Source organism: Hippopotamus amphibius, chromosome 13 (genome assembly GCF_030028045.1).
Source record: "Hippopotamus amphibius kiboko isolate mHipAmp2 chromosome 13, mHipAmp2.hap2, whole genome shotgun sequence".
NCBI classification, from domain to species: Eukaryota; Metazoa; Chordata; class Mammalia; order Artiodactyla; family Hippopotamidae; genus Hippopotamus; species Hippopotamus amphibius.
The window spans coordinates 101,698,370-101,954,378 of NC_080198.1; the positions used below are offsets into that span (position 1 = coordinate 101,698,370).

Consider the following 256,009-nt stretch of genomic DNA (forward strand, 5'->3'; position numbering starts at 1 on the left):
GCTCTGTGTGGCGGGTAGGCCAGCACGCAAACAGCACTCCGTCGTGTGAAAATGCAAGTCCTGTGTCTTCTTGGTTGTTACGAGTGTTGCCTTGGAAGATGTTGAAGACGGGTGAAGACGGGTGAAGACAAAGCTGCAGGACACCCCACAGAGCCCCACCCGCCAACACCAGCCAGTCAGTTGGTACAGCTGCTCTGTTTTTTACCAACTCTAACTCCAGCCTCACGGATACACTTCTCCCCCCCTCCTCCTTGAGAGATGGCGTCAAAATGTCATTACGGAAAGAAAACGAGCTTTAGTTGGGGAGGGGGTTACGTATGTGTAGTCATAAAATAACTTGACACAAGGAAGACTAAACATATCGTAGAGTGAAGTAAGTAGTCTTAGCTTACCAATTAAAGGGAGATTTTCAGATTGGGTCACAAGGCAGAGCACAACTCTGTGCTGTATCTGAGACACATCTAATACAAAGTGAGTGAGAAAGGCTAACATGCAGCCATTGAGTATGTGTATCAGGAAAATGCAAACAAACATAAAAGCATCAGTCACAATCTTAGTATCAGACAAGATAGAATCCAGGCCAAAAAACACTCAGCGAAGCAGAAAGGGCATTTTGTAATTGAAGGTATGATTCTAAAGCAAGATACAATGGTCAGAAATAACTTTACCAAATTACAGCCATAGTTTTCCCAAAGCAGAGCTGAGAGTCTTAACCCAGCTGTCAGTCCTAGATAGATCAGACCTAAAGCGCATGGTAAGGTGCATCTTATGAACACGTGTGCATGTGGATGGATGGCTAGACAGACAGACAGACAGACAGACAAAGTGATATATTGATATATGGGCAATACATCCTATGCTGATAATAAAGAATGCCCTTTCTTTCCAATGCCTATGGAACATTCATGAAGAGAGACCATATATTATGTCACAAAGAAAATCCTAATAAAAAAAGGGAAAGAAAATCCTAACAGAAAATTTGAAAAGATTTAAATATAATCAGGTATGTGATTACAAATGCAATAAGCCTACAAATTAATAACAAAATCAGAAAATAAAAAGGCCCTGGCACCTGGAAATTTAATAGCCTCTACTAAAATCCTCTTGGGCTGAAGAGAATGTATAATCCAAAACTGCAGAACTTCTAGAAAATGAAAATGACAAGACATATATCTGATGTATGGATACAACTAAAACAGTGCCCAAGGAAAAAAATGTATATCTTTTAATTACATCAACAAAAACAATTGCCTGAGAACAAATGAATTTAGCCTCTAACTTAAAAGGATTGAACAATACATTTAGGAAAAGCAGAAGGAAGAAAGTAATAGGGACAAAACAGAAACTAATGGCTATGAAAGAGAAAATCTATACCTCAAATAATAGACATATGTTCTTAAAAATCAATAAAATAATCAATATCTAACCCAATGAAGAAAAACAAATGGAGAAAATACAAATACACAGAAAAAATTACAAGAGGAAAAAAATCACAGAGAGGTAATTAAAGATGCAGAGTACTATGCACAATTTCATGAAAATAAGCATCAAACCTGGATGAATGCATCTCTAGGAAAACATAATTTACCAAAATTAACCATAAGTAGAATAGAAAATCTAGACAGACTAATTTCAGGAGAAGAAATAAAGTTGCCAAATAGCTGCCCTTCAAAAAAGCACCAGGCTCAGATGATTTGACAGAGAATGGTAGCAAATCTTTGAGGAGCAGATGATTTTAATGGGATTTAAGTGTTCCAGAGCATAGAACTTCCCTGGTGGCACAGTGGATAAGAAACCGCCTGCCAATTAAGGCGACACAGGTTCGATCCCTGGGCCAGGAGGATCCCACATGCTGCGGAGCAAGTAAGCCTGTGAGCCACAACTATTGACGCCCACACACCTAGAAGCCCATGCTCCGAAATAAGGGAAGCCACCTCAATGAGAAGCCCCCGCGCACCACCACTAGAGAAAGCCCTGTGCACAGCAACAAAGACTCAGTGCAACCAATAAATAAATAAATTAATAAATAAATTGATTAAAAAAAATGTTCCAGAGCATAGAAAAAGAAGAAAACAAACTTCCCAATCCTTTTTATAAAGCAAGTATAAATTGACACCATCTTATAAAGACCTTATATAAAAGTCTATACCAATGTCTTTTATGAATATTAATGAAAAAGCCTAAACATATTATCAAACAGAATCCAGCAACACATTAAAAAGTACTACATCCAGGGACCTCCCTGGTGGTCCAGGGGTTAAGACTCTGCACTTCCACTGCAGGGGGAGCAGGTTCAATCCCTGGTCATGGAACTAAGATCCCATATGTCTCATGATGTGGCCAAAATAAAAAAAGTACTATGTCAAAATAGTGGGTTTATTTTAATATTGCACGGATGGTTCGATATTAGGAAATCCAGTAACATAATAAATCATGTTCATAGATCCAAAGGAAAAATAAAAGATCATTTTCATAAAGGCATTTGATAAAATTTGACTCTTTTTTTATACAGGCAAAAACATACATTTGACTCCGGAAGAACACAGGGTTTGGGATGCTGACCCCTGCGTAGTTGAAAACTCGCATGTAATTTTATAGTCGGCCCCCTACATCCACAATTCCACATCCGTGGACCCAACCAGCCATGTGTTCTGTAGCCCTGCAGGATTTATTGAACAAAATCCACATGTAAGGGGACGTGTGGAGTTCAAACCCATGTTTTTCAAGGGTAAACTGTAAGTCAATCAACACTTCTTTTGCATAATAAAATATATTTATCACCCAGAGGCAGCATCTTACCTGATGAGGGTTTACCCTGGAGGCATTCATGTTAAAATCCATAACAACAGCAGGATGACCACTCTCAATAACATCCTATTTAATATTTATAGGAGGAACTTCCACGTACAACAAGAATGGACTACCCTCCTGATGAAAACAGTTAATAAAGCTCAACAAATATATACACCAAGAGAGTAAGCAACTTTCCGGAGAGGGCGGGACCTAGAGAGATGAGTCCTGAGACACCTGAAAGGCTAAGTTCAAGGCCAGGAGAAGAAACATCAAATCCAGGGCATGCCAAGACTGGGGGCCCAGCCAGTTCACACGCCACTTCCAGGTCCAGTCCACCCAAGAATAAGGGTGACCTGGAAGTAAACCAGCTCTCTAAAATGGGTGGTCTGGACTTCCCTGGTGGTTCAGTGGCTAAGACTCCACACTCCCAATGCAGGGGATGTGGGTCCCATCCCTGGCTGCAGAATTAAGATCCCACATGCTGCGCATGCAGCAAAAATAAAAAAAATTAAAAAATAAAATAAAATGGGTGGCCCAGAGGACTCCAAAACTGGACTTTGGATTAAGATGACCTAGAACTTCTAGTGTCCCAAGGAGACTAGCATTGCAAACAAAAATCTTGCCTGGAGGACGAAATACCTTAAGCTGTAAATCATTTTTATAATAATTTTCAGATACAATGTCCAGTACATAATCAAAGATAACCAGGCACATGAGATGAGGCAAATGAATGAAAATTAGCCAAAACTTCAAACAGGAAAAACATTCCCTCAGGACTTCCCTGGCGGTCCAGTGGTTAAGACTCTGGGCTTCCACTGCAGGAGGCGCAGGTTCGATCCCTGGTCAGGGAACTAAAATCCCACATGCTTCCAGTCCTTCCAGAGCACAGAGCTGGGAAATAATGGGTTTAAATCCAATTTGATTTTTTTCCTTCTTTTTAAAAAATTTATTTATTAATTTATTTATTGGCTGCATTGGGTCCTGTTGCTGGGCGCGGGCTTTTGTTGGGGCGATCGGGGGCCACTCTTCATTGCGGTGTGCGGGCTTCTCATTGTGGTGGTTTCTCTTGTTTCAGAGCACAGGATCTAGCTGTGCAGGCTTCAGCAGTAGCAGCACATGGGCTCAGTAGTTGTGGCTCTCGGGCTTAGCTGCTCCACGGCATATGGGATCTTCCTGGACCAGGGATCAAACCTGTGTCCCCTGCATTGGCAGGCAGATTCTTAACCACTGCGCCACCAGGGAAGTCCCTCATTCTTTTTTATTGTGGTAAAATATACAGTACATAAAGTTGACCATTTTAAAGTATACAGTTTGGGGATTTCCCTGGTGGTCCAGTGGCTAAGACCCTGAGCTCCCAGTGCAGGTGGCCTGGGTTCAATCCCTGGTCAGGGAACTAGATCCTGCATGCTGCAAGTAATAAAGATCCCGAACTTGGCAACGAAGATCCCATGTGCTACAACTAGGACCTGGTACAGCCAAATAAATAAATACTTTAAAAAAGTATACAGTTTGGTGGCATTAAGTATATTCACATTCACACTGTGCATCCAATTCAAATTTATACGAGTTTCTTTATGTCTTTAAAATGTATCCCACAAAAAATGTGAAGCCAGAGCAGCTCTCATTTCCCCTCTGATCCTTTGTGTTCTCATTTACTTCATCTCTGTTCTCATGACTGCCTCCATGCCTGTCCTCTTCGCCCGCTCTATTACCGTACCTGAAACTGCAACCAAAAGGTCATAAGTCCTGTCTCTCGGGAACCTGGTAATTTAGTCTCCAGTAAGTAATGAGGTGAAGATGTTCTTCAATATCTGTCTTTGGTTCCCTCTACTTTCACTCTAAACCTTCACGTTATTTGTCCATTACTCAGATGACTGGGCTGAGATGAGGTCATGGTGGCAGAGCCCCGTGATCGGATGAGCGCCCCGTGAGAGTCACAGTGGAGCGTCTTCCCCTCTCTGCTCTCTGCCACGTAAGGACACAACAGAAAGCCAGCAGCCTGCAGCCGGAAGAGGGTTCTCACCAGACACCCCCCTTGCCGGCACCCCCATCTCAGACGTACAGGCTCTAGAAATGTAAGGAATAAATCGTTGTCATGGTATTCTGTTATAACAGCCCACACAGACTCAGACATTCCCCTTAGCTAGACCATGAACATCGTGACGGCTACAAGCGTGCCTCTGATCCCGTTACAAGCTTCAGCCGAGAGAGGGACCCTTCACTTCACCTGGCCTGGGAGGAGGGTCAGGAGGACTTCCTAAAGGAGATGCCTGGCCAGCACTGACTGCTATATTCATTTAAACGAGGCCTAAATGGGGTAGGACTTCCCTCCCAGAAGGAGAGCTATGTTCTTTCCTGAGCAAAAACTCTAAAGCCCAGTTGTTTCCTTATTAGAAGATCAAGACTGGAAATGCCTCTTCCTACTTAAAACCAAGACTTGGGCTCTGCTTGGCCCTCAAAATATGAAACATGAGCTATAAGAAGCAGAAGCGCAGCCCCCAGCTGGGCTTTTTGCTGGGCTCATCTCCCGATTGAGAAGGGAAAGAAATGTGATGGAAAACAGTAAGATTCTGTCCCAACGTTAAAGCAGTATTGAAAGAATTTTCAGCCGTGAGCAGTTAAGAGGAGTAACGGAGTGAAGCAAAGGAGAAAGGGGCCAGGATCCACCTGAGCACCGGACCGCGGGAGCCCAGCGCTGAATTCCAAGGGCATGAGACACTTATGACTCCCAGGAATGAGCCACAGAGAACACACTCACTCCACACACCTCACTTCACCACCGACAAAGCACAGAGCAGGAGGGAGATGTTTGACCCCCGGGGGGCATTTCATCACAGGCTGTGACGTCCTGGCTCGGATGCTCCAGGGTTAGGCGGGAAACTTTGAGTTAGCAACGTATGAAAAGAGCAGACTCAGGATTCAGTAAGAACCTGCGGAAGGGGGAGTAACGATGGGAAAGAGTGCTAACCAGGATGGGTGAGGACGCAGGAGGCAGGACTTACAAAAACGGCTAGCTGTGACACATTCTTCTCACTCTTCTGAAGGGTAATTTGGCAGCATCAAAAGATGTGGACCCTGTGGTACATAAATACAATTCAGCCACAAAAAGGAACGAAATTGGGTCGTTTGTAGAGAAGTGGATGGACCCAGAGACGGTCATACAGAGTGAAATGAGTGAGAAACAGAAAAATATCGTGCATTAACGCCTTTATGTGGAATCTAGAAAAATGGTACAGATGAACCTGTTTGCAAGGCAGAAATAGAGATGCAGACGCAGAGAACAAACGTATGGACACCAAGGGGCGTGGGGGTGGGATGAATTGGGAGGTTGGGAGTGACATATACACACTACAATGTATAAAATAGATGACTAATGAGAACCTGCTGTGTAGCACAGGGAGCTCCACTCCACTTCGCTGTACAGTAGAAACTAACACAACCTTGTGAAACAACGACACTCCAATTGAAAACAAGACATTTTAAGGAGACTCCCTGGGGGTCCAGTGGCTGAGATTCCACGCCCCCAGTGCAGGGGGCCCGGGTTCCATCCCTGGTCAGGGAACTAAGATCCTGCATGCTGCCCAGTGTGGCCAAAAAAATTAATAAATGAGATGACGTGAGAAGATTTAAGTACCTGAACCTTAGCATATACCTATGGAGGGTCGCTCCAAGGACGTTATTAGGCAAGCAAAGACGGAGCTACAGAGATGATAACTGAAGCAATATTAATAACATCAAAAAGATGAAACAACATAAATGGCCACAATAGGGAATTGGTAGAAGCATTCATACTTTAAAATATTGGAGGGAATTCCCTGGCGGTTCAGTGGTTAGGAGTCTCTGCTTCCACTGCTGGGGTCCTGGGTCCTGATCAGGGAACTAAGATCCTATAAGCCACGCAGCGAGGCCAAAAACAAAAATAAAAAATGAATAAAATACTGGAATAATGCCAAAAAGCCATTAAAAAGGATGTGTTCAGAAGGATGCGGAGACACCGGAACGCTTGTGCACTGTTGGTGGAAAACAGTGTGGCGGCTCCTCCAAAAATTAAACCTAGAATCACCACACGAGCCAGCAATTCCACTCCGGGGCGCATGCCCCAAAGAAGCGGAAACAGGGTCTCGACGAGATACTGTGCCTGTGTCCACCGCAGCATGATTCACAATAGCCAGAATGTCCAAGCCATCCAAGAACGGATGGGTGGGAAGCAGAGCGGGATATCACTCAGCCTTATAAAGGAAGGGAGTTCTGACACCCGCGACAACAGGGGTGAACCGGGAGGACACCACGCGGAGTGAGAGGAGCCTGACACAAAAGGACAAATGCCATGATTCCACTTACATGAGCTCCCTAGAGGCGTCAGACCCAGAGAGACAGAAAGCAGAACGCTGGGTGCCAGGGCCCGGGGGCGGGAGGAAGGGGAGGTCAGTGTTTAGTGAGGACAGAGTCTCAGTTTGGGAAGATGAGACAAGCTCTGAGGACGGATGGTGGTGACGGCTGCACAACGATGAGAATGTACTCAATGCCACTGAACTGTGCCCTTAAAAATGGTTAACACGGTAAATTTTATGTGTACTTTACCACAACAAAGGAAAGAAAAGTACCTAGCTTCTAGTGAAACTCTTCACCAAAACGACGGCTGTCTGTCCGTCTGTCTGTCTCGGCCGTGCCCCGTGGCACATGCAGGGTCGCAGTCCCCTGATCAGCGAAAGTGCTGAGTCCTGACCACTGGCCCGCCAGGGAACCCCAGCAAGTAACTGCTAAACATTGTGGGTGAGAGGAAAATTGCTACAACATTTTCAGGCAGGGCAATTTGTTCATAAAGGCAAATTATATATATTCTTTAAAAATGTTCATAGACCTTTTTTAGTGCGTAACTGTGCTTTACTGGAGGGAAAGTAAATAATTCTTATTGATACAATGTCATGTTTTGTTTTGTTTTGTTCTTTGGCTGTGCCACGCGGCTTGTGGGATCCTAGTTCCCCAACCAGGGATTGCACCCGGGCCCTCGGGAGCGAGTGTGGGAATCCTCACCACTGGACCACCAGGGAACTCCCCTATTTTTATCTTAATAATACATAAACATGGCCAACAGGAAACGTCAAAGTGCAGTGTGTATAAAGAAGACGGCATTCCTGTGCTCCATGTCTGCCCATCCCAGTGAACCTGTTCTCTAGATACAACCATGTTAACCACTGTAGCTCTTTCTGGATGTGGTACTTTCCACTGTTCACTGGAAGGGATCCCTTGATAAGAATCTACCCTAGAAATATCATCAGGTGTGTGCCCAAACATGTAGGTATGGGGATGTCCATCCCGGTGGTATCTCTATTAACAAGAAAAATGGCAGCGACATTTGTTAGGACTGTTTGAATGGCCGAAATGTGTGATAAAAAATAAAGCGGCCAGATGACTTAAGCCACCTGGCAAAAACAATAACTCTCAACTGTGTGAATTACAGGATAAAATGCCCATAAGGATTCTCTCTGGGCACTGGCTGATATTAAAGACAAATTGTCCTTGTGTACTCTTCTTAATTTCAAAATTCTCTGTAAGAAATATACATTTGCTTATAATCAGGAAGAAAAAACAGAGACACGTTCAATCTGTTGAGTTACCAGATACTCTGAAAAGGTTCTTACCTGGATTTGTCGTCTCTGTCGAGGCTCTCACTTGGGCAACTCAGGCTAGCTCAAGCGAAAAAAGAAGAAAGAGAAGAGAAGGAAGAGGAAAACGAGGACTTCACGGCTCCCACCGCTGTGCCTGGGGGCGGACGGCCCCCATCCTCCTGGCTCTGCAGGCAGGCGGGGCCCCGCCCTCCCATGTTCCCCGCCACCCCCACCCCCTGTCCCCTGACGACCCACAGCTGGAGGCAGGAGGGTCCCCCCGGAGGGGTGCGGGGAGAACGAGCGCCCACAGGCCTGTCTGCACTGGCAGAAGGTCTGGAAGGGCTCCGAATGTAAGCAGGGGGTGGGGATAAGGGTGATTCCTGTTTTCTTTCCGCTCTCCTGTGTTTTCACGATGGGCATGGGTTACTTTCCCGGAGCAGGCAGCAGGGACCGAACCTGCTGCACTTTCCTCCCAGCCCCCAGGAGGCAGGAACTCCGGCCACCTTCGCTCTAGAGAAAGGACAAGGCAGAAGAGGCTGAGGCACCTCCCTCCGGCTGAAATCAAGGCCCCAGACCTCAGGTAACTCCCCCTTCCTCTCACCCGGAAAGTTGCCTGGGAGGGACTTTGCTCTAGACATGGGCCTCCACGCTGCTGTGCTCCGACTGCAGCAAACCAACTCCATCAGCGTGGACGCAGACCGCAGCTCGCGACACACCGTGTGGGGCAGATGACCCTTGGGGGACCCACTGCCCACAGGAGAGCGGCATGGGGCCAGGCACGGGTGGTGGGCTCCCACACACCGCCTTGATAGTGTCATGGCACCGGGACCAAGTCCCTGCTGTTTGGTTAAAGTCTCCAAGGCCCGGACCCTGGATCCCACGTGGCAGGTGGCAAGAACACTCCAGCAAGCCGAGGGACGGTGGCCGCAACCACGGCCGACTGCGGAGGCAGGGCAGCCGGTGCAGGACACAGGAGGCTCCCCAGCTCCTCCCTCCACCAGCTCTCACCTTGTCAAAGGCCACTTTGGCCCCAGAAGGCCCTGCCCGAGGCCACGCACACCAGAGCCCCTCGCCCCGACTCTGCAGCCCCAGAGGCTCACAGGCCGCGGCCGAAGAAACCCATCTAACACTGCAGAGGTGGGGAGAGTGGCCAGACAGCCAAGCTCTGACCTCAGCGTCCTGGAAACTCCTCTTTGAGAAGACAGACAGCCGCGCCCTCGGGCGTATGGAATCTCAGTGAGAGCCACGGGCACTGGGAACACGGATGGAAACAGGCCAAGACCTGCCAACCGACGGCCACCTGCCCCACGTGACAGAGCACGGGAGGAACAGGACCCTGGGTGCAGACACTGCGGGGCCGACACCGGGCCTCTCCCCCACCCCCTCTGCAGGGTCACCCGGAGCCCCCGCCACAGGGTGTCCACACCTGGGGCTTCCTGGGCATCACAAGTCCTCAAGGGGCCTTTTCCTCAATCCAGCACGAGTGAAAAGACAATTCAGGTATGAATGTAGAAAAACAGACAGGACTCATCAAGTATGTTTTAAGCTGTGTCACGCGTGTTTATTGCAGTTCACAGGCAGGATGCAGCCCGGGACACGTGCTCCATGTCGTGGGCCGGCTGCACAGCAAGCGGTCACCGTCTGCAGGGCAGTCCTTCTTCTCGCTGGGGCCGGCGCTGATGCAGCCCTGTGAGACAGGCAGAAGGCCAGTCAGGCGCCTTTCTGACGCAAGTCGCTTCCTGCCATAAGTGGACGTGAAAACTTGGGGGGCGGCGGGGATGCTGACTTCAAGGCCCGGAAACCCTTAGACGCTCCCTTCTATGTGCTTCACGCCACGCGGGGGCTCCATTCGCGCAGAGGTGGTGTGGCTGATGCATCCTGCTCCCCGCACTCGCACTGTGCGCCCAGCCAAGCGCCTCTGAGCAGCGTGGGGTGGGCGGCTTCTTCCTGTACAGTTGGATTCCACCAACCAGAGGGTCCCCGGAAGGCCCCCACGGCGTGGACCAGTGAGGACTCACACCGAGGACACGCAGTCCCGGAGAAGGACGAGGTTAACTCCTGCCCGGCGCCCCGTTCTCAGAGGAAATGTGGTCACAGACTGTGGGTTATACTGAAAAACCATGGACAAGATGTTCGTGGACAAGGTCGGGTAAGTCCTGTGGGAACAGACAGAGTTCACGGCAGGATGATCCACTGGTCCAAGGAGACTTGGAAAAAATCCTAAATTTAATGCTTCCACAGAAAGTCTGTCCAAACCACTCTTCCATGTTCAAAAGAGAATCAGCTTTCCCGGTGACTGCGGGCGAATGACGTGACAGCTCCAAGAATCAGGACACATGAGGCGGAAACTGAAATCATGTGCACTGTGTTACGGCTGTCCTACAAGACACGGACTTCTGCGCCTAGTGTGAAACGCTTTGTCCTCGACACAGGGATCTCTTCGCGAGTGTTGTAAGCCGTTGCTTCTTTTTGGGTCAGAACAGAGTTTCCATACCCACGACAAACACCAGCATGTGGGGTCTCCTCACCGGGCTCAAACCGCACCGCACGGCCGGCTTTAAAACTCTGTACGTTATCTCATATAACAGGAACTGAAAAAAGAAAGCTGAACAAAGAAAGTTTTGCCTTGGTGAAATATTCCTTTTAACACATCCCGTTATAATGTAATACTACGAATAACAGAACGCTTTTCACCCTTACCCCACGTGCGAAGAGTCTGTAGAGGAAGCCTCTCTTCTGTTTGGGAACTGGGCAGCATGTTTTCTCCTCTGGATCTAAGGCCACGTTTTCCTCATTTTCCCTTTCACTGATGTCCTTGAAACATCCCGACTCAATCATCTGCACCCACAGAAGGGCGGGGTGAGAAGGTGGCACAGCACCCGTGGCTGGTCGGCATCCCCGACCCGGCCCCCATCCTCCGCTCCCACGTCCCCTGCTTCCTGACCTCCTCTTGGGGGAGGTCACGTGGCCGCCAGTGTGACCCCCAAGGCAGTGAACTCCCGTCGGAACCACAGCGCCAGCCAGCCCAGATCAAGGAGCAGGACTCAGGGTGGCAGGTGCCCAGCGGACCTGAGAGGGCCACCCCTGTCCACCTCCCGGGAAGGGACCAGAGGCAGCTACCACACGTAATGTTACCTCCAAACATGTGCACGCGCACGCACACACAGACATGTATGTAGAATTTTTTAAAGAGGAAACTGTTCCTTGTACACACACAAGGTTTCCCTAGTTTGGCATACTGCGCTGCAAAGGGCAGTACCTCATTCTGCCAGGGGATGGAGACACAGCCCGTGACGAACTGGCTGTAGAAGGCGAGGTCGGAGCTGTCCAGGCGGATGCCCTTCACCGTGGAGAACTGCTCAATGTCCAGGAGGTCCTTGCAGTAAATCGCCTTTGGCTGCACCGAGAACAGAGAGGCGTGGCTGAGACGGCACCGCTGCCATTTCCCCTCCGCACTCCGACGCCTGGAAAGCCGGTGCACGCGCACCTGTCCTCCCCTTCACTTCCTTGCGGGCCCCTGTGTGAAGCCTGCCTAATCCTAGGACCCCTCAGAGCCCAGGCCCCAAGGCCCATCTGCTCCAGCTCCCCCCACGGGGCCACAGCAGAGCCAGGGATGGAGAAGGGCGCATGGGGCGCCCTTGCTGGGACACCGCAGAGGAGCTCAGGGTGCAGCAGTCACCCCTGCCTCCAGCCCTCGGCCTCCGTCACACACAGCGCCCGTCCGCCTGCTGGGCCCGTCTGGCTGAGCCCTGCGCTGGGACAGGAGCCCAGGCCCGCAGCCCCGCCGGCCACGGCCGTCCTCGGGCACAGGGAGTCAGGCCAGCAGGCGGGGCGTGGGCGGCCTGGGCTGCCCCCTGTGGAGCCGGGAACGCAGGGCACAGGGACACGTGTGCTCTGAGCACCAGGGCTTGCGCACGGCAGTGAGCCTGCCATCACGGGCCCCTGCTCAGAACTTCCGAGAGCCGCGGGCAGGCGGAAGGCCAGCCCTCAGGAGATGGTGCCGGAGACGAGGGGGAGGGCCGAGCCCAGGTCGGAGGTCAGAACCCGGTCCTGCGCCCCCGCCAAACTACCTGACACATCACCCTCAGACGCTGCTGACAGCGGGTCCCCAGGTCGCTGGTTAAATGCAGGAGAAGCCCCGGAACAGCCCCAGCACCTGCCCCTGGCTCCCCGGCACCGTGCCCTGTGCGCGCCCTCCTCAGAGAAGACTGCAGCCCATGGCACCCCGGGCCTGGTGGAAAGAGGGCTCTGAGAAGCCCCAGCCGCGTCTTCCTCATCTCGTTGCAGGTCCACGTCCTCCCCCTGACCCAGTACCTGGAGCCGCTGCCGGCAGCTGGGAGGCGCTGCAAGAACGAACTCAAAGGAAGAAGCTACGACAACGTATTGCAAGTGAACATAATGAATCCTGACTGGTGCAACTAAAACTATTTTAATTGCACATCTTAGGTCCATCACATCCTACGGAATGACTGTATCTCCATGTTTCCATCACGGGCCTGCAGCAGTTCAAGGCCACAGCGGGGGCTGCTCCCACCCAGCTCCGACATGCGGGGGTGGGGCGGGGGGAGCCCACCAGGCACTGGGGACACGACCTCGTGTGGGCCCTGCACACTCACCAGAAGGCTCAAGTGGCCACGCCAGAGCCCTCCGCGTGGAGCCAGGACCTCGTGAGACCCGGCATGGGGAAGCGCATTCCTGACGGGGAAAGGGGCCAAGGCAACGTGGGGGCCTCGGGGGGCATCCCAGGGAGGGGGTTGGGTGCCGCTGAGGTTTCTGAGCAGGGCAGGGACCTGGACGGGCTCCACCAGCCAGAGCGGCAGTGGGGCCGGGGGGCCTTCGAGGACAGGCCAGGGGCGCGGAGAGGGAGGAAGAGCTGGAGCAGGACAGGTGGTCCTGAACCTGCCGTTTTCTCGGACACCCTGCTGCTCTCTGGCAACACACTTACGTCAGGACGGAAAGGGGGGTCTAACATGTGGGCCTCCAGCCTCTTGAAGTTAATGTCCTTGAACACAGGGTGTCCCTTGACTTCAGCCACTCCTCCGCCCCTGCAGCCCAGGCGGTGCTTGGGATCCTTGGTGAGTAACTGTGGAGGAGCAGAAATGGAGTCAACTGAAGCTCGGAGGATAAAAGAGAAACCCAGAAAATCTCCGTTAATGATGGCCAGAGAATTAGGGGTGGCAAAGAGCAGCTCTGTCTAAACAAAGTCACTCAAATTTCAAAGTATCCACCAAACCTCACTACTTCAGATTTTACTACTTTAGAATACGCAGTGCTTCAAAAAGGAATTGAAGCTAAAGTTTTGCCTTTGAGCTATCAATAAATACAGAGTTGGTTAAGTAAATACTTGAGGAAAGTTTAACCACGTAAAAATTAGGGAAATTTTTTTCAAGAAATAGCTGTTGGGAACTTCACAGACACCACTTTCATGCCAAGCTACATTGATACTTAGAAACTATTGATACTTTAATTTATTAATTAAACATATCACTAAGGACCTCAGATGAGGCAAAAATTTAGCAAACCTAGTTCTAAAAATTGTATATTCTGTTTTTTATACATTTATTTATTTATTTTATTGGCTGTGTTGGGTCTTCGTTGCTGCGCACGGGCTTTCTCTAGTTGCAGCGAGCAGAGGCTACTCTTCATTGTGGTGCACGGGCTTCTCATTGCCATGGCTTCTCTAGTTGCGGAGCACGGGCTCTAGGCGCATGGGCTTCAGTAGTTGCGGCACACGGGCTCAAGAGTTGTGGCTCATGGGCTCTAGAGCACAGGCTCTGTAGTTGTGGCACACAGGCTTAGTTGCTCCGCAGCATGTGGGATCTTACCGGCCCAGGGCTTGAACCCGGGTCCCCTGCATTGGCAGGCAGATTCTTAACCACTGCACCATCAGGGAAGCCCCCAAAAACTGTATATTCTTAACGTTAATAGAAAGCGTTTCTTTCAAAAGCATTACTTATCCGTGTATGTTATACTGGCAGACCTCAGAGATACTGTGGGTTTGGATCCAGACCACCACAGTTAAGTGATTATTGCAATGAAGCAAGTCACACGAAGTTTTTGGTTTCCTGGTGCATATACATGTTATGTTTACACTATACTGTAGTCTATGAAGTGTGCAATAGCACTATGTCTAAACACATTGTACATAATTTAAAAAATAACGCTGCTGGAAAAACAGTGGCAACAGACTTGCTCCACACATGGTTGTCACAAAACTTCAGTGTGTAAAAAACACACTATCTGTAAAGCACAATAAAAACGAGGCAGGCCCGTTACTGCCAAAAATTCAAATAGGCCTTCTTCCACAATTATCAGTCGAAAAGGTCTGTCTCTGCTCAAAGCAACACAGCAAAGGCCTGGGCCTCCAAAATCTAGCCTCGGCCAGGGCCCGGGAAGCTGCGGTCCAGGGCTGTGCCCCATCAGCACCCGCCTCTGTAAACAGGGTTTTGTGGGAGCAGAGCCGCTGTTAGCTCAGGTGCCTGTGGCTGTCTGCATGGCCACAGTGAACAGCACCACGAAGACCTGCAAAGCCTAAGGGACAGGCGTGTGCAGGCCCCACGGCCATCTCTCTGCCTGGCGGACTCCTACCAGGCCTGTGGGCTCCAGCCTCCTGCCGCAGAGCCCCCGGCCCTGCCCCGGGACACCCCAATGGGAATACACCTGGGTAGCTGCTCTGCGGGGCTCTCCTGCCAGATGCGGAGCTTCTGGAGGCGGCGGCTGTGGGACCGTCAGCACGGAGACAGGGCGGGGCCCAGCAAGCTGGGCTTCCTAACGAATGCTGCGTCAGGCCGGGCGCAACGACCGCACGCAGGGACTCATGCCTCCATCAAGCCTGCTGCCAACCCACACGGCCAAGGGCTGGCCGGGCAGCGGGGGCGGAGGAAGGCACCTTGGGCCGGCGCTCAGGGAGGCTGGGCTCAAGGCTGCCGGCCGCCACTGACTACGGACACCATGGAGATCAACTCTTATATTTCCAACCGCGAGGCCATGAGAAGATCTTAGAAGCCACTGTGGGAGTGAAATGAGAAACTACACCAGAGCGTGCTGAAAGTGACACAGTGGTGCTCGATGTCAGGGGTCACGCAGGGGCCCGGCAGGGACGGCAGAGGAGGCTGGAATCCCGCAGAGCCCCTTCGCGTACTCACTGCCGGGCTGCGTCCGGGACCCCGCAGGCACCCGCGCTCCCCGCTCTGCGCCCCGTCCACGACGACCCTGCACCTGAGACGGCCTCTCCTCCAGGCCCTGCCTGTTGGAGTTTAACTGACTCTCTAAGAGCTGCTGTTTCTCCTCTTAGCACTTACTGTGGATTCACGTGGACTAAAACACTTCACGTGCATGCTTTCACTTCATCCTCCCGGCAATTCTATAAGGTGGAACTTATCACCGCCCACATCTGCTGGATGAGAAACCAGAGACCCAAAGAGGTGAGCTCATCATGGCCGGAAGCCGGGCCTCGACCCTGGGCCGGAGTCACAGGGCTGGTCTGCACGCAGACACCGCCGTCTTTCCCAGCGCCCCTGACGGATCAGCACCTCTTCATCCTGAAAACCCTTAAGCCTTCATTTCTATCTTGTTTACGACAGCCATCGAGTTCTGCTTTTTACTCTAGTTACTTCCATGTTATTTTAGGCCTGCCATCCAACTGCGTGCTCGGAGGGGCCGGCCACACTCCTGTCTCTGTCTGTGTGTGCCCGCAGCCCCGGCGGCCTGTCCCCGTGGGCAGACACTCGGTCAACACAGACCGACTGAGCAGCGACAGCGGCGCGGCCGGGATGCGGCTGCAGAGGAGCTGACCGAACACTATCTGCTCCAAGCAGGACGCGCGGCCAGAGAAAGGCCAGCAGCGCACATCCCCTCACACGTGGACACAAAAGGAAAGGGAGACCAAAATAATTCGTCCCCATAAGTTGCCAATACCCACGGGCGGACCACGCCCCACCTCTTGGTGGCCGCTCGCCAGTGGCCTGGCCCTCCGTCGCCACCCTGCCACTCTCCCCCTGGGTCACCCCCTCCATCAGTGGCGTGTCAAGCAGCCTCCCCCGTCCGCATCCCAGTCTGTCTAACTCCGGGGAGGAGCCCGGCTCCCCAAGCTGAGGCACCTGCCTTGCTCCCCACCTACCGAACCTGCCCGTGTCCACACCCTCCCCTGCAACCTACTCAGACGCCCCTCTGTACACATCCAGCCCCGCGGCCTCTCTCTTGCTTCTCCAGACTCGCTTAACCAAGTCCAGCCCCCCACCTACTCCGAGGGGCACCTGTCCTGCCAAGTGTGGCAGGAGTACGACACGCGAGAGGGCCACCAACCCCCCATCACGTCCACAGGGGTGCTTGACGCTGCCAAGGCACCACCCTCACCCCTCCGCACACCTCCAGCGGCTCCCCCTCCCCCTCCCGAGGCCAACGGCCTGAGAACAGGGGCCACGGGGGGAGTGGACAAGCCCCGCCGCATCTCCTGCCCACCCCCCGCTGCCACGGCTTTGCCCCCACCCCTCCCCCTTCCTGCACTGCGTGGACCCCCCCCACAAATCCTGCGGGCACGGCCTCCCCATCCACCCTGAGTCTGATGCTTCTTCTTACCCGCTCTGCCACCACCCAGGGCGTAGACGCCCACCTGAATCTCTGCAAAGCCCTGGCTGGCCCCCCTCCTTCTGTCCTGTTGGTCTCGTCCCAGGAGTCCCTTCACCCCCTGGCTTCCTGGCCCTGTGCTGTGCCCCCCCCCCCACTCCACGGCCACCCAATCCCCCTCCCTGCCTGCAGAGCGGGGTTTACAGGCCCCCTCGCCTGAGAGGATGAGAGCACGGATGAGAGCACGGGCAGGAGGGGTGGGATTATTGTCTGTCTTACTGAGGGGAGGGTCCCACGGTGGATGCTGAAAACACCCTCGCCAGATGCAAATGAATGTTACCCTGTGCTCAGAAAATCCTAAGCACTGGCTTACAAGAAATAAGTGACAAGGAGAGCTTCTCTCATTCCCTTACTGCGGGAACAGTGACAGCAGCAGGCACGTGGCAGGCTGTCGCGTCAGGGTGTCTACAGACCCCGGCGGCTGGTTAAAGGGAGGAGAAACATGGGCAGAGAGAAAAACCCCACTGATGCACAGTACCCTGGAGACTGTTTCGTGCTTAACGTCCTGTGACGTTGGCCAGCTGTGCTCGGGACACTGACCCGGCACCGCCCTTCCCTTCCAGCAGCCCCTCTGGGGAAAGCCCACAATGGACTCTGCTCTGAGGGATCAGAAACCTGGACAGGAAGGCCCTGGCCCTGGCATCGGGGAGCGAGCTCCCGGGGGCGCCTCCTGAGCCGGACTGTATGACGGCTGGGTTTCCCCGCTTGCCAGTCCGAACGGCCGGAGCAGTCAGACGCCTCCCCCCTCCCCCCCGGCCCTGTCCCGCCCCCGCCCCCACGCCCGCCCTCCCCAAGGCCGACCCACCATGCTGCAGATGGACTTGGCGTCCTCGGAGAACTTCTCGGAGTACTCCTCCGCCTCCTTCTTCACTCTCCGCTCCACCTCCTCCCGTGGAACCCTCTCTTTGAATTTTTTGAATGGAGAATGTCCCTGAATCATTTCGTATATCAGACAGCCAAGTCCCCACCAATCAGGACTAAACGTATAGCCTTCCCTGTTGAGCACTTCGGGAGCTACATAACAAACACAGGAAATTAAAATTAAATTAAATTAAATTTCCTTGTCCTTCATTCCAAACACCACATAAACTGAACGTTACCACACAGAGGACCCTTGGAAACATGTTAAGCTAGCGAAGGCAGACGTGAAGCCTAACAGCCTGTGGTTCCGTTCATGTGAAACAGAACAGACGAGTCCACGGAGGCAGGAAGCAGATCAGTGGCTGCGGGGCTGGGGGTGGGAGGGGAGGAGGGGGAGCGGCTGCTGACGGGTGAGGGGCTTCTTTTTCGAGGGGATGAGAAAGGTCTGCGATCAGACAGTGGTGGCGGCTGCGCGTCTCCGTGAACACCCTGAGGTCCCCTGCACTGCACACTTCGGAGGGGTGGGTTTATGGGACATGAGCTACATTTCAGTAAAGCTGTTATTTCAAACAGTTCCTACGACCACGACCGTGGGCAAACGGAGCGCTAGGGAAAACCCCGCCTCCGAGCAGGCAGAGCCAGGCCCGCCGGCGCCCCGGAGCACTGGCATCTGTTCCCGGCAGAGCTCAGACCCCAGCAGCAGGCGACGGCAGCCCCGGTGGGGTATGGGGGGCGGGGGGAGTGCAGGCCTCAGGATGCCTCGTGTCAGAGGCACCCCTGCGTCGGGCTAGGCCAGGCGCTGTGAGGTCCCTGCTCTGGAGCGGTCGGAAGAACCGCGACAGCTTCGTGAGGGGCGTGTGGGGCCCGTTGTCCTGTCCCGACGCTGCCCCGTCTGCAGAGAGGAGGGCAGGCCGGGGTGCCAGGTACACACCTCAGACACCACCTGTGCCCCCAGTTGAGGGCCAGGACGGGCTCCAGGCCCCTTCACAGCACGGTCGGTTCCCCCTGTGTCCTGAGGGCGGGCGCGGGGATGCTGGGTCGGGGGTTACGTACCCATGTAGCCGAGTGTCCCGACTCTTCCATGTATGACCTTCCCTTCCGGGATCTCCACAGCTAAGCCGAGATCTGAAATCCGGATGTGTCCTGCGTGTGGCCAAACACATGACACAGATCACAGGGGGAGAGCTGACACTTTAACAGTAAAAAATGGAAAAAAAATCTAAAAAACATGGGTGGAAATTATAGCGATTCACACCTGGAGACATTTAGATCTAAGATTACATTTAGAGAATTCCCTGGCGGCGCAGTGCTTAGGACGCCACCGTCTCAATGCTGGGGGTCCGGGTTCGATTGCTGGTCAGGGAACTAGGATCCCACAAGCCGAAGGCCGTGGCCAAAAAAAAAATTACAGAGAAATGAAAAGCAAAACTACTGACAAACTGATGAAAACTCAGAGTCCGAGAACACAGTCTGCGGGCAGGAGCACGCACAGGCACAACGCCACCGAGAGGCGTCCACCACGTCTGGCTACACGGCACCGTGGGCGCGGCCTCTAGTCTGGCGCTCCCACCGCGGGCATCTGTCCCGAGGAAACACGACAAGAAATGGGAAATGCCTCGGACACCGGCTGCACCTGCAGCACTGACCCAACCAGCAAAAGCCTGGGCACAGCCCCCGCTCTGCGATCAGCAGGGACCAGCACATGAAGCCAGCTCTTCTGCAGGCACTTAGCGTTGTGGAGTGATCTCTGGTTAAAAAATAAGTAGAGAAAAATAGTGTAATCATGTGACTGTCATTAGGAACTAATGATCTCAGCAACAGGAGGAAAAAAACCACAAAAGTGAAATAAAGAAGTTAATGAGAACTGGAAATATCAATGCTAATCCACGACGAATATTTCTTTAAAAAAGAACAACACGCTTTTCCTCTGTCCACTGCACTGGGCTAGGAAGAATGACCAACAGGGCAGCAATGAGCACCTCGGTGCCCACACGGTGGTCTCGTCACGTGGTGTTCGGCACAGAGGACGGGGCCTCTGGAGCAATGGTGGCTTCCAGGTCTCGGTCGGCACGTGCGCAGGACGACCCTGCACTGCCTCCTTAGCAGGAGACAAGGAAGTTATCAAAACTGCTGGACACCGCTGGCCAAAGGAGGGACAACCTCAACAGCAGAAGGAATAACGACCCCAAAGGCTGGAGGGTTGAAGGCCACACATTCATACTGACCGACACAGAAAAAACAAAAACCTCGTTCGTCATCTTGGAGAATGACAGGGAACTAGCACAAAACTCTGAGAAACGAAAAGAAAAGGAAGTATTCAAGCGTTTCACCTGCTTTTCTCTGAACGGGTCAGTGACTGTTGATGAGGCCAAGCTCTCTTTCACAGGTGAATCCCACGGAATAAGTGCAAAAGGAACGACAGCGTGACTCTCGTCACTGCACAGCCCTGTGACCCCGCTGGCGTGATGCATCCCCTGGGCGACAGGCTGGTGGGACGGATGATGGATGGGTCAGGCTGGCAGCAAAGACAGACACGCGGCCATCGCAGCCCTCCCGATGCCAGACACGCCAGGAAGGACTCACCAGGTCTGCTCACCAACAACCAACCTGACCTGGTCCAGCCTCCAGACCTAACTACTGGTTTACAGGGAAAGCGGGGATGGGACAGTGCTAAACCCAGAGCACGGGAAATTCTACAAGACACATGTCTGTGCACGTCCACCAGGGCTGCCACACAAAGTACCCCAGGCCAGGTGGCCTAAACAACAGAGAGATTTATTTCCTCACAGTCTTGGAGGCTGCAAGTCCAAGATCGAGGTGTTGGAAGGGTTGGCCTTTGTCCTTGGTTCTCACCCTCTCCCTGCATCTTTACCTCTGTCTTCCCTCCATCTGTCTGTGTCCCAATCCCCTGTTCTTATAAGGACACCAGTCATATTGGATTAAAGCCCCCCCCAAAGACCTCATTTAACCTTAATTACATCTTAAGAGACCTTATCTCCAAATACAGTCACATTCTGACAGACTGGGGTTAGGGTTTCCGCACATGAATTTTAGAAGGACACAATTCAACCTGTAACACCTGGTTTCACCAACAAATGACAAAAAGAACCAGGGAGGAGGAATCTATGATGTTACAAAAGACCCAACAAGATATCAACCAAATGTAATGCAGACTTCATTGGACACTGACACACAACTACAGAAACATTTATGAAATAATGAAGGAAGGTTAAGCCAGTGGGATATTAGGTGATATTAAGGACTCATTAAGTATTTTTGGATTTAATAATAGTATTGTATTTATGTTAAAAACAGTATCTGTGTCCTTGATAAATGTTTTTATAGATAGAAGAATGTGATCATAGGATTTCCTTGAATATCATTATCAATAATAAAATGCTCCTGGCTTTTAAAAAAACTCACTATTTATCCCACTCTTTAGGGATATATCTATTTTATAAAAATAAGAAGGCCTCCATAGAAAATATAAACATGATGTAGTTTTCTTTGTTACTTCAACCACCAGCTGAATTTCATAAACCAAATCCCCCTTAATTTACAAGTTTTCAAAAAACACTGTGTCTCTCTAGGGCCTGCATGCCACAACTACTGTGCCTGCATGTTGCAACTACTGAAGCCCATGTGCCTAGAGCCCGTGCTCCGCAATAAGAGAAGCCACCACACTGAGAAGCCCGTGCACTGCAAGGAAGAGTAGCCCCTGCTCGCCACAACTGGAGAAAGCCCGCGCGCAGCAACGAAGACCCAACACAGCAAAAAAAAAAAAAAAAAAAGGCTATTTCCATACGTAGGATGGACAAATGGTAAATGTACCTCACAGTGCAGAATAGACGATAAACAGGGTTTTTTTTTCAACCTAAATTCTTCCAAATGTCAAGTTCTACTGATACTTTACAGATGAAAAGAGGAAACCTAAAAAGCTGCCTATGAGGGACAAGAAGTATGTACAGGGAATCCTATCACTCTCATGTTCTATGGCTTTACTGGTACAAATCAGCTCTTAGGAATTTTAATTCCATGACAGTAAAAATCCTAAAATCAACTGCATTTTTTAAGTCAGAGAAAACTAAAGTACAGCTAGGATTACATTTTTAAAAGTTAAAAGAGTAGGAGAACAACAAGAAAAGATTAAAAGTCTCCTAAAATCAAGAAAAGCGAAACAAAGCTTTATCATTCCTTTCTATTCTTAACTGGAACGGGACCAGGTCCCTGGTGTATAAAGAACAAGTAACACAGTAATTGCCACAGAAATGATGCCGGGCACCTGCCTCTGGGCAGGATGGAGAAGGCCACGGCGGGCTTACCCTGCTACTGGCCACAACTAGGAGCCACGTGACCAGCTGGATGGACCAAAATGTCTGAGCAGGAGACCCACGCAAAGGCACTCTGCTGGGGCAGCAGGTGTTTCCCTCAGAAGCATTTGCAAAGCCTGGTTAAGCCAGAGGCTGCCGACTGGAGTGGGGGACACGTAGGGGCTCTCCCGCCACTCCCACCTGGATGCCTACCAAGCCTGGGTGCAGCTGGATGCCAAGAGTCTGAACCCCTGGAGGCTGCTGTGGGACAGGGACACCGGCACAGATTCTGAGTTGTGTGGAGTGCGCTGGAGAGACCGTGCTGGAGGTGAGGGGCCTCCTCGGAGTCCAGCAGTCCAGGTAGCGGGGCATGCCGTGCCCGAGCTGGATTTATTCCAGGAGTGAAAGATTAGTTTAACACTGGAAAGTTAACTGGTGATTTAACTATATTAAAAGAAGAAGAAAAAAACAACATACAGTCATTTTGGTAGGAAAAGCACCGACAGAATTCAACAACCATTCATTGTTTTTTAAAAAAGGAAAGGATTTCCCTGGTGGCGCAGGGGTTAAGAATCCACCTGTCAATGCAGGGGACACGGGTTCGATCCCTGGTCCGGGAGGATCCCACATGCCGAGAAGCAGCTAAGCCCTTGAGCCACAACTACTGAAGCCCACGCACCTAGAGCCCATGCTCTGCAACAAGAGAAGCCACCACAATGAGAAGCCTGTGCACCACAACGAAGAGTAGCCCCCACTCGCTACAACTAGAGAAAGCCTGTGCACAGCAATGAAGACCCAACACAGCCAATAAATAAATAAATAAATAAAATACATTAAAAAATTAAAAATAAAAACAATACCATTAAAAAACATCAAATAACAAAAATGTGTAAGAACTTTACAATGAAACTACAAAGTGATATTGAGAGAAATTAAGAGACCCAAATGTGCAGAACTATATACTATACACTATGTTAATAAATTCAAAGATTCAACATTAAGATGTTAATTCCCTGAAGATTATTCTACTGTTCCATACAATTTCAATCAAGATCCCAACACATTGTTGCTTTTCCCTCCAGAAATTGAGCAATTATAAAAATTCATCTGGAAACGAAGGCATCTGAGAATAGCCAAGGCGATCTTGAAGAACAGTTATGATGCTAGAGGACTCAACAGAAGAGCCTCACTAAGAAGCTTCCGTCGCCAAGGGCTCTGCTACTGGTCCAAGGATGAGTAAGATGACCAAGGAAACTAGAGAGCCTGAAACACATCCGCACGTGCAGAGATGCTTGATTCATGAAAACTGTGACACTCCGAAGAGAAAGGGAATAGATGATCTTTTCAGTGAATGGTGCTGGTCAACTGGTTATAGATTTGAAAAAAATGTATCTCAACCTCCACTTCATAGCATACACAAAAAATCAATTCCGGGGGATCACAGAGGTAAATGGGAAAGATAAAACAGTAATGGTTTTATTTTTTTTATTTTTTTGGGGGTACATCAGGTTCAATCATCTGTTTTTATACAGTAATGGTTTTAAAATAAAACATCGAACATGTTGTGATACAGGCCAAGATTTCTTAAGCAAAACACAAAAGCACTAAACATAATGGGAAAATAATTCATAAATTGAAATGTACTAAAATTAAGAATAATTGGAGTCTCTACTACAAATAATTGGAGTCTCTTTACAATGTACTAAAATTAAGAATAATTAGAGTAACTGCTCTTCCACCATAAATAATTTAAAATATGCTCAAAATACACGGTTGGATGTTGAGTCCAGAGCAGCTAAGGACCGTGAAGCCTGAGAGAAGAGAAACAGTGAGCTGGGCCCACAACCTTCTTGGCATCTTCGCCGGGAGTGACCTCCAGGGCTCGGCACAGGACGGGGCACCCAAGCAGAGCGGGCGGCCTTGCTAAGCTGAGAAGACGGAAATTAGAACATGGGAGAGATAGGTCAGCTCAGGTTTGTGGGATAACGTTCTGGAAAGGAGGGAACCATGCAGAGAAAGATCTCCAAATATCTGCACGGAGTTTCCTTGGGTCCACTTAAAAAAAATAAATGATTTTTTATTGTATGCTAACTCATATAAACAGAATCTAAAAAAAAAAATGGTACTGATGAACCCCGTGACAAGACAAGAATAAGGATGCAGATGCAGAAAATGGACTGGAGGACAACGGGGTTGGGGGGCAGGGGGTGAAGGGGAAGCTGGGACGAAGTGAGAGAGTAGCACAGACATATATACACTGCCAACTGTAAAATAGATAGCCAGTGCGAAGTTGCTGTATAACAAAGAGAGATCAACATGATGATGGGTGATGCCTTAGAGGGCCAGGACAGGGAGGGTGGGGGGGAGTCGCGGGAGGGAGGGGATATGGGGATATATGTACAAATATAGCTGATTCACTTTGGTGTACCTCGTAAGCTGGTACAAGAGTGTAAAGCAATTATATTCCAATAAAGAGCTTAAAAAAAAAGATCTATACACTGAAAACTACAAAATATTGTGGAGATAAAAATCTAAATAAATGATGGAATATCTCATAAAAAATAAATAAAATAAATGATTTTTAATAAGCACTATATTCACATGGTACTACAATGAACCTACTCAAAGTAACAGTGAGAGAAACTGAAGGAGCCCCAAATACATACGACTGTATACTATGTTCCTAAATTGGATGATCCAATACTAAGATGTCAGTTCTCCGTGTGTTTTCTATGGATTCAACACAGTTCCACCAAAACACCAGCACGCTGTGGGTGTTTTGGGTTTTTTTGCAGAAACTGAATCGTATGCTAAAAACACACATAAAGGTGTCAGTATCACTGGAAAGTCTGCTCCCCCTATGCTATTTTCACTCTCAGTAGTTTCTAATGACTCTTTTTTTCATGTCTTTATGTATAAACAACAAATATAAATATACCTGATTATTTTCCCCGTTTTACATGAGGCAGCACGCTGTCCACTGCTGTCCTGCAGACACTCCCATCTCCACCTGGGGCACGTCCTCCCTTTTAAAGCTGCCGAAGCCCCGCTCTGATCCACGGCACGGCACGAGGACAGAACGACGGGCTCAGAGCCTAGAGCTGTGAGCACAGCCTTGGGCAGCACACCTCCACACCTCGGCATCCCTTCCACACAGGCGGCTGCTCTGTGCCCGTGTCAGGTACCACACAGGAAAACACGCGGCACGAGAACGAAGGAGTCTTTGCCCTTAACACAGCCCTCCTGCCTCTCCTCTGAAGGAGTCACGCTGGTCTGGGCTCACACTCTCCACTGGACCGTGAGAGGCCTGAGAGGGCCAGAACAACCGCTGGGCTGCTGGTCCACACCCGGCCTCAGTGGGCCTGGCAGCTGCCCGGAGAAGCGAGGTCACGTGGGCGCCGGGCTGCCACCGAGGCCCGCTCCCTGCCCACCATCACAGGGCCCCCAGCCCCATGCCTGCTCTGTGGAGAGGACGGCCCCTGAGCTGCCAAGGTTGAGGACGGCGTGGACACACACCACTAAGAAGCAAGCAAGGTGTAGGTGAACAGCAAGAAACAGGAGAGGGGAAAATGTTCCTCCTGTGAGTGTAACTGAAAATTAGAACCATGTCTGCTTCTTGCCTAGATACAGGGGAATGACAATGACATCTCCATTCTGGCTGTTTGTTTGTTTGTTTTTTCTGGCCAAGAGGAATGGCTTGTAGGATCTTAGTTTCCCCACCAGGAATCGAACCCGTGCCCCCTGCAGCGGAAGCGCAGAGTCCTAACCACTGGACCGCCAGGGAAGTCCCTTCATTCTGGTTTTAAAAGAGCACAACCGAAGGCGTCTCCTCCTGTCACTGTCCCCGGCTGCACTAACTGGCTAAGTGCACACTAACTTTCTGTCCCCAAGCCCCTCCTAACAAAGTCTGCGCTGTTGACAGGGAAGCCTTGCTCACTCACCATAATCATCCAGGAGAATGTTCTCAGGCTTTAAGTCTCTGCAAGGGAAGAAACAACGACAGAAGCTCAGTTATTCGGAAGGAATCCAACACTGGGACTCATCGGCACCAGCGGAAGGAGCCACAGACACTTGTGTGCGCGGCGCGACGGCAGGTGCGACAGGTGACAGAGCCCCCTCTGTGGGCCCAGGCAACCTCACCAGGCTCCAGGGCCACGTGGAGGAGCAGGAAGATTCTACAGACGACGTGCGCAAAGCTCACTGCTCGCGGACTTAACGCAAGACGTTCCAGCCATGAAACGTGCAGCCGGTGGCGAGGCGTTAGACTTCAACCCACGCGGCTCCATCTCTCTTACCAGGAACACACTGTCCACAGTGTCGACAACGCAAAGTCCCCCGCGCTAGACGACTTCTGTCTGGGGGTCAGGCAGATGCCGGCCCTGCCGCTTATCTGCATGTGGTCTCACCCCCTCCCCAGGCCTCGGTGTCCTCGCCTGCAAGACCCAGGGCTCCGCACCCGCCCGCTTCCTGGGCTGTGCAGGGTTCGGGGGAGACCAGGCCTCGCGGATCCAGCCGTAGGGACTGCTGATCACAGCTCACTGCGGAGGCAGAGGCCGCCACAAACTTCACATAAGTGTGTCTCACCAAAGACTGAAATGTCTTAAACGTGATATCTCAGACGACTTTTTTTTCCATTAGAGAGAAAAACATTAGTTTTCAAAGGATTTATATTTAATTCTGCTTGCAAGTATGGTCCTGTCACAACAGTGCCTCTCCCTGAGCATCGCCCTCCGTCTGCGGCCGCGTCACGAGGACCTACAGAGGGAACAGAAGCCAGCAGGACAGAGCAGAGGCTTGGAGGCAGAAAGTTCCAATCTGGAAGCATGTGGGTCATATACAGATGAACAGTCCTTACAAACACTGAAGTCTGCCATTCTTACTATAAATAAACTTGCACGTTTTCAAAAAAGGTAGAAAACGAGAGATCGTCCTTTGAAGCGCTTACCACGTGTAATTACGTCTCCATTAACGTCTTCACCTGCACACAGCCCTTCGAGCTTACAAGCTTCCTGAGGACAAGGACTTCAGAATCCGATGTGTCCCCAGGACGTGCTTCTAGCACACAGCTCAAAGGACTCATTATATGTTTCTGGAGTGAATGAATGAACCTTTCAGCTACTGATAAACTAACGTGATAGTGAGATTTACCAATAAATCTACAGCAATAATCTGCAGTCTAATGGCCTGCATGACCCAATTCAGTACTGAAAAAAGTGACAGGTCCGCACTGTTCCCCTCTCCCCAGTATCCTCCTGCAAGCCAACGGCCTGCTCCTTAGAGTGGGGAGGATTCACTGCTTTCCAACCCACAATTCATCCAATGCACACCAGACATCCCTCCCCCTCAGTGTAACTTTTAATGGTATTTTCTCTTGATCGTTTCCAACAGCAGCATTCCAGACAAGCGGAAGTGTCGTGGTTCCAATCTTGTTTAATAAAGGTGGAGTCAGAGTTGAGTTTCTTCGGAAATGTCACAGTGCAGCCACACTGCCAAGAAGAGGCTCCGTGTGCCCTCCCCCCACCCCCCCATTACGGAAAAGAGGGCGGAATGCAAGACCTCGCCGGGCACCCATCACTCGCCGGGAAGGGACACGGATGAGACGACAAAGCAAGTCACAGAGCTCTGAAAGTGCCACCTGTGCTACTGGAGAATGCTGCTGGCATCGACTCTGACCATACCCAGCAGCACAGCGGTGCACGGAAACAAAGCCAGGGTTCCGTGTGTTCACCGTGACGCGTGTCACCCCGCCCGAGCCACCCCCTGCTGTGAGCAGGCACCCAGCCCCCGGTGCGTCTCCAGGGACCCTACGCTGAACACACCTCCTCCCAAAGCAAGAGAGCAGAAGGCGGAGCCTCGGTTTTAAATAATTACAAATCTTAATAAACCCAGCACTCTTCCCAGAAGCCCAGCCAACCACTTCCAGCCCCAGGTACCTACCTGGCTGCACAATCCTGTGCTCAGGGCACAGAGAAGCCGCTCCGGACCCTTCCCTCCCGACTCCCACGAGTAGCACAAAGTACCCAAACGCACCCGGAACTCCTGAAAGACTCCGTGGGGGTCAAGTCCAGGGTCAGAAAAACACCTGGTCGGAACGCCGGAGGGGCCGTCTAACTAGAGTCACTTTTAGGACAAGGAGATTATCTTTCAGATTAAACCATAAGTGATTCGCCTGGACTCCACAACCACTTCCAGTTTGTGGATGTACCGTGAGCCCTGCAGGCTAGTTTTTCTTTTTCTGTAAAGCAAGCGCCTGACTTGAGCGTTCACCGCGGAGGCGTCCGTTTCGAGGGCTGTCTCTAATGAACACACTGCCGGCCGCCGGATACACAAACGCCCGCACCCACGCTGAGGCGTCTTTTTCTTTTAAGAGACCTTGGCTGATTTCCATAACTGACCACCTGGGTGCCTTGCCTTTTCTCTTCCTGTGCTTTAAGTTCCCGCTCTCATGTTTTCAATCCACCAACAAACGGTGAGCCTTGAAACCCCAGGCCCCCGCTCTCGACCCCAGTGAAAGCAGAACCCAAGCCCGCGCTGTGCCTCTGCCCCGACCCCGCCGGGCTGCGGTTTCCAGGCCCTGAGCGCCATAAACCTTGTCTCTTTCAACGGCTCCCGACGGTTGTTGCTGAGGGTGTCCCGCGGTCATGGTAAGAACCACGAGGCCAGCCCAGCCACAACGCTGGTTACTGATGGGCTGAGACTGGCACCGAGCCGCGGGCTCATCTGAAAAAGGGCGACCATAAAGCTGTCACTGCAGAGGAACATCTCGATAAGGTTCTGGATTAGAAATCTTATTTTCCAACAAGACAATGCAAAATACTTGATTTAATGCTTAAGATAAGCAACAAAACAACTCCCAACCTGAGAAGTGGCCTTGTAACCTAAAGAATCTATGCAAAGAGAAAAGGCAAAACAACGCCAAACCTAAGAAAGCGAATAGTAACCCAAGGCCTTCTCGTCTACGGAACATCCGTGAGAAAGCACAGCCTCCACGTCTCACGATAAACAAATGACAGTCGCCGGCTTGACCCTACAGCATACAAGCTCCAGATTCTGCCTCCAACAGTAACACTGGACACCTGACGGCAGAGCTGGCCTCTGGGACGTCAACCTCAAATTGCTTTCTCTATACTCACCGTCTATAAATACAACAGCATTTATCAGGCTGGTTTTCAACTATCAATTCTTCCAGTCTGTTTCAGAAGACTCAAGCTTTTGTACATCTATCCAAAACTTTCCCCCCGTGAAGTACCAAACAGAAGCAGCAGGATTCTAGTGGGGAAGAAAGATAAACATACACAGGGTCTACTGTCTTTACTCACAGACTTTATATGTAGAAAACCCTAAGGAATTCACAATAAAACTTCTAAAGTTAATGAGAGTTCAACAAGGACACAAGATCATTCAACAGAAGTCGATGGGATTTCTACATACTAGCAATAAACAATCCAAGATGAAACTAAGAAAACAACTGCATTTGAAATGCTAACAAAAAGAATCAAACACTTAAGAATAAATTTAACAAAAAAAAGTACAAGACTTATACACTGAAAACTACGAAACATTGCTGAGAGAAATTACAGAACATCTAAATAAATGGAGAGACACTCTGCGCTCACAGATCAGAAGATTCAGTATGGTTGAGATATCCATTTTCCCCCAGTTGATCTACAGATTCAATGCAATCCTTAGCAGGCTATACACACACACACACACACACACACACACACACACACACATATATTTTCCCCCTCCCAGGAACTGACAAGCATGCCGCAACTAAGACCCAGTGCAGCCAAAATAAATAAATAAATAAATATTTTAAAAGGAAGGAAGGAAGGAAGAAACTGACAAACTGATCCTTTTATATGGAAATGCAAGGCACCAAGAATAGCCAAAATATCTTGAAAAGGAAGAATGAAGTTAGAAGCTTCACACTTCCCAACTTCACAGCAACGAGATGCAGTGATGGAGACAGAGTGGGACAGGCCGGAGCGCAGGCACGAGGACAACGGAGCAGGACTGAGTCCACAGGAAGCCTCCAGTCGGTGGAGCCTCGATCTCTCCCACCCTCGAGCCCCCACAACCAATCTTCCACTCTATTTCCATGAGTCTGAGGTTTTTTTAGACACCCTGTGGATATAGCCTTTAGATGTACACCCAGAAGTGGGATTTCTGGACCATAAGGGCGCTCTATTTTTAATTTTTTGAGGAACCTCCATACTGTTTTCCATAGTGGCAAAACTGAAAACATTTTCAGAAGCCAACTCTTTAAAATTTTCATAGTCTTTTTGCCATATATACCTATATACATATGGTACATTGCTATGAAAATAATTCTTATAATTTAAAAGAAATCACACCATCAAAACGACAGAGGGAATTCCCTGGCAGTCCAGTGGTTAGGACTCGGTGCTTTCACTGCCAAGGGCCCGGGTTCAATCCCTGGTCAGGGAACTAAGATTCCACAAGCCACGCGGCATGGCCAAACAAACAAAAACCAAAAAAACGAAACGACAGAAAGCAAAGCACACCATGCTCAGAGGGGCTGTGCAGGGGGCCTCCAGGCTGCACAGAGCCGGGGCTGCCTTCAGGCACTGCACCTGAATGAACAGCAGAGGACTGCAGGGAAAAGAAACGAAACGCTCAGGAAAACTGCGTCTGCAATAAAAGGCCCTCGAGGATGCTGTGGCTTTTTACCAACTTCTTAAGCTTTTCTCCAAATAAATAAATGCAGAAAGGCACAGCCTAGGGCCTGGCAGGAAACAGAAAAGCAACACATGCTCGCTCTTTCCTTCCCACTCTCTTTACAAACGCTCTGCGTTAGTCAGACTCCTCTGCTCACTTTCCCCAAAATGCAAACACAACTCACGTCTCCCCTGGAAGAACCACCCTTTTCCCCCCGCTCAGATCTTCTTAGCCATCCTTCCAAGCTTCAACCTAAGTTTCAGCTCCTCCAGGAAGCCTTCCCTGATCAGGCCTGGGCCTACTTTGAAGCCCTAATGCTAGACAGAATGCTGGGGATACGCTGCATTTAACTGCTCAGGAAATGCAGGCCCCTCTTTGGGATACCCCTTAACTGCACCAGCACCTGCCACGGGGCCTCCGTGGGGGCCGGAGGCTGCACTTGGAGGCCGTGCCCTCCCCACGCTATCGCTACCGCACCTGGGGCTCTCCAGGCAGCTCCGTGGGCAGGAGTGCGTGGTGGCCCGAGGCTCTCACTTCTGACTGGTGGCAAGCCCTTCCCTAAGGATGCTTAAAGCCCAGCCTGAGTGCCTCCTCTTTTCTGACCTTTAAACTGCTGACACAGTAGAGCATTTTTATGTGTACTGTTTCCATGCAGAAGGCAAGACCATCTCTCTAGGACCTGGTCTGATAAAAGTTGTCACGTGGTAATCTCTGAAAAAAGGTAAGAGGACATAAAAGCCCTTCCTTTGAAGCATGCATGCAATGCTTTAACAGGTCCTGGTTTAAAGGGGGCAGGGACGCACCCCTGGAGCCTGAAAGCCAGCGGTCATTCACTCAACAGACACTCGGTGGTCCCTCCTGGTGGCAGGTGTGGTGGACACAGCAGGGATGAGACAGACCTGCCCAGACGGAGGCAGCAGGAGCCCATGGTAAGAGGATGGAGGAAACGAAAACTTCCAGCCAATCCAGTAACACATCCAGCACCAGACGCAAGCAAAGGCAACTCCAGGGCACTGAAATGTAACAAACTGGTTTCCGCCAGCAGTAAAATAGGAATCAAAGCTCCTCCAGGCTGGGGCCCCGCTTCAGAGCCACCAGCCTCCCTGTCAGTACCATGGCCAGGCCATCTCCACTCAGAAGACCCCCTCTGTCTCTAGGGCAACCGTTCCCAGGGCAGCCGGCCACCCCTAGCTCCACAGCTCATGGTGGGTGGGGCCATGTCGGCCCCTCAGGCCAGCCTGGTATCTGATCCTCAAGAGCTACTTAACTTGGCTCTGGGCCACGAAAGTCAAAGAAAAAGTGAGAAGTTCATCAGAACCGGGATGGATAAAATGAAGGTCTCCTGAGAAGCCAGCCAGGGTGACGCGCCCCAGGGGACGCGGTCAGGGCCGGGGCTTCTGGAAAGAGGACATTCATGTGTTAACTCTGCACGGTGGCAGGAGCTGCTCAGAGAGAAGCGGGAGGGGCCACGGTGAAGAAGGGAGCCGCAGGAAAAAAAGGTAAAGACAGAAGGTCGTGGGACAAGTTCCGCAAGGGCAGGCTGACCTGAGGAAGACGTGATCTAAGCCACTGACCCTGGAAAACAAAAAGCAAGCTGAGAAATATTCAGGGGCGAGTTGCGGACCACATCCGGGGAGGATCCGGACTAGATGGGGAGGACTGGGGTGAGGGATGGGCGGATCCCTTGGAGATCTAGGAGAAAGGGTAAGGCTAGACTCGGCCGCCAGGGAACGACGTGCATACAGCCGGTAGGTGGACGCACGGGGGGACCGCGGGGAGCTGCCCAGGTGGTGGCTGAGAAGAGCACCGGAGCCCAGGACCAGAGCATCTAAAGGGTGGTGAAGGGACTGCTTTCCCTAATACCAGCTATTGTGCTCCATTTTCTTCACTGAATTATGAGATGAAAAAGTATTAAAGTACGTACTATTATTTTAAGACACCTGTTTATTTTGTTGGGACATAGTCCCCAGTCCTTCCTTAGCAGAACTGTCAAAATGGCTAAGGATCTCGGAAGCGGGTTCTTCTCATGCTTCTGTGAGTAGCATGACCATACCTGACCAACTTAAATAAGACTACGTACTAGAGATAAAAGAGAACGAAGAAGAAAACCAAGGTCAACCTCTGGCCATGTTTCCAACAGCGTGAGAGCACAGCGCCGAGGCACCACCGCCCAAGCGGCCCCCCAGCCCAGGCCCCTCAGCGGCCTGAGGGAGCTGGAGGCGGCCTGAGGCTCAGGAGGACCAGGCTTCGAGGCCCCCGACGTCCGTGCCGTCCTCACCTGTACACGATTCTTTCCTTCTGCAGATCCTCCAGGCCACAGCACAGCTCCGCGGCGTAGAAGACGGCTCTCTGCTCCTCGAAGCCCGGGTTGCCCAAGTTGTGGATGTGAAACCTCAAGTCCCCTCCATTCATAATGGTGAGTACCAAGCACAAGGATGTCTTGGTTTCGTACGTGTAGCATAAGCTAACCTAGAGACGGCAGCACCATCGAAAACAAAACACAAAAACCCGCTCACTCACGGGGGATCTACTCCATCTGCGAACAACAGTCAACCCGTGTTAGGTTTAGCATTAGGACACCCAAATACTGCTTGCTTCAGGGAAACGCCCACCGTGCGCCCCCTTGAACCCTCACCTGCTGGAGGTCTTAGAGCTGCTCCGAACTGAAAGCAGAGACTTTTCCACATCTAAGTGAGTACGTGTCAAACCTTCACAAAGACACTTGGGATTGTGAGCCTCAAAGCTACGCTCCAGTCGCTGAGCAGCGGCATTCCGGACTTCCGGAACATCTGCATTTAGCGTACCCGTTAAAGACACCCCCCACCCCACCCCCAGTGCAAGAGGGGTCTCGTGCTGCACGTTCTTCCAGCGTCTGGTGTTGTCCGTCAGCGCTGGTGGGGGTCCAGTGGTCTCTCATTGTGGTTTTAATCTGCATTCCTCCGCGGATGCAAATATTGAGGATATGTCTCAAACATGCTCATATATTTATTACCCACTTGAAACCTCTTTTGTGAAGTGCCTGTTCAAGGGTTTTGCCCACTTTTCTACTGGCTTGTATGTCAATGTACACGCAGGAGTGCCACAGACACACACGCCCTTCTGGGATTTCGATTGGGATTGCATTTAATTCATTTTATCTATATGTCAGTTTGGGGAGAACTGACATCTTCACAGCACTGAGTCTTCCCATCCATGAACATGGAACCCCATTTATTTAGATATTCTTTAATTTTTTGTAATATTTTATGTGTAGAAGTATTGCACATTTCATTCGCTTTTTGCCTAGATTTTCACGTTTCCTTATGCTACTGTAAATGGTTTCAATTAAACATTTTCATTTTCTAATTGTTTCATATCTAATTGCTGCCATACTTACTACTTTGGCCAAATTCTCTGTCAGTTATCTGGAGAGTCTTGGACTGTCCACACACACGATCATGTTGCGGGCAGGGGGTGGGGGAGGGGGTGGGGGTGGGGGTGGGGTGGGAGGAGGAGGAGATGAACTCGACATAGGTACCCATCAGGACCCACTGATGAACCATAAGCAGGAAGGGAAAACACCATCAAGGACAAAGGAAAATATTTCTAGTGTCCTTGGGAGAGGCCAGGAATACAGAAACCAAAATATTTACTGTAGAATTAACTGTTTATGTCCCTTTCATAAAGCTATATTGTAGATTTTGATGTTTTAGGGCAGTTATACAAATATGTTTAAAGCAACTCCAAGATAAGCCCATTTTATTAAAGATTTTCTTGTAATACGCATAAGACTGACACATCATACATACAGACTCCTGCTATTACACTGAGATGATGGCTGGGAAGCCCTCCGTTTGGGAACATTTCTGCCCCAGCACAAAGCAGCTGACCTTGGCACTGAGCAACAAATGACACCACAAATCCTTTTATCAACTGTCTGTTACTCTTCCCCTTCAACATGTAATTAGGCAGAGAGAAAGCAGGTTTGAAGATGAAACCCACAGCCTGGACCCTGTGCCCCTGGGCTCAGTCCTCACCCGCAACAGTAAGGGTGGAGGCTGAGCCTCCCCCGAAGGGGATGTGCTAGCTGAGGGCAAGCAGTAGACCTGCCGGCGTCAGAAACAGGACAGAGATGGAAACACGCGAGGCTCACCTGAGGAGCCGGATGGGCAGGGAAGTGTCTTCAAGCCTACTGCTCAGCCGGAGGCGGCGGCAAACCACAGAGCTCGGCCGCCAGAGAGGAGAGAGGACGGGTGCATCGCCAGGCAACGCCTCGCTCCAGCCACCCCCCCTCCCCGCGGCGGGGGACACCAACAGGTTCAGAACAAGTCGCCACTGCTTTCTGTGTGTGTCCAGTGAGGACTGAGCAGGGAAGAACGCCCGGGACAGCAAAAGCCCACACACGCTCAGCTAAGAAAGGCCTGAGCCCAGCGGCAGGCCTGCTGGAAAAACGCTGCTCACCTTCCATCCAGCCCACAGGGAGGACAGAAAGGAGCTACTTACTACGAATCTACTGTGCACTTTTTCTAGGATTCTTTTTTCATTTAGAGCCATAGCTTCCCCTTTCCTCCTCTTTATTCTTTTCTTTTCTAGCTTTTTGCAGGCATACATCTTTCCCGTAGCTCGCACTTGACAGGCACAAACCTAGTTCAAAAAAAGAAAAAGGAAAAAAAAGGTTTATATTGTCTTGGCAGCTCTTAGGCTACAAAAAGAAAGCTGTGTTCTCCATGACAATCCCCTATGGGAAAGAGCAGCGTGGACCCTGCTGAGCCAAGACCACGGCGGTCACGGTCATGGTCACGGTCATGGTCACGGCAGGGGCCCGCGCTGGCTCCTCCTCTCTTACCCTTGGGTCCTCATCTATGAAGGCAGCTGAGGCCACCATGGGCCTTATGAACTTGAGGATGGTGACAGTGGAACTTGTTCACATGTGACCCTGCACATCTGCTTAACTCAAATATGTCTCCTATGTCTCTCTACTTTTTGTACAAGAACAAATGTTTCTGAGACTATATAGTCTTGATTTTTTTTAAGAATACATGTAAGAAAATGTATTTCATAGAATCCATAGACTTTCACACCTTTATCCTACTTAACTAGTTCTTAAAGTAATATATGTTACTTCACGTTATGAAGATTTTTCAAACATACACAAGTGGAGAGAATAGTATTATAAGCCCCCAGCTTCCAGGCTTCCAGCTTCCAGGCCATCAACAGGTGGCTGTCGTGTTTCCCCTGACTCCCACCTGCTCCACACCACGGACACACACACCACACACACTCACCCACACCCACACACCACAGACACATACACACACCCCCACACACACACCCACCCCCCCCCACTCACACACGCCCCACATATGCACACACAAACACACCACACACATGCACACAGAGGATTACTTTAAAAGCAAATATAAGACATGATATAATTTTATCCATCCATAAAATAATTTTATGGTAAAATATAAAGTTTACTATGGAACATACTGAAAGTATTCATGAGGACAATGATAAAACACCCAAAATTTCAGGGTAACGATCCCTAATATTTTACCGTGTAAGCTTCTGAGTGCCCCTTTGTATACCTTGTTCCCGCACAACCTCTGGCTTTTAGGGAAAGAGGGCTTATATTACAGAAAAGATAATATTTTATAACCTCCTTTTCTCATCTTAGAGTGTGACTATTTTCTCATCATTAAACGTTCTCCACACGTGACTATTCTAAAATTTATGTAACCATTTCCTACGATTAAGTCTTTGCACACCTCTTTACCATTAACTTAAGACACGTTCCTTTACGTGCCGTTGCCAAATGAGAGAACGAGAGGGGAGAGGAGGCGAGGGCATCAGGCACCACACAGCTGCTCCTCACCACAACCGGTGAAGCAGCAATCCCGGTCCCCTCTGAAGGCCAAGGCCAAGGCCAAGGTGGGGGACCCGGATCACACAGCTGGAAGTGGTGGCACAGCAGCTGGACCGCAGGGCTCCCAGGTCCTAAGGACGTGCTCGCTCCATGGCTCTACGCAGCCTCCAAAGCTGTGCGAGCAGGGACGCCCGCCCGGCTCCCTTTCCACGGCGCCTGCCTCGGGCCCCTAAAGACCTGCTTCAGAGGACTTCGAGCTTAAGTGAAAACACTGCTGTTGACAAAATAAGACCCAAAATGTTGGCCTTTCAAACCCACTAGAAGAGGTGCCAGCATGTGGAAAAAGTAAACACACGACTGGCATTTGGACTGAAAGGGCCCAGAGGCTGGCTACGTGAGTCCGAAGGGAAATGGACTCTTCACTCCCCTCCGGGCCTGACAGCCACAGCAGGTCCAGAACAAGTCTGTGAGAAACCACAACGGTGCATTTGTCCACACAACCGTTTGTTTAGAAACACAAGTAAAGGTGTTAAAAAGTAATCTATAAGATCATAAATACACCAAGTCTTCTCACAATAGTTAAAATTTGAGAACATGTCCCTACTGAGTCCACTGTTAAAACTCCTATGTGGCCAGAACTAGAACTTCATTCTTTTGTAAACACAAGACCCGTGTGCTTGAAACGTCTTTCCTCTGCTCTTTACAAAGTCTGAGCTTTGTCCTTGGAGCGGGTGAGAGGCAGCTCACAGAGGTGGCAGCTACGCAGGGTACAGCGAGCCTTCGGAGGAGCACTGCACACAACATCCTAAAGGCCTGCAGAACTGTATCAGGCAACCCTGCTGACTCTCCCGAGGCAATGGCCACATGGACCAGCTTCTCCCCATGTCGACTGTGAACACGTGACAGATCTCACTGCGGTGCGACCCCTCCCGGGCCGGCGCTCTAATTCACAGTAAGGGAACCCTGGCGGCTTTGGCCCCGGCCGCCAATTGGAACTGGGAGCAGACAGCATAACCTGCCTGACCTGACACCCAGTCTCAACTCCGCCACGGCTCGTCTGACTCTGGAGATTTAGAAAGGCTTGAACGGAAAGTGACCCCTACAGATACTCAGCGAGGCAGGTAACATCTCCTTAAATCACCTAAACAGAACCGTACGCACTCTGTTCACCTACTTACCATAGTGGTCTCTATCTAGGAATGCCATCATATTTAAAGACCGTCTCTCATGAACTTGTGAGTAGTTTCCTTAGGATTTTCCCACATTGACACATTTTCTAACACCTTTCCATGTGGATGTAAGGTACTCTCCGCATAGGCAGAGTTGAGTTAAATAAGCATATTTAATAATATACTCTGTACTACGTGAACGTTTAGGCTAGTCCTAAATTACAGAAATTCCACCATGGAAACAGAATGACCTTTTCAATCAGGACAACCTTACTGAGCTTGAACACTGAACATGAGAAAACAACTTTAAGAAATATGAAGTGAAATGTAAGATCACAAAGATAGGGAATCATTTTTTCCCGGATCTCTGAATTCTTAAAAAGCTTGTCCCTTTTGCTCAAAGTTCCACCTTTACTGTCATGGTTGCTAAAATTATTCCCAAAACACCCAGTAAGAAAATGAATGCACTGGTAAAGTCGATACCTTACCTGGAGATCATGCCTTCCGGTTACCTTGCTGCCTGCTTTCTGGAAGTACTGCTCACAGCTGGTCACATACCACTTACCTCTCCAAATCCACCTTTTCCTAGAACTCTGTAATGTCTAAATGTGTTCTTTGTTACTGGTTGCCTAATTTAAAAAAAAAAGCGTCAGGTCTCACATCAGATTGTCATTTTGAAAGAGCGAAGCCTACCTAGCGCGTGTCCTAGCCTGCCTTAGGGAACCCCACGCTCCCAGAGGGAGCCCGGGACAAGGGTGCCTGTGCCCAGGGGCTGTGGCGCCCTCAGAGGGGCAGCTTTTAAGGCAGATGTGGAACGTCCAGCTACCCTAACTAAACCCAAGCCTGCAGCCAGCCCCACTGTGCGTGTTTCTTACTCTTCAGCTCGGCTCTGAGGGCCTGCCAGAAAGCTGCTGAGGGAAAGGACATTGACAGTGAGCTGCCCTCTGAAAAGAGGACCTCAAAGGCGATGTTCACACCACGGCCTCAAGAGAACCCTGTGTGAACAACAGCTTGAAATTTAATAAATCAATAATAATTGTAATAACAACAACAACACTGGTGGCAGCTAACACTTTCTGAGCACTTATCTTGTGCACCAAGCATGTGCTAAGAGCTCTGCACGCATTCCTCCAGTGACCCCAGCAGTCTAGGGGCTGGACTCGATAATTGCTTCTCTCTTACAGAACAAGGACCCGGAGCTCACACGGGCTACATCACTGCCTGAGGATGCACAGCCGGTAGGAGGCCAGGCGGAGGCTGAGACCGCCAAGACTGAACCGCCCGTCGGATTACATGTCTGTGAATGTAGGATATGCTTTACTTCCTAACTACTGCACCAACAGGGCTAACTGACATTTTAAAAAGAGAACACAGAGTCCACTGGATCAGAAGAAGTTGTATAAAAAATATTAATAATTTCTGTACAAAAGTGCCATATACAACCCAAGATTTCCAACAGTATTTTGACAGATGGAAAACTACATGTCAATCAGTATGCAGTAATGGAAGTTACTACTTGTTTCCACTGAATTTTAAATTAGAGCATACCTTTCCAGCCATTTCCACTGTAAAAATCGAGAAAAATATGAGCTTTCTTGGTATTCTTCAAATGATTCTCCACTTAAATAGTCATGGACAATTCTAGAAAAAGATGTTATGCAATTATGTACATTTGTTGCATTACAAAATGAAAACAACTGTGTTTTAGCGCATTAATGAGTACGGGACGTGGAAGAATGAATCATTACACACAATTCAATACATTGAATTTTGCAGTTACAGAATTCCACACTAGTTTCTAATGCTGCCAGTGAAAATATGAAGGCAAGATTTCAAAAGAAATAAAATCAATTTACCTTCCCAAAGTCAGAGGTTCTTTTTATGTATATGAATATTAGTGAAACAATTACCTGATAAAAGTAATCTACCAGTAGAAAAACAATAGTTTAAAATATATCACAGGTGTGTGTGTGTGTATGTGCACACAGGCATGTGTATCTCAGGAGGGAATGTAAACATTCTGTAATTAAGATTAAACATCTAAATGATAACATTCATACAGTAGAAACTGTTAATATGTGATACCACATTTTTTTAAACATTAAAAATAAGCATTCAATAAATTATTTGATGCTACACATTTCTTGAAGAAATGTTATACCACGAGCCACGCCTCAGGTTTCCTATGATTTTATTACTGCAGTAACACGAGTTTTACTTGGGCAGTAGATGAGGGACAGGCGTAGCCTGTCATTTAAAGCGGCTCTTCAGTATCTACTGCGTGGACGGCAAGCACTGTGCTGCTGCCGGAGGGGACTCCCGAAGACGCTGAGGGCTGCTGGAGAAGACGGCTAAGTCAGCATCCAGCTGAGCCGGGAGCCGCCGGGGTTCCTGCGGCTGTGCCTCGGGGGCTGCAGCGCCCCGACCCTGGGCAGGGAGGCTGAAGGAGACGGTCTGAGCCGAGGCAGAGTCCCCCGACAGAGAGGTGGAGAGAGAAGGAAGCCGTGTCCCAGGCACGGCAGAGTCCAAGTGGGAGCGCGCACAGCTCGCTGGGGGAGTCGCTAGCGGCCGGAACCCAGGAGGCTTTGGGGATAATCCCAGCATCCGCGGTTTTAGAATTCTGAGCCAGTCACTTGATTTGCGTCACGTCATTTTGCAAAAAGAGGTCGTTCGGGTGTTCCTGGATTGACTGTTCCAGCACATTCTCAAACGTGCTGCGAGGATCCCTGTGGGTTCCGAGACCTTTCCGGGGTGTTCAGGGAGGAGACTGCGTTTATAATAGGACTGAGACAGGGATTACCTTTCCAAAACCTCATTCTACACAAGGGTTTTCCAGAGGCCACAAGACAGGTGAGAACGTCGTTGCTCTGAAGGATAGTGGAACATCTGCGTCGTCTTATTTCTTTTTTTAAAAATTAATTTTATTTTTTTTTAATTGGCTACGTTGGGTCTTTGTTGCTGTGTGCGGGCTTTCTGTAGTTGCAGAGACGGGGGCTACTCTTTGTTGCGGTGTGCGAGCTTCTAATTGCAGTGGCTTCTCATTGCAGAGCATAGGCTCTAGGCGCACAGGCTTCAGTAGTTGCGGCATGTGGGCTCAATAGTTGTGGCGCACAGGCTTCAGAGAGCAGGCTCAGTAGTTGTGGCGCACAGGTTTAATTGCTCTGTGGCTCGTGGGATCCTCCCAGACCAGGGATTGAACCCGTGTCCCCTGCCTTCGCAGGCAGATTCTTAATCGCTGCGCCACCAGGGAAGCCCCATCTTACTTCTTAAGAACATAACCCACATAGACAAAAGCCCTTTGGGTCCTCAATAATTTGTAAGCATGTAACAGGGTCCCGAGATGCTGCCACACCAGACCTAGAACTGAGCTTGTCCTGGAGGCCAAGCCCTCCCCTCCCAGTGGGGTGGGGTAGGGGTAGGGGGGCCGGGGCCTGGCCCTGCCTTGGGGCTCCTTTCCCTCAGGAGCACGTGGGCAGCTCAACTCCAAACCTTTCTGAGCCAGTTTAAGAATTCCAACACCATCACCTCAGTTAAACCATCTTTATAAAGCTACTTAAGTGTCTCCATGAAAAAACAACACAGATACCAACTGATCCTAATACATTTGCATACTCCACAGTCTATATAAATTAATAAGGTTAATGACTATAGTCCACTTACCAGTGTATCTCAATTTCACTTCCCAATACTCTTTGCCTCAAAACAACAGTCTCTGCTCCATTGCCCTAGTCTGGCAGATAAAATTACGGCACACAATTTTTTAAAATTATGACACTTAAAACTGTGCATGAGGGACTTCCCTTGTAGTGCAGTGGTTGGGAATCCACCTGCCAGTGCAAGGGACACAGGTTTGATCCCTGGTCCGGGAAGATCCCACATGCTGCGGAGCAGCTAAGCCTGTGCACCACAACTACTGAGCCCGTGCGCTGCTACTACTGAAGCTTGCATGCCCAGAGCCCACGCTCCGCAACAAGAGAAGCCACCACACTGAGAAGCCTGTGCAGCACAACTAAGAGTAGCCCCCACTCACCACAACTACAGAAAGCCTGTGCACAGGAACGAAGACTCAATGCAGCCAAAAAAAAAAAAAAGCAAAAACAAAACAAAAGAAACAGTGCACAGCTCAGCACTGGCTTTTACAGTGCTCCTCTTGACGGCCTCCACTAACTAACTCTCACCACAGCTCCATGTGGAAAACAGGGAGCTTAAAGGAATCATTCATGTTCATCATGCAGCTTCAAGATTCTGGGATGCAAAACAAGAAAAGGAGGTTTGGGGGGAAATGAAGGTTGTGACAATACCAAGATGAGACCAAATAATAGAAAACCCTGAAACTCCTAGACACCACACGACATCCTGCTGAAGTTCGCAATTAGCAGACACCTTGCAGAGCTGACAGCAAATGACAGTTTGGGAGTGAAGAGCCATCGGTTGAACGAACTAATCAAAACAGAGAGATGCCTGAGTATCAACACTTACCGAAAGATTAGCGACTGCTAAGTCTATGTCTTGAAACATACGCACAGTGACGGCAGAATTTCGGACCAGCCTCCTACAGTCCTGTGCAAAGCCCATGTTTGGTCAGCATCAGGATAGAATTTCAGTGTCAGAAGCTGGAAGAGGAAAAGCAGGCTCTCCAGAACTCTCAGCCGCAGGGCCCTGCTGACGCCCTAACGTCAGACTCCTCGCCTCCACCTCCGGCGCTGGGAGATGGTTCCCAGCCTGTGGCACCTCGTCTCGGCAGCCCCAGGAACCTGAGGCTGGTCCTGGCGGAGCAGGCGCTCCGCAGGCTCCTGCCGAGGGACCGGGTGAGCGACACCAAACGTCTGCACAAACACACACATGACTCCCTGTTTGGGGCCAGGTCACTGCAGAAGCCACACAGGCAGCTGCATTCAGCCACAGTGCCCCGGCTCAGGACTTTCCTGTCCTTATTGCAAAGAGCTACAGAAAAGACATTTTCAGCAAGTGCCAAGGTCTAAAAACACCACTTTATGGGACTCTCTCCAGCCCGGAACGAGCCCCGTGGGCGCTGCCGAGGGGCCGGGGCGGCAGAGCCACGCGGGACCCGGCGCCCCAGTGTGTCGTCACATGCGTGTAGCTGTCCCTCTCCACCTGCCTTTCTGGCGAGGGGACCTCTGTCGTCTGGAGAGGATGCTCACACAGAGAAGCCGCCCTGAGTCCCGGCGCGGGCGGAGGCCCAGGGTGCGGGCGGGCGGGCGCCATCCACTCACCGAGTGCACTCCTCGAAGACGTCTTTGGAAGGCTCCTCCCGCAGCCGCAGCCTGCACTCCTGCACGACGCGTGCAGGTATTTCTGGTAGAGGGGCTGCCCAACTCTTAAGACAGCACAAAGCAAGCACACAATTAGTGATTTCATAATTTACCAGCTGAAAACAGAATTTAATGCTTATTCTAAAACATCACACCATGAAGTGTATGAAATAACAGGCAGAGGGCTGTCTTCACCCTCTACCCCAGCTTCATTCTCCAGAGTTCAGTGTGTCACCTGCCTCCTCAGACCTTTTCCTATGCAGGGCCCCCAACAGAGATCTGTACACCCACGTTCACAGCAGCTTTATCCGTGAAACCCAAAGATGGAAACAACCTAAGTGTCCGTCAGTGGGGGGACGGATAAACAAAATGTGGTCTATCCAGACAACAGAATGTTATTCAGCCTTGAAAAAGAAGGAAATCCTAATACCTGCTACAACACGGAAGAACTTACAGACACTATGCTAAGTGACATAAACCAGTCACAGGAAGATAAATACTATATGATTCCATTTATATGAGGTCCCTAGACGAGTCAGATTCATAGACACAGAAAGCAGATGGTGGGTGCCAGGGGCTGGGGGAGGGGAAGTGGGCAGTTGGTGTTTAATGGGACGGAGTTACAGTTGTGCAAGGTGAAAAGGGCTCAGGAGACGGATGGTGGTGAAGGCCGCACATCAGTGTGAGTGTAGTTAATTCTACAGAACTGTACACCTAGAAATGGTTAAGGTGGTAAATTTTGTTTTTTTAATCACAATTAAAAGTGTAAACATACACACTCAGAAATACACACATTTTTCCCTCATAGAAATGGGAAAAATATATGTACAGTTTTGTAAGTATATGCTGAATCCTACAGAGCTACCCTGCTTCCTTTAACGACTGCCTGGTTTCCTGGAGCATGGGTTTCTGTCCCTCTGAACCGTTCTAGTTGCCAGTTTTCTCCACTGCAAACACCACTGCCATGAACATCTTGTACAACTGTGTTTTATAAGATAGATTCCCACAAGTAGAATTACTAGCTCAAAGGACACACGCATTTTAAACGTTGATATTCATTGCAAAACGGCCCTCCAAAAAGGCTCTACCACTCTACAGTCTCACTAGTATGTCCGCATGCACCAGTTTCCCATTCTCTTAACCCTCATCCAGAGGGTCCTGGAAAAAGAAAACAGACAGCAAAACTGTCATCCAGATTTACTGAAAAAAATACATGGATAACGTTCAGTTGTACATTTAAGTTGTCATTAGAAATGAGAAGTGCATTCTACACTGATTGCTGGCTGTGGTATAGCTGAATAACCACAGCAAAACTTTGTATCGTCTATAAATCAAAGCAGCTATTTCATCAAAGATGCTGAAGTACTGATAGACATATACAACAAGTAAACTCACATTTTAATGATTAATAGCTGTCATTTAAATTGCCTAATACAAGTGAGGCGTTGTGTCATTCAGCCTCACAACAACCCGACGGCGGAGGCTCAAGAAGCTGCAGACATGAGAGCCACGGCAAACAGTGCAGGCCAAGCCTGAACCGCGCTCCCCGAGACCAGTTTCTGTCTGCGTGGCTGTGATGAGGAAGGTGGGTCCATTCACGCCATAATTTCAGAAGAGAAGTCTGTGCACTCATTTCCTCAACAAACACGCACCGTTCCAGCCACAGGACCAAACAGAAAAGAAGAGAAGGTTTCCACAGAAGACAAAACCGTTAAATTCCCGCACTTGTCTCAAAAATACACATTTTACAGAAACAGCTTTCAGTGCTTCCCATAGCATTATTTCCCCTCCAAGGGTCTCCACTTCCTGAAGCCGTATTGAATAGCAGGTTAATTCCATTAAGGCTATTTAATGATTCACTTCAAATAGCTTAGAAGACATCTGTATTAAGAGAAATATATTTCCACAGAAAGGAAAAGCGATGCTTCTAGTCCCTCACGAGCAGACAAGCAAGGCAAGCTAAGCAATGGTACCACTGGCCAGATGCTAAACATAAGGCAAGTAGGACACAGACTTCTGGGGCTTTAAATTAAGGAACAAGAATCATTCTTCAGAAAAGGTACTCACCAGGGAAAATTTACTAAATGACTCGGTGCCTCGCTTTTTAAAGTTCTGGATACCGAGAACTCTCATAGAAAAGTCCACTGGTGGGGAATATATTTTGCAGATATATGCTTATTTTTCTCTGTTAAAAATATACATCTTGGGACTTCCCTGGTGGCACAGTGGTTAAGTATCTGCCTGCCAATGCAGGGGACACCGGTTCAAGCCCTGGGCTGGGAAGATCCCACACGCCACGGAGCAACTAAGCCCGTGCACCACAACTACTGAGCCTGCGCTCTAGAGCCTGTGAACCACAACTTTTGAGCCCACGTGCCACAATTACTGAAGCCCACGTGCCTAGAGCCTGTGCTCCACAACAAGAGAAGCCACTGCAATGAGAAGCCTGTGCACCACAACAAACAGTAGCCCTCGCTTGCCACAACTAGAGAGAGCCCATGCGCAGCAATGAAGACCCAATGCAGCCAATAAATATTGATTAATTAAAAATATATATCTTTATTATTTTTTAAAAATTGCGTTGTCTTTTTATTGCTGAATTGTAACAGTTCTATATATATTTTGGACACCTGATCCTAACCAGATACTGGACTTGCAAATATTTTCTCCCATTCTACAGGTTGCCTTTTTTTTCTTTATAGTATTCTCTGAAGCATTATATTTTGATGAAGTCCAATTTACCTGTTTTTTTCTTTTGTTGCTGTCCTTTTGATGTCATATATGAGAAACCACTGCCTCAATCAAGGTCATGAAAATCTACACCTAAAAGTTTTATAGCTAAGATTTACACCTTAGAGAATTCCTCTAAAAATTGTACAGTGTTAGCTCTTACATTTAGGTGCTTGATCTATTTGAAGTTAATTTTTGTATATGGTATTAGATAAGGGTCCACCTTCATTTTTTTGCATGTGGATAGCCAGTTGTCCTGGCACCAGTTATCTAAAAAGACTTTCTTTGCCCCACTGAATTGTCCCGGCAGCCTTACTACAAGTCAGTTGACTGTTTCTGGACTCATTCTACTCTACTGGCCTGTATGTCTGTCCTTATGCCAGAACCACACTGTCTTGATTACTGTAGCTTTGTAATAAGTTTTGAAATTGAGAAGTGAGTCCCCCAACTTTGTTCTTTTTTAAGACTGTTATAACTATTCTGGATCATTGTAGTATGTGTATGAATTCTAAGATCAGCTTGTTAATTTCTACAAAAAAAGGAAGTTAGGATTTTTGATAGGGATTATTTTGAATCCACAAATCAATATTGTCTTCTAATTCATGAACATAAGATGTCTTTCCATTTTATTACAGTTCTCCTTTACTTTTCTTCAATGATTTTTTAAAAGATTTATTTATTACTTATTTATTTAATTTTTGGCTGAGTTGGGTCTTCATTGCTGTGTGCGGGCTTTCTCTAGTTTTGGAGAGTGGGGGCTACTCTTCGCTGCGGTTCGTGGGCTTCTCGTTGTGGTGGCTTCTCGTTGCAGAGCACGGGCTCTAGGTGTGTGGGCTTCAGTAGTTGTGGCTTGATGGCTCTAGAGCACAGGCTCAGTAGCTGTAGCACACGGGCTTAGTTGCTATGCAGCATGTGGGATCTTCCCAGACCAGGGATTGAACTCATGTCCCCTGCATTGGCAGGCAGATTCTTAACCACTGTGCCACTAGGGAAGTCCCTTCAATGATGTTTTCAAGTTTTCAGTGTATAAGTGTTGTACTTCTTTTCTGTATTTACTCCTAACTATTCTATTCTTTTTTACGCTATTGTAAATGGAATTGCTTTAATTTCATTTTTGGACTTTGACTGATAGTGTATAGAAACAATTGAATTTTACGTAGTGATCTAGTATCCTGCAACCTTGCTGAACTCATTTATTAGCTCCAGCAGCTTTTTTCCCCCAATGTGTGCATAGATACTCAGGATTTTCTATTTACAAGTGCCCCCCAAATTTATATGTTGACTTTCTAACCCCCAAAGTGATGATATTGGGAGGTAGGGCCTTTGAGAGATGCTTAGTGCACAAGGAAGAAGCTCCCATGAGTGGGACTGGTGCCCTTATAACAGAGGCTCCAGAGACACCCCTCACCTCTTCCACCATGTGAGGATACAGCGAGAAGGTGTCAGCTATAAACCAGGAAGAGGGCCTTCGCCAGAAGGTGATCATGTTGGCACCTTGATCTTGGACTTACAGCCTCCAGACCTATGAGCAATCAGTTTCTGTTGTTTATAAGCCACCCAGTCTGTAGCATTTTGCTATAGCATCCTGCATGGACCAAGACAACAAGATCATGTCATCTGCAAATAGATAGTCTTACTTCTTCCTTTGGAATTTGGATACTTTTTATTTATTTTTCTTGCCTAACTGCCCTAGCTAGAACTTCCAGTATAACATCAAGTAGAAGTGATGACAGCAAACATCCTTATTTTGTTCCTGTCTTAGGGGGAAAGCATCCAACCTCTCACATTTAAGTATGACGTCAGCTGTTTCGTATATGTCCTTCACCAGGTTGAGAAAGTTCCATTCCATTCCTAATTTGTTGAGGGATTTTATTACACAGGAGTCTTTGGATTTTGTCAAATGCTTTTTCTGCCTCTACTGAGATAATTATGTGAGTTTTTCTCTACTTTATTAATATAATGTATTATATTAATTGCTTATCAGAGATTGAACCAACTGTGCATTCCTGGGAGAAATTGAACTTGGTTTTGCTCTTTTTTTTTTTTTAATTGTAAATCAAATTTGGCTGAATTTTAATATTTCAGAATCTTGAAAAGAAAACTAAGAATGACTGAGTGAAAGGATAAAGAAATATAAGATTGAACATAGTCTTGCTTTACTTTTAGGTGCTTTAGGTATTCTATATTGTTGAAATTTGAGTAAAGGAGTTCCCTTTTTGATATGTAAAAGAAAGAAATTGTTGTTTTTATTTTTTATTTTTTATTTTTATTTTTTTTTTTTTTATTTTTATTTTTTTGGCACACGGGCTTAGTTGCTCCGTGGCATGTGGGATCTTCCTGGAGCTGGGATCGAACCCGTGACCTCTGCATTGTCAGGCAGATTCTTAACCACTGCGCCACCTAGGAAGCCCCGAAATTGTTGTTTTTAAAGAAAGGACAAGAAGAAAAACTATAATGGTGATGTGAATCATTGTTATAAAGCACAAGGATAGCTTCCCCAGTTGATAAGGAAAAACAAAAACACTTGCAAGTTACACCATCTCCAGGCAGCCCAGAGACACCTCTCACTATTACTGAGCCACAGATGGACGTCTGCTGCTCCTTCCCCTTCTACACTTGCTATATCCGCCAGGATAACTTTTCAAATTATATCTTTCTCCTTGACAACCTCCCTTGCTACATGAGTATCTCTTCAGGAAAGGTGAAGGAGGAAAAAGAAGTTAACAAAAAAGACTTTAAGAGCTACATATTAAAGACCTAAATATAAGGCCAGACACTATAAAACTCCTAGAGGAAAATAAAGGAAGAACACTCTTTAACATAAATCACAGCAAAATCTTTTTTGACTCACTTCCTAGAGTAATGGAAATAAAAACAAAAATAAATAAGTGGGACCTAATGAAACTTAAAAGCTTTTGCACAGCAAAGGAAACTATAAACAAGACAAAAAGACAACCTCCGGAATAGGAGAAAATATTTGCAAATGAATCAACAGACAAAGGATTAATCTCCAAAATATAGAAACAGTTCACACAGCTCAATATCAAAAAAACAAATAACCCAATCAAAAAATGGGCAGGAGACCTAAATATGTCTCCCAAGAAGGCATACGGATGGCCAAGAGGCACATGAAAAGCTGCTCAACATCTCTAATGATTAGAGAAATGCAAATCAAAACTACAATGAGGTGTCACCTCACACTGGTTAGAATGGGCATCATCAGAAAATCTACAAACAGTAAATGCTGGAGAGGGTGTGGAGACAAGGGAACCCTCTTGCACTGTTGGTGGGAATGTAAATTGATACAGCCACTATGGAAAACAGTATGGAGGTTCCTTGAAAAACTAAAAATAGAATTACCATAAGACCCAGAAATCCCACTACTGGGCATATACCCAGAGAACACCATCATTCAAAAAGAAACATACACCCCAATGTTCACTGCAACACTATTTACAATAGCCAGGACATGGAAGCAACCTAAGTGTCCATCAACAGATGAATGGATAAAGAAGATGTGGTACATATACACAATGGAATATTACTCAGCTGTAAAAAGCAATGAAACCGGGACATTTGTAGAGACATGGATGGACTTAGAGACTGTCATACAGAGTGAAGTGAGTCAGAAAGAAAAAAACAAATATCGTATATTAACACATATATGCGGACTATAGAAAAATGGTACAAATCAACTGGTTTGCAAGGTGGAAATAGAGACAGAGATGTAGAGAACAAAAATATGGACACCAAGTGGGGAAAGTGGGGAGGGTTGGGGGGGGGAATGAATTGGGAGATTGGGATACCAAATTGTACACTCTAAATATATGCAGTTTATTGTAAACAATAAACAATAAAAAATTTAAAAAAAAAGATGTGGTACGTATATACAATGGAATATTACTCAGCCATAAAAAGGAATGAAATTGGGAAAGACATGGATGGAGATGGTTATACAGAGTGATGTAAGTCAGAAAGAGGAAAACAAATATTGTATATTACACATATATGCAGAATATAGAAAAATGGTACAAATCAACTGGTTTGCAAGGCAGAGATAGAGACTTAGATGTAGAGAACAAACATATGGACACCACGGTAGAAAGCAGGGGGTTTGGGGTGGGATGAATTGGGAGATTGGGATTGCCATATATACATTACTAATAAGAAAAAATATATCAAATTGTACACTTTAAATATATGCAGTTTATTGCATGTCAATTATATCTCAATAAAAGTTCTTAAAAAAAAAAAACTACACAAATGAAACTTCTCTTCTATAGCTCCCAATTAGTGTCCTGGCAGTACCTGCAAATATGTAGATGCTGTTAACAGCTGTGTTGGAAAAGAATGATCTATGGTCATGGTATTGAGGCTGGGGTGGATCCAAGCTCTGGAGACAAAACCTATTTGGGTGTGAATCCCAACTCTGCCACCCACCGGCTGTGGGGATGTCTTTGTGCCTCTGGACAGTCCGCTGGTCTTTCCCTCTGGCATTTAGTCGTACCAGTGAGCTCCCCTCCTTGACGGCCCTACCACCTTCATTAGCTAGGCTCACAATCGGAATGTTCTGAACCCATTCTCTCCACACTATTCTCCAACTGTAGCCTTTGCATGTTTGATTCCTGGCTCAGGCACTTACTAGCTGTGTAATCTTCCGTAAGTCATTTACCCATTCTGATTTTCAGGCTTATCACGTGAAAATAGAAATAAGAGTATACCTACCTCATAGGTTTGTTGTGAGCATTAAGTAACGTGTTACATGCACAAGGCTTAGAGCAGTATGTACTACGTTAAGCCATCACTGCTGTTACTGTTCTATTCCAACCCTGCAACAGAGTAACCTGCCCAGGGTTTACAAAAAGCAAGCCACATGGAGGGAAGCAGGTTACAACTCTAATTTCAGGGACATACTAAACTGCAAGAACCAAGTGACTCAAAAAGTATAAAAACAAAGACCCGTTAAAGCTTTTAAGGGAAAAAAATGTTATTTTCAGCCCAAAAGAGGCAAATAAAATTCTCTAAGTCTATATATTCTGTTTGAGGACACAGAGAAACTTTAAAATTCTTTAAGTCAATTTTCCAAGAGATTTAATTGTTAATTTCCTCAGTGAAGCAAAGAAAGTGCAGAAGAGGAACATTTATGAGAAATTAAAGATTTTAACACACTTATTCCGACTAAGATGGCCATGCACTCTAGTAATTTAAGTAGGTTATTTACACATCTTCACACTACAGCAGAAGACGCACCTCCTCACCAAAGAATGTGTCTAAAACCAGGAGCCCACGGCTGCCTCGGTCCTCGTCGGTGGCCACCTCGTATTGCGCCTGATCAGAGGTGAGAGAAAGGAAAAGTGTTAGGTACGCTTCTTCATGGAAACCCTCTGACCTGTGGAATTGACTTGGTGCTCTGAGAACCAGCGAGCAGCTCTGTTATCAAGTATCTCCTGCTCTTCTTTGGAAAACTAATGGCCATGGGGGGCAAAAACATTTTTTTAAAGGATTAATAATGTAGTGAAGCAACACATTCCACAATGCTCTCTACATCACATTATATTTTCAGCCATTAAATGTGGCCAAATAAAATGGAATAAAATAAACAGCTTGGGCTGTTCCAGGCAACAGCACTTCAGAAAAGTCTAAGAGGCACCTGGACACCTGCATGCGGTGCTCCCAGGGAAGTCAGAGGTGGCAATACCTGAGCAGGAGTCATTCACACACAGGTGTCAGGAGAGAGGCCGTAGGAGTGGAGGACATCACGTGGGCCAGAAAACGGGAAAGTCAAAAGCAGCACCTGATCGATATCCAAACATGCATAAGTGACAAGCAAGGGACAAGAAACGGAAGATAAGACAAGAGAAAAAGAAAACAGGGGACAGATCACAAAGGCCTGGACAAGAGAATTTCCAGAAGCTTCTCAACAACGTCAACAGCTACGGAGACTCAAGCATGGGGAGGCCTCGGGGAAGCCTGGGTTTTGCAAGCTGGGGCCTTAGAAGAGCAGGGAAGCTAAAAGCCAGATGGAGTTGAAGAGAGATGTGAGGAAAGGAAGCCCCAAGGAAGCTGATGCGCTGAGCAGGTGCAGGGGGCTCCACGGGGAAGCGCTGTGGCCAGAAGCCCCCCCACGCCTCATTCCGTACCCGTCTCAGGCCCAGCACAGGGGCCATGGCCACCAGGCTGCCCGGCCAGCGCCCGCTCCTTGCTCTGTGTCCAGGGTATCGCCCTCCCCAGCACACTGGCTGGCACGCTGTTTACTGACAGACCGTCCAACTCAAGTCCCGGCAGATCCAGATGCTACATGGCAGGCAACTCACAGGAAAGCAAGCTGTGATTCTGTGATGGTTTTCGGATGTGCCAACTTGACGGGCAGCGACCTCCAGCTTCTCAAACACTAATTAGTGTTGTTGTGATGGTATTTGTACAATAGACGTGATCAGAGTCTCTATCAGTTGACTTGAACCCTAAGTAGTCTGGCTGGGCCTGATTCAATCAGTGGAAAGCCCTTACAAACAGAGCTGAGGCTCCCAGAAGAAACTCTGCCTGAGGACAGCAGCTTTGCCCCATTTCTGTAGAGTCCCATCCTGCCCTTCCCAACGTCTGTGGAACAGATTCCCTACTCCCCTAGCCAGCTCTCACAGTCATGTAAGCCAGTTCCTTGCAGCAAGTCTCTTAGTATGTGCTTCTCACCGCCTCCATCTCTTCCATAGGCCCCTGACTGATACACATGCGATTAATTCCTTCAACAGTCACTGAGCAGGGAACGGAGCAAACAGCCGCGGCAGAGCCGTGAGGGGAAATGCACAAGATGCCGTCTCCCCATTCAAGGAGCTCAAAGAGCCTGCCCTCAACCCACTACACGCAGAGTCGGAGCAGTAAGTGCTGCCTGAGGCAGGGGCGGGCGTGACTATTCACCCACACGGCTACCGGCGAAATTCAAAACCTGCCGACCCAGTCCCCGGGCCCGGCACCTCGTAACTGACAGGTGTCATGACAATATCAGAAGATTTGGCGGTACACCTGAAACTAACACAACATTGTAAATCAATTATAGTCCAATATAAAATTAAAAAAATTTTTAAAAGAAGATTTGAACCTGAGAGTTTTAACAATGCAGTTTAGCCATTTTAGAATAAAGAAGAATCGTAGGTCCCTAAATTCTTAAAATACAGGAGCTTGGCAGGAAGACCTATCGACACTCCAGTCCCGAACTGAGTAGGCAGCCCTGCTGGCTCCAGGTCCAGCTTTCACACATGACTGCTTCCCTCCCCAGCCCTGCCTTAACCCAGTCAAGGCACCAGGAAGGAGAGGCCTGTGGAGCTCCAGGGGCAGGAAGCAAACAACAAAACAGGCAAGAGTCTCAAACGGTTTTCTGAAAAAATACATTACAAATACATAATTTTTAAAAGCTATGTCAGGGGAAAAAATGAATAAAAATTCCATGATAGGGCTTCCCTGGTGGCGCAGTGGTTAAGAATCTGCCTGCCAATGCAGGGGACTCGGGTTTGATCCCTGGGCCGGGAAGATTCCATGTGCCGCGGAGCAAGTAAGCCCATGCACCACAGCTACTGAGCCTGTGCTCTAGAGTCCTCGAGCCACAATGATTGAGTCCACGTGCCACAAATACTGAAGCCCGCACGCCAAGAGCCTGTGCTCCGCGACAAGAGAAGCCACAGCAATGAGAAGCCTGCACACTGCAAGGAAGACCCAACGCAGCCAAAAGTAAGGAAGGAAGGAAGGAAGGAAGTAAATAAATAAATAAATAAATATTTTAAAACTCCATGGTACAGGATAGCACTTTGCACACAAGAAGGAGTCAGTACTGATTTGCTGGTATAACTAGGACAGGCCGCAGCAGAGAGAGGAGGTATCATAGCCTTGGTACAAACAACTAAGACAGCTTTTCTACAAAATTCTACTGATCTTCTGGTAAGCTGCTTCTGAATTTCATAGTTTTGAAACTTCTAGGCTTGCCAGTGGTATCTCTAAAGTTTTAGAAGCACAAAATTTCTTTACCTGAAAGGAAATCACAGTAAATACGGAGCTGGGTACACAGGAGTGTTGGAAACCTTATAAATCACAGTAAATTGCATTTGCTGTGATCATGCTTCCTGCACTGGCTCCATGAGCTTCTGGGTTAAGGCGTGTAAGTACACAGAATCGCTAGAGGAGGGCAGGCAGGTACCTTCCAGGCAGCTACACAAGCAGACCATCTTAATCAGCTGTTCAACCTTCTTACAAGTTAAAGCGGCATGTTTCAGAGTTATGTAGTAAACACCTCTGACTCTCCAACACTCGAAATGTAATCTATGTGAACTACCACTTTATGCACTTCACCCAAATCAAGATAACACGGCACCAAGACAACTAGTTCATCCACTCTTACCTCACTGCCAAGGTCTAATTAACTTAGAGAGTTCTCATCCTAGTTTTTACTTTTCAAAAACACAAGATTGGGTGCTTCAGCACTGGGATGAATCACTTACCACTGCATCCAGGAATTCAATGCACCTCTTGAGATTGTCTTTTGTGTCACAGAACTGCCTGAAGAGAAGTCTTCCAATTGGCTGCTTGTCGCAAAGGCTGCGGTAATCCTTCTCTGGGTGAAGAAGGGACAAGAAACAAATACAAGCTTTTCTGAACCTTATCACTTTTCACCTGATACAATAAAAGCCAAAAAGAGTATTTGCAGTGTTATTTTTTTAATTTTTTAATTAAATTAAATTAAATTAATTAATTGGCTGCATTGGGTCTTCGTTGCTACACCCAGGCTTTCTCTGGCTGCAGCAACCAGGGGCTACTCTTCATTGCAGTGTGCAAGCTTCTCATTGCGGTGGCTTCTCTTGTTGCGGAGCACGGGCTCGAGGCATGCAGGCTTCAGTAGTGGTGGCTCATGGGCTCTAGAGCACAGGCTCAGTAGTTGTGGCACATGGGCTTAGCTGCTCCACGGCCTGTGGGATCTTCCCGGCCCAGGGATTGAACCTGTGTCCCCTGCATTGGCAGGTGGATTCTTAACCACTGAACCACCAGGGAAGTCCCTGCAGTATTTACATATTTTTGAAATCATAGTTTCGTTTACTCATTTATACTGGGTTATCATGAAAATTTAAAGTACTAAAGACAGCTGGAAAAACTGATAAATAAAGGTGTGTAGAGATGGACTGGGAGGTCCCTGCTCCCCAGACAAAGGAGGCCGGGGTGGGGGGGGCGGTATTCCCCAGGGAACTGAGGGAAGGAGAGAGGGCTGGCTCTGCTCTTCCATTGCTCCACCAACTCTGTGTTTGACACGAATTACAAGCATGTGAAATACATCGCAGGAATGTACTAAATGAGTTTTTTTTAACTCTTTCTAATTTTGATACCTTTCTATTCTTTCACAAGTTACCAATATTATATATGCTTAATGATGTTTTAACTGTTTCTTTTTCTCTTTAGTAAAATAATATGTTGCATACCTTATCTTACCCCAAACACTGATACTGTCTTGAGAACAAGGCACTGATATTTGGTCAAAGTGTCACGAGGGATATAAAGCAAAATCTTATGTTCAAAACACGTTACTTGAACCTCAGCAAGAAAATCAGTTTCAGATGTAGAGAACAAACATATGGACACCAAGTGGGGAAAGTGGGAGGGGTTGGGGTGGGATGAATTGGGAGATTGGGATTGTCATACATACATGACTAATAAGAAAAAAAATATCAAATTGTATACTTTAAATATATGCAGTTTATTGTGTCAATTGTATCTCAATAAAAGTTCTTAAAGAAAAAATGAATTAAGCAAATAAATATTAAAAAAAGAAGAAAAACAAAAAAGAAACCCAGTTGCTCTTTCAGCCGGGGCTCTGAACTTGAGCATGAGTCTGTCCAGGTAGTCCTAAAGTAGCTCTAAAGCTGAAGAATTAAGTGAAATTCATGAAAGGCAAGCAAGCCACAACATCCTCAACTAAAGGGTTTCTCTTTTTTTTAATTAATTACTTGATTTATATTTTTGGCTGCGTTGGGTCTTCACTGCTGCACACGGGCTTTCTCTAGTTGCGGAGAGCAGTGGCTACTCTTCATTGTGGTGTGCAGGCTTCTTTCTCAGTGCAGTGGCTTCTCTTGTTGCAGAGCACGGGCTCTAGCCGCTTGGGCTTCAGTAGTTGTGACACACGGGCTTAGCTGCTCTGAGGCATGTGGGATGTTATTTCCCTGACCAAGGATTGAACCCGTGTCCCCTGCATTGGCAGGCTGATTCTTAAACACTGCGCCACATGGGAAGTCCAAAGGGTTTCTCAATGCCAAGTGTACACAGGAATTAAATCCTGTTTCAGATCACTGAGTGTGCACATGGAAAACACAGACAAGGATATAAACACTTGGGTTGCCAGTGCTCAACTGCTTGTTTCAACAAATATCAGCAACAGTTTTGCAAAAATTCTACAACCCACTTTGTCCAATTTTGCTACCACATTTTACTTTAGGGATACTCACTAACTACATTTGAAAAGCAAAAGACTCAAAGCAGTTAAAAAGTGATGTTTTTAAAAAGTTGAGTTTTTAACTCTTTCCTCCCACACTTGAGGGTTCAGAAACGCTCCTGGTTTCCACTGCGGTAGCAACTGGAGCACAGGTCTGCCAACCTTCTCCTGCAGGTTCCTACTGAAAGGACCAAAGATAAAACCATGACAAGAAGAATGAAACCCAACGTGGAAAAAGAACACAGGGCGCCCTCGGGAGTCAGAAACGTGAGGATTTCCTGGAAGAGAGAAAGCTGGTGGGGCTGGATTGTTAAAGGAACCACCAGCTGAATCTGCAGAGATAAGCAGGCCCCGCCCAGGTGTCTGGGTCCTGGGAGCCCCATCCAGGCCTGAGCAGAACTGCCAGCCACAGGACTTCTTCAGGCTGAAGCCACTTTGCACAAAGCGGGTTTCTGCCGAGAGAGATGCTGGGACCCCAGAGCGGAGGCAGAGCACAGCTGAAGGACTACACGCTCTGCTGGCCACGTGGAGCAATGCTGTCCACGGCCGCTGGAACGCAGGCCCTGTCTGGATGGCACCCCACTGACACACCCACCTTCCAGAGCCCCATTCAAGAGACGGTGCCCAGGAAAACCGAACCATGCAACCACAGAGGATGCCAGGCCGCCACTGACCCTTCGTATAAATCTGAATAAGCAACTCAAGTCTCTAGATGCAGGGGAAAAGCAGCAGGTCAAAACCAAAACCAGCCAAGCAAAAACAGCAGAAAATCTGAGCCAGGAGAAAAGATAATGCAGGCAACAGAAAACTTATCTTTTAAAACCCTGACTCGCATCCTCTAGGCGACAGACTGAAGGGACTGCTAGCACTCACAGGGGCCAGAGGGTGGGCTGAGGAATTACACACGGGATTAGTGACAGAACACTGTGGCCTGGGCTGCACAGCACTTTCACGTGCATAAAAGCTTGGATGTTTATCTGGACAATAAGGAAATCTCCTAAAATGAATGCCAAAAAGCAAGCAGAAAACACAAGCGGATACCAAGACACAGAAGATGGGCCTGGAAAGTCACGCATCTAACAGGAATTCAAAGGGGAGTCCAGATAAGATGGAGGAGAGGAAGATAGACACATCTGACCCTTCCTCTGAATTTTTACATGATAAATAATATACATGTGCTATATACATAAAATACCTATGTAAATTTCACATATTAAATATACATTAAATTTTCCCAGGCCAAAGAATTAAAGACTCCAATAAGTGTTAAACATAACTAATGAAGGTTGAGTCACAGGTAGAGACGTCCCACTGACATTCCCAGCAAGAAGGAGAAGCAAGAAAACCTCTGAGAAAGAATAAAAAATTAGCTACAAAAATGTAAAGAATTAGAGGGACACTGTAGGCACTAAGAATTACTTGAGGAGCTATAATAACAAAATGAGAAAGAAATCAAAGAAAGAGGACAAGATGGAAACCAAAAAGGATAACCAGTGGGTATAACCTAGAAGAAGCAAACAAAACTAGAAAAAAATCAATAACCCTATCAAAATATTTGGAAGACTCTCCTTGGCAGAGTGAACAGTACAGAATATTTTCTGGTTTCTGGCTCCAACCATACTTACTTGCTTCTAGATGACATGGAATACACATAATTATGATATCCTACTGCTATACCAGATTTAAATTCGTTAGAATAATCTACGGGCCAAGACGCACAGAAGGCAAGCGGCTGACCCAACGAGCAGTCACAGTGGCTGAGAGCGGATGTGGAGGGAAGCAAGTGTGGAGGAAAAGGAAGCTTAAACAAAAAAAAAGACTGATCAGATTTTCAAAAAACCTCGGTGCCGTACTAAGGAGTCTCTCTCTCTCCTAGAAGGAACAGAGAAAAATAATAACTACAGGTGAGATTTGCACCTCCTACTGTGTGCCAGTGTGCCTGTAAGTTGTCTCCATGTTTGATTGCATTTCATCTTCACAATAATACTTAAAAGCTGGGCATTGTGAGCACAGCAGAGACCCTATGGGATCTGCTCACTTCTGAGGGCCGTCTGGATCCGGGCCATGGACAGGAAGGGGGCAGTGAGGCTGGGGCAGGGGGACCAGCCAGCAGAAGAGCAGCTGCAGCCAGAGGGAGGTGGCGAGTGTGGGAGGAAGAGGCCAGCTTCTCATGACAAATGCATCTCAGGAGACAACTCATTCCAATTCTTTCTTTTTTTTTTTGATCTTATTTTATTTTATTTTATTTTATTTTATTTTATTTATTTATATTTATTTCTTGGCTGCATTGGGTTTTCGTTGCTGCACTCAGGCTTTTCTCCAGTTGCAGTGAGTGGGGGCTACTCTTCGCTGGGGTGCATGGGTTTCTCATTGCAGTGGCTTCTCTTGTTGTGGAGCATGGGCTCTAGGAGTGTGGGCTTCAGTAGTTGTGGCACAAGGGCTCAATAGTTGTGGCATGAGGGCTTAGTTGCTCCACAGCATGCGGGAATTTCCTGGCCCAGGGATCAAACCCGTGTCCCCTGCATTTGCAGGTGGATTCTTAACCACTGCACCACCAGTGAAGTCCCTCCAATTCTTTTTATTTATTTATTTATTTACTTATTTCCTTATTTATATACATATGTATGTATGTATGTATTTGGAGGCTCCAGGTCTTAGTTGTGGCATGTAGGATTTTCAGTCGCGGCATGCAGACTCTTAGTTGTGGCATGTGGGATCTAGTTCCCCCAGCAGGGATTGAACCAGGGCCCCCTGTATTGCCTCGGAGCCTCAGTCACTGGACCACCAGGGAAGTCCCCTCATTCCAATTCTGAGTCCCTCAGTGGTGAGGAGACGGGAGCAGGAGGGAGCCTACATTCTGCCGGGGCGGGTGTGGAGGAAATCAGGAGCTCAGGGCAGGCCAGCCCCAGGCTGGGCGATGAGAGCTGTGCCGTGTACGCGGCACCCGGGCAAATGGAGGTCCTCCGCGGATGGAGTGCACATACAGTCTCCAGAGTAACACCTCTGAACTTTCCACTTAAAAATGATTAAAATGGTCATTTTTGTTACGTATATTCTACCACGATTAAAAAAAAAACTTGTACGTGAATCTTTGTAGCCGCAGTATTCATAACAGACAAAAAATGAAAATGACGACGTCTATGAAAGGATGAATGGTAAAGAGTGATATAACTGTATGATGGAATATTATTTGCCAACAAAAGGAATTAGCTTCTTGTGGGGTGATGAAAATATTGTAAAATTGAAAAATTGATTGTGGTAATGGTCACACAATTCTGAGTGTATTAAATAGGTGAATTGTATGGCATGTTAACTATATCTCAATAAAACTACTATTTTTAAAGCACAATGAGAAAAAAAAATGTAATGAGGTTAAAATGGCTGGATAGGTTTTTGGGGGAAAAATAGTCCTATACTATCTGAAATTAATTTTCATGGTCAAAATATTTAAACTTTCTTAAAAAGGAACTATAATAGTACTAAAGAAAATATAGATTTTTTTTTACAATTATCTTAGAGTAACATGTCCTCCCTAATTACAACATAAAGTTCAGAGGCTAAGAAGAAAAATATTGACATATTTGTCTATATAAAAAATTAAACTTTCATACTGAAAAAATACTGTAAGCCAAAAGGGAAAAAGCAGAAATATAAATGTATTCACACTGAATATAAAAGGATAACTCCTTTCACACATAAAGAACTTTTACAAATGAATTAGGAAAAAGCAAATTGAACAAATCCAATGAAAATGCTCAACCCTGCCCATAATTAAAACAAGAGACCATTTTTCAAACCACAATCTAGTAAAGATTAAAAACATCAATAACAACCAGAGCCGGCAAGGCCGCAGGCCAGGGCAAGGGGGGCCGCCTTTTCCAAGCGTGATTTGAGAACATCAAAATTTGGAATGCATATACCCTTTGAACCGGAAATCTTATGTCTAAAAAATTACAATTATCATTGCCCTCCGACACGGCTCTACACGTGACTTCCTGTGCCCATATCAGGACCTGTAGCTAACTCCCAGTCTCTACAGTATTCCATGGCCCTGACGTGTCTTATTTTTTATCTGACTGCTCCTTTCCTGAAGTTCTCACCGCTAATTCCTGTCCATATGCACAGAGTATTATCTGGAAGGAGACTGAGAAACCGTGACCAGTGTTCACGTCTAGAGAGGACGACTGCTGTATTACTCGCCTATTCTACCTAGAACAATGGGCATATATTACTTCTTTTTTTTGGCCACACCACGTAGCATGTGGAATCTTAGTTCCCTGACCAGGAATCGAACCCAAGGCTCCTGCATTGGAAGCATGGGGTCTTAACCACTGGACCATCAGGGAATTCCCAGTTCTTAAAAAAGGTTTTTTAATGAAAAAGTCAATAGGCATGTACTTTATAACTGCACGTTAGAAAACCATGGTTTTTTTTCCTGGGAAGAATCTTGATGATATAAACAGACTCTATTATGTAGTATTTGAAGCAAAGGGACTCAAGAAAGACTAACATCTAACAAATGAAACAGCTCACCGCCAGCCATGCCCCCCGGATGCGAGCAGGCGTGGCTTCCTTACTCACCAATCGAATGTCGAAGCTCGCTGCACTGGCTGACGGGGGGTAGCTTCAGCAACTCCCGCCATTTCTTACTACGACCACTTTTTTTGCCATATCCTCCTAAATTCAGAAAAACAAGGCATGTTTGTAACAGTCACAAACATCCATTTCTAACAACGTCTTCCACTAATGTATTCTGTTTGAGTACCTATGATGAATGCGATCTGGAAGGCACCCTGATGAAGTGTGAAAATCCCACGTGAGGCAGTCAGTCACTGGCGCTGTCATTTAGAAATCACGTGACCTGGACCTTCGTAGGCAGCTCAGCTAAGCCTATATCCAAGTTTGTAAACCAGACCTAATATCACATATCACACAGGGCTGCTTATAAATATTTGTTCAACAATTATTTACTAAGCACCCACCACATAACAAACACCTTCAAAGTGCAGGAAATACAATGATAAAAAAGACCATTCTAGTGAGGGAGACAGATTAAGTCACTTGATAAGTGACAAGTATTTCCATGTGTCCACAGTGCCCTCACCTCTCCAGGACCCTCCACCTACGGACTCCATCAACCACCCCCCTTGGATGTGAGTACTGCTACTGGTCCCTTTTCCCAGAAAAAGGACCTAGCTGAGAGTAAACAACTTGTCACCATCACATGGCTGGTGAGACTAGAACCAAGACACACTCAAGTCTGCCCGACTCCAGGAACCCCGCTAAACCAGCGCTGTTACTAAGAAGAAATCAGCTACAACCAAAGCTTTTTGGCTTTTTTTTTTTTAATTGCAAAAACACTTAAAATAGGGCTTTCCTGGTGGCACAGTGGTTAAGAATCCGCCTGCCAATGCAGGGGACACAGGGTCGATCCCTGCTCCAGGGAAGATCCCACATGCCATGGAGCAACTAAGCCTGTGCGCCACAACTATTGAGCCTGTGTGCCATAACTACTGAAGCCTGCGCGCCTAGAGCCTGTGCTCCATAACAAGAGAAGCCACCGCAATGAGGAGCCCCCACTCCACAATGAAGAGTAGCCCCTGCTCTCCAAAACTAGAGAAAAGCCCGCGTGCAGCAATGAAGATCCAACACAGCCCGAAATAAATAAATAAATTTATTTAAAAAAAAAATAGAATCCACCTGCCAATGCAGGGGACACAGGTTCAAGCCCTGGTCCGGGAAGATCCCACATGCTGCAGAGCAACTAAGCCCAAGTGCAGCAATGAAGACCCAAAGCAGCCAAAAAATAAATAAAGAGCCAGATAGCAAACACTAAAAAAAAAGATAAAGAAAAAAATTTTTTTATTTATTATTTTTACTTATTTATTTATTTTTGGCTGCATTGGGTCTTTGTTGCTGTGTGCAGGCTTCCTCTAGTTGTGGCGAGCAGGGGCTACTCTTTGCTGTGGTGCGTGGGTGCAGTGGCTTCAATTGTTGCAAAGCATGGGCTCTAGGCGCATGGGCTTCAGTTGTTGCAGCATGTGAGCTCAGCAGTTGTGGCTCGTGTGTTCTAGAGCACAGGCTCAGTACTTGTGGCACACGGGCTTAGTTGCTCCGCAGCATGTGGGATCTTCCCGGCCCAGGGATGGAACCAGCGTCCCCTGCACTGGCAGTCGGATTCTTCCCAACACCAGGGAAGTCTCAAGATTTTTTCTTTATCTTTGATTTCATATCTTTGCAGGGTATTTTTGTTGCTGTTTGTTTGCTTCATAGTAACCATCCTATTTCTGTGTGTTTGGTGTGACTTCCACATCTCCGCTGGGTGTTTTCTGAGCTTCGTGGGTCTGTGGCTTAATGTCAGACATTAATTTGGGGAAATTCCCAGTCATTACTGTTTCAAACATTTCTTCCTCTGTTTCTCCTCATTATATGTTATATTACACCTTTTGTAGTTGTCCCACAGTTCTTGGATGTTCTGATTTTTTTTTTTTTTTGCCTTTTTTCCCTTTGGTTTTCAGTTTTAGCAGTTTCTAGTGTCATATCCCGAAGGTCAGAGTTTCTTTTGTCAGCCCTGTCCACTCTACAGATGAGCCCACCAAAGGCACTCAATCTCCATTAGTGTTTTTGTTTGGTTTTTAACCTCTGGCCTTTCCCTGACTCTCTCTTAGGATTCCTGCCTCTACTTACATTATCCGTCTGGCTCTGGCATGTTGTCTACTTTCCATTAAAGCCCTTAGAATACTAGTCATCGTTTTCAAAAAAACTCCTGATCTGGTAACTCCAACGGCCCTGCTTTTACTCTGAGTGGTCTGCAAAGCCATGAAGAGGGTGGAGAAGGTTGACATGTCCGACTTAAATTTTAACAGAATCACGCTGGCTGGCGTGCTGAGAACAGACTGCAGGGTCGGAAAGGCAGAAGCTGAAAGGAAGCAGCAGCCAGCTGCAGTCTTCCAGGTGAGAGAGACTGTGGCTGGAGCCACACTCACAGCAGTGGGGGCGGCAAGAGGTCAGATTCTGTTATATTTTGAGGAGAGATGTGAAAATATTTGTCCAATGACTGGATACGGTGTATAAGGAATTAAAAGGCAATTATAAGATTTTTGGCCTGAGCATTAACTGAGATGCAGAAGAAAAAAATTGGGGCAGGGGTGTTAAGAGTTTAGCGCTGACTCTTTTTTTGGTGCCACTGAGGTCTACGAGCAGCGATGTCACGTCGGCAGGTGGAGCATGAGCTGCAGTTCAAGGGACGGTCCATCCAAACGTGAGCGACTGTAGCTGAGATTACAGGGGAGGAAGTGAGGGTGGAGAAGGTGAGATTCCGCGGACCCAGACTTGGGATACGGGGTGTAGAGAATGAGAGGAGAGCTGTCAAAGCGCAGCAAGAGCAGAGAGCCAGGGCATGGCCACCTGGAGGGGTGTGGTCACCAGGGTAAACATGGAGGCTACACTGGCTGCAGCCACGGGTGCAGGAGCAGGTGGACTGAGAACAGACCCTGGGGACCTTGACAAAGGTGGTCTGGTGACATGGTGGAGGTGAGAGCTCAGCACCCAGCACTAATTCACTCAGTACTGACTTGTATGAAGAGCATTTATTTGTTTCCCTGCACACACCAGGCACCTGGAAACACAGGGTCTCACCCACACATCATTAAACACAGTAGCTCGTAAGCTACCACTACAAGAGACCCCTTCTCCCAAGACAAGGTCCTCTGGCGTGATCTGGGGAAGAGTCCCACCAGGTGAAAGAGGCACAGGAACGGGGTCCTCTCTGCAGGGGTCTTAGTCCCCTCAGGCTGCGATTAACAAACCACCACAGGCTGGGTGTCTCCAAACAGCAAGCGCTTATTTCTCAGAGTTCTGGGGGATGGGAATTCCAAGCAGATTCAGTGACTGGTTTGTAGACGGCTATTCTCTCATTATGTTCTCACATCCTTCCTGGGTGCGTGTTCTCTTCTCACAAGGGTGTTAGTCATGAAAGCCCCACCCTTACCACCTAATCTAACCATGGTTACCCCCCCAAAGGCCCCGCCTCCAAATACCATCACATTGAACATTAGAGCCTCAGTAGATGCACGTGGGGGAGGGCGTGGGAAACAAGCGCTCAGTCCACAGCGGCAGGCCTGGGCCTCACAGGCTGGAGAACCCTGACGCCATCAGCCCTTCTGTGAGCGGCCCTCCGGCTTTCTGAGCATGCGAGAGGAAACTGAGACGAGCTTATCAAGGACATCCTCCAACAAGGCAAATCCTGCTTTATCCCACGGTGCCAGTCCCAGCGCACCATACGGGCATGATGAAATCAGCATCGCCTGAGGAAACCTCCCCAAACATCCCGGGATAGTCATCAGCCCCGTGAGGATGCGGTTCGGAAGGAGGCCCTGTCAACAGCGGGACTACATCTCATCTTCGGGCCGGGTCTTGGGTTTGACAACCATGGCAACCACTGGGGGCAGGGCAAGGGTTACTACAACGCCTACCTGAAGCACTGTCTGCAGTGCCAGGACGTGAAGCCCTGCACCCTGGCCTTGGATTTGCCTCCAAGTCCCGGTGGATGAAAATGACATGAAGGACTGTGAAGTGCTTCACAAAGACTCCTCAGCATCTTCACTTCTGATGACTACAGCCAAATAATCAAGGTTTTGTGTCAGAGAAAAGCCGAGTATGTTTATTTTCCCTTGTCAGAAATTAGTGGAAATTGTACACGAATGTGAATAAGAGCTGTATGGTTTTCAGTGTAATTATACGATACCTAACATGAAACCATTTTTAGAAATCAATTGCAGTATGAGTAAACAGAACATTAATTAAAATGGAGGCTATCACCATATGATTTTCAGCTTAAGCTTAACTTCCAGGTATTAATGCCCCAGGTTGATCTTTCTGCTTTCCAGTTTAAGTTAAATATTCATAAGGCACTAGGCTCCAACTCAGAGTGAGAGGGGAAAGTAAACTCACGGGCAGCGGCACGTTCATTTAGTCCTGTCGTGGGCCTCGGCCAGCCTGGCAGGCACATGGAGACACAGCGATTCTTAAGCGATTTGTTGGTGTTTGCTTTGCGTACAAAGTTCCCCAAGAATATTACACCCTTTCATCATGGCTTCACTTACTCAACCTGGAATTTTATGTCCGACACTTTGTAGCTTTTGATGATTAATGGACTGAAACCTTTTATGATTTAAATATTTTAATTAGGTCGATTTGTCCCCATCTGTGCTATTCTGTGTGTCAGTCATTTATGAGTTTAAGATCTGATATCCTGTAAGTTAGAAATTGTTTCTTTTTGTGGGTGGTGTCTGCTTTGGAAATGAAGCCTGGGCTGAAGGTTAGCCAACGGCATCACAGCCAGGGAAAGAATTTTGCGGGGGGCAGATCCGGTTCTAACCAGAGACCCAGCAGGCTTCCTGGGTCCTGCTCTCTCACTCCCACCCCAGCTCCTACCTCTCACCAGGTCCCGCTGATTCTGCCTCCGAAACCCTCTTGCATCTGTTCCCCCCGCTCCTTGTCCCACAGTGCCTTTTGTCCAGACTCTCAGCATCTCTAAGCTGAACTGGGCAAGAGCCTCGTCTCTGGCTTCCTTCGTCTTCAGGCTGGTCCTCTTCCTTTTATTTCTCCAACTACAGTCAGAGTGATCTGATCAGGCATGAACCTGATCGTGCAGCACTCCTACTTGTCTCTTTCTGGCCTCTCCTCTCCCTGTGTCCTCCTGTACCACTTGGGCAAATGCTCACAGAGCTCCCTGCACACCGCCAGCGTCTTTGGCCCTTTGTGCCTTGTGAGGGTGCTTCGTCTCTGGCTACAGTGCTCTTTCCTCTTTTGTTCACCTGGAAAATTCATGTTTATCCTTCAAGCCTCAGCTCCAGTGTCACCTCTTCTGCAAAGTCTTCTCCTGTCCCTTCACTTGTGTAAGCGGCCCTCGCCACTGTCCTCCTGATCACACTGTCCCACATGTCAATTATTAATTGTCACGTCTACCCCTTCACCAGACTGTGAGCTCCAAAGAACAGGGATAATCTTTATATTTCTCACACTTGGTTGACACCTACATATATCACGTGTCAGAGAATTTTCTTTTTAAATCTAAGGTATTATAATTTATGAGATTGCTGATTGTAATTTATATTGACATAAAATACTTTCACTTAGAAATGAATACTTATTCATTTGGAGGAAAGACTACTTTGGCATTTTTTTCAACGCTAGAAAAATATTTTCTAGTTTGTGGAGGAAACAATTTATTTAATGACCTATGTTTCTCCTCATCTGATACTCTCATCAACATTAACAAATCAGTTTTCTAGAACTGTGCTGTCCAGCATAAGCGCTACATGTGGCCACGGAGCTCTAGATGGGCGGCCAGTCCTAAAGGAGAAGTGCTGATTCGGATTCTGACTGTTACACAGGACAACGAGGAGTTTCTGGGTGAGTTAGCTGAGTACGTTCAGATGTGCTTCACTTGAAACATCGATCCCAATTCTCCGGATAACAGAATATGATTTGATGTTTTACGCACAAAAGTAAAAACACTTAAAAAATGTCAAATGGGCTAAAAATTGAACATTCACAATACAGCATATACAGTGAGAAATGGGAGGGAAACAGAATTTCTACAAGCTGTGAATCCACATTACCGTACTGGTGAGAAATCTTAAGGGTTACTTCAACCATAAGGTTAAGGTGAATGTTAATACAGCTGACATGACTGTTGGGTCTTCCTGAACTGCTGCAGGTCTGGAAACTTGAGCACTTCAGAATGTTAGGACTCAAGCTCTGTTGTTATTCTGTCAAAGGAGAGCATTTAAAAGCCACTCCCCAGCTCCTCACGTGCAGACAGAACACAGAACCAACTGGCCAGAAGACCCAAGGTGCTGAGACTCAGGAAAGTCCGAGGGCCGCAGGGTCTCTCGCCTGAAAAGAGGGCCATTCCCCAGTGACCAGTAGTGGACTGTGGTCACTGTGCAGAGTGTACTGGAAAGGGGAAAAAGCCCTGAGATGCAGGTGGTGGTGACACACGCGGAGGCTGAGGACAAGGCCTGCAACCCAGGAAGAGCGCCAACATGAACAAGGAATGAGGACGAGTCTCAGGTGAGGGGACAGTCCCGGCAGAAGAGAAACAGCACCCGGTGAGCAGGCACTGGAAACACGTGTGTCCATGACTGCTGCCCATTCCACAGCACTGAGCTTAGCTTAACCAGGAAGTAAACTGTATTAAGGCTTAGTTCATCTAACAGGTATCAGTAAGAACAGCTCACTAATCACAAAGTTCTACTAAGTAAGAGACTGAGAAATATGTCCAGGCGTGGGTGACTTGATGTGGAAGCTTATTAGGCTCTGGTCCCAGTTCTTTTCCTTTTTTCTTTTTCTCTCAGAGATCACTGAAATTCAGTTAATCACACGGCATTTAGTCATAAGTTAACATGCTTATTTCCTCCACTTGCCTGTCACCTCCTCAAAAGCATATTTTCTGGCGAGTTCATGGTTCACTCCAGTACCTACCACAGTCCCTAGCACAAAGTAAATGGCCAATAAATTCTTAATGAAGGAATGAAAAAGGAAAAAAATAAAATAAAAAGAGAAATGGGTTAAGCATTCAACTCAAGAAGCTAGAAGCAAATCAAAATAAAGAAAATAATATAAGCAGAAATTAACAAAATAGAAGGCAAACACAACAGCATATGAAACCAAAAGTGGTTCACTGAAAAGACTAATAAAATAGAAAAATCATTTACTAGTGTAACAAAAACAACAGGCACACACAAATTATACTCCAAATGAAAAAGGTCACATTTGTAAGCGTAAAATAGTAAGAAAATGTTACAAACAACATTTATGCCAAATAAATTTGAAAACTTAGATGAAAATATTCTTCTCAGAAAACATACATCACCAAACATAACTCAAGAAGAAACAGGAATCTTGAACGTCACAGTAACTATTAGAGAAACTAAACAGATAATGAAAAGAAACATCCCCACCCCTTCTTCCAAAGAGGAGAAGAGGCACCGGCATTTTCACACGCAAGGTTTACCAATCCTTTAAGGAACAGAGAGCCCCTATCTTATAAAATTTGTTTTTCCTTTAAAAAACAAAACTTTTACCAGATACAATCTGCACAATAACAGGCACTGATCTTCAGGCTGCTGCTGGATGAATGTTTACAAACGTACGTGTGCACACAGTTACCACCGGATCAGGGGGACAGAACACCCTCATCATCCCCCAAAGCTCTCTCCTGCCTGTTTTGTGTCCCCCCGCCTCCAAAGCAATCACCACTCTCATTCAGATGACCATGGAGTAATTTCACTTCATGCTCACGAAATCACTGAGGATTGCATTGAATAGCTTCTTCCAATTTTCCCCTCAACACAATGCTCTATGCTCTTCGCATTTGCCCGCTTGTGTGGGTCAGTAGTCACCTCTCTTCTACTGCAGTGCAGTATTACATTGTTTCACTATTTGTTGCTCCAATCTCTTACTGATAGTTTGGGTTGTTTCCAGTTTGAGACTATTAGGAACATTTTTGTACTAGACTCTGTAGAGTATGTATGAATTTCACCTGGGTATATCCTGAAAGGGAATGGCTGGGTCATAGCACAGGTGCACTTGTAACTTTATAAGAAACTGCTATTTTCCGTAGTGGTTAGACCGTCTTACACTCCAACAAGCAACTTGTGCAGGTTCCAGTTCCGGATACTTGCTAACACCTGATATGCTGTCAAGAAATGCAAGCAGCCTCTAGAAGCTGGAAAAGGCCAGAGGTGGATGGATTCTCCCTTAGAACCTCCAGAAAGGAATGCAGCCCTGCTGACACCTTGATTTTAACCTAGTGAGACCCATTTCAGACTTCCGACCTATTAGATAATAAAGTTTTGTAATAATTTATTACAGCAACAACAGAAAAACTAATACAGCAAGTTGGAAAATAGGAGATTTGTGCAAGGTATATTTAGTGTCCAGATTATATAAAGAAAGAACTGCTACCAATTAATGAGATACTCTTCTCTCATTGGGCAGAAGATATGAACAAGCAATTCATAAAGAGAAAGATGAATCACCAGCCAACAGGAAAAGATGTTCAATCTCCCTGGTAATTAGGAAAACACAAATTAAAACAGTGTCACACAGACTGACCTGTATCCGCCCCCCAATTCACATGTTGAAGCCCTAACCCCCAACGTAACTGTATTTGGAGATGGGGCCTTTAGGGTAGTAATTAAGGTTAAATGAGGTCAGAGGGTTAGGGCCCTAATCCCACAGGTGTACAGGTGTCCTTAGAAGAGTAAGAGTTAGCAGATCTCCCCTCTCTCTCAGTGAACAAAGAGGAAAGGCCATGTGAGGACACGGGAAGAAGGCAGCCGTCTGCCAGCCAGGAAGAGGGCCCTCACCAGAACCCAACCATGTTGGCACCTTGGTCTTGGACTCCTGGCCTCCAGAGTTGTGGGAAAACAACTTTCTATCGTTTGAGCCACCCAGTCTGCGGAACTGTGTTATGGCAGCCCAAGCAGACTAATATAAGTGGTAAGGTAACATTTGATGCCTTCAGGAACAAAAGTTTGAGAGTCTGATAACTCCAAATGCTAGCAAGAGTGGGAAGGAAGGAAGGAAGAGGGGATGAGGAAGGGAGCTTATGCGTCAACATGATAACAGAACCACCCACCCACCCACACACACACACACACACACACACACACACACACACACAGAGCAACGGCACTGACCTCAAGGTTCAGTCATGTGAAATAATACTCCATATTGCTACACACAAACCTACACCTACACCTAAAGTTTAGGGAGACCTTGGCTATCTCTGGGGAAGGAGGGAAGGGCCTGGGATCTTGGAAAGATACACAAGGTGTTTTAAGTTCATCTGCAACGTTTATTTCTTAAAAGAAAGAAAGGAAATGTAGCAAAATGTTAAGATTCTTTGGGCAGCAGGCACTGGGGTGCTTGCTACACTATTTTCTACACTTTGAACTCTTTCACAATTTGAGAAACCACAGTCACATTAAGTTAGAAATGTTTGTCAAAACAGAAACAGATTCATAGATACCGAGGACAAACCGGTGGTTGCCAGAGCGAAGGGGGGTGGGATGGGATGAGTGAAGTAGGTGGGGGAGATTAAGAGGTACTGTACAGACTTCCAGTTGTAAAATAAATAAAAGTACAGCATAAGGAATACAGTCAAGAATATTGCAGTATCTCTGTACAGTCACAAATGGTAACCAGGCCTATCATGGTGATCATTTTGTAACGTACAGAAGTATCAAATCACCACACGTACATCTGAAATGCTCTTCCTGCCGTCTCTCCGCGCGGCCGTAATGGTGCACACGAATCCCTGGCTGACGCTGTCAAGAGCATCTGCAACGCCGAAAGGAGAGGCGAAGGCCAGGTTCCTACTAGGCCGTCCTCCAAACTCATCGTCCACTTTCCAGCTGTGATGAGCAGCACGGTTCCACTGGTGAATTTGATCACACATGATCCCATGATCACAGAGCTGGGAAAATTGTTGTGAAACTCCCAGGCAGGCTAAACAAGCATGGAGTGATCAGGCCACTTTTTTTTTTAATCCATATATTGTAGATTTATTATTTTTTTATTGTTATTAACTATTTTTTTGGCTGTGTTGGGTCTTCATTGCTGTGCACAGGCCTACTCTAGCTGTGGAGAGCGGGGGCTACTCTTTGTTGTGGTGAGTGGGCTTCTCATCGCAGTGGCTTCTCTTGTTGCAGAGCACAGGCTCTAGGCATGCAGGCTTCAGTAGCTGCAGCGCGTGGGCTCAGTAGCTGTGGCTTGCAGGCTCTACAGCGCAGGCTCAGTAGTTGCGGCACACAGGCTTAACTGCTCCACAGCATGTGGGATCTTCCCGGCCCAGGGCTCGAACCCGTGTCCCCTGCATTGGCAGGCAGGTTCTTAACCACTGCGCCACCAGGGAAGCCCGATCAGCCCACATTTGATGTGCAACGCAAAGATCTAGAAAAGCGGCAGAGTAACCTGCTCCTGTGCCATCAGTTTGGTCCCTCTGGACTGACCACCGCTGCTGGCATCACAGACCATGAAGCAAGATAAAAACACAGGGGAGGGAAAATCCTGGGATTCTTCTTCTAAGGATGTAATACATTCCTGCAAATAAAATGCCTCAGAGGAAAACAGTTAGAAATGTTTACCAATGTTTCAATTGTCAAAAATGAAAATACCTTTTCTTTTTCTTTTTTTTTTTTTAGAAACACCACATGGCTTATGGGATCTTAGTACCCCGACCAGGGATTGAACCTGTGCCCCCTACAGTGGAAGCTCAGAGTCCTAACCACTCGAGCACCAGGGAAGGCCCATACTTTTTCTTTTTTATTGTAAAACATTTTGGCTCAAGTTATCATACCTGGAAGAAATCAAGAATGAAAAATCTAAGCTTAATTTAAGTTATAAAGATAACCAATACAAGAGTTAAAAACAGTGATTTAACTATATTGACAAAGGAAAAGACAGAGTTGGTTTAAGTGAGATACCTCCTCGTCTAAAGGCATGAGCTCAGAAAAGTCTGAACTGATCAACACTATACTTTAGACACCCAACCACGATCAGCTGGACAGCTAAAACAGAAGCCAAGGAAAGGCTCAACATGACTGCACCTGGGGAGGTGTCTTAGTCTGCTGGGGCCACTATAACGGAATACCCTAGACCGGGTGGCTTATAAACACCAGGACCTTATTTCTCACAGGCTAAGATCAGGGCACTGGCAGCTCTGGTGTCTGCTGAGACATGGACGGTGTCTTCGCACTGTGTTCTCACGTGGCACGAGGGGTGAGGGAGCTCCCCAGGTCTTGTCTAAGAGGGACGCATCGCATTCGCGAGGGCTCCACCCTCGTGACTTAGTCACCTCCAAATACCATCACACTGGGGCTTAGGTTTCAACAGATGAATTCTGGGGGGATACAAACATTCAGTCTACAGCAGGAGTAGAATGGGGAGGGTCTGGGCTTTTGTCATAAGTCCTCCTATTCTCTGATTTTCAAAAATTACTGGTTATTTGGAAATGTTTTTTTAAACACATAGGACAGAAGCGGTGGAGCTGAGTCTGTCCTCGGCTCTATGAAAGCACATTCCTTCAAGACTGCACCACGTCTGACCCAGGGGACAGCCTGACAGAAAGACCAGAGCGTGGGAGGCAAATCTACTCAACACAGGAGCAGCAGGGGGCTCGAGGATACGGCCCTGACCCTCCCCAAAGTCCCAGCCTCACTCTCAGACCCTGCAGTGGCTCCTCTGTAACTCAGAACACCACTCTGGGCTCTTCAGCCCTTGACCCTTGAACACAGACGAGGTTGCCGGCCTCCTCCCTGCACAGGTGAGAACACAGTGCCCCTCCCTCCCCGCCACATCCCGCCTTCGGCATCTGTGCTTTCACACTGTCCAGCCAGCCACAGAGACACTTTCCCACATTTAGAGGCTAAAGGTAAAGCATCAACCCACTAAAAAGGGTTAAAAGCAGTAAACAGAGGAAGTCTTTCAACAGACAGCATTACATGGTTGGTTAGAGCGCGAACTTTGGGGCCAGACAGACCTGGGCTTGAACCCTGACGCTCCCACTTACCAGCGATGTGGCCTTGAGCAAGTCACTTCAAGTCTTTCCCTCAACTCTCACGGGGATAATAAAAGCTGCCCCTAGAGGCCCAGGGAGGACACCACCAGTTCAGCAGCCACGTCAGCCTCACAAATCCGCTGTGTGTGTCAAAACAACACTCAGAAAAAGAGCCACAGGTTTACAATGCGAAGGCTCAAGCCCAAGGTCTCTGCCGGAAGTGTGACAAGTTGGCACAGAAGTCGGGGGCAGCCAAGGTAACTGCGCTGGGTCCTCTGAGCTAGAACTCGCTTTCCATTGGGTAGAAACAAAGGTTCACATTCTGAAAGGAAAACACGTGTGCCTGGCCTCTTGCTAACCTCATAACTAGTTCTGGCTGACACTGCTGTCTTTGCTAGCGAGGAACATGTAAACATGGAGAGGGGAATCCACAGGTTGCACTGGGGATACAATTAAACATGTCAATACTGATTCAATAAGAAATTAGCACAACACTGTACATCAGCTATACTTCAGTAAATTCTTAAAAAATGAATAAAATCCTGATTTAATAAAAACAATAGAAATATGTATTCAAAATAAAATAAAAAGCACTTAGCATTTACAAGTATGGAGCCAAGTGACAGCCCAAAGTTGAATAAAATCTCAGGTTCTGCTCCCTATCTCCAGACTGCCAGTCTAAAAAGATAGCTTATTTTGAAACCTTAATTTCTGGTTATCGCCAGTACTGAGAGACTTCCTGAGATGTGCTCTTTCATCCTCCAGCCAGCATCTGGCATTTGCAGAGCACAAACCGAGTGCCAGCACTGTGCCAGGTGCCGGTGACACAGAAGGGGAGACCCGAAGCTGCCCCTGGGGATGCCAAGCGCTGAAGCGTTCCTTCTGAGCACAGCAGTGGCTTGAGGGATGGAGTGACCACGCCTCCTGCAGGAATGTGGACGTTCCCCAGAAAAGACTGGAGCTGGAACAGGAAGAAAGAAGAAGACTTTGCCAGGTGGAAGAGAAAAGCCTGAAGGTGTGACATGGTGTGACCCGCTCAGCTGCTGTGGACAGGAGAGGAGAGCAGCCAGTGGTCAGGCAGGACCCTGTGGGCCACGATGAACTAAGGCATTTGTACTTGACCTGGAATGAAGCTCCAGGGCCAAAGTTTAAACAAGAGATTAAAGAGAACAAATTTGTGCTTCAGCAAGAGCATTCCAGCAGCACTGGGGATGATAAAAGAGAAGAAACTCTGGAAGTAGAGACTGGCAAGGGGAAACCACTGCCCTCGGTCAACTTACGAGGTGTCGAGAACCATCTAAGAGGGTCCTGGGTGAAGACAGAGACAAAGAAACGGACGAGAGAAATAACAAAGCTCAAGGATAAACGAGATTCGAAGACCTCCTGCAAGTGGGGATTCAGGAAGAGAAAGGCTATGCTTTTGGAAAATCTAAGAAAGAGACAGGAACCAGGCTCAAGGTCAATTCAATCATCACAACTGCAATGTCAAAGTGCCTGCTCTTCATCGTGACTCTAGAGAAAACAACAAAATCTATGACAACTACTGTGATTATTTGCTGAGCACATTCTCAGCGCCACGCATTGTGCCACGTTACTCCATGCGATCCTCCTGTCAGCACCACGAAGTAGGGTTATTGTAAGTTGGACTTTACAGACCAGGACCATAAAGAACTGAGCAGACTGCCTGGACAAACGTTAGCTATTCTTCGCGCTCAGCCATGAGGCTCTGCAGCCAAACTTGAACATGCTTTATTCCCTCCATATCAAGCCAGTCCTTTAGTTTTCAGCACACATTTCACCTTCTCTTTCTTGAATTTAACAAAAAACAAATCGCCCCTTTAAACTCCAATTGTTAACTAAGTGCCAATTATATGGCTAGCACTGAAAGGGATAAAAAATAAAAGAGCCACGTCCTGCCCTACACAGATGACAATGTAGCCTGAGAAAGAATCACTGACTACACTGTGCTATGAACGCCAAGTTCCAAATTCCCAGAGGGCAGAGTGCCTCTGAGCTGGAAGATCAGAGAAACTGACAAAGAGGATGAAGGTAAACAGGGCCCTGAAAGATGGAAAGAACCAAACAAGAAAATAAGCAAGAGGGGCCTGCTGCACAGAAAGCTGGAACAGTAAGCCTACGAGAACACGTCCAAATGAACCCAAAAGTTGTACTTACACAAGAAAAACGCATTAAGTATCTCTTGCGTATAGGAACAAATTAAGTGTGACAGAGGAAACAAAAATATTGGCTACTATACCTCTGGAACTGAAAGGCATGTAAGCTACTTCTAGAAACTCCTTGCAACAACAATCCTGGGGAGGACTGAGCCTCAGGAAGAGAGCGGGTTAACGACAGCAGGTATATTAGCTATGTGTCAGGTGCTAAACACACTGCTACACAAAACGACAACTTGAAATCAAAATGGAATTGCTACATATAAGACCAAAATCCACATTTAATGTAGATACCATAAATTCTTGCCTCTGTGTTTATGTGGTCAGTTTCTCCAAGGGACAAAAATGGCGTTAAGGTCTCCTCAGACGTATGATGTGAAACAATTTCTGCTTATCATTCAAAGCAATTAAAGGTCACAAATTTCTTCACAAATGTATTACACCGGAAAAAAAAATCCTAAGTTTCAAAACAAGCAGTGATTTTTGTGTTTTACTTTATTAACAAAATGATCATTTCATAATTCCTTAAAGTGTGCCTGCCACAGTGACACACACACGGGTTTGCAAAGCAGCGTTGACCTGCGACATTCCTGAGAAGGAGAAAAGGGTCCACCAAACCTGTCTGAGAACAAAAAAAGTCTTGAAGTAAACCTAGAAAATGACTCGACTCACTAATAATATTAAAGCGATACGGCAATTCCCAGGGCCAACATATAACTGCTGAGCTCTGTCCACCAGAGAGACTGAACCAGGGGCTAGCCATGAACAGACACATGTCCACAAAGACACTTCCTGAGAAATACTCTATAAGTGTCTAAAGCAAATAAACACAGTTTACAACTCAGGAAAACAACCCTGAATCATAACCAACACGCAGCATTTAGTATTCACATCTTTCCAAAATCTCATATCCAGCTTCTCTGAGCATTACCCACACTGATATAACTCAACGCAGGCACAAACACTCTCTGCTGACTGCGGCAGGCCTCCTAAGAGGTACCACACCCCAAGTTAATACTTCAGGCAACAAAAATTGAGACTCCTTTATAAAACTAGCACTGCGGCCCTAGGCGTTTTCGCAGAAAATAGTGCTTTAGTGTTATTTAGCATTTAGAGAAGACTTACATCTTTCTCATTACCTAAGCTCTACAGCATTACGAGGAAGTCTGTTTGGTACGATGTTCTCTTTTTATCGATTAAACCCAGATACAAACGCAGAGTGGAAAGAAAACAGGTTTAGCCTCAGTCAGACCTGATTTCCACACAGGACGAGCCACTTCTGTGACCAAACTGAGCTCAGAGTGGGGGGCACCAGACACAACCACACGGCCCTCTGGACGCTACTGCTCTGAGGGCCCCACTGCCTGAACAGGAGAGAAAGACCAGCTCCCTCCCACCCAACCTCAGCTCTTCCTCTCAAAGGAATTCCAGTCAGCACGTGATACTGAGCTCTCAATTTTCAACTCCTAACATAACAAACACTTTACATAATAAAAGTTCCCTACTTTTTCACTCAGAATCCTTCCATTTAAACCCTAACTTCAGGGGTAAATTCTCTGTATCACTCGCTGTGACTTCAAGAGTTTCCTGCACAGTGTTTCTGATTCAGGGTCTCTAAGGTGCAGAGAAACCATGCACATCCTAATCCAGATCTTTCCTCTGGAAAAGGCACTTGGGATACAAACGGGAAGGTGGCGGGGGGAGCTTAAAAAGAAAACAAAACCCCCAAATCTGAGATAGCTGTGTTCCAGGCTAACTGCTCTCACAAGACGTTAATCCTGCATGCTAATCACGAGACGCATTCACGGACGCTTCTCGACAGCATCCCAAGTCACCAGGAGCATCCCTGTGCTGACATCTGCGCCCAGGAGTCCTGAAGCCCCCGGGGGGTGCTCTACAAAATACCTCCTCCAGGTCGTCTTAAACATACATCCTTCGGGGAGGCACTTAGTCCGTTCCCAGCACAAAGATGAAGCAGCTGCTCCCACAGCAGCTGTAAGAGGGAAGGGGCTGAAGATCTACAGGCGGGCTGGGCCGCCAGCTCTCCCATCTCTCGGGAGGCAGGAGGGGGGACATGTGGGATTCCACAGAACACTCTCCTCCTGGGCTCTCCCAGCAAAAGGGCTGGGCCAACTGCTGCTTCTACATCGCTATCAGGGTGAATTCTTACCAACGTGTTCAATCTACCTCTAAGTTGGACTAAAACCCACTCAACGCACCGTAAGGTCTCAAACACCATCAAACCTCAAAAGCAAGAAGCGAAGTTCAAGTAACCGCCTAAACACACGGACGCAAGGGTCTCCCAGGGTAGTCCGCAGGATTCTCTTCCCGGTCCTTGAAAGACTGCAGAGGCAGGATTCCCCCTTGCGGGCTTCCTCCCTGGGCGGCAGGACACTGCGGGCCTGGTGCCGCAGGCTCCGGGGCAGCGCGGGGCAGGGAGCGCGGGCTACCGTGCCCGGGGTCCCGAGGCGCCGAAAGGCGACGGAGCGGCTGACGCGCCAGGTGCCCGCGCTGCCCGCGCGCCGGCCGGCCGCCCCCGCGTGCGGATTCCGCGGAAGGGCTGGGGTCCTGCCGGGGCCCCCGGGCATCGCGGGCGCCGCGGGGCACCCACCTTGGCGCGCTCTCAGCAGCATCGAGTTGGCCAGGAGGTTCTCGAGCTCCATGGACGACCGCCGCCGCCGCCGCCGCCGTCGCGACTCGGCCTTGCGGACGCGAGCAAGCGGGGCCGGGGCCGGGGGCGGCGGCGGGGCAGCCTCCGAGCATCGCTCGCCGGACGCGGGGTCGGACCCGGCTCCGGGCCGCCGTTCCTCCTGCTCCCGCCGCCGCCGCCGCCGCCGCCGCCGCCGCCGCCGCCGCCGCCTCGGACGCTGCGGGCGCCGGGACGCCTCGCCGTCGGGGCCCGGGGCTGCGGCCCGGGCGGGGGCGGGCGGGCTCCCCGCGGTCAGCGCCGCCGCGCCCTGGCCCGGGCTGTCGGTCCCATCGCCCGGGCGGGGACTCTCTGGCAGGGGTAGCGCCCCCGGCGGCGGCGGCGGCCGCCTACCCGCCGAGCGGCCGGCTCCCGCCAACGGCTTCCCGGACGCCGAGCCAGAGCGCTGCGCTCCCGGAGCCCTGAGGCGGGGGCGGTGCCGCGCGGGCCTCGGCCGCTCCCACAAGGCCCCGCGCGGGGCGGAGGGGGCGGGGCGCGAGCGCGGCCAGCTGGGAGTTGTAGTCGCTCGGCCCGAGCGCGAGGAGGCGGAGCGGGGAGCGCGGCGCCAGGCTACCCGACGTGGAGCCTCCGCGCCGGCTCAGCTCTCGCGAGACGGGGGCCGCACGCGTCTGAGGAGGGCCCGCGAGCTCGGGCCGCCCCCGCCGCCGCCTCCCGCTCGGCGCCCTGAGGTGGGCGCGGGTCGCCATGGGGAAGGCCAGGTCCGCCGGGGGGGCCCCGGCGGGCGCGCGGGGCGGCCGGGCGAGGCCCAGCGCCAACCCGTTCGAGGTGAAAGTCAACCGGCAGAAGTTCCAGGTCCTGGGCAGGAAGACGCGCCACGACGTGGGGCTGCCCGGCGTGTCGCGCGCGCGGGCCCTGCGGAAGGTGAGCGGCTCGCGGGCCGAGCCTGCAGGAGTCCGGGGCGGGCTGCGCGCTCCCGCCTTCTGTAGGCGGGCGGCGGCGGCGTCCGCTCGGAGCCCGTCCTCCGCGGGGCGCCCGGCGCGCCGAGCCGGCGTGGGTCGCCTGTGTCACGCGGCGGCTGGACGGGCCTCCTCCCCGTGCCCCTGCTTCTGCGTGGGCTGGGGCGACACCCGCCTGCAGAACGGCTGTGCCCCCGGGAGACCCGGCACCCGGGCCCGGCTCCCTCAGGCAGAGGCCATCACTCTCCGCCGTGACCCCTGCGCGGACCTGCTCCGCTCTGTGCTCGTGGAGACTGACCTCTGCTGCGGTAGGGACCCTGGGTCTTTTTCCGCACAGGGTAGCGGATCACATGGGATGCTCAGCAGATGCGTGAAGAACGCATGTATCGCTCCCGTGAAGCACACGGCCTTGCCCCTGGCAGGCTAACTGAAATGCTACCTTGGAACATCTCATAGCCTTCACCTTTCCTGTGCTTGTGGTTCCAGAGTACTCTGTACTTTCAGATTTAGTTCGGGTGGCGTTCTCTGTGCAGCTTCTGCGGCATGCTCATTGGTTTGTTTTGCAATATTTATTGTTACTCTGAGGAGGAGACATTAGTAGGTTAGTGCACACATGAAGGCACAGAAAGGACAAGTAAATTTCCTCACAGCTGGCAGGGGCTGGGGTTTGCACTGGGTTCGAACGTCTGTGGAGCCTTTACGGGCCACTGAGCACTTACATTTAAGCTGTGTTGCAGCAGGTGGAGAGAGAGAGGTAAAGGTAAAGTGACACCTGGCCCTGCCTTCACAGGCTCCTAACCTGTATTCTGTCCAATTGATCTTTGAATTGAATCAAACACCGCCCTTACTGCAAGGAGCTGGCCGTAGTAGTAGAAAATACAAACTTATAGCTGGCTCCGATGCGCCCCCATCACACACCCCAGGGCAGGCTGGGGGGTGGGGATGGGGATTGCGTGGACTCCAGAATAGACATCTTTGTCTTCACCACGTAAGCCTCCGTTTTCTCATTTCTCCTTAAGAGCCTGAGGTAGGAACTGCCACTCTCTCCCTTTTATAGGTGAGGCTGTAGGCGCTTCCCAGAGTCCTCGCGGGGAAGTGGTGCAGCCTGTGGGAATCCAAGTCCTCACTCTTGACTGCACCTCCTGGGCGTCAGGTGTATGTCTGTGAACGACCCACAAGGTGCTGGGGTATTGGTTTTAGCTGTAGACAGATACGCAGACATGGAGTCTGCAGATGACAAAGACAGACTGTATGCAAACAACCTCACTATGTGTGACAAGTGAAGAGAAGATAAGCAGTGCTGCTGCTGCTGCTGTGTCTGCAGTGGGTCCTGACGTTGTCACTGACATGAATGGCTTCCCTCTCAGCTCCTTGTTCCCTGCTTCCCTTACTCTCAGCTACGCCCTCAGCTCCTCTGGCTTCTTCACCTGAGAGAGTGGCCTCTGAGTGCTCATTTGTTCTGCTGGTTTCTGGCTGCACCCTTTGGTATGAGGCACAGAAGCACTAATACACACCCTAGAGCATCTCCTAGGTTCCAGACACTGTCCTCTTTGCCTTCCCTGTATGGCAGTGACCAGTTTCCCTGAGGAATTGAGTTCAGTCTTTCCAGCCAATACGTTGGGCTTGTTTGGACTGTTAGTAGCAACTTCCAGTTCACCAGAAGCATCATCGTCTCCCGTTTGGGGACTAAGGTTGCCAAGCCATCCGAGCTCAGAGTTGCCAGGACCAGTGAGAGATTGTTCTATGATCTGTTTTTCAGCGCTCCCAGACTTTGCTAAAGGAATACAAAGAAAGGGATAAGTCCAACGTATTTAGAGATAAACGCTTTGGAGAATACAATACCCATATAAGCCCAGAGGAGAAGATGTTGAAGAGGTTTGCTCTGGAACAACAGGTATGGCAACTGTTGGAGGAGGCTCTTTGGCTGTGGTTTTACAGAGAAGTCGAGCACAAGGAGACAGCCCTTTCCCCTCATTCATTTATACTTTTGTGGGTGCACAGTGGGTGGGTCTTGAGTCGCGCACCTTGCCTGGTGGGGCCAGGGTGGAGCAGCCTTCTGCACATAGCAGTCGGGCGGGTGAATATCTTAAGCAGCCGTGGTGCGCCCTGCAGCTCTGGATTATGCTGCTGCCTTGAACTGGGCCCAGTGAATTGTGGCGCACTCCTGGTGGGTAGAGCTGCACGATTTCCCAGCGCCTTAGGCTGGCCCGTTGATTTATTTACCTTCTGTGGGTTCTGTTTATATCTGAATCATTGCTCAAACGATGCAGAGTAATCTTAAAGCTACATCGTCACATTGCACAAAAATGGGAAAAAATCATTTTTTTGATGTAAATGGATGTGGAAATTTTAGGAGACCTGTTTTTATTTTTTCTATTCTATCAGCGACAACATGAAAAGAAAAGCACCTACCGTCTAAACGAGGATGAAGAGTTAACTCATTACGGCCAGTCTCTGGCGGACGTCGAAAAGTGTAACGACGTTGTCGACAGCGACAGCGATGCGGAGGACCAGGGAGCGCTGTCGGGTGAGGCCCGGTGGGGCAGGGGGAGGGCAGCCTGCTCCCCCACTGAGTGCTTCCCGCCCTGCTGGGACACCTGGAAGAGGCAGGCGGAGGTCTTTAAGAGGGTGCATCCGTAGATAAGACAGACAGGCTTGCAGGCTGAGAAACACTTCAGTCATCCCTTGTCTTATTTGACCTTCACCACAGCTCCTCTTGCCCGTGAGCTTAGAGAAACAGGGTGATGTGTGCAGCCCACCTCACTGACCCCTGAGACAGCTCTTCCGCACGGACCCTCACTGCTGTATCGTCCTGGCCCAGCGTGTGCACGAGCGGTGTTTACGTGGTTCTTTTAGCCTTTGTCTACTGTGGAACCCATTATGGCAGTTCTGTGGGGGACGTAACACTGAGCTGCTTGTAAGTTAGCATGTCCTCTATTTAGCATCGTCAGGACGAAACTGTACAAAACTGAAGCTGACTCGGAACTTTTCCTTCTTTCTGGTGTGTGCAAAGCCAAGACGTTAAAGCCATGACTGCCTTTTGGTGTTTGGGTGATGCTGGGGCAGAAGGCCTAGGGATGAGGGCGGCCTGTGGTTCTGTCCACAGCACCGGGAGGTGGACCACGACTCTGCGGAGGCCTCGTGGTTGAGGAGGGAGTGTAGTCCATCTTCAGGGCCGTTCTCTTTGCACTTTCTGTTGTTCAGGACTTTTTATGCGCCCTTCACTTTAAACACGTTCACCTTCACCGTGACTGAAGGTGACCACCATGGTACCCGCACGTTTGGTAGCCTGGTTTTTCATTACGAGGTGGGTGGCCTCGGCCTTGCTGGCGTGAGAGGCTGTGGTGCTCAGATGGATAGAGGAAAAGTCAGATTCTCATTCTGTCAAGTGTTGGGTCCTGGGGACTCAACTGTTCATTTGAGGTTTCCCATCCTCCTTTGAGTTATATTATGGGCTCACAAAAATCCAGGTAACTCGTTAAAGCCTGTTACGTTCGAAAACAAATATATTTACTGTATCTTTAAAAGTGAATCATCAGGAAGCATTCTATTTTGTTCAATTACATACTACATATGTTTTCCTAGATTAGGAGAATTTCATCTTAAAAGTCAACCCTAATTTTCTAATTAAATCCTCTTATCAATATAAGCACACTGACGGATTTTATTGTTTTCTTTTCTCCAAGAATCCTTTTTGGAATCATTTATGTAATACCATCTCGTTAGTTAATGTTTTGTAAATTTTTATTTTCAGAAAATATCGTGAACGACTTTGACTTAGTAGGATACTTAGTGGTAGTGTTTTCTAACACAGTAAACTTTGCAGGAAGCAGAGGAATCACTCCTTCACTGATTTATTTATTCAGCAAATACTGGTTTCTGTGCCAGGCGCTGCTCTCGGTTCTGGGGAAACAGCTGTGAGTAACGCCCCCCAACAGCTCCGTTTTCTGGGAGACCCAGACAATAAACTAAGTAATCACTAAGTCACGTGGACCCGTCAGAGTGAAGGTGCTGCGGGGAATGAAGTCCAGGGTGACCTGGGCCTGCCAGGTGGTCCTGAGTAGCACTGCGGAGGAGGTGGCGGTCGTGCAGGCCTCTGGGGGTCATGCAGGAGCCTGGTGACTGGAGGGGGCAATGGCACAGACGGGTGGACCGGGCTCCTGGGCCTCGGGGACGATGTTGGCTCTTCCTCGGGAGGGACTTGAGTGGGGAAGGACAGAGTTGGATAGGGTGGGCCAGCAGGTCTTCCTGAAATTCCGTTGTAGGCATGGGAGATGGAGAGGAATCAGGGTGAGCCCGGGGGTTTGGGGTACCTGCCAGGCAGCTGAGGGAAGGCGTCAGGAGGGCAGTAGGGGGGCCGCGTCCTGCACGTGTTGCAACCTCAGGAGCTGCTGGTGAGGCCCAACAGAGCCTTTCTGGGAGGAGCGATCGCCAGCCTTTAAGTCGGCCAGAGTCTGCTGCGGAGGAGAAGCTGGGAGAGCCAGCCTGGCGTGAAAGTGGGGAGGCAGCTCTTTGGAGCTGAGACGGGGGGTGAAGTGGGGTTGAGAATTTGTGTCTTTTAACCTCAGAGAAACAAGAGGACTATCCAGGAGAATGAGAAGAAGCAGTCCAGTGGCTTAGGTTGTTCCCTTGTGTGGCTTGGGATGGTGTGGGGGGGGCCTGACCCTGCACAGGGTAAGATCTTGTAGTTTTCTCAGCTGAGCCAGGGTAGGAGTGGCTCTGGGCTGCAGAGAGAAGCGCCCCCAAGTGGCAGCCCCCTTGGAGCCAGCGGTGTTTTCCTTCCTCCACGTATTCCAAAATCGTCATTCCCAGTGTTTGGTTTCTCGCTCCCTCCCTAGTAACTCGGGCAGCCGAGAAATCAGGGACTCTGGCTTCGGCTTCAGCTCCTGCCACCGGGACTCTGTGAGGCAGGGAAGGTGTGAAGTGGTCCCCATCCTGGGCTCTCCCGCTTAAGACTCAGATGCCAGCTTGGTTTGCTGCGTATGTGCATCTTTCTGAGACATGGGCGCAGTTAAAAAGTAGGTTCTTAGGCTCACAGCCGTTTGATCTTTTTATGCCTCTGGGTCTTCTGTGAGGGGCTCATCTTGAGCATGTAAGTGCTGCTGTGCTTGCGGCCGTTGTGGAGGAGAATTTTCTCTTGAACGTGGAGTTGGTTCTCAGGACCACTCTCGGAGAAGCATTGGCGGATCGGCTACAAAACCCACCTCCTAGCCAGGCCTGGACCTCACAGGGGTTTTCTGTCTCTGTCTGCAGCCGAGTTGACTGCGGCCCATTTTGGAGGCGGCGGCGGGCTGCTTCACAAGAAGACCTCTCAGCAGCAAGGCGAGGAGAGGGAACAGCCCAAGTCACGCAGAGAGCTGATCGACGAGCTTATCGCTAAGTCAAAGCAGGAGAAGGTGCGTCCGTGGCGTTTGCGGCGTGCAGCGCTTCCATCCTAAGACACCACAGAAACATTTCCAGCTTTTTCTCCCTGTGTGTTTTTAGGCTGTATTTAATATTTTCTATGAATTTAATGAAAGCGCTCACTTTGAATAGGAATACAAAATACATTTTAAATTTCATCAAACATGTACTTCTCATGGTTTCTTGGGGTTTTGGTTTTGGGGGGGATTTCGATTTTGGGGTTGGTTTTAGTATTTTGACATGTATCATGGTTTGCAAAACATGGCTGTTTTTTGCTAACAGGAAACTGCTCAGAGCTTCTAAAGGAAAGTTTTACAGCAGGAAATTCGTTCCGCATGGTGGGATCCTGAGATGCTAATTTCTCGTGGTGTCTTTTCGTGTCAGCACAATAGCTGTTGGCTGAGCAGCTGTCCAGGGGGGCCTGGATGTGCGTGGGACGCTGGCAGTAACAGAGTGCATTCCGTCTGTTCTTTTTCCCCAGAGGGAGAGACAAGCTCAACGAGAAGATGCCCTTGAACTCACAGAGAAGCTAGACCAAGACTGGAAAGAAATCCAGACTCTCCTGGCTCGCAAAACGCCCAAGTCAGAGAGCAAAGATGGAAGGGAGAAACCCAAGGTGGGGCCAGCACCTCAGACCCAGCCTGGACCTTTCTTTGCAGAAAATGGGAGCCAGGCAGCTGTTCTCCTTTTTAGGACCTAAGTTTTCTGTTAAACTTTTATATTGAGTTATCTGATGTGTGTTATGTCGGGGTGGATATAGACTAAAAGTTACTTCAATATCTGCTCTGGAATTATGAAACTGAAGAAAATGGTTGTTTCTTGGCATGAGAAGACTTGCAGGGTAGGGGGGCAGACCTTCAGATGGTGTATGAATTTTCCTTTTATACCTTTCTGTATTGATATATACATTTACTTATTTTTTGCTCTAAACAACATTTGGTTCCCACCACATTGTTTTTAGTTTAAATTGTTGGAAAAGCTGCATTTGTATGAGTAGCTCGTTTCTAGGAAATACTAGGATTTCACCAGATGACCCTGCCGTGTGGCCGTCTGCCCCTCTGAGTCAACCTTACTTTACCCAGAATCCCATTTGGGTGTCTTAACGCCTAGATGAGAAATGTTTAGTTTTCTTAAAACAGGTATATTTTGAGAAGAATTCTTGGGGAGCAAACAGTCGTATATGACCTAAAAGTGTCCTCAAGCCTGATTAGAACAGGCCACTCTCATCCAAGAAGAAAAGACTCAGGACGTGGTTTAGCGTTTTCTGTAAAGGTGTCCAGCCACGACTGGGATCTGCAGGAAGCTGGTTATGCGGGTCTTTTCTTTTAAAAAAATTTCTTCTTCCTGTGCTAGCCTGATGCATATGACGTGATGGTTCGTGAGCTCGGCTTTGAAATGAAAGCACAGCCCTCGAACAGGATGAAGACGGAGGAGGAGTTGGCTAAGGAGGAACAGGAGCGGCTCAGACGCCTGGAGGTATTGGGGGCGGGGGTTGGGGTGCCGCCCTGGGAAGGTGCTGCGACCTTTGAGGCCCTATCCGCTTTGTTTCGTAACATGGGCTCGGGGTGTGCTCTTTTATCAACAGAACCTTTTTAGCCTATAAACAAGTTTGTTTTATTCTTTTTTTTAACTATAAAAGCAAAAAATGCGGATAATAGCCAATATAACAAATTAAAAATGACTTTTTCTCTCATCCCTTTATCTCAGAACAACTGCTAGTGATATAGTGTACTACCTAGTCACCTTTTTTTTCTTCAAGGTTTTTAAAATTTTCTTATGTTACAAAATAAAAATGAAATAGAGGGCACACTGTCGTACATCTGGCCTTTTCTATACGCCCACCTCACGGGCCTCCTGTGTCCATTGCATGTTTTCAAATGGAAACCGCACTTGAGCTCCAGTTCAGTGGGACACAGACCTCAGTGTAAAGTGTCCTGTTCCTCTCCTGGGGCCAGGTGGTGAGTGAAGTTCACAGCTGTCCAGCATCATTTGACCAGAAAGACCTCAGGGTAACAGGTTTTCTTTCCTTGTGACTGGAACTTATTTCTGCCACAATATTTATTTTTATTTTTGTTAAATAAATCTCCCATACAATGCTTGCCAAGGGTTTGCAGGTCTGATTGAAGACTGAAAGCAGAAAGCAGGCCTGAAGCAGCTGCGAGGTCCAAGGGAACCCAAGGAGCATGCGTCCCTGCCATGTTCTCGCAGCACAACAGACAGTTTTTCTCTCTCTCCTGCTCAGGCTGAAAGGCTCCGAAGGATGCTTGGAAAGGATGAGGATGAATGTATTAAGAGACCAAAACACATGTCGGCAGATGACTTAAGTGATGGCTTCGTACTAGACAAAGATGACAGGCGTTTGCTTTCTTACAAAGTAAGACGTTTGCTTTCGTTTCCTATTTTTCTTTTTTAATTAAAGGAACGTGTTTGCTGGTATTTCACCTAATAGATTTACCACAGATGGAAATTGGAAGTCTTTTTGGAAGCAGTTTCTCTGAGATTCTTTCTAATGGGGTGCGGTTTCTCATTCCCAAGCCCCATTAGGTCTCCCTTTCTAGTGCGTCAGCCCGGCCTGGAGCAGGAAGATGCGGGGAGTCGAGGAGAAAGGGTTCCAGGCAGGAAACTGGGTTCTCACAAACCACTGGGTTATCTGGGGGAGGTCATCAGGGGTCACCCTCCAGTGTTGAGGTCCTGCCACCTCCGCGTGCAGCCCACATGCCAGGAAGCCCCCGACGACCCAGCTGTTCCCAGCCCCACGAGCAGTGGGGCTGCTAGACACCCACAGCGACCAGAGCCTGTCCCCTGGGGTGCCTTCCGCACCCGGGAGAGAGCCCTGCCCGGGGTCCTGCGGCAGAGACGTGGGGAATGTGGTCTCCAGCCTTTAGCCCCTGTGACTTGAAACAGCCTCGAAGAGGGTGGGAGCACGGCCCCGCGCCGTGGACAGTGCAGCACCGGTGGGGGAGCATGTTCCCAGCAGACGTGTGCATGGCACTTAGATGTGGTCACAGGCCGTCCCAGCTGCTGTCCCCCGAGAAGAGTGACACCTCTGATTTCCGCGGTTTGTTCCCAGGATGGAAAGATGAACGCCGAGGAGGAGCCAGGCGGGGAAGAGGAGGAGCCAGGCGGGGAAGAGGAGGAGGGTGAGAGCAAGGAGGAAGAGGGCGATGGCTCGAGCACGGGGGACCCGGAGGAGAGCGACGGCCCCGACGGCCACTCGGACCTGGAGTCTGACGTGGAGAGCGAGGATGGGAGCGAGAGGCCCCAGGGGCAGCAGCACCCGACGCGTGGGGAGCCGTCGGCAGCCGATGGGCGGGAGGCAGCCAGGGCCGAGCTGCCCTATACGTTCGCAGGTAGACACAACTGGGCAATGACCGCGGGGGCCGCGTTAGTGGAGTGGGGACAGGGTCGGTGCTGGACACACGGACAGGGCCCCGTCTGTGCTGTCCTGGCCTCCCGGACAGGCACGGTCGTCCTCTCCCGACATCCCCCGGGGCCTGACCTGAGTGCCGCCGGCCGGAATCCGTGCTCCTTGATGAGTCCACCTTTTGTGAGCAAGGGCGGCTGTGGAGCCGGGCTCAGGCCTCGTGACGTGTCACGCAGCACACAGCGGGCCCTTTCGTCCCGTGTATAAACACCCCGTCCAGTCCTAGTCTGCAGGCCTAAGCTGTCCTGTGACTTAAGCGTATTTCCAGAGGATGCACCGGTGGGTGGGGCTGGCTTCCTGCACGTGGCCTCGATCTGTGGGCTTCTCAGGCGGTGATGCTGCTTTGCTCACGTGGCTCCTTCCAGCCGTTCTGAACGGTCCCAGTGTCCCATCCACGCACGGTCACCTCCACTCTCCCCGTGTCTGGCATTGAAGTAAATTCCATGTGGAGGGAAGGTTGGGGTCATTTTCTCATTGAGGCTGGTCGCGGGCACCTGGCGGGCAGACAGGCACATGTTAGATGTAGTTGTAGTAATTACACAAAATGAGTGTTTCTATGAAGTAGGTTAAATAGTCTCTTTGGGTGAAGTAAAGAAGTACTGTTACTTAGTTTGTGTTGAGTTTTTACCTCTGTGTCACCAGAAACGTAATTTTTATTTTACAAGTGACGTGTTGAACGTGTTTGTGTGTTTTGATAATAGCTCCCGAATCCTACGAAGAGCTGACGTCTTTACTATTGGGAAGATCGATGGAAGAGCAGCTTTTGGTTGTGGAGAGAATTCAAAAATGCAACCATCCAAGTCTCGCAGCAGGAAACAAAGCAAAACTAGAAGTACGCTGGGGTCGTTTGCCTGCTGTGGGGGGAGCATCGGGGGAGAGCCCTGGTCTGTGTAGGCATCGTAGCCGTGCAGCTGACGGTCACACATGCACCCCGTGCTCACAGCCGCGAGACTTCACGGTGGGTTTGGGTGGCGGCAGAGACCCAGGCCTGGCCGTGCGTCAGCTCTGAGGCCCACACAGGCCCGGGAGGAGGCCGCACCGTTGACCTCAGTTCACACGAGAGTCCACCTCGCGTGCCTGTCATGCAGCAAAGCCAGGCTTCTGGGGAGACAGGTAACTAGGAACGTGCCTTGTCCTCTGTGTAAACGCTGCACGTTTACAGAACAGGGTGTGGGGCCGGGCACGCTCTCAGTCTGGGACTCAGGTGTCACCTGCCCGCCAAGGAGGCGTGCACGCAGACCCTGCGCTCTGCGCCCCTCTGCCTGCTTCGGTCATGTGCCCTGTCCCTGGCCCTGAGCCCTCACCCCACCCGGATGTGGGGGGCCGGGCGTCCTATGCTGCGGTGCTGTCCTGGGCTCGGCACTGAGCCCTGGACCCAATCCTGTGTCTGCAGAAACTGTTCGGCTTCCTTTTGGAATACGTCGGAGATTTGGCCACGAGTGACCCACCGGACCTTGGTGTGATCGATAAGTTGGTTGTGTAAGTGAACATGGTGGGTTGTCTGGAATGTGGGGCTGAGTCGAACAAATTTTGTACGGTTTAGTAAAATCATAAAATAACTTTGGAGTTATTAAGGCAGCCTTGAAAATGGGCCCACAGCACGCACAGATGTGGTGGTTTCAGTACAGCTTCCTGCTGCTGAGTCATGGTAACACAACACTCCTGTCACCCAGGAGATGGGACCTGTTGTTAACTGCAGACAAATGGGCTCTAAGACAGTTGGGTCCCTTCGGGTTTGCGCCTAGAATCTGACGGGCTGCTTTTCCAGCTCCTTCGCTCGCCTGTTCTGTCCTGCGTGGGGGCTCCGGGCCAGACCCTGCACCCTCAGCACCAGGCCCGTGAGAGCAGAGCTGCTGGTGGCTCCTGGCCCTGTGGCGGCTAGAGGAGGGCACGGCGGGCAGGGGGCAGCGTTGGGAGGGTCAGTGAAAGCAGGTGCTTGGTGGTGCCCTCGGGCTGGCCGCCCACACACCACACCCCTCCCCTCCGTCCCGAGCAGCCTCTGCCCCCAGGAGCGCGCGTGAGGCACCTGGGGTTCAGGGCCGTCAGCCACGTCCGGCCTGTAGGGTGTGCTCCCTGTGGTGTGACAAGTACAAATGGAGCTCCTCCTGCCCCTGCTCCTGAGACGTCATGACCAGGTTCTTAGGAAACAGCAGAAACAGAAACGCTAATAGAAAAAGCTCCCTGGGTCACAGAGACGGCCAGCCAGGTGTCAGTAGGAGGAAAAGTGGGTTCACCCAGGGCTTCCAGCTCTAGCTCATTTCGTTGGCAGGTGGGTGGTTGGGGGGGGGGATTCTATGTTTTCGTTAGCTACATTCTCCCCCGATTTATGTTTCTGATTAACAGGCAGTTGTATAGTCTTTGCCAGATGTTTCCGGAAGCTGCAAGCGACGCCGTGAAATTTGTGCTCCGGGACGCCATGCACGAGATGGAGGGCGTGGTTGAGACCAGAGGCCACGCAGCCTTCCCGGGCCTGGACGTGGTGAGTGGGGCCTTGTTTCACCCGGCCGTTGCCCTGCAGCCGCCCGCCGTCCAGCATACGGAGGGGCTGGGGCTTTGGGGGAGTGGTCTGCCCGGGGCCTGCAGAGCCATGTGGAGAGCGCACTGGGCCAGGCCTGGAGGGGCAGCGGGCAGCTGGCAGCGTGCGCTCGCTAATGGAGTTCCTGGTTTGATCTCTACGTGAACAGTGCCACACGTAGTCTTAATGGCTGACCCAGGGGTGCGTGGTCCTGGGGACCTGAACCTGTGGGCTTCTTGCTCCCCCGCTTGTGCACAGAGACCGCTGCCCGCTTCATGGGGGCCGTGGGCTGTGCCGCCAGCTCTGGTCACGGAAGAAATGCTGCTCAGTCTGTTCCATTTTCTGGTCTTTGTGTTGAAATGAGCGGCAAGTGGCAGGAAGTGACAAGTCCGGCTCTGTGTTGTTGGGTCAGCAGGCTCCTCGAAAAGCCTGATTGACAGGGTGGTGCTTCTGGTGTCTCAGTTATCAGCCTTCCGGGTCCCACCCGTCTGGGGTCAAGTGCTCAAGGGCAGCCTGCAGCCACCCTGCTCAGCGGGTGCGGGTCTCAGCCTCTGTGGGGCAGCTCAGAGATACGCGTCGGGTTGTGTGCCGCCCCTGCTTCATCTGTGTGGGGCCCTTTCTTTCCAGCTCGTTTACTTGAAAATTGCTGGGATCTTGTTTCCGACCTCCGACTTCTGGCACCCGGTGACCACGCCCGCGCTGCTGTGTATGAGCCAGCTGCTCACCAAGGTACCACAGGACCCCCCTCCTCGGGCCACACAGGGCGTGAGGAGACCCTCGGGCGGGAGTGAGGAAAGCACGGCGACGGGGGCCTGTGAAGACGAGCTGGCCGCGGCTCCCTCCCAGAGCTCCTGGACGAGGTGCAGAGGGCGTGACCCCCGCAAAATGGTGAAGGCATCCCGTCTGATCTGGGTTCTGTTCCCCTTTTGGCTTTAAAAGTCCAAAAAGTTCCCTTCCCCTCGATGGGGCGTGTGATGGGTGATTATAATTGCCTCATCCTGAAAGGTGGGGCCTCGAAATCACAGAGCTCTTTGCGTGACTGCATTGCACTTGCCTTGACGCCGCTGTGCAGGATGGTGCTCCTCTCCGTGCAGAGGAGGGTCAGGGCCCACGGCCCCCCAGGGAAGCCAGGTTGTGCGCCTAGCGCAGGTGTTTGGAACGCTTCTCCCGACCGAGCACCACGCCTATGTTCCTTTGCCAGTGCCCCGTCCAGTCGCTGCAGGACGTGGTGAAGGGGCTCTTCGTGTGCTGCGTGTTCCTGGACTACGTGTCTCTGTCCCGGAGGTTCATCCCTGAGCTCATCAGTTTTCTTGTTGGGATTCTTTACATTGCAACTCCGAACAAGCAGAGCCGAGGTGGGTTGATCCAAGGGAGCTTTTTCAAATATATCGTACTTCGGGAAATTGTTTAAGCCTTTTTTTGGGGGGGGCACACGGGCTTAGTTGCTCCGTGGCACGTGGGATCTTCTTGGAGCAGGGATCGAACCCATGTCCTCTGCATTGGCAGGCGGATTCTTAACCACTGCACCACCTAGGAAGCCCTATTTAAGCCTTTTAAAAGTAATTGATGTTCATTGTAGAAGCCTTAGCATGTGGAAAAGTTAAAAGACAAACCTCTCGCGTCTGTCCTCCACAGCAGCATCCTTTTTCCCTCTGTGTGGACATGTACTCACCCCCATTTTGAAGAAGTCAGGATCCCACTGTATCTGTCCTGCACAGTAGCCAGTGTCCACGTGGGGCGAGTCTGAGCTGCGTTGAGTGTGAAGTATGCCCAGATGGCAAAACTCACTACCAGAAATGCATGCAGCACTGCAGGTTTCTATATTGATTGTGTGTTGAAATAACTTGGCGAGGAGGGGTGGGGGGGTAGTAAAATACATCCATTAAGATTTACTGTTTTGTTTCTACCTGTTTCAAGTGACAGCAGGAACATTGTAACTCACTCACGCAGCTCACATTGTATCTGTAGTCGCAGCAGCGCTCGTGGGGTCCTGCAGTGTTCTGCAGTTTGGAAGCAGAGTTTTAGCACTTGTTGCTCTTCTGAACTGTCACCCCCACACACACCCGCAGCTCCTCCCCAGGCCTCCACCCACTCCCCGCCTTCTCACCATCCGACAGCTATCCCTTCGTCCCCTGTTCCTCCAATGTCTATAGGGTCTGCTTTCCCAGCCTCCCTTTTCCTTTCCTGCCCTTCTGCTTTCCCCTCGTAACCACGTGCAGAAACTTGCCTGTGTGATGGCTCAGAGCCCTGCACTGTGGGCTCCTCTCTGCCAGCCGTGGGGGTGGGCACCCCCGTGCCCATGCCCAGGGAGACCCGCCAGGATGGTTGCAGTGCAGGAGGAGGAGCCGCAGTGGAGTGCACTGGGCGGTGGAGTCGGGACTGGCCGGTGGACTGGCTGTCGCCCCCTGGCCCCCTCCCTCTGCCTAGCCGTGTGCTGTGTGCCTGGACCAGGCCTAGCCCGGCGCCCTTCCCTCTGCCGCGACTGCTTTTTTGAGTGACGACAGGGTTAAGTCCTCCTCACTCCCTGGGTCTCTGGAGCAGGCCTTCTCTGACCTAGTAAAGGTCCTGCATCCTGCCCCCACCCGCCCAGCACTCCTGACGGACCCCCTCACCCTCCTCTGCTTTTCTTTGTCTATTGTTTCTTTCTGATAGTCAGTCTAGTCTGCCTACGAGGGCAGGGCTGGTCCATGCTTGCACTTGGCCCAGGTGCCCCTGCCAAGGCCGTCACTTGTCTCTGGCGGTAAACGCAGTGCATGTTTGTTACAATGAACTTCCAAAGGCCTTACCCTGCAGAGCCTGCCTTGCGAGCCCAGTAACTTCAGAGGCCATCTCTGTCCCTGTCCACTTGGAATCCAGGTTACATGCTGGTGCACCCTTTCAGAGCACTTGGGAAGAACTCGGAGTTGCTCTTGGTTTCTGATGAGAAGGACATGGCCTCGTGGCCGAGGAGAAGCCTGTCCCTCCAGTGGGCAGTGGGGCTGAGAGCCCAGAGTGAGACGGAGGCCAACCACACCAGGTACGTGCAGCCCGGGGCCCTGGGCCGTGGCACCAGTCTAGACCTCAGAGAGGCCAGGCAGGAACCAGACATGACCCAGCACCCAGCCTTGAAGATGCACCTGCGTTCTCTGTGTTCGCAGGTGAAATGATTTTATATGTAGAAAATCCTAAAGGTTCCACAAAAAAACTATTGGGTCTAGTAAATGAATTCAGCAAATTAGCAGGATACAGAGTCTACACACAAAAGTCAGTTGTATTTCTACACACAGTGAACAATCTAGAAGGAAATTACAAAAACAATTCTATCTTCAATAGCATCAGAAGGAATAAAATACTTAAGAATTAGTGTATCCAGGGAGGCGGAAGACTGATACAATGAAAACTACAAAACAGTTGCTGGAAGAAATTAACGAAGACATAAGTGAATGGAAACACATCTGTGTTCCTGGGCTGGGAAACAGTCACCTCCAAATACCGTCACGTTAGGGAATTTGGTGGGGTCCCATCATTTAGTCTGTAGTAGGAGGAGTAGAATGAGGAGGGGCTAGGCCTTTTTGTTGTAAGTCTTTCTAGTTTCTGATTTTTTTAAATATGGTTATTTGAAATATTTTGGTTGAAATTTATTATGTTAAAATACAGATAACATAATGTTTACCATCTTAACCACTTTTAAGTGTCTGCTTCAGTGGCATTAGGTGCATTCACCTTGTCATGCAGCCATCACCACCATCATCTCCAGAACTTATTCATCTTCCCAAACTGGAACTCTGTCTCCATTAAGGACTAATTCCTTCCCACCTCCCAGCCCCCGCCCCTGCCCCAGGCACCCACCATCCTGCTTTCTGTCTCTGGATTTGACTGCTCTATTGGATCTCATATAAGTGGACTTATACAGGATTTGTCCTTTTGTGACTTGCTTATTTTATTCCACTGAGTATCATGTCCTCAAGGTTCATCCATGTTTGGCATGTGTCAGAATTTACTTACCTTTTTTTTTAAATTAATTTTTTATTGGCTGCGTTGGGTCTTTGTTGCTGTGCACGGGCTTTCTCTAGTTGCAGAGAGCAGGGGCTACTCTTCATTGGGGTGCGTGAAGTTCTTAGTGCAGTGGCTTCTCTTTGTTGTGGAGCACATGCTCTGGTTGCACAGGCTCAGTAGCTGTGGCGCATGGGCTTAGTTGCTCCACAGCATGTGGGATCTTCTCGGACCAGGGATTGAACCCTTGTCCTCTGCATTGGCCGGCGGATTCCTAACCACTGCGCCACCAGGGAAGCCCTCCTTACTTTTTAAGGCTGGATTGTATTCCGTTGTGTGAATGGACCACATTTTGTTTACTCATCCATCCGAGGACACTTGGGTGGCTCCCACTTTTTGGTTATTCTGACTGAAGCTGCTGTGGCCATGGGGGTACAAGTATCATTTCCAGTTTCTGCTTTCAGTTCTTTTGGGTTTATACCCAGAATGGAGTTGGTGGGTCAGATGGTGATTCTAATTCTCACGTTTCGAGGCGCCTCCGACACTGGCTTCCACAGCAGCCATGCCGCCTCACGTCCCTGCTGGCGGCGCAGGTTCCTTCACGTCCCGGTCAGCAGTGCTTTCTGGATGTTTGATGGTAGCCATCCTCATGGGTATGAGGGGATTCTCCGGATTTTGACCTGATTTCCCTGATGATTAGTAATGAGCATCTTTTCATGTGCTTATTGTCCATTCATAAACTGTGGAGACATGTCTGTTCACATCCTGATGGCCATTTTTTTCCATGAAAAAAAAAGCTTTCCAGAATGTGTGTTATTTTCAAAGTATATCTACTTGATTTTGGAAATAGTTTTAGTAATTTAAAAACTAAAACAGAGTTTATTTAAGATGAGGGCTGCGGCCACTGGAGCGAGTCTGTTTTCCTGGATCTCTCCCATGTGTATGTGTTATTAAACTTTGATTTTTTCTTTTGTTTAAACAAAAACAAAAACAAAACTACTCTTTTCAAGTTGTTACCCAGTTCCAGCCACGTTCCTTCCTATTCAGGGAAACGGGGTGTTTTCTTTAACTCCTGATGCCGGCGGCCAGTGGTAGGAGCCGTTGCCCAGGGCAGATGTTTGACCTCGGGGTCTGGTGGCCCACGTGGGGATTTTCCAAGCCGTGTGTGGAGGGTTTTCATCTTTGCCAAGATGATGCCTTTGCTGGTAACTAGAAGGAGGGGCCCTTCCTCTCGCCCTGAGGCCAGTGTCGCCCACAGGCTGTCCTGCCTGGCCGTGTGTCTGGCCCTGGTGAAGCGCTGTGTGCTCACCTATGGCACCCTGCCCTCCTTCCACGACATCATGCGGCCCCTTCGAGCCCTCCTCACGGAGCACCTGGCTGCCCACGACCGCCCACCCGAGCTGCAGGTGAGGCCTCTGCCCCCCGCGGCTGTGAGTGGGGGCAGGTCAGTGGGTGCCTCTGTCACACAGGTTCTAGCGCTGGGAATCAAGGCCGGCCGCCCCGCGGCCCATGTCCCTCCCAGGCCACTTGGGCTCTGAGGACAGTCCCTGTGCCCAGCGACAGGACGCTGTGCAAGGCGCCCTCCTCTTGGCCTGGGGGCTCCCCGTGTGTGAATGGGCTCAGTCCCCTCGTGTGTGCTCCCCACGGGCCGCCATCTGCGGACAGGTTCCTGGGAGAGAAGGTTCTGTTCTGCTGCTCAGCTGGTTGCCGGGAGGACGCTGCAGGGAGGTGGCTGCTTCTGGGAGAGCCAGGCCCTTGGAAAGGGGGGCCACAACGGGTGGCGGGTGGGGTCAGCTTTCTCCCGTGTCTCAGGAGCTGAGCCAGAGCATTTTGATGGAGATGGAAAACCAGCCGCAGCACTACCCGCCACTGGTCTGTGAGAAGAGCAAGCCGGTGCCGCTGAAACTCTTCACCCCCCGGCTGGTCAAAGTGTGAGGATGGAGGCCCCCCAGTCCGGGGAGGGGGGGAGTGATGCTGGGGGGCTGGGGAGGCCGGGGCGGTCGCCGAGGACAGCCTTGGCCTGGGGCCTGGAGGCTCTGCATGTGGAGACCCCGCCTCCTCAAGGCTGGCCTTGCACCTTCAGCCTGGAGTTTGGGAAGAAGCAGGGCAGCACGAGGGAGGAGCAGGAGCGGAGGCGGCTGGTCCACAAACACAAGCGCGAGTTCAAAGGTGCCGTCCGGGAAATCCGCAAGGACAACCAGTTCCTGGCCCGGATGCAGCTCGCGGAGATCGTGCAGCGGTGAGGAGCACTGGGGTCCGGGCACTGGGCGGGTGCTGGCGTGGGTGCCTCCCTGACCCAGACGCCGGCGCCTGGTGGCTGGGCTGGGTGGCTTCTTTCCCCTCACTTGTCCTCTGTCTGTCCTGGACAGAGTGGCAGTCCCCACGCCGATGTGAACGACTGTGGGTCAGATAGGAAAAAGAGCAAGATGTTCTCCAAAACGTGATCAAAAAATTATTTTTTTTTTAAGGGATGCGGAAAGAAAACGAAAAGTGAAGCAGCTTTTTAACAGCCTGGCCACACAGGAAGGTGAATGGAAGGCTCTGAAGAGAAAGAAGTTCAAAAAATAATGTTTTATAAATCAGACAAGGAGATTATATAACAAAAGCCATAGGGATGCTGTAAGGCCAGAGAGTTTTTCCCTGTACTTCAGTTCCTGTTAAAACATCTCTCCTGACGAACTGCACTTTTGGAATTAGGACCAAAGCCTCTGTGGGAGCTAAGTACTGATAAACTGTAAACGACCTCTGTCCATCATTTCCAGAGAATCCTCAGTTAATCCCAAGGCTTGGGACTGATGGGATTAGGGCCAACATTTTTGGTCAACCAAGTGTATTTGCCTTCATGTGTAGAATTTGGAGTGTTATTTAATGTTACATAAACTTTCAGTTGTAAGTGAAACAAGTTTAGAAATCAGAAAAGAAATCACCCATGATCCTGGCACCCTAACAGCCATGATTGGCCTTGGCCTCATCCAGTCTTGATTAATCCTTTGGGGGTGCCCGGCAGCTGTGAAGGCGGGAGGGCTTGGGCTGTGTCTGCACTGACCCAGGAGGCAGTCAGTCTTCAAGTTTTGTGCCAGAGTTAAGTTGCAAGCTCGTGACTTCCGCCTCTGCACAGACCAGGGGGCTGCCCAAGGCCCCAGGAGGCGCCTGGCCAACCTCGTGGCCCTGAGGCTACACCTTGCACAGGATGCTGCCTCCAATGAGGGGTGTTGAGGTGGGCAGGTCCCCCAGCCCCCACGCCCCACCCCAGTCTCCTGGAGGGAGGCACTGGGTCCTCCCTCCCCAGGTGACAACAGGGTACATGGCAGAGGCCTTGCCCTCGCCTAGCAGCCCTCCCAGGTGGCCCTAGCGCTCACATCAAGAGGCCCATCCCTGAGGTCATAAGACACAGAAATGACCACGGAGAGATTTGAGGATTCGTCAGCCTGGACGTGGGGGAAGAGGGTGACTGATTGTGGCTGCTTCCCTAGCAGGGAGGCTGGTGGGGAGCGTTTGATTTGGGGTGCTCTTAGGTGGTGCAGGGGCTCAGAGTGGGGACAGGGCAAGAGCGCCCCCTGGGGGGCAGGTGGATGGGACCGGGCGGAGGCCACGTCGGGTTGGGAGTCTTGCATCTCAACCTCCTCCCTAGGATCATTACAATGGGCGTTGGCCAGATGCGTGGCTCCACAGATCTCGAAGGCCCTGGCAGGTGTCGGGGCCACAACGGGGCTGTGTCGACCCGGCCTGCTGTTAACACCGTACGGCCGCAAGAGTCCACCCCCATGTAAACTCAGCCCTGCAGCTGTGGCTGCATTACCTCACCAAGGTGCTGGGCCCGAGGCCTTGCTGCTGAGGTGTGCGGGGGTGGGACGTGCCCGCCACAAGCTCATAAAGCCCAGCTTTGGGTCCTGGGTCCGCCGAGCACATCCACCTCTGCCCACCCTGGCCTCCACCCCACTGCACGCATAGTCCTTGGAAACGTCGATGGCCCGTCCCAGCCCTGCCTTCCTACTTGCGAGGGGGCGTGCATAGAATGGGTCGCGGAAGAAGCTGGTTATGAAACCAGCTGTGACCAACTGGCCAGGTGTAGAGTGAGAGCTGTCCTGGGTATTTCAGTATGAGTAGGTCTGCGTGCATGCTACCCAGCTCTCCCTCCCCTCTGTCGCGCCCCTGCCATCTTTGACCTCCACTGTGTCGGATGCAGAGTTCTAAGCGGGGAGCGCGGCCCCCGGACCTGGATGAAGGACCGCGTGTCCTCCTGGGGGAAAGCTAAACAGGTGTTCTTTTTGGTCGTAGGTGGGACAATGGCACGTTAGGCAAAGTGTGACCGCTATGATGTTTATTTGAAATTCAGCGTCGTTTACGGAGGGGTGTATGGCTGCCGGGCTGACGGGGCGGACTGACCCTCCGGTTAGTTCGGCCACAGACGCCTGACTCAGGGGACGGAAGGGGAGCAGGAGGTGCAGGCAGGCCCTCCAGTCCGAGCGTGCCCGGGGGGCACCTGCTCCTCTTCGGTCACCCCGGGGCAGGCGGGGCGCCGGACAGTCCGGCCTTCACGCCCCCCCACCCCCCGCCTGCCCGTCCCGGCCGAGGCACGAGTGCGGCGAACCCGCGCCCCGCACGGACGCCGCGTCTCTACGGGCGCATTTCGGGCCGAGGCCTCCGGGGGGAGAGGATGCAGCGAGGCGGGTCCGGTCAGGGTGGACTCCGCCCTCCGGCCCTCCGGACGGAGCGCCCAAAACTCCGGGGTCACCGAAGAAGAGCAGGCCACCCGGACTGCTGTCAGGCGCCTCCTCTCGGACCCCTTCCCGCCGGGACGCCGCTGCCGGACCCGGTACCAGGCCTGCAGCCGCGCCGCCTAGGAGCACCGGCGCGGTCCCGCCCAGCGGCCCGGAAAGGGAGCGCAGGGCCAGGCCCACTTCCGGGCGGGCGGGGGAGGGGCACGCCCACTTCTGGGTGGGGAGGGGAGAGGCAGCCCACTTCCGGGCGGGGCGGGGCGGGGCGTGGACAGGCGCCCGCCCCGCCCGGCGGGTCGCTCCGCATCCGTCCGTCCGTCCGTCCGACCGTGCGTGCGTGCTTCCCCCACAGGTCTGTGCGGGGCGCGATCTGCGGCTCGCGGGGCCGCCTGCCCGCCCGCCTGGGCCTGCGCTGCCCCGGGACCGTGGGGCGGCGGCGGGGCGGTGGGCCTCCGGGCCTGCGGTTTCTTTGCGCCGGGGCGGGGGCGGGGCGCGCAGAGGGGCCCTGGGCCGGGTGGCGGCGCGGGCGGGCGCTTTCGGCGCGCTGGTCCCGGCGGGCTGGGGGCGCGGCGGCAGCGGGGGTCTCGGCCGCCCCGCGCGGGAGGCGGGCGTCGGGCCGGGGGACCCCGCGGGCGCTCGTGCAGCGTGCGCTCTTGCAGACCCGACACACGCTCGGCCAGGCCGGGTCGGAGCGGCCCCATCATGGGCTGTGGAGCTGGCGGGAGCTGCACCCCGCGGCCGCCCATCCGCCGGCAGCCGGCAGCCGAAACCCGCGTGGTCGCTGTGGTCTTCCTCGGCCTCCTGCTGGACCTTCTGGCCTTCACCCTGCTGCTGCCCCTGCTGCCCGCGCTGCTGGAGAGCCACGGCCGTGCCCGCGTGAGCCCCCCTCCCAGTCCCGAGGCCCCCTCACCCCTGCCGGCCGCGCATGGCTCCAGGCCCCTCGGGGACTCCCCAGACCGTCACACGTCCTTGTCCCCCAGGACCCCCTCTATGGCTCGTGGCAGCGCGGGGTGGACCGGTTTGCGGCAGCCATCGGGATGCCAGCAGAGAAGAGGTACAACAGCGTCCTGTTCGGAGGTACGGGCCTGAGCTGGGGCTGGGGGCCCACTAGGGTCCTGTCCTCCTGGTTCCTCCCTTCTCAGTCCCACGTCCTAGTCCTCACCGTCTCGCTGCGGGCACTGTTTACTTCTCCTCCACGTAGAGTGGCCACTTGCCGTTGGGGCCATCTCGGCTGGAGGTCCATGGCCTGGGAGCGCAGGGCTCAGCGTGGTCAGGGCCTTGGGGACCGGCACTGTGGTGACCGTGGCCTCTGTCTCTTCCAGGTCTGATTGGCTCGGTTTTCTGCCTCCTGCAGTTCCTCGCAGCGCCGCTCACCGGGGCCGTCTCTGACTGCCTGGGGAGGCGCCCGGTGATGCTGCTGTCCCTGGTACGGGTGCCCACGGACGGGAGCCTCCTCCCGCCACCCAGCAGCTCTCTGGGGAGGCAGCTGTGGGCCCTCGTTGCCCCCTGGGGGTGGTGTTTGGCCGGGGGGGAGGGTTCTGTAGCTAAGCCAGGCTGTGCCAGGGCTGTTCCCGCCACGGGGACACTGGGAACACAAGTGGCCCTTGGGTGCTCCAGAACAGGGCAGGGCCTCGGGGGTGTTGCTCAGGCTTGCCGGCCTCTCCGTGGGCCCCTCCTGGCCTCCAGTGACGGTGCCTGCCCTTGGCCCCTGCCCCGAGGCAGACAGGTCTGGCCGCCTCGTATGCCGTGTGGGCTGCCTCGAAGAGCTTTGCGGCCTTCCTGGCCTCCAGGGTGATCGGGGGCATCAGCAAGGGGAACGTCAGCCTCTCCACTGCCATCGTCGCCGACCTGGGCTCGCCTCCTGCCCGCAGCAGGGGCATGGTGCGTGCACCCCTGCGGGGCGGAGGGGTGGAGGGGCCCCTGGGTCTGGGTCTCCCTGCCTGGCTCAAGCAGCCTTCTCCCCAGGCAGTCATCGGGGTGGCCTTCTCTCTGGGCTTCACGCTGGGCCCCATGCTTGGCGCCTCCCTACCCGTGGAGATGGTGCCTTGGCTGGCCCTGCTCTTCGCGGTCTCGGACCTGCTGTTCATCTCCTGTTTCCTGCCGGAGACGCTGCCCCCGGAGAAGCGGGTAAGGTGGGAGCCGGACAGGGGCAGGGGCCTGTGGGGATGCCCGTCGTGGGTGGCAGTCCCAGGCGCTGGGGAGGCCGGGCTGCCCACTCCTGGGGTCCAGACACTCTTGGGAGCACAGCACCTCCTGGGGCCCCTGCATTCCCCAGACTTTCTGCCTCCGAAGCCTGACAGGTAGACTGGGGGCCAGGCCTGCTGGGGCCAGGCAGCTTTGGGTCAAGCCCACCGCCGGGCTGTGAGGCCTGGGACGCCCCCAGCCTCCCGGCAGGCCCCTCAGTCCTGTCCCCTCCAGGCACCTTCCGTCACGCTGGGGTTCCGAGCTGCCGCGGACCTGCTCAGCCCCCTGGCCCTGCTCTGCTTCTCAGCTGTGGCACGTGGCCCAGAGCCGCCCACTGGAGTCAGTAAGGAGCGGGCCCCCTCATGAGGGCGGGGCTGTGGCTCCCTCGGGCTGCCCGGGGTCCCTCCAGCTGCTATCGGGGCCGTGACCTCTGACAGTCCCTTCCTGCTGCTCCCCAGGGCTGGGTAGTCTGCGTCTGCTGGGCCTGGTCTACTTCCTCTACCTCTTCCTGTTCTCGGGCCTGGAGTTCACACTGAGCTTCCTCGTGCACCAGCGCTTCCAGTTCAGCAGGTGGGAGCGTGGGGCCCCTCGAAGGACCCCGCCTGGGACGCCCTGCCGTGTCCCCATCCTGACACACCTTCAGGGCTGCCTCCCACCTTGCCCATCCCCCGGGGCCCCGCCCAGGATCCTGGGGCAGCGCTGGCTGGGCCCGGTGCTGACGGCTCGCCCCTCCCAGCCTGGAGCAGGGCAAGGTGTTCCTCTTCATCGGCCTCACCATGGCCGCCATCCAGGGTGCCTACGCCCGGCGGATCGGCCCTGGCCAGGAGATCACAGCTGTGAAGCGGGTACGGGGGCTCCCCTGGGAGGGGGCAGGCGGCGCCCCGAGCTCTGTGGCGGCAGCGGGGTGGCCCTGAGACCAGCCATGCCGCCCGCAGGCCATCTTGCTGCTCATCCCCGCCTTCCTCCTCATCGGCTGGGGGCACACGCTGCCCGCGCTGGGCCTGGGGCTGCTGCTCTACTCCTTCGGTGAGTGGCCCTGCCGGGGCGGCGGCCGGGAATCCTGGAGGGTCGCACCCCCCAGCCTCTCCTCCGGGCTGACGGGCGCCTCCCTGATGTCCCTCTGCAGCCGCTGCCGTCGTGGTGCCCTGCCTGTCCTCTGCGGTCGCCGGCTACGGTGAGAGGCCCTTCCCTTGCCCGAGGCCACCCCGGGTGGGAGGCGGCCTGTGGGCACCTGACAGCCTCTCCCCTTCCCCCCACAGGCTCGCCCGGGCAGAAGGGCGTGGTCATGGGCACGTTGCGGAGCCTGGGCGCCTTGGCCAGGGCGGTGGGGCCTGTGGTGGCCGCCTCAGGTGAGGCCGCCGGACAGCGCTCGGGGCTCGCTGGGCACCGGGGGAGGCCCCACCAGGCCGGGGGGCTGCTGGCCACTTAACCTCCGCAGCGCAGCCCTGCCCTCCGGGGCAGGGGCTGGGGGAACCGTCGCCGTCACCACCCCCGCTGTCTCCGCAGTGTACTGGCTGGCCGGAGCCCGGGTCTGCTACACCGTGTGCGCGGGGCTCTTCCTGCTCCCCTTCTCCCTCCTGCGGAACCTGAGGCCTGCAGCGGGGACACTCAAGGCCGCGTAGCTGAGCCACCCCCACGCCGGCGCGGGGACCTGGGGCAGGAAGTGGGAGGCCTGGGCCAGGACGCTCCCCACTGCCCGCCTCCCCCCCACCCCCCAGGGCCCTTGCACCCGCGACACTCCTGCGTGGACCTGCCTCCCAGGCTTTCGGTTCACTTGTCTTTTATGCTCAGCGACACAGGGTAGCCGCCAGGCCCCCGAATGACCAGATGACACAGCTATTTTATACCAAGTGCCTTTCTCCAGTGCACCGTCTGCCGCAGCCGCCACCACCCCGGGCGACCCCCAGGCACTCGCAGGAGCAGCTTGAGCTGAGCAGCCTTCAGCGCGCCACTGCCCGCACGCGGGCAAGGCTCTGCCCAGGCCTGTCTCCCTTCTGCACTGTGGTGGGGCTGGACCGTCAGACAAAGGACCCCCCCCACCCCAGTACTGGGGTCAGCACCTGTCAGGTGGGACTTGGGGTGTGTCCTGCCCCCCGGCAGACTGGGGAGGAGCAACCCCTCTGCTGGGCTGCCCCCCACCCCCCTGTGGGCGAACAGGCACCCCGGGGCGGGCGCTTCTGGGTCGGAGGCGTCCTCCACGGCCCAGTGACAGACTGTGTTGGATCAAGAAATACCCGCTTTGGGGTCTTTTTTTGGAACATGAAGTAAACGTCTGGAAGTCCTATTTTAAGGGAACAAAGAAAAGGAGTCAAGATGCAAGACCACTTCCCAAGTTTAGACAAGTAAATTGCTTAAAGAATTTTATTTGTGAGTAAAACGTTACAGTGAAGAAAGGCCACAGGCCCTGTCCTCCCAAGCCTGTGTCTGTATATGCAACTAAACTTCACGTTGTGATACAAAGAGTTAAAATAAACTACAAAAGTGAAACTAAAGTCATTGCATACGCGGGGTCGGAGGAGGGAATAAAAGCCCATGGTTAACTGAAGTGCAGGGTGGGGGTGGAGAACGCGACCACCGCCCGGGCAACAAAACAAGACACAGAGAAGCGGCCTGCTCGCCGTAAGCTCGAAGCAGGGGTCAGTGCCATGCAGCCAGCCTCAGGTCCTGCCTGGGTGTCGAGTGTGTGGGACCCGACCCACATCGGGCACTGGGTGCCCCAAGGGCCCCTCCCCCCTCCTGGGGGCCTGTCTGGGGGACAGGCTGGCACTGGAGCTCCAGGACGAGTTACTGTCGAGGAGACACCTGGCCACCCGCTAGTTCCCGCTATCTTCCAGGGATGTGAGGTGAAATTCACCGCAGCGCTGGAGGGTGCGAGGTGGGCTCTGGCAGTGACTGTGCAGGACGTCAGGTGGGAACCCCCGGGGCTGACCCCTACCCCGAGCTGCCTTCAGTCAAAGCGAGGGTACCCCCTAGGCTGAACTAAGAGCAGACCCCCTCTCAGTTCCCAAACCTCTGACAGTGCTCGGAGCCCTGCTGCGGGCCCTGGGGAGGGCACACGCGCAGAGCGCGCCCCTCACGCGCCACAGTCCGCGTGCAGGGCAAGCTGCACACCTGCTGAGGGGAAATCTAGAAAGGACCCCTTCCCTCCCAACGCACCCTCCCTATGACGGGGATCAAGAGACCCCAGTGAGTAAGAAACGGAGCCCGCGTCTGGTTTTGACCGCAGGGGAAGTGAAGAGACCATGCACAGGTTGCGCTGGGTGTGCACAGGCCTGTGTGCTGCTGGGGTGGCCGGCTCAGCCCGAACCCCCCTCTCAAAGGCCACCACGGTGGCCTGGGCCTTTGGGGAGGGGGGTTCCCAGGACCTAGGCTTTGTACCCAAACAAATGAAACCACTGAGCAGGAGGCCACGGGTTGGTCCAGTCACCTGCAACCTCGGGGTGAAGGGGAGCCTTGGGGCGATGGGGCGCAGTGACTTCACAAGGGAAGGAGTGCAGGAGCGGCTGAGGCCAGCGCTGGCAGACCTGCCCCCATCCAGCCAGAACCTTGACTTAGTGCCCCTGGGGACAGCACGTCCCCAGGGAGCTCACGAGATGGGCCGAGGTGCTGGGCCCTGCAGGGCAGGGCTCGGAGGTGGACGCGGAGACCAGGTCTCCCCCGGAACCCGAGGCTGCGGGCCAGGCCGCTGTGCGCACACAAGGTTAGCACCGGTCTACGTGGGGATTTGGTCACGCCGTGAGGGGAGCACTAGCTACACAGAGGGATGGCCTTTTGCATTCCATTACGCAAGAAGACAGGGCACGAGACACACTCAGGGACAGTCTGGTGACATCGGTTTGTGTGGGAAGGGCCTTCAGGAGTCGCTCCTCTTCTTGCTCTTCTTCAGGAAGGAGGGGGTGCGGAATTTCTTCTTCTTTTTGGACGGGGACTTGCCCGGAGACCCATCACTGCCAGGATCCACAGCGGCCCCCTCCTCGGCTGCTGGGGAGGCGGCCTCCTCGGCCACCGGGGCTGTGGCTGGCTCGGGGCTGGCCACCGAGGGGGACATGGTGGGGCTTGGAGGGCCCCCGGCTTCACAAGGCCCCTCCTCCTCCTCCTCCTTCTCCGATGTCGGGAAGCCGGGCACTCCTGAAGGCTCATCGGGGGACGGGTCGGGGAGAGTCAGCGTGAAGGTGGCGGCCTCACTGTGGTCTCCGCAAGTCGGCTCCTGCGGCGGGTCTGGGGGCGGGCGGGAGAGACAGGGTTAGGACCCCGAAGGGGGATGTCTAGGGCCCTGCACGGAAGCTGCCACTGTGTGTGACTCTAGGCAAGAGTAAGAAGCTGTCAATAAGGTCTACTCCACGTCAAGGCTGGATGGAGCTCACAGCGCAGATCGTGGGCTCAACCTCAGGGTGGGTTTTTAGCTCCTTCTCATGGACAACGTGCTGACAAACTCGACGCAGCCCCAGGGCTTCGGTCCCCAGTTAGTGTCACGGGCAGAGTGACGGAGGCGAGCACAGACACTCCAGGCCTGCAGCCTTCTGCGTTAAACACTTGAACCCTTAAAGGACACACGTTAGTGGTCCTGAAATGAACCCTACGTCTCTATCCACAACACCTGGTCTCCCCCAAGGAGAAAACTATGTGAAGCCGTGGCAGCTAGTAGAAAACCACAAGCCAATTCCCAGGCCCCATCAACATCAGCACCAAACAAAGGCCGTCTCGGGCTGCAGAGTTAAAAGAGAGGAACTCTAAGGTAAGGGACAGGCAAAAAATTCAAGCCATCTTAACAATTTGAACATGGAAATATAAAAGAGCCAAATGGAACTTGTTTCAAAGAAACAGCGTGAGGGCTTGTTCCTACACTGACCCTGGGGGAAACCAGCTTCGTAGAGTTTTTTAAAATAGCCTACCGAGTGACAAGCCACTGGCAGGTTGGGCAACAGCAAACCGTTCAGTACCCGGAAATCTAGCCACACATCAGGAGGTGAGCAGAGGCGGGGCTGAGCTGGGGAGGAGCCGCTGCCCTGGGAGGCTGGAGCCGCCCCGCCCGGAGGATGAGAGGCCCCGGCTCAGCCGGGCGGGTGGCAGTCAGGGCTCACTCTGCGGGGCATGCAGAGGCCGCCCGTGGGTGCTCAGGGGAACTTTTATCATTTGACCAAATGTCACATTTAAAAAACAGCACTAAATGTCACTCTTCCACCCCCTCAAATTAAGCTTAAGCACCAGCTTAAGCAAAGACCCAAACACATGGGAATCCCATGCAGCAGGCAGCCAAACCCCAGCCTGCCAGAGTCCAGTCCAGACTGACATCCGACCTGGTACAGCAAAACCTTCCCACTGAGCAGCCACGAGTCTTGAGGGAGGAACAGGACAGCGTGGTTCCTCTGGAGCTTCTGAGCCCCGGAGTGCTCTGAGCAGCACCACCTTGGCCTGGGGGGACTCGAGGACAGGCTGCCCACCGCGCAGCTCAGGTGACCCAGTCCCTTCCAGGAAGGCCACTGCCCAGAATGGAGGAACTGGATACAAGAAAAGGGGGTCTTCGTTTTTATTTTGAATAAACAGAAAACAAAACTTAACAAGCAACAGAGAAGCAGGAGCATGAGGCCAAGCACAGGGAATTCTGATTACACAGCAGAGGGCCAGGCGGCAGGCGGTACTTACTATGGTAACAGGTACTCTTTAGCACATCCACCTCCTGTTTGTAACGCAGCCACAGGAAGAGAAAAGCACAGGTAGAGAATCTATGCACTCAGTCACAGCCATCGGCTTACAGAGGACAATGGCCGGGCCATTCTTGTGGACACAAGAGGGGCAGGAGGTGAGCCACAGGCCCCCAACAGGCAACGGGAAGCACAACGTACAGGACCGAGGGACAGACACACAGGCCACACGCCAGTCACACGGTGGGTGGTCTGAAAGGCCAGGGGAGGCGGGCGCTCTCCATGGACTGGGAAATATGGCCAAAGAACGCAAGCCTGGGGCCCAGACACAACAGAGGACGCCCCCGGGGGGATGCGAGCACAGAAGGTTAGGACGTGTGCAGGCAACACGGACATCATGAATGAACGCGGGTTCCAATCCCTGATGCCCGTCCTCCCACCTTGTGACAAAACACCAACGAATCTGTGTGGCCTCAAGCTACCCAGGACAGAACCAACACGGGAGCGGAGGAAGCCAGGCGAGCTCAGAGCGGGCGATGTACTGGTTTCCATCCAAAAGCACACGCGGCTGTTCGTGTCAGTTCAACGACGGCCACACTCAGCTGTTTCTCTTCTACAGACAAAGCCAGGACGCCCGCCCCTCCTGGCGGCGCCGCCCAAGGTGGCTGTGCACCCTCCCACACGGGTCGGCCACTCACCACCTCCACCCCAGAGCTCACCTTCCTCCAGCTTGACAGGGGTGCTGGGGGGAGTGTGGGGGGCAGCGGGGGGCTCTGGAGGACTCTTGTCTTTCTCTTCTCTAGTCTCGTCCAGATTCTCTGCAGATGCACAGAACGTGAGAGGAGCGTGATGAAGAGCTTTAGACGCCACGGGCCTCCCCCTCCACCCGCTGTAGGCACACGGGCCCTCTCGCCCTGCCCAGCGGGCTCCGGGCATCTGGGGCTTCTCAGGGCGCAAGCAAGGGCCCAGGAAGGGAGGGGCTCGCAGCCGCTGTCCTCAGCCTTTTCCTCATTTGTAACCAAAAGAGGACGAAGGAAGCCGCTTACAACTGGGGAGTGGATCTCAATTGCAGAAACTTCCAGAGCCGCCGCTGTGACACGCTGGGACCAGTGACCCCCGGTCTGTGCTCCCCTGTCCTCCAGGGAGGGGCCCTCCCCATGTCTGCACCACCCTGCCTCGCCCACTGCGGAGCAAGAGCCCTGGGTCCCCAGCACCCACACCCTACTTGTTACCTCAAGGGATGTTACAGGAGTAGGACTTTGGTTTTAATCTTTCATTTAGAGCATTTCTACCAGTAATTTAAATTTAAGCTTGGCAGTTGTAAGGCATATTTTTATTTTCTAAAGTAAAATATACTAAGGACCAGAGAAAAAATTACAGGAACTAGGACCCAGGATCCAGCAAGTTCCAAGCCTATCCGTCATGTAGAGGAAAACGTATACCAGCGCTACCCTAACCCTCACATCTTCTCCTCTCACTTAACCCCATGTTAATAGCTTAGGACCAGCAGGTCCCATAGTTTGAACAAACTTCCCCGTGTCCTGAGCCTGCAGCTCCCTTCATGAAGCCATGTGTCTATAAACAAAGGCTTCACATCTCCTGCCTGAGTGAACAAATCTCTTCAGCCAGGAAAAGCAGCCAAAGGCCAGAGGCTTTCTTCCTTGTGCCCGAGGTGCTGGCCTTCGACCACAGCCCGAGTTTTCCCTGCGGCACACAACCACCCTCCACCACGCGGAGAGCCGGCACCGGTGCCGGGCAGGGTTTCCCGGCTGCGCCCCGGCTGCCACTTTGCTGCAACCTCTGTGACCACACAGCACGATCACAGCTGTCCCCTCCACATCCACTCACTCGCGGTAACTCCCCTCCTGATGGAGCCTCAAATGAAGAGGCAACTCTTGCGTCCTGTGGTTTAACTCAAAAAAAAAAAAAAAAAAAAAATCCAGGTTTCCCAGACACGGGACAAGTCCAAAGGGCAGACACATGTATGTGTACACAGGAGCTGGGGTTCGGCTACAGGACCAACACGGGCCCACACACCAATTCTTACTCTAAGGCAAGTGATCATGGCCGCAGCTCAGACAAAGCTTTCTGCAGGGCTGCGTGCGCCGCTCAGGAGATGACCAGAAGGTCAGGCCCGCTCTGAGTCTGTGTGCTGTGGGTCTTAATTTTAATGCACATATAACAGCAAGTGACAGGCAGTGATGCTGTAACACACTGAAAAGCAACGCAAATGTCCACAGAGGCCACGTGATGCATTACGTAGCTGGTCTAAAACAAGACTGAGGAAGCTCAACTGGGGCAAATCAGAGGCTGTGTTTGAGGCAGGAATAGTTCCCAGGATGGTCCCCCAGGAATCCTGGAGGTCAACTGTGGGACTTCCATTCCAAGAGGGCTGCTCCCAGGAGACGAAGCATGGTCCACACTGATGCCCTGGGGACAGCACATGAACCCCCTGGAGGAGACGTCGTGCCCCAGGGTCTTGGTGGTAACCACCCAGGGCCCTCGGGGACAGTGATTCAGACCCACTGAGGCTTCGTGTCAGAGGCCCTGGGAGGCTGCCTTCTCTCTCAGTTCTCAAAAACGTTTGGATCTGCTTTCAAAAACCTGAAGTTTGAAACAAGCTGCTGCAAGAGGTTCTGGGTCTCAGAGCCATTTATTTTCCTTTGTTGTAAAATAGTCCCAACACGTTTTACGAAAACATGACCTCCTCTGTGGGTGAGCTACCGAGAGCAACAAAGGCCACGCCAGCACGGGCCACTCCTCGCAGGGCCTGCAAAGGCTGGTCCCTGGGCCTGTGACCACGCCCGGCCATGAGCGCAGCGGAGACAAAGGCGGGAGGAGGCCACGTACAGGCTGCAGGTCACAGACCCGGGCCGGCCTCTGCCCCGAGCGCCCTTGTTCCTGGGAAGGCATTTCGTGCTCTGACTAGTGGGAACAGGCCCGGCTCTCAGCGTCCTGCTGAGACACACGCAGACACAGCACCCACAGGCTGCCTGGCACGACGGAACTGCCCAGAAGCGACCGGAGCATGGCTGCGACCGGGCAACTCAAAGGAGGCCTCTTCGTGGTGAGAGAAGTAGTGCGTATGTCAAAGGCTAAACGCACCATAAAAACAACACTCAGAAGAACTAGCACGCTCCTCTGTGGATGGCCTGCGCCCTCCACGTAGACAGCGACCTGCTGGAGGAAGGAGCGCCGCCCACAGCCTGGAGCTCCAGACGGCGAGGGCCCCGAGTGCCGCCGAGGCCACGGAGCCCCACGTGCTCCTTCCCTTCCCTTCCCCTCGCCCACGGCTTCACAACAGCGTCTGAGGAGCAGGCACCTTCCAGGCCCTGCCGCGCTGTGGTGGGCGCACTCAGGACAGTGGGGTCCCCCCGCATCGTGTCTGACCGCACACAGGACGTCTTCACGGGAGGACGCTGGGCGCCTCCTAACCAGACCGCTTACCGCTGCGTTTTCCCTTCCACCTCCTCGGGAACTAGCCGAGGGAGCGGGTCAGGAGGTGCACACGACAGTGCACGCGCCTGCATCCTTCATCGCCACCTACAGCCAACGCAGGGCAGAGGGGCTCGCAGGGCACTTCCTTCTGCACATGGAACCACCATGCCGGCCCCGCCGGCCCCCGCGCCCGGGAGGCCGCTCACCTTCGGGGCCCCGCTGCTTGCGCTCCACCTCCCTGCGGTACTCCTCCAGCTCGCGGTCGGTGAGCGTGTTGAATGGGTTGGGGCCCGTGGTGCTCACGATGACGTGGGGCTGGTACTCCTTCTCGATGATGGCCTTGGAGGCCGTCACCAGCTCGCCCTGCGGACAGAAAGGGATGGCCGGTCTGCAGGAGCCCCGCCGCTCCAGGACACCCCCTCCTCCCGGGCAAGGCTGCGGGCGGGGCGGGGCGGGGCAGGGCGGGCACACACACATCCCTGAGGGCAGCCTGGGCACCGCCCGAGGCCCTGGGGCTCAGGCTGAGCAGCAGCCTTCAGTGGTAGAAGACGGAGAAACATGATTTTGATGCTACAAAATAAATGTAACAGGAGAAAAAATCCTAGGCAAGTCCTTCAGATTCCAGAAGCAAAGGCCCCAATGTGCAGACCAAGCGTGTACAACATCCCAGGGAGAGTCCCATCTCACAGACAGACAGGGATGGAAAAGGGGACTTCTAAAGTCAATGACCCTCCTTCCAAATCAGAAAACGTCATGGATCACAACACGCAGGCAGGTGTACTCAGAAATGTGCTCATGTTCTAAGAGCACAGAAAAGTTCTGTTCTTTGGACCATGCATTTGGTTTGTAACTAGATCTTGGAACGTATCCCAAAACATTAAGAGACAACAAAATGTCACAAAACACCAGCACCTGTCTGAGGAATCTGGAGAACTGTAAGAATTCATACAAAAGAAAAAGGAAGCTTAAGCAAAGCGAAGCGCACAGGTGGCCTGACTCCCGAGCAGGAGGCCGACCGGGCCAGCCCCGCAGGCAGGGAGCCGCAGGCCGCCCCAGCGCTGAGCCCACCTCACCCTGCCCCAGCTCAGCGCTGTGCCCCCCAGCGCACCTGCTAGGCCCCGAACGCGCCAAGGCTCACGTCTGAGAAGGTGAACCGCCACTCAAACACGTGCCCGTCACTTAATGAGAACGTCCCAACACAAGTGAAGAGGAGAAGGCACCATCGTCTCGGTGCGGCCTGGCCCATCCGCGCACGCGCCAGCAGGCGGGCACCGGAGGCAGAGGGCCTGCCAGCGACGTGCACGGGACAGAGCCAGGCCGCATCCCGGGAAATGCAGCCCCCAGCCAGCAGCTCCCTGGGGAACCTGCGCTGAGAGGTCATGGACCCCAGCCACGTGGACCCCAGGGGAGAGAAGGAAAAGGCCGGAACCCACAGCCTGTGCTCAGAGAGCTCCGAGATTCTAGATAAGCTGCCTAGAAGGGGAGGGGGCTCTTCCTGAGCAGGCCTGGCCGCAGGCTGACTGGCTTTTCATTCAGAAGCAGCCCTGCCTCCCCAGACAGCGGTCACGGTTGGGTCCTTGCCTGCCACACATCAGCTCTGTGGCCCACGACGAGCCCCTTCCTGTCCACAGGCCTCCAGGACTCCCCTCGAGACGGGCCTGCCGGGCTGACCGCGGCTAAGACGCACTGAGCACTGACATTCTAGGATCTACAGCAACTAGGGAGTTGCATGTGCATCCTGGTATCACTGCCAATAACATGAGACAGAGGTTCGACCTCTCAGAGAAATGTGTACGTTCAAATGTTCAAAATTAGTAAAGGAACAAAATATCAAGAATCAACTGCCACGGAGACGCCCTGTGGTCAAGCAAGGAACCTGCCGTCCCGGACACCTGGCCCCCGAGGAGCAGCACGGCTGGTGTCTGCCCCTACCGGCAGGAGGCTCCCTCCTCCAAACTCCTCAGCCGAGGGCCAAGCTGCCAAGCAGACCAGCTCTGAACAGACTCAGGGACAGAGGGACCCTGCTGTTCTGGAGGGAGGGAGACACAGACACGCCTGAGATGCAGAGGGACATCCCAGCTGGGAAGACCAGAGTGCAGACGTGAGCACCAGGAGGAGGACGGCGGAGGGCGGCGGGGACGCCAACACCTCCCAACTGGGAGCACGTTCCTCGGCTAGCTGCCCCCGACGCCGTACACACAGCGAGCACGGGGTTCAGACTGTGGCGAGGACGCTGGAATCACCAGGAACCTCACTCCCACAGGCTCTCACTTCCCAGCCAGACGCGGGGGGCCCTCCGTCCAACCCTTCACGAGGCGGTCACAGCTGACTGTGACGCACTGCCAAACCTGGCACCGTGGGGCGCAGCAAAAGCCAGATCGTAACTAGGTGAGGGGCCAGCTCGCCAGTGCGCCCCCAAAGACGGTCCTCGCAAGGAACTAACAGAAACCCCCAAATGCAATTCAACGCCGGAGAGACTGCACAGCAATGACTACAAATTGGCTTGAGCCCATGAAGCTAGAGGTGGTTCTGGACTTTCACGGTAAGCACCCCGGGCTCGTGGACTCCACACACTTGGATGCATCTGAGAGAAAGAACTGTGGACTAACAAGATCACAGCAGCTCACGGTCTAAAGCAGTAACGCGAAAAACACACTGACAGGGATAAGAAGACATCTTTCTCTTGCTCTGAGAAGTTCCTCCAACGGTAGCTGGAGTACCTTCTAAGGACAAGGAAAAATGGGGCCCCGTGAATCAATATATAAGCATGCAAGATAATTTTATCAGTGGGGATTCCAGACAGCAATACAGAATCATTAGTACAAATCTGATTTCCTTGGCAATGGGAACACTAATAAAATGACATTTGCATCTCACTGGAGGTGTATTAATTGAAAGAGACCCTGAAAATGCCCTCTGAATGCAGGGCACACAGCACGAAGACCCTCAGCCATGTGGTCAGCCCCTGCAGCTCTGCACCCTAGCAGCCTGAGTGTGTACAGGAGGTTTCCTTCCAGCGGGACAAGTTACACCAGACACATCTTCCACCCACTGTACATGTTAGGTACACATGCACATAGAGAAATAACAATTTGGGGTATCAAGTTTTCATAAGTCTTTCTCCCCTTGCAACATTTAAACAATTATCTAACGTTCTGTGGGGTTTTTTTAAGGTAAAAACACACTTCCTCAACAAGGGCTGGCAAAGACTGTCCTGTTTCCCATTCCTCTTAAACGGTATCTTTCAATCACACAACCTCCGACTGCCACGTGCATGACACCCCGGGTCACAGCTGAGCAAGCTCAGGAAGAAGGTCTCACGGGGGAACTGCCACACTCGAGGTCCACCCATGAGCCTTCTGCAGCTGGCACCTTGTAAAAGGCAAACTCCTAAATCCCTAAAACATGCACCAACGAAAGTCACATGCAGAACTTCAAGAAACATCACTGAGATCAGCCACTTCTCAGCACAACGAAAAATGCTGAAAATTGTAAAAATAACATCACACAAAATGTTTTAACTAAAGGACAGAACAGGCAGAACAGAACCTCCTGTACAATCCCACACATAACTGAGAGATCCGTCTAAAGCTCCTTCGGTACCTGAGACGATGCCTAGCGCGAGCCACAGGTGGGGGCGGGGCGGGAGAGAGCGGGGTGTGCCGACAGGTAGCTGAGGACAGGACGGGGCGGTGAGTACCTTTCTAAAAGAGAGAGACTTAGCAGGACTAAAGGTCTGCTTTGTACGCTCGAGCCCTTCGATTGTTTCCGTACAGTCAGAGAGGGGCGCGTCCTGCAACAGTAAACTGAGTCGTCAGAGCCCACCAGGCCCGGCGGTGCAACACCGACGAGAGCACAGGATGGAGCTGGCTGAGAGCATGCAGTGGGACAGCCGCTGGCAGCGAGTGCAGCAGTGGTGGCTGTGCAACGTGCAAACACGGGCCACAGGCCAGGACCGCGGCTGGCCAGCATCAGAAATGCAACACCACCTACCCCGGGGAGTCGTGTTCAAAGCATAGGTGGCAACTTAATTTTCAGAGATAACTACTTACACAATTATCTTCCATGTGCCACGAGGTACAGTCCTTTTACAGAAATGCGTGTAAATGGGGACATTTACAGGAACCCTCTGCATGTGCCCCAAGCAGCACTTTGCTGTGGGACAGCAATCTACACGAGAACCAAAGCCCACGACACCCACCCTCTTCCAGCGTTGCACACCGTTCACCGCTAACCCCGGGCAAAGCCGGGCCCTCAACCAGGCATGCACGACATGAGCGGGGCTGGAGGGGGACACGGCCCTGGGCATGCTTATGCTGGGTCTACGACTTGAGGAAGAGTGGCTGGGTTCCTTCTCATCACAAAGACGTTGAACAAAGGTACCTGGCTGCCTAGGACACTCACCTCACAGCCGTTCTCCCCCAACTTCAGAATAACTTGGCACGGACAGCCATGAGAGCCACCACCCCTAACGCAGAGACAGCGTGAGCTCTCACCTGGACGAGGCTCCTGTCCATCACCACGCCACACAGCACCTGGGACTGGGGGCCAGCCGTCTTAATGTCCTGTAAGTTCTGCTCTCGAATCTGAGGACGGCAAGAAGGAAACACACATCAACAGTACAGAGAAACCTTGCTGAGGCTGCATGTCACCGTGTGCGCTTGGCCCCCAGCCACGCACGAGCCGCTCTTCTGTTCTGCCCTGCACACCCCAGTGGGTCCTGTGTGACCACCGTGGCCACGTCACGGTGCTGGTCCAGTCCAACCAGTAATTCATGAGTCTGAGGGGACGGAGGGCCCATTCTTGACTTCTCGCACCTCCCAGAGGACTTTGGGCAGACACTGATCTCAGCTCACTAACTGCAGGGGAGACACTGCCTGAGTGCCCATCTTTTAGTGACACTGTGAACACTGGTGGATCTCATATTCCAATACAGCACACGTTCCTAACTCCTCTAGTGGACCCTTCAGGGCAGGGGCAAGGCTGTCCTTGCAGGACAGGCTCTGCAGCGTCGATTCTGCCCTGCGGTGTGAGCAAGTGTTGGTTCAAGGATGGGGCCCAAACACTTCTGCTGCTCCCACACCACACTTGGTCAGCGCAACAGCAAAGCCACGGGAAGAGAGGACCTCGGCAGTCACGCGGTGGCAGCGGAGGTCCTCCCAGAGCCGGCACTCTCCCCCTGCGGCCGCAAGCATCCAGCCCAGCCCGGGGCCGCCTCCTCCCGCATGTGAGTTTCCACCGATGGCGGTGGCGGTCGGTACGCACCTTGTTCCTCATCTCCTGGACCTCTTTTGGGTTAGTGTTCAATGGAACAAACAGGTTAGGGACAGCAGAGGTGGAAGTTCTATGTCCATCCTCTTTAGTCCACTGGAATATCAAGAACAGTTGAAAAGTCAGAATCGTGACAACAATAAGTGACACCACAGCATCCAATGTGTCTAACTCATCTCACATCTGGTCATGCACTGAACTTCAGAGGGAATGAACCAATGACCGCACCGCCCGTGTCACTGCAGAGGCTGGACACCAGCAGCGGTGGCAGCCAGGGCTGTGACGGACGGGCAAGTGCCGGTCAGAAAGCCCGGCTGAAATCGAGCGCGCGACACGGGCTGGCAACGGAGCTACGCCCCGTGACTCCCTCGGACAAGCCGCGGGGGACGCTTCCGAGCGCACTGGTTCACCGCTCCGAGAGTCCTCGACACCAAAGCCAGCAGGAAGCATGAGATGACGGGTCATGAGAAGCAGTGCGAAGCTGCTGCCCAGGTGAGGGGAGACTGTGCGGTGAGGCGAGAGTGGGCATCACCAAGCTGTGCGTGAAAATAAACTACCGCATCAGAACGCACTGCTGCGCGGCCGTTTCAACCAAGGAAATTCCTGTATGAAGACGTGCACAGTAGCTGCGGAAGAGTTTGGTGATGTCACTTTATACAATTAATCCTTCGGAATGTGACAAAAACGTCCCAAACTTAAAGCGCTCAGGCGGCCTTACTGGAAGGCTGTTTTAGATACCAGTGCATATTATCGCCACGCGACGCCTTTCACGCATACCTTTTTTGGGGACCTCCAATCAAATATGAGATTTTTAATCAAATTCTAACTCTTAGGCTTGAGTAGGCACTGAACACTAAAACAAGCCCATTGTAGAGAGCAAATGTTATGCCTTTCAAAATCTTTTCAAGAGGCAGTAAGACGGCCACACACAACAGACTCTAAGGAAAGCAGCAGAACCGTCCAGCGCTGGGCGGCTGTGGAGGCAGCGTGAGATGGGCGTGAGCTGCGGGATACTCACTGACGCTTATCTCCTGGGATAAAAACAACTCCAGCTTCTTATTAAAAATAATTTTAGTCACAGCATTAAACCAACATCCTCAGAAGCTTGAACACGTTTGAAAACTGAAGAACAATTATTATAAATTCATATACCAACCTGGGAACATGCACGGAATTCGTGTGACTCCAGAACAGTAAGCAACAAATTTAAAAGCCGAACAAAGTCTCTCCTTTAATGTACACAGGGACTCAAATAGCTAAAGTGACTTCATATTTTTTGAAGCTAACAGTAAATGTGGCTCAAAGCTGCCGCTACACACACGCTTTGAAAAAACTCCTCACACCCACCCAGCGCTACGTGTGTGCACGGTCAGCCGGGAGCCCTGTTCAGCCCCACTCCCTTTCACAAGTGAAGTAAATTAGAAATTCAGCAAGTAAACTGGAAACAGAAGAAAAGGGACAGCGGGAGAGAGAGGAAGAGCGGGAGCGGGAGAGGAGCCGGGCTGACGGCGCGTTTCCTGAGGGGCAGAGGCGGTCCCGCCACCCGCGCGTCAGGAAAACAGCAGAACCCCCAGGGGAAGACAGAGCTTGAAAAGGCACTGTTAAAGGGAAGCGTCCCGCTGCAGGACACCCCGGCCCACGTCGCCTCCGCGCCCGCAGCGCCCAGCATGCAGCGCCCCGGCCCGGCCCCTCACGCGGGCCCAGGGGGGCCCCGCCTGCGCTGCCGCGGGGCCAGGGCCGCCCCCGACACCCGGGCGCCGGGGCCGCGCTCAGGGCGGCGCCGCTCCCGACACGACGCTCGCCTCCGCGTCCGCCGCGGGTGCCTGCCCACGGCCTGGCGGCCCCCGGCCACCACGCCGCCCCCAGCAGGAGTCAGAGGACTCTCCACTATGGCGTCTACTCACATGCAACAGTCCATGCAGAAGGCAGCTGGCTGAGGGCGTTCGGAGGCTTTGGGACGGCAAGCAGGGGGAGAGGCTCACGAGAAAGGCCGCGGGCCGGCCGAGAAGACGCCCGTGAGCCCCGAGGGAAAGCTGCCCAAGAAAACACCAGGCCTTTACAGAGCAGACGTTCGTGAGCGCCTGGATGAGGCAGCTGGGTCTACACCACTGAAATAACAGGTGATGCTTCAACCACCTTTTTGTCGTGAAGCATTAAAGATTCTTCAGATATAACTTGGAATGAATGAGAGCTCCTACTTTTAAGCTAATCCATGTAAGTTATGTAGCATTTTTGCCCTGTACAGAGTTAGGTGATGCTGGAATTACTGCAGAGGTGCCGTAGTACACCTTAAGCCGTTTCAAGCAGACAGTATTACTTGAATTACAGCGGACGCCAACGGGGGTTGGGTTCAGGCTAAAGAAGGTTCACGAGGAAGGTTCGCCTAACTCCGGGTCAGAAGGGCTAGATTCCCAAAGCCTCCGAAGCCCCAGCTACCACACTTGCTCTACGTCATCTAACTATGAACAGTAAGTAGGCACAGACCAAGCAGTTGGTAATACAGCTTGGCACGCAGACACCGGACGAGAGAGACTGCAGCAAGGGTTTCACGTGATCGTGTGTAATGCTCGTCCACACCTTAGTCTTCGACGTGGGGCTGCTTCCGTCCTGCCCTTCCGCAGAGGCGTCGTCGCCCCGGCCGGCGTGCAGCCACCGTGTCTTCTCTCGCTGCTGCTTCTGAAAACTGTGTCTGAGAGGGGAGCAAGTGCCCGCATCACCGTCACTAGCAAAGGAGTGACCCGTGACGCTGGCAGGGGCCTCCACATCGCTGTACTTTTTAGATTTCTCTCTCAGAGCAGGGTAGCGATAAGGGTAGCCAGTTCTGTAACCCTAGGGGCCAGAGGGAGAGAGAGAGAGTCAACACGTCACATCACAAACAGAGTTCCACTTCGGAAAACGGTGTGGAAATACCTACAAAAGCTGACTACATGTACACCCTACGTACGTACGTGTGTGCCCAGGAGACACGCAAACACGTTCACCAGAAGACGGGGGTGCGGATGCTGACGGCAGCACCGTTCCCAAAGCCCAGACCAGAAACACCCAGAAGTCCACCAACAGTAGAATGGACACACGGTGGTATATTCACGTGGCAGAACACGACACGGCAATGAGAATACTCTACTGGTAGGTACTCGACTGCGAGGTGCAGTATCTGGGTGAATCTTCACAAATATGATACTGAGTGAAAGAAACCAACCGTGAAAGAATACACGGTATGATTCCATTTATAAAAAGTAAAAAAGAAGCAAAACCAATCTTTGCTGCTAGGAGGATGGGTCGTGGTCATCCTTGGGCTGGGGTAAGAGATTCAAAGGGGGAACAGGAGGTTCTGAAGCCCTGGTATTATTTTTTGATATGTTGGTTACACAGTGCATTCAGTTTTTAAAATTTAATAAACTGAACACTTAAATAGGTACACTCTCCTGTTGATACATCTCAACAAAAAGGTAAAATTTAAAAGACAACCAAGGTTTACTTGCTGGCTACGGTACAAGTTACACGAATCAGCCTACTTAACACTTTTTTTTAAGCTTTTAAGTTGCAGTTAAATACTGCGATCATCTTTCAGGAAGCCCAGACAAGTACACCTCAGGACAACTGGTACGAAAGGCAAAATTACTTTACCTCTGAAAGCAACATCTGAGTTAACCTTCCACGCTGCCTCATGACCTTTTGCTGTGCTTTGAAGCACGTGCTCCAGTAACCCCCACCTCTGTAACAGCACTGGGCCCACTGTGCTGACCCCTCTGTGTGCTAATCCCCCCCAGAGAGCAGCTCCAGGGCAAGGATGGTATCTCACTCAGCCTTCCTCTCCAGAGCTCTGCATTTGGAAGCTGTGACAGACAGACATCACAGTGGCCCCCAGGCCCCCACCTCCTGTAAAGCCCTTCCCTCTGCAGTGTGAGCAGGACCAGTGACCTGCTTCAAACCAGCAGAACTGGGCAAAGGCGATGGGATGTGTACACAGGAATGTAGCGCCCATCTTGAGAATGTCTCTCCATCCACTGCTGGCTCTGAAAAAGCAAGCAGCCATCACTCCTGAGCTGTCAGAACATGAATTCTGCCCCTAACGCGAGGAGTCTGGAACTGGATCGTCCACCAGCAGAGCCTTCTGATGAGAAGACAGCCCAGGCCAACACCCTGACTGCAGCCTTGTGAGACCCTACGCCAAGGACCTCGCTCGGCCATGCCTGGACTCCCAACCCCCAGTTTCATACCTGGACCAAGTCATTCGTAGCACCTTCACAATGAAGGACAAGAGAATTAAGATCTGAAAGGATCACACAGGGCTAGGTTTATAGGATGAGTCAGTGGCTGCATTCCACTTGCCAAGGTACTTTAGAAACGTTCCTCTCTATTCAGGAATTCTCTCTCCCCTCTGGGTGATTCTCCTCTTTCGGGGGCCACCTTTATTACTAACCATTCCCTTAATATATTCAAAAAAGGGTGGTGATAATCCCTGAATAGGGTTGGTTGTTGTTGTTTTATTTTTGTTTTGTAACTACTCTCAGGAAGATGGGTAAATGTCTGCACTAGCAATTTTTCCATTTATGAACAAGCTTGGTTGAAGGATAATAAAAGATAACGACTCGGCTATAAAGTGATTGTCTTCAGAAAAATAGAGTTCTTATTAATTCAAGTTTCCTCCTGCTGAGAGAGCCAGGACTCTTCAGTAATCTTCATGACTTTAAAATAAACCATCCAGGACATCACAAAATTTTATTCTGTGGAGGGTACGGGTTTTCCTTCGTTCTTCCCCTGTAAATGCCAAACCAAGCTCAGAGGCAGCACTCAGACCTCCCATGTGGCTTACAGTTAAAAATATGGATTCATTCCTTCTTTGAGAAGCTGGAAGTCTATCTTGATTGGTAAACAAATTAGCATTTCTTCTGACTATATTCAGAAATGTTTATGGACACATGAAATATTTCTTCCAGTGTGAGAATCTTCAACTACTCTTACCCGACATTAGCAAGCATACCGCTGAGCAGAATGCCACATTAAGACATGCACTCTGATCAGTGACTGCTGGCCAAGCCTGTTCTTATAAACCACACGGCTTCCGACTATTAAAAACGGTCACCTGCGCACACTGAGGGCGCCGAGTAAAACACCCTTGCTCTAATCGTGCCTATGCATTTTTCATCCTTATCTTCCTCCCCTATTAAACTGGCGTTACTAATTTTAACTCTCCCCACCTTCCAGAATATGCTGAGGGCACAAGATGCTCGTGTTCTTGACTTTTATCCCTCCCTCCTTTCCCCACCTGACTCCCAGGCATAAGAGCGGTGTACGTCAAAGTGTCTGCCAAGAGGAGAGAAGCGGGGGCAGCAGGACTGGGTGCCCCAGCGTTCCTCACCTTGCCGGGCCCCTCAGGGTGTGTGTGGGGCTCCCTACGCAGATGCCTGGGCTACCACCTCCTCTCCCAAACCTCCTCTGGGCGTGACTTCCGAGACGGCACTCTCCCCGCCTGTTCCTTCCATCTTCTTCGCGAGCTTTTTCCCTCTTCCTGTCTCCCGTGGCCAGTCCCGGCTCTGCCCCACCTGTGCCCCTGCAGCTGACCTCGTGCTCCGTCAGCACCCACGTCACCGTTGTGGGCTGCATGTGGGGTCCATCTGTCCATTTCCCTGACTAGGCCACCAACTGCCTGAGGGCAAGAACTGTGTCCTGATCGTGGCTACAGGCTCAAGAGTAGACGATCAGTTAATGCAACCCATCTTTACTGAGCGAATGAATGCAGAAGTTATGGGAGATTCTGCTCTCTCTATTCACCCCTCCCTCACTGATCAAATCTACTTCTGTGACCATCACTTCTAGGCAGTTAACTCGCAGCTCTCCCTTTCCAGCAGTGAACATTCTCCTAAGTCCAAAGAATTTCAGCAAGAAGAACCCTCTGAGGACACTCAGCACACCCTGAATTGGACTCATGGATTCTTTCTGTTCTAAGATCTTTAGGAAAGTTAAACCTCCTGCCTCCTGAAGCCACCCGCCCCACCTGCGCCCTAGTCTACTAATAGGATCTTCCTTCTGTGAAGCTGGCACACGCAAGGACACCAGCCCTTCCAATGGCTTCTCTGTCCCACACGCCCGCAACAGGTCCTTTCTTCTCCACCACCTAATGTCATGTGGCAGTAGGACAGGCTCTCCTGAACCCTAAGAGGTATGACACTGCAGCAGAAAAGGGCCCGACCACAGAGCCATCTGTCTTTTAATGTGCCTTGTGCCTTGCTGTGAATATCTGAAGAAGCTGGTGAGATCAGAGATGGATCTGAAAGGCGTGACCCCGTGCCCGCTGCCATGTCTGCAGCTGTGCCCTCACTCTGCTGCAGACGCTCCCCTTCTTCCAACTCAGACTGTCACGCTTCTACCTCTTCTCTGAGCTCATCCTCAAGAACACCCTCTACATCAATTTCCGCCCTGATCCTTGCAAAAGGCTGACTCCCCTCCCTGCAACCGCCTGGCGGACCACACCCTGCTGTGTGCCACCCCGATTATGCTGAAAGCCCCACAGCCACCAGGGCTCCACATCCCTGCAGAAAGCGGCAGAGGGTCTCCCACACAGTCAGTCGAAGCAAAGTGCATGGAACACAGCAGTCAGGCCCAAATAGCCAAAATTTACTGTTAAAACAAAAACGACCCTTGGCTGGCTGATTCAGAAAGTCTCCGTAACAGCATGCTTGTGGGACGACGGACACTGAGCTGACCCGGCTGCTCAAGGAGTCACCTGCCCAGCAGTGGAGACTGCCCTCTGTGCTCCTGTCCCCACACAGTCCAAACAAGATTATCTTTCAAAAACAAAGGGAGGCAAGAAACCCTCACCTGTATATTTAACCGCAATTTAGCTGAGGAGTTAAATTGCCCCAGTGCTTGCTCGCGATTTTTGAGGGGGAGGCACTCTGACGCTACATGAAGACAGCAGCGCACACTGCCACGTCACTTGCTATAAAAAAACTGCACCATTTATGCTGCTGGGACGAGAGCGGTCGGTACCATCACGTGGCGGTAACCTTCTTACCAGATTATCCAGCATCCGCATGAGGGCTTCAAACTCCTGCTCCCCGATCTGCCACCTGGGAGGCGATCCGCTGCCCTCCCCTGCCGGGGACCCGGGGGAGCGGGACTTGGCCTTGTACTTCCCAGGATCCAGCAGGACCAGATTGTCTGGCCCTCCCGCACTGGCCAGAGTCCGAACCTTTTCCAAAACAAGCAAACACTACGGTTGGCGTTCCTTCACGGATCAACCGGGTCGGATGACTATGAGAGGTCACGTCCACAGAAATGTAGATTTAAAAAAAAATCAAATCATTATAAGAATAAAAAGTGTAAGATGGACAGTGACAGACAAATCACAAAGTTATTCTCAGAAGGTTTTCTTTAGCGTGACAAAATATTGGGCGTGCCTACCTGAAGGACAAACAGGAAAACAAACCCCCTCCCAAGGTCACATAAAGGAGACGGGGGCTGCACTGCTACACAGACGTAAGTCGGAGGGACAGTGACGAGCGCGCCAGTGGGGGTGGGGCAGCCGCCACCGCCGTGAGACTGTGGGCAAGCCTCCACTCTCCACACCTACTTTTTCAAAAGGAGTGCGCGGGGTTCCAACAAAACGATCGGTAATAACATAAAGCACCCGACACCACAGCTGGCACACACGCGCACTCCACAAATGATAGCGATGTATGGATTGATGTCAGAAAAATAAGAAGTTAGAGATGAAAAGCCCAATAATCATTTGCCAACTTAAATCAGTGACATGGCATTTTCTCTGGTCATTTTCCAAATCTATGAGCTCATCTTTAGCAAAGAGATTGCTCAAAGACTCGCTACTGAGAAACGAGTATCAAAAGTCTACAGGGACCCCGCAAACACCTACGTGTACAACAGGCCGAGGGCACGGCCACCACCTACCTGGATCTCACATGCAACCACAAGGTTATGGATGTAATAGAAGGCCTCCTCAACAGTCTCTCCAACGGACACGAGCCCATGATTCCGGAGAATAAGAACCTAAGGGAGGAAACAGGAAAGCTCTACAGACCGAGGGAAGAAGACAGACAGGTTTTTCTTCTTCCCTCTACAAAGAGCAGGCTAGGTGCCTACTGACCTTGCTCTTAGGCCCCAAATTTTTCTGAATTAAAACTTTCTCTTCCTCATCGATGAGAATCCCATGGTAATCATGATAAGCCACCTCGCCGAGGGACAGCGCCTCCGGGGAGATGGGCAAGAGGCCGCACTTCATGGCAGAGACCTGGAAAACAAGCGACACCACCCATGAAGACAAGCCAGGAGCTACACACTGGTGACACGGGAAGCGCTTTCCTCAAAGAAATTGGGGGGGGGGGGGGACATATTTTACTTCGTTCTCCTTCAGAAATAAGTGAGCCCATGAACTTTAGATAAACCTTACTTCTGGGGCTTACCAATCTACTTTTAAAAATCAAAACTACCACTATCGAGGAAGGCCTCAAAAGACGTTCCAGATCCTTCTGGATTTCTCACACTCTGCCTGTAAACATCAAGTGAGCTCAGATTTACTAAGATGAGCCCTGGATCTACTGCAAGGAGAGACAATGGCTTCCTCGGAAGGAGTCACAACATCGCAAAAAGAGATTTCTGAAGAGCTGTGAGGTTTTTGTGTATTTTTTATCTTAGGTTGTAGGTGAGATAGGAACACCTGAAAATCTGATAAAAGAAAATTTACAAGAGTTTAGGATAATTATCCTGTACAACTTCTCTACATTTATTTAAGTGAGAAATCTAGGTGTCCATATAGCCCTTTAGTTGCCTTAAATTTCCCAAACTGACTTTAGAATATGCTAATTTTAAAGGTCTTCTACCTAGACTAGCAGGCCCCGCAAATTTAAATAACATATATGTAAGTGTAACAATCTCTTACAGAAAAGTTAATCTAAAAAGACAATACCACATGGGACTTCCTGGTGGTCTAAGTGGTTAAGACTCCGTGCCCCCAAGGCAGGGGGCTGGGGTTCAATCCCTGGTCAGGGAACTAGATCCCTTATGCTACAACTAAAAGATCCCACATGCCGCAACTAAAGACCCAGCACAGCCCAATAAACAAATAAATAATTTTTTAAAAAGACAATACCACAAAAAAGGCAATACCATATTTAATTCCTTTCACAGTATCAGCCTTTCTATAAGAAGATATTTCCTTACAAAGTAAAGTTACTTTGATAATTTTTAAAACAAATTACATGCTATTTGTAAAAACCATGGTCTCAAAGGTACCTCTAATGGTTCTTTAAAATGCGTGGATTTTTTTTTAAGAATGGACTTTTTTGCGTGGACTTTCTGGGGTTGGAAGAGCATGCATTCTTTTAGAAAAAAATAACATCATCTGGAGAATGATATAACTAATAAAACTAATGCTGACATCAAGAACCATATCTTCAAATTAAATCAAATAAACCAGATCTAACATTCATCCAAACAACCCAAGATCTATGACATTAACAGCAAGATAGAGTAAAATTCAGTATTACTTAATCACTGAGGTCATCTGTCAAACAAATAAGCCCAGAAAGTCATTAAAGTATAAAACTGGTGATAAAAAGCCAATTCTAGATAGTTCTTGGGTGTTTTGCTTCCACATGACCGTACCAACAACCAGAAAGTATATCTGCATTCTGAGGGGTCGGAGGCTTTGTCATGGGGGTCCGTTTGTACCAGAAGGGCCCAGGCATGGTGATCAGGATGGGACAGGCTCCTGGAAAGCTCGGGCCTCGGAAGCCAAGTCTCCTAATGGACTGCACCGTCTGTGCCCTCTTCCCCCTTCTTCTTTTCTTTTTTTTTTTTGGCTGCACTGCGTGGCTTGTGGGATCTTAGTTCCCTGACCAGGTAATGAACCTGGGCCACAGCAGTGAGAGCACCTAACCACTGGAGTGCCAGGGAGCCACCTCCCCCAGCTTCTTACCTCTCCCCAGTCAAGATCCAGCCTGGGTCTCGCTAACTCCAGGCACGTCATCTGTGGGAGGCTGGCCGGGCTTGTCTCTAGGTCTCAGCCTCTCGATCACATGCCTGGCTCTTTCCCCACAGCCTATCACGTAGGCTCAAGTCTCCTGCATCCTGTAACCCTTCCCTGAGCCCACAGCATCCTCCACCTGCCACCCCTCTCACCCCTCCCTCCCTCTCCCACTCCTCTTCTCAAACAAGCAGTCTCTACTCACTGCTGTCTTTCTCCACTTCCCAGTCTCCCATACACTGAAATCTCACTCCCAACACTTCGATTTTCTAATTAAGTCTTACGACATTTTCAGACTTATTACATGTTTTTCAAAATTAGATAGTCAATGGACCCCTTAAAAATATATATTCTTTTAAGAAAGTCAAATGTAGTGAGTAAAAAAGATTCTTCTAAACCAACAAAATGAGGTTTGTTGACTTGCTGCAACAAGAGAGGGCAACCTGGAGGAAATGGGAAGCTGCGCTCACTGGGCCACTCACCGCGGCCCCTGCCGGGATGTGAATATGCACGACGCACTTCACGTCTGGGCGTGCCGCGTAAATGGCAGAATGTAATATGAAGCCCGCCTGGTTCACGCCCAGGTTAGTGCTTCCACGATCTACTACGTCGCCCTGCAGATTGATTTTAACCTGCAATAAGAAAGCAAAATTTAAAATATCAAGAGGATTTTAAGTTATCCTAACTAGAAATTACTTAAACCAAAGCTTAAAGTGTTTATACATGATTTTAAAGGTTCTCCCCGAGTTAATCACACAAAACATATACTTTTTCCTCTTTCTTGGGTTTTGTATGTCTAACGGGATTGACGTTACTTAGTTATCTAACATGACCTACCATATACATGATGTCCAAGAAAAGAAGGACATTCTTACCAAACTGGAGGCAGTCACTTCACTGTAGAGAAGTCCAAAAGGTACAATGAGGAAGTGTTCCTGCTCGGAGCTCACTCTGGCCTAGGGAGAGAATTACTGAGTTAGCTTAAAAGTCCTATTGAAATTATTTGCATCTTTTTCAGTGCACAAACTCACGAGTTTTTTGTGAACATTAAGGGAGCCACACAGACACCCACTTAAGTATAGTGCCTGTCGCAAAGCTAAGAGGTACTGAAAGCTTCCTATTATTATGTTGTAGCAACTTACTGGGTAGATAAACTGCATCTTGGTCACATTCATGATAATTAACTTTATAAAGAAAAAAATCTTCAGGTGGCTACCAAACCAGTATCATGTGCAAAAAGGTGACACTCCTCAAGGGTGTAATAGTGAAAACCAAAACTTACTTTTTAAAAGTCAAAATGCTTTTTTTAAGTACTCAAAACCTGCAGGATAGTGGACAATGATAAAAATCACAAACGCAGGTTCTTCCTTTCTACCTGATCAGCGTCTCTACACATCACGTCCTCCCTTCTCTGGCGTGTTTCTTCCTTCCACAATACAGTTTTCTTTCACCAATTCAATCAATACAGGTTTGTCACATATGATGCATCTGGGCTCGATGCTCGTCATGCCGGGGGGAGGGGCAGCGGCAGCGGGGAGCCCCGCCCTCATAAAAACTTAGTCTGATTTTTATAATGATTTTGGGATAGACTCAAAAGGCTTCCCGAAGCTATCAGGATGCAATATATTTACGACTGGGCTAAGAATTCTAACTAGGGCCAGGTAAGTGGCATTCAGTGTTTATCAAAAAGGCCTTACTGGGGGGCTTCCTAGGTGGCGCAGTGGTTAAGAATCCGCCTGCCAATGCAGAGATCACGGGTTCGATCCCAGCTCCAGGAAGATCCCACATGCCGCGGAGCAACGAAGCCCATGTGCCAAAAAAAATAAAAAATAATAAAAAAATTAAAAAAAAAAAAGGCCTTATGGGTGTTTAGTCCAACTTCCTAAGCAGCACAGTGACTTCTGCCGTGGCCCAAACAGACACACACAGGGTCGGCTTGGATGGTTGCAGTGCAGTCCTCGCAAGGCCCGCCTCGTCCCTTCATTCAGCAATCCAGAGGCCTACGGCCCCGGGTGCTGGGCTAGCGCAGTAAGTAAGCGGAAGCTGGAGAGACTCGCTCTCTCACGCGGAGCAGAAACCTGTCTGTGGTGTGCAGCACAGACGAGGTCTAACCTCCCCTCTACACTGTAGTCCTGGGACATCTGAAACTAGCCTATCTCCTCCACGCCACCTTCACACCAAACTCACTGGACTTCCTCAGCACACTGGAAGGCAGACCCACCGTCATATAAGACCTGAGTTAAAGTCCTGGCTCTGCCTAGCACTATGCTGCTTTGGGGACACTGGGCTCCCGGTCTCCTCATCCATGAAGTGGGGATAAAAGGGGACTATACGCACAATAAAAGTTTCAATAAGTGGCATCTCTCAACTATCACTTTTATTAGTGGTGGTAGGAAACCCATCTCTACAATATTCATTCTCTATAAATCTCTATTATTAGGTCTCTACTCTTTTTCAGGTGTTTCAGAAACACTGGGAATTCCCTGGATGTCCAGTGGTTAGGACTCTGCACGTTCACTGCCGAGGGGCTGGGTTCCATCCCTGGTCAGGGAACTAAGATCTCACAAGCCATGCGGCTCGGCCCAAAAGAAAAAAAAAAAAATGTACGTGTGATTTCTACCTTTCCCCCAAATACTTTCCCCTTAATTGTAAGTTAGGTTTTTTAATTCTAAAGTCAGTTCTCTTACTTTATAAAGCATGCTGATCTTTTTAACTAAATCGAAACTATGCAAATTTCCCAATTCCCAAACTGTGTCAAAACAAAACTTAAACAAGGAATTACTCTGTGTATTTATTGGCTGGGATGAAGAAAAATAAGGTTGGAAAAGGGAAAATTAAATGTCTGATGTTTTTGCTTATTTTAAAAGTTTTTATTTTGAAATACACATGTAAAAAGTATTTAGCTGGTATACGTACAATTTAAGTATAATAACCCAAACACCCATGCACCTTTCAAACAGCTTCAGAAACAGAATAAATCTAACATTTCCGAAGCTATTTCCTTCCCCCACATCCCGTAAGTAACCACCATCCCGAGTTACATGTTAAGCATTTTCTTTCCTTACACTTTTACTTCATATATATTCATCCCTAAGCAATATATTGCTTAATTTCTACCTGTTTATGACCTTCATACTGTATTTTTCAGTGACTTATTTTTGCCTCAACACAATTTCTGCCTCCTCCAGATGCTACACATGGCAATCACTTACTTATTCTCACCGCTGCACAGCACCTCCTGGATGAAGATACAACTTATATGTCCACCTTCCTGTTGATGGACATGGTTTTCACTTTGCTATTAAAAACAACGCCATGGGGACCTCCCTGGAGGTCCAGTGGTTAAGACTTCACCTTTCAGTGCAGGAGGGGCAGGTTCAATCCCTGGTAGGGGAGCTAAGATCCTACATGCCTCGCGGCCAAAAAACCAGAACAGAAAACAGAAGCAATAACATAACAAATTCAATAAAGACTTTAAAAATGGTCCACATCCTAAAGGAAATCTTAAAAAAAAAAAAAAAATCAATGCTATGAACATTCTTATACCTGTCTCCTAGTGTACATGTTCAAGTTTCTCCAGGGAAACAAAGTAGGAGGTGAAACCAAATTATTTTCCAAAGGGCCTAATTAAATGCACATTCCTGCTAGTAGTGATAACTCTGTGCTCCTACAACCATCTTTCCTAAAACTTAAAATCTGATGTCTGTGAAATGGTATTCCACTGTGGCTTTTATAATTTCCCAGTTACTAATGAGTTGAATAGCATTTCCTATTTTTATAAGCCATTCTTATTTCCCTTTCTCTGAAAGTCCTGTAAATTGACTTGTCTTTTGTCCATTTTATACTGATTTGCCCTTTCCTCATTGACAGTTCTTTATCTATCCTGGATACTAATTTTTTGTTGGCTACCCGTGAGACAAAATCTTCTAGGTTGTAAGCTTTTATTTTCACTCTCTTTACAGTGTCTTTTAATGATGAGAAATTTGTTTATTTTAATGTAGTCAAATTTATCCATCTTTTCTTTTATGATAAGTGCTTTTGTGTCTTAAGACAATTTTCCTTAGGACAGACATTAAAGGTCAATGATTTTCACTTATATCCATCCTAAACTTTTTTAAGTATTATCTTTCACATTTAATCCTTAATTCATTGGGACTGCTTTGTTGGTTTATACAGTTTAAGGTAGGAATCCAATGAAATTTTCTGATTCTGAGTTTTCAACCCAACTGTGCCAGCACCAATTATAGCCTGGTCCATCACTCCCCTGTGATCTGCAATGTGACTTGTGTGTGTGTCTGATTTTAATATACGCACGTCTGGTTCTGGGCTCTGTCCCACTGGTTTACCAGTTTCTTCCTTTGCCCAAAGCACACTCTTTTAATTACCATCACTTTATAAGTTTCACACTTGACAGGAAAAAATATCTCCTCACGTAGTTCTTATCTAGGAGAGTCTTATCTATTCTAGTCTTATCTATTCCATTCTAGGCCTTTTCCTCACAACATAAATTTAAGAAGCATGCTATCAGATCCCACATTAAATACAGCTATGAACAGTATACATTTTATATTTTCTCTTTCATAATAATTATTTTTCATGTTTTTGCATGATCTTTATAATTATTTTTCATAGTATATAACATTCCCTCAAACTGATGTTGAATGAGCCATTTCCCACCTATTGCTGGATATTAAGACTTTTAAATTTTTTTAATTATAAATAATGCTATAATAAATATATTTATACATCATGTTTTCTTTAACATATATTTCCAAGAGTGAGCTTAACAGATCTACATATTTTAATGGAAAAAGCTTAAAATGTACACTTTTCTGAATCTAAACAAAAAGGAGAGAGTGCTAAATACTAATGTAAAATGAAAAAAGAGAGGACATTTCAAAGTCAGTTTTCTAGTCCCCGACGGACTAGCACTGGTCTCACTGCGTGTGTTCCCACATCTAACGCCCCTTCTCTGTGCGCAAGGAATAAGCATGAACGTCACTCACTGAAAACCAAACACTCATGTCCCCAGAGCACAGTCACCATGGACCCAGCACCTCTGGAGCCCACCTCCTCGGAGGGTCAGCATTCCTCAGAATCCAGAATGGAGGTGAACCTAGCACTCCACGCACACCAAGAGGCACACAGGACAGAAAGGCCCTTCCATCAAGCACCACCAAGAGAGGAAGGCCAGTTCACGTGCTACCTGGGCTCTCCTGTCTTTTGACACTGCTCCCCCTCCAAGTTTCTCTAAATCCAAAGCAATCTTAAGACAGATGTAATTCAGACAATCCTCTCCAATCCTTCAACACCTTTCGATCCCTTTAGCAGAAAACCCCTACTGCCTTCTTTCAAAGAAAGGGCACGATGACCTGTTAGCACTTTTTGGTTGCACTGATACTGTTAATACTTCTTTTCTGTTAAATCTATATATGATAACACCTAGATTGTGAAACCAAAAAAAATGGAGACCATAAATAGTTAAAAGAACAAAATCAAAAATTTTCTTCCACAAAGATTCTCTAATTCACAAGATACAAGAAATATTTTTTGTAACTTGAATTTCTTTTTCACTCAGTGTTAAGTCCTAAACAGATCACTTACAGAAAAGTAAACCCTTAACTAACGTTTTAATTCTGCCAAGTCCTAAATAATTAAAGGGGAAAAAATGAGCAACTTGAGCAATTCAGACTGATTTAAAAAGCACTCATAACAGGACTAACAGTAAACAGCTTTTAAAACTCCCTAAGAATATAAGGCTGTCATTAAACCAAGGATGACACTGCCTATTAGGGCTGTAACACTTTCATGGGAACTAATTTTTAGGCAACCAGTTAGCATTAAATCTCTGCGGAGAGCATTCTGTCAAGTGCAACCAGCCACAGAGGCCACAGCTGCCAAGCAGGCACGAGGAACAGGCTGGCACTTGTGGGAGGCTAACTGATCCACTGCCCAAGTGTCAAAAGGCACCGTGCAGCTCCTGCTCGATAATCTTACTGAGGCAGAACTTCAGGTCAGCTGGAGGTTGCACTACACCGTTCACCCAGGAGCTCCCCGTGTGCCTCCTCTGTGCGCAGCACAGTGACTGGTCCTGGGGACAGGACGGGAGGCTCCCTTCGTGGCGCTGACGTGGACAACAGAGACAGACGATGAGCACACGTATGGTATGGATGATGGTACTGCTGTGCAGGAAAAGCAGGCATGCTGGGGTGGAGGCAACATTCCACAAGCACAACAGTGTGGCTATAGCAGGCTCGGGTTTGCATTTTCAAATGTGCACTTCAGCGGCAACGAGGAAAACAGAGGGGAGGGGTAACTCGGTATATCTGGCAAAGATCCCTATCACAGTCCCAGAAGCAGAGCACACTGATCACAAAGGTGGGCTTCACACCACCACGGCAGAGATTAGCATTCCTTGGAGGCAAGAATGGAGCTGAGGGGCTTCCCTGGTGGTGCAGTGGTTGAGCATCTGCCTGCCAATGCAGGGGACATGGGTTCGACCTCTGGTCTGGAAAGATTCCACATGCGCGGGAGCAACTAAGCCCGTGTGCCACAACTACTGAGCCTGCGCTCTAGAGCCCATGAGCCACACCTACTGAGCCCATGCTCTAGAGCCCGTGCTCTGCAATAAGAGAAGCCACTGCAAGGAGAAGGCTGCTCACCACAACCAGAGAAGGCCAGTGCGCAGCAACAAAGACCCAACAGTCAAAATATAAATAAAATTTTTAAAACTTAAAAAAAAAAAGAAAAGAAAGAAAAGGGAAGGGAATGGGAGGGGAGGGGAGGGGCAAGGAGAGAGCCAGAAACCTAACAAGGCACTAGGAATCTAAAAAAAGCAGGAGAGGGTGGAATTCCAAGCCAGGAAGCAAAGTCTGGCCTGTAGGTAGGAGGCAGGACACTGTAACAGGTGGTCAGGAGTATAAAAGGGGTAAAAACATCAATAAAGAGTTCCCATTTTCTTTACAACATGATATGGTCTTTTGCTGGAAGGAGGGGTCAGGAGTTCTGAAGTAGAGACAGTAGAGAAGTATTAGTGACCTTGTAATGAAGAGGAAAATTAGAAACTTGCACTCAGCTAAAAATAACTCTATGCTTGTTCTACTTTTGTAAAACATGCTTGCTGTGCCAAGAAAAAAAAAAAAAAACAGGATGACCTAGCAATCCAATGTAACCATATGACGTTTTGCTAAAAATGGAATGTTCTCCACCTGCTCTTGTAAGTTCCTGTTTGGCAACTTCTGTGCTCTGTAAACCAAGTAACCAATCTACCCATGCTAACTGTAAACATGTGCACTGACCCCTATAAAAGTAAAGCTCACCCTGAGTTCGGGGCCCAGAACTTTGCAGCGTTAGCTCGTCTGGGGCCACCAGCTTAATAAACCTGAGTTCTCCAACCCTCCGAGTGTGATGCTTGGTTTCTCGACAGACCAATTTCTGCTGCATTTTGAGAGATGTCCAACAGTTGCCAGGCAGTGCTGTGGGCCCATTTGAGACTGAGGTTGTACATCTATGGACAAAGCCACCAGCTCTGTTCTGCTGTCGGCAGCAGGATCTGGCTACTCAGGTACAGGGAGGAGTAATACAGTATCGGCAAAGAGTGTTCCTGAAATGGAGGACCATGAAATCTGGGCTGGACAAAACAGGGAGAGAATATGGGCTCATGGACTGAGACGTAGAAGTGAAGCTCCAGAAAGGCAGGACTTCTCTTCTTTACTAATAAAACCCCAGCATCACAGCAATGCTTGGTACAGAGCAATAAATACTTACAGCACACACCGAGTCAAAATTTATTTCAGGAATGAAATGAAGAAAATAGAGGTTCTGATAATGCTGAAAATGGCTAAAACTGGAATAGCTGAAGAAATAACTATGAGAGATAAAAGGCTTTGGTCAAAGTAGGAAAGAAAACATCTTCATTCTTGACTTTTTAAGCATAAAGAGAACTTTAGGAACTGCCTACAATTTGGTAAACACTCATTTATTAGGTTAGCAGGCAAGAAAGGAGTTTTAAGGAACTACTGTTCTCCTTATTTTTAATTCAAACTGGCTAAGTCTCAGATTATAATACTCTGCAGTCAGCAATCAGAAGGAAGGTGTTTCAACCTTTACTTCAGCTCAGCCAGATTCCCTTCTCCTCTAAATGAAAAGAGGTGGTGCCAGACACCTACTATCCCACTTATTCTTCAGTTACTACCCCGTTTAATACTCACTGTGATGTGATTGTAGATGAGCTGAGACCATCCAAACAGATCTGCCAGTCTGTACAGTGCTGCCAGTTTACACCGCAGCAACTTCTCCCCTTTGTCATAGGCAATAGAATCCGATCCTCTAAGGTCATTCACGGGAGTCACCATACCAAGGCCTGAAAGAAGAAAGAAACAAGACTCAAAGATCTTCCTGTCAAATGTAAATCGAATAACAACAGTTGACATATTAACTGTCCCACAGTGGGCCATAAGGTAAGTCTCGAAAATGTCAGACTACTCCATTAAGACCATGTTCCCCAACATCAATACAATTAAAGCAGAAATCAATAACGAAATGGTAGCAAATTTGTGGGATGCAGTAAAGCAACACTTAGAAGGAAATGTACAGTATTAAACATATATATTAGAAGAAAGGGTCTTTTTTTAATGATCTAGGTTTCTACCTTATGAAACTAACAAAACAAAAAAGAGAGCAAAGTAAGTCCAGAAAGAAAAAGAAAAAAGAAATAATAAAGATAAAAGCAGATGGCAAACAGAAAAATAAAGAAAACCTGATTTAATCCTGAGAAGACTAAAAGATAACAAAATGAAAAACAAAACAAAATAAAATAAAATACAACTCTAGCCAGACTCATCAACAAAACACAGCACAGACAGACATTATCAACATGAATAAGTAGAGCAGTGACGGAACATCACTACACATCCTACAGACTTAAAGGGATAATACGAACATCTACAACAGCAAATTTTTTTTAAGACCTTTTATTGAGATACAGTTAACAGACAATAAACAGCATATATTTAGAGTGTACAATTTGGTATCCCAATCTCCCAATTCATTCCCCCCAAACCCTTCCCGATTTCCCCACTTGGTGTCCATGTGTTTATTCTCTACATCTGTGTCTCTATTTCTGCCTTGCATTTCCTCTTTCATAGTTGTTAGCATTTGCCTTATGTATTGAGGTGCTCCTAATACTGGGTGCATATATATAGATATATATATATATATATATTTTTTTTATGGGATCTTCCTGGAACAGGGATCGAACCCTTGTCCCCTGCATTGGTAGGCGGATTCTTAACCACTGTGCCACCTAGGAAGTCCGCATATATATTTATAATTGTTATCGTCTCTTCTTGGATGGATGCCTTGATCTTTATGTAATGTCCTTTCTGGTCTCTTGTAACATTTTTTATTTTAAAGTCTATTTTATCTGATATGACTCTTGCTACTCCGGCTTTCTTTTGATTTTCATTTGCATGGAATATCTTTTTCCATCCCCTCACTTTCCGTCTGTATGTGTCCCTGGATCTGAAGTGGGTCTCTTGTAGACAGCATATATATGGGTCTTGTTTTTGTATCCATTCAGCCAGTCTGTGTCTTTTGGTTGGTGCATTTAGTCCATTTACATTCAAGGTAATTACTGATATGTATGTTCCTAGTACCATTTTCTTAATTGTTTTGTTTTTGCTTTTGTAGGTCCTTTTCTTCTGTTTCCCGCTTGGAGAAGTTCCTTTAGCATTTGTACAACAGCAAATTTTTAAACTTAGATGAAACAGACAAATTCCTTGAAAGACACAAGTTATCAAAGTTCACTCCAGAAGAAACAGACATCCGGAATAGCCGTGTGTCCATTAATCTGAATTTGCAGCTAAAAACATTCCCGTAGAGGAAAACTCTAGGCCCAGATGACTTTGATGTGAATTCTATCGCACATTTAAGGAAGAAATAATACCAATTCTATACAAACTCTTCCAGAGGATTCTACACAAATTCTTCTAGAACACTTTCCAACTCATTCTCTAGCCCAGCCTTACCTTGATATCAAAATCACAGGACGACATTACACTACATGACATTACAAGAAGAAAAAAAGACCAACATCCCTCATGAATACAGACCAAAAATACTTAACAAAATTTTAGCAAATAATCCAGCAATATATAAAAAGAATAACACAACACGACTCAGGGAGTTTATCTCAGGAATGCAAGGTTGGTTCAGTAATAATAAGTGATCAATATAATCACCATGTCAAACTAAAGAAGAAATACCATGTAATCATTTTAACAGATGCAGAAAAACCATTTCACAAAATTCAACATCCATTCAGGATAAAAGCTCTCAGCAAGCTAGCAACAGAAGGGAATGAGCTCAATTTGATAAGGGACATCTACAAAAAACTAAACCTGTGAGCTCTAGAGCCTGAACGCCACAACCAGAGAGCCCACATGCCACAACTACTGAGTCCGTACACTCTGGAGCCTGTGTGCCACAACTAGAGAGAAGCCCGCCAACTGTAACAAAGAGCCTGCATGCCACAGCGAAGGTCCCACGTGCCACAACTAAGACCTGATGCAGCCAAATAAATAAATATTTTTTTTAAAAAACAAGCTACCAATAACATCAAACATAATGATGAAAGACTGAATGTTTTACACCTAAGATCAGTAACAATGCAAGGATATATACTCGCACTCATACTGAGTATTGTACTAAGGATTCTAACCAGTGCAATAAGGCAAGAAAGAGGAAAACAAACAAAAACACATACACTGGAAAGGAAAAATATTTGACTGCGTGGCCCTGCTTGGTCATGACGTAATTATCCTTGTTATATACAGCTAGATTTGATTCTTTCCTTTTAATTATGAACTGTCTTAAGCATACAGAAAAGTATAGAGAAAATAATTTGTGAAAATTGGAACCCAAAGTGAATAACACAGGACTATCAAGAGGTGAGGGTGGAGGTGGGAAGAAGAGAATAGAAAATATCCAGATAAAAGCAAGGGAGGGGACTTCCCTGGTGGTGCAGTGGTTAAGAATCCACCTGCCAACGCAGGGGACATGGGTTCGAGCCCTGGTCCAGGAAGATCCCACATGCTGCAAAGCAACTAAGCCTGTGCGCCACAACTACTGAGCCTGCACTCTAGAGCCTGCGAACCACAACTACTGAGCCCACATGCCACAACTACTGAAGCCCGCAGACCTAGAGCCCAATGAGTGGCCCACACAACAAAGAGTAGCCCCCACTAGTTGCAACTAGAGAAAGCCTGCGCACAGCAATGAAAACCCAACGCAGCAAATAAATAAATTTATTAAAAAAAAAAAAGAAAGAAAAACCCCATACGCCACAACTGGAGAAAAGCCCACGCTCCTCAATGAAAGATCCCGCACACCACAATGAAGATTCCACATGCTGCAACTAAGACCTGACACAGCCAAAAATATAACTATATGTACATATATATACATATATTTTATTAAAGCAAGGGAGAATTAAATAAGCTGCCATATTTTTTTAGCACTTCACAAAAACAAACAGAAGAGGGCATTCTAGAGCCAGGATTCCTGGCCCAGCCTCCTGGTTCATGTAAATAAACATGTAAAATGTAGAGGGTTAGAATGTAAAAGGAATTAGATATAAAGGAAAAAATAATTTTAAAAATACGAAAAAGTAGCATAAAGGTGAAAAAGAAAAACTTCTCAAATCATAAAGAAATGAAGAGGAACTTCCCTGGCGGTCCAGGGGCTAAGGATCCACCTTCCAATGCAGGGAATGCAGGTTTGGTCGCTGGGTAGGGAACTAAGATCCCACATGCCACAGGGAAACTAAGCCCACGCACAACTACTGAGCCCGTAAGCCTCAACTAGGGAGCCCACATGTGGCAAACTACAGAGCCGATGCGCTCTGGAGCCCGTGCCACAACTAGAGAGCCTGCACACCACAACGAAGAGCCCGTGTGCTGCAACAAAGATCCCATGTGCCACAGCTAAGACCCAATGCAGCCAAAAATAAGTAAATAAAATTCTTTTTAAAAAATTAAAAAATAAGAAATCAAAGGAATCCAAATTGGAAAAGAAGTAAAACTGTCACTGTTTGCAGATGACATGATATTATACATAGAAAATCCTAAAGATGCCACCAGAAAACTACTCGACCTAATCAATGAATTTGGTAAAGTTGCAGGATACAAAATTAACACACAAATCTCTTGCATTTCTATACATTAACAATGAAAGAGCAGAAAGAGAAATTAAGGAAACAATCCCATTCACCATTGCAATAAAAAGAATAAAATACCTAGGAATAAACCTAACCAAGGAGGGAAAAGACCTGTACTCAGAAAACTATGACACTAATGAAAGACATCAAAGACGACACAAACAGATGGAGGAACATACCATGTTCTTGGATTGGAAGAATCAACATTGTGAAAATGACTATATTACCAAAAGCAATTTACAGATTCAATGCAATCCCGAACAAATTACCAATGGCATTTTTCACAGAACCAGAACAAGAAATTTTACAATGTGTATGGAAACACAAAAGACCCCGAATAGCCAAAGCAATCTTGAGAAGGAAAGACGGAGTTGGTGGAATCAGGCTTCCTGACTTCAGGCTATACTACAAGGCTACAGTGATCAAGACAGTATGGTACTGGCACAAAAACAGAAACATAGATCAATGGAACAGGATAGAAAGCCCAGAGATAAACTGCGGTCAACTATTCTATGACAAAGGAGGCAAGGATATACAATGGAGAAAAGGCAGCCTCTTCAATAAGTGGTGCTGGAAAAACTGGACAGCTACATGTAAAAGAATGAAATTAGAACACTTCCTAACGCCATACACAAAAATAAACTCAAAATGGATTAGAGACCTAAATGTAAGGCCAGTCACTATAAAACTCCTGGAGGAAAACATAGGAAGAACACTCTTTGACGTAAATAACAGCAAGATCTTTTTTGATCCACCCCCTAGAATAATGGAAATAAAAACGAAAATAAGTAAGTGGGACCTAATGAAACTTCAAAGCATCTGCACAGCAAAGGAAACTATAAGCAAGATGAAAAGACAACCCTCAGAATGGGAAAAAATATGTGCAAATGAATCAACAAAGGACTAATCTCCAAAATATATAAACAGTTTATCAGCTCAATATCAAAAAAACAAGCAACCCAATCAAAAAATGGGCAGAAGACCTAAACAGGTATTTCTCCAAAGAAGACATATGGATGGCCAAGAGGCACATGAAACGCTGCTCGACATCACTAATTCTTAGAGAAATGCAAATCAAAACTACAATGAGGTATCATCTCACACCAGTTAGAATGGGAATCATCAGAAAGTCTGCAAACAGTAAATGCTTGAGAGGGTGTGGAGAAAAGGGAACGCTCTTGCACTGTTGGTAGGAATGTAAATTGATACAGCCACTATGGAGAACGGTATGGAGGTTCCTTGCAAAACTAAAAACAGAGTTACCATATGACCCAGCAATCTCACTGCTGGGCATATACCCAGAGAACACCATCATTCAAAAAGACACATGCACTCCAATGTTCATTGCAGCACTATTTACAATAGCCAGGACATGGAAGCAACCGAAATGTCCATATATAAAGAAGATGTGGCACATATATATATACAATGGAATATTACTCAGCTGTAAAAAGCAATGAAACTGGGACATTTGTAGAGACATGGATGGACTTAGAGACTGTCATACAGAGTGAAGTGAGTCAGAAAGAGAAAAACAAATACCGTATATTAACACATATATGTGGACTATAGAAAAATGGTACAAATCAACCGGTTTGCAAGGTGGAAATAGAGACCCAGATGTAGAGAACAAACATATGGACACCAAGTGGGGAAGGCGGGGAGGCTTGGGGGGGAATGAATTGGGAGATTGGGATACCAAATTGTACGCTCTAAATATATGCAGTTTATTGTATGTTAACTGTATCTCAATAAAGGTTCCAAAAAAAAAAAAAAGGCCAAAGACTGCAACAAAAAAATAAATAAATAAAAAATAAAGAAATAAAGTGATAAAAAGGACTTGAGAAAACGTGACAGTTAAAAAAGACAAAGGAAATCCAACATGCTTATACCAGGAAGCAACAGCAAGGGAACAGAACAAATACTAAAAACCAATTCAAGAAAACACTCTGAACATAAAAAAGATTTCAAAGAGCACATCATCTGAGAAAACTGACCTAGAAGGACCACCACCAAGACATATTCTGGTCAAATTTCTGGACTCTAAAGAAAAGTAGCTTGAGCATCGAGGAAAAGAAACCAAGTAACTTATATGGAAAAACTGTCTTCAAATTCTAAGAAAATGAATTACGTATTTAAAATACACAAAATCGGAGAATGTGTGCCAATGATTTTATACCCAAACTAACTAAACCAAATTAACACTGACATATAAAGGCCACAACTAAAGAACTCAGAAATCCTTTCCACAAGTGTTTTCTGAGAAGTCTACTATAAAAGGAACTTCAGACAACCAAACTGATACAAGGATTGGTAGTAAGCATTAAAATTACATTTATTACAGAATTAAGTTATTAATTATAATACGAAATGAACATAAGGGAAGACCATAACATGTAATGGTTATATGCTCTGACAACACAGAATATAATTATTTTTGAACATGAAGAGAGGAACTTCCCTGGTGGTCCAGTGGTAAAGAATCTGCCTTACAGTGCAGGGGACACAAGTTCAATCCTTGGTCAAGGAACTAAAGATCCCGCGAGCTGCGGGGCAGCTAAGCCGGTGTGCCACAACTACTGAGCTCGCAGGCCTCAACCAGAGAGCCCGCGTGCCACAAGCTACAGAGCCCATGCACTCTGAAGCCCACGTGCCACAACTACAGGGTCCACAAGCCACAACTAGAGAAGAGAAAATCCACATACCACAACCAGAGAGAGGCCCACACCACAACAAAAAAGATCCCGCATGCCAGAACTAAGACCCGACACAGCCAAAAAATTAAAATTAAAAAAATAACAAATTAATTTTTCTAAAAACATGAAAAGAAAACATTATTGGTATAGGATTGATACTGTACATGGTATGTGGGGAAAAGCAAGTGAGTTATTATGTAATATTCTAGTTTTGTTATTCCTGTTGTCCTGGAGAACCAGAATTCTTGTTGTAAAAAAAAGGAAAACAAATGTTAGCTAGAGGAGGTTAAGTAAAAACCCCTCAGACTCGAATTTTAATTGGAATTATAGTTCTAATATATTTAGAATTATATTTACAATTCCAACATATCAATATAGTATATAAGTCACAAGGTAATATATATTTCCTAGTTCTATTCGCTAAAAGGGCCTAGAAAGAATGACTAACCAGTCAGTAGCAAAGAGCATTCCTAGCACCCGGACTAAAATCTCATTTCTCACAAAAAATTCTGAGAGAAATGGCTGACTCCAGGTCTGGGGCAGGAAATGTACAAGGTGAGCCTAGCACATCTCCTATGGGAGGTGGCTTGGAAGCTGTCAAAGACTGTTAGGCTCAAGAGTCAACCTGGAGAGCCTCTCTTTAGCCAAAGGCAGGACAATGTGGGTAGTATCAAAAAGGATAAGTGCGATGTTTTGAAACACATTAAATATATTTAAATCTATGTATGCAAAATAATACCAAAGAAATAATCATAATTGGTCACTTTAGAAGGATGACAGGAAACCAACTTCTCATTTTGCAAAGGGTCACCCTTCCTACACAAACTGTACCACAGGGTAAGCAAAAGAGCTGAGAGGACGTTTCTATGTGTGTGTGGGGGGTGTGGGGCTGACTTCCAACAGGTCGCAGCAAGGAAGCTGCTCTGCTCCGCAGGAAACCCTGCCCGAGAAGCAAGGCACCTATGAACAGTTTAGCACCAGGCTCCCAACACGCACGCACTGAGAGACAGAGAATCAGGCGGCCCCCTTTCTGGCCATGCCTGATTTCCCAGGGAAGTTTCTCTTTATAGAGATATTCTAACTAGTAAATACAGAAGGAATGACAGAATTAAAATATCACCATCTTGGAACCTTTGTTAAGTGAATGGATCCAGGCACTGAGCGTCGATGGCTGCTACAACACAGAGGGCAGCAAGCAGCCTGAGGCGCCTGCTGACAGAACTCCGCGCACCTGGGGAGGGATTCCTGCCGAAGAACAGAACCCAAACACAGCGGAGCCTCTAGACCCAGCTACCCACTAACCGTAAAACACAAAGGGCAGGAGCACAGCAAGCACCGTGCAGACAGAACCAGAGCCACCCAAGACTGTGGCAATCTCTCCAGCACAACAAAACCCATTTTCTCTACCGTGTGAGAAGGAAGAGTGATGGAGGGGCAACTTGTAGCTGTAAAACGCTTAAGAATCAGTAAATAAGAAAACACAAATACTAAACCATAATATGTAAGGGTAACCGTCTGGGTGATAAAACTATAAAGAAAAGCAAGGCAGTGATACCATTCAAGCCAAGATGGTGATTCCTTTTAAGAGGGTAACAGAGGCAGGGCAAGCAACTGACAAAACTGCTTCTTCACCAGGGTGTTGGTTATAAAGGCGTTCACCTTAAAACCATTCATAAGTTATACATCATTTTGTTCTATGCCATCTACATACGTTATATTCCACAACAAAGGTTAAAATCTGTAATAAAAATTCTTATATTTAAGAAAAAAACTATTAGATACAATTAAAACTAATTAGATTTTTTTTCTTCCTTCTTTTTTTGGTGTGGCACTAGTAAAATAAAATTTCCTTTATCTCTGATTAGAAGACAATATGTGAGTAACTACATTGTCCTTTATTATCTAATTCATGTAAATATCACTGGAATCCATTAAGAATCATGTGGAAACATGAAAACCTCACGACTACCATTCGACTTCGGCATGCAAGCGTGAGCTAGTAAATTATGTATGATTCTTAACACTCTCTGGACATTAATGACATCCCTCAGGTGAATGTCAATCAACTTCTAAGACTACCAGAGAACAGACAGCTAAATAGCAAATGGCAGGTGACCTAACGGAAACCAGTACCTTAAGCTGGTAAATCAGAAAAGCTGATTATCTAACTAGAACCATGAGAGATTGGTCCAGGGCACAGTGCACAGTAGGTCAGATCAGATGATGCTCAAGGTACCCTGGGCTCTACCCTGTCATGTTAACATTTACAAATTCAACAGCCATGGCAAAGCACCATCTCTGCACAGCGAAGCACTCTCTGCTCACATTCACCCGTCCAGCATTTTTCTTCTGGCTTTCTTTTGGAATTTCTGTTTCTCATTCATTTGCAAACAGCTGTGAGGAATGGTGGATAAGAATGTTGGCTTAGCTGAAATAAGTTCAGACAAAATCAATGTGCTACTCCCCAAGCATTATTTCTGATTAGTTTGGTCTCTTTTTATTTCATAAAAGGTCTGAGAAGCCACATAAAAAGTCATCTGGCTGAGAAATAACAAAGTCTCACTGGCTCATAAAAAAGGAGCCCTCTATAGTCAAGACATTCTTAGGCCCAACTTCTTCTATAACTAAAACTCAACTTAAAGAAAAAAACTCAATTCTATGTATTACATAGTGTGTGCTCACCTATTTCACATAAGAAAGTGTTAGGAAATGTTACCTAGAAGATGACAGAGCACATATACAGAGTCAGGAACTACTCACTCATGTTTAAGGCAGCCATCCCTCCTTGTGGAGCTGCCGGGTAGACATTCGGTACATTCGTGGTCATAAAATCTGCAATCTGCTGTAATGCCAGTAGGCCTGTGGGATTCTTCCCCTTCTTAAATTGTTCCTGTATCATTGATTCCAATTCTTCACAGAAAGCCTAAAAAAAGGCAAATTAAAACAATGAGACACCGCTTCTTTTCCATTCCTTGGGAAAGCAGGGGCAACTATCACACTGACTAATTCTGTTTGCTTGTTTGCATCCAGTGCTGGAAAGGCAAAGGGGTATCCTCACACATCACTACCTGGAGCATAAATCAGTACACTCTTTCTGGAAAGTAATTTAACAGGATAAAAGCTTAAAAATTTGAATAGGCATTCTATGCCTAGGAATCTTTTCCAAAAAACTAATCAGAGATGTGCTCAAAGACTTATTCATAAGGATGCTCATTCCAGCATTACCAATAAAAGGGAAAACAGGTAACAGTCCACATTTTAAACAGCAGAGGACTGATTAAATACACTGAGTCACCTTACAATGGAATTCTATGCACACATTCAACATGAAAGGCCAAAAAAATTAAATGACACTGTTCTAGACACTGAGGACATATAGACAGGAAAAAATGGCTTTGCCATCAAGGAACTTAAAACTTAGTAAGGAAAACACAAAAAGAAAAAAATCCACAGTATAAGGGGCCCTGTACCAACAGCACCCAGCTGACCTGTATGTGCAGCACAAAGCCGGGTTTAACAATGACCAGTGAGGCCTCGAGCTGCCCATCTGGACCCGAGACTCTAGCCCCAACCAGCAGTCACCAGCCAATGACTGTGCCTGCTTGCTTGGTCCTAACTCCAGATGGTTCAATATCCACACCCTCACCTCTCAGCTTCCTGCTTACCTCCCCTCCGGTGACCGTGTCATCCAGTTCACCCTGGCCTCCCAGTTCCAGGGTCATGCCCTAGAGACCTGAGCATTCCTAGGAACAGGGCCCCTCTTCAGTCTCAGAGCCAAGCACGTGCTCTCCAAACCCCGCTCCTAGTGTCCTGGCTCCTCCCCTCTTCAACCCACAGTGATCCTGAGACGTTATCACCATCCCTTACCTTCCCTGTGTCCTGACGTCTCTCACTCAGCTTAGGCCCCTGGTTTAACACTATAGCCATTCCCTTGCTTACAACTTCAACTCGCTCCCATTTCATCTGGCAAAATCCCAACCCCAGGTGAGTTCAACTCTCCTCCCTTCCTATTCACGCTGCTGCAAGTGGCCGGGGGACAAAAACCAAGACTGTACCGTGCTGTCTCACTGTAAATCCATGACCACCGACCTGAGTGTACCCTTGACATTAACCCAGGGACCACTCTCGACTGTCCTTGCCCGCTCCTCGCCTACTCTCCATGCCTTCTCGACCCTATTCCCTGTGCCCATTCTGAGCAGATGACTCCACTTATTATTCCACTGAGAACAGAGACACTTCCACAGGTTCCCTCTCACCTCACCCAACTGTCAGCACCTGTGAACACAGGGTGGACCTTCCCACTCCTTAATGAACGATCCATGCTCCTAAGACCAAAAAACCAACACGGGGTACATTCTACTCAGTAAAGCCCAGGCCGTACCAGTCTTTTCTCCACTGTCCTCTCTCTGTTTCCGGACCCCACAGTGCACGTGGGTAACATGTGAGGCTGACTGTGCTCGCGACACCTGTGGGGGGGACTTGGCACCCCAGTGCCCAGCACAGTGCCTGGCACACGCTAGGTGTCGAAAGTTTAGTTCCTTCACTCTATCCTTAGTGATTTTCACTTAGTTTCCTGTTGCTTTTACACAGGAAAACTGCTCAAGCCAAGTCTAGATGTTACCCTGATTTTTTTTTTAACCTCTCACCTCTTCCTCGCCATCTATCAGCACGTCCTATTTATCCTACCTTCAAAATAAAACACAAATGAGTCTACCTCTCTCCACCTCTGCCACCAGCACTCCAGCCTAAGCCACCGTTACCTCTAGTTTGGAAGACAAGCTTTCTCCCTCGCCCTCTACAACGCTCTCTCTATACCAACCAGAATGAGTTATTCAAAGACTGAAACCTGCCATTCCCCTCTGCAGCCCTGCAACATAACCACTCTCTATTATACTCTGCAGGCAAACAGACTCCTGAGCTGAGTTCTGGCTGCTGGGGACCTGCTCCCTCTCCTCCCTCTCCAACCACACTGCACCTCCCCTGCTGTCACCTCCTATGCCCAAACCACACTGGCTGCCCTTCAACTCTGTCAAGCTCATTCCAGAATTCCACATCTGCTGCTCCCTCAACCTGGAATGCTTCTCCCCCCATCCCCCACGGCCGGCTCCTTCCTGTCATTCAGAGTTCAGATTAAATCTTCCTTACTCAAAGAGGCCTGTTCTAACCACAGGCACGCTCAATCTAATCATCCAACTGTCTCCGGCACTGTGCTTCGACTGTTGTTTCCTGGTTATCTCCTTCAACTAGAATGTAAAGTCTGAGACTTGATCTGGGTGTTTACGCAGGTGTTATATATGTGTCAAAATTAATCAAGCTGCGTACTTAAGACTTGGGTACTTTACTGTAAGTTATATTATCAAGGAATAATATATGAATAATAATAACAACCAAACAAATCAGCTTTATGTGCCTTGTTTACCGCTAAAGGCCCAGGTGCTTGTAGATGGAGATGACCGACACTTAAAAAACTCAATGAATTATCTGCTGAGTGACACAAAATATTAAGGCAGCAGCATCAAGAGGAAAAAACTATGAAAACAGCACTACTGCACCTAAAGATGCAAACAGAAGACACCTAGTTGGGCACGACTGTGGTTCAAATGCCGACCATAACTAAAGGTAGAATCAATCAACATCAGGTACTGCTAAGACCTACTAAGTGCCCAGCACCAAGCTAGGCGTTTTGGAGGGAAAAGTAATTTTTAAATGGTCCCAATATATAAAGACTCTCTGGAGAAGCAGTGAGGGAGTAAAAAGGAGAAATAAACACCTCCTATCCTTTATGATACTGAGGGTTTTTCACCTGCTGTGTCTGATAACTGGAAGTAAACTAAACTCTTTAACAGCCGTGCACATATACATACAAGGCACTGACTTCTTGTGTTAAGGTACACGCACCATGACACATACAGCAGAGCCTAAGAGCTGAAGCAGTGGAAAAAGGAAGAGGACACTTGGTCAGAGGAAAGGCTGCTTACGGGACTCTGCAGAATCATGGACACCCTCTTTTTCTGCTCCATCATGTTGAAGTCCTGGCGAAGGTCTGGCGCCATGTTCCTCTCTCGCAAGTACTCTGGGTTGTTCTCATCCACCCTGTCGAAATACCTCTCTTTGTGAGGGGCTGTGGTCGGGGGTGGTGAGGTCACCACTGCAGCACGAGTATCACCATTCATTGCACAATATTCCTAGGTTCCTACAGAATCAAACAAAAGAAAGTATTGTTTTTGAATCAATGTCCAGTAGAGCAGCACTTCACGAGCACATCAGCCTGATAAACACACTCTCCAGCATGAAGACGGCCTGATGGACTGACCAGTCAGAGCCATGACGTGTGATGCTTCTTTGTGGCTTCTGAGGCACATGGTTGACAAGCCATCTCCACCCCTCCACCAACCAAGGGCAGTTTTGTCCTTGCCACTTTTCCTCAGCAGACAACAGGAGAACCAACTAACAAAGCTAGCATATCTTCTGACAGACTGAAAAATAATTAGATATTAAAATTTTGACCACAAGATAGTTTAAAGTCATCATATTGTCCCAAACAGACAGGATCTTCTACGAGCAGCACAGTTCATTTCTGGAGAAATTTGATTCATGGTATTTTTCCCAAAAAGTGGTGGTGGCTTTGCATAGGATTCTCCACATAGGTCAAAGGAGAGAAGCCGTTCACACATCTGCAGTCATGCAAATGGGAAACACTCCTCATCAACACCACCTTCTTGGTTCAAAGAACAATAACAGTAGGTTCTGAAAATGTCAACATGCCCTTGAGTTTGTGAATAATCTGAAAAGATGCCCAGATGGCTCAAAATTTAAAAGTCTGCAAATAAAACTACTTACTTTATATATATACTCTTTTTAATCCCAATCTTTTACTTGAAATGCTGTTCAAATGTACTAAATTATATTTCACCTTTTAACTACTAAATCTCTAAACAGCATCTTTACTAATCATACAAATAGTTCAATTTCTATCCTGCTTCTATATCCCACTGAATGACAGCTTTAACAATATATATATGCAGTATTTACTGAGCATCTATTATGTCCAGTCACTGTGCTGGGCACGGAATTAATCAGATGTGGTCCTCAGTTTGAGAAAGTTGGCCTCACGGTCCAGCAGGGGAGACAGACTCACTGGGGAAGGCAGAGGTGCTGATCTGGAGGTCAACAGCACAGAGATGGGGCCAGGCGAGGAGAGGAAACTGGCCAGCAGAAGAACATAAACTGAGAAGAGGGAGCAGAACCAGCACCCAGAACAGTTCTCAGCGTACAGCAGGTATGTAAATAAAAAATGTTGAATAAATGAAGAACAAGAAGGAAAGCATAGAGAGACAAGATGAGAAACAGCCTCAGAACCCACAGGCAGAGAGTTTTAATGGAGAGTGAGTGAACAACAGTTTAAGCCACGGAGGATAAGCAAAGCAGGGATTTTAAAAAGGTGATTAAATTAGCAGCTGAAAAAGTAAACGGTGCCCCTTTCTTACACTGTGTATAAAATTCATTGCAAATGGAACACAGAAACAGCAAAACTATAGAATTCTTACAAGAAAGTAAGGGAGTATTTCTACAAGACCCTGGTTTAGTCAAAGTCTTATATGACACCAAAAGGAAAGCAACAAAAGAAAAACAGAGATAAACTGGACTTCCTAAAAACTGAAAACATCTGCACCTCAAAGGATACATAAGAAAGTGAAAGGATACATAAGAAAGAGAACCTATAAAATGGGAAAAACCTACAAATCATGGGTCTGAGAAAAGTTTACATCCAGGATATACAACTTAATTAAAATAATAATTAACAACCTTGAAAGTCATCAAGCAACCTCAGTAGATGCCACACAGAACAGAACTGCCCAGCTGAGCCTTGCCTAAATTCCTGACCCACAAAATCATGAAACAGGAATAATAAAATAATTATTTTAAGCTGCAGAGTCTGGGATGGTGTGTTACACTGCAAGAGACATCCAAAATAATGTTCGTGATAAGGGCAGTGCTCTTCACTTGAATTTGACCCTCTCACCTCCCCTATTTGTCAATATACTATTGTTTTGCTCACGTTACAGATGAGAGCCCTTAGGTCACTCAGCTGGGAAGTCAGCACGGCTGGGACGCTAGCACGGCTGGGATGCTAAGCACGGCTGGGACGCTAGCACGGCTGGGATGCTAGCACGGCTGGGATGCTAGCACAGCTGGGACGCTAATGCAGGCCTCCTGGCTGCAGAGCTCATGTTCTTAACCTCTCAGCTGTACTGCAAATGATGACAGTGAAGGGAAACAATGTCCCCAAAGGGATGAGAGGGGATGGAAGTGAGGGCATAGGTGCCTTGAACACTTATGGACCAACCTTGGGAATCTGGGGCTGGCACTGTTAGCTTTTTAATGTGCATGTGAGTCGCCTAAGAATCACATTAAGATGCTAATTCACATCCAGTAGGTCTGAGATGGGGCCTGAGATCTCGCGTGGCTCATGAGCTCCCAACCGATACCAATGCCACTGGGCTTGGACCACAGTTTGAATAGTAAGGCTTTAAAGAATAGTTTATTAAAAATATATATTTTGTGGTACCAAATGCCAAAGAATCAGTTGAAGAAAACTTTTTTTACGAAAAAGATAAATTTGGATATTGCTTTTCTGAAATCTAAAGACATGATAGAAATAACAGCATGCTTAAAGCGACACTATTTCAAGGACTTAAAGACAAGGTATGAAAACAATCAGTGACTAAAAGGCAATAAAACAGAATAAGTGAACCAATGACCTAAACAGAGTCTTTAAAACTTACCCTCTCCGAACACACCCTTTAAATGTTTAGCTTCACGTGTTTACTTTAACCTAGTTTGTTCCAAAAGAAGGACCCAAAGAACACATTATGAATGTTTAGCTGATATTTCATTAGATATAAATGAAGCTGACCATTCTGACCCAATGATAAAAATGTTCCACTTCAGTATTAAAAAAAAAAAAAAGAAAAAAAAAAAAAAAACTAAAGGATATATAGTATTATGAGTTCTCTATTACCAAATGAAATGAGTTCCAATTTTAAGCCATCTTCATCAGTAAATAAGGACACAGGGGAACATCTTAGAGGCAACTATAGCTGCTTCCTGATTCCCAGAGCTGACTGAAAGAAAAGAATCTTTGTAAAACCAACATGTTAAAGATAAGGCAGAGACTGCTCTCACTTTATTACAAATTGCCGTGTGAATGGGATAAGATAAAGACTGAAGACAAGATATGCATGTGTTCCATTCCTCCAATAAGGAAGTCTATAAACTTAAAAGTATACACATTCTGAGCCCAATAACCAAGAATAAACATAATTCCACTTTTAAAATACAAAACCTGTACTTGGTTTTTATCAATTATAGCTTCAGGTTTCATTGATGTAGTTTTTAAGCGTGTATTAAGACAGCAATTTTTTCTAGAAAGGTCTCTACAAAGAAGTCATTACTTAATCCACATTTTTAAAAAAGAAATGGAAAAAATATGGATGTAAAAAAAACTTCCTGCAACATTATTTACAATTTTAAAACAATTTAAAAAGATCAATGCCCAACAATACATGAATGGCTGTAACCTAATCTGCTGAATACAATATTATGAAACTATGAATATTCTTTAGCTTAATATACATGTTTAAGTGAATAACTACAAATTTCCTATTCCATTATATAAAGTTATCAATATTATCACTGTAGTCACACACAGACAAGATGATATAATGGCAAATAAGCTGTATTAAAGTTGAATACACTGATTCAAGAGAAGTAGAGATTAATGTTCCTCTATCTCAACATTCTATAAAGTTGCTATAATTTAACCTATGTAAAAATTTTAAGATTTCACCAATCTTAAAATGTTGATACCCAGATCAATGAAATCTCTGGGAACAATACTTGAAAATAAACAAACATACACACCCAACAGAACCCAGCCGTCTGGATGAGCTGTGACAAACAAGCCTGGTTTGCCCAGGTGACCCCTCGCATTCACCCACTCATCTCCATCTCCACCGCACCACTCTAACCTAGATCATCACCACTCACCTGCTGGACACACAGCGGCCTCCTGACAACCCCCACCCCAATCCATTTTTCAGAGCAAGGCCAGCGAAAGTTTCAAAATGTAAGTCAGATCATGTCATTCATTCCCCTACTTAAAATCTGACAGGTAATAGGAGGACCTTCGCCAGATCCTGATCCAAATAAACTGTAAAATAAAAATCTAAAAATGACATTTAAGACAATTAGAAATGTAAACACTAACTGGACTTGGATGGCATTAAGGAATTACTGTTAAAAATTGTAGGTGTAATATTATTATGGTTATATTAGATACATACAGAAATATTTACAGATGAAATAATATGACATCTGGAATTTTCCTAAAACTTACATGGGGTTGAGGGAGAGTAAGGATTACACAAAATAAACAAGACGGGTCATGAGTTAATAACTGTTGAGCTGCATGAAGGATAAAGCAGGGTTCACCGTACGATTCTATTTTGTATGTGTCTGAAATGCTCCAGAACTTTCCCTGTTCTTAGAATAAAGTGCTGAGAGAGATCTTCCATAAGCGGGTCTCTGTCTACCTTCAAACGCACACATTTCAGCCTGTTCTTTCAGACAGGTAAGACTGATACTGGGATGAAATGATATTTTAGGATTAACCTCCCTTTTCTACTAACATCCCATAAGACACAACTCTGCCTAGAATGTTACTTATTCTGGAAATAACAAAAAACGTGCCCAGGAATATTCTTTCTTAGCAAAGGTATTCTAGTCCCAGGACGATTCACCCTCACTAATGTGTAACTAAACCTCAGATCAGAAACCAAACAAATTTTTCTTCTCTAAAGAAAAGAAAAGCATTTCTTCTAATGCTTTGGGGCAGATTCCATTATTTCTTGGCATCTCCCTTCTGGCACAGACACTTTGCTAACTATTCCAACCATTCACATGATTTACTTTTTTTTTTTTTAATTTATTTATTTATTTAATTTATTTATTGGCTGCATTGGGTCTTCGTTGCTGCACACGGGCTTTCTCTAGTTGCTGAGAGCGGGGGCTACTCTTCATTGTGGTGCGTGGGCTTCTCATTGTAGTGGCTTCTCTTGTTGTGGAGCACGGGCCCTAGGCACATGAGCTTCAATAGTTGCGGCACATGGGCTCAGTAGTTGTGGCTCACGGGCTCTAGAGCACAGGCTCAATAGTTGTGGCGCACGGGCTTAGTTGCTCCGCGGCATGTGGAATCTTCCCAGGGCAGGGCTCGAACCCATGTCCCCTGCATTGGCAGGCGGATTCTTTACCACTGCGCCACCTAGGAAGTCCACGTGATTTACTTTTGAATTCCTAAAAACAAAACACTCAAACCAAAGTCTGAAACAAGAAGGTGGCCATTAACAAAATTCTCTGGGTAAAGCAAATGCTAGAAGGCCCAGAGGGTCCTCTCAGTTTCTAAATGTTCTTAAAACAATCTCAGAAAGCATACAGACTGCCCAGTGATAATGAATTATCACTCCACGGAAAATAAACCAGGAGGTATCAAACATGCTCATGTGGTAACAAAAGCGGCAGCTGGTGTCCTTGGCCACCTCACACCCAACTCCAGACAGCCTTTGGAACTGTCAACAGGAAAACAAGAAAAGAGGTGACCTCTGCAGTATCTTCCTTTATTTCTTACTACCTCCTGGTGCTTAATATACCTTAATATATACACCAGTGCTACTTTCCACATCACGTGCAAGGCATCAGAGATAAAAAGTTACAAAATGAGTAGAAGATAGACAAATGGTAATGCCACGAGAAATAACCGTTATCAGCAGGCCAGAAGTGTCCCAGGGGAGGTAGAAAAAGCAGAGAGGGTATTATGGGTTGCAGGGTATGCCTCCAAATTCATGTTGAAGCCTCGACTCCCAGCACCTCAGGATGTGACCTTACCTGGAAACAGGGTCACTGCAGATGTAATTAGTTAAGATAGGTCATACTGGAGCAGGGTGGGCCCCTAACACAACAGAACTGGTATCCTTATGCAGAGGGAACATCTGGACACAGACATGACTGCAGGGAGAAGGCCACACGCAGGTGAAGGTGGAAGTGAGGTGAGCTGAGCGGAGGCCTGCAAGCCAAGGAGCACCAAGGATCGCAGCAAACCAGCAGCCGGGCAGCGGTCTGGAGCAGAGTCTCCCTCACAGCCTCAGAAGGAACCCGCCTGGCGGACACCCTGATCTTGCACTTCTGGTCTCCAGAACTGAGATGATAAACGTCTGCTGTTCCAGCCGCCCGGTCTGTGGTACGTTGTCATGGACACTAATGGAAGAGGTGCTTTTAGAGCTAAGCAGGTGCTTCCAGGTTGGCTTGGGGCAGGTGGCAGTCACCTGGTGAATGAACATTTCTGGGAGGGCTCCATAAGGTGTGCATCCAGGATGAAACAGCACAATCAGGAAACAAACAGAAGGTGGTCTCACCAAATACAGACAAACAACAAAATAAGGGCAGCTAGGTGAGGTGATGCATGTGCTAAATAACTGGATTGTGGGAATCATTTCACAACGTACACACACATCAAATCGTCATGCTGTAAACTTTAAACATGTTACAATTTGTCAATTATACATCAATAAAGCCAGAAAAAGGACTTAAAAAAAAAGTGAAGCCTCCGCTGGAAGGAGGGACAAAATTTTAAACAAGCTTGGCAGAGGTAACACTGGCAGCTAAGCCCAGGCAAAAGGCTGAAAACAGTGCTGCACAGACAGTCTACACCCTGTCCAGCACCTCGGGTGAGAAAGCAGAAGAGACAAGGAATCCCTCGCCAGAAATTCATTATAATTTCCCAGAAACCTTCAGTTATAGAACGGGTGCCCAGCCAGTCAATGAAAGGGGCATCTCTAATATCTCCTGACAAAGGAGCCCAACACTGGAGCCCTCAAATAAGACAGAACACAACCACATGAGTCACAACCCTCACTGCCTACATGACTAGCCTACTCCTCCACCTCCCCTAAAGGACAACCACACACCTACCTTGTGTCTAAGATTCCTCTTCACAGCCTCAGAACGAGTGTGCCCTACTCAGGACCTCACAGCTCAGTAAAAGCCTTTAATTACTCTGATCGGATCATTTCTATTCCTGTGTCTCCAGATCTTCTCTTACAGATGAAACTGCTCAGAAGTTCCATTTAAGATAAGCACTGCTTACTAAGTGGTAATTACTGATGTAAAGCTCATTTTTTACATGTATTAACTTGTTTTTCCTACAGATAAGGAAACTGAGGCAAAAAGCAGTTACGAGCCTGTAGTAGGGTGGCTAAGATCGGAACCCAGGCTGCCCAGCTCCAGAGCACCTGCTCTTAACCCTGCCGTACACTACCTCTCACCATCACATGTCCAGCAAGCTCAAACTAGAAAAGAAAAAAAAAAGGTAAAACAATCAAAGCAGTGAGTGCTCCCAGCCTTGTCACCTACACCTCTGCTCCCTTCAGCGAGGAACTGTGTGGGCAGCCCTCCTGCTTCCTCTCTCTTTTAGGATGAATGGTTAACAGGTTCCCAGGTAAACCTTCCACATTTATTATGTTCTTACATAGTCATATAGCTGTTGTTGTTTTTCTTTTACTATATATAGCATTTAATCAATCTTCTGGTGTGTAATTATGGAGATCCCAGTTACCTGCTTAAGGTTACACGGGCACCGTGGAGAAGCAAGAATCTGAAATTAAGACCATGGTTTAGAGAATGCGCTCTCAACTGCTTCTCACTAAATGGTCTTCCTGTGCTGACGAGAGGACTCTCCAGTCCAAGGGTCAGTAGTGGGCAGTGGACTGGCCACTGGGCTAGGTATCAGCAGTTAGTCCCACTCATTCCACTGTATAACTTCAACACTTAGGAAGTCCTCATCTATAAAGTAAAAATATCTCCCTAACCTAATGACTGAATGAGACACTGCATCTGAAAGCACCTTAGGGAAAATGATATAATAGGACAGAGGCTCAGTCGTCATGTCCACGACTCACAAAATCCACTGCAAACACTCCCCAAGTCCAGCTGGCGAAAATGCAAGGCGTCATAAGAGTGACCAATGCATGAATTTTATGAGGACAGTGCCACAGGCCACTGTAGAGTACTCTGAGTTTCAGGTTCCTGAGGCCTCAAGATAATAAATGGGGGCTTCCCTGGTGGCGCAGCAGCTGAGAATCTGCCTGCCAAGGCAGGGGACACGGGTTTGATCCCTGGTCCGGGAAGATCCCACAAGCCACAGAGCAACTAAGCCTGCGAGCCACAACTACCGAGCCTGCATGCCGCAAGCTCAGTACTGAAGCCCATCCCCCCCCCCCCAGAGCCCATGCTCCTCAACAAGAGAAGCCACCGCAATGAGAAGCCCGTGCACCACAACGAAGAGTAGCCCCCACTTGCCGCAACCAGAGAAAGCCTGTGCGCAGCAATGAAGACCCAATGTAACCAAATATTTTAAAAAATAAATAAATGGCCGCATCAGGACCTGAACCCAAGACCACCCACGCTTATCCATCAACTGCCTCACAGGAAGTCAAAATGTGGACACGGGCCAAGAGCAGACAGCACACTGGGGTCTTCTAACTCAGCACTATCTCCCCACCAATTAGCACACAACAGGCCTCAATAGACATCTGTTCAGTGGGTGCATGGTGGAAAGGAATACAAAATCACTCTCCATTACTAATTTCACAAAATTGTGCTTTCATCCAAAAAAAATGTATTTGAAGTAACATCCACTAGTTTCAGATAGCATGTGAGCAAATATTAATCAGTATAGTCTTAAGTGCTTTCAAGAAGAAATTCCACAAAGGAAACTACAATTCAGATTTCAGGAGAGGAATCTAGAAGTAATTTTGGTGTCTCACAACGTAACAAATCACCACCATACCACAGGAGGGCCTCCACTACAGTCACTGTACTGGTGCACATATGCTGAGTTATTCACGCCCTAACAACTACATGCAAAAAACAGGAGAATTCAACTTTATCCTCTGACAGCATCGACGACTTTCCCTGTTTTAGCTCCTTCACAATACTTCATGAGACTGTTACTGTCCTTCAGTTACTTTACTTTTTAACTATATTTTTGCTGAAGTAATGAAGACTTTCAAAATTTATGGTTTTACTGAAACAAAACTTTTCCTGAATTTCATTCCATAAGGGTGGCTTACTATGTAAGGGTCTGAGTTGGATTTTTGTTTATTTTTCTGGGAAGGAGGAGGAAGGCGGGAAAGCTTGGCAGGGCTGTAAGGAAGGAAGATTAAAACACCACAAAAACAAGGAAGCAGCTTTTTCAGAATTTAATGGTCAGTAACTAAATGTTCCTATTTGTGAAGTAACTGGTTCTGTGGAAGACAAATGACAAAGGGAAGCTTTGAAGATCTTAGTCAGCCAGGACTAATAAATGGAGACAACACAACAAAACTGTTCAGTATGCTAAGATATATACATTCTGTACACAGGAAGGATGAAATAAGAGCTACTTTATTAACTCTGGGACTTCTGACAACGGTATCAGGTTTCCTCTTTAGAGCTAGGCAGGAAGTATTTAAAATCACAAGAATTAGTATAAGTCAATACACAAAGGTATATTCTCTGAAAAGTAACTATGTCAGCTGATGGAGACTGAAAACCCTTTATGCTATGAAATAATTATGAGCACACAAATTCTTAGATGGTCTCATTTTCACAAAAATAAGGATATACTATCAAGTGAAAAAAGCAAGATACAGAGAACGATGTATTTATAGTACCTCTTGGGGGGGAAGGAGGGATAAGAAAAATACTCGTATTTGCTTGTATCTGCATAAAGAAATGTAGGAAGAATGAACAAGAAACTTAAAATGGTGGTTTGTACTTGTAAAGAATGAGAGGGACTTGGGTGGATGGAGGATAGAGATCCCAAGACAGTCTTTATTGTTCATGCATCTTTTTTAAAGTTAAATTTATAAAAAAAGAAAAATTTAAAAATAAAACACCATTAAGAACATAAAATCACAGGCGTCCCTGAAGGTATAAAGAACAGAGTACACAGTGCCTTGTATTTCCAGCAGCATGATTACATCAACCATTTGTTTAAAGTTTTATAGTTTAATATATATTCTGTTAAGGTCTTTAGTAGGGTGGCCCTACTAAAGACCCAGTCTCTTAGAATCTGATTTTACAGGTGATAAAACACAGGTTCTAGGAGACTGTCTTACCCAAAGGTAGAGATAGTAAGTTAACCAAACTCTCGAATTGAGTTGAGCACATATAGGGCTAATGAGCCCCTCATAGTCAGCCCTCCAAAATGATTCTGTTCATATCAGAATCATTTATGACTGAATATTTCCTTAAATCAGTGCTGCTCCACTGTGCAGCTACTACATAGTTCCATTTTACCAAGAGCAGTGGAATTCCTGGCCTCTCAGCACAACAGGGCGTTTCATCGTGTAAGGAATCAAGGGGATCTGATGCACCACCCTTCTCACGCGAGGGAATGACAGGCAAGGTTTACTGCTGCAGAACATGGCAATTAGCACACCCATCTTGAAGTTCGAAGCTATCAGGGGAACACAGCCATCCTGCTCACTCCGAGAGACAGACCAGGTTTTCTGCACTTCTGTGGTCCAAACATCTTACAACGCTGTCTGGCACGCAGGAGAGGCTCGATAAAAATGCTATGAACTGAAGAGCTGCAGGCAGCAGAGCAGCCATGAGGCCCCTTACAGCCTTTCTGACTCGGTGCTGTAAACGTCTCCATGGTAGTTTAAATCTAACCCCTTTATTTTAAAAGTAGGAAAACTGAGGCTCAGAAAAGGGAGAAGACAGCCCTGGGCATACAGGGAGTCACAGGCAGAGAGCAGCAGCCCGGTGTGCCTGGAGTCAGGTGGAGGCCAAGTCTGAGGTCCACTGCTTCCTGCTGTGATTCTGAACTTCTGAAGTTGCTTAACTTCTCTCTGGACCTCAGTTTCCTCACCTATAAACCAGTGTTGTCATGGCAACCTTGAGGGCTACTGTCAGAATCAGAAATGCCCTCTGGAGAGCACTCAGCAGAGTGTCTGGTAGACAGTGGACACACACTAAGGGATGGCTATGATTACTGGTCAAGGCAAGGGCCGAAGTGTCCTGGCCAGGCTTATGGACATTCCACAACACCAAACTGCTTCTTCCTCACATGACTTTTATTGTTAGTGAAAATAACTGAACATTTCTGATCTCTGTCACAACTACAACTGGTTTCAAAAATATATTAAAAAATATTTCCTAGTATATGTAATTTATCTCTCATTGTCGCTACCATCATAGGGATTTCCTACATTAATATCCAAATAATTTCCAAAGGCTTTGAAAATTCCAAATGATATCTGAAGGGGGAAATTATGAAAGTCTTAACTAAACTATCTGAAAAAAAATGGCCAAAAACAAATTGAGAAAAAGGAAAATTATGCCTCAAATTGCACATATTCATCAGCTTTTACTTAATCAAATGGTGCCATTTCAACAACACGACACTGCTGAGGTAGAGGGAGAATCCAGACTCGTCTGCACTCGGGCCACAGACAGTAGAAGCCAAAGGATAACCTCCCCAAATGCCTGCTGGGCTCCCATCACGAGGCTCACACAGGCCAGGCAATGTTCTTCAATCTGATGCTTGGGAGACTCAAGGCACTGAACAAAGATTTCTGACTTCAGGTACTAGGATGGTGCCGGGGGAGAGGACGGGGGGGGGGGGGGGGGGGATGGGGGGGTGGCAATGACAACATTAAGAAGGATGGGCTCCCAGAGGTCACATCACAGATGGTGAGGGCGACAGGCACTCCAGCAGAGGCCCAGCCAGGCGGGAGGACTGGCTTTTGTGTGGGAGTGGATAAAACGAAATCTGTTTATCCTCATTTTCTTAAGCACTGAGATATTTCCGGTGTATTTTGATACATACACAAACTAAAACACAAGGAGGGCCACTCACACCTAACATCCAAAACAAAACTTCAGCCTTCCCCCAGCCTAGTCTCCCTGCTTGGACTCAAACTCTTATAGCTCATTCTCCACAAAAATGGAATCAAATCAGGTCCCGCCCCTGCTTAAATTCTATCAATGACTTCCCATAGTCCCCGGAGTAACAGTCTTGACCACAGCCAGCAGGGGCCCTCCCGGTTTGGCCCCCAGCCATCTTTCTGCCTTGCTGTCCCAGATTCACTAGCTTCCCTTTGGTTGCAAACGCACCCACCTCCTTCCAGCCTCAGAACCTTTAGACCATTCTTTCTGCCCAGAACAAACCTATCCTAGCTACTCAGTGCCTTACTCTTATCAGTCAGGTTTCAGGTCAAATTTCACCTCCGAATTTTGAGACATATCCTAATTTTAAGATTAGTTTCCCTTACCCCCCCCCCCCCCCATTTAGAGTAGCCCCCATCTCCAGCTCTCTCAGATCACCCTGGGTTCTCTTTCCCTTCAAGGCCTTTATCCCTACGTTCAGAGCACAGACCCTGGAGTTCAAATTCCAGCCCAGCCATTTCCTGGCTCTGCAAGCTTGGGAAAATGTCTTAACCTCCCTGGTTCAGTTTCCACATCTGAACTAATAAGGCTAACAAATGTACCCCCCTCACACTGTTAATGCAGGTAAAATGCTTAGAACGAGTGTCTGACACACTAACTACACACTAACACATGGACGCTGTTAGTTATCAGTACTACCTTCAGAAATTCATTGTCTGTCTCCCCTATCAGAACAGGAGACTCATCTGTCTCACTCACTACTGTTTCCATAAGGCTGACACCTAGTAGGCTCTCAGTAAATATATACTGAGGAACAAATACACAATTTAGGTCTCATATTGTTTTTTTTCTTTTCCTTTCTCCCCCCCTCAGGTCTCAGACTGGCACTGCTAATCTAGTTTGGATTCCAGAGACATCTGACTGTAAGAAAAGCTATCACTTTGCCTCATTCAATCACAACTGATGTATGACTAAAGAGATTCTGGGGATTCAAGCAGCTATCGAAACAGGCTCCAAATCTCAGTCCGCCACGCACAAGGAAGTTCCAGACTGCAAACCAACAATCTGCATATCAAATTGGGTTTTGTGTTTCAGATTACCTGGGTATTATGTTTCTAAAAATTACGTCAATTCCCAAAGTTGATATACAGAGCTAGAGCTGTATCTGTCTCTAGCTGACTGGTTTTGGACACTCAAGCAAGTATAACTCCCAAAGGTCGGGAAGTAAGAAAAGTAAGAAAAGGAGAATTCTAGACTTATGGTACTACAGTGAGGCCCAGAAAGACTGCAGAGACCCAGCTGAGCCAGCCAGGAAGCACAGGTTGACCAGACACATGTGAGTATAGAAAATTCCACGTAGATTTAATAAGAAAGAAAAAAGCCACTCTGCAATCTACTTAAATACATTAGAAAGGCTACCAACACTAGCCTAAGGTGACCATGTTTTTACCTTGAGCTAATTCTTAGCTAAGCAATACTATCACTTTTAACCAGAATTCGACCCAGTTTTGAAATGAACAAATAATTCATTCTTTCTGAAGTATGTTATACTGTGTGTCTAGGAAAATCCTGGCATCTTGGCCTTGCAGCCTGACCTTCCGGGGTTAATACAGCATAGAAAAGGTCCAGCTAGTCAAGTGTTCAACCCCAAGCCTCAAATGAATAAGAATGCTTCACTTACTTAGAGGAGGCAATTCTCCCCAGGTCCCCAAAGCATGACATACCTCAAAATGATTTCCACACAACAGTTCAGAACATTTCTGCAAAACTACAACATACTTTAGCAAGACAATAAAAATGCAAAGCACTCTCAAATAATTGCAACAGCACAAATAAAATAAATATCCCCCAAAATGTGACCCCTTTTAGAAAATCCTAGTTGCAGGAGGACCTTGCCTAGAATGGGAGCTCAAAAAGGAGCTGCTGAATGAAACAGTGGAACACTGGAAAGGAAAGTTTGCAGTATAAGAAACCCTCCAAATGGATTAGGATTAAAAAGTTCCAGACTTCCCTGATGGCACAGTGATTAAGAATCCACCTGCCAATGCAGGGGACACGGGTTCGATCCCTGGTCCGGGAAGATCCCACATGCTGCACGCAGAACAACTAAGCCCATGTACCACAACTACTGAAGCCCTTGCGTTGCAACTACTGAAGCCCAAGCACCTAGAGCCCGTGCTCCACAACAAGAGAAGCCACCACAATGGGAAGCCCACACACTGCAAAGAGAGTAGGCCCTGCTCACCAAAACTAGAGAAAGCCTGCGCACAGCAACAAAGACCCAACAGAGGCAATAAGTAAACAAATAAATTAACTTTTTTTAAAAAGAGTATTTAAAAAAACACATGTACATATATAAAGCCTCACTTCCTTTCTGGCTCACACACTGAACAGGAAGCAGAAGCATCAGAAAATCTACCTTCTTCAATGGATAGGAAGTGGCTGCTTTATTTGCTATTTCTCTGATTAGCAGGTTAGCATGAATGTTTTTTATATGTTTATTTACATCTGAAATTTCCATTAGGGTCTATTAATTTCTCTGTCCACCTACCTATCTATTGAAATCTTGATGTATTTATTCCTACAAATTTGACAAAAATACTATACCTACACTGACCTTTTGTCATATTTGATGTTCCCAGACTATTATCTTCTATAACTTTAGTTTCCAATAAGCACAAATTTTAACATTTTACATATTTAGGTCTGCAGACCTTTTCCTTTGAATTCTGCTTTTAAAGAGAAAGTTATCATTCCTTCATAGGCACATGTCTAATAAAATGTTCCAAGAAAGGTTTAGGTATTATCTCTGATAAACACTGTTTTGCTTTTTCTCTACAGTCTCTATAATTTTAAATATTTCTCCTGAATCCGTCTGGAATTTATTTTGATGAATGTTTTCCAGCTACCTCGCTGCCAGTACTCCCTCCTCCCTGGAGACCGAGGGGTGTGTCTCTCCACTCCCGGCCAGGCCCCTCTGGCGAGAGCTGTAGCTCTGCATCAGCAGCACCCCACTACCGCCCCATAGTCCACCCTGTCACCTTTCCACCCCGGAAAGTGGGTAACCTATACACAGAAAATATTTTAATTATCTAATATCTGATGAGAATGTAAAAGTTACATGCTAAAAAGTTCACTTCAAAAACTTCAAGAACATTAAGTTTAACCAACCAGAAGTTAAAATACATTATTTTAATTAAAAATAACCTTCTATTAAAACTATTGTGTTCTATCAACACATGGAGCACAAACTAACAAGTGAAGTTTCTCACTCTAACTCAATCCCTAAACCAATACTGTAGTGTAGCTTACCGAAAGAGACGTGGGTGTGGTTCTGAAAACAACTCTGGGTGAGGCAACTAAAGATAAGCCAACCTATCATCCGTTCAACTGAACAAATTTAAGTGAACTTTAATGCACCCTACTCTGTTTATATTTCCAAAATCTGTGAGATGACACCAGCACAGAAAGCATCTGGCTTGGGCCTTCATCAAAATTCCATCAGCCTCCGATGTAACTGACTGACAGATATGCTGAATTCACACCTAGAGTTTAGGCCCTGAAGCCAAGCTCCCTGGGCTTTACCATTCACTAGCCATGCGACCTTGTGCACACTTATTTCTGCATCTCTCTCCACGCTTCGCTTCTTCATCTGTCAATGGAGTGAATTACTATCTACTTCTTGGTTTAAGATTCAATGAGTTGATTTACGTCAAAAGTTTCATACAGGGCTTCCTAGGTGGTGCAGTGGTTGAGAATCCACCTGCCAATGCAGAGGTCATGGGTTCGATCCCAGCTCCAGGAAGATCCCACATGCCATGGAGCAACTAAGCCCATGTGCCAAATAAAAAAAAAAAAAGTTTCATACAGCGCTTGGCACACAGTAAACAACAGAATAAATGGTGGTAGTAGTAGTTGTAGATATTATTATAAGCAGCAGCATCTTTAAAGACTGAATCTCTTTCAAAAGAACACTGTAAGAACATCCTATGATGGACACTAATTAACTGTCTTCCTCGATATGTGCACAGGGAACACACAGCAGCACTGCTTTTTAGAGTTCCCTCTTACAGGCTACATAACTGCTCTGTACTGTCAATTTTTAATACAGTTCCTAGACTGCAAGCTTACTGAGGCAGGAGCTATTACGATGCTTCACCTTCTGAAATTCCCAACACAGTGCTCTGAACACAGATCTTAAATAATGCTTATTAAATTAATGTAACAGAAATAAAGAGCAGTGAGACAAAACCTTAGAAGTATACATTTTTAGCACCAGAAAGAACTTGAGAAGCCACCTGATCATTTTACAGATGGTAAAACTGAGCAAATGACTTCAGCCAAGTCTTAGATGCTGGCCAACCTGTAGCCAGCACATTCCTGTACCAAGGTCATCAACACCTCGTTCACTCCACTGACCCTCATACTAAATACACTTTTCCTCACTTTTAAACCAATACACAACCATTATTTCCATTACTCATAAAATGCTGCTTGGAGATCTCAAGTAAAAAATATCTGAGAGGCCGTACCACTCAAATAAGATTTTCCATGTTATTTTCCAGCATTATTTGCCAGTAGGAAATACATAAAACGTCCAAGGGCTAAATAACAACAACCACCACCACCGAAACCCTGAGACTAAAACTAGAACCCTGAACTGGAATCACTCACAGAAAGTGACATTCCCAGAGGTCAAACGACAAGAATCCACACTGGTAGAGGCAAAAACGGAGGCGCTGATGAACTGAACTCTAGGGGGTGGAAATGGTCTCAGGCTGAATAACCTTCACTCACAGTAGAGGTAAACACAATCCTCTCTGGAAAAAACATCCTCAGTGTTGACTCCCCGGTTTTTGCACAGGTTAAGATCAACCAAATATGAGGTCCAAGTTAAAAATTCAATAAACCCAAAAACAATCTCCATGAGTGACAGTCACTGAAAAAAAATAAATTATAGGTTCAGGCCCTCAAAGACTTCAGATATTAGAATTATAACAGAACAACTACATATGAAATGTTTAAAAAAAAAGTTAATTTTAATTATAACAAGCCACAAGGACTATCAAAAGTGAGCAGGCAGAGCTGAGAAAGAAACCAAAAAAAACTTTCAGAAATGAAATAATCTGAAAGAATGTTTAATCAACTAATGAATTAATAATTGCTTTAATACAGATAAACAGGAATCAGTGAGTTAAAAGACAGATTTGAAAAAAATTACCCAGAAACCAGCACAGAGAGACAAGGGGATGCAAATTATGACAGAAGAGATATGGAGGAGAGAATAAGACAACCTACTACACATTTACTAGAGTTACAGGCAGAGATAATAAAAAGTAGCGAAGTCAATATCCAGAGAGAATGGCTGACAATTTTACATAAGCGAAAAATATGAATCCACAAATACCAAGCAAAATACATAGAGATCCATGCCTCCTAAATACTGTAATGAATCTGCAGAATGGCTAAGGCAAAAAACTTTTTTCTAAAAGCAGACAGAGGAAAAGAACACATCACCTACGAAGAAATGACAATTAGACCATTGGCAAACTTGTAACAGAAACAACAAAAATAGAGAAACTACTGAAAGGGAAATAACTGTCGATCTAGATTTCTATACCAAGCAAGACTATCTTTCAGACTTCCCTAGTGGTGCAGTGGTTAAGAATCTGCCTGCCAATGTAGTTGGCTCGGGTTCAATCCCTGGGCCAGGAACATTCCACATGCCATGGAGCAACTAAGCCCATGTGCCACAACTACTGAGCCTGCGCTCTAGAGCCCAGGAGCCATAACTATCGAGTCCACATGCTGCAACTACCGGAGCCTGCGCACCTAAGAGCCCGTGCTCGGCAACAAGAGAAGCCACCGCAATGAGAAGCCTGCGCACCACAACAAAGAGTAGCCCCCACTCACTGCAACTAGAGAAAGCCCATGCACAGCAATGAAGACCCAACACAAACAATAAATAAATAAATAAATTCATTAAAAAAAAAATACTATCTTTCAAGGATGTCTGTGAAATAAGGTCATTCCAGATAAACAAAAACAGAGGCACCACCTACAGCCCTATATATAGTAAAGGAGACTTTAAAGAAGAAAAAATGATCCCAGGAAAAAGCACACTTTTAAATAATGTATGGGCCAAAGAAGAAATCATAAAGAAAATTTAAACATTTAAAGTATAATAAAAAATATTATACTTGGAAACTGTTGGCTTTACTAAAGAGCTACTTCTGGAGAAATGTATAGCCTTCAATACTTTTATTAAAAAATGAGTATATGATCTTCTACGAAGTTAGAAAAAGAATAAACTCCAAACCACTTAGCAACCACACTAACTGTGCTTTATATAATTTCTAATCCTTGAAACTACTCTGAAGGTTAGATTATAGCTAGAAATATTCTGATTACCTGAGTTTAAAAGCACAAACCAGGGAATTCCCTGGCTGTCCAGTGATTAGGACAGTGCTTTCATTGCCAGGGCCCGGGTTCCATCCCTGGTTGGGGAACTAAGATGCCGAAAGACACGAGGTGCAGTCAAAAAAATAAAAGCACAAACCATATGTTCCTTCAGGGGAAAAAAACATACATCACATAAGATGTAACTCATGTATCTATTCTTGCAACTATCATTCAGCCTTGATTTTTACTGAGAATAAAGATGATGTCACGGCTGTTTTCAAAGCACAATAAAATCTGGGGTCAAGAGCTGAAATAACATAAATAACTCATTTTATGAAAAAGGTACTGGCAAACTTCCATAGTTGCAGTCAGCAAAATGTGCACTATTTTCATGAGGATTCTACTTCACCCTAGTTAGGCAATCAAAACAGAAATTACCCACCAAGAAAAAGTAAAATATACTTTAAAACTGCTAGCTTGATTTTTATAAAACAGAAATGATAAAAACAACTGTGAGTGATGCAAAACATCTCAATGATCTGGACAGCTCTGACAGGGATCCCCCTCGCGTCCCTACAGAGAAGCCCCTAGCAGGAGTTCCTGTGTACTCATCCACTCGGGCTTCCTCTCTGTCTAACCTGAAGAGCCATGAGCCTCTGAAGTGGGACCTCTGCTCTTCCGACGGCTGATTCCCAATGCCCTGTGCAATGCCTGGCACACGGAAGGCCTTTTTAAAAGTTCAGTGAATTAGCAAGTCTCCTAAATGTGATTACTGTCATTTACAAACTAGAGACACAGAAAATTCATACTATTATCACTTGACAAAAAGCTGGAAAAGAAATGTTTCCCTGAAGAAATTCTCTGCTTTCCAAAACAACCAAACACCCTATGCAGAAGATGGAGCACATTCATTATTCCAGATATCCTAGGTCAGTAACATTCTTGGTGGTTACACCGTCACAGTAAGTTGTGCTTCAGTTCCCGGAAAGGATTCTCAGAATAAACTGAGTTAGAGAGTAACTGGATGGTGGGGTCATCTAGTTCTAAAGATCGGCAGACTATCTTCACATCTCTTCTACTGAAGCAGACACTCAGTCCCAAAGGGAGTTCATTCCATGAAACTCAGGCATCATTTTTACTCTCCTTTCTTGCCTGAAGCTCTATGCAATAATAACCTGATTAATAGTATCACCTGGGAACAAGGCTGGCCTCAACTAAAACATTCTTAAATCTTGGAAAGCATGGCTTAACCCAAAGTTCTTGCTAAGCTGCAAATGCATACAGCTGTAACAAACAAAATTATCTCTGCACAGAGCTTTATTAAAAAAAAAAAAAGTGGGAGTAGCTAGTAAACAGGGCTCTTTATTGCTTTTCTGTGCCTTTCCCTCTTAACATCTGTTCCTCCAGGTCTACACACTGCAAAAGGAGGAAAGAAAAGGAAATGCACACTGACAGCATACCTATGTACCATATGCGTTCAAAAGTTCTCTCACTGTGGCCCCACAACACTTCCAGTTAGACAAGACCGTTATTATTACTACTTCTGTTTCAACAGAAGAAAAAAATGAGTTCGGAGAATTTCCCCAACTTGATCCAGGGCTACATAGTTTGAGTGGCAAATTGCATCCAGACACTATATCCCTAATACCCAGCACTATACCAACAGCTGACAACTGACTTACTTCAGTGAGAATAAAATGCCTAACGCAGCATTTGCATTTTTACAGCTTTACTGATATATATTTACATATCATAACATTCACCGACTTAAAGTGTGCAGTTCAGTGGGTTTTAGCATATTCACAAAGATGTGCAACCATCATCACAATCTAATTTTATAACCTTTCCGACAGTCAAGAAGAAACCCCCCACACATCAGCAGTCACTCCCCATTCCTGTTCCTCCCTCCCCTACCACCTCTTTCTCTGGCTTCTTTCATTTAGCAAAACGTTTACAAGTTCATCCATATGTAGCATGTATCAGTATTTCATTCTTTATTACTGGGTTTGTTTCCGCTTTTCACCTATTAGGAGTAATACTGCTACAAACATTCATGTACCAATTTTTGTGTGAACGAATGTTTTCATTCAGCATGTGCATTTTCAAAAATTTTTCACAACATTCTCTCCTTTGCATCTTATAACTGCTTCATTTTGTGACAGAGAAAACTGAGGCTGGGAGCAGTCAAGTGACTTTATCATCCATTGCTGGGTAACCCGCAGTGAACCTGCAGTAAAAGCACACCTTCTGGCTGAAGACCTGCTCATTCCTTACCACCACACTTTGTCTCCTCCACAAGACATTTCAAGCAATAGCATGCAGATGAGAAGAACTGTTTGCTAAGGTGAGGAGCTCCCCAATCATTCTCAGTAAGTCAATCCACAAAGCAAATTTAAACTAAGCCTTATCAGATTAAAAAAAGGGGAGAACAAAGTGTTTGAGAAAGGATATTCTAAAGGTCCCTCCCAAGTGTTGGCCTCCTCCTCCCCTTGAAAGTTGCTGGAATCCAGGCTGCTGAGGAGGCACACACCGAGCAAACACCTCTGTGCCTGCCTCTGAGGGCAAGCCCGTCCCAGTCTGCACGTGCCTGAGGCTCGATCCCCAACACTGGCCTGAAGTGCCCAAAGTCTCAATGCAGACCTGATCTGTTCTGAAAAGGGGACAGTATTTGGAGGGAATATACTGCTATGGTCAACTGTATAAACCCTCTACTCCAACCTCCTGAAACAGTTCCTAGGCTTATAATATTTTGGGTAATAAGGTTCAGAAACATGCTTAATAATTATATTAATAATATATAACAGCCACTTACTAGGTAGCTTTTATGCACTTAGTTCATTTAATCTTCACAGTAACTGTGTAAGATAGGTACCATGATTACCTCCATGTTACACGTAAACACTTTATGTGGGGAATACATGCAGTTGGTGGGAAAATAAACTGGTATAACTCCTTAGGAGGGTAATTTGGAAACAGCTATGGAAACTAAAAGTACAAACATCCTGGGACCAGGCAATTTCACTTCTGAGACTATATCTACAGATATACTTCCCAGTGCCCAAAGACAAATAATATTAACTGAAAAAGTTTATAACAGTAAAAATCTGGAAACAAATACCTATCAGTACAGCAGTCATTAAATAAGTTATGCTGGCAGAACAAACACCTGAGACTATTAGCATGAAACAGACTTCTGTGTGCAGCTACTGAGCATTCCCCAAGATGCACTGAGGAGGAGCAAAGTCAGTATCATTCTGTATAACAATTTATTTACTTTTAAATTAATCTTTATTAGAGTATAGCTGCTTTACAATGTTGTATTAGTTTCTATCATACAGCAAAATGAATCAGCTATACACACACACATATCCCCCGTTTCTGGATTTCCTTCCCATTTAGGTCACTACAGTGCAGTAAGCAGAGTTCCCGTGCTATACAGTAACAATTTATTTTTTTAAAGGAGGTATATGTACCACCCCTCCAGCTGTGTGCTCTTGGGCAAGTTACTTAACCTGTCTCAGCTGCCTCATCTGCAAAATGGGACAACAATAACACTTCACGCAGAGTGCTCAACAGCAATTACCTGCAGCTATTACTATAACCTGATTATTTAATTATGATACTATTAATAACAATAATTCTATCATTATTAGATGGGCTCCACCAAAAAAATCAACTTCACATCTATACTACCCAGTACCAGGCAGGTATAGGGAAATGCAAACAGCACCTGCTCTGCTTCCACATTCAGTTCATAGCCCATGAGGTGGGCTGTGTCTAGCCTACACGGCCTGCCCCCGCCAAAGGCAACAAGAAACCGTGTACAGTGAGATGGGTCTCCACTGCCCAAATGCTTTCCCCCAGAGGCCCACAGATCCGCTCCCTGATCAAATGTCACCTCCTCAGAGAAGCCTACCTCACTCCCCAATCTAAAACAGATCCGTGCTCCCATCGTTCTCCATTCCCTTATCCTGCCTGGTTCCACGGTCTTCACGGCAGTTATTACCACCTGACATTACAGTACTCCTTTATCACTTACTCTCTCATTCCAGAATATAAGTTCCCAAGAGAGGGGATGTGTCTCATTCTCTGTGTGTCTCATTCTCTGCTCTGTTCATCACGCCCAGAACAGTACCCAGCATTTAACAGGTGCTCAATAACCATATGTGAAAAGATGGGACTGCAAGTTAATGAAAGCTACAGAAAGGAAAATATTCTTGCAAAATAGCATTTTAAAAATTACTGTTGTCATTTTATCCTGGCAGACTAGCTCTTGCATTGCTGGTGGGAATGTAAATTGATACAGCCACTATGGAAAACAGTATGGAGGTTCCTTGCAAAACTAAAAATAGAACTACCATAAGACCCAGCAATCCCACTCCTGGGCATATACCCAGAGAACACCATCATTCAAAAAGACACATACACTCCCATGTTCATTGCAGCACTATTTACAATAGCCAGGACATGGAAGCAACCTAAATGTCCATCAACAGATGAATGGATAAAGAAGATGTGGTACATACATACAATGGAATATTACTCAGCTGTAAAAAGCAACGAAACTGGGACATTTGTAGAGACATGGATGGACCTAGAGACTGTCATACAGAGTGAAGTGAGTCAGAAAGAGAAAAACAAATATTGTATATTAACACATATATGTGGACTATAAAAAAATGGTACAAATCAAGTGGTTTGCAAGGCAGAAACAGAGACACAGATGTAGAGAACAAACATATGGAACCAAAGGGGAAAGCAGGGAGGGTTGGGGGGGAATGAATTGGGAGACTGGGATACCAAATTGTACCCTCTACATATATGCAGTTTATTGTAAAAAATAAACAAATAAAAAGAAAAAAAAAATTACTGTTGTCATTTTATCCTGGCAGACTAGCTTCTCAAGAGACTGTTCCATTAAAAGTTGTGTCTCCAGACTCTAGTCCTATTGTATTTAAAAATGCTCTTTTTTTCTATGTAGCTTAAATTCATATAAAAGCCTATCAAAATACACTCACCACTTTTAAGCTAACACATATCAAAAGCGATGTTATACATTAGTCATAACAATTGTTTAAAAAGATACTTCTGGAATAAATAAAGCTCAAAGAGCAAATTGAGTTAAATGTGCTTCCCTTCATTCCTTCCAACTCAAGTTTCCTGCATGCAGAAGGTCAGAACAAGCGTTAACTATTAAACAGTTCTGTTACAGTTTAATATTATGCTATGCTAAGATTCCTAAATACTTTAAAGGGCCATGTGATTGCCAGCAAGCACTGAACAAAGTGGGTATCAGCACATTTAATCTGCTACTTAACCAAATTCTAGATTCAGTTTTTAAAACTTCAGATGATAGGACATTCAAAAAAGGACATCCCGTCTACTTGCCAAAGCATGGAGGAAAATTTTTTAAAAAATGATACATAGGATTCACAGGTAAAGTGTTGGTGTTGTTGTTTCAGTGACTTGAGATTCTCAAAGAGGCTAGAAGTTTAATTTATGTAAAAAGAAAAAGAAAATGTTGTCATTCACCATCTCCAACACAGGAAAAATTTCAAAGTCCTACTGCTAACATAACAGAACAAAGCTTAAGAATGTTTACAGAAGAAATAATAATTCAGAAACCAACAATGTAGAACTTACAATGTCTGGAACCAGTAAAAAATCACCCAACAAGCAAAGAAGCAGGAAAACATGACCCACATTGAAGAGATAAATCAATCAAACCAACCCCGAACTGAACGAGAAGTTAAAATTAGTGGACAAGATAACTAAAACAGTTAGTACAACTGTATTACATACGTTCAAAATCTCAAGGAAAGAGATGGAAGATATAAAAATGATACAAACTGAACTTCTAAAGATGAAAACTACACTATGTAATATGAAAAATTACACTGAACAAGGTTAATGGTAGATCAAACACTGTAAAAGAGAGAGTAGTGAATTTGAAGACAGTGCAATTAAAAAAACAAACCAAAACAAAACATAAAGGGAAAAGACAATCAAATAAATGAAGAGAGCATCTGTGAGCTGTGGGGCAACTTTAAATGGTCTAACATGAATGGAAGTGGAGTCCTCAAAGACAACACGGAGAAGGAAACATGTGAAAAAATAACGGCCAAAATTTCATCATGTCTGATGAACACTATAAACCCACAGATGCAAGAAAGCAGCTCAATGAACCCCAAGCACAAGACACAGGAAAAAACTACTGAATACAAAAGCATATCAAAATAAAACTGCTCAAACAAGCATATGGACACCAAGTGGGGAAAGCCAGAGGGGCTGGAGTGGGATGAATTGGGAGATTGGGATTGCCATATGTACATTACTAATAAGAAAAAAAAATCAAATTGTACACTTTAAATATATGCAGTGTATTGTATGTCAATTGTATCTCAATAAAAGTTCTTAAAGAAAATAAATAAATAAATAAATAAATAAATAAAATTGCTCAAAATCAGTGATAGGGAAAATCTTAAAAGCAGCCAAAGAAAAAGGGCATGTTATGTAGAAGAACAAAGATAAGGATGACAGCAGACTGCTTGTAGGAGATGATGCAAGCAAGAAGACAGGGAAGCAACATCTTTAAAGTAAAAACTGGAGCTTCCCAGGTGGTCCAGTGGGTGAGAATCTGCCTGCCAATGCAGGGGACACAAGTTCGAGCCCTGGTGGGGGAAAATCCCACATGCCACAGAGCAAACTAAGCCCGTGTGCCACAACTACTGAGCCCATGTGCCACAACTACTGAAGCCTGCGTGTCTAAAGCCTGTGCTCCACAACAAGAGAAGCCATCACAATGAGAAGCCCACGTACCACAACAAAGAGTAGCCCCCACTCCCTGCAACTAGGGAAAGCCTGCACACAGCAATGAAGACCCAACACAGCAAATAAATAAATAAATTTCAAAAGATTTTTAATAAATAAATAAGTAAATAAATAAAGTAAGAACTATAAGATTTTAGCCAAAAACTATAAAGTTTTGATTTTCAAGACTTGGCTCCAGCCTATGATTCTGTGTAGAAGCTTCTGTGGCAATGGCAGTCTGAATTATGAGCACTGCATTTTCTCAAACAGTATCATCTTATTGGCAGGATGAGCTACAACATGTATAGCATCTGTTTTTTCAGTACAATGTTTCACACCCAAAAGGCATGCGATAAATACTTGCTGGGGGTGCATTTAAGAGAAGTTAATGCACCATTAGTGATGGTTCTTCTCTCCTTTTTGCCCCCAAATATATTCCAAATATGTGATAATAAATCACACATTTGAGCAGCAGCTATCACTTACAAAGTACTTTTTCATATAATCATCATACAAACTCTCTGAAGTAGTTAAGGAAGGTATTATCATACCCACTGCACAAATGGGAAAAGTGAAGTTCCAAAAAAGGGAAGTAATGTGCCTAAGGATGTGAGGTGAAGGAAGTGATGGAGGTGAGAGCAGGAAAGGGGCTTTGCCATTTCTTGGGTACTTCCCCTGGGCCAGTAAGTCAGACAGAGAAAGACAAATATTATATGATATCCCTTACATGTTGAATCTAAAAAGATGATACAAATGAACTTATTTACAAAACACAGACTCACAGACTTCAAGTCTTAGGGTTACCAAAAGGGAAAAGCAGTGGTGGGGGGGGGGGATAAATTTGGAGTTTGGAATTAACACATACACACCACCACATATAAAATAATCCACAAGGACCTACTGTATGGCACAGGCAACTCTACTCAATATTCTGTAATAACCTACAGGGGAAAAGCATCTTAAAAAAAAAAGGATATATGTATATGTATGACTGAATCGATTTGCTGTACACCTGACACTAACACAACATTGTAAATCAACTATACTCCAAAATAAAATAAAAATTAAATAGAAAAAGATTAATTTGGCAAAGAAAGTTATACAACTAGGTGTCACCAGGTCTTTCCAATTCCATGTAGCTCTATTAAACCACAGCTGAAATATATTAAATTACGGGACAAACATAAAATATAAAAATTCATTCTAGGATATAACTAGAATAATGAAGTTGAAAACTCTACTCAAAGAAAAGTAAAGCAGGTTTCTTGAAGAAAGAACAGTCTTTATCTCATTTATTATAATGGACAAAGCCCCCCCAATGATAGCCCTGCAACCAATACCATGTGGCATCTCAGGACAGTATTTCTCCTACACAGTTCCTTACTGTAGACCAAAGCAGAATGCAACAACAGAAAGTCCACTGGCAGAAAAAACAATTAAGTCCAGGAGACAGACGTCTAATTTCATCTAATGATAAAATTTAAACTCTGGGCAGAAGAAATCAGCAAATGATGCCCTGCCTGAAGCCAAATCCAGCCCACTGCCTGTTTTTATAAGGGCCACAGACTTTGACTGATTTGCAAAAGCCAAAAAAAATAACATATGAGGCATAAATATATGACAGACGTGAAAATCAATTCAAATTCCAGCATCCACAAGTAAGGCTTTACTGGACAGTTACGCTCGCTCACTCGCGTATCATCTATGGCTGCTCTCACACAACCACAGCACAGCTCAGTAGCTGCAACAGAGATCATACAGCCCTCAAAGCCCAAAATATTTATTATCTGGCCCTTTACAGAACATCTGTCAACTCCTGCTTTAAGGGAACAGATGGGCCTTTAATAATTTGCCACGAACATTATTTGTCACAACTAAGCTTTTAAAAAAATAACTGAACATCAGTAATGCAGCAAATATTTCTTACGGACATGCTCCATCCCAGGCACTGTGCTAGCCTCCGGAAATGGAGTAATAAAGAAGGCACAGCTTCCACCCTCATGCGGAAGACCAGGACCAACAGCGATAATCAAGTGACTGAAGTGACAGCACTAAGGAAGTATATAGAAGGAAGGCTGCACAGGCTGGTGGTTAAGAGCATCATCTCTGGAGTCTGACATCCTTATCTGAATCCCAGCTCCACCCCCTCCTATGCGACCCTGGCAATCACTTAAACTTGCTTAGTTTTTCCATCTGAGAAGATGATAATAGTATCTGCTCAGTAGGGTTTTAAAGGATTAAATTTAGATAATATATAAAAAGTGCCACGCCTAGCGCACAGAGAGGATTGAAGAAGATAAAAACTCAAGTTTACAAACTGGATTTTAGAAAACCTATGTTGGGACTTCCCTGGTGGTCCAGTGGTTAAGACTTTGCCTTTCAATGTAGAGGGTGCGGGCTCAATCCCTGGTCAGGGAGCCAAGATCAGCCAAAAAACCAAAACATAACACGAAGGCAATATTGTAACAAATTCAATAGAGACTTTTAAAAAATGGTGCATATCAAAGAAAAAAATCTTAAAAAAAAAGGAAAACCTACATTGCCAAATAAAAGCATATCCCTGTTTTTCAGTAATCATTTTAACAAAGAGAGGGACAAACCTCAAAGGAAAGTCCAAAGGCAATTAACCGTGATGCGTGCACTCAATACAGACAGTAACCCCACCTGCACAGAAAGGTGGTCCTGGGCCCACTGCAACACTGGTTTAAGAGGGGATCACTGTTCTAAGAACAAGGACATAAAGCTGTGGTTCTTAATCAGGTAATGCATGTGAATCCCTGGCCCAAGGCTGGGATTCAGCAGGTCTAGGTAGGACTCCTATGTGTGTGTTTAAGTCACTGCCACACACATGGCTACAAAAAGTTTAGCCTAAAAAAACCTTTCATTTCTTCTTCACAAAACAGCATTTTTTTTCTTTACCCACTGAGTCCAGCTTCTAAGGGTAAGTTTAAATTCTACCTTCTAGCCTTCCCTGAACATTTATGACCTTATGTTTTTAGTTGTCATTTTCCAGAGTATGAGACAATTTCACAAAGACTTAAAGAGACTGATCTTAAATCATTCATTCAATCCACAAATATTTATTGGGCATCTACTGTGTGCCACGTTAAATGCTCAAAACACACTGAAAAGCAAAACCAAGGTGTTAAAAGAGGGTAGACCGGAGACACGGGAAGAGGACAAATCTTGAAAGCCTGGTCCTGGAACTCGGGATTTACGGGCCGTGGAGAACCACTGAATGCTCTGTACAGGCCAGAGCCACGGTCTCATCTATGACTCAGAACTCACTCTACCAAGAACACAGAGGCCAGCTTAAACAGGGGTAGATGTGGTCGCCACCTCAATGGAGGAGAAAACAAAAGTAAACAGATAATTAAAACTGAAGGACATAAGAAGTGTCTGAGTGAGTGAAAAACAGGGAAAACCTACTTTAAGAGCGCAGTTAAGGGAATTATCTGGCGGTCCAGTGGTTAGGACTCCAAGCTGCCACTGCCAAGGGCCCAGGTTCAATCCCTGATTGGGAACTAAAAGCCCGCAAGCCACACAGCTCAGCCAAACATTTAAAAAAAAAAAAAAGAGCTAGGTGGGTTCCAGGAAGGAAATGCAGTACAAATGGGCAAGTGGAAAAACGGAAGAAAGTGAGCTGGGAGATTACGGTAAGAAATCTGGGGGAATTCCCTGGCAGTGCAGTGGTTAAGACTCAGTGCTTTCAGTGCCGGGGCCCGGGTTCAATCCCTGGTCAGAAATGCTCCCACAAGCCATCGGGCACAGTCGAGGGGAAAAAAAAAAGAAAAGAAATTTTGATTTTGTTCTAAGTATAAAGGGAAGTCACTGGGTTGTTTTGTTTGCAAAATTACTTAATTTATTCTGAGTACATAATCCAATTACATGAATCAAAATTCTAAAAGTTTATAAGGTTATGCAGTGAAAAGTAAGTCTTCTTCCCACCTCCGTCCAACAGCCACTTAGTTCCCTAAAGGTAACTACTTCACCGATCTTTGAACAGTTTTAGCAAGACAGACCATGATCTAATTTTTATTGTATGTAAGCCACGCTGGCTACCAGGTGGAGAACAAATAGAAAGAAAGGACTTGGGGAGACCAGCTGGAGGCTGCTATGGTAGTCCATGGCAGATGTGATGGCCCCTGGGACAGGAGGACTGATTCAGGACGTGTTCTGAAGGTAGAATTGACAAAACTGATGTTAGCAAGATAGCATTAATGACTACAGCTGCAGGCATTGGTTTTCACACTAAAATCTACAGGTTTAATATTTTAGACTTTAGAGCTTAAATACTCAGAGTTCAGTGAATGTGTAGATAGGTAATAAGTGAGAGAACAGATAACAGAAAAAACAGATTACTAAAATGTGACGTTAACAACTGGATCAATAATAACAAACTTACTGTGTCAATATGAATTAGATGATTTTATCTCAGAAATGTCATTTTTGAAACCAACCCCAAACCATATTACTGCAGTTGAGGGTCTGAAATAGCAGCTGTTTAAAAAAATAAATATGTAAAAGCGAAGTCTTTAACACCTGTAGCTGCTAACTACCATTAATAGAAAAGACTAAAGTTTCCTCAACAGAACAGAATTCTGGAGTATGACATCACACTCAGCTGAAGTACTTCCTAACGTTCTGATCATTTTAAATGTACGAGAAAATTCTCACCAAATCATAGTATAAGAAAAAAATTGCCATTAATGGACAAGATGTGCGTTGAACATTCATTAAAAGGCAGTCATATCTTCCTTGTGATACATACATACAATGGAATATTACTCAGCTGTAAAAAGCAATGAAACTGGGACGTTTGTAGAGACATGGATGGACTCAGAGACTGTCATACAGAGTGAAGTGAGTCAGAAAGAGAAAAACAAATATTGTATATTAACACATATATGTGGACTATAGAAAAATGGTACAAATCAACCAGTTTGCAAGGCAGAAATAGAGACACAGATGTAGAGAACAAACATATGGACACCAAGTGGGGAAAGCGGGGAGGCTTGGGGGGGAATGAATTGGGAGACTGGGATACCAAATTGTACACTCTAAATATATGCAGTTTATTGTAAAAAATAAAAAAAATAAAATAAAAAGTTAAAATAAAAAAAAAAAAAGCAGTCATAGCTTCTTGAATAAAGTACGGTACGACCACATAAAGGAGCACAATGCAACCAAAAGAAGGAATGAGAAATATGTCTATATTACAGCCTGGCATGTATGCCAAATGTTAAGTGAAAAAAAGCCTGGTGGAATTAGGGAAATGCAAATCAAAACTACAACAAGATACCACCTACCCATCCTAAGATGGCTATTATGGCTACCATCACAAAAAAGACAAATGCTGGTAAGGATGTGAAGAGATCGGAGCCCTTTTGTTCTACTGATGGGAATGTAAAATGGTACAGCCACTGTGGAAAACAGTACAATGGTTCCTCAAAAATTTTTTTTTAATTTTATTTATTTATTTATTATTTTTGGGGGGGTACACCAAGTTCAATCAACTGTTTTTATACACATATCCCCGTATCCTCGAAATTTTTTAAACAGAATTACCATATGATCCAGCAATTCCACTCCTGGGTATATAACCTGAAGAATTGGAAGCAGGGTCTCAAAGAGATATCTGTACATCCATGTTCAAAGCTGCAGTATTCACAAGAGCTGAAATGTGGACACAACCCAAGTGTTTACTGAGGGATGAATGAATAAACAAAATGTGGTATTTACATACAATGGCATGTTATTCAGCCTTAAAAAGAAAGTCCTGACACACTCTGTAACATGGATGAACCTCAAGAACATTATAATCAGTGAAATAAGTCAAAGACAAATATCATGTGATTTCACTTTTACGTGGAATCTTAAAAAAAAAGGAAGACAAAAAGCAATTCCTTAGCCAGTATTTTTTTTTCCTTAGCCAGTATTTTATAATAACTCTACATGGAGTAGAACCTTTAAAAATTGTTTATCACTATACTGTATATCTGTAACTTATATGATATTGTACATCAAATTGTACATCAAATTATTTCAATTAAAAAAAAAAGCAATTCCTAAACACTGAAAGCAAAATAAAAAACAAAAGAACACTATACATCCAGTGGTGGTAAAATCATGGTGTAACTATTCTAAGTGACTTTAAAACACAGTAATTTGACTACATATTCCAAATAAGAATGCAAAAAACCTCTTAAACATTTTTTATTAGTTGGTGGTATTGTTCGTATTATTCTTCTGATACTGAAATAAGTACCATGTGGGATAAAACAATGAGTAATTAGAATCAAGATGTTTGTCTCAGAAGAAAAAAGATACAGGTGCAAGATCAAGGTTAAAAAGAATTCTGTCGTCTTGCTTTACAACTAGAAGTGTCAGTAATCTACGACGTGTGCACGGAAAGACCTAGAAATGATGATGAATTCAGCAGCAATGACCAGCCACAGAGCACAGACTGTGATTACTAAGTACTATTTTTTCATTAAAAGAAAGCAAGGCCCCTTGGAGAAATGATGATTCCAGGGCCAGGACAGAACATGTACAAGATGAGCCTGGCGGTTGGCCATACCAGAAAGAAGAGTGATCAAAGACAGCTAGAGCTGTGTCTAAAGGGTTCAGGAGCCAATCTGAACAGATCCCTACTGCACGACGGAACAATCTGAGCCTCAATCGGAACAATCTGAGCCTCAATAAGGATCTACAATGAACTGAACCATATCAAATACGTTTAAATCCATGAGTTCACAATGACACAAATACATATACACAACTCACTGGCTACTTCTGGAGGATGCCAATTCATTATTCTGAAAACTAATAAAAAATGGAGCAGAATTAAGCATTTATCTTGCCTTTCCTAAAAGAGTTATAATTCAAGGTAACCAAATTATGAATGAGAGGAAACTGCTCTTTACAGAAATATTCCAGTTAATAAATGATGAAGTTATATAATTAAAATGTCAACATTTTTAATGCCTAATGAAATAATGACACTAAACACTGAGCATCAACGGCTCCAAACAAGAAGGAAGACTACTTTCAGCAACATGGATGGACCTAGAGATTATCATACTAAATGAAGTAAGCCAGACAAAGACATACCATATGATATATCACACATATTACATGACATATGATATCACTTCAGTGAAATCTAAAAACATGATAAAAATGAACTTATTTACAAAACAGAAATACTCACAGACCAAGAAAACAAACTTATTGTTACCAAAGGGGAAAAGGGGTGGGGGGGTTAGGATAAATTGGAAATTTGGGATTAACAGATACACACTATAATACATAAACACATACCTACTGTACAGTACAGGGAACTACATTCAGTATCTCATAATAACCTAAAATGGAAAAGAATCTGAAAAGAATATATATCTGAATCACTGTGATGTACACCTGAAACACTGGAAATCAACTATACTTCAATTTAAAAAAAGACTACTAATCCTTATCTGCCTACTAACCTATGAAGTCTTCTTGCCAAAAATAAATCAAACCTGAATCTGATTACTCCTTCAGCTCTAACTAAATTAGATTACATTTACAGTAAATTTTGTGTAGTTAAGCTACAAAACAGAATAAAATCCAGACTGTGTATAATTCCACAGGACAAACCATCAATTTCAGCAAAAAATAATTACAAGAGACAATAAAAGATGGAAGAGGAGTCTATAGATTAAAACAAATCACAATGTATGAAAAGCATTTGGATACTGATTTGAACTGTTACAATCAAGGAAATTTTAATACTGGTTGGATGTTTGAAGGTAATAAGGAATTGTGTGATAGCGGTATTTGTATTTACCTTTTTTTAAAAGATGTACATGCAAGAGTGAGTCAAAAAATTATCTGCACTCTGGTTACATTAAAATTTCTGTTGGCCGCACTGTCTTATCAGTGCTTTCCATTCAAGGCTACTATCTCCCCTTTCTGCTCAAGACTACTGTCTCCCCAGTCACTGCTGTGCAGGTGTGAATGTATTACATCAGTTCATTTGTAACTGCAATGTGAGCAAAAATGGATGCCCCACTTGTGATTTGCAGAGAGAAGCGTGCAGTGATTTGTTTTTTGTGGTCTGAGGGTGTGCAGGTCCACACACTTCTGCCCACACTGTCGACACTCTGCAAAAACTTCGTTTTGAGGTGTTAAAGCATCCTCCCTACAGTCCTGATCTTGCTCCATCAGACTTTCACCTGTTTGGTCCCCTGAAAGCAGCCCTACAAGGATAAAGGTTCACTTCTGATGAAAAAGTGCAGATAGCCATGCATTCCTGGCTCTCAGCCCAGCCTAAAACATTTTTTAATGAGGGACTATGAAAGCTTGTTGACAGATAGACAAAGTATATTGAAAAGCAAGGAGACTGTCAAAAAATGACGTATTTGTCTTTTCTAAAAATTAATTAAAATAAGTTCTACGGCCAGAGTGTGGATAATTTTTGACTCACTCTCGTAGATATACATATAAAAATATTTAACAGCTAAAATGATATGATATCTGGGTTTGGGGGTACAGATAAAGCAAAACTGGCCACGAGTTAATAACTACTGAAGCCGGATGAAGATAAAGACAGGTTTATTATACTAGTCTCTCTACATGTGTGAGAAGAATTAAATATGTAAAAATAAATAAGTCCATTTAAACTGTTTCACATAATAAAAATATCTTTTTTATAGTAACTGTCAAACTGTGAAAAAAAATTATGACAATTAAAAAGTTTAACACTGGTTGGATACTTGACTTCCTTTTAATTTTTTTAAAGTATCTTTTAAAGCACTTCAGTACTGTGCTCGCTTCGGCAGCACATATACTAAAGCACTTCAGTACTTTCCGATTGAATACAAGGACTACCTGAAAGAACTAAAAACTAATAACCATCTAAAGAAACAGCTTTTATAGTACACTCAGTAACAAAAAACTGAATACCAAACAAAACCTTATCAATATCTGATAACACCAAAGAGTTAAAGGAGAAAATGGTTAGCTGTATAAATTATATTTTAGAGAGGAAATTATCCCCCTTTTGGAGACTGCGCAGAATTCAGGTTCATGTCATTCAGTGAGCCTCTGTGACTAAAACCGCACAAGCAGTAAAACAAACCATACTGTTTGTCCTGCTGTAAACCGCATCAAAACTCTGAAAAGCACCTGGGACTCTCAAAACCATCCACTTCCTTAAAAAACAACTTTACTGCTCCAGTTTACCCACAATCAGAATACTAAGATTTTGGATTTAAAGAAGTAATTTACACGTGGGCTGCACTTGCCCATTAAGTAAAGCCTCCAGTTACTACAATCCCGCCCTCTCTGCCTGGGATGCCCTCCCCTCTTCGGTGCCTGCTGAGCTGCTCATGGACTCGGGCTCGTTTTCACGGGGGCCGCCCTGATGTGTTCAGCAAAGACGACAGCGGGCCTTTCTGCAGCGTACCGCCTATCCCCATTAAGATGTAACCAACTCTTCACCGCAAAGACAGCTCTCTGTGACCATGGAGCAGCGCTGCATACAGCTCTCAACGGTGTTTGTGGTTCTTGGGGACATGACAAATCGCTTTCTGTCATTTAGGAATAAAATCGTACGGTCACACCACCAGCAGTTTCAGGTTAGCTAAAATACTTTAAGGTAAGAACGCATGAAGTGAACACAAAAACCTACAAAATATCTTAAACCATGAGTTACAGGAGCAGAAATAAAAGTCACTGTTAAAGGTAGAGACCCTCTGACACCCCTCCCCCCTTCAAAGAAGCGAAAAAGAAAGGAATGAGGGCGAAGAGGACCAACAGCCCTTCTCTAATAAAGCTGCAGCACAACCCTATCGCTATCTGTGGGCAAATGTGGCTTTTCTCTCTGGGCAGAAACTGTCGTTTTTTTAAAAACAAAAACAAAAACACGAGAGCAGACGGGCGGGATCCGGACGCCCGCGCCCGCCCGCCCGCGCCCGGGTACGAAGCCTGGCGCCGTCCGCGCCGCGGGCCCCGCGCTGACCCAACGCCCGGCCCCGCCTGTCCCTCAGGGACCCCCGAAGCCCAGCACCCGCCCCGACGAGCGCGTGCGGCGCAGGGTCCGCAGGGCGTCGGCCCCGCGGCGCGCGTGCAGGCCGGCGGCCGAGCGGCGGGACCCCTCCCTCCGCGCCGCCGCCACAGGCCCCGCCGCCCGGCCCGCGGCCCCGCGCCCCGCCACCGCCGCCGCCGCCGCACGAACGGGCCTCACCTCCGGGGCGAATCGCGGGCAGCGCGCGGGCTCCCAGGTCCGAGGGCGGCCGCCGCCCGTCCGCTCCGGCTCCGGCTCCGGCTCCGGCTCCGCCCCCTGCCCGCCGCGCGCACCCCGGCCCGCAGCCCCGACCCGCCCGGCCGCCCGCCCCCTCAGCCCTCAGCTCGGCCCCAGCAGCCCGGGCTGGGTGCGGCCTGCGGCGCCGCAGCCCAACAACGCAGCACCCCATAGGCCCAGCCCTTGCCGCACCGTCAAGCGACGCGCGCTGCCATTGGCTGGGCGCGGGCTGGAGGGGAGGGGCGGGGCCCGGCGGCGAGGGGCGGGGCCTGGGCGGGAGGGGCTGCCGCCCGCGGCCACCGCCTTTCCCGGGAGGGGCTTCGGCGGCCCCGCCCCCGCGGACGAGGCCGGGCCCCGCGCAGCTCGCCCGAAGCAGGCCGGGCCGTCGTGCGGGACGCGCGCGCTCACCCGGGACCGCCCGGTCACGCATTCATCGTCGCCCGGGTCGCTAGCCAGGCTGGCGGAGGCCTCCTGCGGCCGGGTTCGCGGGACGCGCAGGAGGGCGTCCCCGAGGGTCCGTTCCGGGCCCTTCTCGGCCCGAGGCGGGGGCCTCTCCCCGCCCGCCTCGCGCGCTCCTCCCGCGGGCGGACGCTGCCCGCTGCGCCCAGCCCGGTGCTGGTGCGCATCCAGAAGCCCATGCAGGCGCCCGGGACCACGGGCAGAGTTCGGGGCCGGGCCGGCAGCCGGGGTGGGGCCGGGGCAGCGGGGCCTGTGGGTCCTGATAAGGCTCCACCAACGGGGCCGCGGCCTGGCGCCTGGAGCCTGGCCTGCCGCTGCCGGATGAACGAGCACTGGGCACCTCTGCAGGGCCAGGGCATTGGTGGGACAGGCACCTGCCAGTGACCTGGAGGCAGGACCAGAGATAACACCAGCACCTGCCCCCAAACTGCTCCTCCTGTTGCCTCACTGGAGTCCCCAGAAGACCCGGGAGACATATGGGCTAGCTCCCGTAATACCCATAGCAAGTGGAGGCCTAGGGCTGGGCAGTGGAAGGAGGTGGAATCCAGGCCTTTCCTCCCAGCAGGGCCCTCTCTGGCCCTGTCCATAGAAGAACACAGACCGTGGATCATAGTGACCTCTGATCTCCTGGCTTTTCTCAGAAGACTTTTCTGACAAGACTCCACAATTCTGCACCACTCACTTCTGTTTCCCTTGCATCCAGCAACAAGGCCTGACCCACAAGAGATGTCAGTGGAGGCTTGCTGAAGGAAGGAGGAGAAGACAGTTGACCATGTTAAGTAGAGACACAGAAGAATCAAAAAAAGGTCCAAGTCAAAGGAATAAAGGTGAAAACACAGTGTCAGAAATGAAAAATATACTGGGTGAGATCAACAGCAGATTAGACTCAGTAGAAGAAAACCTTAGTGAACCTAAAGACATGAAAAAAGAAACTAAATGAAACAGAGAGAAAGGAGCAGGAAAAGAATGAGCAGAGCACCAGTGAGCTGTAGGACAACTTCAAGAGGCCTAGTATAGATGTAATGGGAGCCCCTGGAAACAGAGGTGTGGGCTGGGAGGACAGAAATACTCTTTGAAGATATAGTGGCTGAATTTTAAAAATTTCGTGAAAACTGCAAATGCACCCAGAGCCAAGCAGCTCAAAAAGTAATTTCTGGGGACTTCCCTGGTGGTCCAGTGGTTAAGACTCCACGCTTCCACTGCAGGGGGTGCGGGATCCATCCCTAGTGGGGGAATAACCTCCTGCATGCCATGCAGCAAGTGCCACCACCACCCCCCCCCAAAAAAAGTAACTTCTGGCTTGCTACTGAGCTCTGGTAGAAATACGGTTTCTATGGGACGTCTGAGGCCAGAACTGCCCATCACTTAGTTCTGTCAGACTACCAAGACATAAAGACAGGTAGCTCAGTCATCTGAAAGCGGTAGACCCAGGACTGGATTCACGTGGGTGCAGAGGTAAGTGGTGCAGACGCCTACTACTGTCGCTCCAATACCTCTCCCTCAGCTCCCACCTGTGGTCTCAGGGGATTCCCTGTGACAGTGACAGAGGAGGAAGACGTGTGTGCTGCGTGCATAGGAAGGCTGGCTCACTATGTTGGCGTGGCCTAAAGACGGCCTGCTGCTGCACTGTATCCCCTCAGCAGTCACCCTGCAAGAAGGTGGTGAAGGGAAATGGTCCCAATCAGCAAATCTTGAGGTAGTGAACTTGACCACTCACTTTGCGTGGAGGGAGACATGGCCTGGACTCATGGGCAGTGAGAAATGATTTAGCTGGTTGGTCAGGAGCCTGGAAGGAGACATGTGGAAGTTCAGGGACAAGAGGTACGGGGAGGAGGCATCTGGGTGGACCTGTGAGAACTGGCACAAAGGGTGAAAGTCTCTGTACTGCCTGTTAACGTCTGCCAGTGGGCATCCGCCACAGAGGCTCTGAACAAGCAAGCAGGTGGAACGGCTTGGCCCACGGGGATCAGCTGGGCCCTGTCCTCTGCCACCAGGATCGTCTCCTCAGTGAAGCAGCCGCGGTGGCAGGGTGGAGGCTATGCCTGAACCCAACTGCGTGGGCTTCTTGTAACCAAGGCTGATCCAGCTACTGCCATTGCCAGCGTCTAACCTGTCAGCACCTGAGGCCCCTCGAGGAGCCAGCCAGCCACTTGATGGCAAGTTGACTACACTGGATCCCTTCTATCCTAGAAGAAGCAGTAAGTAACTCAGCTCTCCAAGATAGACTGCCAAGTATCTGGATGTGGGTTTGCCTTTCCTGCCTCCAGTACTTAAGCCAGCACCACTATCAAGAGCTCACAGTGTCTGGTTTGCTGACATGAAATCCCACATAACTGTCTAGTACTGAAGGAGCTGCTTTACGGCAAAGGAGCTATGGAAATGGGCTCACGACCCAGGGCCCCACCATTCCTACCACAAACTGCACCATCCAGAAGTTGCTGATCTACGAGAGACCGACTAGCCACACGAAGGCTCAAATAAGGCTCCGACCTGCAGATGACAACCTGGAGGATGCAGCACTGTCCTCCAGGAAGTGGTACATACTCTCTATCAATAAGTAACCACTTGGGACTTCCCTGGCGGTCCAGTGGTTAAGACTTTGCCTTCCAATGCAGGGGGTGTGGGTTCAATCCCTCCTCAGGGAGCTAAGATCCCACATGCCTCCTGGCCAAAAAACAAAACATAAAACAGAAGCAATGCTGTAACAAATTCAATAAAGACTTTAAAAATGGTCCACATCAAAAAAACCAAAAATCTTAAAGAAAGTAACCACTTGACGAAGCTCCGTCCCTAACAGGTGGACTACCCAGTCGCCAACTCGAGGAATTTGTGCTTCCTGCTCTGCAACATTAAGTAAGGTACCAAAGAGGACACGTCTACCAGGGGACACAGTAAAGTTGAAGCCATGGCTGCCACCTGGTCACTTAGGATGACTTATGTCAGTAGATCAGGAGGCATGGAAAGGAGTGGCCCCATTGGCAGAGGTGACTGACCCTCGTTGTATGTAGGGCTGCCAGCCTCACGATGGAGGCAGGCAGGAGTGTGTTTGGCACTCAGGCATTCAGAGCGGCTGGGTGGCTCTTGGCTCTCCCATACCCTGTAACTGTAAACAGGCAAGCATGGCAACATGGCCTGGTAAGGGCGGGCTCCCCAGGACTCGGACTTCTCTAACCATGAAGAAGAGAAATCTAGTATGGGTTCTGGAGAAGGGAAGTGCTGAGTATCAGCTGTGGCTTTGAGGCCAACTGCAGCAGTGAGGGCCACATAGTTCATCCCTCGACCCATCTCTCAGAAGTTCTCCCAGATACTGGGACCCGTGAGAACACTGAAGAATCTGTGACTGAATGGACTGAACTTAATATGAGAAACAAGTGAATCTGAGCACTTCAAAGGGTGGACTTAGTAGTTGCCATTGGTGCCCTGCCCAGGTCCCCATTCTGGGTTGGTGCCGAAAGTGGTATCCTCTCCAGGTACTGTGAGTGTCAGCTGCTAATTACCCTCAGGCACCCTTCTCCAGAGTGCTGCCCTTGCCCAGGAGACCATCCCCCTACCTGGACAACCCCTAGCCAATAACTGGCTGATCCAGGGGGCACACAAGGCTGGTCCCCTCAAAGCAAAACCAACTCTGCACAAGTCATACTCCTGAGCGCCCCTTGGGATCAGACTAAAGCTATTCCCCAGCTGAGACCACCTCCTTCTCTTGTTTTTTCCTTTACACTATCCTGATTCCCCCATTCAGCTTATCCTGAGAACACTCTCTCAATAAATCACTTGCACAAGATCCCTGTTTCAGGTTTTGCTTCTAAAAACCCCAATCTAAGAAAACTGTATGTAAGAAATACTGTCTACAAGTCAACACCAAAAAAGCAAACAACCCAATTAAGAAATGGGCAAAGGACTTGAATAGACATTTCTCCAAAGATATTCAGATGGCCAATAAGCACGTGAAAAGATGTTCAACATCACTAAGCATTAGAAAACTGCACATCAAAATCATCATGAGATACCACTTAACATCCATTAGGACTGCTATTATTTTTAAAAAAGAAAAGAAAAAGAAAATAAGTGTTGACAAGGCTGTGGAGAAATGGGAAACCTTGTGCATTGCTGGCGGGAATGTAAAATGGTGCAGCCACTAGGGAAAAGAGTGTGGTGGTTCCTCAAAAAGTTAAAGAATCACCATATGACCCAGCAATTCCACTTCGTGGTATATCCCCAAAAGAACTGAAAAGAGACTCTAACACTGATTTGTACCTCCATGTTCACAGCAGCATTATTAACAAGAAAGGGTGGCAGCAACTCAAGTTGACAGATGGGTAAACAAAACATGGTCCATCCATACAATGGAATGTTATTCAGCCTTAAAAAGAAGGAAATTCTGGCACCTGCTACAACATGGATGAACCTGGAAGACATGCTTAGTGAAATAAGCCCGTCACAAAAGGACAAATTACGATTCCACTTGTATGAGGGACCTAGGATAGTCAAGTTCAGAAGACAGAAAGTAGACTGGTCGTTGCCAGGGGCTGGAGGAGAGGGAAGTGGAGGGTTACTGTTTAATAGATACAGAGTTTCAGTCTTACAGGATGAAAAGAGTTAAGGGGATGGATGGTGGTCATAGTTCACAATAGCGTGAATGTACTTAATGCCACAGAACTGTGTGCTTAAAATGGTTAAAATGATAAATTTATATTATGTATATTTTATCATCATAAAAATGTAAATGCTACTAAAGCACACCTTTGTTTTCCAAGGGAAAAAAAAAGAAGAAATACTGTCTTATGTAGGAGTTTTTAAAAAAAGACCAACAACACAAAATTAGACACATACAATAATATCAAGCAATGAGATCAATGAGGTTAAAAGTCACCTGAAGTCCTTGTGTTGTCCAGGAGACTAAAAGCATTTATTGCTCTGGACTTAATTAAGAATAGAAATGCAGATCGTATAACTTTCGAACTAGAAGAGCGAAAGTGGCACGCTTTAAAAAAAAGTTGCTCACAGTCAGAGAAGCCAAACCAATCTCTGCCACAATCAGCCCAGAATGACTGGAACTTGGCCAATGACTGCCAGCTTTCCAGTTCCTTATCACCACCCCCTTCCAACTCAGGACAAGCTAGAGAAAGCTAAATATGCTCCCCAAACTGATTTTTCCCCAAAGCAGGATGCCCTGCTTCTAGTTAGCCCTCTCCAGCATCTCCAAGCTGGCAACCTCCAATCAGATGTTTGAAGCCTCTTTTTTCTTTTTCTCACTATAAAGTTTTCTACTCCTATGCCTGCCTTTGTCTCTGCCAAATGCAAGTGATGGTGGCTGACTTCCTCGCTCTAAATAAATAGCCTTTGCTTGTTCCCCCCCGCCAAAAAAAAAGTTGCTCAATCCAAAAGAAGGAAAAAAAGAAGAGGAAAAAGGAGAAAGAGAAACACAAACACAGATGGGACAACATGGCACACAAAATAGACAATAGATTAATTACCTTAAACACAAATGGACAAAATGCTCCAATTAAAAGGCAAGGTATGTCCTATATGCTAGCAACATACAACAAAAAAATTAAATTAAAAACGTGTACAATAGACTAAAAGAAATATGAAGTACCTATGAATCAAACCTAGCAAAAGCTGAGACCATAATGGACAAAATTATAAAATCCTATTGGCAGACCTTAAAGAAGACCCAAATGAATAGAGAGGTAGACTCACACTCATGAATCGGAAGAATCAATTTTGTAAAGATCTCAATTTTCCCCAAGCTGATTGACAGCGGTAATGAATTCCCAATCAAAACACCAACCGAGTCGTTATTAATGGAACTGACTAGATGATTTTAAAACTTATGCGGGCGAAAAAAACTTACGTGGAAACACAAAGAACCAGAATAGCCAAGACACTTTCAAAGAAGAAAAATAAGGTAAGGACTTACTTTACCAGATTTCAAGCCATAATTACCAACAGTAATTAAGAGAGCTTGGTATTTACATAGAAACAGACAGGCAAATGGAACAGAACAAAGAGTCCACCCACAGACCTACTACACATATATGGATATACAGTAAGTGGCATTGCAGATGGGTGGGGAAGGGACACAAGATAAATAAATGATGCAGGAGTAGGTGGGTAACCCGGTGGGGGGGGGGGATGAAAGTGAATTCTTATCTCTTACTGTGTGCAAAAAACAATTATAGAGTGGGAGAACATGACACACGTTACTGACAATATCAAGGCTGTATAAAGGATTCTTATAGATTAATAACAAAGAAAAACAACAGGAAAATGGGCAAAAGATTTGAAGAGACTTCACAGGAGACAAAATCAAAATGGTTAATAAGTACATGAAAATGTGCTCAGCCTTTTTTAGCAATCAGCTTAATGCAAACTAAAGCCATAATTATACACCCACCAGACTGGCGAAGGTGACGAACAGTCTGGCAATACCAAGTGTTAGCAAGGATGTGAAACCAAGGCAAGTCTCTTTTACTGCAGAATTCTTGGAAAACAGTGAAAGGTCCCTATGCCCTCGAACTGAGGAGTCAGACACCTGGGTACATTCCCTAGAAAAAGTCGTGCACACGTGTGTCAGAAACCAGATACGACTGTTGCTAATAGCACTGTCTGAGACTGTCCCAAATCGCAAACAAACTAAATGTCCATCCACAGTAAAATGGATCTGTGAACTATGATACAGTCAATGGGACAGTTTTCAGCAACGAATCTGAACAAACTACAGCTACACACAGCAACCTGGACAAATCTCAAAGACAATGAGCAGGAGCCGGACGCCAGATTCCATTCACAGAACGTGCCAAAACAGGAAAGCACGGTGATGGGCGAAGGCTTCGTCGCCACACAGGAACGCGAGCCTCACCAAGGCCAGGGCAAGGGTTACTCGTGAGAGAGGGAGGGGGTGGCACTGAGCTAGGGAGGGCACATGGGGCGGGTTCACTTCATGGCAGTGTATTACGCGGTACATTTGTGTTTTCACGTCCCTGCATGTGTTTTATTCCACAGGAAATGAAAGGAAAAAGGAGGTGCCCCGGCTCTGAGTCGCTCAGGGCGGGGCCCCGGATGCAGCTGGCGGGCGAGGCAGGGGCGGCTCCCAGGTGGCCTCTGAGGTTTCCCAGGAGCGGAGGCAGTCTGAGGGAAGCCCAGGGGTCAGGTCTGCTGTGCATCCCACGACGCTCCCTCCTGACGGTGCTGCCGGCCTGATGGGAGAGGGCCACCAGCAACGTCTCCGGGCACAGACAGGGAGCCCGACGTGTGTGCAGGCTGCCCAGCCGGGGGCTCCCTGCTGCTGGGTCACGGCCAGACACAGGCCGCACCCGCGCCTCCCGGCCCCTCTTCCTGCGACACACGAGTTTGGTTCAAGTGCCAGCTCTGCCTGATACTCCCCGGGTGGCCCTGCTGTCCTCTGGGCCTTCCCCTCCAGAGGCCGCCCCAGCGCAGCCCAGCTGGACAAGCAGCCCCTTGGCCCGAGGCCCCTGGTGCTCAGCCTGGGGTGCCAGAGGCTCCCCCTGGGACCCGCAGGGGGCATCCTCGCAGTGTGACCCGGGGCGGCGGGGCGGGGGGGGGGACTGGGAACAGCTCGGGCTTGTTTTGTGAGGTCTCCTCCGGTCCTTACAACATCCTTTTACAATAAAGTTCTCTATGAACAGAAGGTACAGAGGCTCACTGCCCTCACTCTGATCAGCTGCAGGAAAAGTAAAACCACGTTCAGTGCTTGGCTTGGAGAAGCTTCCCAAAGAGTCTGGGGCCTCCTCCCGAGCACAGGAATTGAACGAGCTCTGGACTCACCACCACGCTGGGCAGGTCAGCAAAGCCTCTCCGAGCCTGTTGCCCTGTCTGTGAGGTGAGGGAGCAGCCCCGCCCCTCGGGCAGGCCCCCGCTGGTTTACCCACAGACAGGCTGGGAGAGTGGAGCAGTGGGGCAAGTCAGTCTTGTCCCCCGCCCCCCAGAGCGGTGGCCCCCTCGCTGGGTGAAGGCATGCCCACAACCCCGGGAGGCAGGCCAACCAGACACCCCGCAATGACTCTCCGAGGCCGCGAGGGTGGCAGGGAGCAAGGCGGGGGCCAGGGTCTGGGCTCAGCAGCGAGGGACAGATCACAAGGCTGGGACTCGAATCCAGGCCTCTCTGAGCCTCGGTTTTCTCACCTGTGAAACGGTCTGCCTGGAGGAGCAGCTGCTGTGGCACCTGTGGCTCAGCACTTGCGTACAGGAAGTGCTCAGTAACCACCCTCCAGCCCTGCGCGAGGGGCAGAACATTCAAGGCAGCTCTCAGGGGGAGTGGGACCCCTTCCGGCCCCTCCTGCGTGTTGGAGGACCATGCCGGGGCCCCACCACTACCAGCAGCGCACACACTCTAGCAACTGAGGCCCTGGGCCTAGAGTGGTTCACAAAGAGGTGGGCGGCTGTCCCTGCAGGCCCTGGGCCAGGGTCTGGGGTGGGCCTCTGGCAGCGACAGGCCTCATCTGTCTGGGTGGCCAGAAGGACCTATCACCTGGCTCTGGACACCAGAACGCCCCCAACCTTCCAGCTCCGGGTTCTTCAGATACTAGCTGGCTCCCAAGTGGCTGCTGGCCAGCTGAAAGCAGTAGTGTCCTGCGTCCTGCAGCCATCACCAGCACGGCAGGCCCCGAGCACCACTGAAGACGGCTTCTCTGGCCTGAGCCCCCCTTAAGAACTTTCACAGGAAGGGAAACAGCAGCCACGGCGGGGACCGGCGCGCCTCACTGCTTCAGGGCCGCGGATGGCAACCGCGGGAAGGAGGAACTGCTAGTTTCCCCCAGAGCTGCGGAAGGAGCACCAGGGGCTCCTGTGACCCAGACTCCACCAGACAGCACCGACCCCTTCCCCACCCCCACCCCCGGGCAGCTAGAGGAGAAACATCTGCAGAGACAGTGCTGGACACGTGCTCCCTGGGAGGACACGGCTGCCGTCTTCCCCTGCACCTACAGGAGCCTCCCACCTCCCTGACGGGCCTCCTCTCTCCTCCTCCAACGAACCAGCTCACTCCGGCACACACCCAGGACAGCGGAGGGGACGTCCCAACAAAGGGCCTTCCCCTGGGACCGCTCATCAATGGCTAGTGGGCACAGCACTCTTGTGGTCTGGGTTTCACGTAACAAATTTCTCTTTCCCAGTGAAAAGGGCGATGAGGATCAAATGACCCTGGGTTCCCTGGCAGCCCTGACACCAAGCCCTGTTTTCACAAGAGAGAAAAAAAAAAATCCCACCTGAATGGCCAGGCCAGGGAGAGCAGCCTGCTGGAATTCCATGGCAGGAAACAAGCAAATAATCTCGCCAAGTATGGACCAGAGGACTTGGGCATCTAGGTACTACTGTCCCCACCCATCCCCAGCCTACTCAGGGCCCACTCTTCTGGCAGCACGGTATCCATCACTTCCTCCAGGAAGTCTTCCTGAAGCCCCCAGCTGGGCTCCAAGCTCCCAGCCCCTGCATATCCTATTACCATGGAGAGGGGGTGCTGGGAGCACCTTCTACCCAGCTGTCTTCCAGTAACCACTGGTTAATCCAATGAAGGACCCAATTATTGACGTGAGGGGCCTTTTAACTCTGCAGCTTCACTGCCCTAGACCTGACTTGGGGCAGAAAAACCTGGCGCTTTGGATACAGGCTCTGAGTCCAGACTGTCTTGACTTTTTGGGTCCTGTTCTCTTACCAGCTGGGTACCCAAGGGCAAGCAGTTTAGCACCCTGTGGCCTAGAAGACAAGACCACCTCTCAGGGTTCCCATGAGCTGACCGGCTGCGGTCACCACTTGGACGCTGGTGGGGGTACTCAGCAAGGCTGGCCACTCCCTCTTCCCAATGAAGCCCTGACCACTGGGGCAAAGGTCATCTGTGCTTTATTGTGTGACACCAGCCCCTCGCGGAGCCTGAACTGTAGCGTTCCTAGGAGGGTCCGGCCCCTGTCCCCACCGCAGATGCCCCAGCCCTGCCCAGCTCCCAGCCCAGCGCAGGGTGGGTGTGCTGGGGAGACCAGAATTCCTGTCCATCAAGTCCAGGCTGGGCTCAGCCCTTGGCTCCTGGGCCCCTGGGAGGTGGGCAGGGTGAGCCGGGAGAGCCCCACCCAATTCTCTGGAGCCCAGGGCCTGGCCTAGCCCCAAGGACCCAGCCTGCTGGGGAGGGCCTGGCCTGGCAATTTCTGTGACGTGTCCATCAGGGAGCCCCGGGTCAGAGCGCGGTGCTGGCTCCCGGTCCACCTCCCGGGCAGGCCCGTCTCCTTCTGCGTGGCCTGGGGCTGTGGCCCCCCCGGTCGCCTCCGCCCAGCCGCACGCCGTACAGGTGTCACCTGGGCCTGGTGTAGCCGTAGGGGTGCTTCAGCAGCAGGCTCTGGTGGCCGGGAAGCATGTGGGTGTGGTAGTGCTCCACCAGGCTGCCCACGCTCACAAACAGCAGCTCGCCCTCCAGGTAGAACTTCGAGTCCTGGGTGTGGAGGGGGCGGGGTCAGGGGGGCTGGCCGGCCTACCCTCCCTGTAGAATGGGGTGCCAGCAACGCTCTGCCCCGGGGACGCAGCAGGTCTGTAAACAAGTCTAGGGGGCAGGGCCGGTCACCCATCTCCACGGAGAGGCCAGGAGAGGGGGAGGTGGGACCACGGAGGAGGGAGGGGGAGGGCAGGGGAGGGGAGTGCGTGGAGGCGCTGGCTTCAGACCACCCACTGCCTGTGCCCGACCAGGGAGACACTGCCCTGACCCCAGCCAAGCCCCGGCCAGGATCCGCCCGGCACCACCCAGGGCCCTCAGCCAGGGCCAGCCTGCTCACCTTCTCAAAGATTCGGTAGTTCCTCACTTTGCCGGAGGTTTCATCCCACACAACCAGAACCTGCAGGGAGAGGAGTGGGCGGCAGATGGTTCGGTCACCTCGGGAAAGAGAACGGCCCTCAGAGACCAAGGTGAAGCGGGGAGGGGTGGCGGCAGCATCCAGGCCGGGGCCGGGGCCGGGGCCGGGGTGCGGGGTCACCCTGCATGTGCACAGCAGGGTGGGGACCGGCAGCCCCTTGCCCCGGGGCTCCTGCCCCCAAAGAGTCTCATGAGATGTGAATGACAGTGGCAGGTGCCTGGTCCTCACCAGGACCACCTCTGACACTCAAGGGGAAACTGAGGCTCAGTGAGTCACACGAGTCACCCTTGGAGGGGCACAGGCAGCGCCAGCAGACCTCCTACCGTTCCCACAGCCCCAAGCAGCCTCCCCTTCAAAGGGCAGGAACAGGAACCCCCCACCCCATCAGAGTCCCGGGCCCCCCAACCCTTCCTTCCTGCCTCGTGCCCAGGCTGGGGGGGGGGGGTGGGGGGCATCCCCGCAGACGGTGTTCAGTTGTCGAGAACAGGTGGAGGGTGGGAGCTGCAGACCTCAAGAACGGAGCTCGGCTGAGAGGCCAAGTAAAAGGCTGCGTGGGTAAGTGACCTACAAACTGTAGAGTCCTATGCTCGCCTGTCCACCCAGCTGTGTGGAAAGCCGCAGACCCCAGCACGATGCAACCGTCCCGGGGACCTCTGCACAGCAGGGTGACCACTGGGCATCCTCCCTGGGTGCCTACCTTCCCCGACTTGGTGGAGGAGTTCCGGATGCAGTAGAGGCCGTCCTGGGGCTCTCCACGGGAGCTCGTGGCTTTGAACAGCCTATGGTAACACAGCCACGTCAACAGGTGAGCCACCCTCGGACAGCTCTCTCCAGGACCATCCAGCCCCACCCCCCATGTGGCTTTTTGTCCCCCTGGATTCTGCAGCTCGGGTTCCGAGGGCACCGGGGACCACAAGGGCCAGAAGCATAGAGCCCAGGACAAGGCCAGCGGAGGGGTAGAGCTGGCGGGAGTCGTTCTTTCGCTGGGATTCTCCAGCACTAGGCTGTGTTGTTGTGCCAGCAACTGCCCAGCACCGAGGCTGGCAAAGGGGACCAAAAAGCAGGAAGACTGAGGGGTGGGGCGTAGGGGGACCAGGAACCTCAGGTCTACCAAAACAAGGCCTGGGAGAAAGAAGAGCTTCACACTGACCTTTCCACTTCACAGGACTCCGTGGTGTTGATGAAGACGGAGCTGGGCAGTGGCACCTGGAGGGGGGTCAATGCGGTCAGTGTCAAGGCCTCGGTGGGGCTGGAGGCCAGCAGCGCCCACCTGCCCGCCAGCTGCCAGCCTGCACCGGGAGCCACCGTGTTCCATGCCCCCAGCTCTCCCTCAGCCGCCCGTGCCCAGTGGCGGTCCGGGCGCTCCACTTGGCCTTGCCTTCTCGTAGTCCTCGTCCGAGTCCTCCCCGCCAGCATCCACCTGCGACGTGTCAGCCTGCATGGGTTTCCGGGGGTTTTCAAAGGTGAAGCTCCTGAAACTCTGCCCATCCGGGGGTGACCGCCTGGGAGGAGAGCAAGGAGAGGAAGGCTATGTCACTGTCAGGCATGGGACAGGGCCCCTCTGCACCTCTCCAGACACTGCCCCCTGCGCCCTTCAAGTGACCACACCCAAGCTTTGGAACCCATGAAGTCGGGCGCCTGCAGCCCTGGTGGCTGTCTGAGGCTCGTGACCACAGAGCTCTGGAGGGGTCCATGCTGACTGCCCCGTGGTGGCAGGAATCGCCCGACACCCGGAAGCCTGAGCCAGGGCCACCGGCAAGGGACTCTGGCCTTCACTGCTGAGGGTGCCACGGGCGGTGGGTGTGGGGACACACCGGTTTCCCGGCACTGCCCAGCAATGAAGCAGAAGGTATTTTGAGCAGGCCTCAGGGTGAGTCAGAGACACGTTCCACATTCCAGCAGGTTCCCAGTGGGGAAGGGCACACAGGCAGCCTTGGTGGCTTCAGGGCCAGGGCCACATCCAGAGCCCCAGACAGGGCTGGGAAGGGTACTTCTCACGGGCTCAGGAGGGCTCAGTCCACACCTCCCTACACCACCTGTCCCGGGCAGGCCAGCAGCGTCTGGAGGGCCCTCGCTGCACGGCAGGGTATCTGGGAGGCCAGTGTCCCCAGAGCCCCTCCTCACCACTGCTCCCAAAGGCAGCCACAGGCTCCAGGCTCACCACCCACTTGGGCTGACTTCAAGGGTCCCCCGGGTCAGGTGTAGAGGAGGCCACTCAGCCCAGGCAGCTGGGGTAATCAAGGTGCCTTCCTGCCCCTGTGCCAGAGCCGCCTGGCCCCCAGCGTGGGCTGAGTGCCCGAGGCAGGGAGGCTGCGTCACCAGTGGGAAAAAAGGCTGGCCAGGGGACCCGGTGGCACCAGTGCCACACAGACTCACTGGAGGTGGGGGAGATGTGGCTTCTCTGGCCTGGGCAGGACCATGGGCCGGGCTGAGGCCTCAGGCATGGGCAGCTTCAGTGCAGGAGGCCGGGGGGCCACAGGGGGTACAAAGAGTCCGGGCTTGGCTGCATCCCTCGGGGGAACATCTTCCATCACCTTCAGGAACTTCGGCTTGTTGGCCGGCACGGGTGGAGGCTCAGGGGTGGGTGACCCCCGAGGGGACAGGTGGAAGGACTTGAGCTTGTCACAGTTCCTGGAGGCGGCAGTGGCTGTGCTGGCAGGACCGGAGGCAGAGCTGGCCCCGTGGCCAGGGACCCGGGGCTCCGGGCTGGGGCTGGTGTTCTCATGGAAGCACGGTGGTTTCCGGCTGGGCACGGTTGGCAGGCTGCCCAGCGGGGGGTCACTCATCCTCCGGGAGGCAGCAGGCACCCAGGCACCGGGCTCCACCCGCCTCAGGCCCAGCAGGTCCCTCTTGGCATCCTCAGAGGCCAGGCCAGCATCGGGGAGGCTGCGTTTAGGGGGTGGGGGTGGCAGCATAGGGCCTGGACCCTTGGAGGTGAAGGAGTGGGCACGGGGCACATCAGGGAAGACTGGCTTCCTGGCCGTGGGCACAGGAGGTGGGGGGTAGGCTGGTGGGTGGATCAGGGCATCTGCAGAGCAAAGAGACCCATTTGTTGAGTGAGCATCCCCTGCTAGAGGCTAGACCAGAACCACCGCTGCTGGCAATGAACAGCCAGGGCCAAGCGGGTGTGCACCCCCATGGCCCCGACCCCCGTGCCGGGCCACCCTGCAAGCCCCGGTGCCCAGCACTCCTGCCGCAGCCTTCCTTCTGGGGTCCTGGCCCATCCCAGGCGACCAGGCCCACCCATCTGTCCTCCACATGGCACCTTGTGCAAACTTCCTAAAGCCTAGGGGTCACACCAGGAGCCTCAGGTTCCTGGAGGAGGAGGCGAGAAAGAAAACAGGCGAGGGAGTCTCCTAGCACTGGCTCAGCCAGGGAGGCTGGGATTCCCACTGACACAGGTGAGGAGGCAGGGCGGGAGCAGGCGGGGGCCAGCTGGGGGCTGGGTTTGCTCGTGACAAGTCTAAGATGCCACGAGACATCCAGGGGATGTCAGGTGGTCCCCAGGGGCCCAGGCCCAGAGTTCAGAGGGGCTGTGGCTGGAGACGTCAGGAGTTAGCAGGTCAACGACACTGGCTGTGGCCCAGGAGCGACAGGACAGGAAAAGAGCAGGCCGGGCCTAAGCCCCGGGGAAGCCCTCACACCATGGGCAGCACAGGGCTGGGCGAGGGGTTGGGGCGGGGGGTGGGTGCCTGGTGCTGGCGAGGCAGGTGGGGGCAGGGAGGGGTCCCGAGCCAAGTGCCGCCCTCGCCCTCGGGCACTGGGGTGGGAGCCCTGACCAGAGACGCTGTGGGTGGGGCCAGAGTGTGCAGGCAGGTGTGCAGGAGTGCTGGGCCCCCGGAGGTTCAAGGTGGGGATGGGAAGGAAGGCCCCCCCGGGCTCTCTCCAGCCAGCGCCGGGGTAGACGGAAACGGGGCTTCACCAGGGCTGCAGTCACAGGCCCAGAGATGAGAGAGCGAAGCGTGTGAGCAAGGGCGCAAAAACCACGGGACGAGGGTTTGATGTGGGCTTGGTGCTGGCCTGCAGGTCCTGGTGGGCTGAAGGCCTGTGGCAGCTGGGGCCCCGGAGGGAGGGAGCCGGCAGGAGGGAACGGGGCTGGCCCCGGGTGCACCTGAGAGGGCGGCAGAGCTAAGAGGAGGCCGCAAGGGGTCGAGGTGGGCAGCAGACAAGGTCACTGGAGAGGAGGCCAAGGAACAGGGAGGACTGGGGTGGAGGAACTGTCCCAAGTCCCCGGAGGGGTGGAAGGAATAGTGAGTGATGGGACGGAAGGCAAGGGAGCGAGACATGGGGACCGACAGCAGGGGTGGGGAGGGACAAAACAGGGCAGACAGAGGCGTGGCCGTCCCCCACCCGTCCCTGGTAAAGCCTGGCCCCCTTGCTGGGCCAAGTGCTTTGGGAGGTGGGGGTGGGGTGGGGCAGTGAGTGCCCACCTGGCCTACAGAGGTGCTCACAGAGAGCTGCTCCTCCTTTCCTGCTCTCAGCCCCCAGGGCCACCCTGGCTTCACACCCCAAGTGTGGGGACTCCCCTGTCACTGATCTCTGCACTGCCCCCCCCCCCCCCACCTGGGCTAAGTGGAGTGGTCAGAGAGGCAGGTGAGCATCCCTCCTAAATCCAGGGCTGAAGGAGGAAAGCTGAGGCTCAGGGTGGAGACAGACAGGCCCGAGGCAGTCAGGCAGGCCCCACCTACCCTCGGGCTTCCCCGACTCGGGGGCGTCGGGCTCCAGGTACGAGTCGTCCTCGTCCTCACGCTCATAGTCTGCGGGAGAGACGGAGGGTCAGACTCAGGCTGCCCAGGCCAGCAGCACCCAGGACGGGACAGCCGGGCGGGGCCCTCAGGAAGGCCCCAGAGGAGGGGGCCAGGATGAGGGGGGAGGGATGGGGACCCAGGACCGGGCTGCCTGGGGAAGCCACAGGGACAGAGCAGGGAGGCCAGCCGGCTGTGCCTCCCCCCTCAGCAGCAGCAGGTGTGCAGACGGTGGGCAGAGCACAGGAACCGCCTCACCTTCGCTGTCCGTGGGGTACGGAGAGAGGCTGATGTCCACGGGCCGCTCGATCGCACCGTAGAAGCTGTCTGTGTCCGAGCTGGAGTCGCTGAGTGCGGGGAGGGTGGGCGGGGCGGTGAGCACCGGGCAGGGAGCCTCCTGTACTCACACTCTCACACTCACTCACACACACTCACACACACTCACATGGATACACGCGCTCTCGGACACGCAGGCACACAGACACAGACAAATACAGGCACCTGCACGTGGACACTCAGACGTGGATGCGGACAAACACACAGATAAACACAAGAACACGGAGACGTCTGGACACAGAAAGATCCAGACACACAGACACCCACAACACAGAGGCAGTCGAGCGGACTGGAGGCCGTGGTCTTCCCTCCTCAGCCCACCATGGTTCTGGCCACACGTGCACCCAGCTGCCCAGACGGTGCCAGGCCTTGAGGCTGGGCCCACATCCCCACCTGCTCCTGCCCCAGTGGCTCACCCGGGGGCCTGCAGGACAGTCTCAGTGTGGCCAGCCCTAGCTGGGCCTCCCTAACCTCATCTCTGAAAGGACCAGCTGGACGCCGTTCCCGCCCAGAGAGCCCCTGCTGCCTGCTGGGCCACCTCACCCTGCGATCACCAAGACCTGGGCAGGCTGGGCCACTGCCCTGGGGACTCGCTCCGGTCTCCCTCCCTAGTGAGGGGCACTGGGAACCCAAAGGCCTGAGCTGCTACCAAAGCCAGGCCTCCTGGGTGGGCAGGAAAAGCACGGGTAACCCCCTCAACAGGAACTACCGACGGGGTGCGTGCACACACGTTTACACAGTCGGGTGCACACACACAGGTGCATACCCCGCACACCCGTGGCCCAGCTGGCACCTGGAGAAGCACCTCGGAGGAGGGGATTCTGGGCCAAGCCCCCAGGCGTCGGGAGGTGGGCACACGTGTCAAGTCCAGGGCCTAGAGACACCCTGCCCACCAACACACCCCCGGGCCCACCTGGCATCCAGGGGCTGCTCCTTCTTCTCGTGGAGGTGGCCGATCTCCTTGCGCAGCAAGGCCATCCAGCTCTGTGGGGCAGTCGGGGCCTCAGCAGGCAGGACGCTACCCGGGGCAGGACCCCGCCCTCACCCGCCTCCCGTCCCCACACCAGCCGGTCTGCATCGACCACCAAGGCGGGGGAAGACGACCCCGGCTGGCCCTTCTGGGGCTGCGGCCCCCATTCAGCCCACCCGGGGTTCCTCCTGAGACAGCAGGCTCTGAGGGCGAGGGGGCCGGCGCCAGGCTCTGGGCGCGAGGACAGGAGCTGCCCAGGCGCCGGCACAGCCCCCCGGGCCTGCACGGGGCCCTCATGGCCCCGCCCCCCCCACCTTGCGCTCATCCTCCGAGGAGGCGGAGAAGAACCACGTGCGGTGCTTCTTGCTGATGTGGACGATCTTGAAGGGGAAGACGTTGTTGCACGTCGTCTCCTCGGCCGCCCGCATCACCCTGAGGACAGGGCCAGCGGTCACCACGTGGCCCACGCCCGCGGGGCCCGCCCAGGCGCTGCCCCGCCCCTGGACAGGTCCTGGCACCCAGCACCACGCCCCAAGGGCCACAGGAAGATCCGGACGGACGGCCCCCGACGCTGCGGGCTGAAGGCCCGGGTGTGTCAGGCACAGGGAAGCGTGTGGGCAAGGTGGGCGGTGAGCAGCGTGGGGGGTGTCCAGGAGGGCTTCCAGGAGGAGCATGTGCGGGGCTCTGAGACAAGGACACGCCACCCCTGCTGCCCGCCGAGGGGGCACGGGTGCCTCGGGCCCCGCCTGGCCCCTGGCCTGCCGACTGGGGGCCTCCGTGGGGCTCAGCCTCCGCCCCACCCCTGCTGGCAGGCATTGTGCCCGAGACCATTTCTGGGAAGTGACTCACTGTGGTCGCTCCTGCAGCCAGGGTGGGGGGGTTCACGTAAAGATCACAAAGTCTACCATGGGGGTGCTGCCAGGCTGGGCACCTGGGGCAGGTGTGTCCATCTGGCCCATCAGAGGGCCCGGACCATCCCCTGGGGCAAGGCTGCATCCCCACCAGGCCGCGGGTGGTGTATCTGGGGAAAGGAAATGTCCCTCCCCAGGGGACCCCAGAGCTCTGATCCACCAGTGCCCGCTGGCAGCCACAAGGCCCTGGAGCCTCCCCTGTCCTCCACCTGGGGGGTCGGGCACTGAGCTGGGTGCTCGAGCAAGGTTCCCCGACTGAGCTTGTGGCCAGGATGTGAGCAAAGGCCTCGAGTCACTCCCCAAGAGTCCTGGTCCTCCCACTGACACCATGGGACCCTCGGGTTCTCACAGGCAGGAGGGCCAGGCCCTCTGGGGCGGGGGGCAGAAGACACAGACTAATGCCATCGGGTGCAAGGCCCGGGTAGTGACACCAAAACCTAGAGCCAGGAATCACACGTGACCATCGGTGGGCCTGCACACGCCAACATGCCCCATCCCGGGGGGGGTGGGGGGACTGACCCAGTGCCCACCGGCCCATGAGTCAGAGCCCCTTGAGGGCAGTCTCGTGGCTGATTGATGGACCCGGCCCACAGCAGGGAACCAGCCCAGCCGGGGAGGCCCCTGGAGTCAGGGGGGTCTGGGGCAGGGCCTGGGGAGTGGGCTGGGCCCTTGGCCAGAAGGAGGCAGTGATGGGTGAAGGGGGAAAGTGGGGAGGAAGGAGGGAGATGGTGGTCCCTGGGTGGTGACTGAATGGGGACTCTGGAGAGCAGGCTTCCAACCCTTGAAGCCTGACAAAGGGGCAGGAAGCCCCGGCCTCGCCCCAGGCCCTAGGCAGCAGCCTGAGGACAGACTCTGATGCAAGGATGAGGCCAGGAGGGAGTGGCAGAGACAGGACTGGTCCACAGGGCTGGGAATGTAAACCATCCCAGGGAAGCCTGGACATGCCTTGGCTGGGAACCATGGGGTTGGGGTCGGAGGGGCGCTTACCGGTTGTAGCCGCTCAGCGAGAAGGCACCCTGCGGGGAGGCGGACGTGCTGCTCTTGAAGTAGTAGATGCAGCGCTTGTGGATGATGACAAAGCGCAGGGGCCCTGGGGGGGGCGGGGCAGGGGCTGAGCTCAGGGCGCTGGGCAGGCCCCCCTCTGGGGACCATGCCCGGAGGGCCTGGGCAGCTCCAGGCCAGGCCTCCTGCCCGCTCCCCAGGAGTCTACTGTGAGGCAAATGCACACACACTGATGGGCACGCTGGTCCCTCCAGGGCAGGGATAGATGCAAGGGGCTGTGTGGCACTACCACGGGCCCCAGGGACAGGACTAAAGCTGGCTCGAGGAGGGGCAGAGCCAGGGCCAGAGGCCCAGGGAGGCCACAGCCACCTTGCTCGTGCTGCAGAGCTGCTGGGAGAGGCGAGGGTGGGGCCAAGAAGCCAGAGATCTGGCCAACAAGAGCCACTGGTGTGGAGCTGACCCCAGAGCCCCATCCCTGAGCAGCCCCTCCCAGGCCTCGGAGCAGCTCAGTTACAGCGCCTCCTTGGAAGCTCCCTGTTCAAAGAGGAGAACAGACCAATCAGAGCCCACAGAGAAACCAGACCAGTCAGCCTGGAGCACATCAACCAGCCAGCACGTGGCCAGGAAGTCCCTGGCAGAGGGCTTGGCTTGAGCAAAGGCATGGGATGCTCCTGGCTGGTCAGAGGGACGGACAAGGCCCTGATGCCTCAGTGTCTTGAAGCCTGGGCATCTCCCAGGCCTGGGGGCTCCCTCCCTCCCCCAGCCTGCTGTCCTAGGGACCAAAGCCCTGGTCTCATGAAGCTCTGGAGGTCCAGCACCTAGATGGGTGTTGGCTTGGCACGTGAGTTCAATGCAGATGGAGTGACTGCCTGACTCACTAAATACCACCCACCTAGTAAGGCGAGGACACCCCAGGAGCCAGACCTACCAGGTGAACAAGGGCCCCCATCCCCTGGCCACAGGCTGAAGCTCCCTTGGCCAGCTGGTCAGCATTGTGCACCAAATGCCCTATCTCCACCTGCTGTACCAACCCAGACCCTCCCATTGTCCTGGGGCTGCAGAGGCCAACCTCAGGGCCCCTAGGGGATGCCAGCAGGGAAAGAAGAGAAACTCTGGAGGGCCCACCAGGTAATGGAAGAAGAGGCTCAGAAAGGAAGGTTGCTTGGCCGAGGAGGTCCAGTGGGGCTCAGCCCTGTCCGCATGTCCTCCCACCACCTAGGAAACTCACATTTGAGCAGCTGCAGCTGGGTGCCGCCCTTCTTGTGCAGATAGCCTGCTTTGGCCACACCCCCAGGCATGGTTAGCAAGTTCTGGGCACCAATGGCCTTCATGGGGACAGGCCAGTGCATCTCCTCAGCCGCCATGAAGCTACAATAAAAAAAGGAGACGTGTCTCAGCCAGGGGTGGGGGACACACTCTTGTCCACCGTGGCCATGACAACCATTTGGTGGGTTGGCTGGGATCCTCGCCGTCTCCCTGTCAGCCTGGGGCATCACTCACGCAGGGACCACAGGGCACATGGTCACCAGGGACAGGCTGCCTGCCTCGGGGTTAACCCAGGCCCACAGGACCCCACATTCCGGGCCTGGCTGTCAGGCCCTGCTGCGGAATGGCCTCTTACTCATGTTCCAGCTGCCCTCCCAGAAACCTAGAAGGCTCTTTCAGTTTCACACTTCCGGCCTCTGCCTAGAATGACTGCTACCCCTCCTCACATGGAGAACTCCTACTCGTTCTTCAACACCCAGATTCAGAATTCCCTCTTCTGTGAGACACCTCAATGCCCAGTCCCATTCGGGACCTCCGCCATCCCGGGTCCCTCTGAACAGAATCCCCGCCCCGCACTGTTTTATCCAGTGCCTGCCTGGGGCCTGGTCCCTTCTGGGGCCCCAGTGGGGTTGGAAGAGCAGTTAGGGTCCGACCCAGAGGCCCAGTCCTGCTGGAACTCCTGCCGCAACCCCAAACACACACGCGCACAAAGAAAACCACTCCGCTCTCAGCAAACCAGCGCGCTCCACCAAACGTTCGCCGCCCCCCGCCTCCCCGGGGGCCTGCTCCTCCGCCCCGGCCCCGGCCCCGGCCCCGGCCCAGGTCGCCCAGCTCCACCTGCACACAAACCCCGCCCCCCGGCCTGCGCCCCCACCCACAGCGGAGCCTCCAACAAAGGCGCACCACCCCCGCGGCTGCCCGGCCGGCCCGGGACAGACCCGGCGGGGCGTAGGCTGGAGGGGCCCCGCGCCCCCGCCCGGAGCCCCCAGCCCGCCGGGGCCGGCCCCCGCCCGCCCGCCTTTGTTCTCGCCGGAAGCGCCGGCTCGGTCCAGCTCGGTACTCACGGCGTCCACGCGGCGGGCACGGCCGGACTCGGGGGGGCGGCTCGCGCCCGCCTTCCCTGCGCGCACCGACACGGCCCCGGGGCGCGCGCCCCGGTCGCCGCCTCGCCCCCGGCGCCCGCCTCCCGCCGGCCCCAGGGCAGCTGCCGCAACCCCGCGCCCGCCATGCGGCCGCGCCCCCCGCCCGGCCCCGCCCCCGGGCCCGCCCCCAGCTCACGGCCCGGCCCCGCCCCGGCCCCGCCCCGCCCGCACCCCGCCCCCTTCCCGGCCCCGCCCGCCCCGCCCCCGGCTCGCGTCGCGCCCCCGGCCCTGCCCTCGCCCCGCCCCCGGCCCCGCCCCGGCCCCTGGTTGGTGAGGCGCCGCCCCGTCCGCCAGCCCGCGGGGCCTCAGTTTCCCCGTCCGCCGCTCCGCGGCTGGGGGCGCGGGGGCGCACGCCTGAGGGGGCCACGGAGGCGAACGGGCTGCCGGCTTCACAGCCCCACCCGCGCGGCTCCCGGCGGCGGAGCCCTTGGGAAAGTGCCTTCTCCTCCCTGACCCCGTCCGCACCTGTCAGTGGGGGCCCCGGGGCTGCGGTGGGGGTGACGTGGGGCGCGCTGGCGAGTTCCCGCCTCCCGCCCGCCCAGGCCGCAAGCGCTCAGGCTCCCAGGCAGGGCTGCCGGTCCTCCCTCGTGCCCCCGTGCCCCCTCGCGGGCAGGTCTCCTGTCTGACCCGGGATCCCCTGCGGCAGGCAGGGCTCTGGTCCTTGGCAGCTCCCACCTGCTTGCAGATCCGTGGACACCTCTCCCAGGAGCCCCCTAGGCTGGCCTCCCCAGCATCCCGCCTCCCCTGCCGCCGCCTGTATGCCGCCGCTGAGACGGGCCACCTGCAGCAGAGGGTGGGTCTAACAGCTCCGGCCCAGCTCCCACCCAGCTGTCTGTGCCTGGTTTCCGGACCGCAGCCTCAGGCCAGCGCTCTGGCCCCTTCCCGCTGCAAGCACCCCTCGCCTCTCACCTCTCACAGCAGCCTGCCTACACGGAGGCTCCGTCCTGCCTCTGTGCCTGTGCCCAGGACCCTTGCCAGCCCCTCCCCCGGCAGCATTCCCAGCCCTCTAGGCTGCCTGTCGTCCCAGCCCCACTGTCTGTACCACCTCTGGGCAGTCCCCCACCACTTCCTCTCCTCAATTCCTTCACCAGCCCAGTCTCTTTCCTCCATCACCCTCCCCTCAGCACATTCTCCAACAGACACGCCATGTCTGGCACTGCTCTGTTCTAAAGCTCCAGGACTGCGCATGTCCCTCTGGATCCAGCCCCTGTGGACCTTTCCCGTGGGGTCCTGCCCTCCACCTCCCGTGTGTGCCTGCACCAGCCAGGCCCGTGGCTCACACCTTCAGGCCTCTGTCTGCACTGTTCCCACCGCCTGCTGCTGCAACTGAACTCACCCTCAAGAGTTGGTGCAAATGAACACCAGTCCTTCACAAACGCTTCCAAAAACCGAAGAGAAAGGCACTCCTTCTAAGCGGTGGGCTTTACCTGGATACCAAAACCAAAGACCTCACAAGAAAACTACAGACCAATATCCCTTATGAATGTGGGCGTAAAGTTCCTCACCAAAATACTAACAGACTGCATGCAGCGTCATGTAAAAGGATTCTATAACATTCCACGCCAAGTGGGATCTATCCTAGGGATGCAAGCTTGATTTCACATTCAGATTTAAAGAACATAGGGAATTCCCTGGTTGCCCGGTGGTTAGTACTCGGCGCTTTCACTGCCAAGGGCTCAGTTCAATCCCTGGTTGGGGAACTAAGATCCTGCAAGCCCCGCGACGACGTGGCTGAAGAAAACAAACAAAAAACCCAAAAAAGAAATCCAAAGAATGTAATACATCATATCGATCAAATAAAGAACAGAAGCCATACGATCATCTCAGTAGAAGCAGAAAAGGCATTTGACAAAATCTGACAATCCGTCGTGATAAGAACACTCAGCAAACTAGGAGTAGGAGGAAACTTCCTCAAACCTGGTAAAGGGTGTCTACAAAAGACCCAGAGCTGACATCACAATTAATGGCGAGTGACGGAAAGCCTTCCCCTGCGAGCAGGGACCAGGCAAGGACATCTGCTGCCGCCACTTCAACACTGTACCAGAGGTTCTGCCCAGGACAGTTACACAAGAAGAAGAAATAAGAGCTATGCGGGTTGGAAAGGAAAAGTTATTCAGAGATTAGATGATTAGAACATCCAAGGGATCCACTAAGGAATGATTAGAACTGATAAACAAGCTCAGCAAGGTGGCAGGATACCCGATCGATACGCAAAAATCAGTCATATTTCTCTACACTAGCAACGAACAATGCAAAAATAAGAGTTAGCTCAAGTGTCCCCTCTTTCTGGTGGTCCTCCCCGACCTCTGGTGAGTCCTGTGTCACTGTCCCCACCAGCTCAGGCCCAGCACAGAGGGGACACCCAGGCAGTCCCAAAGGAGGTGCAGAATGCTGACCCTGCCGGGTGGTGGGGACTGCAGATTGCCTGGAAGGCGCAGGAAGCTGAAACAGAGCCCCCACCCCACTCCATGGCATCCTTCCCAATCTGTAAGGAGACCTGGCGTCTGTGTGGGGGTGGCGCGTTCTGGAGGCAGAGCCGAGGGCTGATGGAGCCCCGCTCCTCCTGGTTTCACACCTGGGCAAGGATGGGGAAGGAGCCGGGGTGGCCCAGAGTCCCACCCTGGTCAGCTCGGTGGCCAGGCCGGCGCAGGCCTGTGAGGGCTCAGTCTCACCTGGCCATTGTCCATCTGTGGGCAGGAGGAGGGCTCCTGGGTGTCCACGGGCTGCGCTCGGGTGGGGAGGGGGGGTCATAGCAGGCCCGGTGGTGCTCCACCTTCACCTCTCTTGGGAATGTCCCTGCTTTAGGGACAGACACCTCCGTCCGCTGCCGCTCTCGGGAGGAGGGACCCTCGAAGGGGAAGCTCATCCTGACGCCCTGCCCTGCCCGCACCCCTGGGTGAGCCGGATTGGGACCTGCCCGGGAGCACAGTGCCAGCACACTCTCCAGCCTGTGCTCCGTGCCCACCCCTACCTTCTCTCACAGTTGACATTGGTCTGTGTGACCCGAGGCCGCATCTGCAGGGGTGGGGGAGAGCAGGCGGGTGAAAACCGCTCTCTCCCACAGAGGCCGCCCCATTGGGCTCCCAGAAGCGCAGGCTCTGTGGCTCCCACCTGCCCTGGGGCTGTGAGCCCCCAGGCGTGTGGTCGTGTCCTGTGCAGGCCCACACGAGCGGTCACGGACGGTGCACCCAGACAGGACGGTGCATGAGCCACGTGGCTCCAACACACAAGGCTTTGTGTGTGCACATCAGTGCGTGTGCGCAGGTGTGAGCCTGTGCACGAGAGCGGAGCTGGAGGCAGGGCTCCATCGGCGCTTCTTCCCACACCTGCCCACGCCGCCCTGGCCGTGGTGAGGGAGCTGGCGCCTCGGGCGCCCACAGAGCCAGGGGTTCCTGTCAGTGCTGACCAGGCCGCCCACTTGTGGGCGCTTCAGGGTGAGGGGGGCTGGGGGTCCTGCAGCGCTCTCATTCACACACTCACACCCATGTACACACTCACTCGTCGCAGGCAAGCAGGCACGCTTACACACTCACGCCTGCAGACATGCACACTCACACCCGCCCACCTGCATAGACTCATAGGTACCCACTACACACGAACACACGTGCACTGAAACACACGTGTACGCTCACACAGGCTCACACTCAGACATCCGCACACACGTGCACTCATTCTCACACACGCCTGCCTGCTCTCAGACGTGCTCACACACACGGACTCACGTGTATTCACACACACACACGGGCACACACGTGTACACACACACACGCCGCCGCGCCGCGCCCCGCCCCGGGTCCGCCCGACGGCGGGCTGAGACCCCCGGCCCGGCGGCGAGGCTCAGGCCCGCACGGAGCCCGGCGGGCACGCCCGTGGGCCAGGCCCTGCGCCTCTCGGGGTGCCCACAGCCCCGACGTGGGGCCCGGCGCCCCGCCCCCGTCGCGGCGGAAGACACGGCGGCTCACAGCCTCGCCGCCCGCAGCGGCCGCGAGGGGGCGCCCCGGGCCCGGCTCCCCTCTCGCTTTCCCGTCCCCTCCCCTTCCCAGAACCTCTCCCCGAGGAGAGCGGAACCGCGCCTCTCCCGCGGAGGCCGCTGGCCGGCCCCGCCAGAGGCAGGGCGGGGGTCCGCCCGCGCTGGGGCCCCCGGGACCCCGAGGCTCCTCAGCGCCCCGCCGGGCCCCCCGCCCCCTCCCCACGCGCGCGCGCGCGCCCGGCACCCGGACGCCAGGGCCCCCCGGGAGCGCGGCGCGGGCGCGAAGGCTCACCCCACCCTGGGCCCTCCGGCCGGCCGCAGGCTGAGCCGCGCAGGACGTGGGGACAGGGGTGTCCCCTCTGGGCTCCCGCCTGCCCCGTCCGGCTGAGGGCTCTCCCCTCGAGCGCCCAGGGCCAGCGTCCCGTGCGCCCCCGCTCCCCGCACAGCAGGGCCTCCCTGAGCCGCTCTACCGGCGCTGGCGCTGGGCCGGCAGCACCTCCCGAGCCCCCAGCCCCAGGGCCGCCCCACTGACCTGGCGGCGCTGACCCAGCACATGGCTCTCTTCCGGCCCGGCGACGGCTTGGGGGCAGGTGTCCTGGGGCCCAGGCAGGCCATGTGGCTCAGGGGCCACGGGGCTGGGCTTCGGCCCGCATCCCCCAGGCAGGGGAGGCCGGGTGCCCCGCGCAGCCCAGAGAGCGGCCTGCCGGCTGAGCCCGCGGAGCCCTCCTGCTGACAGCTGCCTGCTGCATCTGCGGGCCGTGGCCTCCAGGGCTTCCTCCCCGACCGGGACTTCCTGTTGCCGGCCCCCTGGGCAGCCCCGGGTAGCCAGAACTTCCTGCCTTCCACCCTTCGAGGTCCTGAGGCCCATCTGAGGCCCAGCGCTGCGCCCAGTCAGGGCCGTGTGGCCTGCTGCCTTTCAGCCGTGCCCACCGCGGCCAGAGACCACGGCTCGCCAGGCCCTGGGACGAGGCCAGCTGTGGCCCCTGGGAGGAAGCTCCCTGCCAGTCCCCCCCACCCCCCCACCCCGGGCCACCGCTGTACACTTGGCTTCTTCCCAGCAAATCACTGAAGCCTCGAAGCCCAGGGCGTCAGGCCCAGCTTCCGTGACCACGGAGACAGCCCTGCAAGCAGCCGGTGCTTACGCCCCACACGGGGAGCTCACTACCTCCCCAGCGCGCTCCTGCCACCAGCACGGACGCTGCTGCCCAGCTCTGCCTTCCGAGGCCAGAGGGGCTGTGTCTCTTGTACCAGGAGCCTCTTGCGTTTCAAGGTGGGCACCTCTCTGTCCTTTGACAGCAAGGGACCAAGGGACAGGTTCCAAGCCCGGGCCCAGGCATCACCCCATCACCTGTGCTCCACCTCCCCCAGGCCTTTCTGCCCCACCCCATCCCCCCAGGCCAGGCGCAGCCTCTGTGACAGAGCTGGGCTCACACACCCCCAGTGATCGCCACTCACTGCTGCCTCTGAGAACACCTGGCTTGCTAGAAAGCACTTACCACCTGAGTGGCAAACCACACACCTGTCACTGCAGGGGCCCTGCCTGGGTCCCTCCTGGGCCTGCTTTGCCACTCCAAGCTGGGCTTCCTCCCCCGCCTGGATCCACAGCCGGGAAGCTGGGGGCAGGGATTCAAGCCCAGGCTGCTTGGTGCTGAGCCCCAGGCCCCCCGGCCTCTCCTCCCCTGAGCTTGGGTCTCAAGGTCACACCTCTTCCAGGGAGGACAGGACCAGCTGGAGGAAGGAGTGCTTTGGGGCCTCACCACAGCAGGATTTGAGGGTGACAGAGGCCACAGACCACAGGGTCCTCGGGCATTGCAAAGGCCTCCCCCTGCCCACCAGGTTTACCAGGGCACAGCTCCCGCAGGCAGCGGTGCCAGCACCTGGTTAGCCTGCATACCTGTGTGTCAGGCCCTGAGGGAGGTGGCCCCTGGGCTGGGGGCCTCCATCTCCCACTGTGTACACAGCCCCAGACCCCTGCCAAGGCCCCCGCACCACAGTTTGGGGTCTGAGATTACCTGCTGTCTCCTGCAAGATGGGGAGCTTGGGCTTTTGTGTCCTCAGGGTTGGCACAGTGACCCTGGCCTCCCCAGCCTGTGTTGGCTTCAGTGCCCTTGGTGGCCGGGGGCAGACCGTGCCGGAAAGCTGACCACAACAGGTAGACTGATGGTGGCCAGGGGGAGCTTTAGTGGGGCCTCCTCCCCTTCCCCTTTGCAGCCTGCCCAGAATGGGGGGAGGGCCCCCAGTCAGACTCAGCTGGGCACCCAGCCCACCTCTGTCCTTTGCCAGCTGTGGGTCTCAAGCTACTGATTTAGCCTCTCTGAGCCTTAGTTTCTTCATCTGTGAAATGGGTGCTGAGGGTTGAGATAAAATAGCAGGTGAGGAGCCCCTGGGGCTTGGGCAGCGGGACAAGACAGTAGAGCAGTTCTGGGACGGGGCAGGAGCTGCAAGGGGCTGTGGGGTCCAGAGGAGTGCCCAGCAGGCACTAGATCAGGGAAGGCCTCCAGGCAAGGGGGCCAGGTTTGACGGAGAAGGAGTTTGCTGGGGCAGGGGTGGCCTGAGGAAGTCAGAGGCTGGGCAGCAAGGTGGCCGGAGACAGGGAGGCTGGGTGGTGGGGGAGGGTGTGGGTGCAGGCCTGCGGATGAGAACTGCCAGCAACTGGGAGCCTCTGGCTCTCCCTGGGACGTCCCATCCCTCGCTGGACAGACAGAAGGATGGAAGAATGGATGAGGAGGCCTGGGGTCACGGCAGGAGCCAGAGCGTCCCCCTGCCCCTGCCCCAGAAGGGCCCCGAAGCACTAACCACAGCAGAGGTGGAAGCAGGCAGAGGGCCACACCTGCCGGAGCCCTGGCTCAGCACGGCGATGCCACCGTAGGCGGAGTCATGGCCCCGCACAGAGGAACAGGGCCTTCCATGGAAGTCAGAGCGCCGTTGGCCCCTTTCCCAACCCTATTCCCTCTGGGAGGCTGAGGTCAAGATTCCCAGGCTGCTTTGTGATCTCCCATCTCCCGAGGTAGCGTTTCATCCCTGCAGCAAATAACGCTGCGATTCACATTCCTGAAACAGAGGCCATTCAGGGCCCCCTCCTCCAACAGTGGGAGCTCCAAGACGTTCCATGTTGTGCTGAGAACAGCCAGCATCCAAGCAGCAAGATGTCCCTGACTTAGGCAGCTGTGGTCTTCCACCCCACCCTCCCCAGTGGCAGCTCCTCCCCCCGCTCCCAGGGCGGGCTGGGGGCGGGGGGCTCTAAGTCCCAGGCTCGGGGACCCCCCCCACCATGCCAGACGCAGGACACTTACCAGGGTGGGTGAGACTAGCCAGCCGACTGAGCAGGGGCCAAGGAACAGCCTGAAAGAGAGGGAGGGAGAGCCTTCTGGGTCCCTGGGGTCCTCAGCCTGCTCCGCAGCGAGGCCGACACCCATCGCAGCAGCACCCCCGCTGCAGTGGCCCGGGGAGCCTGCCCCGCCCTGGTGTTCACAGCCCACTCACCCGTGCTGACCATGGGGACTCCGGGCTTCGAAGAGCAGGGCACTGGCCGGGCCCATGGCCAGGGAACAGAGGTGCGGGGACCGGAACCACGTCCCCGGGAACCCCAGCCTGGGCTCTCCCGCAGTCTCCCAGGGCCCCGTGCTCAGCCTGGTGTCCGCCTGTTGCCTTCGTGCCAAGGAGGGCCTGCCAGGCTCAGGGAGGGCCTTGTGCCCAGGGAAGGGTGGCTGGCACCTCTACTCGTGAAAACCTCAAGCGCTCAAAATAAGAGGCTTTGCATCAGTCCCTTGTAAATGGCCCAGGGCCACCCGCAGCCAGCCTAGGACCCGCCTACTTAGTCCCCACCCTCCCGGGCCAGGGCCACGAGCCCTTCCCCTCTGAGCCTCACTCCTCTCCACGCAGGGCTGTGAGGATTCCCGGGAACTCAGTCCTGGGCGCCATCCAGCTGGGCAGAGGGAGCAGGTGGCACAGAGGGCAGGGTCCCGCCAGGGTCACCCAGTGTAGTGGGCTGCATGGGGGCCCCCAGAGACATATGTCCAAGCCCTGGTTCCTAGGAACTAGGATGGTGACCTTATTTGGAAAAAGGATCTTTGCATATGCAATGGAAGATCTCACTTCGGTTTAGCCAGATGGGCCACCCTAAATCCAACAACAAGCGTCCTTATAACAGACATAAGAGAAGGGAAAAAACTCGGAAAAAGAGATCAGACTTGTGGTTTCCAGAGGCACTGGGTGGAAGGAGGGGGCGTTGGAGGTGGTCAAAAGGTGCAAACTTCCAGTTATGAGATAAGTCCTGGGATGTAATTACACCACTGTGATTGTAGCTAAGGGTGCTGTATGATATGCAGGAACGTTGTAAAGAGTAAATCCTAAGAGTTCTCATCACAAGGAAACATTTTTTCCTTTTTTCTTTTCATTGTATCTCTATAAGAAGATGGATGTTAGCTGGACCTATTGTGGTCATCATCTCACAATACACGCAAATCAACCATCATGCTGTGTGCCTTATACGTAGACATGAAAAGAGAGAGAGAGAAGACACAGAGGAGAGGGTGACGTGAAGACAGAGGCAGAGGCTGCACTGAGGAAGCCACCAGAAACTGGGAGACACAAAGAAGGAAGGAAGGATTCTCCCCGGAGCCCCTCGAGGGGGCCTGGGCCTGCTGACACCTTGATTTTGGAGTCTGGCCACAGGACGGTGAGAAAAAATTTCTGTTTTTTTCAGCCCACAGCTTGCGGTACTTTGCTAGGGCAGCCATGGGAAACGATTCTACACAGGGACTTGTGGAAGGTCTTCTCCTGGATGAACGCACAGTCAATATGAAGTCCTGGTGAGCCCTGCAGGGTGAGGCCTGCGCTGTGTGAGGCCCCTGTGGGCATCCTGTTGGGTGGGCTAAATCTGAGGGGCCTCCCTGGGTGGCCACAGCCTCCTGCAGGCCTGGCTCATGCACCCCGCCCTCCCAAGCATGGGGTTGGAGGCCACGCCCAGCCCACACCCACCAGGCTTGCCAGACCCCGCTCCTGGCCCTGGTTCACACCGCTGCCCAGCCCTTCCTCGGCTGTCCAGCTATTTCCCCCTCGAAGCAGAGGCCAGGCTGGTTCCCTGGCTGAGTGTGTGGGGTCTGCCCCCTGCTTGCTGCCCTGGGCCCGGGACTCTTGCCGCTGTCACACACAAGCACTGTGCCCCAACCTCAGGACGTGCAGTCTCCACCACCTGCAAATGACGTCCTCTCCAACAAACACTTCTCCATCCTCTGCAAACAGAACCATCTAGAACCTCACCCCTTTCTCTGCAATCTCCACATCAGCAGCACAGCCTGGCCCACCAGGGTGTCACATGTGTGTCCCTAGCAGTCCCCATGGGCCTGGGTCCCACTCCCTCCCCAGAGCCCAGTGCCTGGCCCACAGAAGGGGCCAAGAGACAGATGCGTGGGTGGATAGAGGGGTTCAGTGTCATGTCTACACACATGGCCATCCCCCTGACATGGCTATACCAGCACAGACTTGGACTGTCCTTCAGAGGCAGAGTGAAGAACTAATTGGACCCCCAGCAAGAACTGATATCCAGTGGCTGCAGCAAAGTCCCATCGTCCCAAGATCCCTGCCCGGTGAGGTAAGCACCGGCCAGCACTGGGTGAGCACTAGGGTCTCCTCATTGCAATACAGAGAACAGGCCAGCCTCCCCAGAAGGCAGCAGTGTGCTGGAGTCTAGGAGGCCCCCAGGGGCTTCTCAGGGCTGCTCAGGGTAGAGGCGAGAGGCAGTCCAGCCACTCCTGTGTCAGAGGCAAAGGGAATTCGGGGACGTGCAGGAAGAGGCCCATATGCACAGCTGCCCACGCGGAGCCTGGGCTTCTGGGGTGGTGGCCAAATGGGGGCAGGGGTTTGGTTTCTACTCTGGGACCCTCGGCCCTCGAGCTCTGTCCCCACAGAGGACTCATAAAGCCCACACATCCCTGGATGCACCCCCGCCCCATAGCAAGTCAAGGCCTTCCTCCCCAGGCCTGGAGTCTCTGCCTATAGCAAACATTCCCAAACTGGGCAGCATCTCTCAAGGGCGGGGTCAAGGCCTGGCTTAGCCTGCGGCGCAGAGTTGGGGGCCCTCAAAGAGAGCCGGGGGCCCTCAAAGAGAGCCGGGGCTGCCACAGGCCCTGCACCAGGTGCCGGACACACTCAGTGGAGCCCTGGACAGGAGGGAGCTCGGGCCTGGCCAGGAAGGAGCAGCATATGGGTGGGAGGGAGGACGGCTGGGTCCCTGTCCTCAGGGACGAGGTCCACGGCAGGCCGTGGTGAGCGGCGGGTGGGTCTGGGGGCAGCGCAGGCTTGCATTGTCACTCTCCTGCCTCAAACCACAAGTGAGCAGAGGCGTTTCAGGATTCACACTTCAGTTCATCATGACACTGACAAGTTTCCACTTTTTAATTGCTTGAGAGAAAAACTCTCCAGAGTGCTGACGTGGAGGCCGGGTCCACCCCCACGTTCCTGGCCCTGTGGATGCTCGCTGCTGCGCACCACAGCCAGCGCGGGGCCCCTGGGCCCCCGGCCCCGCCCGCCAGGACAGGGCTGCTCCCCCACGGGACCCTGGCAGGCAGGAGGGCGCAGTGGTGAAGGCACAGGCTTCACTGGGGACAGGACAGCCTCAATGCTAACCGTGTGGCCCACCCTGAGCCCATTTCCTCGTGTGAACAGTGGGCCCACGGCTCCGGTGTGGGGCTGTCCCTAGGACCACCAGGCATGGCTGGGGGGCAGGGTGACTCCAGGGGTTCTGTCGGCCACGCCATCATCACCATCACGTCAGGAAGGGAGAATGTTCTCCTGAACTGCCCCTGCTCAAAGCCAGGCGACACCTTCCCGTCCTGCCCCCGACGGGTCTGGACCCCTGCGTAGTCTCTCCTCCCGGCTCACCACTGGCCCCATCTGAGCCACGTTCCCAGGGTTGGAAATTCCACCCAAAAGTAACAGACACCTTTGCCCGGCGACGTGCTCGGGCTGGAGGGACGTTTCTCTTTCCCTCGGCCCCACTCCTGCCTCTGCGGCCCCACATCCAGACCCACTACCTGCACACACAGCGCCTGCCCCTCTCCTACGTGGGCTCTGCCCACAGGCAGGATCCCTCTCCCAGCTCCTAGGAGAGGCTCCATCCCTCTGCCAGCCACACACCAACGGCAGCATTTTCAGCCAGTCTGTTGACTATCCGTCCCTCGGTGGGGAGAGGGGAACATGACAGCCACTCTGTGTGTCTGTCCCCTGCAGTGTCCCCAGCATGAGGCTGGCCCTGGGCGCCCCCTGCCGCAGGAGCAGATCCCACCCCGCTAGCTGGATACTCCCACGACGCATGGGGTCCAGTCATGGAGCTCGTTGACTGAATTAAACCATTCACCTCGCCCCAAACACCCCCACTGCTCCATCCCTGGGGGGCCTCTGGCTGCAATGAGATGCCCAGTGCAGGGGCTCTGCCACCCACTGAGCAAGGCCGGAACACCCCCGGAGCGACCTGGGCCAGGCACTTGACCTCTCGCAGCCTCACTGTCCTTGTCCACAAAGCAAGGCCAGCAGCCACCACCAGCAGGGCGGGTGTGGGGCCCGGACGACACACGTTCACGCCCTGAGCGCCCGGCGGGCCGCGCCCCAGGCACACCAGGCCGCCTGGGCCTGCTGCCCACCCTCCAGGGGCCAAGGGCGTGTGGCTGGGCTGGAACCTGCTGAGCCCCTTTGTCAGGTCGCCCAGAAGGGGACAGACCGTCTCCTCGAAGGTCAGAGGCGCCAATTCCTGACAGACGAGGAACCCACAGATGGCAGGACGTCCCCAAACCCAACCTGCTCCACCCTCTTCCCAGCGGCCACTGTTCACGCTCCTTGGGTCCCTCAGCACAGCAGACAGAGCCTGGTCCTGCCCTCAGCGGAAGGCCTGGTCCCTGACCCCAGCCCCGGGCCTCAGGAGCGCAGGCTACCACCAGCCAGACCCCCCTGGGGACACGCGCACGTGTCACATGCACGTCCTGTGGGGACGGACTCCCCACTTGCTGAAGCCAAGGCAGGGGGGTCGCGAAGGCTGCGGGCGCTTTCCTGCCTACAGTCAACCTCTTGTGACAGGAGGGCCAAGCCAGTGGGCCAGGGCAGGGGCACCCTCTGGGAACGTCCAGCCGTGCCCAGGTGTCAGCCCCATGGCGCACGCAGCCCCCAGCTGCCGCCTCCTGCTCTCCCAATGAGGAAACAGGCTGCGTGGGCTGCAGCGGCGGACACCTCGCCAGCACTGCCCATGTGGCCCAGAGCTGGGGCCACCTCTCCTACACCACGCAGCCTGGCACTTCCTGCCAAGCCTGGCTCTGAGGGGAGTGAGGAGGAGGAGCCCAGGGCCTACTCTCGGGAAGGATGCTGGCTCCCGCCTGGCAGAGAACCCACAAGCCCAGAGGGCAGCTGGAGGAGGGCCCCGGGGCTCTGGGCAGAAGGCTGGGGCACACAGGGGTGGGACACATGGCCTGGGGATGCAGGCACATGCTAGCCTGTCATCGTGAGCTCAGAGGCTGCTTCTGTTTTACACGTATCTCCAGAACCCAGGGGGAGCTGGCCAGGAGACTGTCCCAGCCACAAGCCCCCACCCTGAGCCCTGCTCACCACTGCCACTGGTATTGCGGCAGAGGGAGGCCATCAGGGCATTGCTACCTGCCGGCAAACACTGCACCTTTCACCCCCAGATCCAAGCTGGACTCCCAGTCTGCTGGGTAAGCAGCCACCTCTGACTCACATTCTTGTGACAACCCTTCCACCCAGACAGGGTGACACATCAGCCAGCATCCACACACCATAGCCAAGCAAGATCACATGGACAGCGCCTTGGATAGGGAAGAGCTTGTGCAAAGGGCCTGGGGTTGGGGTGAGAGAAGGCACACACTTTCAGAGGAGACAGGTCCCGTCCAGAACCACTGGTCAGGGCCACGTGCCCAGCTGAGCATGGATAGGGTCTCAGACCTGCTCCAGTCTAAGCGCCCAGGCCAGGGCACCATTCAGGCCAGGACTTCAGTCCCAGTTTTGCTTCTTTGCACTGGGGGCCTGGTATAAGTCACTTCACTCCTCCCCCAAATGGGCTTGCTTGTCATAGCATCTCGAGGGCCAAAGGAGACAGCTCCTGGGACGCCACCATGGACACGTGGCCCAGCGCTCGGTCCCAGGGCCTCTGTCGGGGGAGGGCACCCCACTCAGCCCAGATCCCAACACCAGGGAGAGATGACAACAGGGCAACACAGTGGGGACACAGAGGCCAGGAAGCACCTTGCAGGAGCCAAGGGTGGAGGCCAGAGGTCGGCCCGGAAAGGCATGCTGCAGGGATACTTGCTGCCCACCGGTGCCAGGCCAGGGCAGCTGTATGAGCCCTCCGCGTGGGCAGCCACCTGCTGGGGCATCCCAGGGTAAGCCACCCTCGACACTGGCCTTGACCCCAGCAATGTCTGTCCCTTTACTCACCTCTTTAAGAACTTTCGTGCCATGGTGGCCTCCCTCGGACCACAGCGACCATAGATCTCCTGGGTCCCTGACATCGTCTCACCAGGTCAGGGCTCCCGGGTCAGGGCAAAGGGTATCAGGGCCCAAGGGCATGAGATGCGGCCCCCCATCGGGGCTTCTCCATAGACCCTAGACCCCTCACTTGCCCAGGAACCTGGCTCACCATCTGTCCAGCAGGGTTCTGGTCTCCTGCCCATCGTGCCACAGGCTGGAACCCATCAAGGCCAAGTCCATGCCACAAGGCCCCTTCCCTCCTTCTTCTCACTTTAGCATTTTAGGGTTTGGTGTTTCTTCAGTTTTAATCTATTCATTTTTATACTTTTATCCCAAATGTTTATATTTTTAGGCTGTTTTCTTTTCCCCCCTTTTTTTTTTTGGCTGCATTGGGTCTTCATTGCTGTGCGCAGGCTTTCTCTAGCTGAAGCGAGCAGGGACTACTCTTCATTGTGGTGTGCGAGCTTCTCTTGTTGCGGAGCACAGGTTCTAGGTGCGTGGGCTTCAGTGGTTGCAGCACGTGGGTAAGTAGTTGCGGCATGAGGGCTCTAAGGTGCACAGGCTTCAGTAGTTGTGGTGCCCAGGTTCAGCAGTTGTGGCTCGTGGGCTTCGTTGTTCCGCGGCATGTGGGATCTTCCCTGACCAGGGATGGAACCAGTGTCCCCGGCATGGGCAGGTGGATTCTCAACCCCTGAGCCACCAGAGGAGTCCCCTTAGGCTGTTTTCAAACATTTTTTCCTTTGATGCTCTTGATTAACCTCCACTCTCTGAGTTTTTGTTTTATTACATTGTCCCTGCTTTGGTCGCTCTTTATTCCGTGATCAAGTTTAGGCTGGCTTCAGGAGGGTCTTGCCTCTCACTGGCTACTTCCTGGGCCCCCACAGGTTGGGAGAGGGGGACACCCCGTGACGGGCCAGTGCCTCTGCCTGGCTGCAGTGGGCGGGGACCTGGGGAAGCAGGTCGCAGCGACTCCCAGGCCTGGGTCTCTGGCTGGACAGAGGCAGGGAGACAGAGACACGCCCCAAAGGGAGGGAGCCAGAGAGAGGCCGCAGGAAGAGGCGGATGGGGCAAAAGGGGGAAGGAGGAGCAGGCCGGCCCGAGGGGAGCCGAGCTAGCTGTTCCTCCTTGGCCTGGGAGCCCCAGCCGGGCGCTGGACAGATGACTCACGGCCCTGGCTCCCCTCCGAGCCCCTCAGCTGGCCCGACCGTTCCCAGGCGCCCTCACACTGCTCCATTGTTCAGAGGCCCAGTGAGGAGCAGGGTCTGGCGGTGGGCCCAGGCTGGCGGGAGAGGGCCCCGGCCCCAGCTCCCCTGCCCCTCCTGGGCAGCCTTGACAGACAGGACAGGAGACGGGAGGGGGCGGTCCTGCGGTCCTGCGGTCCTCCCTAGCCCGGTGGCCCTGCGGGATCCCGCACCCCAGCCCCAGGCGCTGAGCTGCTGGCCACAGCGGGGAGGCGACACGCAGAAGGCGACTGTGCTCAGTCGCAGGCTCGAGGCCCCACCGCGCTGGTGCTCCACCACGAAGGATGGCGCGCACGCCTTCCCTGACCGCCTCAAGCTGTCCCCACCCTGCAAACTCAGGTCACCCCAGGACACCCTGATGCCCCAGAGTCAGGCCGGGGATGGTGCCCTCAGGGCACCCCAGAGCCCAGTGCAGGGCTGGTGGAGCAGGCCCTGCGGGGGCGCGTCCCCTGCCCGCAGGGCTCCAGGCCCGGCCCGTCCTCACGGGTGGGCGGCTCCGTCAGGGCCCAGTCACCACAGCCTCAGGCCCGTGGGCCTGAGCTCTCTGCCAGCCACCCCACACCCCACCTGGCACAGCAGCCTTAGAAAGCTTCCCCGGTCCCCACAGGCAAAGTGCGCGCAGGGCCGTCATGGACAAGGCCAACACTCTCATCTAACCCTCGGCCCGGCTGAGGCTCCTGGAGGCAAGGTGGCTTCGGAAGGCCAGCAGAGCCAGGGACCAAGCTACCGCGTGCCGGCCCCTAAGGCCTCCTCCTGGCTGGGGACCCCAGGCCCAGGCCCACCACGTCCGCCTTTCCGCAGCCCTGGTGGCCGTTCAGTGCGGGTCACTGACTCCGGCCTGGTGGGCTGAACCCCTGTCCCCACCACGCACCTAGCCCTCCTGCAGGTCCAGTTCGCCTGCTTCAGCCCAAGCCTCCTTACAGCCGCTGCTGTGGGGGGGGTATCTGGGGGGCGGGGGGGGGGCGGGTAGGACGTGGTCTTAAGACCCCAGAGGGAGCTTTCAAAACACAAACCAGCCCCTGCTCGACACCCTCCCATGCCTTCGGGCCGACCTCTCCAGCCCCCTTTGCCTTCTCCCTGCCTCCCCTTCAGAGCCTCCATGCCGGACCCCTCGGCCGGGCCCCTCCGGCCCCCTTCCTGCTCCCACCCCAGAAAGCCCCACCTTGGGTGCCCGAAACGGCACTTCCTATACCATTCTCGGGGCCCACCCCCTGGCAGGGCTGGGACGGTGCCTGCTGCCTCCCCAGGCCTAGGCCCGGGGGTCCTCCAGGAGGCACGTGAATCAACAAGGAGGCCGCTGAGGTGGGGCTGTCCCCCTGCTCCCCGAGGCCTCAGCCTGGAACAGCTGCCCGTTGGTGTCTGGCTAGCAGGAACCTTGGGATTCGGGCCGAGCCTCCTAGGTCGCGCGCGGTGGATGGGGGTTGTCTCTTTCTCAACTCTCTTCCTTCCCTCGTGACTTCCTTTCCCCACAGCAGGCACGGCTACCACTGACCACAGCGCTTCGCCCTCCTGGTCACATTCTCAAGAGAACGGAAGGCTGATCTCAGAGAGCTCCCGTCCCAGGTGGTGAGTCTTCCCAGGCGGGCGCCCAGGAACTGCAGGACGGCTGGGAAGCTCAGGGACGGGCTCCACCCCTCACCCCATCTCACAGCAAGTGGACACAGGGCCCCGGGAGCTGAGGCCCAGCGGGGCCGGAACCCGGGCCCCACGTCCCGCCCCCCAGGCGAGGATGCCTCCTGACAGGAGGAGCAAGCATCGGCCTCCTCTGGCAGCTGCAGCCCAAGGTCCGGAGCCAAATGAGGCCAGGTCCTGCTGCGGCCCCGAAGGAAAGTGAGTGCAGAGGCCCCTGCGCCGCAGCCCACCCCGAGCAGCTCCCCTGTGTGGCAAGGCGCCGGCACTGGGGGCCCCAGCTCCGGTGCGTGCCAGGAGCAGAGCATCGCGGTGGGGTCCCCTGAAGCGGCGCCTCCTTCCCTCTGAGTGGGATTCCAGAGACGTCAGGAGGTGGGGGATTGGGGGAAGACGGTTGGGGGTACGAGTGACCACTGGGGGTGCAGCACAGCACCGACAAGCTCCCGAGGCAGGGTGGGGTACACGGTGGTGATCCCTCCTGCTGGGGGCTGAGGCTCTACCTCCAAGCGCCCTCGGCTCCGACAGACGCCGGGTGGGTCAGCCGGGAGGCCGACCGCGGGGGCTCTGAGGCCTCGCCCGCACCCAGCTCACAGCTAGGCACTACCATGGACCTGCCCAGTGTCCGACTGCCACCCTGCGCTCCTAGAGGTTTCAGGCCAGATGGTGAGGACCACGGGAGGCCACCTCTCGTCCTGTGCTGAGCGGCAGGGGACGCAGCCACTCCATCCTCTGCCCACCGTGGTCAAGACCACCCCGCTGATCACTGACCGGCCTGCCAGGGCCCAGCCCCTGGCACTGTGCCTGCCTGGCCATCAGGGCACCCAGCAGCTCGGTGCCAGCTGCCTATGCCCCTCAGATAGGAGGGGGGAAGCAGCTAGGGTTGGGGGGCGCGCCTCAGGAGACCAGGTGAGTCCTGGCATGCCTCCCTCCCCTCCCACCTGTCCACACAAGGCTCCCAGGCCTACTCTGCTGGCCTCTCCCCACCACTCTCTTACGGGTGGCTGATCGAACCTTTCTGGGCCCCGTCTGGGGAACTGGGTCTCTGGGACCAAAAGACCGGGTCCCTGCTGTGGCCTGTGGCTCAGGGGAGCTCAGGCTGACCCCAACCTTGGCCCCAACGTGTGTCTCTAGGAAGGAACAGCCACAGAGAAAGGAATGGCTTCCACTTAGGGAGGGGTGCCCCAGGCTCCCCGCCTCAGTCTCCCCATCTGAACCACTGGTGGGACCCCTGAGACCAGGTAGCTGGAGTGGTGACTGTTGAGGGCTGTGGCCGCTGGAGCCCACGGCCGGGGGGCTGTGATGGAAACCTGGAGGGGTTCGCGCAAGACCACAGCACAACCACCCACTATGATCTGATTGGAAACGTCCCCAGCCGGGCAGCAGAGGCCTTCCAGGGTGACGGGGCACCTGAGTCTCTGATGCCAAAGCAGGAGGTAAACACGCCCTGCCTGCCGCCGGCCAGGCTTCAGGTCTGCGGGGGCTTCTGGGATGCTCTACAGGGGGACGTCCCTCCTCTGGGCCAGGCCCACGTGGGCATTGCTGGCCGTGGGAAGTCACGTCCTTCGTGAGTTCCCAGTTGGGCAGGGAGTAGCGGGTAGGTAAACACAGTGACCAGGAAACAGGCTGTGGGCTTGTAGGGGGCAGCTAGCTCCTGGAGGCGGGGGTGGGGGCCAGGGAGGGTCCCTGAGCACCAGGCAGGACAGAGGCTTATGCCTGCTGTTAAACGGCTCCTGAGGGAGACAGTGGCAGGGTGGGCCAGACAGGCCGCGCTGCTACCTGTCCATGCCTGGCCCAGGGCCTGGTACACAGGGCACCCAGCACATATGAGAGGACCAGAGGCCTGGGGGCAGCAGCTTTCTGAAGGGGGCCCACCACTGCCCCAGGGGCAGGGCTCCAGCCAGGGCCCCAAGTGGCCTGTGGGTGCTGCCCCTGGCTCCCAAGCCTTTGGGGTCAAGCCAAGGCCTACCCCGCCTTCCCAGGCAACGAGGCAGACCCTGACCTCGCATCATGTTGCAGGGGGCCGCCAGCAGGGAGGGGCGGGGGCTGGCCTGGCTCCTCCCCTGGCGTGGGCAGGGGGTGGGGCCCCAGAGGCAGCCCTGCTGTGGGGACACACAGAGGTCTCTAACACCACAGAACGAGGTAGTTGGGTTTCAAATCCCCCAGATGGAGCTGCAGGGTCAAGGGCAGCGAGGCCCCATCCTGGGTCCGGGTGTGGCCTCGACGGGGCCCTCACAGGGCTCCAGATCCCACACGAGGGCTCCTCGGCAGCCTCATTTAACGTTCCCGAGGACGCCACGAGTTAGAACTGTTTTCACCCCACTTCACAAGGAGGGACCTGAAGCCCAGAAAGTCACTCGGACACGAAGGGGACAGGCTGCTCCAGCGCTGGGAGCGCTGGGAGGAGCCCCTGGGAAGCCTTCCCCAGGCTGGCTCGGATCCCGGCCAGGGGGGAGCCCACCCGCGTCCCAGCAGGCAGGGCACCACATCAGGGCGCTCACCCGTCAGCCTGGCAGACGCTGGGGACAGGGACCTCCCCTCCCTCTGCAGGTTCCAGCAGGCAGACGCCCCACACCCCACCCAGCGGCCTGGAACATGCTTGGCAGTGGGCCGCCCCTACCCTGGACTCAGCCAGCATGCAATAAACATCTGATTCACAAGGAAGCAGAGCGCACTTCTCGGAATCGGAGCACGGCCGCGGGGGAAGGCGTATGGATAACACGAGGGTGTCCTGCCAACCCCTCAGGTCCCGCCGACCTCCCCAGGCCACTGCCTCTACAACTGAGCCCACACCCTTCCAGGAGGCCAGCTGGCACCCACTGTGGCGAGCCCACGGGGGCCGAGGATCAGTCACCTCTGGACCTTGGGACCGGGTGAAAGAAATGCCAGTCCAGCCAGCAGGTTCCAGCATGGTTCATGACCTGGGACAGGGACGGGCAGGGGCTAACCTGCAGGTGGCCCTAGAGCTGGAACTTCAGAAATTCTGATGCCCAGGGAGAAGCAGCGCAGTGGGGGGACCTCAAGCACCGCAAGTCCCCCTCCCCAGTGAGGGCTCAGTCAGGGCCTGTACTTCACTCAGATGGCTCCTGGAGTTCAAGGGCAGCTCAGAAGCCTGGCCCCTGAGCCCAAATCCTTCAGGGTAGCCCAGAGCCAGGGACTTCTATCACCTGAGAGTCAGGAAGTGTAATTCACTAAGGAGACTCAGGTATCCTGGCCGTGGCTGAGAGGCAGCTCTGTTCCTCTTGGCACTGTCCTGGATGCCCTCGGGTGCCTAGGCCCAGGGGCAGTAAGGAGGGTGACTGGCAGGTGGGCACTGCTGCGCCTGCCTGCCTGCTTGCCTGAGGCTATAAAGAGCCCAGAATGCTCCCCCTCCCCTGCCTCTGGGACTTAGGTGGCCCACACTTGGGACTGTCTCTGGCCCTTGGATGACTGGTCAGAGCCGCTGGAGAGATCCAGAGGCCTTTTGGAGACAGGCCACCTACCTGTGGGTAGGATTTCAGCGTCCTGACAGCCCCCCTCCTGCCTAGGCCCCTCTGCACTTTCATCCACGTCCCCAACCACTCACCACATCTGGTGCACACCAGGCCACTCTGGTCAGACTGGTCTGCCACCTTCCCCATGGCCAGGCTCCGGCTCAGTCTGTTCCCACCTTCATGGCCATCCTCACGGCTCAGACAGCCCTCCTCCTGATGGCAAACCCTGCACTCACCGGCCACCTGCCGCCCACCTCCCGTGGCAGGGCCAGGCTGCTAAGTGCTGGCCATGCTACCTGGGGTTATCAGAGAACCACATATGCACATGCCGAGGCCTTCTGAGGCCACCTACTAGGCAGCCAATGAGGGGAGAGCAGGGCCTGCCGGTCACTGACCCTTGGTGTCCCATGAGGGAGCTCCAAGGACAGAAACCAGGAGGACCCAGGTGGCTCCCTGAGCCCGGCCACTCCAGACCCAAGAGACCTTTGGCCTCTGCCATGAGATCCAACCGGGCAGGGACCTGGGAGCCTGCCCTTTGCCCCAGGCCTCTCCAGGCCCAGCCCCACCCCCATTCCCAAGCAGAGGTGGCCCAGCTATCCCTGCTTCCTAGCCCTGAGGGCCAGGTAAAGCACCCCCAGTGCCTCACAGTCACTGAACACCAACCATGTTCCACCACCAGCCCCTGGACATTCACAACCACCTGTGAGGCGGAAAGGGGTTTACTACCCCCATTTTACAGATAAGGAAACCGAGGCTCAGCAGTGTGACGCTCCCTGGCCAAGATCGCACAGCTGGTACATGGTGGCAGCCAGGTTCAAAGCCAGGACCCAGGCCCTCTGTGTGTCTCTCTGGGCTCCCTCGGGCTTCCCATATGCAGGCCTGTAAGCTTGCGGGCGTCCACGTTGGGGGAGGGATGGTGGGGGCTGACTCAGCACCTCGCTTTCCTCTGTCCGTGTGAACAGGAAGGGCCAGGGGAGGTTTGGAGCCGCCTACCCGCCTGTCTCTCCCAGGCTGGCCTTGTTGGTGGGCTCCTCCCTGACTCTGCAGGCCTGAGGGACTCCCCAAAAAGGCCAGGCCTTCTCTCAGCACCCCTCTTTCCAGACAGCTAATAGGGACTAGCCTGGGCTGTCTACCCCTCTATCCTTCTGCCTACTCCCTCTGGCCAGGGTGTGCCCCAACATGGGGCACAGAGCCAAGTAATGGAGTGGTGGCGGGGGGGTGGGGTAGTTGGGGAGAGGGAGGGGAATTTGACAGAATTATCACCTTAGAGCCTCCATCCTGGCCCCCGGTCCACCTGGAGTGGAGCCCTGGCTCCCGGAGGGCCCTCTGCATGGGTGTCCTGGGTTTCGGACACAGTGGGAGGAGAGCCGGGAGGTAATGGACCCCAGCCCCCTCTTCTGGTCTTGCAGAGTTGGGGCCAGAGAGGGCAGGGGGCTGACCCTGGGTCACACTGAGTCACTGCTGGGCTAGACTTAAACCTGGAAATCTATGCCAACTCCAGGACTTGCCATGACCCCTAGGCTGTCAGAATGTCCTGAAAAAATTCTACCCATCACCATCATGGAAGTAACATTTCCTGAGCCCCTCTGTGCTGGGGTCTGGTTACAAGCGTCACCAGCAAGATCCCACGCGTGTGTTCCACATGGCAATCCCAGGGGCCCCACGCGGAGCCCCACCCAGGCCAGGGCCGCTTAGAGGGGCCCTTTACCCAGCACGGCCACCTGACCAGCAGGCACGCACGTCACCCGTGCTGGCGGATGGGCAAACCGAGGCACAGGGAGAGGGTGTGAGGCGCTCAGGGTCCAGCAGGGCGGCAGAGGGAGGGGCCCCCGGGCTTGCACGCTGCAGCGGGGCTCGGGCCTGCTTGACAGCCCCGCTGGGAGCGGCTGTCAGCGCGTCACCAGGGGAAGCCGAGGCCCAGAGCAGCAGGAAAGAGCGGGCTGCCGGGAGGGGCGGGGCCCGCATGTGGAAGGCCGGCTGTCCCGGACCCGCAGCTCTCTGGCCCTGGCTGCTCCCCAGGGTGAGAGTCGCAGACACCCCCCCCCGAGCCACGGGGCTATCCGTCACTCACACTCCAGTGTGAGTCAGCTCCAGCAGGCAGCTTTTCCCCGCCCTTCGCCGCGCGGGCTGAGGGAAGGAAACTTCGGATTACCGGGAGGAGGTGGAAGCCAATTCCCCGCGCGGGCCTTCGGAGGCGGCTCGTGTAGCGGGGGCCTGCGGCGGTCTGCGAGCCCCAGGGGACGGGGGGGACGCGGGGCAGACGCGACGCCCTCGCCCCCGCCCCGAGGCCTCCGGGTCGCCCCCCGCGCACCCCCGAACCCGCGCGCTTCCTCGGGCCTTGGCGCCGCCAGGCCCGGCGCGCGCCGGAGCTGACCGCCCCCCGCCCGCCCTGCGGAGCGGCCCCCGGCCCCGGGGACCCCGGCCCGCCCGGGAGACGCCATCGCGGCCCGCCCGTCCGCGCGCCGCCGCCGTGCCTTACCTGCCTGGGCTCTGCTCCCAGCCCGCGGGGCCCTGCGTCCCGGCGGCGGCTCCCGGCTGGGCCGCCAGGCGCTCGCGCCCGCCCGGCGGGGAGCCCGGCGCCCGGTCCTGCCCGGAGCTCTGCCCGCCCCTTCTGTGGGGCCCCGCCCGCGGCCCCGTGCCCCGCGCCCGTCCGCCCGGCCCGCCCCTTCGATCTGGCCCCGCCCCTGCCGGGTTCCGCCTCCCCAGGCGCCAGACCCCGCCCTCTCCACCTGGCCCCGCCCCCTCGCGGCCCTTCCCGCGAACCTGGCCCCGCCTCCTCTGGCTCCGGGGGCCCACTCCAACTCCCTCGGCAGTGTGGAGGTCCCGCGCGCAGCCCGCAGTCCTCGGGGTTCGAGGTGGGGAGCAGGGCGGGGATCAGGACCTCAGATCCGGGGAAGCGACTTTCCCCACTTTTGGTCCCGGAGAGGAGAAAGCGGGAGCTGGCTGTGGGTGAGGACTCGCCATCCCTGCGCGGCACACAATAGATGTGCAGGAAATGCAAGTGCGTGTCCTGCCCAGTGGCATCTAGTGGCCCCACTGGAGGATGCACTCCCCACCCCACCCCCAACCTACTGGTCCTAATCCTGCAAGAGGAGGCGGCGTCTGACTCAGCTCAGGAGGCCAGGGGCGGGGCATGGGTTGACCACTCCCCCCCCCCCCCCCCCCCTCGGCTGAAGAGGACTTGCTGGGAACCGAACCTCGGGAAACTCGCCCTTGTTTCAGAAGGGCCTCTGGGGCACTTTTCAGCCACTTCCAAACCGGGACACAGCCCTTGTACCAGGTCTGGACTCCCAGGACCCAGGGGTCTGGTTCCAACACTGGGAGGCCCAGAAAACCGGATACTTTAAATTTTACCTCCTGGGAGGCACCCAACCAATGCCCTTCCCCACAGCCGTGGGGGGAGGAGGGACACAAGTTCAGCCTTAGACCCAAATTACCCTGTTTAAGGGGCAGGGGCCCAAGGGAAAGGGGGCTTGTCAGATCCTGCAGGGAAAGGGGCTTTCTAGGAGGAAATGGCTTCCTGAGGGGAGCCCCAAGGGGCAGGGTAAGTGGTGGAGATAGAGTGAAGGTGTTCTTGGGAGAGGGAGCAAGGCCAGCAGGTTTGTAGGGGTCTGTAGCCTTCCAGGGTAGGGGTCGATGGCCTGGGGTATGACGAGGTGGAGGAGGTGGCATCCCGGAGCCTAGGAAGCTGTGAGCAGGGGAGGATGTGGCTGGGGGCTGAAGAGGCTCGGGGGGAGAGAAGAAGTCCAGCCCAGCAGAGGCTGAACCTTGTCCAGGTGGGAGGCCAAGGTCTGACCCTCTGTCTGCACTAGGCACGAAGGGCCAGCGTCCAGCAGGGCAGCAGTGGCAGAGGCTGGACCAGCTACTCCACACCAGGCAGGGCGAGGGGTATCCAGGGGCTGGATTTCAGGTATGCAGGGTCCCTGAGAGCCTGGAGGAGGCATAGCCAGGCTATGAGGGTGCTCAGAGTTGCAGCTGGACAGAACTTACGCCATGGCACTGTCCACCTGTCCCAGAGCTGCCCAGCCATGGGTCCTAGGCCCCGGAAAGAGGAGCCCCGGCTGCAACAGCACACTCGGGTCAGAGAAGTTAAGTAAGAGTTGGGGGAGGTGGGAAAGGCCAGAACCAAGAGGCTGTGCCCACTGGGAAGACACCAGGACCAAAGCAGGACCCCGAGATGATGCGGGGAAGTCCCCGCCCCTGTGGCTCATGGGAGGGGGCAGATGCACACCCGAGCAGACTCCGCACGTCACCATGTCCCGGGGTGGGTGGCTGGGGAGGGGGACAGAGACCAGGAATGGAGAGGAGCCAAGCCAGACATCAGGGCCTCCAGCCAGGGCATGATCACGGGCGGGGCACGCAGGGGCCGGCTTCAGATGCCAAGCTCCAAGGAGGCAGGGCAGACCAGGATGGAGAGGCCTCACCGTCAGGGTCACTGCAGAGAGTTTGGACAGACCGGTCACCCCAGGGAATTATCACCCAGGAGTGCAAATCCACCTCCAAATGGGGAACAGGGTGCAGCCTCCACTTTGGAGAGAACCTGACAACTCACATTACATCGTTCCAGTCCACCTCCTAACCCTGACCCTGACCCTGACCCTGACCCTAACCCAGCCCAGTGGGGGAAGGGGACCCTGATTAAGACCTCAGGTGAGCAGAGGTGAGGCAAAGACCCCTGGCTGACCAGGGGAGAGGGGTGGAGGGCCTGTGCGGAGCACATCCAGGTTAAAGGCACACAGCTGACACCTGAACCATATTCTCAGGACCTGTCCCCCTGCCACGTCCACCACTAGGGTAGCCGTCGCTGCTGATTGGGTGAGCTGCGCCAGGGCCCGGAACATGCAGAGGCGCTGCGGTCTGGGGGTGGGGGGACAGGACCTGGCTAAGACCAGGGCGGGTAGGGCACGATCTGCTGTCAGCCCAGGGGTCATCGCCCTCCCCCAGAAGCTTCAGGCTGTAAGCGGCACCTGGTGAGCCCTGAACAGGCCGGAAGTCACTGCCAGACTCTGTGCTGACCGGGTCAGGCCCACAATCTGTGGCCCACTCATCGGCTCTCCCTGGGTGTCTCCAGACATCACGGGCTTAACACGTCTGAAAGTCAGCACCGCGTTTTCCCAGCCTTCCCCTTCTCGGCCCCAAGTCCTCAGAGCCATTCTGGCCAGCGGGTCTGTCTGGAAGTCCTAGTGTCACCCCGAGTCCTGTGCCTTCTGGGCCCTCCCCACCCCATCTCCCTTCATCTGCTCCCTGGCTCCTGGCCTGGCCTGGCCTGGCGTGCCTATGGTCACACCAGAGGCATCTAATCACAGTGTCAGATCACATCACTTCTCCACTCTGGACCCTGCGTCCTCCCTGGGCGCACATGCCCGTGCAGTCCCGCTGTTCTCTCTCCGGTTCCCATGCCAGGCATGTCCCTCCTCAGGGCCTTTGTGCTTGCTGGTCCTCCTCCCCATCACTCTTCCCCCAGGTTCCTGCGTCGCCCACCTCCGCACATCCCTCTGTCTCCGCTTCAGTATCACGCTGTTGGACACTCCTCTCTCCTCTTTCTAAGGCTCTCCACCATCCTCGCGTTCTCTCCCTCCCCTCCCCCCGTGAGCCCCTGTATCTTTGTATCTGTTATGGCCAGGCCCCTCTGGAGTGTCATCTCCCAGGGTCAGGACCATGCTGTGTCCCCAGGGACTCGGTGCCTTCCTGGCATGGAGTAGATGCTCAGTCAGTGGTTGGTGAATGAATAGACAAATGCCTCAGGTTTAGGCAGAGCTGCCCGTGTCCAGAGGACCCTGGAAGTTTCAACCTTCTGGCCTATCCCAGCCCCAGGAGTGGCCCCCTGGTGGTACCCGGCACCTCCTCACCAGGCTGCCTGGGGGGAGAGGGAGGGGCTCGGAACACCTTTCCAGGCCATCCGGAGCAGGGCCAGGGCTGCACCCCTGCACCAACCTCTCCTGCTTGGCTGGGGACAGCATTGAAGTTGCCCTGGGCAGGGACTCTGGCCACACGGCCCAGCTGGCAAGGGAGGGGAGTGAGGCTACGGGGCTCTGGCTGTCGGGCTGTAGGGAGCCTGGGAAGGCTGCTGTGGCGGCTGTGAAGACAGGGCCTGGGCCTGGAACCCTTGCAGGGAGCTCGCTAACCGTTTGTGCCCTGGCGGGGAGGACACGCTGGTCAGGGGCCGTCCGGAATCCCAGGCCCTGCCCCGGGGCTCTCTCCCACTGCCTTGCCCTGTGCGGGAGGTGGGGGGTGGGGATGGGGGTTCCTTTGCTGGAACCAAGGGGAGAACAGCAGAGCGGGTGCCCGGGCCAGAGAGCGAGAAATGGTGGGGGGCTCACAGGACGCCTGTGCGCTGGGCCAGAGAGCCTCTGAGCCAGAGCTCCCGCAGCCGGTTCCCCTCTGCCCGCCGCACCCTCTCGCATCGCTCCTGCAGAGCCAGCTCAGTGTCCCAGCCCCAGGAGGCCTCTTGGTCCCCCACACTCCTGCCCAGACACCCACCTACAGCCCGGCATCACCCACCACCCTGCACAGAACTCTCTGGACGTCACTCCCACCCCCCACCCCCAATCTCCCCGCCCCAACCCCCACCCCCACCCCCAGGCTGGGCTCCTGGGAGGAGGGCCCTGTCTGTCGGCTCGAGTCCCAGCACACGGTCCTGCTCAGAGGCTGCCCTCGGTGGATGGTGGTCCGGTCTGTGGGCTTCTGGCCGGGTGGCCCACTCTGAGCACCGGGAGGACAGGGCCTGCACCCACTCGCCCCGCTGCCCCTCCTGCCCAGTGCAGGCCTGGCCTGAGTGTGTGGGTCAGCGTCTGCTCCCCATTGGCCGGCGGGCCTGAGCTGGCCCTGGGAGGTGACCTGGGAGGGCTCTCCCGGCAGTGGCACAGCCTGTGCAAAGCTCCAGGGCAGGAGGAAAATGGAGCCTGTGAGGCCAACACAAGGGCTGGCCAGGGCCCCCACCCTGCCTTCGCCACGGCTGCACCCTGACTGCGGGCCTCCATCAGCACCCCCAAGCCCGGGTCAACTGTTGCTTTCCTCTCGGAGAGGTTTGTTTGGGTAAATTTTCTGCATGAGGGTGTCAGGCAGGCCCCACTAAGAAGCTCTATTTTAAAACACCAACCCCGTGGGTGGAGGATGCTGGGCCCACGCAGACGACGGTGTTTCTATTTTTACCTCCAAGCAGGCCTGCCCTCAGCCCCTGGAGCCCGATTTGGAACTTGAAAGGTCCCACTTCCGCCCTCATTGTGGGGAGGAGGTAGGTGTTTGTACACAGGAGGCTTCTCCTCCCTCCTCCCTCCCAAACCCTCCCATCCCAGCAGCCTCTGCCCCTCCCCCCCACCTCGGTCCACGTGACCTCCGGGAAGGCACTGGGGTCAGGAAGGGGAAGCCCACGTGGGGCTTGGGAAGGGGAAGCTGTGGCTCTCAGGATGCGAAGGCCTCACGTCAGCCCCGGGGGCCCAATGACCTCCCCAGCTCAGGGTCGGGGGCAGCCGGCCCTTCCCCGGCCAGCGCTGGACACTAGGATGAGGTACCTGAGATGAGGGGCGGTGAGGCGGCCTCTGCTGCCGTGAAGCCCCCTGGATGAGAGGCGGGAGGAACGAGGATAAGCCTGCGCAGCTCCCGGGAGGAGGGACCCCCAGGAGGGCCTTGGCTCCCCCAGACCTGCCCTCCAGGCGAGACTGGGCTGCCTGGCAGGAGCGAATGAGGGAGTTGCCACCAGCTCCCGGAACCCCCACCTTCCCCCGCCTGGCTGGGCCCCTCTCGGGTTCCGGGTGGGTGTCCCCAGACCTGCAGCCACCAGCCCAGCCCAGGGCCCCAGGGGACCGCTCCCTTCCCGCTTCCACTCATCCGTCCTCAAGAGTAGATTCTGGCCTCCGCTCCCTCTCCTCGAGGTAGGCCGCACGGCTGCTGCCCGGGGTCACCTCCCTATTGAATGTGCCACCATCTGGCCCATAGGCCCAGCTTGTGAAAGGCACCCGGACACCGCCATGCCCTCCTGTGCTCCCATCCTCCCCGGGCTGAGCCGGAGCCCCCGCGCCCGGGCTCAGTACCCAGACGGGCACCCAGCACAGTAGCCGCACGCAGAGAACGGCTCGGCCCAGCCGGCCCGCAGCGCCCCTGCTGCCGTCACTGACCCTGGGTGGGGTGACCAGGGTCCGCCCACAGAGAACCTGTGGACAGTGTCCAGCCCGGGCCGGCCTGAGGGCGAGGCGGGGGAGCAGCCCCGGGGTGTCAGGCTGCGAAAGGGGGCAGAGTCAGCCTGGCTAGGAGGTTCCCCTCTCACCGGGAAGCTGGGATCAGCCTGTGAGGAAGGCCTGGAGGGGTGTGAGGCCCAGTGGGGTCGAGCCCACGGCCTTGCCCAGGACTGCCGTGGGGGAGTGGGGCTCTCGCCCAGGAGGTCTGTCTGCAGAGCCCACGCACGGCTGCCCCAGAACTCCTCAGAAATACAAGGTTGCCTTCTCATTTATGTATTTATTTGTTATTAATTTTTATTTTTTCCTATTTCATGTTGCAAAAAATTCAGGGCAAAGCTGTGCCGGCTTCTCTCAACTCATTTGTGAATAGTGTTGGAACGCCTGGCTGACCGTTAAATGGAGAAAGACAGCTACCTCGCATCTTATGCCAACGTAAGTTTCAGGCAGATCACAGACTTAAAATGCGAAGGGAAAAAACCCAAAAACATATTAAAAGAAAATGTAGATGATTCTATGCTATAGAGAGGAGGCAGGATTTTCTAGATAAAATAACCAGCTTTTGAGTGTATAAAGGAAAAAACCAGCAGCGACGGCAGCATAAAAGTGACCCCAAAAAGGTGACTGTCAAAAACATCATAAACAAAATTGAAAGGAAAACTACAAACTGGGAAGGAATGTGTGCAAAATGCATGCATTAACCAGCGGTAGAGACAAAGAGCATTTTTATAAGGTATTTACAAGTTTCTACCTTTAGTTGAAAATGGATACAAGTAGCAATTTATAAAAAAGAACTATATGTGACCAACGAGACACGTTTAAACATGTTCTGCCTCACTAGTAATTAAATAAATACAGATGGGAAAAATAAGATAGCATTTTTTGCTTTTTGAAGGTAAAGCCCTTATGTGGCACCTCAACATCCAACAGCAGGGAAAAACAGCACTTTGTTCCTATACACTCATGTATTCACCTATTGTAAGGAGAATCTGTATTTGCTCTTTCCAGGGCTGCCCCAAAGTGAGTCCACACTGAAGCACAAGTTCACATCCTGCTGATTTCCCAGCAAGGTAAAACTGAGCACCTAAGTCATCAGAGCGTGTGTGTGTGTGTGTGTGAGGGTTTTTTGGGGTTTTTTTTTGGCCGTGCGGCTTCCAGGCTAGGTTATCGAACCTGGGTCCCCAGCAGTGGAAGTGTGGAGCCCTAATCACTGGACCTCCAGGGAAGTCGCTAGGGTGTGTGTTTTCAGTTTAGCTTCTACTCATTATCTGACTTATACATGCGTGTAATTTAAAGAGTTCGTTTCACAAGTCTTGCAAAGCACAGCTGTCCCCCCGCCCCTCATTTTCCATTACAACTTTTAAGTCACTCTTCTGGTTTCACCTCTGCATCCCCAAACCACCCACTTACATTGCGACTTCCTGGCCTCTGGTATCATCATACCTTCGTGTTGTTCAGATCCACGGCCGTGCTGACATCACCGTGAAACTACATAAACACCGTTTATGTCCGCGCCACATCACGTATCATGATAACTGTTCCTTTCTTGCTCAACTTCTCGTTTCCCCTGGAGTTGATGTCATCTTTCTAATTTTGCTTAATTCTCAATACTAATTCAACTCCAAATTCTGCCACATCTCCCAAGGATCCCAGTACATCAGGTATCCTATCAGCTGGACAGAGACTCTGCTTTCTCCCCTGGGGCCCAGCCTGCGCTCTGGCCCAGTGCCCTGAAGTCCCCTCCATCCTTCCCTCCGCCACCCGCAGGATCCCTTGCTTCCCATGGCTTCCTCTTTCTAGCTTCCCGCCCCCTGCCTGGCGGAGTACGCCAAGTAGCTTCCTGAGAAGCGGCAGGAGGTGAGTTTTTTGAGACGTTATCCTTCTGAAAGTATCTTTCTTCCACCTTCACTCTTTTTTATTTATTTATTTATTTTATTTTTTTTTGGGGGGGTACACCAAGTTCAATCATCTGTTTTTATACACATATCCCCATATTCTCTCCCTTCCTTGACTCCCCCCCGCCCCGAGTCCCCCCCACCCTCCCCGCCCCAGTCCTCTAAGGCATCTTCCATCCTCGAGTTGGACTCCCTTTGTTTTTTTTTTTTTATTTTTTTTATTTTTTATTTTTTTATTTTTATTTTTTTATTTTTTTGGGGGGGTACACCAGGTTCAATCAACTGTTTTTATACACATATCCCCATATTCCCTCCCTTCCTTGACGCCCCCCCCTCGAGTCCCCCCCACCCTCCCTGCCCCAGTCCTCTAAGGCATCTTCCATCCTCGAGTTGGACTCCCTTTGTTATACAACAACTTCCCACTGACTATCTATTTTACAGTTGGTAGTATGTATATGTCTGCGCTACTCTCTCGCTTCGTCTCAGCTTCCCCTTCACCCCCCGCCCCCTCCCAAACCTCGAGTTCTCCAATCCATTCTCTGTATCTGCGTCCTTGTTCTTGTCACTGAGTTCATCAGTACCATTTTTAGATTCCATATATGTGAGTTAGCATACAATATTTGTCTTTCTCTTTCTGACTTACTTCACTCTGTATGACAGACTGTAGTTCTATCCACCTCATTACATATAGCTCCATCTCATCCCTTTTTATAGCTGAGTAATATTCCATTGTATATATATGCCACATCTTCTGTATCCATTCGTTGATGGGCATTTCGGTTGCTTCACTCTTTTTTTTTTAATTAATTAATTTATTTTTTGGCTGTGTTGGGTCTTTGTTGCTGCACACAGGCTTTCTCTAGCTGCGGAGAGCGGGGGCTACTCTTCGTTGCAGTGCACTAGCTTCTTATCGCGGTGGCTTCTCTTGTTGTGGAGCATGGGCTTCAGTAGTTGCGGCACATGGGCTCAATAGTTGTGGCTCTTGGGCTCTAGAGCGCAGGCTCAGTAGTTGTGGAGCACAGGCTTAGTTGCTCTTCGGCATGTGGGATCTTCCTGGAGCAGGCCTCGAACCCATGTCCCCTACATCGGCAGGTGGATTCTTAACCACTGCACCACCAGGGAAGCCCCACCCTCACTCTTGATGAATAGTTTGGCATTTTAGTTTGAATAGTATAGCATTCTAGCTTAGAAAGCATTTTACTTCTGAATTAAGCAGTCTGCAGTCATTCTGATCCTAGTCATTTGTATGTCACCTGTCACCTATAAGGTCTTGTCTCTTCCCTCTGTGTCCAGTGCTCTGAAACTCCCCTTCACTCTGCTTTTACAATGCACGTATTTTTGTGTTTGGTTCTGAGTATTCAGTGGCTCCTTTCAATCTGGAAACTCAGGTTTAATTTCTGTGAAATCTTTTTTTTTTTTTTGCCACGTGGCTTGTGGGATCTTAGTTTCCCAACCAGGGATTGAATCCGGGCCCTTGGCAGTGAAAGTGTGGAGTCTAACCACTGGACCACCACGGAATTCCCAAATTTCTGTGAAGTCTTTTCCACTGTTTCTTTGATTATTTTCTTTCCTCCAGTTCTCTTTCTAGAACTCCTATCATGTAGACGTCAGATCTGCTAGACCAGTTTCTAATACTTCCCTCTCCTGTTTTTCTCTTTATTTTCAACTTTTCTCCACCTTTTTGCTCTACTTTCTGCAAGATTTCCTCAGTCTTATCTTCCAACTCCTCTACTGAGTTTTCAGTTTCTACGATCATAGTTTTAGTTCCCAAGAGCTCTTTATACTCTGTAATGTTCCTTCTTTACAGCACCCAGTTTTTGTTTCATGATCACAACATTTTCTCTTTTCTTCCTGAGGACATTGATGAGGGTTTTCCTAAGTCGCCTTCTCCCAGCAGCCTCTGTTTCCCCCCAATTCCCCCTTTCCTCATTTGTTTTGTCCTGGTCTTCCACATTATGGGGTCCCTCAGGCGTCTGCTCAAAGTGGCCAGCTGCTCAGGCTGGAGGCTGGGGCTCGTTGACTGAGCCTCACATGCGGTGACCTGGCAGATTCTCCTGGACAATCAGATTCTCCCGGGAAAACCCCTCTGACATCCTGCCTGGAGGGAACACCCGGTTTCCAGGGTTCTGAGCACTGAGGGTGGGTGAGGGGGACACGGCTGGGGTCTCAGTGTCATGTAAACGGGCACAGGGCCCCCACCTGCTCCGTGCCTGATGTCCACCAGTCCAGAGACCCTCTGTCGGCCCACCCAGGGAATAAGCCTGCCATGTGTGGCCTAAGGGTTGGGGGGGTGGTCCAGAGGCCCAGCTGTGGGTGGGGGCTGTGGGAGGATCTGCTTCTCTCCCATATTTCCCACCAGCCCTGCTCATTTCAGGTCTCTTTCACTCACACTTACAGAGGTTCCCCGGGGGCCATCCGTTCTGAGCCTTTTCCAGGGGACTGTGAGGCGCTGGGGTCCCGGGGACACGGGGAGCCCTGCCTCTATCCTGGGCTCACCAAGGCTGGAGTTAGTCTCTTCCTCTGAGCCCCAACTCCCCATGTGCTCATGAGGACTGTATTTTCCTGGGCTGTTTCCACCAGAAGGGACTTTACACCCAGCGAGGCGCTTCCCCGGGAGCCTCAGCCAACACGGGAGGCCAGCCAGCTGTGACCTCACTCGCAGCCCTGAGAGCGTCCCTCCCTCAGACTCTGTCTTCAAAAATCTCTGCTATAAATAACTCCAATCAGCATCAAGCTTTAGCATCAAACATCTTAACTCAGAGATAATGCTTTGCTGTCACTCAGCACCTGAGTTGACAGGAAACAGCTTCGTTACCATCTGGCGCCTCAGATATCAGCCAATACCTTTGCTGATAGCCAAGGAGGCCCCACCCGGGAATGAAGTACAGATGTTCCTCGTGTGGGTGGGTGGCTCCTGGGAGGAGGAAAATGGCTCCAACAAGGAAGAGAGGCAGCGAAAACCCAAGAGCCCCATCACCACGTAGCCCAGGGACCATGGCACTGGGGGCTCTGGTGGGCTCAGGTGAGGTCCCCTCCAGTTTATAGGCACATCACTTTCATCCGATGGGATGATCTCTTGGGGAGCAGGGTCCACTAGCCATACTGTAGGCACTCGATACAAGTGTGTTAAATAAATTATAAAAGCAGGCTGCACACGGCTTCTCTCCAATGAACAGATGCAAACACTGAGGCCAGGGAGGGGAGAGATTTGTCAAGGCTCCCCCTCCAGGGCTGCGCTGGTTTCCTGCCCTGCCCATCCTCTGCTGCTATGCCCCACACCCACCCACCACTGGAGGCTGCCCAAGGTGCCCAACCTGCAAGTGCCCCCCTGAGGTCCTCACTTCTCCTGGCCCAGGGGACCCTGACTGGGAGAGCCCTTGTTAGACTCCCACTGCCCAGGGCTGGAAGGGCAGACTGAGGCTCCCAAGAGTTGGTTTCTTGGCCCGAGGTGGGGCTATGCAGGCCCCTCTGCTCCCATTGGAAGGCACAGAGCCTTCTTGAGCCCTTGCTCCAGGGCCAGAGGGTCTGGGACGATGTCCCAGCACGAAACATGTCTGGAAAATGGAGCAAGATGGAGAAAAATGGTGTTCCCAGGAGCACTCTCAGGGATATAGTGCAGGTGGTGGGCAGGGCAGGGCCTGCAGGACGGGCTAGGAGGCTGGCTGGGGGGAGGCAGCAGGAGGGGGCGGGCCACACCTTCACTGGGCTGCTCCCCCAGAGCTGGGGGGTACCCTGTGACTCCCCCCCCGGGATGCCTATCATGCTGGCTGGAGGGGGCCTCACTCCTGCAGGGGCCACTGGAGCTTGCCTGAGCTGCAGAGACGGGCAAGATCCTCTCCCGGCCCCCTCCCCTAGCTACCCCTCGAGACTGGGGGTCCCAGCTCAGCCTCATCAAATCATTTTTCCAGTCACGCATGGCCCACATTTTACTGTGCACGTACTCATTCCTTCATTTTGCAGCCGTCAGCTGAGGGCTGGCGAGGGGGCTGGCCCCCACCCCGCTCCCCCCATCCCAGGTGAGGGCAGCGCCACCCTCCTCCTTGCTCAGACCCATGACCCCAGGTCCTCCTCCAATTTCTCTCTCCAGCCTCCCCCCCGCCCCCCCGTAGTCTGTATGCATGTCCTGTGGCTGCTGTAACTATTACGTCAAACCCAGTGGCTTGAAACAACACGAATTTATTATCTTACAGTCTGGAGGGCAGGAGGTCTCATTGGGCTGAAATCAAGGTGTCTGCAGGGCTGCGTTCCTTCTGAAGGCTCTTGCCTTTCGCAGCTTCTAGAGACTGCAGGTCCTTGGCTCTTCCTGCAGTCTGGAAGCCAGCAACGGCAGGTGGAGGCTCTGGGCCTCCCCACGGCTGTTCCCTCCACCTGGAACACGCGTCCCCCGGAAGCTGCATTTCTTGCTCCTTGGCTTCCTGCAAGTCCTCACTCAAAGGTCCCATGTCACCAGCCTCTGTTCCAGTGCCGTGTGCCTCTTAGCCTCTGGGGAGGGAGCAAGTGCTCCAACGCACGGGTGCTGCGAGGCAGCCGCCCTGCGCCTGTCAAGGCCTGGAGAGGAACTCTCCCCGCTCCTTTCTCGCCCCTTCAGTGCAGCCACCACTGAGCCAGGGCAGAACAAAGCCTTTTCTCCCAGTGTGGCCGGGGGTGCTCTCAGGAACAGGGCATCAGGGAAGTAAAAGTGGGAAGAGAGAGGACAGCTGAGGGGAGGGACGTGTCAGAGGCGTGTCCCACCAAGCTGCCCAGGGAGATCCACGGTCCATGTGTTTAAATATTTCAGAGCTACACATCAAGCTGTAAGCCACGAACTAGACATGCTCTCTCCTTGTTCATCGGGAAATACACCTTGCAGCATCCTGGAAGGCCATGTCTGGGGTCACAGTCTTGGGCTCCCTGAATTCTGTGCGTGAACCTGCAACACAGCGGGAGAGTGGGCCCTGGCCCCTGTTAGGCGACCTTCAGGCTCCCTGCTCTACACCCCAGAGTGTCCGCCCCAGCTCCCTGCCGAGCTCTGTCTACAGCTCACCAGCGCCACGTACCCAGCGGTGTGATCCATCCTCAGTGTGACAGAGCTGTGGCCGAGCCCGCCCAGGGCCGTTTGCCCAGGGAACTCTGTGTCCAGAGGGTGGCTGGTAGTGAAGCACAGGCTCTGAGTGGCCATGCGGACCCTCCCGTGGAGGGAGGGGCATGGGCAGGAAGGCAGAGTGGGGTCCAGGGCAGGGTGCTCCTGCCACCGGGAGGACAGGGGTGACCACCATGGACACCAGCTGCACCACAGTAGGGACCCCTTCCCCAGAGCCGTGGGACCCGTGAGCTCCCCCTCCCAATCCCCCTGGACACCATCTTGGAGGGAGAAGCAGGGCAGGGAGGGCAGTGTGCGAGGGCATGTTTCCTAACAAGGTCTGGACACATCCTTACAGCTGTGGAAGCTTCTGGATTGAACCACGCTTTATTTATTTGTTTATTTATTTAAAAACATTTATTTACTTGGCTGTGCTGGGTCTTCGTTGCGGCATGTTGAATCGTTAGCTGAGGCATGTGGGATCTAGTCCTTGACCAGGAATTGAACCTGGGCCCCTGCATTGGGAGCACAGAGTGTTAACCCGTGGACCACCAGGGACGTCCCTGAACCGTGTTTTAGATCAACCAGACCGAAGTCAAATTCTCCCCCTGGTGTACCTGGTGTCCCTACCCGAGATGAGCTTGGAGATGAACAAGACTGTTGAGTGACGTGGGGAGGGGTTCGGGGCCAGCAGGGGCAGGTCCCGCACACCCAGGAGCCGCCAGGAATTGGGGTGCTGGCTCCGGGGCTCAGGTGTGGAGGAGGGGGTGTTCACAGGCCCTCTGGTTCCGCCTCAGGCTCAGGTCCCCAGCCTGCCGGCCCCTGAAAGTGCTGGACCACATCACCCCCTTGTGGACACTCGTGGGAGGGCCCCTTCCCATCCCCGGGAGGAGGGTGCCGCCCCAGGCATCCTCCTGCCCAGTGTGTGGTCTCAGGAAGGAGGCGGCCCAGAGGGGCGCGGGCCAGGGTCTCCTCCGCTGTGCCCAGGCCCCTCCCTTGGTGTCAGATGCCCTGAGCTCTGCCCAGGAGCCAGGCTGCCCTGAGGCGCCTGTGCCCACTGGGAACCAAATAGGAATCCTATAGAATTTGCATTTTGATCACTTGGTTGTGAGCAGCTGGTCAGGGGTCGTTCCTCCAGGTGGGCCGTTGGTGGTCCCATGGGAGCCAGAGGGCCCTCCCAGGGCTTGTACCCATCCCCAGGATCCTGTGCTCTCAGGGGTCCGGCTCTCCCTGCCGAGTCTCCACTGCCCACTGCACACATGCACAGACGGGGAGAGGGGTGAGGTCGGAGAGGTCAGGAGGACAGAGGCGGCCATGGGGACAGACATGAGAGGCTGCCTCCAGCTCACGCCACCAGTGGTGCCTCACCCAGCTTGGCTTCTGGGGGCTAGACTATTTTTTTTAAACTTTATTTATTTATTTTTGGCTGCATTGGGTCTTTGTTGCTGCGCGCAGGCTTTCTCTAATTGTGGCGAGTGGTGGCTTCTCTAGTTGTGTGGAGCAGGGCTCTAGGCGCACAGGCTTCAGTAGTTGTGGCACATGGGCTCAGTAGTTGTGGTGCACGGGCTTAGTTGCTCCAAGGCATGTGGGTTCCTCCCAGACCAGGGCTTGAACCCATTGACAGGCAGATTCTTAACCACTGCGCCACCAAGAAAGTCCGGCCTAGACTCTTAAGCAGCCGGCATTTCCTCTCTCTCGCCGGCCCCTCGGTGCAAATGTGATGGTAGCTGCAAGCTGCTCAGACGCAGCCCTGGGGCAACCTCCGTGTCCTGCCCCTGCTGTCCTGGTTCCATCAGCAAGACAAGGAGAAGGTAGCCCCCTTAGATCTCACTGCTCTGGAGCTGGGAGCAGGAGAGCGGGAGTGAGACAACGGACCTGTGCGTGCTCGTGGGCACGCGGAGGGCCTTGGGGAAGACCCAAGCCCGGAGTCTGGCCTGGTGCCCACCCTGTCTGGTCCCTCCCACACCCGCCTGCTTGCTCCCCCAGCCGGCCCTTGATGAGGCCCAGCTCTCACTGCCAAGGCCTTGCCCTGGCTCTTCCCTCACCTAGAAGTTTCCTGTCCCCTCCTCCCTCTGGTATCTAGTGACAGGTCACCTGCCTGTTCTGACCTCTCTGGACAAAAGCCAGGAAGAGTGGTGGGGTCAGAGAGGGAGGGGGAGGGACCTGGAAGGGTGAGTGGGAGGCCTGCCTGTCCCTAGCGCAGTCTCCCTGCTGAGTGGGACCAGGGGAGCCCATGGGTGCCGTGGGGGGTGGTGAGGAGGGTGAGGAGGAAGGGCTGGGGGCTGGAAGGGGCCGCTGGGCAGCCTGGGCCTCTCTGGGAGCTCAGCCAGCACAGTCTGCTCTGTGAGCCCCACCTCCTGGGGGCACCAGCCCTCCCCCTGCGCCCCCTGACCCCAGTGTGACCCGTGTCCACCCCACAGGCTGCCGCCATCTGCTGAGCAAAGGTCCCAGTCATCAGGGCAAAACAATACAAAACTGTGAACAAAGCCAGTAGCTCTGAGGCCGGGGCCCTCCCTCTTTCAGGGTCACACCCCCTGGCGGGGCACAGGGCACCGGGATCCAGGGGTGTGGGGGGGGCTGTGGGCAGAGGAAGGGTGGCCTCCTCTGGGCCCCTGGGCGATACGGGGGCTCTTGAGCTGTCATTCTCAGCGGGGGCTTTGACGGCCAGGAGGGTGGCCCCCCAGCGCTGGGGCTCGCAGGCGGGCGCTGCGGCGGGCACAGAGCAGACCGTGTGGCTGAGCTTCTGTGTCCGCCGGCCTCCCGGGCGCATGGCCGTGTCCCTCCATGCCTCTCTGTCTTCACGTGACCTTCTCCTCTCTTTTCCTTATGAGGACACTTGTTGGATTTAGAGTCTGTCCGGGTAATCTAGGATGAGCTCCTTATTTTTAGATCTTTAAATTAAATCCCGTCTGCAAAGACTCTTTCCAAACCTGTCCCATTCACAGGTTCGGGGGTTAGGATGTGGACGTGCCTTCTGGGGGCCCCTCCCACCCAGAGGGGGTCCACGTTGCTGCTCAGAGGATGCATCACGTCAGAGAGAGCCCAACGCTGGCAGGAAATCTGGATGAAGGGGGTCCACCACCTCATGGGAGAAACAGTTCAAGCTGCAAGAGGCAGAGGGGACGCGGGCAGAGGTGGCAAGACGCGCACTCGGTCACCAACCAAACACAGGGCCCAGGCCAGACTGGGACAGGCTGGGGGCATCTGCCTGGCTCACCCCGAGGTTTTCACCCACGTCACCTGGCCGCCAACCCGGGAAGCTCCTGGATGTGGGTGGGCAGTGCTCGTGTGACTGGCCCTGGTTACTCTGTCTCCAGCCCCTCCAGAGGTCAAGGCCATACATCTCAGCCCACAGCCCCTGCCATAGGTCACACTGTTGGATAGACTATCTCATGGGACCCAAGGCCTCCAGGTGAGAGAAGATGCTCTCACCAGGCAGGATGTTCCTGGGACTTAGGGGCTGTCGCCCAGGAGCTGGTTCAGGGCCAGTCCCGAGAGCACGTGCCCCACGGATGGTTCTGCTCCATGGAGACGGTGTCTTGACGGGAACCCTGTTTCCTACTCCCCACTAGGCTCTGGTACCTAAGAAGCTGGAAGGCAGTGTTACACACAAAGAAGGCCTTCTATAAAGTTACATCCAAATAGCCCAATCTTTGTGTGGATTTTGAACTTGCTAAAAACAGTGGCCCTAGCTGTTTGTGATTCGGCTAATGGGAGTGCTTTAACAGCCTGCTAAATGTAACGGATGTGGGGGAGCTGATGGTGAAGGTCTTTTTTTTTTTTTTTTTAATCTTACAAGGCTGTCAGAGAGGGAACCAAGAAGAAAATGCAGCAAAGAAGAGAGGTGAGGAACTTCCCTGGTGGTCCAGTGGGTAAGACTCTGTGTTCCCAATGCAGGGGGCCTGGGTTCAATCCCTGGTCAGGGAACTGGATGCCAGAAGCAAGCTGCAACTAAATATCCTGTGTGCCACAACGAAGACTTGGTGCAGCCAAAGTAAATAAAGAAAGTATATTTTTAAAAATGTATTTAAAAAAGAGAGATGAATTGTATTTCTGAGGAGGTAATGTGAAAATCAATAAAAGGAAACTTCACTACACTGGAATCAGGAGGCCAGAAGGGGGAGCTCTGGAGCACAAACCCCGGGTGGTCCAGGCAGATCCCAAGCAAAGAGGCGTCTCCTGCAGGAAGGGACACTGCTTTGCTACCAGCAGGAGGAAGGAAGATCTTCTCCTTGCCCTGCAACACCTCAGCCAGCTAGTGAGAGGCTGTCACAACCCAGCCAATGAAAAGCAACTCTGCTTTGCTCTCCCAGGTTCCTCCAATGGACTCTTTAGTTAGGACGTCCCCTCCCAGGGTCCCCTTCTCCTCTATAAAAGGGTTTCCTCTCCTTTGCTTTGCTGCACTTGCCTGCGGTTTGCCAGGTTGTGTGTTTGAAGTTGCAATTCTCTGCTGCTCCCAAATAAACTCGTTTTGCTGATGAAAATAACTGGCTGTTCTGTTGTTTCAGGCTGACATTATACAGAGGTCCCAGGCAACTCTGGGGCTGATGAGCAAGCAGGTGCCGGACCCACAGAGCTCAGGAGCTCACGGCTTTCTTGCGAGTGTGACGGTAAGTTTTTCTCCTGCATTCGAGTCTGCTCTTTTTGAGTTTTGAAGCTCTTCAGGATCTGTTTAAAGGTTTTGTCCTTTTTGTTAAGGTCTTTGTCTGTAAGTACTCATTTGGTATTTTGGCCTGACTTGAAATCAGGCTATTTCTACTGGAACTGTGCCAGCTTTGCATCTGTCTCCTTTTGGAACTGGGTGGTTCCTATTGGAACTGTGCTGGTACTTGGCCTGCAGGCTGTTTAAGAACTGTTGTTATTATTTTTTGCCCTAGAGCAAAACCTCTGAAAAATGGGATTTCAGTTGTCTAAATGTTTTGCGAGCATGCCCCTTCGGGAACCCCAGCCAATTTTATTCTTAGAAAATGCAGTCCCTCCTATGTGCATTTCTAGCTGCATTGATTGATTTAACCGAAAGTAATTTAGAACATCTGTTATTGAACCAAACTTGGGTCCGCTTGACCGTGCAGTAAATCCAATCTACTCACATCAGGTTGTGGTGAAGGAAAGTGTAGCGTTTGTTGCAAGGCCAAGCAAGGAGCCCAGGCCCCCGGTGCTTAAAAGACCTGAACTCCCCAAAGGTTTTCAAGGTGTTTGAAGACAGAGTGAGGGACGGGGGTTGTGGGCTTATGATCAGCAGGTGGACTTTGTTCTGATTGGCTGGTGGTGAGGTAATGGGGAGTCAACATCATCAACCTTCTGATTCCAGTTGCTCTGGGATCTATGTGCTTGTGGGCAGCATATAGTTAATTTCTTCCACCTTGAGGGGATTTCAGTATCTGCAAAACAGCTCAAAGGACATGGCTCAGAATAGTATCTATAGCCCTTGAGGAGCAACTAAAGGTCCTTGACGTTGTTTAATAGCTAAATTATTATTATTTGGTCTTGCTTGACTGTTTTCCATTCTCTCTACATTTTCTCACGTCTGTGATTAAATTTCTTCTTTGGAATGGGCGGAAGGCCGAGGAGGCTGAAGTTTTTCTACAAACGAGAGGCGGGTGGAGGACATGGGGGTGGGCCCCAGAGGGTCCTGCTTGGTTACACATCAATGGCTGTTATGAGGAACTTCCGAGCTCCCCAAATTTAACTTTCTTAAACCCTTGTTAGATTGCTGTGGCTTGGAAAGAGTCAAAACCTATTTTGATTGGTATTTTGAGGTTTCCAGACATTATCACGAGTTTAAAATGGACTTTCTATAAAATGCCATCATTAAATTAACTGAGGGAAACAGAGAATTAAAGACTAGATGGCTTTTCCCATCTCCCCGGCTTCTTTGCCTCAGGCTCCACCCTGGGGCCAGCTTCTTCCTCAGAACCTATCAGAACGTGCCTTTAAAGTTAAATCTTCTGGGCTTCCTAGGTGGCACAGTGGTTGAGAATCTGCCTGCCAATGCAGGGAACACGGGTTCGATCCCTGCTCCAGGAATATCCCACATGCCACGGAGCAACTAAGCCTGTGCACCACCACTACTGAGCCTATGTTCTTAAAAAAAAAGAAAAAAATAAAGTTAAATCTTCTGAGGATCCAAATAACCCCCAGATTACTTAGTCCCCTGGCCTAAGGCTGAATTGCAAGCCATCGTTAGGGTTTCCTGAGGTAACTGAGGACCCTATAGGTTTACTGAAGATTTTAACATGGTTATTCAAACCTACCATCCCGGTTTCTCAGATCTATATCGGGTAGTGCATAAGCTTTTTGGTGAAGGTCAAGTCAAACATTGGGTGAAATCAGCCCAAAGGAAACACCCTGTAGGAGATTTAGGAGAGCAAGCCTCTAACTTCTGGCAGGAGGCTGGAGCCCTTACTGGAGAACTCCACCAGCAGTTACAGTAACCCTCTCTGAGCCTGTCGATGGGAACAAAATTCAGACTTGCACACCCAAACCCGATGAATCTGTCCATGACTATTTTAATCGACTTCAGATTACCTTTTTTAAAAAAATTTTATTTATTTTTGCCTGTGTTGGGTCTTCATTGCTGCATGCAGGCTTTCTCTAGTTGTGGCAAGTGGGGGCTACTCTTTGTTGTGGTGCGCAGGTTTCTCATTCGGTAGCTTCTCTTGTTGTCGAGTCTGGGCTTCAGTAATTGCAGTGCGTGGGCTCAGTAGTTGCAGCTTGCGGGCTCTAGAGCGCAGGCTCAGCAGTTGTGGCACACAGGCTTAGTTGCTCCGTGGCATGTGGGATCCTGCTGGACCTGGGCTCGAACCTGTGTCCCCTGCATTGGTGAGCGATTTCTTTAACATTGCGCCACCGGGGAAGTCCCCAGATTACTTTTAAAGAAAATTCTGGTCTTCCTTCGGATGTTGAGTCCACTAGGGTAGCCTTTAACGCCATGTTTATTAACAGGCTGAACTAGGAGCTTTCTCTTCTAATAAAGACCAGGATGGAATGGGAAACTAAGTCCACTCCAGATTTAAATTTGGCAAATTCGTTCATTCGAACTCTAGATCAGTCACCAAAAGGAATGACTGCTCAAATTCTTAGTCTTCAACGCCAGCAAACGAAGGCTCCTAAATGAAACCAAAATTGTAGGTTCTGCCATAATTGCAAAGAACCAGGACATTGAAAAAAAGATGGTTATACATTTAAGCACTTCAGAGGTCTTCAGCCCTTTAACCAGCCTTTCCAATGTCCTCCTAATGATGAGGCCTTTGAGGAACTACACAGGCTTTTCTCACCCCTCCCTCTTCATCAGCTCAGAAAAACAAGTCTCCAGATTGGGGTCTGTGTCCTTATTGACACCCAAGCCACACTCTTGGTGCTGAACCCCACTGCTATGAAACAGCCCCTGCCTTGAAGTACTACAGTGGCTCAAATAGTGCGTATGCGGGGGTCTCCTATAAGCATCAGCAGGTTCCTGTGTCTGAACTTGCTCCCTTTTTTGTTCAGGCCCCTTGAGAGATACACATCCTTTTCTCCTTAGCGCCTCTGCCCCTATGAATTATTCTGGCTGACACTTCTTGGAAAAGTATCATGCTGGAATTTCTTTCTCCCAAGAAAAACAACTGTATAACTTGACAACAGCCATCAAAATAGCCAGCCAGGTGAATGGAATGACCCCTCGACATCTTTCATTTGCTCTGTCTCTGTTGGCCCTGGTACTGATTCTGGAAACACGGATCATGTATCCCTCTTGAATCAGCTACCACCCTCCTCATGGGCAAAATCACCAACTGATATTGGCAAAATCCACAGGGCACCTCCCATGAAGATTCAAATAGAATAGACCCCTCAAAACCAGAATTAATCAATACCCTCTAAGAAGTGCTTCAAGGTATAAAGCCCATAATAGAAGATTCCAAGGCTCAAGGTCTCATTATCCCTGTACTAGTCCCTGTACGACTCCTGTTCTACCTGTGAGAAAACCCAAGGACGGAGGGTGGAAGTTTGTCCAGGCCCTCCAAGCAATAAACAACATTGTTTTCCCTCGACAGCCTGTTTTTCCCAAGCCCCCACACGCTACTGATGTCCATTCCCACTGAAAGCAAGTTTTTCACTCTAATTGATCTATGCCGTGATTTTTAACGTGTTCCAGTTGATAAGGCTAGCCAGTATCTTTTTTTGCCTTCACCTGGAAAGCATGACAATACACATGGACAGCAATGCCCCAGGGTTTCACAGAAAACCCTTCTTACATTTCACAAGTCTTGCAAACTGATTTGGATGATATAAAGTTTTCTGCAGGTTCTACTTTGTTACAATATACATATGATTTGCTTCTATATGCACCTTCTCAAACCTCCTTGCTGGAAGATGGCATCGACCTGCTAAAACTTTTGGCTCTAAAGGGACACTAAGTCTCGAAAAAGAATTGCAGTTTGTTCAAACTCAGGATGGATATTTAGGGCACTTGATCTCGGAACAAGGATGGCATTTGGATCTGGATAGGCTTCCTGGCATCCTGAACATCCCCAAACCTAAAACTAAGTGCCAGTTACAAGGTTTTCTTGGGCTAGCTGGCTACTGCCACTATTGGATTCCAAATTTCTCTCTGATGGCTTTGCCTCTATATGCTTTGTTAAAACCCGGCAAACCTGACCCTAATTAAGGGATCAAGATGACAGCTTTTGAAGCCTTAAAGAAAAGCTTAAGGAGACCACCTGCCCTTGGGCATCCTAATTTCCAGCTCTGCTTTTTCCTTTTTGTGTGTGAGAGGGAAGGGAATGCCCACGGACTACTCACCCCAAAATATGGGGATGGGGGCTTCCCTAGTGGTGCAGTGGTTAAGAATCCGCCTGCCAGTGCAGGGGATATGGGTTCTGTCCCTAGGCCGGGAAGATTCTACATGCCTTGGAGCAACTAAGCCCTTGAGCCACAACTACTGAGCCCATGCTCTGCAACAAGAGAAGCCACCGCAATGAGAAGCCTGTGCACCACAATGAAGAGTACCGCCTCCCCCCTCTGCAACTAGAGAAAGCCTGTGCGCAGCAGTGAAGACCCAATGCAGCCAATAAATAAATAATTTATTAAAAACAAGCAAACAAACATGGGGACGGTCACCGACCCATCGGGTATTACAGCCGACAGCTGTACCTTGTGGCACGGGGATACCCCCTTGCTTTACAGCCATTCCTGCTGCCGCCTTTCTGATTAAGGCCACTGAGTAGATAATCACGGGATCCCCTTGAACATCTTCACAACCCAGGCAGTAGAAGCCCTCCTAAATGCTCATCACACATAACAATTTCCAGGCAGTTGCCTCACCACCTGTGAAATCCTGCTGCTAACAGCTCCTCACGTGACTCTTTCATGTTGTAACAACCTCAACCCTGCTCTTCTTTTCCCCTCCTTCTCTGACAAAACACCTCAGGACTGTCTAACTCTGACAGGTCACCTTCTGCCCCCACCATGGTCATTTATAAGGGACTCCTCTAACCAGTGTGGATCTTTCATGGTATGCTGACGGCTCCTATTGGAGGTGATGTTGGTGAGCCCAAGAGGGGTGTGCTGTTACACCTTCCCTTGAAATGGTCAAGGCAGCACTTTGATCTTTGGCTACTTCAGCCCAACAGGCTGAACTGCACGATCTCATTTGGGCTTGTACTTCAGCCAAGGGCAAAACCACCAACATTTATACCAGTGGTCAGTATGCCTTTGGGGTAGCCCGTGACCTTGGGATGCTATGGAAACAATGAGGTTTCCTCACCTCTAATGGGGAAAAGATTAAAAATGGCTCTTACGTCCAAAAATCTCTTAGATGCCATACTCCTGCCAGCCACCTTGCTGTTATTAATATCCCTGGAATATAAGCTTGACATAGAGGATAAAAGCCCACCTCACTGATAATCCTACCAAATACGCTACTCTTGGGAGTTCCCTGGCGGGCCAGTGGTTAGGACTCCATACGTTCACTTCTGGGGCCTGGGTTCGATCCCTGGTCCGGGAACTGAGATCCCACAAACTGCATGTCATGGCAAAAACAAACAAACAAAACCCAACAAAGATGCTACTCTCAAACAAACTAGCCAAACCTCTGTCATGGTCCAAAGAGATGCTCCCCAAGACAACAAAGTAGAAAAATTGACCAGAAATGCCCAAAAATTGGCCCCAGGAAAGGAAAAATGATATTGGACCTCTAGCAACTGTTGGTTTGATAAAAAAAAGAGAACTCTGGTTTGGGTCAAATTGGAAACTGGTCCTACCAAAAATTCTAAGACTCCCATTCCTTGCCACTGTACAGGCATCAAACTGTTGGTCCACTGACAAATGATAGCGTTCATCAACCCATATTGGTGGGAAATCGGTTTTTTTTTCATATTTCATATTTTCATATTTATTTATTTATTTTTGGCTGCGCTGGGTCTTCGTTGCGGCACACAGGATCTTTTAGTTGCGGTGTGTGGACTCTTAGTTGCGGCATGCATGCAGGGATCGAACCCGGGCCCCCTGCATTGGGCACTGGGAGTCTTACCCAGTGGACCAGCAGGGAGGTCCCTGGTGGAAAATATTAATAAGGCCAAAATGAATGCCTGTGTCAGCTGCCTGAGTACAGTGCAGGGAAACCTGCTCCCATTCTGAACTGCCTTGCGGGTCACTCGCGATTTGGCAAATGCAGTTCACACAGCTTGCCCCGCCTCATGGATATACAGGCACGCCTTGCTTTATTATGCTCTGCTTCATTGCATGTCACAGATACCGCATTTTTTACAAATTGAAGGTTTGTGGCCACCCTGTGGTCAAGCAAGTCTATCAGCACCATTTTCCCAACAGCACTATTTTTAAAATGAAGGTATGTACATTTTTTTAGACATAGTGCTATTGCACACCTAATAGCTTATAGTATAGTGTAAACAGAACTTGTATACCCACTGGGAAAGCAAAAACTTCATGTGACTCACTGTATTGTGATATTTGCTTTATTGAGGTGGTCTGGAACCAAAGCCACAATATTGCCAAGGTCTGCCTGTAAATGTTTCAGTCATAGTCTCTATATTTTCTGATTGGACCACAGCTTTCCATTGTAGACAGGCCACTGCTTCTCTGTAGTTAAAACTTTGTTAGAAAAGATTACCCCAACCTGGGGAACCTCTTTTGAATTTCATAGTGATCAAGGAATCCATTTTACTGGTCAGGTACTTTGGCAAGTCTGTGCTGTTTGGGGAGTTTTGTGATACTTTCACTCGGCTTACCATCCTCAGTCCTCAGGGTTAGCTGAATGTACTAACAGTGCTATTAAGACCTAATTGCTGGGACTTCCCTGGTGGTCCAACGCGTAAGACTCCATGTTCCCTATGCAGGGGGGCTGGGTTTGATCCCTGGTGGTGGAACTAGATCCCACATGCCGCAACTAAGAGATTGTGCAGCCTAAATAAATAAACGTTAAAAAAAGAGAGAGACAGAGGCCCAATTGCCAAAATTCGTAGATACCCTCCAAATACCCTGGCCAAAGCCACTGCTGTTGGTGCTTCTAAATCTCAGACCCACCCCTTTTGGAGCTCATAAACTCTCACCCTTTGAGATAGTCAAAGGATGCCCAAAGTAACTGCCCCTCCTCTTTTGATCTGCAGCTGATAAAAGGAGATATGCTTCAGTATTGTAAAGGCCTAATTGCTTCTTCTAAAAATAAGCATGCCTGGTAGAGCAAGCTTTTCAGTGTCAGGAGACAAAGACCTTAAAGACAAAGACATCATGCAAACTGGAAATTTCACCTCCTGGAAAAGACACCTCCAGAAGAACTCTCTTCAACCTCACTGGAAAGGCCCTTATCAGGTACTGCTAACCCACCCTTGTGCCACCCAACTCCAGGGAATAGACTCCTGGATTCATGTGACACATCTAAAGAAAGCACCAAGCCCTGACTGGACCCGTGCACTACTTGGTGACCTGAAGGTAAAGATTTCCTGGAAATGAAGCAGGTGGTGTGTGATGAGACAGCTTTCCCAAGATGTCTAGAGCAGGCCTGTTGGAAGGTACAAAAGTCTCTCTTTCCTCTGGACTATAAACTGACTGGATTTTTTATCCAAGTTTATAGTCTTTGAATTTGCAAACTACAGGCTATATTATTTGATAAAACATTTAGTTCCAAACAGTGTCTTTGAGATAACCATACTGTTTAATTACTCCATGTTTATTCCTGCAATGTCTTTCCAAAGTGCTTGCTTAGCCCCTGCAGTTTTCAGTGTTCACGTGCTGTATTCCCTATTCTAATATACAGACTTCAGATGAGAAATGCCTGAGAGAGCTCTGTCCAACCCATCCTCGTCACTGAAACGTAACCACGATAGGTTTCCAATTTGTGCACTTTCCCTCAGACATGGGACACAGCACCCAGGAAAGGTCCTTCCTGGTATCAAGGGACAAAGGCCACTGAATGTTGGTAAAAAAAACAAACACGTTGACTCTTGATCAGCCATGCTTTCAGAGAAAGATCTTGATCAAAGGGGGGGAAGTGGTGAAAATTAATAAAATGAAACTTACTAAAGTGGAGTCGGGAAGATAGAAGGGGAAGCTCTCACACAGGTAACACAACATCAATACAGGCAGACCCTGGAGATATTGTGGCTTTGGTTCCAGACCACCTCAATGAAGCAAATATCATGATACAGCAAGTCACATGAATTTTTTGGTTTCCCAGTGCATATACAAGTTCTGTTTACACTATACTATAGTCTATTAAGTGTGCAATAGCATTCTCTCTAAAAAAATAACGTTGTTGGAAAAGTGGTGCTGATGGATTTGTTCCACACAGGATGGCCACAAACCTTCCGTTTGTAAAAAAGGCAGTTTCTGCAAAGTGCAATAAAGCATAACACAATAAAACGAGCCGTGAATGTACAGAGCCCAACAGAAAGAAGCATACCCTGCATCTCTGGCAAGAAGTGACACTATTTTACTACTGCCAGAAGGAGGTAGAAAGATTTTCTCCTTACCTGGCAACGGCTAGGCTACTGAGAAACTGTCACGATTCAGCCAATGAAATGTCACGTTGCTTTGAACTCCCAGTTTCCTCCAATGGACTTCTTGTTTATAATAGTCCTGCCTAACTTCCCCTTCTCCTCTATAAAAGAATTTCCTCTCCTTTGTTTTACTGGACTTGCATGTGGTTTGCCATAGTTGCATATCCTGAATTGCAGTTCTTTGCTGCTCATGAGTAAACCCATTTTACTGGTAAAAATAACTTTTATTGTTTTAGCTTAACAGTAATTAATCCATTACTTCCTTTTTTAAAATTATTTATGTGTTGGCTGTGTTGGGTCTTTGTTGCTGGACGCGGGGTTTCTTTTAGTTGCGGTGAGTGGTACAGTGAGTAGGGGCTACTCTTTGTTGTGGTGTACGGGCTCCTCACTGCCGTGGCTTCTCTTATTGCAGAGTACAGGCTCTAGGCGCGTGGGCTTCAGTAGTTGCGGCACATGGGCTCAACATTTGTGGCTCATGGGCTCTAGAGCACAGGCTCAATAGTTGTGGCACATGGGCTTAGTTGCTCCGTGGCCTGTGGGATCTTCCTGGAGCAGGGATCGAACCCGTGTCCTCTGCATTGGCAGGTGGATTCTTAACCACTGTGCCACCTAGGAAGTCCCTAATCCATTACTTCTGATGCACAAAATAAAGTTTATTGGTGGGTAATTTTTAAGTAAAATATATTCTGTTGTTTAAAAAGGGGGGAGCAGTTTTTTCTTTGGTGTGAACAGGGTTTGAACACCACAAACCTGCAGAGTTAACGCGTTACTGCACAAATCCAAACACCGCTGAGTTGCAGGATGTGGAAATCGAATGCTCCCTGTATCTGTGCCCACCCAACTTCACGCTGGGTCCCTCTGTGGAGCAGGCTTCTTGAATCTTTGCCTCCAGTTATCTGAGTAAGGACAGTGGATTTGGTTGTGGACATAGCAGAACCTGAGTAGCAGGTGAGGAGTGGGAGAGGGTCAGAGAAAGTGGCTGAAGTGGGAGGGCAGCCCACAGAGAAGATAAGAATGGTGGCAGTGGCCAAGCTGCCCCTTGAACTGCGGGCTTTCTGCTCCTTCCAGTGCTCCAGTGCACGAAAAGCAAGGACGTCACATGAAAAGCCAGCGGTGAAAGGAGCACCCAGGGGAGCAGCTCACCATCATGCTGTCTTGGCTGGGAAGGCGCGGAGACACTTGGAAGCAGAGGTTTGCTTGTTCTTCCATTTGCCACGGCAGGTAGGGCAGGACCATGCGGGAGCCGGAACGGGCTCTGCCCAGCCTCTCCAGGACCACCCTCTGTCCCCTAGTCCTTCTCCGCATTCCACCTCTTGCAAGGGCAGAGGAGACAAACCTTCACATGTCAGATACCTTATAAAAAAAAATCTTTGTGCTACTCAGCAGCATCCTGTCTGTTCGGGAGTGAATTGTATTCCCCACCCCCTCTCCAACCACTCATGTGTTGAAGCGCTAACCCCCAGTGTGATTGTATTTGGAGATGTGCCCTTTACAGCGGTAATTAAGGGTAACTGAGGTCATAAGGGTGGGCCCTAATCCCATAGGACTGGTGTCCTTGTAAGAAGAGAGACACTGGGGTTGTGCACAAAGAAAAGGCCATGTTGGGACCCAGCAAGAAGGTGGCCATCTGCAAGCCAAGGAGAGAGGCCTCAGGAGAAACCAACCCTGCTGGAACCTTGAACTTCCAACTTCCAGGACTGTAAGAAAATAAATGCCTGGTGTTTAAGCCTCCCTGTCTGTGGCATTTTGTGACGGCAGCCTGAATTGCGTAATCCACTCACTTGCCTACAACTGGGACCTCTGTGTTGTGAATACCTCGGGACCCATAGAGGGGAGAGGGCTGGGTCGGGGAACATGACAGCAGGTACACGCGTGTGTGAGGGTGGTGGCTGGCATAAGCTGTGCCAGTGGCCAAACTCACTGGTTACTGTTCAGTGGCTGGGCTTGGCTCCTGGGAGGCCCTGGCTGCTGCACTGCCTGCTTCTTGGCACAGCTGCTTCCAGAGGCTGATCACAGCAAGGGCTGAAGTCCCAACGTCCAGATAAAGGGGGGATGGAGACCCGGAAAAGGCCACAGGCCCCGACAGGACCTGAAGTGAGAGGCCAGGGGAGGGAGACCTTTGGAGGAATTCAGATTTTGTAGCTTTCCATCAGAGGAGGAGCCAGAGTTGAAGAAGTCCATCCCCAGTCTCTGCCTGTATGTGTCACCCCTCTCTCCTTCCTGGTCACCTCTGCTGGAAACCCCATGGCCCCTCACTATTCTTAGAATAAGACCCAACCTCTGTGTAGGGCCTGAGTCCTCCACATCCGGCCCCCACCCCCTCCCTGCCCACCCTAGGCCTCACTCCAGGGTGTCAGCCCCGGAATTCCCCCCAGACCGGCTCACATGTTCTTTGCTTGGGACCCACTGACTCAATTCTGTGTGGGCTCCTTCCCATCCTTCTGGTTGCAGCGGAGACTGCCCTTCTCTCTGTTTCTGTCCCACCCTCCTGTCTCTCTTCCTAAGCCTCTCGTTTTTTTCCTTAAACAATTTTTACCCCTCTTCTTTCCTATACAAAGTTTCCTTATTTTGTAATTTTTTTTTTCTGAAAGGAGGTCTGTCTTGGCCACTAGGATGTTTGCCCATGCATGCTGGTGCCCGATTCAGCCCCTGGATGTTAGCTGAAGGCAGGAGCATGTTGGGTACCTCTATGTTAACTTACGGGATCCTCACAACACCCTGTAAGGCAGGTGTTGTTGGAATTTTGCCCTCCCTCATCCATAATTCTGAAATCCAAAAAGCTCAGAAACCCAAAATGTTTTTCTTAAACTTGGTGCGGCATCTGACTTGAACCGCTGTAAGGCTCTTCATGGTCTTTATCTCACTTAGTTTGAATGGGCATCTTATCTTTGCAGAAAGTTACTGTACCTGTTTTTTAGGTGCTGTCCCATGCCCCAGTGGGAGCATGGAGCAATATACTGTTTACTGGGTATCTATTGCTAGATAAAAAATGACTCCAAATGTTAGCAGCTTAAAACAATAAACATTTATCATGCCGTACAGCTTCTGTGGGCCATGAATTTGGAAGCAGCTTAGCTGGGTGGTTCTGTCTCAGGGTCTCCCAGGAGGTCCCAGTTAAGATGTGTGTTGGGGATGGGGGACATCATTCCAAGATAGCTCGGTTACTACGGCGGCAAGTTGATGCTGGCTGTTGGCATGAAGCCTCATTTCCTCAACACATGGACCTCTTCACAGGGCTACTTGAGTGTCTCCACGATACGGTGGGTGGGTTCCCCCAGAGGGAGTGATCTAAGAGCGGGCGAGGCAAAGTCTCTGTGACCTAGCTGCAGACGTCTCTCCATCATTTCTGCAGTAACCTCTTGCTTACACAAGTCAGCCCTATTTGGGGTGTCAGAGGGTGAAATCACAAGAGTGTGAGGATTTCCCTGGTGGCACAGTGGTTAGGAATCAGCCTGCCAATGCAGCAGACACAGGTTCGACCCCTGGTCTGGGAAGATCCCACATGCTCCGGAGCAACTAAGCCCGTGCGCCACAGCCACTGAGCCTGTGCTCTAGAGCCCATGAGCCACAATTACTGAGCCCATGAGCCACAACTACTGAAGCCCATGCACCTAGAGCCCGAGCTCTGCAACAAGAGAAGCCACCGCAACGAGAACCCCATGCACCACAACAAAGAGTAGGCCCCGCTCACCGTAACTAGAGAAAGCCTGTGTGCAGCAACGAAGATCCAATGCAGCCAAAAATAAATTGAAAAAAACAAAAACAAGAGCGTGACTCCCAGGAGTGGGGTCCTTTCTGGATGCTGGCCACCCCAATTATATGTACCTACCTCAAATCCAAAGATTCTGAACTTCAAAGTACATGTGACCCCCAGAATGTCAGATGAGGGACTGGGCTGCCCATTTTACAGGTGAGAAGCAGTTTCAAGGGAAGTTTAGTGACCTCCGGGAGGTTACACTTACAGCAATAGCAATGAAGGCTCACCCATCTCTAGCAGCTCTGGGGCCAGTGCTACCTGGTTTTCTCCTTCACTGCTCCAGACAACAAGAATGTGTCATTCCTTGGGACTTCCCTGGTGGTGCAGCGGTTAAGAATCTGCCCGCTGATGCAGGGGACACGGGTTCAATCCCTGGTCCAGGAAGATCCCGCAGGCCCTGGAGCAACTAAGCTGGTGTGCCACAACTCCTGAGCCCGCGCTCCACAGCTATTGAAGCCCGCGTGCGCGCCTAGGTGCGTGCTCCGCAACAAGTGAGAAGCCTGCGCACCACAGGGAAGAGCAGCGCCCCTCCGACCCCCCCACCCCCCACCTAGAGAAAGCCTGCAGGCAGCAACGGAGACCCAACTCGGCCAATACATAAAATTAATCAATTAATTTAAAAAACGTGTCATTCCTAACCTTAACCATGTGTGCGGGCTCCGCGGGGGCAGGCCCTCGGCACTCCCCGCCCCGGTCCCCGTAGCACACACCGGCGAGGTGCCGGGAGGTGGGGAGCCGCCGGCTCTGACCGCCCCTCTACGGCGGAGGAAGCGCGAGCTGGCTCCGCTTACCCGTCCCCGGTCCTACCAGCCTGTGCGTGTCTCCCTGGGCCCAGCCCAAGCCCGGGCACCGGTGACGCAGAGGCGAGGAAGCCGCCACGCCGCTCTCCGGGGCCCGGCGGGGCGGCAGGACTCCTGCGGGGGGGAGCCTTCAAGACCGCAGGTGTGCCTGGGCCTCGCTGGGTGGGAAGCTCGGGCGTGGAGAAGCCCCGGAGCGGGG

The 256,009-nt window shown here is 51.0% G+C and overlaps 5 protein-coding genes across 16 annotated transcripts; 2 read left to right on the plus strand and 3 right to left on the minus strand.

The window, feature by feature from the left end:
- Positions 1-9,953: 9,953 nt before the first annotated feature.
- On the minus strand, positions 9,954-77,882 carry GRK4 (G protein-coupled receptor kinase 4). Of its 3 annotated transcripts, XM_057705329.1 has the most exons (16): positions 77,721-77,882; positions 60,944-61,039; positions 54,387-54,499; positions 51,154-51,231; positions 43,135-43,238; positions 39,449-39,541; positions 38,466-38,529; positions 35,366-35,506; positions 33,162-33,352; positions 26,140-26,177; positions 18,942-19,031; positions 17,833-18,041; positions 13,348-13,485; positions 11,662-11,799; positions 11,103-11,240; positions 9,954-11,007 (listed from the first exon to the last, which is right to left on the minus strand). In XM_057705329.1, exons 1-16 carry the CDS (start codon positions 77,770-77,772, stop codon positions 10,975-10,977), a joined length of 1,716 nt encoding a protein of 571 aa, XP_057561312.1. In that variant the 5' UTR covers positions 77,773-77,882; the 3' UTR covers positions 9,954-10,974. The 3 variants fall into 3 exon arrangements, with proteins under 3 accessions (XP_057561312.1, XP_057561313.1, XP_057561314.1); XM_057705330.1 differs by lacking the exons at positions 54,387-54,499; positions 60,944-61,039; positions 77,721-77,882 and adding an exon at positions 52,044-52,875; XM_057705331.1 differs by lacking the exons at positions 33,162-33,352; positions 35,366-35,506; positions 38,466-38,529; positions 39,449-39,541.
- A 491-nt stretch (positions 77,883-78,373) lies between these two features.
- NOP14 (NOP14 nucleolar protein) lies at positions 78,374-96,776 on the plus strand. 2 transcript variants are annotated; one of them, XM_057706586.1, is made up of 18 exons: positions 78,374-78,677; positions 80,472-80,606; positions 81,098-81,239; positions 83,966-84,108; positions 84,597-84,731; positions 85,469-85,591; positions 86,358-86,489; positions 87,186-87,465; positions 88,241-88,371; positions 88,933-89,018; positions 89,883-90,018; positions 90,682-90,783; positions 91,256-91,409; positions 92,911-93,070; positions 95,285-95,432; positions 95,821-95,957; positions 96,110-96,265; positions 96,495-96,776. In XM_057706586.1, exons 1-18 carry the CDS (start codon positions 78,501-78,503, stop codon positions 96,592-96,594), a joined length of 2,577 nt encoding a protein of 858 aa, XP_057562569.1. In that variant the 5' UTR covers positions 78,374-78,500; the 3' UTR covers positions 96,595-96,776. The 2 variants fall into 2 exon arrangements, with proteins under 2 accessions (XP_057562569.1, XP_057562570.1); XM_057706587.1 differs by having other exon boundaries at positions 95,839-95,957.
- A 2,202-nt stretch (positions 96,777-98,978) lies between these two features.
- Positions 98,979-104,902, plus strand: MFSD10 (major facilitator superfamily domain containing 10). 2 transcript variants are annotated; one of them, XM_057705459.1, is made up of 13 exons: positions 98,979-99,096; positions 99,404-99,620; positions 99,725-99,821; positions 100,067-100,170; positions 100,467-100,625; positions 100,710-100,871; positions 101,163-101,271; positions 101,387-101,498; positions 101,665-101,773; positions 101,864-101,954; positions 102,055-102,102; positions 102,188-102,277; positions 102,435-104,902. In XM_057705459.1, exons 2-13 carry the CDS (start codon positions 99,447-99,449, stop codon positions 102,548-102,550), a joined length of 1,371 nt encoding a protein of 456 aa, XP_057561442.1. In that variant the 5' UTR covers positions 98,979-99,096; positions 99,404-99,446; the 3' UTR covers positions 102,551-104,902. The 2 variants fall into 2 exon arrangements, with proteins under 2 accessions (XP_057561442.1, XP_057561443.1); XM_057705460.1 differs by lacking the exon at positions 98,979-99,096 and having other exon boundaries at positions 99,109-99,620; positions 102,188-102,333; positions 102,372-102,518.
- Positions 103,262-192,563, minus strand: ADD1 (adducin 1). Of its 8 annotated transcripts, none has more exons than XM_057705451.1 (16): positions 192,432-192,563; positions 146,156-146,370; positions 142,938-143,100; positions 133,475-133,626; positions 126,140-126,220; positions 125,747-125,896; positions 123,387-123,530; positions 123,191-123,289; positions 122,298-122,474; positions 117,764-118,108; positions 115,274-115,375; positions 114,505-114,594; positions 113,709-113,801; positions 110,215-110,371; positions 107,290-107,388; positions 103,262-105,146 (listed from the first exon to the last, which is right to left on the minus strand). In XM_057705451.1, the coding sequence occupies exons 2-16, from the start codon at positions 146,348-146,350 to the stop codon at positions 104,782-104,784; spliced, it is 2,412 nt and encodes an 803-aa protein (XP_057561434.1). In that variant the 5' UTR covers positions 146,351-146,370; positions 192,432-192,563; the 3' UTR covers positions 103,262-104,781. The 8 variants fall into 8 exon arrangements, with proteins under 8 accessions (XP_057561434.1, XP_057561433.1, XP_057561437.1 ...); XM_057705450.1 differs by lacking the exon at positions 192,432-192,563 and adding an exon at positions 181,612-181,783; XM_057705454.1 differs by lacking the exon at positions 192,432-192,563 and adding an exon at positions 181,612-181,781 and having other exon boundaries at positions 117,857-118,108.
- SH3BP2 (SH3 domain binding protein 2) lies at positions 191,969-206,148 on the minus strand. Its single transcript, XM_057705458.1, has 13 exons — positions 206,025-206,148; positions 202,173-202,312; positions 200,930-201,032; positions 199,346-199,463; positions 198,975-199,045; positions 197,984-198,072; positions 197,669-197,737; positions 195,357-196,008; positions 194,359-194,482; positions 194,131-194,186; positions 193,678-193,759; positions 192,903-192,962; positions 191,969-192,565 (listed from the first exon to the last, which is right to left on the minus strand). The coding sequence occupies exons 1-13, from the start codon at positions 206,030-206,032 to the stop codon at positions 192,428-192,430; spliced, it is 1,710 nt and encodes a 569-aa protein (XP_057561441.1). The 5' UTR covers positions 206,033-206,148; the 3' UTR covers positions 191,969-192,427.
- Positions 206,149-256,009: the final 49,861 nt, after the last annotated feature.

Excerpts from the sequence above, each read along its gene's own strand:
- GRK4 (XM_057705329.1), bottom strand. The coding sequence starts at position 77,772 with ATGGAGCTCGAGAACCTCCTGGCCAACTCGATGCTGCTGAGAGCGCGC. Across the intron at positions 19,032-26,139 it reads CATTCTCCTGGATGATTATG|GACACATCCGGATTTCAGAT; the intron begins GTGAGTGAGCAA and ends GGCCACACGCAG. Across the intron at positions 11,241-11,661 it reads CCATCCCCTGGCAGAATGAG|ATGATTGAGTCGGGATGTTT; the intron begins GTACTGCCCTTT and ends CTGTGGGTGCAG.
- NOP14 (XM_057706586.1), top strand. The coding sequence starts at position 78,501 with ATGGGGAAGGCCAGGTCCGCCGGGGGGGCCCCGGCGGGCGCGCGGGGC. Across the intron at positions 84,732-85,468 it reads ATGGAAGGGAGAAACCCAAG|CCTGATGCATATGACGTGAT; the intron begins GTGGGGCCAGCA and ends TTCCTGTGCTAG. Across the intron at positions 89,019-89,882 it reads GTGATCGATAAGTTGGTTGT|GCAGTTGTATAGTCTTTGCC; the intron begins GTAAGTGAACAT and ends TCTGATTAACAG.
- MFSD10 (XM_057705460.1), top strand. The coding sequence starts at position 99,447 with ATGGGCTGTGGAGCTGGCGGGAGCTGCACCCCGCGGCCGCCCATCCGC. Across the intron at positions 99,822-100,066 it reads CAACAGCGTCCTGTTCGGAG|GTCTGATTGGCTCGGTTTTC; the intron begins GTACGGGCCTGA and ends TGTCTCTTCCAG. Across the intron at positions 101,774-101,863 it reads AGATCACAGCTGTGAAGCGG|GCCATCTTGCTGCTCATCCC; the intron begins GTACGGGGGCTC and ends TGCCGCCCGCAG.
- ADD1 (XM_057705451.1), bottom strand. The coding sequence starts at position 146,350 with ATGAATGGTGATACTCGTGCTGCAGTGGTGACCTCACCACCCCCGACC. Across the intron at positions 126,221-133,474 it reads TCATCTACAATCACATCACA|GCCAGAGTGAGCTCCGAGCA; the intron begins GTGAGTATTAAA and ends TTCTCTCCCTAG. Across the intron at positions 122,475-123,190 it reads TGGTTGCATGTGAGATCCAG|GTTCGGACTCTGGCCAGTGC; the intron begins GTAGGTGGTGGC and ends GTTTTGGAAAAG.
- SH3BP2 (XM_057705458.1), bottom strand. Across the intron at positions 196,009-197,668 it reads CGAGTCGGGGAAGCCCGAGG|ATGCCCTGATCCACCCACCA; the intron begins GTAGGTGGGGCC and ends TTTGCTCTGCAG. Across the intron at positions 192,963-193,677 it reads CCTCCACCAAGTCGGGGAAG|GTTCTGGTTGTGTGGGATGA; the intron begins GTAGGCACCCAG and ends CTCTCCCTGCAG.